At 38.8% G+C, this 288,358-nt stretch overlaps 3 protein-coding genes across 16 annotated transcripts; 1 reads left to right on the forward strand and 2 right to left on the reverse strand.

Annotated features, from left to right (window-relative positions):
- Nucleotides 1–3,365: 3,365 nt before the first annotated feature.
- Nucleotides 3,366–33,092, reverse strand: LOC100665001 (plasma membrane ascorbate-dependent reductase CYBRD1). 2 transcript variants are annotated; one of them, XM_003405790.4, is made up of 4 exons: nucleotides 32,827–33,091; nucleotides 18,489–18,697; nucleotides 8,274–8,428; nucleotides 3,366–7,709 (listed from the first exon to the last, which is right to left on the reverse strand). In XM_003405790.4, the coding sequence occupies exons 1-4, from the start codon at nucleotides 33,017–33,019 to the stop codon at nucleotides 7,406–7,408; spliced, it is 861 nt and encodes a 286-aa protein (XP_003405838.1). In that variant the 5' UTR covers nucleotides 33,020–33,091; the 3' UTR covers nucleotides 3,366–7,405. The 2 variants fall into 2 exon arrangements, with proteins under 2 accessions (XP_003405838.1, XP_003405839.1); XM_003405791.4 differs by lacking the exon at nucleotides 18,489–18,697 and having other exon boundaries at nucleotides 7,471–7,709; nucleotides 32,827–33,092.
- Nucleotides 33,093–78,401: 45,309 nt separating this feature from the next.
- Nucleotides 78,402–116,872, reverse strand: DCAF17 (DDB1 and CUL4 associated factor 17). 6 transcript variants are annotated; one of them, XM_023542857.2, is made up of 14 exons: nucleotides 116,828–116,872; nucleotides 115,838–115,941; nucleotides 111,779–111,869; nucleotides 108,158–108,294; nucleotides 107,072–107,150; nucleotides 104,157–104,246; nucleotides 101,943–102,047; nucleotides 101,535–101,640; nucleotides 92,450–92,592; nucleotides 90,251–90,360; nucleotides 87,531–87,618; nucleotides 86,537–86,620; nucleotides 84,446–84,601; nucleotides 78,402–83,688 (listed from the first exon to the last, which is right to left on the reverse strand). In XM_023542857.2, the coding sequence occupies exons 3-14, from the start codon at nucleotides 111,836–111,838 to the stop codon at nucleotides 83,548–83,550; spliced, it is 1,299 nt and encodes a 432-aa protein (XP_023398625.1). In that variant the 5' UTR covers nucleotides 111,839–111,869; nucleotides 115,838–115,941; nucleotides 116,828–116,872; the 3' UTR covers nucleotides 78,402–83,547. The 6 variants fall into 6 exon arrangements, with proteins under 6 accessions (XP_023398625.1, XP_023398626.1, XP_003406033.2 ...); XM_023542858.2 differs by having other exon boundaries at nucleotides 116,757–116,859; XM_003405985.4 differs by lacking the exon at nucleotides 116,828–116,872 and adding an exon at nucleotides 116,344–116,819.
- Nucleotides 116,873–117,041: 169 nt separating this feature from the next.
- METTL8 (methyltransferase 8, tRNA N3-cytidine) lies at nucleotides 117,042–234,075 on the forward strand. Of its 8 annotated transcripts, XM_064287006.1 has the most exons (12): nucleotides 117,045–117,311; nucleotides 166,048–166,103; nucleotides 167,506–167,839; nucleotides 172,889–172,992; nucleotides 194,270–194,361; nucleotides 206,849–207,219; nucleotides 208,797–208,846; nucleotides 215,141–215,204; nucleotides 217,043–217,182; nucleotides 229,671–229,777; nucleotides 229,906–229,971; nucleotides 230,734–234,072. In XM_064287006.1, the coding sequence occupies exons 4-12, from the start codon at nucleotides 172,988–172,990 to the stop codon at nucleotides 230,922–230,924; spliced, it is 1,086 nt and encodes a 361-aa protein (XP_064143076.1). In that variant the 5' UTR covers nucleotides 117,045–117,311; nucleotides 166,048–166,103; nucleotides 167,506–167,839; nucleotides 172,889–172,987; the 3' UTR covers nucleotides 230,925–234,072. The 8 variants fall into 8 exon arrangements, with proteins under 8 accessions (XP_064143072.1, XP_064143071.1, XP_064143075.1 ...); XM_064287002.1 differs by lacking the exons at nucleotides 166,048–166,103; nucleotides 167,506–167,839 and adding an exon at nucleotides 146,947–147,865 and having other exon boundaries at nucleotides 117,042–117,311; nucleotides 172,830–172,992; nucleotides 230,734–234,071; XM_064287001.1 differs by lacking the exons at nucleotides 166,048–166,103; nucleotides 167,506–167,839 and having other exon boundaries at nucleotides 117,042–117,311; nucleotides 172,830–172,992; nucleotides 230,734–234,070.
- Nucleotides 234,076–288,358: the final 54,283 nt, after the last annotated feature.

Here is a 288,358-nt window from a genome sequence, read left to right on the forward strand (position 1 = left end):
TGTTGTAACTTGGATGTCTGCTTGCAAGCTTTTGAGACCCCAGGCACTAAGCAACAAACTAGTAGGTAGAACAGAAGCACTAAAGACGATATTAGGTCAATTAACTGGGATGTCCCATGAAACCATGACGGTAAACCTCCAAACCAAGAAAACAAATCCCAAGAGGTATTTGATTGTACATAATCAGCATCAGTGACTTTAATATTTCTTTTTAGAGCAAGTTTTCCTTTCCGGAAAAATTGCACCAAAACCACAGAGAGTTCCTGCATGTCTCCCTCATCCCCTCCCAGAACACTGTTGCTACAATTATTAACATCTTGCCTAAGTTTCCCACATTTGTTGTTACCTAAAGTCCATAGTTTAAAGTTCACTCTTTGCATTTTGTGAATTTTGACAAATGCATAAGGTCATGTGTTCACCATTACTATATCCTACAGAATAGTTTAATTGCCCTAAAAATGCCCTGTGCTCTACCTATGTTTCCCTCCCCCTTCTCCCTCCTCCTGACAACCACTGATCTTTTCACTGCCTCTTATAGTTTTGTCTTTTCCAGAATGTCATATAGTTGGAATCATACATTATGTAGTTTTTTCAGACTGGCTTCTTTGACTTAGCAATATGCATTTAAGACTCTTCCATGTCTTTTTGTAGCTTGATAGCTTATTTATTTTTGTTGCCGAATAATACTCGGTTGTATGGATACACCACAGTTTGTTTATCCATTCACCTATTGAATGACATCTTGGTTGCTTCCAATATTTGGCAATCGTGAGTAAAGCTCCTATAAACATTTTTGTGCAGGTTTTTGTGTTGACATAAATTTTCAGTTTATTTGAGTAAATACCTAGGAGGGCAATTGCTGCATCATATGTAAACTTATGTTTAGCTTTGTAAGAAACACCAAACTGCTTTCCAAAGTGGCTGCTTCATTTTGCATTGTCACCAGCAATGAATGAGGGTTGCTATTGGCCTGCAGTGCTTTAGATTTTCGATTGTCAGTGTTTTAGATTTTAGCCATTCTAATAGGTGAGTAGCGGTATCTTATTGCTAATTTAATTGTCAATTCCCTAATGATACATAACATTGGGGATCTTTTTATATAATTATTTGCTATCTGTATATCTTCTTTGATGAGTGTCTGTTCAGATCTTTGCCCATTTTTAAACCGTGTTGTTTATTTTCTTATTGTTGAATTTTAAGTGTTGTTTGTATATTTTGGATACACATCCTTTATCAGATATGTGTTTTGCAAAAATATTCTCCCAGTCTGTGGCTTGTGTTTCATCGTCTTAACAGTGTATTATGCAGAGCAGAAGTTTTTAATTTTAATGAAGATCGACTTACTTTTTCCTTTATAGATGTGCTTTTGGTGTTGTATTTAAAAAGTCATTGCCAAAGCCAAAGTCACCTAGATTTTCTCCTATGTTATCTTCTAGAAGTTGTATAGTTTTGTGTTTAACACTTAGCTCTGTGATCCATTCTGAGTTAATTTTTTCAAAGGTGTAAGGTCAGTATCTAGATTCATTTTTTGCATGTGGATGTCTAGTTGTTCCTTTCTCCATTGAATTGCATTGCTCCTTTGTCCAAGATCAGCTGACTGTATTTGTGTGGGTCTATTTCTGGGCTCTCTGTTCCACTGATCTTTTTGCCTATACTTTCTCCACATTGTACTGTCTTTATCACCAAACTTCTTTATTCAAATAAAACCCAAAATAAACAAAAATTTCTAAGGTAAATTTAATAAACCCTAGGAAAACATCTCTTAGATTTTTTTCTACACTCATTTAGATTTTTACAATAAAAATGATGTATCACTTATCCATTGCTGTATAACGAACCACCCCAAAACTCAATGGCTTAAAATACCAACAGTTTATTATTCCTCATTATTCTGTGAGTTGACTAGAGCTCAACTCGATGGTTCTGCTGATCTCACTTAGAATCTCTCATGCATCTGCCATCTCAGAGTAGAACTGCCCCATAGGGTTTCCAAAGCTGTAATCTTTATGGAAACAGACTGCCACATCTTTCTCCCATGGAGCAGCTGATGGGTTCAAACTGCCAACCTTTCAGTTAGCAGCCCAGCACTTAACCACTATGCCACCAAAGCTCCTTTTCTGTTGATTAAAGGAGGCCAAAAAGGCCAGCCAAGATTCAAGGGAAGAGGAAATAAACTTCACCTCTTGATATGAGGAGCAGAACATGCATAAGAGGAGAAGGTGAATTCATGGTGACCACCTGGAAGTCACCTAGCTCAGAGATTTTCTGCCCAAATTTCAATTTAAAGCACAGATTTAAGATGTTTGTAATTTATAAGGAAATAAATGGTTGTTTTTTTACAAGAACAATCTTTGCTTTCTAGATCATAGAGCTTTTTTTGTTAAGTAGCAGCTTTCAAAGTGCACCAAAGTGTTGGTTTAGGGGTACAATGTAAAGCATTCTGAACTTAATTGGCGAGTACTCATTTAAGATCAACCTGAAATGAAATACAAAAAAAAAAAAAAAGCCCATTGCCATTGAGTTGATTCTGACTCATAGTGACTCAATAGGACAGAGTAGAACTGCCCCATAGGGTTTCCAAGGAGCAGCTGGTGGATTTGAACCATTGATCTTTTGGTTAGCTGCCGAGCTTTTCACCACTGCATCACCAGGGCTCTGAAATGAAATACAGTATCCCTGAAATTAACAATATAAATCAGTGACAAAAAATGATTTAACATAAAAATTCAATTAACACAGAATATTACAGCTCTTTGTATAACAGGGCAGAGAGTATTACAGTGTCCTCAGTGTCATAACAGCTACATATGACATAAAATGTCACTTACATTTCCCAGGAGAAAAAGGCTAAACAAGCTGTCATATTAAGAGTGGTATGAGCATTGCCACTACTTTGATCCTACTGATGTATCTTATTTGAAAAAAAATCCCAATTTACTCATCATGAATTATGTATTTTCTCTAAAACAAGTTACTATAAACAGAGAGTTGTGTAATAACCAGCATTTTTCTTCCCTGATTTTCCAACTTAACAGCATCTGCCTTAGTTGCCTACATCTATGGCACCCTTCTACACTACAGTGTGGCTCCAATTCAGATCTCGTATGGCAGGAGTGTGACATAGTTTTGAAACATTCCTCTGATACTTTTAGCAATGTGAAAGATATGGTGCTCAGAGTACACTTTATAGAGAAATCTGATAGCATTTTCAATAAAGGAACTTAGAAAGTATCGCCATTGAACAAACAAATAAAAAGCATAGGAAAGAAAATGTCAAAACAGTGCCTATACCTAAAACAAACAAACAACAACAAAAAAAGGTGCCTATATCTTCTAACCTGGACAAATTGATAGCACAAACAAAAGGCTTCTAAATAACTTTTATTACTATATAAAAACAAGTCAAGAAAAAATAAATGCATATTATTCCTACAAAATTGTAAAATGTTCAGGTTATTTAATATTTTTCAATAAATGTGCTGAGATAAAAAGACAAATTTAAAGATAGAAATCTTAATAAACAATCTGAAAAGGAAATTAAGAAAACAACTCCATTTTACAATAATATCCAAAAGAATAAAATACATGGGAATAAATTTAACCAAGGAGATGAAAGACTTGTGTACTGAAAATTACAAAACATTGCTGAAAGAAATTAATGAAGACCTAAATTAATGGAAACATCTCTTGTTCATGGATTTGAAGACTTAACGTTGTCAATGTGGCAATACTCCCAAAAGCAATCCCTATCAAAATTCCAACGGTCTTTTTTGCAGAAATGGAAAGCTGATCCTCAAATTTATATGGAATTGTATGGGGCCCAGAATAGCTAAAGTTAAAAATCTTTTCTTTACACTTCTGGTCTTCAAGTACCTTGCCTATTCTTCCCTATGTGTAGCTGTAAGACAGAGCAGTTATAGTTTCCTGTTGGAGTTATCTAAAACAGGACATAGCAAGATAAAAATTCCATTAGATTGCAATAAAACTAGCATCAAGATTTACTTCTTCCTTTGTGCTTTTAGATTTGGCAGTTGACGTGGTCCACCAGTACTGCACTGGAATTTCCAACTCAGCAGGAAGAAGAGCCTAATTAACAATGAGACATACTCTTTATTCTGTCCTTTAGAATATGGCAACCACTTGTCAGTATTCCTGAAAAAGTGCAATTGGCTTCTTTGTCGTTTGATTGTAAGATCTGAGATTCTGTTTCTGAACATCACAGCTTAAATGAAGCCGTACAAGTAAAGAAAGTACTTTGGAGGGAGGGCTCAGTTTGACGTAAGGAGCAAAGGAAGCTGTACACTTTTGATGACATTAATTCAAAAAAATATATTTACTTGAGTTTCTCAATAAACCCTTTGAGAAAAAAGGCTTTAGTGTTGATTTAGATGAGTGTTAAAGCTTTCTTTTCTGAAATTAGATTATGGGGTAAGCCAAGCCAGACCATCTCTGCAGATGATATAAGCTATAATTATTTGGGGAGGTTTCAATCACTGTTTTGGAATTGATACCTGAGGCTTTCTTCTCTCCTATTCTTTTTGAGGGCTTTTTATAAGATATTTTGGAGGGAGATGTTTAGGTAGGAATTATCAGCTTTTGAAAGATAAAGGTGCAATTATCGTTAGAATATAAAGCCTATTAAAAGAAGAGTCTCAAACAGAAAGATTTTCTAGATATATTTTACTATGCATTGTTTTCATAGGGGCTGAGAAAGAAAAGAAGTTCCTATAATATCTGTAAGATTACCCTCATATTAGTCCACATGAGAGATAAAGTAAAGGGCTGGGACGAACAGTGCTCAAATACTTTGCAACGGAGCTATTCTAGTGCCAAATCCATAATTAACTTTTCATGGATAACTGCTTTTTTGGCCTATATGAAATGGAATGGCAGCCTCTATTCTCAGGGTTCAGTCATTCTTCCCCTGCCCCCGCCAAAAAAAACCCAAAAAAACCTGGGATTTTTTGCACCTTTATGTAATGAAACATCCACGTATCAAAATATATTTGTTTGGTTAGTAGCATGCGCTTACCATCGAGTTGATTCCGACTCATGATGACCTAGGGTAGGCAGGCCTACCATCTCCACAGCCAAAGCTGTTCAGCAGCTAAGATTTGAAGAACAAAAATTAAATTTGATTCGTCAGGGTCATATCCAAACCTACTCTGCCACCAGTGGCAGGGTGCCTGTGCCCTATTTCCAGGTATGGTTGGTCTTTTTCCCTTGGTTATTTGGGGCATTTGTCTTGGAAGAGAGAGCCAGAAGGTAAAGAAGCACCCCTTAATAACACCACTCTATTCCTAAAATTAAGAATTATTCAGAGGGGTCTAAGTTCGTGCAAATTAGTATAAAACAGAAAAACACAGCATAACGAAGTGGTTAGGATCATGGACTCAGGAGCCAGACTGCTAGGTTTTGAATCTCAGTTCCACCACTTACAAGCTGGGCGACCTTTGAGCAAGTACGATTATTACTCCCATTTTATAAATGAGGGATCTGACTTCTCCAAATGTCAGCTCCCCATCTATAAAATGGGGATAACAGTACCTACTTCACAGGGTTTTTCCGAGGATTAAATGAGCTTATATTTGAAAAGTGCTTAGAATAGAATATATACAAGTGCTATGCAAGTATTTTTAAAAATAAAAACAGAAACCTAAGAAAAAGTGCTCTTGGATGTTTGCAAAGAAGTTTATGCTGCTTAAACATTCAGACCTATTCTCATTCTAGGCAGGTTTGGGATTGTGGATCATAAAGTATACCAATCCCAAGGAAGCACTGGGACTAAGTTGGGTTTTGGACAATCTTCCAGGCCTGACCCAAGATTTCTTCAGTCACTCAGGGCTCAGTCACTGTTCCAAAATACCCTAATATAAAGCCTGGTCTTAGATGTGAGCACAGACCAGCTGGAGTGGTGAAGAGGGAGAAGAGGTGGGGAGAAGTGAGCTAAATTTCCAGTTATTTTCCTAAATTTTTTTCCCTGTATTTTAGTCATGATATCTGTATAGCATCATAGTCTAAACCCTGTCCTGGAGAGTCATGATCTGACTCTGAAACTTTAGTACTAGTTCTACTTAGTTTTGGAATCATTGAGCTCCTGGGAAATGACTAAATGATCAAAGCACATCATGCTGCCAGTTTACCAAATTAATCAACCGATAGACATATGTTGAGCATCTATTCTGCATGAGGCACTGGGATTCTGTGTAAGGCACTGTGACAAATGCTTTGGTCCTCAACAAGAAAAAGGTAACATGACCACAATTTATATACAGTCATCCCTCAGTATGCACAAGGAATTGGTTCCAGATCCCTGTGGACACCAAAATCCATGGATGGTCTTTTATATATGTATATATAAATGCCTTATATAAAATGTCACTGTTGTTGTTATTAGGCGCCGTTGATTCTGACTTATAGCGACCCTATGTACAATAGATTGAAATGTTGCCAGGTCCTGCACCATCCTCACAATCATTGCTATGTTTGAGCCCATTGTAGCAGCCACTGTGTCAGTCCATCTCATTGAGGATCTTCCTCTTTTTCGCTGACCTTCTACTTTACCAAGCATGATGGCTGTCTCCACGGACTAGTCCCTCCTGATAACGTGTCCGAAGCATGTGAGATGAAGTCTCACCATCCTTGCTTCTAATGAGCATTCTGGCTGTACTTCTTCTAAGACAGATTTGTTCATTCTTCTGCAAGTCCATGGTATGTATATTCAATATTCTTTGCCAACACCGTAATTCAAAGGCATCAATTCTTCTTTGGTCTTCCTTATTTTTTGGAATAAGAAAGCTTTCACGTGCATATAAGGCAACTGAAAACACCATGGCTTGGGTTAGGCACACCTGAGTCCTTAGAGTGGTATCTTTGCTTTTTAACACTTTAAAGAGATCTCTTGCAGCAGATTTGCCGAATGCAATGCATTGTCTAACTTCTTAACTGTTGCTTTCTGGGGTGTTGATTGTGAATCCAAGCAAAACTTGCATATAACCTATGCACATCCTCCTGTATACTTCACATCATCTCTAGATTACTTATAATACCTAATACAATGTAAATGCTGTGTAAATAGTTGTTATACAGGACTATACTGTTTAGGGAATAATGACAAGAAAAAAAGAAGTCTTTTTTTTCCCCAAATATTTTGAATCTACTGTTGGTTGAATCTGAAGATGTGGAACCTGTGGATATGGAGGGCCGACTGTGTTTATATTGATCATGTCGTTTCCAATTCACGTAAGTTCACAGGTCCCAATCAATACATAGTCTTTCAAGAAATCCTACTTTATGATTAAAATAAATATTGACAGTATGTAACTCAATCATCTTATGGCTAAACAGGAGATGCTAACAACGCGTAGGGCTGGTTTGTAAAAGTGGAGTTACACATGCCAACATTTTACATGGTGGATCTCTGTCCAGCATCATCAAGGGTGAAGTTTCTTTTCCTTGCTGCTACTTCATTGTTTAACTCTAAATCCGATTTGTCTGTGTTGTTGCCAGAGTTTATTGCCATGGAGCCGTCCACTCCTTCTGTAGTGCCTCCGTTGGGGTGAAGAAAGTCAGGATTTGGCTCTTTAGGACGTTTCCATTGTGGTCTGGTGACTATCCAAAAAATGAGGGCTCCGAACAGCAGAATCAGAAGGCCAAGGGTATTTGTGAAAATACCTTCCGGTGGAAATGAACTGTATGAGGGATTTTTCCTATGAAAAATAAGAGTGTGTGTTAAATTACAAATAGTGTAACAACATTCAAAGCAGTGCTGAATTTAACTGCTCAAACTGTACACTGGTAGAGCTGCAATGTAAATTCCCTTAAAGATTGATATTAAGGAGAAATTTAAGTCATACTATAAGCCACTCAATGGAATACTATGAAATTGTTTAAAAAATCATAATCATGCAATTGATGTTCATATAATATTTTAATATAGCATCTGGAACACTTGTATCACTTAAGAATTGAAAAAACATGAAAAGAATGTATGTACATTTTAATTACAATTCATATAAAAACACGCAGATCAGAAAGACTGAAAGGGAATGCAGAACTTGAGCACTGCACTTGAATCTGTTGGACTTTTTGGTCCTTCTTCCAAGCTTTTAATAATGATGATATATGCATAATAAAAAATTTTTTACAAATTGATATTTTTTATTTTAAAATTTAATATAGTTTAAAACAATATTTATATTACATTTTCCAAAGAACAAGTACTTAATATGTTATAGCTTAAGTATTACAATTAGGAAACGTATGCAACTTACAGGACAAAAAACAGTTTTTCTGTCAATCCCATAAGTGCTGTTGCAATCACTGTTCCAAAGATGAGAAGTCCAGAGTAAACGTGTATGGGCATGAGAACTGCTCGGAGAGAAAGTGGAGCATATGGAAGCAGGAAAACGAGAAAACCTAGGAGAAGCTAAACACAAAAAAAGTGCAAAAGGTTATTTAATTTTAAACTGTAATTTAATTTTAAAATTATTATAAAAGTAATATGTACAAAGTGAGAAAACCTTTCATAAAGGACCAAGGGCATAAAATGAAAAGTAAGTTACCCTAATCCACAGTTCCCCTAGCCAAAGGTAATACTTGTCACCACTTTCTCATGTTTCCTTCTGGAGAATTTCTAACCCTTTGCAAGCATAACGAAAAACAAAAAATAAAACCAAACCCATTGCCTTTGGGTCAATTCTGACTCAGTGACTCTATAGGACAGATTAGAATTGTCCCATAGGGTTTCCAAGGCTGTAAATCTTTACAGGAGCAAACGGCCACATCCTTCTCCCAGGGAGCAGCTGATGGGTTTGAACTGCGGACCTTTTGGTTAGCAGCTGAGTGCTTTAACCACTACACCACCAGTGCTCCTCGTTACTCGAGTCTCTCTATATATATGTGTGTCTGTGTATGTATAAAACCAAAGTATATATGTATATATAAAACCAAAAACCAAAGCCATTGCCACTGAGTTGATTCCAACTCATAGCGACCCTATAGGACAGAAACTGTTCCATAGGGTAGTTTTGGTTAGCAACCAAGCTCTTAACCACTGTGCCACCAGGGCTCAGTGTGTGTGTGTGTGTGTGTGTGTGTATAAAAGAAAAGGGAGCTAACTATACATATTTTTCTGCATCTTGCTATTTTCCCTTAACAGTATAACTTGGAAATCTTTTCATATCAGCACACATTTATCTAGTTAATTCTTTTTGGTGGCTGTCTAATATTCTATTTTAATTTTAAGGATGTAGCATAATTTATTTATTCAGTTCTGTATTTATAGATGTTTCTGTTTCTGTTTTTTTGTTATCACTAACAAGGCTACAGTGAACATTCTGATACTTGTTTTTTTTAATCTATTTCCTAAGGTTGCTAAGAGGAAGGAAATAAGAGTTTTTAATCATTAAAACCAAATATAAACAGGCATAATTTACTCAGTTCAACTTAAAAAGTTATGTGGAAAAAAACTGACAGTTTTGTTTCATGAAGAACAAATGAGTTCTCCAGAAAAGTTATCTCCATTTCCTTGGTAATTAAATCTCTAGTGGGATACTTCTCTGCAGTAGAGACAGCAAGATTCATATATAAACTGAAGTCATGTGTGTTATACATTCACAGTTTTTGTTTTGTTGCCCCACATTTCCTGCCTCTTAAGTATTCTCTTCAAGAAAGTAAAGATGATTTAGCGACTAATGAATTACTGAGTCTAAAAGGGCATTTTTCCTCCAAGTTTCTATTTGGTCCCTGGGTGGCGCAAACAGTTTGCGCTTGGCTACTAACCAAAAGGTTGGCGGTTTGGATCCACCCAGCAGAGCAGCAGAAGAAAGGCCTGCTGATCTTCTTCTGTGAAGATTAAAAAACAAAACAAAACTCATTGCTGTGGAGTCAGTTCTGACTCATGGCAACCCCCTGTGTTACAGAGTAGAATGGCTCCATACGGTTTTCTTCACGGAAGCAATTCGCTGGACTTTCTTCTGCAGAGTGCTGGGTGGGTTCCAACAGTCAACCCTTGGGTAGGTAGCCAATCACAAACCGCTTGTGCCACCCAGAAGCCTATGGAGTGCGGTTCTACTCTGACACACGTGGGCTTGCCATGAGTCAGAATGGACTTGATGGCAATCGTTTGTTTTGTTTTTCTTTTTAAAATCTGGAACCTACCACCTTTAAAAAACAACTACTGAATAAGAGAGAATGAGGAGAAAAGCACTAACATCACTGTTTGCCTTTTTCTGATTCAGATCAAAGGACTAATGGGGGTACCAGAAGGATAAAAAAAAAAATTTTTTTTTTTAAGGCAGGATAAAATCAGTTTATAGACAACAGTAATGAATGGAAAGAAATTAAAAATACATAATAGGCTATTTGCGTATTTTGGTTTGTACTCAATACCACAAATGCTTGAAAACAAGAGAAACGGTTCAGAGGGTGGCTCAGGATATTCCTGATTCTCCTTCAGTGAATTTAGTGAATTTGATATAAGGATTAAAGGAGCAATTCCTGAAGTACATGTTGTCCTTTCTGTAAAAAAATGTGTCTTGAGGAAGTGACTATCAGAAATTTCTGTGAATAAGTCACCGTATCTTTTTTGTGACTTACCCACAGAAAAAAAGCTTTTTTCTTTTCTCACCCACAGAAATATACATTTCCCACATCCCTGTTCTCCTGCCTTTTTTCATTCCTAAGCTTTTTACTGTTTTCTCTCACTTCCTTCATGATTTATTGTGTGTGTCTCCTGTAATCCTGTGGGGTTCAATGATTTAAGCAGGTGGGACATTAGAAATTTGCTTACAGGGCCCTTGGGCTATTCAACTCCCCTAAATCTTATTTTCACTATTAAAATTTTTTCTACCATAAGAAAATTGCTTTTAAAATTAAAGTAAAAAAGTTATTACGGAATGTTAATTTTGATTAAAAATGCTCCATGTGAACTTCTGTAAAGACTTTCCAGCGAGTGTTCTTATGTTTACTCTGTGCAGCCTCCAAACCGTCTCCCACACTGGAGCCAGAATGGTATTTTTTTAAGTGAAAATCATATCATGTAACTCATCTGCTTAACATCTTCCAGTAGCTTCCCACTATTCCCAGACTAAAGCCTAGATCCCTAACCATGTCTCACAAACCCACCGTCCATGAGGATATGGCATATGGGAACTCTTACATACTGCTGCAGGAAGATACTTGGAGTCAGTACTTCAGAAAACATGTTAGGCTGAACATGCAATTCCACTCTTAAGTACATGCCTAGAGAAACCTTGCATATGAGTACCAGGAGATGGGTACATGATTGTTCAATGCAGCAGTGTTTGTAACAGAAAACAATTTAAAATAACCCAAATAAAGAATGAATAAATTTGTGGTATGGTCATACAATGGAATGCGAAAGTAAAAATGAATGAACTACAGGTAAAGGAATCAATATGGTTGAATCAGTAGAGTGAAAAAAAAGTCTCAATAGAATACATAGTACATACATAGTATGAGATCACTTTTAAAAAATTCAATTAAAAAAAGAGCAAACCTAAACAATATATTGTTTGGACATTCATAGTATGTGGTAAAATTATAAATAAAAAGGGAACGAGAGGTCAGGAGAATGGTTACCTCTAAGGGTTGGGGTAGGTAGAGAGATGAGGGGTCAAGGAGGGTACAGGGGACATCTATGCTTTCTAAATCAGGTTGGGTGGTGGAATCATGGGAGTCCATTTCATAACCATACATATATTTTTTTTTCAAAAATGCCACAGTTAGATTTTACAAATGGTAAAAACTGTAAGCTAGAAATGCTTTACAATCCACAGATAAACGTGAGGTAAGAAGACTTTTGGGCCCTTTTTGGTTGGATCTTTTTGTCACTTGTTTCTTTCCCTCCCTCCTTCCTTCATTTATTGAAACAACCCAGACACTGGCTTCACCTGGCAGGTAAATCCTGCTTTTCCACACAGGAACTAAATCAAACCCTGACAGTGCTAAGGTCGAGAGGATCTAATCTTCAAAATCTCTCCCTTCTCTTCATACTCTGCGCTAGGTTTGTTTCTTGAGTTGGACTGAGAGTGTGAACCGACCTCACAAACTTGGGTGAATGGTCTGCACGCAATTTATACTTAGTGCCTGAAGTGCACTGGCCGTTCCAGCTGGGAACACCCCTGTGGCTGGTGTTTTGACAGCCAGTAGCAAATCAGCCTGCAGCAGTTGTGTCCAGAGTGGCTACTTCCTGTCCTCTACCCAGAAGTGGCAGCCCCTGGAAGTGCCACTAAGAGAGAATTCATCTTCACTTAAACCTATGAAATCTGACAGAAAACATCTCTGTCAAAGCATATTTTTGTGGCTCATGTATTTTTGCAACTAAGAATATGGAGGCAGGCATTTTTGTCAGTCATAACGAAGGAGCTCAGCACCTATCAAAAGTGGAGAAAGAAAGTTTAGAAATGGTTTCTTCCCAATGAGAAAGGAATTGTTCTTTAATTTCTCCCTTCCTGCACCTGGGAAATCTGTTCTGTCATTTCTAGGGAGAAGAAACACAAATAAAAAAGCTTTCTTACAACAAAGGAATAAAGCTGAAATGTAGTTAATTTTTCTTAGACTAAAACAAGAAACACACACACACACATATATAAAAAATCACACACATACATACATACACACATTTATATGCATATGTAATTTATACATAATATATACAATTTTTATGATTTATATATATTTAAACATTCAAGCAAATCAAACAAGACATATTTTAAAAATCAGTAATTCCCCAGCCAATCCCACTCCTACAATGGTAGCAGTTTAGTATATTCTCCCATACCTTTCTTGACACATCTATACATGTATTTTTTTTTACTTTCTTTCTCCAAAAATAACATTCTACTAGACACATAACTCCCCATTATCTTTTAAACTGAAGTATATATCATAGACTTCACTCGTGGGTCAGAAGCTATAACTGTAATATTCTTTTTTTAATAAGGTTACGAACCTTATGATGGAGAAATAATGCTGAGTTATCTGAGTTGGCCCCATCTAACCCCACGAGTCCTTAAAAGCAGAGGACTTTCTCTGGCTAGAGGCAGAAGAGATGTGGCAGGAGAAGTCAGAGAGTTTACAAGCATGAAATGAATTCCACACACCATTGCTGTCTCTGAGATGAAGAGGGGGCCGCTCACAAGGACTGAGAGGTTAATATCCAGCAAGGAAATGGGGACCTCAGCTCTACAACGTCAAGGAGTTAGATTCTGCCAACAACCTAAATGTGCTTGCTTAGAAGCTGATTCTTCCCCAGAGCCTCTGGACAAAAGCCCAGGCTGGCTGACACCTTGATTTCAGCCTTGTGAGACGCTGAACAGAGGAACCAGCTGAACCAACCTGCACTTCCGACCTGCGACAACGGTAAGGTAATAAATTTGTGTTGCTTTAAGCCACTAAGTTTTTGGTAATTTGTTCCGGCAATAATAGAAAAATGATAAAATACTTCATGGATTTTTTAAAGGTGTTTATTAAGTCATTTTTCCTTGTGTATTTTGCTGTTCTCTTTGTAGTTTCTAAAGTGAATACGTAGTTGGTGTATTTTAAGTTCTTTACAAAAAATAAATAAATAAAACCATTTAAACCTATATTTCTCTGAGAACCACTTTAGTTAAGACTTATAGATTTTAGAATAAGTATTCTCTTTTTTATTAATTCTTAGATATTTCTTAAATTTACATACTAAGATACATAACAGAGTATATATTGGCTTTTAGAGAATCCAGATTAAAGGGCATATCTGGTATAGAAAATCTTTCTTCAAACTTTAAAAGCATTTATCATTATTATTATTATTATAAAAGAAATACATGCATGTTACAGAAATGTTAGAAGATACAGAAATTGAAAAGAAAAATAATCTACTAGAATCCAGCCACCTAGAGATAATCAGTGTTAACATTCTGGTGTGTATCTTTTCAGATGTTCTGAGAATGGCTTGGTGTATACCTAATTCAGTAAAGGCATTTTAACTCATTTTAACTACTATGCTCAGAACTATAGACACACTCTCACAGGTAAGCTGTGTGTGAGTTTGGGTGGTTTCCCCTCTCTTCCTCAGAGATATGGCTGTCCACTAAGGATGCTCAAACATGGGCTGAGGGATCGTGGGGGAGTCGTGGAAGTAGTGGATTATAGGGAGGGTTCAGGGCTTGGACAGACCTCGGCCTGAGTGCCTGCTCTGCCACTAGCTGTGTAGCAGGAAAAGTTATTTACCTCTCTGTGCATCTTCACCATCAATAAACCACGTCATGGGTGACTAAAGGATTAACTGAATTATGTACAATGCTTCACACAGTGCACAGGCTATAGTAACCTGCATTCTGATGCAGTGCAGAGGAAATGAGAAAAAGCCAGGGTAACTGTTATGGATTGAATTATGTCCCCCAAAAATGTGTGTATTAACTTGGTTAGGTCATGTGTGGTTGTCCTCCATTTTGTGATTCTCCTATGTTTTATAAATCATAATCTCTGCCTGTGGTTAAAAAGGATTAGGGTAGGATATAACACCCTTGCTCAGGCCATGTCCCTGATCCAATGTAAAGGGAGTTTCCCTGGGGTGTGTCCTGTACCACCTTTTATTTCCCAAGAGATAAAAGGGAAGCAAGTAGAGAGTTGGGAACCTCATACCACCAAGAAAGCAGCACTGGGAGCACAGTGTATCCTTTGGACCTGAGGTTCCTGCGCTAAGATGCTTCCAGACCAATGGAAGACCGATGACAAGGAACCTCCTCCAGAGCCCAGAGAGAGAGAGAAAGCCTTCCCTTGGAGCTGGCGCCCTGAATTTGGACTTACAGCCTACTACACTGTGAGAAAATTAATATCTCTTTGTTAAAGCCATCCACTTGTGGTATCGATGTTATAGCAGCACTAGGTGACTAAGACAGTAACTGACCGCTGAAAACAGAATAGGGAGTGCAGGAAATTCCTAAGGAGATGCCAGTAAACGAAGTGGGTCTCCCAAAGCAGCCGGCAGCACCTCAGTGGTCCCTGCCCTCGTCCATCTTACTCTCTCTGGGCAGAGGGTACCCTAGTTGGAAGAAGAGGAGGAAGCTACCTCCCAGATGCGAGGTAGTGGCTGAAAACACTGAGGGAAAATTAACCTTGAGGAGAGGAGGGTGTTATGGATGCCTGAGATCTGAGCTAGGTTCAGCTGTCCAATTTGAGATATTTTCCTTTTTCCTCAGTGATCGAAAAGATCATGTTTGATACGAGGTTTTCTTAGTGCTTCCCTCCTGCCTGGCATTTTTCCATTCCCCCGACCCCACCCCCAGGCCTGGTAATGCACACTTAAATAATTAATAGAGTCCATAGAGATATTAAGTTTCCTTTAATTAAAATTCAGAAAGCCATTTAAGATAGAAATAATGGAATAACTATGTGTCCCACTACAGTTTAATTCCTTAAGAAAAAGAAAAATGACAAATAAATGTCTGGTAAAAGAACCATTTTTTTTAAGGGATGTGAGGGTTAATTTTATATGTCAACTTGGCTAGGCTATGGTGCCCAGCTGTTTGGTCAAGCACTAGTTTAGATGTTGCCATGCACAAACTGTTAAGTTGGTGATTCGAATCCACCCAGAGGCACCTTGGAAGAAAGACCAGATGATCTGCTTCCAAAAGGGCACAGTCTTGAAAGCCTTCAAGTGCAGTTCTACTCTGCACACCAGGAGTCACCAGGAGTCAGAATCAGTGGCGGCTGCTCTGGTTTTTTTGATGAAGGTATTTACAGGTGATTACACTTAGAGCAATTGACCTTTAGTAAAGCAGATCACCCTCTACAACATGGTGGGCCTCATTCATGCAGCTGAAGGCCTGAAGGGCAGACACTGAGGTTTCTGAGGGGGAAAGATTCTGCCTCAAGACAGAACACAGTTATCTTACTCGAGTTTCCAGCCTGCCTCCTGCCCTATGGATTTTGAACTCAAGACTGCTGGGCTTTCCAACCTGTTACCTGACCTATGGATTTTGGACTTGCCAGCCCCTACAATCTCATTAGCCAATTCTTTAAAATCTCTCTCTCTATGTACATATGTGTATATTCCTGGTTCGGTTTTTTCTGGAGAACTCTGACTGATGCAAGGGGTCGTACATTTTAGGATATGTTTTGGGGTTTTGTGGATTCACTCTAGTTTCTTATTCCTCCTATATTCACAGAAGAGTAAAGCTCCCAATGATGTCCCAATCTAGTAGTTGGATTATATACTGTACTAAGTAAGGAAGGGCAGTGAATCAATATATTTTATAAAGATTTTTCAACAAAATGGTTAACACCAAAAAGAATTTTTAAATTAACCTTTACCTCAGTGACCCAGAATAGCCAAATAGCAAGCCAAAACAGATTGCTCTCAAGAGTATGTGTTTTTAAAAAGTGAAGGGAAGCAATAATACCAACAACAACCAAAAAAAAAGTGTGTGGTTACACATATATATATGCATATATGTATATGGGTATATAAATATGTGTACATATGTATAACATACAGATGTATCTATATGCATATGTATGTCTTAAGCTGGAAACCCTGGTGGCATAGCGGCTAAGTGCTACGGCCACTAACTAAAGGGTTGGCAGTTTGAATCCTCCAGGCGCTCCTTGGAAACTCTATGGGGCAGTTCTACTCTTTCCTGTAGGGTTGCTATGAGTCGGAATCGACTTGACGGCACTGGGATGTCTTAGGCTGGGTTCTCTCATGAAGTAAAACTAGAGAGAGAGAGAAAGAACGAGACTTATCTCGAGGAAATGGCTCACATAGTTGTGGAAACTGGCAAGTCTCAAATCTGTGTGTCAGGTGCTAGGCTAGAGGCTTCTCCTGACTCATGTGCTTGCAGGGGCTGCTGGCTTACAGGGCTGTGGGATCTGGTGGATCCCAAATCTGCAGGTCAGGCAGCAGCTGCTGGCTCATGTCCCAAGAACCAGAGATCAAATGATGACGAGTCAGATGCAAGATTGAGAGCAAAAGCAAGTGAGCTTTCCTAGAATGTCTATATATTTTGGTTGCAGGCCACACCCCTAAGGAAAATTCTCTTGTAACTGATGGGCTGACTACATCATGGAAGTGATTACACTGTATTACTTACAGAAGAGCAATCAGTCCAGTGTCTGCCAAAGCACTGAGAATCATAACCCAATCAAGCTGACACATAACATTAACCATCACAATGTATATACAGGTATGTGTATGCATGCATATATATTCATATATGTAGTAAGTCACATAGAGGGCACAGTTACGGATCCTTTTTAGACATATCCAAACACCTTGTGAGTTTGGTTTTGTGGGTTTGGAGGCTTAGAACCGTACTCTTGTGGGACAACTTGGTCAACTGGCATAATATACTTCATAAAATTTATGTTCTACACCCTGGTTTGGTGAGTAGTGTTCAGGGTCTTAAAAGCTTGAGAGTGGCCATCTAAGATACAACTATTGGTATCTATTTGTCCAGAACAAAAGAGGATGAAGGAAACCAGAGACTCAGAGAAGAAACTAGTCTATAGGACTAACAGTCTACATGAACCACAGCCTCATCTACCCTGAGACCAGAAGAACTAGATGGTGCCCAGCTACTGCTATCGACCGTTTTGAGCAGAGCCACAATAGATGGATCCTGACAGAATGGGAGAAAAATGTGAAACAAAACTCAAATTCTCAAAAAGTCCAGACTTACTGGACCTGTTGAGATTGGAGGACTCCCTGAGACTGAGGTTACCTTGTTACTAATAACAGAGTGGCTTGTAAAGATAAAGAATATGACCCATGAGTACTATGCTCCTTTAAAAAATTACCTATATGAGACCAAATGGTTAACGATTACCCTAAAGCAAAGAGAAAGCAAAGGGGTAGGGAAAACAGATTATTGGAAACAGAATGGTACTAATGAGAATGTTGGCACATTGTGAAAAATGTAATCAATGCCACTGAATAACCTGCATATAAATTGTTAAATGGGAACCTAATCTGCTGTGTAAACTCTCACTGAAAACACAATAAAATAAAAAAAAAAAAACTGAAGGGAAGACAAAGGGATAAATAAAATAGAATGCTGAATTTTGTCATTGTACTTCAAAATCCAACGAAGAAATATAAATTCATCTCTTCACTCATAAAGTTAAACCTAGAAAATAGAAATCATAGAGAACGTGGGGAAGAAATCTATAGCTCTTGCCAATGCTAGTTTATTTAGCACATGGAACTTAAAAGTCCAAGAAATGTTAGTGTAGATGTTATGAGATGGAAACCTTCCTACAGACATTTGTCAAAATTTAAATCTCACATTCAAGCTCACAGTCTGAATTCTGCAGTTCCAGTGGCCCTTCTAGGGGAAAATACTTATAATGGAAACAAACTCATCACAAGGACTAGTAGGAATGGGATATTTCCAAGAAACTGAATGTTTAGAGAACATCTACCGTATCTGAGTTGTTTTACTTTTTCTACTTGTTTATAAATACACCGATTCACTGACCTGTAAGAAGTAAAGTATGACAGCTATCAATCCAATCCAGCTGTGCAGACTGTACATATTGGGGATATTCCCAGCATTGTGGTAATCAAAAACGGCCACCATAGCGATAATTGCAAGAATGGCAGCAACGGAGTTTAAGCCTGCATGAATGGATTTCATCAGTAGCTTGCTGCATTTCCAGGTCCATGGCAGTCTGTATACGATGATGGCTAAGGAGAGACAAAAAAGGACAGAATGTGTTTAAAAAAAAAAAAAAAGCAACACAAGACAGTTTGACATGCCAGATACTCTTTCATGAAGTCCCTTTCTCTTGGTTCTGCTTCTCTTCACTTCCCTGTGTTACTCCTGCCTCTCCGGTGGCTCTTTCTTGGGCTCTTCTGCTAGCATCTTCTTCACTTATAATTTGCTAACATGGGTGCTCCTCAGATTCATTCCTACAGCTTCTGCTCACCCTGCATTCTCTGTGAGGGTGGTCTCATTCACTCTCCCACCAAAATGCTATCCACATGGCAAGGACTCCAAAATTTTTATCTCTAGCCCAAAACTTGCCTTGTTGGCAATGGGTATGGTGCGGGTGCGGGTAGCCCAGAACTTGCTGCCTAACTCCAGACCCACATACCTAACTACTTTCTCTACATCGCCATATAGATGCCTCCCAAATATCTCAAACTGAATACATCCAAAACTAAACTCTTGATCTTATGATCTGGTTTATGCCTGTTGTCTCCTTCTTAGATGTGTGTTAGTTTTATAAGAAAAAGACAGATTAATGATAGAAATATATGCAAAATGTTTAAATAGACATTTCATAAAGGAATATATCCAAGTGGTAATAAGCATAAGAGAAGTAATCAACTCATAAATAGTCATTAGGGAAATGCAAGTTAAAGCCAAAAGAAAATATCTCTACCATCCACCTGAATGGATAAAAACAGAAAGTACTGAGTATTGGAGAGGATGTGAAGTAATCAGAGCTCTCATATTTGGCTAATGAGAGTGCAAATGAGAACAACCACTTTGGAAAACTGGCAGTATCTACTTAAGCTAAGCTTATGCATACCTTATGATCCAGCAATTCCACTCCTGAGTATATGCCCAAAAGAAATATACAATATATTCATCAAAAGACCTCTACTGGAATATTATTAGCAGCACTGTTTGTAGTAGCCCCAAAGTGGAAACTTCCCAAATGCCCATCGCCAGTAGAATAATAAATAGTGATATTTCCACACCAGAGAATATACAACAGTGAGAATGAATAATCTATAACTACACATAATGATATGGATCAACCCACAATGTCAATCCCAAGAAGCCAGGCACAAACAATTTATATAAAGTGAAAGCGCAGGCAAAATTCATCTCATGAAGGAGTATACAGCAACTGGAAGGGAACACACAGAGGATTTCAGGCTACCAGTAACATTCTCCACCACCTGTCTGTCAGTCTATCGTACTGCGGTGGCTTGCATGTTGCTGTGATGCTGGAAGATACGCCATCAGTATTTCAAATACCAGCAGGGTCACTTGTGGTGGATCGGTTTTCAGTGGAGCTTCCAGACTAAGACAGACTAGGAAGAGTGAGGCCTGGCGATCTACTTATGAAAGTTAGCCAGTGAAAACAGAATATTGTCTGAAACTTCAACTCTCTTTCTTTGGATGAGCCATCAGGAGGGACTGATCGCTGGAAAAGGGCATCATGGAAAAATCATGTTTGGTAAAGTGGAGAGCCAGTAAAATTGAGGGAAAACCTCAATAAGATGGACTGACAGCATGGCCGCAACAACGAACTCAAACATACCAACAATTATGAAGATGGCACACATCCAGGCAATGATTCATTCTGTTATACATTGGGTTGCCATCACTTGGAGCCAATTCAATAGCAACTGTAAACAAACAACACTAATATTCTGCTCCTCGATCTCAGCGTTGGTTACATAGGTGTTCAGTAAGGGATGATTCATCAAGCTATATACTTATATGTATACTTTTCTGAATGTAGATTAAACTTCAATAAAAAGGTTTTTTAAAGTGTTGTAGTTTAGACAATAGATTATATGGTCACCTTAACCTACATTCAATTAATTTTTGCTCTGAAGACAATATCCTGCTTCTACCCACTCCCTCTCATCCATGTCAGAGAAAATTTAGATATTTGGAAATGTGAGCAGATTGAAAAAAGTTTAAAGAATACAGTCATCCCTCAGTATCCATGGGGGATTGGTACCAGGACCCCGGTGAATACCAAAATCCTCGGATGCTCAAGTTCCTTCTATAAAATGGCACAGTATTTGCATGTAACTGATGCACATCCTCCTGTATACTTTAAATCATCTCTTGATTACTTATAATACCTAATACAAAGTAAATGCTGTGTAAATAGTTGTTATACTGTATTATTTAGGACATGTACAGACAAGAAAAAAGTCCATACTCAGTACAGACACAGCCATCATAGGTCCAACTACAGAGTACACGTCAGCAACAACATAACATTTTTTTCCCCCAAATATTTTCAGTTCGTGGTTGTTTGAATCTGATGCAGAACCTGTGGATATGGAGGGCCAACCGCACTTCCTTGGAAGACAGATTCAACTGTATTGGCAGTGTATCATGTATACTTCATAATTCCTAGCAAGTAGAACCCTCTCCCCACCAAAGATAATTATAATTTGAGTATATAAAACTTCGGAGCATCATTAAAATTTAAGGAATTATTTAGTCCATTTTCAGGCAGAAACATCCAAACCCACAAAAACAGATGTGACCTCAGCCTCTTTTAAGCTTTCAGCACAAAATGTCAATCTTTCAACTCTTTGATTCCACTCCAATGCTTGACACCTGTAGTGGGTTGATTAGCATCCTCCCAAAATTCATGTCCACATGGGACCTTGGAATGTGACCTTATTTGGAAATAGGGTCTTTGCAGATGTCGTCATTTAGGATGGGGTCATACTGGATTAGACCAAACCTGTTGCTGTTGAGTCGATTCTGTCTCATAGTGACTCATAGAACTCACTGACTCATAGAACCCACCAGCTACTCCACAGGAGAAAAGACCTGGCAGTCTGCTCCCATAAATATTACAGCCTAGGAAACCCTATGGGGCAGTTCTACTCTGTCCTATAGGGTTACTATGAGTCAGAATCGACTTGACAGCACAAGTTATGGACTGAATTGCATCCCCCAAAAATGTGTGTCAACTTGGCTAGGCCATGATTCCCAGTATTGTGTGACTGTCCTCCATTTTGTGATCTGATGTAATTTTCCTATGTGTTGCAAATCCTAACCTCAGCCTGTGATTAATGAGACAAGATTAGGTTAAGTTAAAGAGGTTAGGGTGGAATGCAACACCCTTACTCAGGTCACAGCCCTGATCCAATTGATGTAAGGGGAGTTTCCCTGAGGGGTAGCCTGTATCACCTTTTATCTTATAAGAGGTTAAAAGGAGAGAGAAGTGAGCAGAGAGAGAGGGACTTCATACCACCAACAAAGAAGATCTGGGAGTGGAGTATGTCCTTTGGACCCACACTCCCTGTGCTGAGAAGCTCTAGACCAGGGGAAGATTGATGACAAGGACTTTCCCCCAGAACCAAAAGAGAGAAAAAGCCTTCCCCTGCAACTGGCACCCTGAATTTGGACTTGTAGCCTCCCAAACTGTGAGAGAGTAAGTCTCTTTAAAGCCATCCACTCGTGGTATTTATTATAGCAGCACTGGATAACTAAAACAGCACACAACAATAACACCGTTGTTACGGTTATCATCGTCATCATCCTCCTCCTCCAAGCACTGCCTGGTTGGAATCTTAGATGAGTGGACTTGAACATCTCCATATGAAAAGGAAATACTCAGGATGTGTTTGTTAGAAAAAGCACATTATGAACAATCGTAACAACTTTATCTCCCCAATCTGCATCATATTACGTCAAAAATTTCCAAAATCAAAACTAACTGATGTTCAGAGTCAAGAGTGGTTATCATGACTGAAAGAGGTTACACAGGATTACAAGGGTGATTCTAGGGCACCAGGAACATTGTTCCTTGATCAAGGTGCTGCTTATACAGTTTTGTTCACTTTATAAAAATGTGTCACTTGATTTAGGTACTTTTCAGTGTGTATGTTGTTCTTCAGTAAAGAATTCACTTAAAAAAAAAAGTCAAAAATTCAAAGACACTCTGTTACCAGTGAATTTTTACTGTTCTGATTACTACAGGCATCACAGAGGTATGCATCAAATTTTCTATAAAACTAAAATCTACCCCCTTTGAGTGTTGAAGCTTGATTCTTAAATCTTTTATGTTTACTCAAATGTTTTTCAAATTGCTTGCACTTCTTTCCTTCTTCAGCAATAGCATGAATGAAATGATATAATCTTTTATGAATGATTAATGAGTAATAAAGTCATCAATAAAATACCATCTGTTGTCCTGTTACCACAGGAGGAAAATCCTCTGGGGTTTCTGGAGCATGAGCGGTGCTTGCCTGTGATCCAGATGGGCCCAGACAATTTTGGTGTGTTAAGTGCCTGGCTCTAGTGTAGAGTTTTTCCATCTTTTCTTTCAATTTCCTGCGTAGGTCAGGGTGCCTACTCCAACTTCTCCCATCTATCATCCTTCCCTAACCTTCTTCCTACCAGCCTTTACTTTCTAGCTTATAAATTTTTGTTTGCAGAAATCTTAACATCTCTTAAATATGGGTAGTGACTGCACGGGGATGTACTATATTATTTTTCTGAGGGTTGCAAGAATTTGTAATTGTTTTAAAGTTAAAACAGTATTTTGTAAGCTTGCAAACCTGATAGCCAATTAGTCTCAACAACTAAATAGGCACCTTGTAAAGATCTGAGAGGCTCACCTCTGAGTGGGGCATGTGGCTTATAGCGCATGGAGCTTTCAACATCTTACATCTATGCAGAGGCCCTGCTGAAGAGTTGAGTATGCTTCAAAACACTCTCTGGATAAATGAAGGAGGACCACAAAATGTTGCAGTTGTAGAAGCTTTATGTTTAAATACTAATAAAAATGTATAAATAAACTAGCTGGTAGACTTCAGGAGAAAAGGGGAACCTTAACAAGTCAAACCACATTTCTTAAACAGGAAACTATTCTCAATAGTTACAAAAAGTGCCTGGAGAGTGGAATTTAAATATTTCTTGCTTCTTTGGTTTGGCACTTACCTAGACATCATTCCTGAGGTTCAGTGAGAAGGAAGAAAAAGGTCTCCTAAGCCCACAAGGAGGGGAAATGGTACAAAACAGCTACTTGTGATGAAAACAAGAGTTTTCTGTTAGAGGCTTTAATTGGCAAGACCATTTTCTCCAGAAAATGAGGTGAAATATGAACACATATATATAAGAAATACATTTTAAATCTTGTTAAAGGAAAAATCATTGGTAGAGTAGTATATTAGTGTTATAAACAACAACAAAAAGTGATACCAGTGTATAACAGTAAACAGCCCCAGGAAAATACAGTAACTTCAATTTGAATTTAATTATCAGAAAATTCCTCAGCCCCTAACTGCATAATAAAAACTCAGGAATATGTAGAAATATTTATTCTCCAAGATGTAATTAATCTCTACTTCAATGCCAGCTTTCCATAGTACACCATTACAAAAATATTTATATACACAAATTTGTCTTACAGCAGGCAGTGCAAATTTAGAATATGTCAAAGTGTGTATGTGAAGGGGAGCTGGGCAGAGGAGAGAGATGTCCGCAGACAGAAAACATTTTGACTCTAGTTCTTCTGATTAAATTTTATGATTCACGAGGGCAGGAGCATGTCTGTCTTGTTACCATCACATCCCCAACACTCAGCATGTAGCCTGGCACATAGTAGGCATTCAGTATGTGTTGGATAAATAAATCTTAATAAAGCAAAGTAATTCATTCAGTATTCCCCAGGAAATGAGATTTTCCTTTAAAATGCACAAATCAGAAACTCTAGACAATTTGTACCACTGACCCAAGTATTAGCTAATATAAGACTCAATGGTCCTTTCACATAAGCAAAAAGTATTCTGCAGTTGGACCCACTTAAAAGCTTTAGGTAATCTTTAAGTGAATTCAAAAATTAAATAAGAATGAGTTGTTGAGTTAGAAGTATACTGGAATTTTAAAACACTTCTAAAGACAGGGTGCCCATTACACTTTCCTTCACTCTTTGAATAAGTTAAGCATTGTTTTGCCCTCCTTGGTAGAATGCTCAGAACAGGATTATCAATCTTTACAACTCATTACCCTGTGCACCCAAGAGTTTACCAGACTCTGTAAATCAAGTTGAAACGAAAATGCAGAGAGCCCTCTTTAAATAAACTTCTTGAAAAGATTCCTGGAGTGGCTATCAAAGAGAATCTGAGCTTTGAAACATGCCTGCACATTCAAACTGTCTCACGGCATGAATATCATGAAACTGAAAACCTTTGGAGAATCAAAATGTAGGAAGTGATTTGGAAGATGTGTTTCAAGCATCTTGGCACTAGAAGCATCTCTCTTTGAAGTGACTGCAGTCCTCACAAAGGCTACTTGATACCAAATACCTGTATGAAAAGTAAAAACTTCAATTAATTGTCTAAACACTTAAAAATATCTGGAAATTTTGTGTTGTTAGAAAGATCAGCCATATTTGTTGTGCCTCTCATAGATATTATGACTCATTAGAAATAGTACTGGCTCTGATATCACCTGGTTGTCTAACCCTGGCCAGGCATTTGATCTCTAAAATAAGGAGTTGAATTTACTAGTTCTAAATATTTAGGGCTCAGTATAACCTATATGTCTAAAAGAAAACTGTTAAGTCATTTCTAACCAACTCAAATGGGAACAGCTTGTAGACAGGGCTGCATCTTATTCATTTGTTTTATACAGTGTCTGGCATACCAACCAACCAAACTAAACCCATTGCCATTGAGTTGATTGCAACTCATAGCGACCCTATAGGACAGAGTAGAACTGCCCTATAGGGTTTCCAGGGAGCAGTTGGTGGATTCAAACTGCTGACCTTTTGGTTAGCAGCTGAGCTTTTAACCACTATGCCACCAGGGCTCCAAGACAGTAAGTGCTTAATAACTGTATGCTAATTAAGTGAATAGGATAATATATATGAAGTAATTGACTGAATGAATGAACACATGAGCAAACTTAGAAAAAGGCTGCCAAAGTTTGCCATATCAAATTCTGTTTTGATCTTTTAAGAGACTTTCTATAGGAAGAAAAAAAGTTATAAAAGACTTTGGTCTATTTTTCTTAAAAAGGAAGATCACTCAGGCTGTGGAGAGATTGGAACACTTCTACACTGCTGGTGGAAATGTCAAATGCTACAACGACTTTGGAGATCAATTTGGCGTTTCCTTAAAAAGCTAGAAATAGAACTACCATACGATCCAGCAATCCCACTCCTTGGAATATATCCTAGAGAAATAAGAGCCTTTACACGAACAGATATGTGCACACCCATGTTTATTGCAGCACTGTTTACAATAGCAAAAAGATGGAAGCAACCAAGGTGCCCATCAACAGATGAATGGATAAATAAATTATGGTATATTCACACAATGGAATACTACGCATCAGTAAAGAATAGTGAGGAATCTGTGAAACATTTCATAACATGGAGGAACCTGGAAGGCATTATGCTGAGTGAAATTAGTCAGTTGCAAAAGGACAAATATTGTATAAGACCACTATTATAAGAACTTGAGAAATTGTTTAAACTGAGAAGAAAACATTCTTTTGTGGTTATGAGAGGGGGGAGGGAGGGGGAGGGAGGGTGGGAGAGGGGTATTCACTAATTAGATAGTAGATAAGAACTACTTTAAGTGAAGGGAAAGACAGCACACAGTGGGGAGGTCAGCATAATTGGACTAAACCAAAAGCAAAGCAGTTTCCTGAGTAAACTGAACTCTTTGAAGGTCAGCACAGCAGGGGTGGGGTTCTGAGGACCATGGTTTCACAGGTCATCTAAGTCAATTGGCATAATAAAATCTATTAAGAAAATATTCTGCATCCCACTTTGAAGAGTGGCATCTGGGGTCTTAAACGCTAGCAAGCAGCCATCTAAGATGCATCAATTGGTCTCAACCCACCTGGATCAAAGGAGAATGCAGAACACCAAGGACACAAGGTGATTATGGGCCCAAGAGACAGAAAGGGCCACATGAACCAGAGACTACATCATCCTGAGACCAGAAGAAGTAGATGGTGCCCGGCTACAACCGATGACTGCCCTGACAGGGAACACAGCAGAGAACCCCTGAGGGAGCAGAAGAGCAGTGGGATGCAGACTCCAAATTCTCATAAGGCTAGACTTAATGGTCTGACTGAGACTGGAAGGACCCCGGTGGTCATGGCCCCCAGACCTTCTGTTGCCCCAGGACAGGAACCATTCCCGAAGCCAACTCTTCAGACATGGATTGGACTGGACAATGGGTTGGAGAGGGATGCTGGTGAGGAGTGAGCTTCTTGGATCAGGTGGACACTTGAGACTATGTTGGCATCTCCTGCCTGGAGTGGAGATGAGAGGGTAGAGGGGGTTAGAAGCTGGCGAAAAGGACACAAAAAGAGAGAGTGGAGGGAGAGAGCAGGCTGTCTCATTATGTCTCATTAGGGGAAGAGTAATTGGGAGTGTGTAGCAAGGTGTATATGGGTTTTTGTGTGACAGACTGACTTGATTTGTAAACTTTCACTTAGAGCACAATAAAATTTATTTTTTTTTAAAAAGGAAGATCACTCTACTTTCTAAAGGAAAATTCAAGAACGCAACAAAGTCGAAACAAAATCCTAGCAGCAGTCACTTTCAAACTGGAAGGCCATGAACTAGGTTTGGTTTAATCAGCACAATGTTTTGGAGGTTTTTGTGGCTGGTTAACTTTTCATTTGAACCAATTTTTTTTTTTTAAGTCTGGATTCTCTTGTAAAATGGAAAGATCTGGCAAGCTTGGGCTGGCATCCCCACATAGCCACAATCCTCCAGAGCTAAGTAGAGGTTTGCTGTTTTGAGCGGGGTAGGCATTTTCTAATTCCCTTCAGTGCCCACCTCTCAAACAAGGCAAATACCTACACTCACTATAGCGAGTAAGAAACTGATCTTCTGTTAACTATCTCTGATCCCTGGTAACTGATAAGGTGGTTTGTCACCAATGTTATTAGGCAATATTGCTTATAATAAAAATGACCCCTGACTGGTAAACTGTTTCTGAACTGGAAAGAACAATGAAAAATCTGTAAATACCTGATGGGAATACCATATTTTGGGCTCCCCAGAGAGCAGTAACACTAGCAACTGTCATATCTTACAGGGACCCTGGAAACCAAGCCTACAGAGTATTACAAGAGATATTGGCTTCTGTGGGTATGGAGGTTTTAAGCCTTGCCTCCACCACCACCCCAGTGTGGATCTCATATCCTGGTGCCTGAGCAGTCACCTGGGAGAGGAGAGCTTCTGAGGGCTACGTGGACTGCTCATGTAGCCTGTTGCTGCAAGGATGCCCACTAAGGAGGCATGCCTGATGCTGACTGCTGGCAAGTTCTAGTTCCTGTCCTACATCCTTCTGAGTAGACTAGTGCGCAGTATGGTCTTGGTAGTCTTATGGGTCTGAATGTTTAGTTGACCCCAGGAGGAGTAGGCAGTGAGGAGAGAAGGACCAAGGGAAGGGGGTGTTCTGGAAGCCAAGCGTAGAAAGTGTTCCAAGGAGGAGCAAGGAATCAATTATATCCAATGCTGCCTTCTAGTCAAGAAAGATGAGGACTGAGAATTGGCCATTGGAATTAGCAGTGTGGAAACCATTGGTTACTATGTTAAGAGCAACCGTGGTAGAGCAGTGGGGTGAACTCCTGACCGAAGTGGGTCCAAGAGAGCATAGGAGGCGGGGAATTAGAGGCACCAGGTGTAGACAAAACATGTGAAAAGTTTTATAGTAAGGGGAGCAGAAAAATGGAGCAGTAGCTGGAGGAGGGTATGGGGTCAAGAGTGTGGTTTTTTAAAATATAATAAAAATTATGACATATTGGAAATAATCTAATGGGGGAAGAATTTAATGATGCAAAAGAAAGAAGGGAGAATCGCTTAAGTGATGTCCTTGGGTAGGTAAGAGGGAGCACAGAGAGTATTTAACCTTCTACTGAGATTTAGGCCCTAGAACAAAGATGCATTTCCAGTGCGATACGATGCCCATTCTTCCCTGAGGTTGACTAAGCCAGTGGTTCTGAGAATTCTGCTCAGGAGAATCATGGGAGGGGAGCACGGGACGGGGGACCTTTTATGTTAGAAGCTGCTTTTATCTTCACAAATGAGCAGCTGTAAAGTTGCATTTTGTTCCTAACTAACTATGGTACATAAACGATCACCTAACGCATTCAGGAACCATTTTCGGGCTACCATGTGTCAATTCTAGTGCTATTTTAGGTGCTAGAGATGTAATAGTGAGCAAAATAATTACATTATAAAGGGAATTGCGTTTTGAGTACCCTGAATTCTCTCTTACTGCTTTGTAAAAACCCTCATTTCCCTAAGATTCATAGGCTTCCTATCAATGGTGTGTCCAAGTCTGGTTTTGGAGTAGTATTTGGGTCACTTTCTGAAATGAGCGTCTCTGTATCTTACTTGCCAGGTTTTACCCCAAGACCCTTTCAAATGTAGTAGTCTTGGAATTTGGTCATATTGAGACACATTAATAGGCTATCTCAACTGCCTTTTTAGACCTACTCTTAATTTCTTTCTCTTATTTTAAATGTTACTTAAATGCAGTTACGTTCTTTCACAAAACCAACCTGAGATCATTATACTATTCGGTTTCTCTTCCTTCGGTTTATATAACAGAAGCAGGTCTACACGTGAGAAAGTAAGTAGAACAGAGTTGCCAAGACGTCTTTTTGCTAAATTGAGACACCTGAATTTTCTACCTTTTACTAAAGAACACATTCCAGCTTACTGAACCTTTTAAAAGGTCAACTGCCACGTTGAGAGCGTCTTTTCTGTGGACTTCTTTTCAAGATTTGTTTCTCTGATTTCCTGGCAGTATATTTATTTCTTGTGAAACATTCCTTTTAGAGAAGCACAAAGCCTCTTCTAAAGTTCTCTTTGAAACTCTTCCTCATTCATGTCAGAGTCTGTTACCTAGATTTCCGAGTAGATTTTACATTTTAGTTTTAGATTTCCCATAGTCTGTTGTACTTTTTTTGGAGTACATATATTCTCTAAAATACACTTGGAGTGTGCATGCGTGTTTGTGCGTGGGAGTGGGTATGGAAAGAGAGAGAGAGAGGGAGATTTTTATTTTGTAATTTTTATGTAATTCTTGCTTTCTTCAGAGCGAGCTTCTTAAAGGTGTTTGAAAGGACTCATACTTGTCTTCATATAGTTTCAAATACTGTTTACTGTATGTATATTGCATTTGTAAGGCATTTTAGGCTTACAGTAATAACTGTGACTTTAGCCTTCCTTTCCTCACCTCCAAATAGTTTGTGTATCACAGAAGAACTCCATTACATCATGTTCATTATTACAGATCTGAAATAAATCTTCCTCCCTGAAACAATAACACACAGTAAAAGTCTGCTCTAACGTGGCTAGTCTGTAACGTGTGTGTTTTCCTCCCAGTCTATAAAGTCAATTATTCACTCCTAGTCCTGGTGGCGTAACAGTTAAGCACTTGGCTGCTAACCAAAAGGCTGGTGGTTTGAACCCACTCAGCAGCTCTGAGGGAGAAAGAACTGGCAATCTGCTCCCATAAAGATTACAGCCTAGAAAATCCTATAGGGCAGTTAGTCATACTCTGTCACACGGGGTTGCTATGAGTTGGAATCGACTCGATGGCACTCAACGACAGGTTCTTCCACTGGAGCCCTCCTATTGCTTGGGGTGAGGAGTTGGAGGTGGGTCAAGATTTGGAAGCAGTGGGGAGAACTATGCATGTGTCTATATGTCTGTAAAAATTTATGTTAATGTCAATTAAATGTGTTATGTAATTAAAGTGCCTTGCAGATCCAGGATCCAAATAGTAAACAGAATGGGTAATGTTGACAGGACAAATACTTGGGCATTAATACAAATACAGGAACTAAGCCTTAAGAAAACAAGGTTTGCATGAAAGCAGCAAATGAAAATTTTCAAAATACCTATTTTCATATTTTTGCCCCAAAATATGTATAAACAGAATAAGAAAAGTTCAAAGTTTAGGAAAATTAGAAAAACTCTTAGGAAAACTGTACTGAAGTCTAACATGAATGAAGACCTTCAAGGCGTATTTTAGAAAAAGCTTTTACTTCTCTAAAAAGAATGTTTTGCAGAAAATAAGTATATTGTCATAAAAGCAAAGAAACGGACCTTGAAAATAAGGCCACTGAAGAGACTCATTCTACTTCCTTGAGTAAATTACTTAACTGCTGTGTGCCTCAGTTTACTCTTACGTACCTGTGAGATAATGCACATAATGGACACACTGAAAGCACTTAATAAACGTTAGCCATTATTCTGTGACTCTGTGCTCTTTGGTAACTCAGGCGATAAGTCATATCACCCGTATTTCTTTTACCCTGAATTCTGAGAAGAGAACATTCCAGAATGTGTGGAAAGTTTCTTGGTATTACAAGGTGCTCTGAAGAACTGACTATTCCTACTCTGAGCAAACAGAAGGTGTTGACTGCTCTGGCCACACTTAATGGTTCCACCATGAGGAAAGTGTGCTTCTGGTGACAGCTTTTGGAACTTGAACGTGTTTTTCTCATTTTTGTTTAGTGGCGAAATTGGTGAGAATTATGCAACGAAATAACTTGGATGAGCAGCGGAACTCATGCCCTGATGCCAATCCCATGCATGCCAGGAAAGACTGGGAAAAACCTCTGAGCATTACCTGCCAGCGTGGAAGAATGGTAGCCACATCACCCGAAGGCTGCAGCACACATTTTAAACAGAAAAAAAAAAAGTGTTTTCTTTAGGAATGATGTCGGCCTTTTTCCGTTGGTTTGTTTGTTTGTGGTGAGTTGAATGTTGGTCGGAAAAAGGCAGCCTGCTCAGAGGCGAGGCTACTGGTCCCAGCCAGTGGACATCTCTTCCCGAACCCTTTCCATCCTCTGCATTATTTTCTGCGACATAAACTCAGTCCACCTCTTTCTACTTTTTTCTAAAAACTTTCTTCTGCCAAGGCCTTGACTTCACTTTTCGGAAAGCGGTTACAAATCAATGGCGCTTGCACCACTACTTATAAGTTCCTCTAGCCAAAGAGCAGCCGAAGGAAACTGTTGGGACATTTTGAGAGACTCTACACAAGCGACAACAAAAACAGTCACCGACGGAGCCGTCCCTCCGCCTCAGCGTAATCCCAAAGAATGCAGGCCGGGGACTGGCTCATCGCCAGCAGGACGCGGACGCAGCAAGACCCAGAGAAATCAGTTCCGAACAGAAGCATCTCGGAGCAATGCAGCCGCGGCTCCCCTCTTGGCATCTGGGGGCATCTCTGGCCCTACAGACCCGAGACCCGGGCCAGCACCCAACAGGAAACCCCTCAGAGGAACTTCGCCAGTGGACAGCTACATAAACAAGTTGGATTCAAGACTGTCCAATGACCAAGCAGGGCAGTGAAACACCCTTTGGAGTCCTAACAGTTTAATGCTTCAGAAGGAGTGAAAACTGGTGCGGATGCTTTACTCACCCTGGGTACTGACTGGCCTGCGCCTTTACACAAAGCAAATCTGAGGATGTTACAAGACAAGGCAATGACTTGTCTCTGCATTTTTTTCCCCGTTGCCTTCCTTTCCTAATTTGCAGCTCTGAAAGCAACTGCAACGAAAGGCCTCGGCTAAAAGATTGTTTCCGCGAGATCGCTCCGCCGGAGGGCGATTTTAGGTGGCAGGAAGCCGAAAGCGGCCCGGCTGCGCTGCACACACGCATCTCCCTTGCTGGTGTCGCTAGTGCGCCTCAAAGGCGTCCCACCCACTTGCTGCAAGGAGTTAACCAAGTGGGGCCGGCCGGCCGGCGTCCAACTCCGCTCCTGCAGGCCCTCTCCGCCTCTGCGTCCAGCGGACCCCTCGGCGCGTCCTCACCATGATCCCCGGGCCCTCGCGCGCCCCGCCCAGAGCAGCAACTCCCGCGCTCGTCCCCGTCGGTTCGAACCTGGCCTCTGTCAGGGCCTCTCGACCCCCGGCGCTGGCGGGGGGCGGGGGAGGGGGTGCGCCCACTTCCCTCCCGCCGCCGCGCACCGCTTACTGGGTCCCCTGGCGAGCTCCCCGACCCTCACCCCTCGCTCATCCATGTCAGCCCCAGGCTGTCGCTTCTCGGTCGGGGACCCCCGGCCCGCACCGTCCTCCCCGCCGCGCCCCACGAGGTGCCCAGTACCGATGCCCTGGATGAAGACGAAGCCGGTGACCAGGAGCACCGGATGCCAGTTAAACTCGAGCCCGGTCCCGTCCCAGCCGAGCCCCTCCCGGTAGTGGAGAGCCCAGATGAGAGTGAAGATCACGGACAGGAAGCCGACCAGCAGCGCGGACACCAGCAGCCCCAGGAAGCCTCTGTAGCCCTCCATGGCCATCAGCGCCCCATACTCCGCGCCGCGGCAGCCACAGGAACTCGGCGAGGCGGCGGCAGCCTCTGGATACTAGCCTGGCGGCGCGACCCGGGCGAAGACTTTTTGGGGCTGTCTCCGCCTAGGGGGTGGGGCCCGCGGGTTTTCTCGCCGGCCTGCTGGGGATGGGCCTCCTGGGGGTGGGCACTGGCCACTTGCTCTGAAACGGCCCCACCCTAGGCATCTTTGGCAGCTGAGAGCTCTCACTGTACGGGGCCCGCTCCCTGGCCCAGACATCCGAGGTCGCTGAGGGCTTAAGTAACCGTTCAGTTATTTGTTCAGATAATTTCCTAGCTCCAACTTTTTCTGAACAATCCGGTCTCTTCCTTATTTGCGCGCATGTGTGTGGTGGTGGGGCGGGGGGGGGGGGCGAGTGCTGAGTAGGGCAGTGGTGCGAGCTCTTGGTTAACAGAAGAGAGGGACCCTTTGGATGGGGATGTGTGTACGCATGATTTTGATTAATGAAGCCTCCTGAGCCCCAGTCCTAGGGGATTGACTGTCTTTGATGCCAAGGATGTGCCAAGGAGGAGCCTGTAGTGTACTGTGGGGCAGCAGTGGACTTGGCCTTGCCTAGCAGTGTTTACTTCTGTTGTACAGACAGGGTCGCAAAGAGTCGGAACTGACTCCAGGGCACCTAACAACAACAGCAGCAAAGAAACTACTCAGTTTGCAGTCTAAAGATGAAAGACAAGCACCTCCTGGACCCTGGACCTGCCTATAAAGTGATAAAATAGACCTTAAAAGTGCTCTTATGCCTGACCTTATTTGCACCAAAGCCCCACCTTGATGAAGTGAAGCTTGCTCTCTGACTTCTTCCCCTTCTTGATTGGACATGAAAAGTGTCAGTGGCATCTGTTACTTTTAAAGAAAAAAAGTCTCCTAATCATATTTTTTTAATCATGCCGGTCTTCTAGAATCCATTTGGGGGTGTTCACTTCTTGCCTTTTCCTGGTAACTTAACTCCAAGTACCAGTTTACCAGATTGTCTTGTTGCCATTTTGAAAGACCACTGAATGTTCATGAAGTATGTGAGGGTGATTTTCAATGAAAAGGGCCAGGTTTTAGAGCAAGGAAGTATGTGTCAAGCCTCGGTGGTGGGACAGGGATTAAGGGCTAACAGTGAGAAGCTGCAGACTTCACCTGTGTCATTGTTTTTCCCCTGGTGGAGACAGAAAGTAAGCAAATGGAAGAGGAGCGCTGCCCCTCCTACAAGGCTTTCTGTCACCTGACCCAGCCTACCTGACTGTCCTGGAATATTCTTGGCAATAAGCTTCTCTCTCAGCTCCTGACTTCTCCCTATCCACATCTCTGCCTCTAAATTTGCCCGACTTTAAAACTCATCTCTACCAAGAAACCTGTGAGTTAGGCCATGCCCCTGACTATTTTACACCCCCACAGACCTCCCCATCCGGTGCCTCCCTGCATCACTGACCAAGACGTATTATAGTGGTGTGTACCTGTGGCTGTCCCCCCTCCCCAGGCTGCCCCTTGAGGAGCATTAACTCCAGTTTGCCATTTTATTCCTCTTTGTCATATAGTAATTACTCAAAAACACTTCTTGGAGATTAATGGGATACTGAGTGTCTGTCAGGATCCTGCCAGGAAACAGATGAAGCATTCCAACTGGGTGATTTAATTAAAAAAAAAAAAAAAAAACTATTTACAAAGATGTGTGCAGGGTGTGGGGAAACCACAAGGGTTATGCAGTAACCAGGCCTGAAGGGGAAAGAGTTACCGGAATCCAGAGAGAGAGAAAGAGAGAGAACTGTGTAGAAAAGGAATTCTGACAGCTGGTACAGCCTTGAGTTGAGGCCAGAAGGGAGAAAGAATGGCAGGGGGATAAATAGTCCAACCTCACTCTCCTCCTGCCTCCGTTCTCCACCCAGGGTTCCCCAAGGGCTGACCCAGTCAGAGGTCAGAGGTCAGAGGGCAGAGGGCAGTTGATGTAGTACTTACAGATCACCCTCTCAGGGAACAAAATAGAGTGGAAAGGGTGAGAGTCGATCAGGAGGAATAAGCATGAAGTGTCACTAAATCTCCTGGTATTCTCTTTTCAGACATTTTTTTGGTTCTTGAGTGCTGCAAACATCCCCTGTTCAATTTTATGCTGTTTCTCTTCCTCCGTGATCTTCAGCTAGTAATTCTATACCAGCAATGTCGTTGTATCCCTATTCTTCTCCCTCAAAGTGGCTAGTCCTCGTCCTCAGTTAACTTCCTCACCTTTTTGACCCAACACTTTCACTTCAGTCTTGAGTTGATTTTGCTCCATAGCAGCAAATGAGAATCTAGGATTCCAGACCCCATTTAATAAAACACCTCAGGAGAATGAAAACATGACCAAATGGTACAGATGATGTTGAGTTGACTTGAAGTTTTTATAAGCTAAACTGAGGGAATTTAAACTTTCAAGTTTCCCTTTAAGGACCTAACTTTGACAAACTTGTCACTAAAAAGAGGAAATTTTTTTATAAATGTTGGTGTGACTTTTTAAGAGCAGAATAGCAAAACAGTATCCAAACCCACTGAATACAGGTGATATATTAAGTCTGTGATTTATAGTTCTAAAATAACAATTTGTTTACAGATAACAGAATTTGAGTATAAATTTAGGAATCATTGCAGGGTTTTATTTAATATAAAATTATATGATGTAAATATATTAAAAACTGTAATATCTGATCCTTATCAAGGATCTTTAAAAAGCAGATGGTAAGACCTAATGTTTCATCTTAAAGAAGGGGAACAGAGAGACTTAAATGCCTTGGTTTAAACACTTTAATAAGCCGGTTGCAAATTTAGGAAGAAGATACTCTTATCAGAGCACCAAGCCATGGTCTCTAATTCAGATCAATTATTTAGAGTCAACCATTGTATTTATCGCATTTATAGATGGCATAAAACATGTAGGAATATCACAATTACTAATGGCTAAATCAAGACTCAAAGTTATCTTGAGAATGGAATCTGGGGTTGAAATAAGAAAATCTAATTCAATAATTAGTTTAATCGAATAAAGACTTGCTGAATACCTATTACGTATCAGTTGCAGTGCTAGGTACAGAGGATGTAAAAATGGAACATTGCTATGCTGAAAGAATTCACAATTCAGGTGAGGAAGTAGAAAATCACAAGAGATATAAATGCCTGCAGATATATTAGATTTTAAAAAATCACACAAGTCCTGCATAAGGGATGCCTGACTAAATAGAAGCTCATGTGAAAACAACTGGGGAGTTTTAGCAATAACCAAGTCATTGTGTGCCAACAGTGCAATGTTTTTCTAGATAAGTAAACACACTCCTGGGTTACACTCATAGAAGCATGGCGTTCAAATCAAGGGGAATAACCAGACCCACTGTCCTGTGCCGGGCAGACCCCACATGGAACACCCTGAATTTAGATGAGATGTTGGCAAGTTAGTGGAGAACCTGGAAGACAGATCAAAAGCCTGGGTTCAGTTCTCTTGCTAAATGCTGGAGCTATATCAGGAGTTTCATAACCTTTTCAAGAATGTTTTGCTTGGACTTCTAGCTTTTGATTAGTCATTGCTTTGCTACTTTACTCCAGAGGGCAGAGCTAGGACTAATGGCTGCAGATTATAGGGAAGCAGACTTGGTTTAGAGTTAAGAAATTTTTTGGAGTTGCTCAATAATGCAAGTTTCCTTCAGGAGATTGTAAACAGTTTGTCTCCGAAGTATTTAACCAGATTAGATAACCTGTCAGCAGTGCCATCGAAAGAATTCCTGATGTGTGAGTGGAGGAGAGTGTTTGGAAAGGGGGGAGGGGTGGATCATTGCAACAAGATGGCCTTCCTAAAAATCTGTGATTCTAGAAATACGTACACGTTGACACAGATTTTTATTGCCTCTGACACAGACGTAGAATGTAGAGTAAGGCGATAAGATGTGAAAGGGTAGGGAAAGAAAATCTAAACCCCATGCATTGTGCGATGGGAAACCAGATGCTCTCTACGCCGTCTCTTTATTGAAATTCCAAAAAGTAGTAGTATTTACTTTTGATGCACACATAAGCCCACATAGTTGTTTGCTTTGTGGGATTAAGTGGAGTATTTTTTAAACTTTCCGATATTCACCATGTGTCGGTTACTCTGTTTGCCCCCGCCTTCTCCACCCGTCTTTGCCTTGCTTTGTGCTCTGAAAGGCTGATGTCTGCAGACTGCATCGCCTGGGTTTCTTGCTCTCTGGCTTCTAACTGGGTTTGGCCAATGGGCCACACTGGCAGCAGATTAGCAGGCAGGAGGAGCGAGGTCAATCTGTTTGCTCCCCTGCACCTCTTTACCATGTCATGGCTTTTGCAGTGGCTGCATTGTCTTCGCCACAGTTACTTTCAAGTGGCCCCTTTACACAGTTGCACCTCTCACAGGGGCCCAGTAACACCATCTTCCTTTTAGTATTGGCTTCTTGCTGTTGGTTGTCCCTAGTCTTCACCGTTCCTTGTTGGGTTCCCTTAACTCTACAAAAACCTCTGTAAATAGCCCCTTTATTAGACTCTCTCCAATTAAATCCTTTGTGCAAACCAGCTGATTCCTGCAGGGCCTCTGGAAAAATACTCTCACCAGCCGCTGTTTCCCTAGCTCCACTTAATTTTTTTTGTGCTTTCTTAACACATACTGTGAAAGGAGGAATATGTGAAGCAAAAGAAAATCAACAGCAGGAAGGATGAGCTCAGACACCTTCTTTTCTTCCCCTTTACTAGACAAGAGATGTGGGGATCAGAAAACTGTCCTGAATAGCAAAGATAAAGCCATTCACAGCTGGCACTGTGACTCATGATGTAAGCCTGGCTCAGGAAGTGGTCAAATGCTCCTTAGTGAAATAAAGCCAGGCTTACTGTTTTGAAAAGAACACCGTCAGACCCATGTTAACGGGAGGAATATATTTCTCTCATGTGAGGCTAGACTGTGCCATCTTAGGAAGAAAATGCTTGCTTTGCCAAGGTGTTTTTCCTCTGAGGGAACTAGTGAGGAGACGAGCCCTAGCTCTTGCTGTGGGGCCTGGGCGTGAACCAGCCTCTGCCATGTCCCTAACTCAAGAAGTTCTCAGAGCCCAACCACCCCAAGTTGACAGGGCTTGAGCAGAGGAAAGATTTCATTCGTACCTGGCCACAGCCTGAGAAACCCTAGTGGGAGGTAGCTCTCTTTCCCTGAGAGAAAATAGGACACAAGACTGGGAAGCAGACATGAAGATAAGAGGAAGATGCCCAGGGAAAACAGGGGAGTGAGGAGAGCACCTTAAGAGGTGCTCAAGCAAAAGGCCTACGTCTATAGAGCCTCCTCCCCATGCTACATGGGAAGAAGTATGTTAGACCAAGGCATTATTTCTGTTCCTTTCACATTATACCACCCTTATAATGTCTACCTGACCCTTCATTTAAAATGTTTAAATGCTTCCATCACCTTCTGGTATGAGTTTGGTTTGGGAGTGACTGGCAAGGCAGGAGACACTGAGCAAAGAGATTGGTAACTCTTCCTAGTCATCTTGCATCTTCCTAATCATCTGGCAAAATGAAATGAAAGTGAGCCCATTCTGCCCCTATCTCTCCAGTACAGACATTAGTAGGTGGAGTTTACTCTAGGCCTTTATTCAGGCAGAAGAGAAATAGGATTAAATTTCTTGATTCCCCCATTTTCATTCGCTATCTTTACCTTGCAGGTTAGCAGAAATGACCAGGTGTGGAAGAAAAGAATGAGGCCTAGTCACACCTAGCTGGGTTCTATTTAATTAGAACTCCTCCTACGCAAACACAGAAGTCCTAAACTAAAATTCAAGCTTGAAGGTGGGGATTCTGTCTGTCTTATTTGATGCTGTTCTTTCAGAGTCTCCAACAGTTCTTAACAGAGGAAGACTGCTGACTGACTAGAAGATTAGCAAGCCAAGGGTCACTTTTAGTCGGATAGAAATGGGTTTAAGATAAAGTCAGAATTAGCAAAGAAAGAAGTGCTTTTGAATATTTTTCTTATAACCAAGCTTTCTTCTACATAAACCAAATTTTATAAGCATTTTGGACTGTTCAGATGGGACATTATAGTATGTGAAGAACTGAGCTATACTATTATTAATGAGTAGCCAAAACTATAATTTTAAATTTAGAGAGCTTTTATTGGATGCTTCCTTGTTTCCCTTTGCAATAACAGGACTAAGGGCTCTAATTATAATCTTCTCTGTCACTGATGCATTTTTAAAGGGCAGAACATCTCAGAAATATATTTCCAGAATTTTGGCTCACGGATCTCAGGGCCTTTACTGAATTATGACAAAATCTTGCATATCCAAAAAAAAAAAAAAAAAAAAGAAATGGACCAGATAAATTTTCTTAATTGTTAAAATATTTGGCTAACAACTTAAACAGACCTCACTGGATCTTGGGAAGTTTTGATTACAGTTTGTGTTAGCAAGCAGAACTTTTTTTAAAGGGAAAATTAAATGGTATATGTCCAGATCTTACTTTTGTTTGAAAATAATTTAGTTTGGCTTCTGTCATTTATACGTTGCTTCCAACCTTAGATCCTTGAAATTCCAGTCAACAGGAAGCAGTTTGGAATAAGGGAACATATGTTGTTCAATCTACTACTAGCTTGCTGCATGCCAGGACAAATTGTGGGGGCCAAAAACTGGGTTGCAGTTTCCTAATCTGGGATAGCATAATTTGGACTAGATAGGAGATCTCAACCTGGTGTCTGTGGATAGAACCTGGATGAGAAAAAACTGCATCTTTATATTCACTAATGTCTAACTGGAATTTATCAATTCCTTCAATTATGACTGCAGAAAACAAACCTCAGTAGTATTCACAGTAACTGTGACTTTATCACCAATAGAAATCCCTCGTATTGTCATGTCTCATTAGAATTATTGCATGAATCTCAATTTATCATTTATGATCAGCACTTAAGTATAGTAGTTACTAGATCTGCAGCTAGATCTTATTAATGCATCAATAATGAAGCACATATTATATCAGAAATTTGTGTTTTTTTTTTTAATTTTGGTACCTTCTTTTCAGTAGATTTGGTTTCCTTTGCTATGCTGTTTTTATTTTACGCATTTGAAAACAGTATTCTGAAGAGAGATCCACACACCTTATTAGCCTGCCAAAGGATTCTCTGGCACAGAAAATGACTTCTAAGGTTTATTCCTGCCTTTGAATCTATACCTTGAACAGTTGTTCCCAGATATCCAGAGGGATATCAACTAAACCAAACTCAAGTTTTATACAGTACAGTCATTATCCAGCAATGATAGGAATGTAAAAAAGAACACTTGCAGAACTTGAAATGTCTTTTGGAAAACAACCTAAGAAAAAAACTTACTACCTCTTTTTTTTGGTGTGTGTGTGTGTGTGTGTGTATGTGCATGCTTTAGGTGAAGGTTTACAGAGCAAATTAGTTTCCCATTCAATAGTTTATACAGAAATTTGGTTGCAATCCTGCAATGTGTCAGTAATCTCACCATTATCACCCCTGAGTTCCCCGTTTCCATTTGTCTGATTTTCCTGCCTCTTCCTGCCTTCTTATCTTTGCTTTAGCACAGATGTTGGATTTTTGGTTTCATATAGATGATTGCTCTAAGGAGCACTTTCCTTATGGGTGTTATTGTTTATTTTATAGGCCTATTTATAATTTGGCTGAAAGGTGATCTCTAGGAATGGCTTCAGTTCCAAGTTAGAAGGGTGTTTAAGGGCCATAGTCTTGGGGGTTCCTCCAGTCTCTCTTGGACCAGTAAATCTGGTCTTTTTCATGAATATGAATTTTGTTCTACATTTTTTTCCCACTCTAACTGGGACCTTCTACTGTGATCTTGGTCAGAGTGCCAGATAGTGGTAAACAGGCATCATCTAGTTTTTCTGGCCTCAGGCTAGTGGAGGCTGTGATTCCTGTCATCCATTAGTCCTTTGGACTAATTGTTCCCTCAGTCTTTGATTTTCATTACTCTCCTTTGCTCCAGATGGTAAGAAAACAGTACTTGTGTCTTACATGGCCATTCGCAAGCATTTAAGACCCCATATACTACTCATCAAAGTAGAGTATAGAACATTGTTATGCCAATTGACCTAGATGTCCCTAGAGATTACTACATCTTCTTAATCCAGAGCTGTTGTTAAATTCTGAGTTGTCCTGAGTATCGTACTTCCTCAAGATTAAAAAGCCTGTCTCTTCATTGCTTACTCTTTACTTACTGGTAGATGTGTTCTTCATTGCTTACTCTTTACTTACTGGTAGATGTGTTCTTCTATAACCATAAGCAGGTCTGGCAAGAGTGTCAAACAGGCTCTGTTTGTCATGGGTATCCTGTCCCCCTATCTTTTTACACCTTTCTCCCCTACCTTGGATCTTCCCTGTCCCAGCACCTGCTTTGTTTGTATGAGAACCCCTAATACTCAGAGCTGCCTACCATGGTTAGGGTCTCAGATTGAGATTTACCCTTCTCCCACCCTCTATCAATACAGATTGATTGTGGGGTCTCTTCCTACTAAGTGTTGATGATCAATGGTAATACTAATGATGAAGTGATAATTGCTAATACTTAATAATATAAATATATATATATATTTTTTATATTATTGTGTGGATCATTAACACATTATGGATAACATTGTGAAGAATGGGAGTTCCAGAACTCTTAATTGTGCTCATGAGGAACCTGTACACAGATCAAAAGGCAGTTGTTTGAACAGAACAAGGGGATACTGCGTGGTTTAAAGACAGAAAAGGTGTGCATCAGGGTTGTATCCTTTCACCATACTTATTCAATATGTATGCTGAGCAAATATGAAGAAGAACAGAGCATCAAGATTGGAGGAAGATGCATTAACAACCTGGGTTCTGCTGATGACACAACTTTGCTTGCTGAAAGTGAAGAGTACTTGAAGCATTTACCGATGAAGATCAAAGACTACATACAGCCTTCGGTACAGATTACAAAAATCCTCACAACTGGACCGATAAGCAACATTATGATAAACGGAGAAAAGATTGAGGTTGTGAAGGATTTCATTTTACTTGGATCCACAATTAACACCCATGGAAGCAGCAGTCAAGAAATCAAAAGATTCATTGCATTGGGCAAATCAGCTACAAAACACCTCTTTAAAGTGTTGAAGAGCAAAGATGTCACCTCGAAGACTAAGGTGCGCCAGACCCAAGTGATGGTGTTTTCAATTGCCTCATATGCATGTGAAACTGGACAATGAATAAGGAAGACCAAAGAATTGATGCCTTTGAATTATGGTGCTGGCGAAGAATATTATACATACCATGAACTACCAAAAGAACAAATAAATCTGTCCTTGGCAGAAGTACAACCAGAATGCTCCTTAGAAGCAAGGATGGTCAGCCTACATCTCACATACTTTGGACATGTTATTAGAAGGGATCAGTTCCTGGAGAAGGACACCATACTTGGTAGAGGGTCAGCGAAAGAGGAAGACCCTCAAGAAGGTGGATTGACACAGTGGATGCAACAATGGGCTCAAGCATAACAACAATTGTGAGGATGGTGCAGGATCAGGCAGTGTTTTGTTGTGTTGTACATACACGGTGCTATGAGTCGGATGGGACCTAACAACAACAACAATACTTATAGACCACTTGATATGTGCCAAGCACAATTCTGTGAACTTTCCATACATTCATTAATTCAATTCTTTAAAAAAAAAAACCACTTTGCAGATGAAGACACTCTTTTGGGGCTCTTCCTTGGTGTCATGGATTGAATTGTGTCTCCTCAAAATATCTGCCAACTTGGCTAGGCCATGATTCCCAGTGTTGTGTGATTGTCCACCATTTTGTCATCTGATGTGATTTTTCTATGTGTTGTAAATCTTACCTCTGTGATGTTAATGAGGCAGGGCTCAATCTACAATATTAGGTTGTATCTTAAGTCAATTTCTTTTGAGATATAAAAGAGAGAAGTTAGCAGAGAAACATGGGGACCTCATACCACCAAAAAAAAAAAAAAAGAGCCAGGAGAATAGCTCTTCCTTTGAACCCAGGTCCCTGCAACATGAAGCTCCTCGACTGGGGAAAACTGATTACAAAGACCATCTCCCAGAGCCAACAGAGAGGGAAAGCCCCTGGAGCTGACGTGAATTTGGACTTCTAGCCTACTAGAATAAACTTCTGTTTGTTGAAGCCACCCACTTGTGGTATTTCTCTTATAATAGCACTAGATAACAAAGACAACTGGTTAGCCACTATTTTCCCCAGCTCTGCTCACCTGCAGGCTTTGGTAACTTCAGCATATTGGCAAAACTCCACTTGGTTTCCAATCTGATCTTGACCACTCCACTCACCACCAGATAAAATCTGGAGTTAGTTTAGTTTCAATAAACCTGGTGTAAGCCCTGGGCATTCTGTGCCCCTTTAAGCTTTTCATTACTCCTTTCTATGTTTTCCCAGTCCCCATCTCCTGGAATCTTCCTTTTCATGATTTTCTTCTAAAGCACTAAAAACTGTTGCCATCAAGTTGATTCTGATTCATAGTGACCCTATCGGACAGAATAGAATTATCCCATAGTGTTTCCAAAGAGCAGCTGCTGGATTCGAACTGCTGACTTTTTGGTTAGCAGCCTTAGCTCCTAGCCACTGCACTACCAGGGCTCCTCTTTATTATATAAAAGAATTTCTATCAACTTGGAATTTATTTGGCTGAGTACATCAGAAGTTCCACAAAAGTATCTTAAGGCAAATTAGGGATTTTGTTTTTCTCAACAAAGAAGTCCAGAAGTAGAGAGTCCAAAAATGGTATGACAGTGCTTCATGACACCAGTGACCCAGGTTTCTTTCATTCTTCCAGTCACTCATCTTTAGGGCGTGCTTGTCACCTCATGATCTCAAGATGACAGCCTTCTCTCCAGTATAACATATTGGGGGAAGGTTCATGGCAAAATATGAGTGGCAGGTGACTCTGCCCTCCTTTAAAGATCTTTACCAGAAGATCCACCAAATGTCTTCTGTTTACAGAATATTTCTATCTGCAAGGAAGCTAGAAAATATAGTTTGGGGTCTATATTAGTGTTATGTATTGAACTGTGTCCCTCAAAAATGTGTGTCAGCTTGGCTAGGCCATGATTCCCAGTATTGTGTGGTTGTCTTCCATTTTGTGATCTGATGTGATTATCTATGTGTTATAAATCCTAATGTCTATGATGTTAATGAAGCAGGATTAGAGGCAGTTATGTTAATGAGGCAGGACACAATCTACAGGATTAGGTTGTACCTTGAGTCAATCTCTTTTGAGATCTAAAAGAGAGAAGTGAGCAGAGAGGAGAGGGACCTCCCACCACCAAGAAAAAAGAGCCAGGAGGAGAGCATATCCTTTTGACTCAGGGTCCCTACACTGAGAAGCTTCTAGATTAGGGGAAGAATGATGACAAGGACCTTCCCCTAGAACTGACAGAGAGAGAAAGTCTTCCCTTCGAACTGGCACCCCAAATTAGGACTTCTAGCCTCCTAGACTGTGAGAGAATAAATTTCTGCTTGTTAAAGCCATCCACTTGTGATATTTCTGTTATAGTAGCGCTAGATAACTAAGACAGAATTTAGTATGAAGAGTGGGTTGCTGTTCTAACAGATACCTAAATGTGGAAGTGGATTTGAATGCATGGAGGCTGGAAGAGTTTTAAAGTGCCTAATAGTAAAAATCTATATTGCCTCAAAGAGACTGTTGGTAGAATTATGGACATCAAAGACAAATCTCATGAGGGCTCAGAAGGAAGTGAGGAGAGCTGTAACACTGGAGATGGTGCAAACGGTGAGAAGCAGCAGAAGAGAAACAGCAGTAGCAGAACCAGGAGACCAGTGCAAAATGATGCGAGAGTGACCCACGGAGCAAGACAGCTGCATGCTTCAGGCAGGAGGCCGGTGGCCCCTGGTGGAGTGGGGTGCCTCCAGGCAATTTTTGGTGGAGCCAGGCTTGCCAACCCATGGAATGAGAGAGCTATGTGCCTTCTGGCTGAGGTTTACTGGCAGAATGGGGTGACTTCAGGTACTTAACTGATAGAGTTAAAGAGCTCTGGAAAACTTGCCCAAGCATGGCAGATGCTGGGCCAGCTCAAGAGGCCCGAGGGGCTGAGAGGCCAAGGAACCAGGAAGCAGAATCTTAAGGAACAAGGAGCACAGGAAACAGAGCTGCCTCAGTCTCAAAGGGTGGGACCACAACCTCTGGGATCTCAAAGGGTGAAGCCATGGCCTGCTGGGTCTCAAAGGGTGGGGGCACAGCCTCCTAGGTTTCAAAGAGTCAGATCTTCACTGAATTAGTTCCAAAATGTGAGGCAGCTATTCACAAGTGCCAGGGGGATGGGGCTGGATCCACTGCCTAGTGCTGAGGGGGTGGGGCTTCCATGCCCAAGGGCAGAAGAACGGGGCCTTCTGGAGCTGAAATGATAGGGTTGCCACTCAGACGGACTAGGAGAACGGGGCCATCCAAATTCTAGGGAACAGAGTGCTGTCCCAGTGGGCCTCGAAGGTGGAGCTGAAGCCCAGGGCTGAGGGGCCTCCACCCAGAATCCAGAGTGTGGCCAACACTCAGAATCTGGAGGGCCAGGCAATTATGTAAGTGATCTCAGAGAACAGAGGATTATTTTCAAGCCTTCAGAGCTAATATAATGTGTTCTGCTAAATTGCTTAGTGCCTGTTATCCCTTCTTTCCTTCCAGTTTCTCCCATTTGTAATGGAAATATCTACCTTGTGCCTGTTCCACCATCGTAACTTGGAAGCAGGTAACTTGTATTCTAGATTTCACAGATGAAGAGGGATTTTGCAGAAGATGAGATTTTGGACTTGGAGTTGATTTAAGATTTTTGGGATGATATGATGAGGTGAATGTGTTTTACATGTGCAAGGGTATGAACTTTGGGGGGCAAAAGTATGGAATGTTATGGATTGAACTGTGTTCCCCCAAAATGTGTGTCAACTTGGCTAGGCCATGATTTCCAGTATTGTGTGGTTGTCCTCCATTTTGTGATCTGATGTGATTATCTATGTGTTATAAATCTTAATGTCTATGATGTTAATGAGGCAGGATTAGAGGCAGTTATGTTAATGAGGCAGAACACAACCTACAGGATTAAGTTGTATCTTGAGTCAATCTCTTTTGAGATCTAAAACAGAGAAGTGAGCAGAGAGGATAGGGACCGCCTACCACCAAGAAAGAAGAGCCGAGGGTGGAGCATGTCCTTTGGACATGGGGTCCCTGCTCTGAGAAGCTCCTAGACCAGGGGAAGATTGAATGACAGGACCTTCCCCCAGAACTGACAGAGAGAGAAAACCTTCCCCTGGCACTGGCACCCTGAATTCAGACTTCTAGCCTCCTAAACTGTGAGAGAATAAATTTGTTTGTTAAACCCATCCACTTGTGGTATTTCTGTTATAACAGCACTAGATAACAAGACAATTGGTAAGAAAGAAGGAGAGAATGAATATCGATTGGGTAGGCCACTAACAGTCTTTGTTATACAGTCTATGCAAACCTCTGACATATTGCTGTCAAAGGGGTTCTTTTGGAATTGCCCTGAACAAAATGGTATCTTTGTCCATTAAATTTTTTTTAAATTACAAAACATTTAATTCTTACAAAAGAATGTATATAACACATATGAGGTGTGCTTTGACCATTTTAACTGACCTTTTATTATTTCTGGAAATAATAACATTGTCTAAAGAAGTATTCCACTGGGATGACTCACTAGATTGCTCAATGTGATGCAGTGAATTACTTAATATGGCTCTTTTAGCTATGCATGGTCTTGTAACCCCCACATGATAATTGGGTGGGACTATGCAAATAAGGTGCATGGACCCCGGTGGGGGTGGGACCATGAAAATAATGTGTATGGAACCTCAGCGAAGGAATTGGTCAATTTTGGCATCCTGCTAAGCTTAAAAGAGAGCCAATTCCAGAGCAGAGAGGCGATCTCACTACCATCCAGAAAGAAGAGCCAGGAGTGTGAGTGTGTACTTTAATCACAGGGTCTCTGCACTGAGAACCTCCTAAGCTCAGGAGACAGAGAGAGCTGTAACACCGGAGATGGCACAAGATGGTGAGAAGCAGCAGCAAATGCGGCAGAGAAACGGCAGCAGCAGCAGAACCAGGGGACAGGTGAGAGACAGCCGGTGGGCTTCCCAGCCCATGGAGCGAAGTGGCTACAGTGGGCATGCTGACCCACGGAGCAAGAGAGCTGAGTGCCTCTGGGGAGGAGGCTTGCTGGCAGAGTGGGTGCCTCTGGGCACTTGCTAGCGAAACTAAAGAGCTTTGTAACACTTGCCTGAGCAGGGCAGAGACCAGGCCCGGAGGAGCCTATCCTAAGGGGGCCGAGAGGAGCCGATCCTAAGGGGGCCGAGAAGAGCCTGCCCTGAGGGGGTGAGAGGAGCCTATCCTATGAAGGCTGAGCGCAAGGGCCCAGGCCCAAGCAGGGCCCGGCGGCAGAGGCCTGTCTGTGGGTATGGCCGGAGAAACTGTCCTGATCGAAGAACTGCATCCTAAGTTGTACCTGTTACTTCCCTAATAACCCCCGAAACTGTGAGTATTGTCTGTGAGATCTGTGTGGCTGTTGCAATTAATGAACCAACCCAGCAGAGAAGTAGAGTGTGGCATGGGAGGGATGGCTGGTGTCAGAATTGATAAAAAGGTTGGAGAGGAGATGTATGTCTGACTTCCACTTCATAGGATTCAGCTTTGTGTTCCTCTCCCTTGTAAAGTTAGATGAGGTCTGATGCCGCTGCCACACCATTTTTACATTCAATGACACGTTGAAGGTGATCAGAACGGATAATGCAAACAAAGCAGAAAGCCTAGTCATGACCTTGAGTGGATCAGTATACCATAAACAAGACCTGGTATATAAATACTCCCATTCTAGTCTCTGAACTTCAGGAAGAGGATGAGCAAGGCTCAAAAAAGTGCAGAGATATTAAATCAAGTCTTCATATATGAATAGTTCCACCATAAAAAAAAGGAGGGGAGGAAGGATTTTCAGTTTGGGCTGTTACTGGACTTAAGCTACATAATGGCTAGAACTAGGTCTAATAATTCATGGGTATAACACTCAACTCATCCTTCTCTCCCACATCCAATTAATGGGCCCATTGTTACTGCCGCTAATTTCATTCCAGCAACACTCATCTCAAGCCTAGATTAGCACAACCACCCAATTGGTTTTCTTGCTTGTAGATTTGCTCCACCTTCCCCAGTCAATCCATTTCCCACATTACATTAAGAAATAATCCCAAAGTACAATCTGACCCCATCCCCCTCATCAAAAGTCTTTCAGTGGCACTAGGTTTAAAGAAAACCTTCTTGACATGGCGTTCAAGGTTTTTCTGAACGAGTCCTTGCTGATCACCCCAGGCTCATCTCTTACCACTCTCCCCAGCATTTACAGCTGCCACCATCTTGAGTTATTTATAGGTTCCCCCCAGATTCCATGCTCTCTCTTACATTCTGTCTTCTTCTTTGCATACAACGATGCTTCAGACTACAGTGTTCAGTGGTCTCTCTTCTGCCTGATTACTCATCCTAGTACAGTAGTTACAAATCAGAAAAAGCAACTAAAATTGATTTATGCATGGGTCCTTTGCAAATATAATCATGCCTATTGCCACTTTGAACAGTTATACAGTTCTCAGCTTTATAGTAAAATAATTAAGGAAAACACTGAAATGAATTATAAGAGTTTTTTGGCCAAATAACTGTCAATTTGACATATTAAAAAAAAAGAAATTATAAATGAAATAATGTTCCGGGGCGGGGGAAGAATCCATAGTCATGATAAAATAGTGCTGAGAGAAAGAGTCTCTTAATCTCAGATCAGATTTCTTGTTTAATATGTAATGTGCTCACCCCAAGCTATGCTGGAAACAAAGAAATAACATTCCAGTTTCTCACAGGCTTGGATTCTGTTATGTTTATGCTGACCAAAATGTGGGACACTTAAGTAGATTAAGATTTCAAAATCAAGCAGCATCTGAATAGGAAGGGATAATTTTTTTTTTTTTTAAGTCACTCTGTGATTCATTGGTCATATTTTGGCGAAGTGCATCCTATGCATTTTCAGATTCTTACAGCAGAAATATAAATATTAAAAAAAAATCAATTCTTTGCAATATACTGATTGTTTTAATCAAAACCTGTTTTCACACATAACTGTGGAATCTCCTAGAGACGACAAGGCCTCAACTGTCAGAAAGTGTCTTAGGCTGGGTTCTCTAGAGAAGAAAAACCAGTGAACCCAGTGATACATACATATATAGAGACAGAGAGAAAGAGAGGAAAATCATGGAAATGGCTCACACAGTTGTAGAGTCTGGAAAGTCCCAAGTCCAAGGGTCAGGCATCAGGCTGGAGACTTGTCCTGACACATGTAGCTGCAGGGGCTGACGAACCCAGGTCAGACAGCAGGGTGCTGGCTCATGGGCTGTGGAGGCTGATGAATCCAAGATAGGCAGGTAAGATGGCAGGCTGCTGGCTCAAGTCCCAAGAACCGGAGCTCAGATGATGATGAGCCAGATGCAGGATCCAGAGCAGAGCAAAAGCCAGCAAGCTTTGCCAGAAAGTCCATATATATTGGATGCAGGCCACACCCCCAAGGAAACTCCATTTCAGCTGATGGGCTGCTCATAGCAGATCTGATCATGGAGGAGATTACATTACATTAGATCTCCTGGAGGTGATTACATCATTACATAACTGCCAGGCCACTGAGAATCATGGCCCAGCCACGTTGACACACAACCTTAATCATCATAGAAGGGATCCTGAGTGAGGAAACATCTTTTAGTCCAGATCCCACAAGGCTCATGACTGTGCCCTATGGAGAGCATAGAGTGTGTACCATAAGTAAAAGGTGATCAAGCTGTGTCTTACTAGGGTACTGAAGCAGCACAAATGTATAACTCACTAGTGATCTGTCAGGCAGCTTTTGGTGCTTTGAGGGCTCCATGGGTCTGATTAGTGATTACCATAAGAAAATTTTGCTTGAGATTTTGATGGGGGCAGTGAAGCAGCAGTCATGCTTATGCTTGGAAGGTTGGGGTAGGGTCAGGTACTGTTACAGCTCACGTACACTGTTATGGATCTGCTGGCTCACCTTGGTAGAGTGGGCAGTAGCCAGGCCTGTCCAGTTGGATTTCTCTGGGGCATACCAGTTTCATCTTCTCCAAATCTTGGTCCAAGTACATCTGGTAAAGTGCACTGAATCTTCTCTAAGTCTTCACTTCATCGGAGTTGGGTATTTGGAAGCAATGAGAGGCAGATACAAGTTCTATTTCCATGTTATTGGTTTCAGCTCAGCCTGTGGGTTCCAGTTTGTCCTTGCTCTCACCCATGTCACATTCATCTCTGCTTCCTAACTGAAGGCCATGCTGATTTCAGGCCCACCGCCAGACATAGGGCTGCCATCTTACATAGAGTCCACAACTAGTTCTCACAACTGTGTAAGGTCTAATCCCTATACAAATCTCTCTATATCACTCATATTACTCTGTTTCGGTAATCAAACCCTAATTGATACAACTACATAATTATTTCCTTTGGACGAATTCCTAGAAGTGTAAAACTGGGTAGAGATAATTCATTTTATACTCCCTTAAATATTTTTCTTTCTTTCTTTTTTTTTTTGCTTTCTCAACGTCTGTTTGGTCCACCTTTTGGAACATACTATCCATGTAAATGACATCTAGGATTGTGCAGTGCATGATCTGAACAACTATATGTGGTATCCCAGACCAGTTAAATTACCCCAGGTTGAATTTTCGTCATACAAACTTAGTCTTTCTACCTGTTGTTTGTGGCCATAGTTTTTAGATAGCATGTTCTGTCTGCTGGGCTAGACATTCACCCATGGTCATCATCAGCTGGGTCTGTCCCCTCAGGGCCACCACCAACCTGGTAGGCAGATTAGCTCTAGGATTTACAACTATAGGAATCAGTATATCCCACACCATTGCAGTTAACCAAGCCAAATCTAGGTCTAGGTGTGTACCAAGGTATGTATGACAAACCAACTTCCAGAAACTCCTCCCAGGCCTCCTTCCTGTTTCTTGGGTAATACATTTACATTTACCTTTGTCTAAAGTGCTAAAAACAAGGTGCTAGTAACCTCTCAGCTTCTTTCATGTGACATCATGAAGGCTTTCTTTGCCTATGTACAAGGCTGTAAAAGGAGCTGGTGGGAGGTCCTTGATTTGGCTGAGAATCCCACTGTAACACCAGTTTCTGGCAAAAACAGCACCTGCCAACTATGAAATGAGTGATGGTATTTCTTTGCTATGGTTCCCATGTTTGCTGTGACTCAGATCTTGTCTAGCTCTGTCTGTGTGGGAACAGTTTTTATTTGGGGCAATTAAGTACTAATGATTTTTTTTTTTTTAATTTGCATGACTTACCCAGGTTAAAACATGGTAAGGCATTTAGGGAAATATATAATGACCTGGAAGGCCAGCTCTAGCTCTCTGGTTCAGCACATACATTCAAATTGAGAAGAAGAATATATCCACATATTCTGACCTTAAATATTTTTCCAAGATTAACTTAGAACACTTTACATTGATTTCTAGAGTGGTACAGTCTTTGGGGACAAAGACATTTGCCATTGTTCTTGGGTGGGAGCCTTTGTAAGTGATGGTTCTCTACAAGCACTTAGAATGACTCTTTTAATCATTTAGAATGTCCTCTTTGTTACTAAAATCCAACTCCAAAAAATGAGAGGTTGTTTTCCCTGGATGGTCTCCATCACTGGCATCCTCTGTGTATCATAAGTGAACCTTAGAACAATGATAGATAATTCCACTATCACACTGGAAGCAGACTTACACAGTGAGTCTTGGATATTTGAGCTGCTTTTTTTTCTTTTGGGTAAGCCACAGTCTCCCTGTGCCTCACTTTTCACCTAGGATGAAAAAAAAAGTAGCAACCCTATGCAACGCCCCATAGGGTTTCTGAGGAGCGCCTGGTGGACTTGAACTGCCGACCATTTGGTTAGTAGCCATACCACTTAGCTGCTACGCCACCAGGGTTTCTACCTAGGATGAAGTAGGGGAATAATCCAGGTATTCTTTACAATCCCTCCAGTTCCAAAATAATTTAATCTTTTTTAAAAATGGCATTTACTTGTAGCCCAAATGTTTACAATGTTTGGTAGAGTTCTCAAGAGCAAGTGCTAAAGAGTACAACTATTGCAAAATTAATACATGAGAGTAAAACTGTCAGGTTTTCTAACCATGGTGTTTACTTATTTTGGATACATTCTGAAGAAAAACTGTCAATTCCTTGTGCAGCTTAATCAAATATAATTTAATTAGTGGCTCAAGCATAGAAAATATAAGAAGATACTCTTCCGGTCAAATATAGGCAATTTATCAGATCTCTGAAGTAATTAAATTAACATGCACATAAAATTGCTTTACCTTGAAAATACTGTGCATTAAATACTCTAGTGTCCTAAATCAGAAAACCCAGATGACATGAAAACCCTTTTCCCTTGTTTCCTTCAAAGGACTTGTGATCGTTAATTTTATCTGTGAACTGGACTAGGCTATGGTACTCAGTTGTTTGGTCAAACGTTAGTTTAGACTCTGTTATGAAGTAGTTACACATGATTAAATTAGTTGGGCTTAAGTAAAGCTGTTTATCCTCCATAATGTAGGTGGAACTTATCCAATCAGTTGAAGGCCTTAAGGGCAAAAAAGGAGTTTTTTCTAGAGGGTATTTGCCTCCAGACTATAAGCAGACATTCTGCCAGAACTCCACACTTCACACTTCTTGCCACCTGGCCTAAAGCTTTTGGGACACAAGACTGCAGGAATCTCTGGTCTGTCACCCGACCTACAGATTTTGGACTTGCCAGCCCCCGACATAAGCCAATTCCTGAAAATAAATCTCTTTCTCTCTACATATATCTCACTGGTTCTGTTTCTTTAGAGACCCCTAAGACAGAACATTACTACTATAACTTTAAAAGAAGAAACAGAGTTCAGTTTAATCAATTACATACTAAGTTAATGATTATTGCTTATATTCTCTTAAGGTTTAGGTATAGTCAAGCTTATCAATGCTTAAGAGGCAGGGCTAAATTTCCACCATAAAAATAACATTGGTAAGTGCTATATAAGTTTACAGTACAAAGGAAATAATATAATAGAGCTTGTTGCCCATTTTACCTGTGTACTTTGAATTCTATGATACCTAATCTATTACAGGACTTCAGACTTTCATGCTTATTTAAATTAATTAAAAAAAATCATTCATGGATTTATTGACTAGATTAAAAGTTCAGCAGGAATAAATATTTGTGAAGCTTAGGTCTTGATAGGGAAAGAAAAACAAGGTATTCGTCCATATATAAAGAATAACACTTAGGACACTGGAGACTTGCTCTATGGTTCAATATTTGGTCAATTTTGCTTTAATATTTCTGAAGTACTTGAAAAATTTGACTTTTCCCCCAAATCCCATAAAAATTTCCTTTTTAACAGGGTCAGTGAAATATTCAAATTGTTACACTGCATCTATACTATGTCAAAAGTAAATGTGCTCTATTTCTTTTAAATTGCATAAAGTAAATATTCTGTACAGTTCAGTATTTATAAGCAATATTCTTTTTTTTAAAATAATTTTTATTGTGCTTTATGTGAAAGTTTACAAATCAAGTCAGTCTCTCACACAAAAACCCATATACATCTTGCTAAAAAAAAAAAAACAAAAAAACACACTCCCAATTGCTCTTCCCCTAATGAGACAGCCCGCTCTCTCCTTCCACTCTCTCTTTTTGTGTCCATTTTGCCAGCTTCTAACCACCCCCCATCTCTCCTCCAGGCAGGAGATGCCAACATAGACTCAAGTGTCCACCTGATCCAAGAAGCTCACTCCTCACCAGCATCCCTCTCCAACCCATTGTCTAGTCCAATCCATGTCTAAAGAGTTGGCTTCGGGAATGGTTCCTGTCCTGGGGCAACAGAAGTCCTGGGGGCCATGACCACCGGAGTCCTTCTAGTCTCAGTCAGAGCATTAAGTCTGGTCTTCTTATGAGAATTTGGGGTCTGTATCCCACTGCTCTCCTGCTCCCTCAGGGGTTCTCTGTTGTGTTCCCTGTCAGGGCAGTCATCGGTTGTGGCCGGGCACCATCTAGTTCTTCTGGTCTCAGGATGATGTAGTCTCTGGTTCATGTGGCCCTTTCTGTCTCTTGAGCTTGGAATCGCCTTGTGTCCTTGGTGTTCTTCATTCTCCTTTGATCCAGGTGAGTTGAGACCAACTGATGCATCTTAGATGGCTGCTTGCTAGCGTTTAAGACCCCAGATGCCACTCTTCAAAGTGGGATGCAGAATGTTTTCTTAATAGATTTTTTTATGCCAATTGACTTACATGTCCCCTGAAACCATGGTCCCCAGACCCCTGCCCCTGCTACACTGGCCTTCAAAGCATTCCGTTTATTCAGGAAACTTCTTTGCTCTTGGTTTAGTCCAATTGTGCTGACCTCCCCTGTATTGTGTGCTGTCTTTCCTGTCACCTAAAGTAGTTCTTATCTACTATCTAGTTAGTGAATGCCCCCCTTCTACCCTCCCTCCCTCCCCCCCTCATAACCACAAAAGAATGTTTTCTTCTCAGTTTAAACTGTTTCTCAAGTTCTTATAATGGTGGTCTTATACAATATTTGTCCTTTTGCAACTAATTTCACTCAGCATAATGCCTTCCAGTTTCCTCCATGGTATGAAATGTTTCACAGATTCATCACTGTTCTTTGTGGATGCATAGTATTCCATTGTGTGAATATACCATAATTTATTTATCCATTCATCTGTTGATGGGCACCTTGGTTGCTTCCATCTTTTTGCTATTGTAAACAATGCTGCAATACCCATGGGTGTGCATATATCTGTTCGTGTAAGGCTCTTATTTCTCCAGGATATATTCCAAGGAGTGGGATTGCTGGATCGTATGGTAGTTCTATTTCTAGCCTTTTAAGGAAGCGCCAAGTCGATTTCTAAAGTGGTTGTACCATTTGACATTCTCACCAGCAGTGTGTAAGTGTTCAACTCTCTCCACAGCCTCTCCAACATTTATTATTTTGCATTTTTTGGATTAATGCCAGCCTTGTTGGAGTGAGATGAAATCTCATTGTAGTTTTGATCTGCATTTCTCTAATGGCTAATGATCGTGAACATTTCCTCATATATCTGTTAGCTACCTGAATGTCTTCTTTAGTGAAGTGTCTATTCATATCTTTTGCCCATTTTTTTAATTGGGTTATTTGTCTTTTTGCAGTTGAGTTTTTGCAGTATCATGTAGATTTTAGAGATCAGATGCTGATCGGAAATGTCATAGCTAAAAACTTTTTCCCAGTCTGTAGGTAGTCTTTTTACTCTTTTGGTGAAGTCGTTGGATGAGCATAGGTGTTTGATTTTTAGGAGCTCCCAGTTATCTAGTTTTTCTTCTGCATTCTTAATAATGTTTTGTATACTGTTTATGTCATGTATTAGGGCTCCTAATGTTGTCCCTATCTTTTCTTCCATGATCTTTATTGTTTTAGATTTTGTATTTCGGTCTCTGATCCATTTTGAGTTAGTTTTTGTGCATGGAGTGAGGTATGGGTCTTGTTTCATTTTTTTGCAGATGGATATCCAGTTATGCCAGCACCATTTGTTAAAAAGACTGTCTTTTCCCCATTTAACTGTTTTGGGGCCTTTGTCAAATATCAACTGCTCATATGTGGATGGATTTATGTCTGGATTCTCAATCCTGTTCCATTGGCCCATGTATCTGTTGTTGTACCAGTATCAGGCTGTTTTGACTACTGTGGCAGTATAATAGGTTCTAAAATCAGGTAAAGTAAGGCCTCCCACTTTGTTCTTCTTTTTCAGTAATGCCTTATTTATCTGGGGCCTCTTTCCCTTCCATATGAAGTTGGTGATTTGTTTCTCCAACTCATTAAAGAATGTCATTGGGATTTGAATCAGAATTGCATTAAATGTATAGGTCGCTTTTGGTAGAATAGACATTTTTATAATGTTAAGTCTTCCTATCCACGAGCAAGGTATGTTTTTCCATTTATGTAAGTCTCTTTTGTTTTCTAGCAGAAGTGTACTGTAGTTTTCTTTGTATAAGTCTTTTACATCTCTGGTAAGATTTATTCCTAAGTATTTTATCTTCTTGGGGGCTACTGTTAATGGCATTGATCTGGTGATTTCCTCTTCAATGTTCTTTTTGTTGGTGTAGAGGAATCCAACTGATTTTTGTATGTTTATCTTATATCCGGATACTCTGCTGAACTCTTGTATTAGTTTCAGTAGTTTTCTTGAGGATTCCTTAGGGTTTTCTGTGTATGAGATCATGTCATCTGCAAATAGAGATACTTTTACTTCTTCCTTGCCAATCTGGATGCCCTTTCTTTTTTTATCTAGCCTAAAAAAAATTTTTTTTTTTTTTTTTTAATTGCTCTGGCTAGGACCTACAACAAACACAATGTTGAATAAGAAAGGTGATAAAGGGCATCCTTGTCTGGTTCCCGATCTCTATGGGAATGCTTTCAGGCTCTCCCCATTTAGGGTGATGTTGGCTGTTGGCTTTGTATAAATGCCCTTTATTATGTTGAGGAATTTTCCTTCTATTCCTGCTTTGCTGAGAGTTTTTATCATGAATGAGTGTTGAACTTTGTCAAATGCCTTTTCTACATCAATGGATAAAATCATGTGATTCTCGTCTTTTGTTTTATTTATATGGTCGATTATATTAATTGTTTTTCTAATGTTGAACCATCCCTGCATACCTGGTATGAATCCCACTTAGTCACGGTGAATTATTTTTTTGATATGTTGTTGAATTCTATTGGCTAGAATTTTGTTGAGGATTTTTGCATCTATGTTCATGAGGGATATAGATCTATAATTTTTTTTTCTTGTGGTGTCCTTACCTGGTTTTGGTATCAGGGGTATGGTGGCTTCATGGAATGAGTTGGGTAGTATTCGGTCCTTTTCTATGCTCTGAGATACCTTTTGTAGTAGTGGTGTTAACTGTTCTCTGAAAGTTTGGTAGAACTCTGCAGCAAAGCCGCCTGGACCAGGGTTTTTTTGTTGGGAGTTTTTTGATTACCTTTTCAATCTCTTCTTTTGTTATGGGTCTATTTAGTTGTTCTACCTCTGTTTGTGTTAGTTTAGGTAGGTAGTGTGTTCCTAGGAATTCATCCATTTCTTCTAGGTTTTCAAATTTGTTGGAGTACAGTTTTTAATAGTAATCTGATATGATTCTTTTAATTTCAGTTGGGTCTGTTGTAATATGGCCCTTCTTATTTCTTATTCAGGTTATTTACTTCCTCTCCTGTTTTTCTTTTGTCAGTTTGGCCAGTGGTTTATCAATTTTGTCGATTTTTAAAAAAAAACCCAGCTTTTGGTCTTGTTAATTCTTTCAAATGTTTTTCTGTTTTCTATTTTAGTTTAGCTCTAATTTTTATTATTTGTTTTCTTCTGGTGCCTGTGGGTTTCTTTTGTTGCTCTCTATTTGTTCAAGTTGTAGGGATAATTCTTTGATTTTGGCCCTTTCTTCTTTTTGGATGTGTGCATTTTTTGATATAAATTGGCCTCTGAGCACCGCTTTTGCTGTGTCCCAAAGATTCTGATAGGAAGTGTTTTCATTCTCATTGGATTCTATGAATTTCTTTATTCAATCCTTAATGTCTTCTATAATCCTGTCTTTTTTGAGCAGGGTATTGTTCAGTTTCCAAGTGTTTGATTTCTTTTCCCTGTTTTTCCTGTTATTGATTTCTCCTTTTATGGCCTTATGGTCAGAGAAGATGCTTTGTAATATTTCAATGTTTCGGATTCTGCTAAGGCTTCCTTTATGACCTAATATGTGGTTTATTCTAGGGAATGTTCCATGTGCACTAGAAAAGAAAGTATACTTGGTTGCTGTTCGGTGGGGGGTTCTGTATATGTCTGCAAGGTTAAGTTGGTTCTTTGTGGCATTTAGATCTTACGTGTCCTTATTGAGCTTCTTTCTGGATGTCCTGTCCTTCACTGAAAGTGGTGTGTTGAAGTCTCCTACTATTATTGTGGAACTGTCTATCTCACTTTTCAGTGCTGATAGAGTTTGTTTTATGTATCTTGCAGCCCTGTCATTGGGTGCATAAATATTTAATATGCTTTTATCCTCCTGGTATATTGTTCCTTTAATCATTATATAGTGTCCTTCCTTATCCTTTTTGATGGACTTAACTTAAAAGTCTATTTTGTCAGAAATTAATATTGCCACTCCCACTCTTTTTTGATTGTTGTTTGATATATTTTTTTCCATCCTTTGAGTTTTAGATCATTTGTGTCTCTAAGTCTAAGGTGTGTCTCTTGTAGTCAACATATAAACGGATCTTGTTTTTTAATCCATTCTGCCACTCTTTGTCTCTTTATTGGTGCATTTAGTCCATTTTCATTCAGGGTAATTATGGATAGGCATGAATTTACTGCTATCATTTTGATGTCTTTTTTTGTGTGTTGTTGACAGTTTCTTTTTCCCATTTAATTTTATGTGCTGAGTAGATTTTCTTTATATATTGTCCTTTCCTCATATTTGTTGTTGATTTTGTTTCTGCTGAGTCTCTATTTTTCCCTTGTATTTTACTTTGATGAGTAGGATAGTTTGTCTCCTTTGTGGTTACCTTATTATTTACCCCTATTTTTCTAAATTTAAAACTAACTTTTATTTCTTTGTATCACCGTATCTTCCTCTCCATATGGAAGGTGTATGATTACATTTCTTAGTCTCTCTTTATTATTTTAATGTTGTCCTCTTTCATATAATAACATCACTGTTACCCTGTTTTGGGCTTTTTATTTCTTTTTTTTTTATAATCTTGCTTTGTTTTTTTTGATTTCCTTGTCTGGGTTGACTTCTGGTTGCTCTGCCCAGTGTTCTAGTCTTGGGTTGATACCTGATATTATTGATTTTCTAACCAAAGAACTCCCTTTAGTATTTCTTGTAGCTTTGGTTTGTTTTTTACAAATTCTCTAAACTTGTGTTTATCTGGAAATGTCTCAATTTCACCTTCATATTTAAGAGACAGTTTTGCTGGATATATGATTCTTGGTAGGCAACTTTTTTCCTTCAATTTTTTAAATATGTCATCCCATTGCCTTCTTGCCTGCATGGTTTCTGCCGAGTAGTCCAAGCTTATTCTTTTTTTTTTTTTTTTTTAACTTTTATTGAGCTTCAAGTAAACGTTTACAAGTCAAGTCAGACTGTACCAAGCTTATTCTTATTGGCTCTCCCTTGTAGGTGACTTTTCTTTTATCCCTTGCTGCTCTTGTAATTCTCTCTTTATCTTTGGTTTTGGCAAGTTTGATTATAATATGTCTTGGTGACTTTCTTTTCAGATCTACCTAATGTGGAGTTCGATGAGCATCTTGGATAGATATCTTCTCATCTTTCACAATATCAGGGAAGTTTCCTGCCAACAAATCTTCAACAATTCTCTCTATATTTTCTATTATCCCTCCATGCTCTGGTACTCCAATCGCTCGTAGGTTAGTTCTCTTGATAGAGTGCCACATGTTTCTTAAGGTTTCTTCATTTTTTTAATATTCTTTTATCTGATTTTTCTTCAAATATATTAGTGCCAAGTGATTTATCTTTGAGTTCAGAAATTCTAGCTTCTCCTTGCTCAATTCTGCTCCTCTGACTTTCTATTGAGCTGTCAATTCTGTAATTTTATTGTTAATCTTCTGAATTTCTGATTGCTGTCGATGGATTTTTCCAGCTTATTAAACTTTTCATTATGTTCCTGAATAATCTTTCTTATTTCTTCAATTGCTCTATCTGTGTGTTCCTTGGCTTGTTCTGCGTATTGCCTCATTTCCTTCCTGATGTCTTGAAGGGTTCTGTGTATTAAACTTTTGTATCCTGGCTCTGGTAATTCCAGGAAAGCACTTTCATCTAGGAGATCCCTGGATTCTTTGTTTTGAGAGCCTGTTGAGGTGATCGTGGTCTGTCTCTTTATGTGACTTGATATTGATTGTTGTTTCCGATTCATCTATAAGTTATTGTATTAGTTTATGCTTGCTTACTGTGTCGTAGCTGCTTGCTTTGTTTTGTTTTGGTATACCCCAAACAAGTGAGCTAGCTTGTTTATTTTCGCCTTTGGAACTCTGATGTTCTGTCCCCAGCTGGCTAGAGCTGTTATCAGGTATATCAGTCTAATAGTCCATTCACTTTTCTTGTATGAATTCAGCTCAGGTTTCCAGGTAGCTGATATCAAGTGTGTGGTACAGGCTCTGTCCACAGTTAGAGGGGCAGGGGTGATTGGCGTATACACTGGTATCTGATTGCAGTAGGGGGTCATGCTCTGAACAAGGCAGGAGGCTGAGAACCGACTCCCGGGTGTCTCTGAGGAAAACGCATCTCTGTTCCCTAGAGCGTGCTGGTGGGTGGGTTCTCCAGATGGACCATGGACACCCAAAGTTTTTGGTTGTAAGGACTGGGAGGTACCAGTTATCTTTGGACTCCTGTCATGGGTGGCTGGGTGACCTGAGTGGAGCTACCAGTCCTTAGGTCCCTGATGTGGGTAGGTATGGACCTTGTTTAATAGGCAAAGCAATGTCCAACACCCACCTCTCCACCACACAGCGGACATGGTTGGAGTTTGCTAACAAGGGCCTCTTCTCCTGAAATAGGCCCACACAGGTCCATGTAGCAGGGAAAGGTGCTCAAGGTCCATGGACGGCTTATGCCTGGACAGGAACCGCTTCTATCCTGAGCTCATCCGGTTAATGGAGCTAGCAAATTATCTTTTCCCCCCAGTTGCAAATTTTTTCCTTCCCGAAGGCCGGAAGGATGGCTCTAGGTGCTCAACAGGGCCTGTGTCAGGCCTGGGGATTCAGCTGCTGAAGCCAGCTTGGGGATGGGGGGCACGGTAAAATATACACAAGTACTTAGCTTTTGCCGAGAGCACCGTTCTTCTCAGGTTCCGGAGGTGGGAGTAGGCTGTGTAGCCGGCTGCTTTTCCCTGAGGAAACTGTGGCCGAACACTAGTACCAGCCCGCCGCCGCTCCAGGGATGGTGCTTGAGGGCTGCCAGTGATTCAGGTCTGGTAACTCCTCTTCACGTCTGAACCGTCTCTTCCTCCCCCTGCCCCTCAGTTCGTTGTCTAAACTTGCCTTTGATGCTCGGGGCTCCCAATTTGTCACAAATACACTCGTTTCACTTTTTTGGGGGGGTGTTTGTTGTAAAGAGGGCTCGCTGGAAGCTTCTGTCTATTCCCCCATCTTGGCTCCACCCCCAAGCAATATTCTTTTGCAAATAGGAATATGTTGTTGTAAAGCAACAAGACCTTGCAAATGTTAGAGTGCTTAAGAACTACCTGGAATATCCAATAAAAAATAGGCTAAGGTTAGGAACATAATAATTGATAGGAAAGGAAACAATTTTCTCTTAGACATATGAAAAGGTATTCAACCACATCCACAATAAAAAAATAAATAAAAATCATAAAATACCATTTTCACTTATTAGATTTGATGAGTATCAAACAGTTTTAGAATGCACTTGCTGAGAATGTGGGAATATGTTGTTATTGTTGTTGTTAGGTGCCGTCGAGTGGGTTCCGACTCATAGTGACCCTGTGCACAACAGAACGAAAAGACTGCCTGGTCCTGCACCATCCTCACAATTGTTGCTATGCTTGAGCTCATTGTTGCAGCCACTGTGTCAATTCACCTCACTGAGGGTCTTCCTCTTTTCCACTAACCTTGTGCTCTGCCAAGCATGATGTCCTTCTCCAGGGACTGATCCCTCCTGACAACATGTCCAAAGTATGTAAGACGCAGTCTCGCCATCCTTGCTTCTAAGGAGCATTCTGGTTGTATTTCTTCTAAGATAGATTTGTTCGTTCTTTTGGCAGTCCATGGTATATTCAATATTCTTCGCCAACACCACAATTCAAAGGCATCAGTTCTTCTTCGGTCTTCCTTATTCATTTTCCAGCTTTCACATGCATATGATGCAAATACCATGGCTTGGGTCAGGCGCACCTTAGTCTTCAAGGTGACATCTTTGCTCTTCAACACTTTAAAGAGCTCCTTTGCAGCAGATTTACCCAATGCAATGTGTCCCTTGATTTCTTGACTGCTGCTTCTATGGCTGTTGATTGTGGATCCAAGTAAAATGAAATCCTTCACAACTTCAATCTTTTCTCCATTTATCATGATGTTGCTCATTGGTCCAGTAGTGAAGATTTTTGTTTTCTTTATATTGAGGTGCAATCCATACTGAAGGCTGTGGTCTTTGATCTTCATTAGTAAGTGCTTCAAGCCCTCTTCACTTTCAGCAAGCAAGGTTGTGTCATCTGCATAATGCAAGGTTGCTAATGAGTCTTCCTCCGATCCTGATGCCCCATTCTTCTTCATATAGTCCAGCTTCTTGAATTACGTGCTTAGCATACAGATTGAATAGGTATGGTGAAAGAATACAACTCTGATGTACACCTTTCCTGACTTTAAACCAATCAGTATCCCCTTGTTCTGTCCAAACAACTGCCTCTTGATCTATGTAAAGGTTCCTCATGAGCACAATTAAGTGTTCTGGAATTCCCATTCTTCGCAATGTTATCCATAATTTCTTATGATTCGCACAGTCAAATGCCTTTGCTTAGTCAATAAAACACAGCTAAACATCCTTCTGGTATTCTCTGCTTTCAGCCAGGATCCATCTGAGAACAGTAATGATATCCCTGGTTTCACGTCCTCTTCTGAAACCGGCCTGAATTTCTGGCAGTTCCCTGTCGATATACTGCTACAGCCGTTTTTGAAGGATCTTCAGCCAAAGTTTGCTTGCATGTGATATTAATGATATTGTTCTATAATTTCCACATTTGGTTGGATCACCTTTCTTGGGAATAGGCATAAATATGGATCTCTTCCAGTCAGTTGGCCAGGAAGCTGTCTTCCATATTTCTTGGCATAGACGAGTGAGCAACTCCAGTGCTGCATCTGTTTGTTGAAACATCTCAATTGATATTCCATCACTTCCTGGAGCCTTGTTTTTTGCCAATGCCTTCAGAGCAGCTTGGACTTCTTCCTTCAATACCATCAGTTCCTGAGCATATGCTACCTCTTGAAATGGTTGAACATCAACTAATTCTTTTTGTTATAATGACTGTGTATTCCTTCCATCTTCTTTTGATGCTTCCTGCGTCATTTAATATTTTCCCCATAGAATCCTTTACTATTGCAACTCGAGGCTTGAATTTTTTTCTTCAGTTCTTTCAGCTTGAGAAATGCCGAGCGTGTTCTTCCCTTTTGGTTTTCCATCTCTAGCTCTTTGCACATGTCATTATAATACTTTACTTTGTCTTCTCCAGCTGCCCTTTGAAATCTTCTGTTCAGTTCTTTTACTTCATCAATTCTTCCTTTTGCTTTAGCTGCTTGATGTTCGAAAGCAAGTTTCAGAGTCTTCTCTGACATCCATCTTGGTCTTTTTTTTCTTTCCTGTCTTTTCAATGACCTTTTGCTTTCTTCATGTATGATGTGCTTAATGTCATTCCACAACTCGTCTGGCCTTCGGTCAAAGTGTCAAATCTATTCTTGAGATGGTCTTTCAATTCAGGTGGGATATACTTAAGGTCATATTTTGGCTCTTGTGGACTTGCTCTTTCTTCAGTTTCAGCTTGAACTTGCATATGAGCAATTGATGGGAATATAGGTATGATCATATCTGGTACAAGTATAAATTGATGCAATTTCTATGAGGGAAATGTAATCCAGCAATTTTATCTCTAGGGATTTATAATACAGATATACTCATTTAGATGTGAAATGATACTACAACGTTGTTTAGAATGATTGTTTATAACATTGTAAATGATTGGATACAATATGAAGGTCCATCATTGAGGAACTGGCTAAATAAAGTTCATACAATGGATTATTATTCAGCCTTATAAAAGAATGAAAAAGTTCAACGTGTTCTGATCTAGAGTGATATGCAGGATATATTGTTGATAGGTGCTGCGAAGTTGATTTTGATTCATAGCTACCCTATGTACAACCGAATGTTGTACCTGATCTTGTACCATCCTCACAATCATTGCTATATTTTAGCCCATTGTGGCAGCCACTGTGTCAATTCATCTCGTTGAGGGTCTTCCTCATTTTCGTTGACCCTCTACTTTACCAGGCATGACATTCTTCTCCAGGGACTGGGGTCCAAAGTATGTGAGATGAAGTCTCGTCATCCTTGATCCTGAGGAATATTGTGACTGTACTTCTTCCAAGACAAATATGTTTGCTCTTCTTGCAGTCTATGGTATATTCAATATTCTTCAGCAACACTGTAATTCAAAGGCATTGATTCTTAAAACTTCCTTATTCCTTGTCCAGCTTTTGCATACATATGAGGCGAAAAAAAATACCGTGGCTTGAGTCACCATAGTCCACAAAGTGACATCATTGCTTTAAAAGAGGTCTTTTGCAGCAGATTTGCCCAATGCAGTGCATCGTTTGATTTTTTAAAAATAATTTACTTTATTTGTTGTTGTTTGATTTCTTGACTGCTGCTTCCATGGATGTTGATTCTGAATCTAAGTAAAATGAAATCCTTTGACAACTTCAGTATTTTCTCCATTTATCATGATGTTGCTCATTGGTCCAGTTGTGAGGATTTTTGTTTTCTGTATGTTGAGGTGTAATCCATACTGAAGGCTGTAGTCTTTGATTTTCATCAGTGTTTCAAATCCCCTTCACTTTCAGCAAGCAAGGTTGTGTCATCTGGATATCACAGGTTGTTAATTAGTCCTCCTCCAAACCTGATGCCTCATTCTTCTTCATGTTGTCCAGCTTCTCAAATTATTCGGTTAGCATACAGATTGCATATGTATGGTGAAAGAATACAACCCTGACACACACCTTTTCTGATTTTAAACCATGCAGTATGTTCTGTTCAAATGACAGCCTCTTGGTCTACGTACAGGTTCCTCATGAGCACAGTTAAGTGTTTGTCATACTGTGGTGGCTTGCATGTTGCTGTGGTGATGGAAGCTATGCCACCAGTATTTCAAGTATCATCAGGGTCACCCATGGTGGACAGGTTTCAGCAGAGCTTACAGACTAAGACAGACTAGGAAGACAGACCCGGCAGTTTACTTCTGAAAAAAAAAAAAAAGTTGGCCAGTGAAATCCTTATGGATATATTGTTAGGGATTTCCAAATATGGCATTATGGCTGACTAGGTGCACTGAGCATCCTTCTGCTAAGGAACAACTAGATCTTGGATAGAATCCAATTCTTTCAGACAATGTTGGTCTCTCAACAAGGGGTAGGGAAGGTCTCCAAAGACTCTTCCCCTACAAAAAACAAAACAAGAGTTGTCCTGAGGGAAATGCTAACAGTAGTAGCACTATTATCAGGATACTGAGGCTTTGGCCAATACAAGGCTGGCAAGGATGAACTGAGCCAAGATTCTTAATGGTCCTGGGATGGTGGCATCCCTAGCTACAGGCAGAAAAAAAAAAAAAATTTACAGGCAGAAGCAGAGTCAAATCCTCTCTGGAGGACAAATTTCCCAGTTTAGGACTTAGAAGTCTCACAGATTAAAATCAAGCAATGAGCTCACAATCAAAGATCACCAAGCTCATGAGAAGGCAAGGTAAGTCAGTTTTAGTGAGAGTCTGCATAAACAATAAACAATATATAGAAAATCTGTGAATAAAATGTTTAACAAATAAAGGAACACAAAAACCAGTTTCAGGCAGATTAAGAGCCTAGATAAGAAAGGCAAAACTAGAAAGTTCTTAGAAGAGAATGTAGGAAAGAGTATCTTCATGGCCCCAGGATAGTAAAGAATTTATAAAAGAAGATGCAAACTATAACAACAATAAATTAAAAAGATTGGTAAGTGCAACTATATTAAAATTAAGAACTTCTGTTTCACAAGAGACTCCATTATTGTTAGGTATTGTTAGAATAAAAAAAATGGAAGAAGGTATTTGTAATACATATACTGAACAAAGTCTAGTGAGTATTACTATTACAAATTGACAAATTGATGGGGCGAAGAGAAACCCAATGGAAAAATGGGTAAGAGACTTTAACAGGTACTTGATATCCAAATGACCGATAAATAGACAAAGGGGAGCTCTACCTTTAATAATCAGGGAAGTGAAAATTGAAACCACAATGGGATACACATATCAGATTGAAAAAAAAATAAAAGCCTGACAATATCAAGTGTTGGAGAGGAAGTGAGCAATTAGAATTCTCAAATACTGCTGGTAAGACTGCAAATTGGTTCAATCTTTTTAAAAAATAGTGTGCCATTATCTAATACAGTTGAACATATACATATCCTCTAATTCAATGATTTTACTTCAAGATATAGACTCTAGAGAGGTACATGTACATGTGTGCCCTGATATATGTATGAGATGTTCATGGTTGTATTATTAATAATTGGATCATACTGGAAACAACCAAAATGCCCACTAACAGTAGAATGGATAAATAAAATTTTGGTCTATTGATATAACTGAATATTATACAACAATAAAAATCAACTAAAAACAAACTGGAGATACATATAACAACATAAATGAATCTTATAAACCTAATGTTGAATAAAAAACCAAGACACAAACAATATGTCTAATATAAATCTATTTACACAAAATTCAAAATGAGGCAAAAATAAACCTTTTTTTAGGGATAAATACACAGGTAGTAAAATTAAAAGGGAATTACTATAATAAAAGTCAGGATAATGGTTAGGGAGGAATAGAAATGTGACCAGAAAGGCATACACATGCGACTTCTAGGGTGCTGATAATGTTCTATTTCTTGACCTGGGGGATGGGTTATGTGGTTATTTGTTTTGTGGCTTCTTTCTGAATTATGCATTTTCCAGGACACATTATATTTCACAGTTTAATTAAATAAAAGGGGGGGGGACAAAGGACACAATTACAAAGGTAAACAAGCCACATGAAATTCATCAGGGATGAACAAGCAGATTTGGGGAAAAAGTAGAACTTACACATGGAATACTAAGCAAAACCGACCAAATGCTAGACCATGAAGCAAGTCTCAACAAATTTTGAAGAATAGAAATGATACAGAGTATATTCTCTGACTACAGTGGAATTAAGCTAGAAATAGATAAGAAAACCCTAAGTAGAAAACCCACACATACTTGTAAATTAAGAAATACATTTCTAAATATTTCATTATTCAAATAAGAAATCCTTATTAGAAAATACCTTGAATTGATTAATAATGAAAATACAACCTGTCATAACTTGTGAGACGTAGCAAAAGCTATGCTGAGTGGAAACTGAAAAACTAGTGATCTAAGTATTTATCTCATGAAATTAGAAAAAGAAGAGAAAATGAAATCCAAAGAAAGTGGAAGAAAGGAAGAGATAACGATAAAAACAAAAATTTATTCAATGAAGTTGGACCTCTACCTCATACCATATTAACAAAATAACTGAAGATGGATCAATGACGTAAGTATAAAATCTAACCAAAAAATTCTTATAAGAAAACATAGGGATAAATTTTCATGTTTCTTATTTTTATCAGTGGGTTCATAGACAAGACAACAAAAGCACAAGCAACAAAAGAAAAAAGTAGATAAATTAGACTTCAACAAAATTTAAAACTTTTGTATACCCAAGGACATAATCAAGAAAGTGAAAAGACAATCTACAGAAAGGGAGAAAATAGTTGCATATCATATATCTGATAAACATTTAATATCCAGAATATATAAAGAACTCTTACAATAAAACAATAAAGACAAAACCCCTATTTAAAAATGGGCAAAGAACTTGAATAGACATTTCTCCAAAGAAGATATACAAATGGTCAACACGCACATAAAAAGATATTTACTCAACATCATTAGTCATCAGGCAATGCAAGTCAAAACCACAAAGAGATACCAGTTCATATCAACTAGGATGGCTATAATAAAAACCAAACAAAAAGCAAATGGAAAACAATAAGTGTTGGTAAGGATGTGGAGAAACTGGAACTCATGTATGTTGCTGGTAAGAATGTAAAATAGTGCAGCCACTGCAGAAAACAATTTGGCAATTCCTCAAAAAGTTACATATATACTCACTATTGACCCAGCAATTCCATTCCTAGGTATATACCCAAAAGAATTGAAAGCAAAGATTCAAACAGATCCTTGTACATCAGTGTTCATTGCAGCATCATTCACAGTAGTCCAAAGGTGGAAACAACCCAACGTCCAGCAACAGATGTGGTATATACATACAGTGGAATATTGCCTGTTGTTGTCGAATCAATTTCAACTCATGGTAACCCCATCTGTTACAGAGTAGAACAGTTCCGTAGAGTTCTCTTGGCTGGAATCTGTATGGAAGCAGTTTCTGGGCCTTTCTTCTGTAAAGCTGCTGGGTGGGTTCAAACCATCAACTTTTAGACTAGCAAACCACTTGTGCCACCCAGCGACCCAATGGAATATTATTCAGCCATAAAAAGGAATGAAGTTCTAATACATGCTTTGACATGGATGAACCTTGAAAACATTATGTTGATTGAAATAAGCCAGACACAAAAGAACAAATTTTGTGGGATCCCACTTGCATGAAATATCTAAAATAAGAAAATGCATAGAGATAAAAGTAGATTAGTGGTTACTAGGGGCAAAGAGAAGGTGGGAATGAAGAGCTACTGCTTAATGGGTACAGAGTTTGTTTGGGATGATGGTTGTACAACGCTGTGAATATAATTAATGCCACTGAATTGTGCACTTAAAAGTGGTTAAAATGACAAATTCTATTTTATATATATTTACCACAGTAAAAAACTAATGAAGTCTGGAAAAAAGATACCTTCACATATCAACATACCAAATAATTAATAATAAAACTAAAGAAAGATGTTTAAGACCTCTACATAGAAAATCTAAAAACAATTTTTTAGAGAAATTGAAAATGACCTACATAAATAGAGGGATGTGTACTATGTTGATGTATTGGAAGACTCAAAATAGTAAAGATGTCATTTCTCCCTAAGTTTATACGTAGTCAGTGCAATCCCAATCAAAATTGCAGGGAGTTAATTTCTGTGGAATTGACAAGCTGATTTTAAAATGTATAAGTAAAGGTCAAGAATATCCATGACACTCCTGAGAAAGAAGAATGTTCAAGGACATACTCTACTAGATATTAAGACATTTATAAATCTGCAGTAATTAATACAATGTGGTATTGGTGAAAATATTGAAAAATAGGGAAATAGAGCAAAAAGGATCCATATACACCCGTTGCTGTTGAGCCAGTTCTGACGTAGTGATCCTTTAGGACAGAGTAACTGCCCCACAGACTTTTCAACGGTCAGCAACAAAGAGGAAGACCCTCAATGAGATGGACTGACACAGTGGCTGCAACAATGGGCTCAGGTTTTGAGGATGGCACAATGTTCTGTTCTTTTGTGGGTAGGGTTGCTGAGTTGGAACTGACTGGATGGCATCTAAGAACAAAAATAACAATCTTTATGGAAGCAGACTGCCACATCTTTTTCATGCAGAGTGGCTGGTGGGTTTGAACCACCGACCTTTCAGTTAGCATCTGAGAGTTTAACCACTGCACCACCAGGGCTCCTGATAGTGACCCTACAGGACAGAGTAGAACTGCCCCATAGAGTTTCCAAGGAGCGGCTGGTCGATTTGAACTGCCAACCTTTTCGTTAGCAGCTGAATTCTTAACCACTGCGCCACCAGGGCTCTGGGTCCATATATAGACACTTGATTTATGACAAAGATGACACTTATGATGTTAGGTTAATTGAATTTTTATTAAATAAAAAAAGAGTTAGTCCTTATATTACACCATAAACAAAAATCAGTCCCAGGTGGGCTGTAGCTCTAAATGTGAAAGATAAGGATCATAGCGACAAAGCCCCAAAACAGACGCAGAATGGGGGTGAGAAGGGAGATTTACTTTTGAACATTCTGAATCTTTAAATTGTAATGAACTGTGAAGTCCTGCTATAGCATATTTAAGTGACAATGGACAGGATGGCTCAGTAATTCCTCACAAAAAAATCTAGATCCCTTTCCTGAAATACTGAGCCTGTCAGAAACCATTTCATTCCTTTGTGATAAGGATCACTAGGCCAAAGAGCTCCACTGAGCTACGATTCCCAGGTTTCCTGTCCTCAGTCATATCCCGACACAGTTCATTCCCAAATGGGGCATTTCCACCTGTTTCCAACACCTTGGATCCCTGCTGCATTAAGGATCTCTCTTTGCAGAGTGGTTAATTCATTATGCTTCATGAGTCTGGACAGTTCTGCTAAAAAGAACTCTGCCACTCTCCTCCATCCTGAAAAATGCATTGATTCTTCTCAAATCACCAATATATTTTTTAAAACCTCAAAGATGAATACATTAAAAACAACACCTACTAGTACCATATCCCAATGATGATGCACTTCGGAACCCGTGTATAAGATTTCTCACTCAACAGAATTTTAGGTTAACCTCAACAGACATAGAAATAGTCTTGTTTCATCAATCTGTATATAATTATAGTATTTATTGACATGAAATTGTACTAACTAGCTGCACCTTGTAACATATACTTTTAGCAGGTATTAATCATTACGAAAATACATTTTGTTTTATTCCTATGTCATTAAAAGTGCTATTAACAATGCTGTTCTTTTCAGATAGAAATGTGTTCAACGATCAGACTCATTACACAGTCACAAAGGTTGATGTGTTTAAATACGTGTTTTGGTAGGTATTAGTGGGCCTGTCCTTTTGATGACTCAGAAGTATTCTCAGACATTTCTGTGTAATCAGTTAAGTTGAATATAAATAACAGGTATTTATCATAGTACACTGTTGAAATTCTTAGATTTTGAGACTGAAAAAGTTTGTAATTGTTCAGAAACTCATACGCACTTATAACACAGTCACTATTTTGCTGTCATTTATTAGTGTCAACATTTATAAAATAATAGGTATTACCATAAATTCACAAGATCATGGGATTAATCTGCAGGCTCATGTGTACTCATGGATTGAACACCATTAAGGGACAAGTGAATACCTACCTAGGCCATTCCTGCTCTTGAGATTTCACTCCTTAACAAAGTAGTAGCACATAAGCTTTTCCCTCAGGTCTGCTTTTGGTGCAACCCAGGCAAAGACAGCTCTCAAATCTTTTACAGCTATTTTGTCCACACTTTGACAGCCATGTTTGTTACCTGATTTAATCATCTTTCCAAAGCATTCAGTCTTTTTAACAGAAAAAGCAAACTTTTTTTTAATACTCACATTTCATAGGTTAATGTAATAAGTAAATTATATACTTATAATAACATACATAATTGGCATAAAGAGGTCTGGAAACAAACACAATTGGCCCTTGGTACGTATTCAATCCATGAGTTTACAGGGGAGCAGCCAGGAAACTCCAGGTTAATTTTGTTTATATTGTACAGCATTCTATAATTAGATCTAAGGGCCGTCATTTAAAAATTAGAATATTTAACATAAATCAAGATTTCCACCTTCTTAAAAGAAAAAAAAAAGGCCTGGAAACATTGGACTCGTGCATAAAATGGGCCTCACACAGGCTTGAAGAAGTCAGGGCCTGCTGAAAGATGTTAAACCTAGGAAATTGACCTTTACCTGCTCTCGGAGAAAAGAACTTGGGATTGTGCTAGGATTGCTTTGTACTAGTTGTACCTGGTGAACAGGAGGCACGTAGTCAGAGTCTCTACAATCAGGAAAGTACAAAGTCCCTAAGGACGAGGCAAAATTGAGCAGCTAATGCCTGGAGGAATCTTACCTGCACAGGTAGTGTCATCATCAGTACATTCTTGTGAGAATTTGTAAAGCCTGTACCTCCAGCATGCTGTATTGTCCCCTGCGTTTGAGGACCATCTCTTTAAATTTTCATACACGTTCCTAGTAAAGCAACTTTCCCATCCTCTGTGTTTTTTGGTCATTCCATCATTCATATCACTTTCCTGTTTGATACAGACTGGTGTCAAAAGAGGGACTGACACAGACCTTAATGGCAAGGTTGATTTGTGGGAGGCATAGGTAAACTATAGGAGAAAACATGACCCTGAAATAAAAGGATAACAATAGGACACCCTTGGCACAGGAGATGGTGTTTTGTGCATAAAACACCATCCAGAGTGAGCCAAGGTTTCAAAGTATATTGAACTCAAATGGGTTCAAGGCAATGCTACTGTATCAGATATCATGTTCCAATGGAGTATATGTCCGTTACCCTCTTGATTATGGAAAGTTTGGCATAATAGATCAAAAAGAAATTATGGGCGGATTGCCCAAAATGGGCAGACTTACCATTTCCTGGACCATATGTCCCCCTTTACTCATAACAGGCCTGGTTTATGTCTGTTGTCCAGGCATAATGATTAATAATGTCTCCTTTTACTCTCAAAAATGTCTGGGTTTAGACAGTAAATTATATGATCCCTCTAGCTCTTGCCAAAGTAGCAGAGGCATCTGAGATAGTCTAGCAGAGACTGAAATAGGAAACTACTGAATCAGGAATCTACGTGGTAGGGTAGACCAAGACAAACCATGGGTTCTAGTGTACGGAAACGAGAAACTTGGGATGTTATACTGAGTGTGGCAGTGGGCCCAAGGACCTCTTCAAGTCCACACTAGACTGGCTGTCAGCGTATTTTCAAGCAGATGTTGTGCAAAACCTAAAGTTTTAGATGTAGGAGGGGTTGGTGCTGGGGAATGCTTTAACTCTCACTGGCTTTGCTGTCTGTAGTAAACAGGAGACAGATCACAGATGGGTAAATTAGGTGTTAGAACGGTTTTGAAACTGAGCAATTCTCTTTTAGCATGCTTTAACCAGTTGTGTTGCTCTTAGGGATAAAGCTTGAGAAGTCCTGCCCCTGGAGCTTGTGATTTTCAAAAAAAGAATTCAGAAGGATTCAGAAATGATTTTCTACTTGAACAAATACTCTTCTAAGAGAAAATAAAAAATACTTCACTGAGCCATGAAAATTTTATTGGTAAAAGAGTATAACCAGCTATTTCTTTTGAAAATTTCATTTGAGATATCAATTTATGAGTGCATGTGACCTGGGCAGGTAAGTGTCCTGAATATTATCAGTGATTGTATCTTTATGAATTTAGTTAACTGTAAGCTTAACTAAGGTTTAAGCCAAGGTTTCAAAGTATATTGAATTCAAATGGGTTCAAGGCAATGCTACTATATCAGATATAATGTTATTTATCTTTTATATAGGCTTTCTGGACTGAGATAAGATGAGGAGAGGCTGGCAACATGCTCAGAGCCTCTCCAGGGTTATAAGTCCTGGAAAAAAATATTTTGAGTCTGTTAAGATTCTTGCCTTCTGGCCCTGGCTTATGCAGTTTCACCTGCCTTCTGTAATATGTATAGAAAGGCTACAGAAGATAAAAAATGTGTTGGAAGAGATGGTGGAGATAAAAATGAAAATATTGAACAGAAGGAAAATTATTATATTAGAAAAGAGTTACCAAAGTTAGGTAGCAAACTCTCAGAGCTCAAACACTAGAACACAGAAAGGAGCAGTAGCACTGAGGCCTCACACTGGGGGCTGATGGACAGACTAGTACACTCCTGGTTACCCAAGCTGGAAGAGGCAATTAGAGAGCTGGGGAAGAAGTCTGGGGAGATACACTGAAGCAGTTGTGCTCCCCAGATGCACGTATCAACTGGACATGCAAATGAAATCCTTTTGGTAATATCAACTCTAAACAGAGAATTAATTGGAAGCAGTTAAATTTCCTGATGTCTTAGGCTGGGTTCTCTAGAGAAGCAAAACCAGTAAAGCGTATAACTATATACATAACAAAACAAAACAAAACCACTACCATCAAATTGATTCCGACTCATAGCGACCCTATAGGACAGAGTAGAACTGCCCCATAGGGTTTCTAAGGAGCACCTAGTGGATTTGAACTGTCGACCTTTTGGTTAGCAGCCATAGCTCTTAACCACTACGCCACCAGAGCGTCTGTATAAATATATATAGAGAGAAATTCGTATTAAGGAAATGGCTCATGTGGTTGTAGAGGCTGGAATGTCCCAAGTCCATGGGTCGGGCTGGAGGCTTCTCCTGATTCACGTAGCCGCAGAGGCTGGTGAACCCAAGTTAGACAACAGCACTCTGGATCACAGGCTGTGAAGACCAATGAATTCCAAAATCGGCAGGCAAGATGGCATATGATGAACAGGTGCTGGCTGCAGGATCCAGACAGAGCAAATGGCAAATGCCCATGAGCCTTGCCAGAAAGTCCACCTATACTGGATGCAGGTCACAGGCTCAAGGAAACTCCCTTTCAACTGGTTGGCTACTCACAGCAGATCCCATCATGGAGGTGATCACATGACATCAAATCTCATCACAGAGGTGATCACATCATTATACAACTGCCAAACTACATCATAACTGCCAAACCACTGAGGAGCACGGCCTAGCCAAGTTAACATACAGCCTTAACTATCACACTTGCATATGTCAAGACTGCCTGCAATTTACCTTAAGGATTAAGAATAATGTGTTGACTCAGGTCCCACCAGGAAGCCCAATCCCAGTTAGCTTGATAGTATACCAGCAGTACTGTCATATTTGGGGATTTCATTGCCCCTGCCAATCATCTACATGGTTTTCCTAAACAAAATGTTCCTTTTTTTTGTGGTGATCATGCAGTTCACAATATAATGCAAAATTTGGGGTAAATGATTCATCTATGCAAAAAATGTACATAGATGTTTGCACTAAAACTTTTATAACTAATTTACTGAATTCTATTTATATGAGAAGGAAACTTCTGGCAAAGGGCCAAAAATATCTGGAAAGCGTAAGGCAGAAAGTCATCAAAGTATGATGAATTTGACATTACTAAAGCATACCACAGTGTAAATGTGAAGGTAAGCTTCATGAATTCATTATTGTAGAACTGATACAAGATGAAAAAATGGAACTACAGAAATTGTCTCACTTAAAATATGGTTAGAAATTTAGAGGTTTCGGGTCGCTTTATCCGAAGAATTCAATGTAATTTATCACATTAACAGACTGAAAAAGAAAAACCACATGGTCATCTCAATAGATGCATTTGACAAACGCCACCTATTCCCAATACTCTCTGAGAGCTAGAAATAAAAGGGAGCTTCCTCAACTTCATAAGGTGCATCTGTGTAAAACCTATAGCTAATATCACACTTAAGGATGAAAGACTGAGTGCTTCCACCTATGCACTGCTGGGTGATGCAAATTGTTAGCAAGCTTGGCTACTAAACAAAAGGTTGGCGGTTAGTCCATCCAGAGGTGCCTTGGGAGAAAGGCCTGGTGATCGACTTCTGAAAAATCAGCCATAAAAACCCTATGGAACACAGTTCTACTCTGACACACATGGGATCATCATGAGTTGGAACTGACCCAATGGAAACTGGTGGTTGTCTATATGCTGGATATCCATATGCAAAAAAATGAACTTTGATTCATACCTTTCACCATATACAAAAATTAGATCATAGATCCAAATGTAAAACCTAAAACTATAAAACTTCTGGAAGAAAACAGAGGACAAAGTCTTTACAACCTTGTGTCAGGCCAGGGTTTCTCAGTCTTGGCACTACTGGCATTTTTGGGCCAGACGATTGTTTTGAAGGGGGCTGTCCTGTGCAATGCAGGGTGTTTAGCAGCATCCTTGCTCTCTACCAACTATACACCAGTAGCAGCCAGGTAGAGACAACCAAAAATGCCTCCAAACATTGCCAAATATTTTGTTGTTGTGTGCTGTTGAGTCGATTCCAACTCATAGCAACATTATAGGACAGAGCAAAACAGCTCCATAGGGTTTCCTAGGCTGTAATCTTTTTTTAAATTAATTTTTATTGGACTTTAAGTGCAAGTTTACAAATCAGGTCAGTCTCTCATACAAAAATTTATATACACCTTGCTATACACTCCTAATTGTTCTCCCTCTAATGAGATAGCACAGTTCTTCCCTCCACTCTCTCTCCTCGTGTCCATTCAGGCAGCTTCTGGCCCCCTCTGCCCTCTCATCTCCCCTCCAGACAGGAGGTGCCAACATAGTCTCATGTGTCTCCTTGATTCAAGAAGCTTGTTCTTCACCAGTATCATTTTCCATCCCATATTTCAGTCCAATCCCTGTCTGAAGAGTTGGCTTTGGGAAGGGTTCCTGTCTTGGGCTAACAGAAGGTCTGGGGACCATGGCCTCGAGTGTTCTTCCAATCCCAGTCTGACCATTAAGTCTTGTCTTTTTACGAGAATTTGGGGTCTGCATCCCACTGCTCTCCTGCTCCCTCAGGGGTTCTCTGTTGTGTTCCCTGTTAGGGCAGTCATCGATTGTGGCCGGGCACCATCTAGTTCTTCTGGTCTCAGGCTGATGTAGTCTCTGGTTTATGTGGTCCTTTCTGTCTCTTGGGCTCATAATTACCTTGTGTCCTTGGTGTTCTTCATTCTCCTTTGATCCAGGTGGGTTGAGACCAACTGATGCATCTTAGATGGCCACTTGCTAGCGTTTAAGACCCCAGACACCACTCTCCAAAGTGGGATGCAGAATGTTTTCTTAATAGATTTTATTATTAGACTGTAATCTTTATGGGAGCAGATTGTTGGGTCTTTTCATTCTCAGAAATGCTGGTGGGTTCAAAATGCCAACATTTGTGTTAGCAGCTGAGTACTTTAACCATTGTGCCACCAGGGCTCCTGTCGAATGTCTTACTTAGGTGCAAAATCACCTCCAGTTGAGAATACTGCATTAGGCAAAGATTTCTTAGGTCCAATAACAAATGTGTGATCCATAAAAGAAACACAAAATGATTAAATTGAACTTCATAAAAATTAAGAACTTCTACTCTTTGTAAGACATTGTTAAGAGAATTAAAAAGACAAGCACAGACTGGGAGAAAATATTTGCAAATCATGTATCTGGTAAAGGACGTGTATCCAGAATATATAAAACAGTTCTCACAACTCAATAATAAGACAACAGACCCAAATTTTTAAAAAGAGCAAAAGATTTCACTATGTCACCAAAGGAGGGCAAATAACCATATGGATGGCAAATAAACATATGAAGATACCCTACCATCATTAGTCAATAGGGAAATACAAACTAAAACCACACTGAGATACCACTACACACCTATTAGAATGTCTCACCAAACCAAGTCTGTGTGATCATACCAGGTACTGGTAAGGAAATGGAACAACTTTATAAAATTGGCTGTTGTAATCTGAGAAAGTTTGTGTTTATCCTAAATTCTTTATGAAACTCATGTTCAATGTTGTCTATAATAATGACGTCACTGTCCATGTAAACAGTTAAAGGAGAGTGTCAGACAAATCTGAAAAGCTTTTACTAATCTGAATCTTCTCTTTCATTGCTATTGTCTATGAGTCGTATGGGATTCTGATATCACGGTGCTCTGTGCATCGTATTCTTTAGTGTACCTATACAGGGTGCTGAGATTTTTCCCCCCGCCCCAGTTAGGACTCAAGTGATGATGACGAAAGGGACTGGACCTACACACTTTGGAACAAACTCTAAGATACTTGATAATCAAAAAGACAAAAAGAAAAATAAGGGATTCTAAAATTTTGGGCAGCTCTAAAACTTGAACATGTTATTTGGTATCACAACACACATAACCTAAAACATTATAGTTATTGGGGCAAATATAATACACTTTCATATTAGAGCAAAAATTCACCTGATTTAGAGATAACGTAAGCTTATAACCTTTAAAGAAAAAGAAGTCGCTTTCTACTTTTACTAAATGGTTTATGTAGCTTCTTCTCTGGTGCCATCCTGCCCAGCTCCTGTAGCCATATGGAACAGTCTAATATGTACCCTCTGAAACCCAGGTTTGTTCTCTACTATTTGTCTCCATTAAAGGAATGAGCAGTGTATTCTACGTTTGAGAAAATAACTCAAGCTGAGTTTGGGTTACCTTAATTACTACAAAGAAAGACTGTTTTCATCAGTTCCTAGGGGGTGGTGGTATATAAAGAGGTTAACTTGATGAGAGGCTGCTTGACATAGGTAGAAACAATCTGAGTATCAACTAGAAATGATTACACACCCATCATAAATACAAAAAATGAAAAAGACTGACAACCACAAATGTTGGTGTGATCTGGAGCAACTGAAACTCTCATACATCGTGGGCAGGAATGTAAAATGGTACAATCATTTGGAAAAAAGGTCTGACAGTTTCTTGTTAAACTAAATATCCACCTACCCTGGTACCCAACAATTCCATCCCTAGATGCTTATTCAAGAGAAATAAAGACATATGTTCACAAAAAGATCTGAACAAGAATGTTACAGCAGCTTTATTCGTAACAGTAAAAAAGTGTGAACAGCCCATGTGTCCATCAACAGAACGGAAAAACAAACTGTGACATATTCATACAATAGAATATTCCGCAATAAGAAGAAAGGAACTACTGATACACGCAACATGAATAAACCTCAAAAACATTATGCTGAGTGAAAGAAGCATTATGCTTTGTATGATTTCATTTATATGAAGTTCCAAAATAGGCAAATTTAACCTGTGGTACAAAAGAAACAGAACAGTAGTTACACTTGAGGGATAGAGTGTCGACTGGCTGGGAAGAGATCTGAGGGAACTTTCTGCAATGACTGTAATGTTCTAAATTTTAAAAAGGCTTTGGTTTGCACAGGTGTATGCATTTGTAAAAATTCAGCAAGTTTATACTTAATATTTGTACATTTCATTGTATGTAAATATTAAATAAGAATTTTAAAACTAAACAAATATTAAACTTTAGTTAATGATATGCATGCTGATGTATTCAGGGGAAGTTTACCGATATTTGCAATTTATTCTGAGATGCATCAGAAAAGTAAGATGGATAGGTAAGTGATAAAACAAGTAGAGAAAATGTAGAATCCATGTAGCTGGTATTTGAGTTAACTGCAAAATTCTTTCAACTTTGCTGTATGTTTAAAAATTTTCAAAATACAATGATGGGAAAAAATCCTCAGTTAATCTTATCTTTCTATTCAACACTCTTTGCCTGAAATAAGATAGCAACACAGGGACCAGAAATTGGCCCCTGAACCTTCCCTGAGATTCTAAATGGCAGATGATACGTGTAAACATGGTAAGAGAAAACATAAAAATTATTCTTGAAAAGGAAGACAAGTTACATTAAGAGTAATTAATACTGGTGTTTATTATGATCACAAACAGGATGAGAGTACAATTTTTTGTACCATTTTTAAACTGCTTCTAACCACTGAATGAAGACTACCTTTTATATCAAGTTTTGAGTATGCCAGCTGTATCTCAAGCAACTTTGTCTAAAATTTGGACATTCAAGCATTGTTAAAAAAGTGTTTATTAAGCATTTTCCCATGTATCAAATATTGTAACTGTCAGTATGCTACAACATGGAATTCAATTACATCCATTGCCTTCTGAAAGCTTTGGAAGAAATTTGGCATAAGTTCATGTCAAAGAAATCTGGATGTGTTTCCCATCTCTGCACTTATTGGCTGTGGGACTTTGGGCAAACTAACTTCTGTAAGCCTCACACTTGCCTCATTTAGAAAATGGGGATGGATAAGATAATGGAGGTTCATACTTTATGAGGCTATTTTGAACATTCAATGAGACAATCCATTCTGCATGTATCACAGTGACTGGTAGGCAGAAAGTATTCAATAAATATAAGCTATCATTTAAAAAGAAAAAAGTGTGTGACACAAAACATTCAACTGGTGGAAGAATGTGAAGTACCTTAATTCGTTTATATAGAACAATATCATCTCCTTAACAGAAAACAAAACAAAACAAACAACCCACTGCCGTCAAGTAAATTACAAATCATAGAAACCCTAAGGACAGAGCAGAACTGCCCCATAGAGTTTCCAAGGAGCGTCTGGTGGATTTGAACTGCCAACCTTTTGGTTAGCAGCTGTAGCTCTTAACCACTACACCACTGGGGTTTATGTACTTGTCACCAGCACCTGTTAAGTAGGTGGGCACACGGCTAGAGTCTCTAAAACAATCAGGTAGAAGGGGGGGTGGGGGTCAATGTGAGACAGGAGGATATTAACCACTACTTTCCCCCTTACCCCCAAGAGAATGACAAACTAAGCAGCTCACACCTTGCAGGTGGCAGAATGAGCAGCTGTAAGCCATGTGGGGGGCTGGGAAGCCCATACCTTTTGGGAAGCAGTTGTATTGCCTCCTGCCTTGTGTGACATCTAGAAATTTCTCATATTCTTTGTTATCTTCTGTGTCTTCTGGTATCTTTTTGTTAACCACCCTGTTTAACAATGATATAGTCCACATTTCCACATAATGTTACAATCGGCTGAAACAGTGTAGCAGCAGCTTGTCTTTTTAGTTGGGGCATAGCTTTTCCTGTTGTTACACTGCCCACAACTTCCTCCTGTCTTTTACACTAGGCATATTTCCGGTCTGGCCCGTATGGCATTTGGATAATGGTCTAGTGAGACTTTGGCAGTGGTGACACACTGGGAGCTTCTTAGTGGTCTGAGCATATCTAGACTAGAAGTATTCTACTTCCTCTTTGCACCAAAAAAGCAGCCAGGAAATTTCAGATATTTCTCAAATGCTTTTTTGACTAGATGAGTTCCTTTCTATCGTTTCATCAAAAAGAAGACAATGACTTAAAAGAGAGGATGAAACTCAATAAACACTTAAAAAAAAAAAATTGGACAGGAGTGAAGTCTGACAACATCCTTTTCTGAAATACTCTTAGAAATGGAGAGTAAGCCTTCTGCTTCACACAGCGCTGCACTTACTTTAAAACATACCAACACTGTTTTCTGTCTTTCTTCTGGTATTTTCACTCTATTCCCTCTTACTGGACTTTTTTTTCAAGACATAAATTCATTGGGCAGGATTGTTTAGATATAGCTAGTGTCCAGTTGAAAGTCCAGGGCATTATCTAGTAAACTGTAACTACTCAGCTGCTTTGTAATCATAATCATGTCTCTAAAATGCCCTGAAATCTTCAGATATTAAGTAGTACTACTAAACATGCATAAAATGAGAGAGAATTTTTCAATTAGTAGGTATAAAAATATTAGAATTTAAATATATAAAGAGAGTTTTATCATCTTGCTCACAAGGAAATCACTTCTACTTTCCCAGATGGTTATTATACATAGCATCAGATTCAGAAAGATTAATTTTTAGCCCGTGCATATTTTCCTTTGTTCTAGAATGTTAGTAATCTTTCTTTTCTATTGTACAAAAGACATTTTTTCATGTGTTCCCTTTATTTATTTTAAACTTATGGGCCCTGCTACTAATTCCTTAAAACTTTTGGAATAGCTAACACCTCTTTCCTTAGCCCTGTTGATCCTAAGTTTGAACTTTATCTGCACAATTTCAAGGGCAGAACTGGGCAGGAGTTATATCATTCTTAACACGGATCAAACCAAAGCTGAAGGAAAAACAAAGATTTTAGTATAAATTATCCAAACAAAAATTCCATATTTTAACCTTCTTAAAACTGAATTAGCAATAATTTTTACTGCTCTTTCCTTTTTATTTTTATCACTCTTGTGAGGGTATATCAGAGAAACACGTAGATTGCAAGCAATTGGATTTGTCAAACAGGAAGTACAAAGAAACATTTTCTCCCTTTACTTAGGTTCCCTCTACTTAACATTCTGAAGAATGATTATCTGAGTTCAAGGATCATATTTTGATCTATTGCAACAAATAAAACACTCAAGTTTTACAAGTAACATAGCCAAAAACTTTCTCAAGCTAACCAGGCAATCCCCAAGCTAGTAAGATCTCTTCCTGGGATTTTATCTACTCTTTTACAGGGAGCACAACGTATTCAGGCCAGGGTGCCTTTATCTTACTACACAGAATGAAAATGCTGTCTAAGCAAAATTGGAAGACTAATCAAAGAAATAGATTGGTGAAATGAGAATAACACCTTTAAATGCATTAAGAGCTAAACAGGCTACTATCAGAAAAAAAATTCACTTAAGATTTGCTTGGAATCTTTTCCATCAGTCTATAATAGATGGACAAATATTAAAGGGAAACATCAAGCTAAGAAAAGACATTTTGGGAACTAGAGCCAATTCCTGGTATTATACACAAATATAAAACATACATACTGTTTTGTTCTGGATTGAATTGTGGAAACCCTAGTGGCATAGTGATTAAGAGCTATGGCTGCTAACCAGAAGGTCGGCAGTTTGAACCCACCAGGTGCTCCCTGGAAACTGTTTAGGACAGTTTTGCTCTGTCCTACAGGGTCGCTATGAGTTGGAATTGACTCGATGGCAACGGGTATGGCTTTTTTTCCCGGTTTGGATTGAATTTTGTTCCCCCAAAATATGCATTGTAAACCCTAAACCCCTATACTGGAGAATGTGATCCCATCTGGGAATATGATTTTCTTTGTTATGTTAATGAGACTATGTCAAGGCAGGTGTGTTTTAAACCAATCACTTTTGTGACTTAAAAAGAGCACATTAGGTGCAGAGAAGGAAGCACAAACCAAGATTGTTAAGGAACTGAGGAACAGAAGCTGAAAAGAGTCAGGAACTTTCTGCCAGAGCTCAGAGAGAGAGAAAACCTTCCTCTAGGGCCAAAAAAACAAAAACCTGTTGCTATCAAGTCGATTCTGACTCACAGCGACCCTATAGGACACAAGAGAACTGCCCACAGGGCTTCCAAGGAACAGCTGGTGGATTCGAACAGCGAACCTCTTGGTTAGCAGGCAGCCTTTGTTCTTAACAATTGTGCCACCCGTAGGGCCAGTGCCCTGAATTTGGATGTCTAGCTTACTAAACTGTGAGAAAATAAATTTCTGTTCATTAAAGCTACCCACTGTGATATTTCTGTTATAGCAGCACTAAGAAACCTAGACCACATACATATATAAGATTAAAAAAAAAATAAAAAACATGACACATTTTTGGCTCAAAAGTAAATGTTTTCACATTACAGATCTCATTTTCATCCTTAAGCAAAGCTTGGTACAGAGGATACCGGATTTCTTTTATGTCTTTATTTTTGTCTCTCCTTCCCAGTCTTACCCATCAACATCCCATGGCATCTTTAAGAACCATCTTAAAATACTTCCCATCAATGACCCTCTCCCCAACCATTAGAATTAATCTGTCCCTAGCACTTTATAGTTGCATTACTACCTAGCTAAAAGCCCAAAAATGCTAAGCTTTTTGGGACATCATTCTAAAAAAAAAAAAAACCCTTTACATAAATGAAGTCATTACCACTTTCCAGAGCAAGAGTTTAAAAAAGAAGCCATAGTCATCTGAAGTCAACACAAGACTATTTCTGGAAAATCCCAGAAGACTTGACACACAGGTAACTAAAAGGAAGACTGGACACAGCTGCTGGGGAGTTTGGCTAAAAGTTTCATAAGTTGTATCTAAAAATTTTAAATTATCTCCCTCTTTTTAACAACGTCTGTCTATGTTTTCTTCTTCTTCTCCAGTGTCACATACCATCTGGTAAACGTAGCAGCTGAAGACTCTGTTTGGCTTCTGTTCTATGTGTAGTACCAAGTCTCTGTCAAAGTAGACTTCATGGCTGTATGTCTGTAATAAAAAAAAAAAAAGGAATTTCTCATAACTATATTCACTATGGTCACTAAAATGTCAGAGCACCTATGCTAGGGATCTGCAATGGAATGAAAATCTACACATAGAGGTAAAACAGCTGCCAAAAAAGGCTATTTTTCATTACTTGTGGGTATGCAGATTATTTATTAGAAGAGCACTGCACAAAATGTAGAGAATGAAAAGAGCCCTGGATTCAGGAGTCTGAACCCAGGCTCTACTGCCAACATTGCCACTATCTCGTTGTGTCACCATGGGTGGGTTGCTAAACCTCTCAGGTTCTCCAGTGTTAAAATAAGGATTAGGTAAAATACTGTCTACTGTTCCTTATAACTTTAATATTCTATAATACTCAAAAGAGCAAACGAATATGTCCAAGAGCGCCTGGAAACCTTATACACTTAGATACGGTCTCCATTAAATAACTGGGGATTCGTGACAGTGTACTCTTTTTTTAAAAAAACGTTACCAAACTTACAGAATGGGAGAAAATCAGAGACTATGATGAGGAAAAAGACAGCCATGATTCAGGTAAAAATAAAGTTTTATTTTTCTTTAAGGTCATTGGTAAGGAGGCATTCCCTAGGGGAGCGAGGCTTAAGAAGCATTCACTTTGCCCTGGCCACAGAATAATAAACTCTTTCAGGTGGACCTAGGCTGACATGAACACAGTAAACATCTGGTACAATAAATGTTATCTATAAAGGAAACTCATACAACTTTGGACTCTACTCACCACATCCCATGACTCCACTAGTGGAATGCTTTTAAGTAAAGTTCCATATTCATTACAGTGGAAATCCAGGTGAGCTTTTCCTTCAGCATCTAGTTGAGTAACAGCTACCACAGACAGCAAATCCAACTCATCTTCATAGTCTACAATTTTGAAAGTCTCAGGGGATATGTGGATAAATCAGAGGGGAAAGGGGAAAAATCCAATCATTCAGTCAGGATTATACCTACACTTGTAGTTTAACTATTCAACTACTTACACAAATATGGTAGAAGGAAGAATGAATGAGTGAGAAAAAAGATAAAAATAATGTCTCCACTTATATGCCCAGTAAAACATCAGCCCCAAGATTTTCAAGAGTTAGAAGTATCCTATGAAAGTTTTGATAAACAGAACCAAATCTACAAAGATCTCAAAGTATAAATGAAATTCTCTACAATGACAGCAAACCAAAGTCAAAACAGGTATTCAACTATTGCCTCTGACATCTGTGTTCACTGGTACCCACATAGGACTAAACAGATGAAGCACAGTTCTGAGATTTGAAGACTGCCCACTGAGCTTGGAAGGTTCTCACACAGAAGACCACAGTCATTTTAAAGAAGATTGACAGCTTATTCTATCTTATTTATGACTCTGATTGCTATCCTTTCTTTTTTTAAAACCTTTTTGGTGACCTAAAAAAGCAAAAATGGCTGCTTACACTTGAGGGAGAATATTAGGAACTGAAATTCAACCCATAGAGGAGTGGGACAAAAGAGGTTAGTGGTAAAGCCTTGAGAGAGAAAAGTCTAAGCCCAGAATTCTGCCTGGGGCCCCATCAGCCTCACAGGGGCGGCAGATCAGTGCCCAGCCACAGGGATGGGCCACAGGAAGGCACACCTTGGCTGACTGCCTGGCATTAACTTTAAGGCAGGCTCAGCAAGTTTCTCCTAACCACCACATACTAACTGGCCACTCACATTTGGTCAAATCACTTTTTAATCCATTTATATTTTCTGCCTTTACTACCTCATGCCATAAAAAGTTATACAGATTTATTACCTGTGGTTCCTTTTTATTTACTTTTTTGAACTAACCGTACCTTGGCCAGCTTTAAAGGCTGACTTCTTCCTGAATGTAGATTTAACAGATTTCAGCCACAAGCCTTTTTAACTTTTCATTTACAGGCTAAAAGTTTTTGTTTTCTAATCTCTTGACATAGAACATCTCTCTCTTTGCTACCACCCATCCACCCTTAATTGCTCTTGCTACCTTTTAGTAATTTTAGTATGTCATTCTTGAATATTAACTTTATATAAAGGATAGGGTTTTTTTTTTTACTTTGTTCTCAATAGGTTTCTATGGCCCAAAAGAATAAATGTTGTTTTCATTTTTTTGGTAACAGCCACATACCAGGCTACCTCTGACCTATTTGAAAAGTTTTTAAAAAGAAAGATACCACACAAATCAACAATTCTTAGAAGGCTATTCTAATATTTCTACATAGCAATGGCCATATTGACATAAACAATTTAGTTATATAATCTAAATAGGTTTAGTTTTTGTGCAGTGGTCACTTATTTGAAGCATGATCCTTGTCAGTTGATTTCATAAGTACTTCCTGTGCCTCTTTAAATTAAAGAATAAAAAAGTATTAGCTCAGTGACTGACAATGCCAAGTTGAGGCCACAGGCCAAACTAATTTACCACACCCAGTCACTCCCTCTTCTCTTGGCCCATGAACATTAATAAACGGATCCATCTAAGTAAAAAATAAGGCAAAAGCCACAAAGTCATCAGGAACTAACTCAAGAATTTTCTACTAAGAGATCTCATAATGTGTGCATATTAACGAAACAAACCAATATGCTGATAGTGTTCTCAAATAATTTCAGTCCTATAAACTTTTCTGCAAAAATAAAAAGTTATGAATAATTTGAATATGAAAAGAAAGGATGGGCTGCACTAGATAAAATAGCACCCAGAACCTTATCCACTCAGCCTGGACATAACCATCCACCCCAATCCCTACCCCAGAGCTGGGAAGCATAATTCGGAAAACCACAGTCAAGTACACACTGGTTCCGTTGTTATCTCTGGTTAACGCAATACCTCTTGCTCTGGGTCATCATCCAGAAGGTTAAAATGTTTTTTCACTACCCGTCCAGAAGCTGTAACAGTGAATAAGTTTTCATTCTAAAAATAAAAAAGATATGGCAAGTTTTAATTACATAAAGTCTATGGCTAAATTGCATTAACAAATTTGGTAAAACTATCCAACCCTTCTCCAAATCCACAATTCTTTCCTCAATTGCGAAAATTCTGAATCAGATTTCTGATCCTCCAAGCTAGCAAAAATGCTTTATTACGGTAAAGTTTTTTTTTTTAATGGCTAAAATACCAGAATAGGCCAAAAAAAAAAAAAAAAGATTATAGATTTGTTTCATTTACCCTCCTGCCTTTTGCCCCTAGTATATCAATAATAACACAAGTACATCAAGTAAAAAGTGGATTTGCTTTTAGAAATTTCCCTCCCTACCACGTTCTTCATGCTTTTAATTTGTACACTATAGGAAAAGTACAGCCTGGAGTCAAAGCATGGCCTGGGATTTTTAAAGTTTTATATATACCCCAACTAACCCTAAGTTTGGAGCCCTGGTGGTAAAGTGGTTGAGAGATCAGCTGCTAACCAAAAGGTTAGCAGTTCAAATCCACCAGCCACTTCTTGGAAACTCTATGGGACAGTTCTACTCTGTCCTACAGGGTTGCTCTGAGTTGGAATCGACTCAACAGCAAAGGGTTTTTTAACCCTAAGTTTAAGTAATTAATTAAGACCCAAATGTCAATAATTCAGCCAAAAAAAAGAGAAACCCAGAAAGGAAATAAAAATAAGCAAAAGATAAACTCAATATAACCAAACAATGCTTCTCATATTTCTTATGTACATGGGATATGAAGCTGGCTACCCATGTAGACAAAATGCACAGACTTTTATAGGGTTGTGCTATTCTTTTCAGTCACACTCAAGGGCAAACATAGCTGTATATTACATTTTTATGTAAAAAGATAATAATATACAAAGGGTTTGAAAGTATTCCTGACTTACTTTGTTCTTCTCTCTGTTGGCCAAAATGACAAAATCTTCAGAGATCTGATGTTGGAAACTATTTTCTATTTCATTTAGCTTTAAAACTCTGAAAAGGGAAAAAGAATTCTAAGAATCTAAGACTTAAATACACCATCAAGTGCTAAAGTCAGCAAATGAACATTACAGGAACAACACTTAGTTCTCTTTTCCTCTTGATTGGTCAGCAATATCAACTTGTCTGATCACTTAAATGTCCACAAACACCATAATGTCCATAAACTCCTTCAAATTCAGAGATTTTTTAAAACAGAAAAATGTAGGAACTGTGACAACAAGTGCTACTAAAATAGGTAATGAAGCAGCTTGCCCAGGCCTATGCCACTGTCCAAACTAGTTTAATGAAAGTTACTCTGGAGAACTTTACCTCTGCCTTTCTGCAACGTCTTTAACGTTTCAGCTTTAACAATGACATTATAGTAGATAACTGCATTTTTATTTCTGAAGATAAAATGCAGTATCTATGAATATTTCAAGCTACTAGAAGACAGACTGGATCAGCAACTAAACCTAAACTATGAGTTTTCAACGATAGAGTAATATTTAAACTGTGAGTGATTTAATACTTTTCCCCTTTAGGATTATATTTAAAGATTTGGGTTTTCTAAATGCACATAGCCTCATATGATCAAGCTTACTATGAAAGAGAAAATAACTTGTTCACCACCCACACATCTGTGTACATTAACAAGCTTCAAAAGCACAATGTCCTCGAAGCTCAAAGTCTCAAATGCAGACAAAGAGAATGGCAGGAATGAAGCAGCTACTGTGGCCAGGTAGAACCAGAGGCCTTAGACTTGCCAGAGACAAAGAACTCAGATTATACTTTAAATAACTCAGATTATATTTTAAATAACTCAAATAGTTATCTTAATTAGTGTCAATTAAAAAAAAAAAAAACAACTTATCTTTTAAGACCTGACAAAAGGGTACACTGAATCCACTCTTTCTAGATCTTACTTTCTTAAACTCAAGCTAGTATTAAAGACAGGTGCTAACAAACATTAAAAGTAAAGTTTACTAAAGCTAAACCACAGTTTAAGATTTTTTGTAAAAGGTCATAATCTTCTTTCCTTAAATGCTTTTAATAGAGAGAGAGAGACTAACTGTACTGAAGCATTAAAGAACAAAGAAGGCAGGGGCTGCTCTTCTTATCCACAAACACTTCCTGAGCACCTACCTGTGCCAGGCACTGCTCACTCAGTGCTGGGGTTATAGGTACCAGCAAGACAGACTTTTTCCCTGTCATTATGGAACTTCTGATGCAGAGTAGATATTTAAACAGAGAGTCACACAAATAACCAATTAATTAAAATTGTGGTAAGTGCTACAGAGAAAGAATGCACAGTGGTGCAGTAAAAATAGGATGGAGGAGCTAATCCAACAAGGGTAATCAGGGAAAGTCTACATAAAAAAAAAAAATGACATTTAAGTTGGGACATAAAATATGAATAGAAATTAGGCAGGAGAACAGGTGGGGGAGAGTGATCCCAAATAGAGGGAACAGGCCCTCGGCTTTCTGAAAAGACAGCATGACTGCAGTAATTTGAGTGGGAAGAGGGTTTTTCAGATCATATGCTAAATATAAATATGGTGGTCTTTTAAGAAAAAACAGAACCCATGAAAAGGTTAATTAATGCAGCAGAATTCACTTGATTAGGTTTTTGTGTTTATGTTTTTCAACATCACTCTGGCTGCTGACAGGAAAACTGAAAGGGTACGAGTAGATTCTGGGAGCCCTGTACATAGGATGTTACTGTAGTCAAGGCTAGTGATGACAGTAGTCTGACCAAGATGGTGACAGTGGACAAGGACACAAACAGGCAGATTTAAGAACTATTTTGTAGCAAAATAAACTGGACTCACAGGATTTACGGTGTGTATGTGCGTGAGAGAGAATATATGTGAGCGTATGAATACATGTATATTGATGAAAGACAAGAAGGTAAGATGGTGTCAAGAATGATCCCAGATTTTTGGCATGAGTTTAAATGAGAGGTCAGGGTTAGGGATATAAATTTTGGAGTTTTAGTGTATACGTGATCTTGGAAGCCAAGGGAGTAAATAGAATTATGCAGAAAGGGAATGTAGAGTTAGAAGAGAAGAGGGCCTAAGTTGGATTAATTGTTTAATCCAACAGTTAAAGCCAGCTAGAAGAGGAAGAGCATGAAAGGATAGTAAGACAGACCAGTGAGGGAGGAAAAAATTCAGGGGAGCTGTGGTGTCAGGGAAACCAAATGAAGAGGGTTTCAAGGAAAGAGAGGTCAACTGTTGAATGCTGCTGAGGACAGAGGTGCCCTGAAAGCAAACTAAGTAAAATAAGGTTTACTTCAAACAACCTGCTACTTCTGGGGAAGGGCTATCTTTCAGAACAAAGACAAATCATCTTTTCTCTAAATAGTGCTGGACAATTAATTAAGACCTGATGAAAAAGGGCCAATCTGTAATCGCCTTTCATTCATATATCACCCATCAAAGAACTTATTCAAATGTAATATTTACACACAGATGAGGCTGAAAGAATATAGTCAGGTTTTCTAGATCCAAGTCTCAGAGGAAGCACCCTACATAAGCTAATTATTTCCATACTTGGCTCAATAGTTAGCTGGCAAAAATAGAGGCCAATAAATGCTACCAGAAGCTACTTTTAACTTTAAAGTGACTTTAAAGGCAATACTCACTTGACCTGATTTGGCCCAACATGTATTATTCTACCAGAAGCATCAGGATGGAAATAGATCCAGTCAGATTCTAGAGAACAACACTCCATTTCTTGGATCCCATTTTTTGCCTGAAGTTGGGAAAAAATATTGAAGATAAAGATTAACAGAAAATCAAATAATTTTTCAAATCTATCACCAATGATGAAAACCTGGTGGCAGAGTGGTTAAGTGCCATGACTGCTAACCAAAAGGTCAGCAGTCTGAATCCACCAGACACTCCTTGGAAACTCTACCAATGATAGATCAGTAAGTCAAAGAGACAAGGAAGAGAAAATATTAGCAGTTTAACTGAGATATTTATAAGGGCTGAATTAGCAAGCTCAAACTTGAGAAATCCAGAACGTTTAAACTTAGAAGTTTCATAGCTTTACTCTGTATCATACACTCACAGATATACCTCACAGATAATAATACAATACTGTATCTCAAGCACCTACTCTGTGTCAGGTGCTGCTCTAGATATTTTATAGCCCCTATTTTTTTTTTTTTTTTTTATTTACTTTGATCCTCACAACATTCAAAACAATTCCTGTTTTATGGGTGAGCAAAAATCATTTGGCCAAGGTTTTCCATCTACTAAACAGGAGATCTGACTCCAAAGTCCATGCACTTTCTATTATGTAACTGCCCTAAGTATGTGCATGGAGTTCCTCTACTCCTCCCTCTCTTCCCCACGTCTAACAACCTGTAAATCAGAAGAGTGGGTAGCACAAAAATAAACATGTGGCCAAACTTAAAATCTCAGACAGTGCATATAATCTTCTCGGATTGGTCAAATATTTGATGTCTGAGGAAATGATCTACTACTGCTTAGCATTTAAAGCAAGAAGAAAGACTTATTTCAATATAGTATATCTAAACATTAAAATAAAGAAAAAGATACCTCTATGATATGTGATAACGTGTACATAAATATTTTACATTATACATAGCAGCACTAGGAACTAATACCAGCATGGATACCTTATTCATGCTATCTAAATCATTTAGTTTTTTTAGTGTTTCCAATGAGAAATGAAATGATATCACCTTTTCTATTACTCATAAAAATTTTTGAAATATTAAAGTTTATTAATATTTTTGAAATATTAAAGTTTAGTATTTACAGGCCACTGTGTTCTAGGTATCCCACTGGGCAATGATACCTGACATACATTAAACATAATCCTTTTCATTAAGAAGCTCTTAGTCTAGAGGGGAAGCAGAAACGTAAATAGAAAATTATAAGGCAATCCAGAAAATGAGGTGATAGAGTCACGCACAGGATATTATCAAGCACCCAACCCAGATCAGCAGAATTTCAGGAGGAAGAAAAGCTTGAACTGAGCCTTAAGACATGAGCAGAAAATAGCTAGGGGGAATTAAAAAAAAAAAAAAAAAGTTGCCCTGGAGTTGATCTTAACTCATGGTGACCCCATGTATGTCAGAGTAGAACTGCGCTCCCTAGGGTTTTCATTGGCTGATTTTCAGAAGATCACCAGGCCTATCTTCCAAGGAATCTCTGGATGGACTCAAACCTCCAACCTTTTGGTTAGTAGTCAAGAGCATTAACCATTTGCACTACCCAAGGAGTCCAGCTAGAAAGAGACAGAAAAATCAAAAGCACAGAAGTGTTAAGCCATAGAGCATGTATGTACATAAACATAAGTAGCCGCCAAAATTAAACTGAGAAGGATAGTTTCCAGCCATGAGACTGGAGAGAAAGGTTGGGACTATGTCAAAAGGGCTTTCTATGGTATAATTAAAAAATACATACAGAATGTAACATATTTTATGTATCTAATTAATGAGTTTAAAATTTTTAAGTATACTATTTCTAATACGGAAAGTGGTATTATTCTACTTCACATCAAAGAAAATCAATACAATTAAACATCTTGTTTGTAATCATTAAAATTAATGTGTCCATGTGGCATTAGCTTCAGATATTCCTTTGTTTAATACAAAACATGTACATACTATGCATATCTTTAAGAGACGATTCTCTTAATTATAATGCAACATGAAAGAAATGTTATTTTTCTTTGTGTTAAATACTAGAAACCATTACAACAGTTCCTGTGGTTTTTATAATTTGCACAAATGTTAGAAAGAGATAGAATAAATCATTTCAGATACAAATTTACTACTAAAAAGATCTGATTAATCATGATTTACCAAGGAATTGTCGTTTAGGGCACAAATATGGAAAACTCCTTTCTGTTTCTTCTTATTAGGTGTGATGATATAATGCCAAGGATGGCCTCCAATCTGAAAAGCATTCTCCAGGGAGGATACCTCAAACAGCAGTGGTGGCATGTCTGTGGAGATGGGCAAAAGCAATTTATTAGCTTTTTCTGTTTTAGTGGCCTTGGACCATTCATTCACTGAAATCCAACTACTCTGCATGCATTGCCCGTAAATTTTCATTAAAGCAAAATTACTATTTCAGAGAAATAGAAAAGAGGCTTACTGTTAAAGAAAAAAAGAGAGAGAGAAAGCTAGTAGGAAACAAATGCTAGGCTATGGTCAACTTTCTAGACATTTGTTTTCAGGATAAGCACATGTGATCTGCAGGTGAGGAGAGATAAAATGTAGGCTGAAGGTACTTATAACAAAAAATGACAAAGCAAACCTAATAAAAACAACTGCCACTTACCGAGCATCTGCTAAGTGCAAGACTCTCGGTTAGATACCATTTCCAACTCCCATAACAATCTTAAACAGAATTTAGGTTTAATAATTCCTTCAAATGTAAGGAACAGATCTTCAAGATCCTAGACGAACAGGTTCTACTCTGCAAACTTTACAAGTGCAGTCTTGCTTAGGATTCCCAGTGTACAAGTGACATTAGTCATAATGAATGCATCTACTTAGGATAGGGCCTATCACAGTGGAAGCTTTTCTAATGTATTATTCTCATAGTGTTATCACAGGACAGGTTAACTTTAAGGTAGCTCAGATACATCCAGTCAGTTACTGTCTTTTGGAAACTAACATCATAAAAGAAATTTCTGTTGATGCCTCTTTGACGGCAATTTTTGATAGAACGTAACAGACCTTCTCTTAGAAAGATGCACAGGTGGAAGGTACTGTAGCTTTAGAAAATCAGAACTCCTTTCAAGAAGTCCTTGGGAAACACCAAATGGTCTGACTGGGCAGAAGGCTAATGTATTACTCCGTTGTTTATCCGTCTCTACTCTGGGAGTTTAATCTTTGGGTTTATGAGGCAACCACTGTTAGTAAAGGGGCTTAGGGAGATCATTCAAGTAAGAATCACATGTTATACACATAGAAGTGTGTGTTCTATTAGGCCTCTTCATGAACACAATTTTTTCCCTGCTTTTATTTATTACTTACAGATACCCAGGGGAAAAAAAAAATAATGAAAAACAGGTTCACAAACTGACAGTCTTGACGAGATAAGAAAGGTACAAACACATCAAATATATTTAAAGTGTGTTTTTTTAACCTTTTTAAAAAAGGTTAATATATATAGAGATGTCTTTTTTAAGTAATAAGAAAAATATGAATACTCCAATAGAAAAATGGGCAAAGCATATGAACATGCAAATTACAAAAGAAATACAAACGTGTGTTAATATGGTGACTACCAAATGATGGTAGATGAGGAATAAAGAATGAGAGAAAATAATATAATTACAGTTTGAATTTGGGGTCAAGTTTTAAGTAGGTATGTTATAAAAAAAAAAAACAGGGTACATAAAATAAGAATTCAAAATAGAAAAAAAATTAATGCAAACAGATGTATTTAAGAAGAAATGCTTTTTTCAGCAGTTGTTAAAAGTGGTCCCAAAGTAGGAGTAGAACTCTGCCCACAACAACTGTGATGGGTCCCCCTCAACCCTCTCAAAAGCCCCAATTTTTTTATTTTTTATTGTGCCTCAGGTGAAAGCTTGCAGCTCAAATTAGTTTCTCATAAAAAAATTTATACACACATTGTTAAGTGACCTTAGTTGGTATTCCTATAATTTGACAACACATTCCCCCTTTCTACTCTATGCTTCCCATGTCCATTCAAACAGCTCCTGACCCTTTCTGCCTTCTCATCTCTCCTCCTGACAGGAGCTGACCATTTAGTACCATGTATCTACTTGAACTAAGAAGCACACTCTTCATGAGTATTATTTTATGTTTTATAGTTCAGCCTGATCTTTGTCTGAAGAGTTGACTTTGTGAATGGTTTTAGTTCTGGGTTAACAGAGAGTCTGGGGGCCATGTCTCCTGGGGTTCATCTAGTTTCAATCAGGACATTAAGTCTGGTCTTTTTATGTGGTTCTGAATTCTGCACCCTGCTTTTTTCCTGCTCTGTTGTGTTCCCTGTCAAGGTGGTCATTGGTAGTGGCTGGGTACCATTTAGTTCTTCTGGTCTCAGTCAAAAGCCCCAATTTTTTCTTTAATACTACTCTCAATTTAAAAAGACTTAGGAGTTCTTAGGCAGTAGCTGATTCCATGTCTTGTGGTGAGTAAATTTTAGGCTGGCTCTGGACCTTTCTGTTTTGCTAGAAAGCAAGAATGTTCACAAAGATGTCAAGGGTAGTGCTAAAGGAATAGGAGCCAACAAAAAGAGCTCCTACTGGCTAGTTTGTGAAAAGAGAGGTATTTAAAACAGTAATTCAGATTAATTAGGATATTTTGAGTCTGTGAAAGGCCAAACAATGACACTTCAAATGAGACTTTTAATATAAAGTATACAGAATGATAGCTGCATTATCCATAAAAGGATGATTATAATAGGATTTAATTTAAAAATTTTTTAAATTGTAGGGCATAGTTGGAAACCCTGGTGGCATAGTGGTTAAGTGCTACGGCTGCTAACCAGAGGGTCAGCAGTTCAAATCCGCCAAGTGCTCCTTGGAAACTCTATGGGGCAGTTCTGCTCTGCCCTATAGGGTCACTATGAGTCAGAATCGACTCGACAGCACTGGTTTGGTTTGGTGGTTTAGGGCATAGTTAACCTTATATATTTTTTCTATTAAATAAATGTGTAAAAATTTAGATATGTGTTGAGAAAAAAACATAAGGTACAGAACAGAGTATATAATATACATTTGGTATCAGAAGGCAAAATTTCAAGTATACGTATACACATTTACTTATTTTTGCAAAAAGAAACAACAGAAGGACAAACCAGAAACTAGAAATAACAATTCTTAGTGGGAGAAAGGAAGGAAGCAACAGGATGGAAGGACTAAGAGTGCAAGTAAAATTTTTCAGAGTATACCTTTTTATATAGTTTTGATTGTTGAATTACAAAGACAAAATTAAAAGGAAAAGTAAACTGCAAAACTGAAACAAATAAATCTAATTATATCAAATTGGTAGAAAAATTTCTAATTATACAGAAAAATGATTTCAGATAACCTTTTGAATACATTACTCTGATAGTACACTTACTGGGCTGTACACTAAGGACAAAAGGAACTAAAGAAAAATCTTAACCTTACTCCATACTTTTGTTTTTAGTAGTAACACTAATACTGCAATTTTAAGATTGTCCTATGTGAGCTGAAGGATAAAGTTGTAGGAACCAAGATTTTCAATATAAGCAATACAAATATAAAATCAAAGTTAAAAATGGTTAAATCTGAATTGGAAATATGTAAATGAACTAGCAAATTTTTGTTCTGATATATTTCCTACTCTGTTTGTTGAAAGGGCCTAGAAGACATTCTCTTCTAACATGGCTCCTTGTCAGATCTAGGACAAGGAAAGTAAAAGGTAAGCCTGAGACATACATTGTCCCAGAAAGCAAGGAAATTCTTAAAGACTATTGGGATACGTTAAAATGACTGACATGATGGAGTTCCCACTGGCCAAATTTGGGATGATCTCAGAATCGCTAAAGAATAATAACTGTAGCTATATAACACTGAGTAAATAAAAATTCAAGAGTCTACTGTGTTCATACCCACTGCCGTCGAGTCAATTCTGACTCACAGTGACCCTGTAGGACAGAGTAGAACTGCCCAATAGAGTTTCCAAGTAGTGCCTGGCAGATTCAAGCTGCCGACCTTTTCTTGGTTAGAAGCCATAGCACTTAACCACTATGCCACCAGGGTTTCCACTGTGTTTATAATAACTGATAACTACTGGTGATTGGAATGCAAAAGTTGGAAACAAAAGAAGGATTGGTAGTTGGAAAATACAGCCTTGGTGATAGCAATGATGCAGGAGATTGCATGACAGAAATCTGCAAGACCAACAACTTCTTCATTGCAAATACCTTTTTTCACTGACATAAACAGTGACTACACACGTGGACCTCACCAGATGGAATACACAGGAATCAAATTGACTACATCTGTGGAAAGAGATGATGGAAAAGCTCAATATCATCAGTCTGAACAAAGCTGGGGTGGACTGTGGAAAAGACCATCAACTGCTCATACGCAAGTTCAAGCTGAAGCTGAAGAAAATTGGAACAAGTCCACAGGAGCCAAAGGACGACCTTGAGTATATCCCACCTGAATTTAGAGACCATCTCAAGAATAGATTTCATACATTGAACATTAATGACCAAAGACCAGATGAGCTGTGGAATGACATCAAACATGAAGAAAGCAAGAGGTCATTAAAAAGACAGCAAAGAAAGAAAAGACCAAAATAGATGTCTGAAGAGACTCTGAAACTTGCTCTTGAATGCCGAGTAGCTAAAGTGAAAGGAAGATATGATGAAGTAAAAGGGCTGAACAGAAGATTTCTAAGGTCCGCTCGAGAAGGCAAAGTAAAGTATCATAATAACATGAGCAAAGACCTGGAGATAGAAAACCAAAAGGGAAGAAAACACTCAGCATTTCTGAAGGCGAAAGAACTGAAGAAAAAAATTCAAGCCTCGAGTTGCAATAGTGAAAGATCCTATGGGGAAAATACCGAAAGACACAGGAAGCATCAAAGAAGATGCAAGGACTACACAGTCACTATACCAAAAAGAATTGGTAGACATTCAACCATTTCAGGAGGTAGCATATGATCAGGAACCAATGGTACTGAAGGAAGAAGTCCAAGCTACACTGAAGGCATTCGCAAAAAAACAAGACTCCAGGAATTGACGGAATGTCAGTTGGGATGTTTCCACAAACAGATGCAGTGCTGGAAGTGCTCATTCGTTTACGCCTAAGAATTTCGAAGACAGCTATCTGCCAACCAACTGGGAAGAGATCCATATTTATGCCTGTTTCCAAGGAATGTGACCCAAAAGAATGCAGAAATTATTGAATGGTATCATTAATATCACAAGCAAGTAAAATGTTGAAGATCATTCAAAAGCAGCTGCAGCAGTATATCAATGGGGAACTGCCAGAAATTCAAGCCAGATTCAGAAGAGGACAAGGATCCAGGGATATCACTGCTGATGTCAGATGGATCCTGGCTGAAAGCAGAGAATACCAGAAAGATGTTTACCTGGGTTTTATTGACTATGCAAAGGCATTTGACTGTGTGTCTCGTAACAAATTATGGATAACATTGGGAAGGATGGAAATTCCAGTGCACTTACTTGTGCTCATGAGGAACCTGTACATGGATCAAGAGGCAGTTGTTTGGACAGAACAAGGGGATACTACGTGGTTTAAAGACAGGAAACGTGTGCGTCAGGGTTGTATCCTTTCTCCATACCTATTCAATCGGTATGTTAAGCAAATAATACGAAAAACTGGACTCTAGAAGAAGAATGGGGCATTGAGATTGGAGGACAAATGATTAACGACCTGCATTATACAGATGACACAACCTTGCTTGCTGAAAGTGTAGAGGACTTGGAGCACTTACTGATGAAGATCAAAGACTACAGCCTTCAGTATGGATTACACCTCAACATAAAGAAAATAAAAATCCTCACAACTGGACCAATAAGCAACATCAGGATAAACGGAGAAAATATTGAAGTTGTCAAGGATTTCATTTTACTTGGACCTACAGTCAACACCCGTGGAAGCAGCAGTCAAGAAATCAAAAGACACATTGCACTGGGCAAATCTGCTGCAAAAGACCTCTTTAAAGTGTTGAAAAGCAAAGATGTCACCTTGAAGACTAGGGTGGTGCACCTGACCCAAGCAACAGTGTTTTCAATCTCCTCACATACATGTGAACGCTGTACAATGAATAAGAAAGACTGGAGAAGAATTGATGCCTTTGAATTGTGGTGCTAGCAAAGAATACTGAAGATAGAAGGAACAACCAGAATGCTCCTTAGAAGCAAGGATGGCAGGACTACGTCTCACATACTTTGCATATATTATCAGGAGGGATTAGTCCCTGGAGAAGGACATCATGCTTGGTAGAGTAGAGGGTCATCGTAAAAGAGGAAGACCCTCAATGAGATGGACTGACACAGTGGCTGTAACAACAGGCTCAAGCATAACAATTGTGAGGATGGCGCAGGACCGGGCAGTATTTTGTTCTGATGTACGGAGGGTTGCTATGAGTTGGAACTGACTCAACAGCACCTATAAACAACAACAACGTTGTGTTTATATATGTGTTTACAAAATATTTTGCCATCATTGGAAATGACTACTTCATCCACTCCTTTTTCTGAAAACCGGTAATTAAAGGGAAGGAGTAAGTATTTATCTTGCCTTTTTAGGAAAGATTGTAGTTCCTTCCAGGAGCCCTGGTGGCGCAGTGGTTAAGCCCTCAACTGCTAACCAAAAGGTGGGTGGTTCAAACCCACCAGCCACTCCACAGAAGGATGTGGCAGTCTGCCTCCGTAAAGATTACAGCCTTGGAAACCCTATGGGGCAGTTCTACTCTGTCCTATAGAGTTGTTATGAGTGGAAATAAACTTGACAGCAATGGGTTATGGGTAGTTCCTTCCTAGTTGATGACTCAAAGTTCTTACAGAAAAATGCCAGCTATTAAAGATAGAAGACATGATGGAATTTGAAAAAAAAATACCATTCTGCAACCCACAATGGAATAACTGATTCAAGCCAAGGATCATTAACAGTTGCAAGAATATTCTTATACAGATATACTATTTATAACTCAAAAAATTAGAAACAACCTAATGTTCAAAGTAGAAAATTGGTTAAATGACTTATAGTTCATCCATAAAATGGCATATAAGTTCTTAAAATCTGGAGGATAAACACACACACATGCACGCATGCAAACACATATGAACCTACAATCACTTTTTGGCACAGGCAAATGCGAACTTTACATTCTAAAGGTATCAGAAGATAGACAGTGAAAACTAAGTTTTCCTTTGATTGCTGTGCCCTCAGAGGTAACTACTTTGTCAGGTTTTTGTACACCCCTTCTGGGTACTCCAAGCAAATATAAAATCATATGCGTACATGTATTTTTAATATGTGAATATGAAGATTTTACACAAAGAAAAAAAAAAAACCAAACCCGTTGCCATCGAGTCGATTCTGACTCATAGCGACCCTATAGCAGAGAGTAGAGCTGCCCTGTAGAGTTTCCGAGGAGCTCCTGGCGGATTTGAACTGCCGACCTTTAGGTTAGCAGCCGTAGCACTTAACCACTACACCACCAGCATTTGAGGGCTTTTTTATATACACAGTTATACACCTATTTTTTTAGCAATAATATCTTAGAAATTGTTCTATAACAGTGCAAAAAGAATTCCTCTTTCTTAACAATTATGATACAGCCATACAATGAAATTAATACTAGTGTCACCTACCAATGTACGGGCAGTTTCCAATATTTTGCTAATAGAAATAATATTTTGCTCTTTATCACTCTTTGGTTTTACTTGCTTATTTGTATTTCAATGAGAACAATGCTAACAATTTGGGAAACTCCTTTCAAAATAACCCATTTTAGTTTCCACTGGAGCCTGCAGTTGTAAAATTCTTAACAGATTCCAACTAGTGCATCTGTATTGGGTATAGGAAGTATTGCTGGGGTTAAATCTTTCCAAACCTGCCTAATTTGGCTTGTCCAAGGAAATCTAAAAACTTGGGTAAATTTTTTTTAACTGAAATGCTTTATTAGCTTTCTGTTTCAGCATAATATTCAAACTGCTTAGCTTAGTGGACAATACCTCTCATATCTGGCCCTGCCTGCCTCTCCTCTCATCTCCTCTGCTCCTAGCAGGAGCTTTTCATTTTCCTGGGGCCTACAATGACTTCCTTCATTTGTCCTGCTCTTTCACACTTCAGGCTTTCACAAATGCTGGTCTGCACTGTCTACTTTCAGTGCCTTTCGTTCATTACCTTTCTAAAATGTGCAAAAGTATACAGAATTAAAAAACAAAAAACAAAAAAACTTGGGTAATCTTAAAAATATTTATTTTGAACTTTTTGGATAACTTAACGGCTGTACTGAACTCATTAATTTTCACAGCTTGTTGTTCACTACTAAAACGAACTTCATCTCCTCCTTTCTAACAATTATATCTTATTTTTGTTTCTTGATCTGTTGATGTTAAATAACAGCAATAGAAAACATCTGTCTTATTCTGCCTATATTAGAAACATTTTTAGAGTTTCACCTAAAAAACATAATATTTATTGGTTAGAAATAGAGGGAAATGTCCTCAACATAAGAAATGACTCTTAGTAAATTAAGAATAAAGACAAACAGATATTAAGAAAATGTATCTTCTCTTTTGTTAGCCATGTAATTTTTATATTTAGTTTCAAATATTAAACATCCTTATATTCCTGAGATGAACTCTGGTCAGTCTTGGTTTATTTCTTTTTAAATAAACTACTGCATTTGAGTATCAGTTTATCTCTTTTTTAATAATCTGCTGAGTTTGATTAGCTAGTTATATAAAATATTTCAATCTATAAATTTGTGTATAATTTTCTTTTTTGTGCTCTGTCAATCATTAAGTATACTAGGAAGTTCTCTGTGTCTAAGCTTTATGTTCAGATGGCATGGTAATTACATATTTTTCGAAAAACATCCTTCTTAGAGGTGGGTAAATTTCACAGAATTGTAAAATACTAAGTTACACGGAGCTAAGGTGGCATTATTTGCTCCAACCTCCTCATTTTGCAGATAAGGAAATCAAGGACCAGAAAGACTGACTTGTCAAAGGTCACCGATCTCTGGCCAAGCAAAGCCCAGAACTACAGTGAATAACTGATAGATTTCTGATGACATCTACTTGATAGCAAGGAATACGCTAGATAGGAGTAAAATAAATTGAATATATAATTAAATTATTTAAAAAAACCATTTAGATGATTATAATTAATAACTATTTATATGACCACTTATTTTTTGAAGGTAAAAAAATACTATATAGTAGCCATACCTGTGATTTTAATATTACAAGGAATGCCAAAAGGAGCCTCTCCTACAGTTCCAGTAGTCCCACCCCATCTGCATGCACACCCTAAGTCAAGTTTCTGTTGCATGAACTAAAAACAAAACAAAACAAAAATGTTGGCTTTAGCACCTACTTATTTGCTGTCTGGAGAGAAAAAAAAAATTCAAATTCACATGTATATGACAGAGAAAATGTCTTTATTTGTCCAATGGCTTTTCTGTTTATTTTCCCCACCCCTCTTTTAAAGATTACTTTGTCTTTCTGCGTTTGTACAGTTTTATAGAGTTGAAATCTACACAATAAGTGCCTGGCTCTAAAAGCATCTCACTAAAAATTATACCATAGTCCAAAACTCAAGTTAATTATAGTATGGAAAATATTAGTTTTCTCTACCTGTTCAGTGATGGCTTGGAAATTATGGAGTCTGACCAGTCCCGAGCTATACATCACTATCAGTATTCCGTGAGATAAGGTAGCATCTGTAACGTTCCCGAAAATCTGGAGGGAAAGGCAGAGATCACCTGAGAAAAGACCACAAGGCCAATCCTCTGAGTGTTCACAGTGCTTTGTAATATTGCTTAACCCTGCTGCCTAGCATTACAACGTAAATATAATTTAGCTACTAAAGGCTTAGGTGTTATTAGGGGTGTGAGCAGTGAGCCACTGGACTCTCAAACTGGAATGCTAATGGGCATGTAGCATATATTCCTCAAAATGAGGCAGCATTCATTTGCTTCATTTTATTTGTTTCAGAGCTTTGCTAATATCCATTGATAACACACCCTATTCCTCATGGACACAGGAATACACTGAGTCCATCTCATTCTAAATGAGTATTTACCATGCCTATTATGCCAGAGATCCATTCTTTATGCTAAAATTTCTTTATGTAAAGACTTAGTTTTAGCTAATTAGAGATGAAAAGACTGGATCAAGAAAAGTAATTCTATTGAGAAATAGTTAACTTCAGAATTTTATTATCACCTTGTTCTTGAATTTTTTCATCAGTCATATAAAAACCAAACATTTTAAAAACCAAACACCTAGCTGACCTTGGTGTATTTGCCTCATTGTTTGTCCCCTTTCTGTTTCTGTTCTATGCACTGGATCCTGTTATGATTCTCCCCTGGGTTCTGATAAAGAACTTGATTCTGTGCCTATCTTAATATTTAACAAAAGCCAACACCGACAAATATTCATAGCAGTGAAAGTACAACCAGGAATGAAGTAAAAATATGTTTCTATTTCTACTCAAGACAAATTTTTTACTTAGTGAAGATTTACTGCCTCAATAAACAGCTCAGTACATTCTGAAACTGGCTACTGGGTAGTCTTATTATACATGGTAATTGAAAGATGTACTTCAATTCCATATAACCATAATCAAAACTGAATCCCTCAAATGATTACCTTGGATATGTAAGAATACACAGAAACAATCTGTGACTTTGCTAAGTGTTCATTCCTGCTGTAGACTGTAAAAAGTACACACCATTACTTAATCTATAAGCACAAAGAGAACAATTAACTTCATGAGCTCTACTTTTTTGTCATCTCTTAGAAAAATAATTATGGTTTTCTTTGATCTTAACTAGCTCATGACTCTTTATTCACTGACCCTGGCTCCCCACTTTGAAAAGGAGGATTTGTGTAATTCAAACATATTTTCACATAATGAATGCTATGATAAAGTCGCCACCCTATTTTAAAATTTGATTTAAACTTTGGAGTCAAACCTAGGTTAAAATTCCAGCTCTCTCATTTACTGTCTTAGGATCTGAGTAGCTGTTTAGCTTCTTAATTGAACGAATTATGTTATAATGTTATTAAAGTGTCTGGCATAAAACAAATAATAAATGATAGCTAATACTATTCTTTAGCTTTTCTGTAGTTTAGTATATTATGATTATTTCATATAAATAATTTTTAATACACTCATCTTGTTTGCTAATGAATATTACTAGATGTTCAAGAGCTTGTCCTCTAGAATAGTTCAGGCATTTAAATAAGGCTAGTGGAATAAATTACTATTCATCCAGAGTAAATAACAATTTATAAAAGGAAAGCAGAAGACTATCGATTTTTTTACCCAAGGAAATTTGTCCCTTCTTTCCTCCTACAGCTCCCCCAAAACAAAAAGCATTAAAACCCCAACTGAATGAGTTGGAAAATTCAAAAATTATAAGGCTTGTTTATATACCATAAAATAAATTTTAGACCTATGTCTTGCAATTAAAATGAGGCATTTTGTTGCAGTTTTTCACCTTCCCTTAAGGATCATTCTAAGAAGTTTGCAATAGTCCTTTTGAAGAAAAATGTTACTCATTTTGCAGTTTTATAAAATTGTAGTTTGTTAGTGACCACAGGTAATCAACACTATGCACAGGAGAGGCATAAAACATGCAGAAAGATGAAGGGATGATTAGACTGTGTTCTCAAGTCAAATGTTCTCATCTATTTTGTTCTGAAACAAACCAGGTCAGCAAGATTTTCATAGTCAGGAGAACATTCCCAATTAAAACATCCAATAAAAAAATAGCTAAATGTTGTCATTACATTTTATTGCATAAAATTAACAATACATTTAAATAAGAAACAAGTTCTTACTTTTTTGTTGATCTCCAAAATCCCTATGAGTGAAAAAGGTAGAACACGGAACACTGCAAGGTACAGCAAAACAGACTGTTGAAGGCCTGCCTAGAAGAAAAAACTAAAGTTACAGGCAGCTCTAAAATGTACTTCAAACACACTCTGCTTTAATGACGTGAAAATATCCATCTGTCCAAGCAGGAGGTTAAATAGATGTTTTTATGAATTAAAAACATCCATCAATCTGGATTGCAAAATCACTTAAACAGGAAGGCACACATGTTCAAAATATGTCCACTAAGCCTTCAGCCACACAGGCACGCACACACACACCTGCACGCACACGTACTCCCCACCCCGCACAATCCACAAAAGAAAACGTAACAGTAAACATTTCTTAGTAACAAAATGCTGTGAATTTATACTGTAAATTAGAGTTCAAACAATAACAATAAACAGCCTAATTGAAAGACGAGTAATTAACATGGTCATGTCATTTAAAAAGGAGCATTGCACTGATATGAGCAGCGTGTTCATATGAGAAAAAAAAAAAACAACAATCGAAGCTTGAGTGGTTTCTCTACTGTGGAGAGGAAAGCTCCCTTATTTTGAAGAGCAAGGTACAGTCAATATCTTCCTACTATGAAATACAAAATAATCTGTTGTACTTCCCCAGAATGGCTTTAAGGACATTTCTTAAATTTGTAGTAGACAAAGGTTGTCTGCTCCATCACAGTCAGACTCTGCTGCAAGGGAACCCTAAAGACTGAGCATCAACACCAGCAATCAAAACCGCCATGACTAAAAGTTAGAAAACAAATGAAAAAAAACAAAACAAAACAAGATACTAGCGGTTAAAGCCCAAAAGATTCTCCCTTTGAAAGGGGTGAATTTTGACTGAACCAAGACCTTCAAGGTATAAATCAGACTCCCTCCATGCTCCCAAACCTCAAAGGAAAGACAGTTTATCTATCCCAACCAAGAGCCAGCAGTTAGTGGCTAAGGGTTAAAGAGATTCTAAATAGTCTACCCATAAAAAAAACCCATTGCCATTGATTCGATTCCGACTCATAGCGACCCTATAGGACAGGGTAGAACTGCCCCATAGAGTTTCCAAGGAGTGCCTGGTGTATGTGAACGGCCGACCTTTTGGTTAGCAGCCGTAGCACTTAACCATTACGCCACCAGGGTTTCCCAGAGTCTAGAATGCAGAAATACCAATAAGACTTTTATGAAAACATTAAAACCAGGTGCCGTTGAGTCAACTCTGACTCATGAAGATCCCATGTGTGTCAGAATAGAACTGTGCTCCATAGGGTTTTCAATGGCTGATTTTTTGGAAGTAGATCACCTGGCCTTTCTTTGGAGGTACCTCTGGGTGGACTTGAACCTCCAGTTGTTTGGTTAGTAGCTGAGCATGTTAACCATCTGTACCATCCAGATGATAATAAGTGAAAAACTTTAATAGACGGTGCTGTATAGAACTAGACCGGGGTTCTTGCTTTAGTAATCTACATTCTTAAAAAAAGGCAAGTTAGACAAGGCACTTTTAGAATTCTCAGAAAATGTTTCCCTACTTTGTTATACTATTTTGCTTTCTGTGAGTTTTCCTTTACTGCAGTGGGAGTGTAAGGAGACAAGTATTAACAAGGGACACAATGGCCAGTCTTTTTCTCTTGATTGTCATACTCAAATAAATCAGGAAAAGGGTGTGGAGACATCAATAAAAGGCATGCAGTTATCTTATTAATGTAATGGAAGGTACTGGGCAGGATATAGGAAAAAGGTTTAAAAAAAAAGCTTATAGATCCCATTGCCGTCAAGTCGATTCCAACTCACAGCAACCCTATAGATAAGCAGAGTAAAAAAATAAATGGAAGTAGTCAACTAATAGTTTACTTGGCTTCAGCAGGACACAAAAGAAAATAGACAAGAGAGAGGAACGAAAAGCAGAGTTCACTGCAAGAAAGCTTACACTCAAGGGGCACGTTTACTTGGCACACAGCACGATGGCAATACACCAGAGGGTTAGCAAGGGAAGGGTTGATGCTGCCATCTAAATGAGATAAAGTTAGAGGAGCTACTTAATTTTTAAAAAGATGCTCTAAATTTTCATATAAACTTTCCTTGCCAGTCAGCGTTGCAGGAATTTCTAGAAGTGGTAGTATGATGTAATACTTAATAGCAAGGACTCTGCCCAAGTTAGAATTCGGGTTCTGCCACTTATTAACACTACAACTTCAGGTAAGTTACTCAACCTCTCTGGGTCACAGTCTTTTCATTTGTAAAATTGGAAAACAATACTATATACCCTAAGGGTTGTATTGAGGATTAAATGAGATAATACAGGTAAAGCACTCAGAGCAGTGCTTGGCTATTTTGTCATAATGGACATTGGTAAGAAAAAGCTAGAGTAGTTCAAGTTAAAAATAACAAAGACCTAGAGCACAGACTCTGCCAAGAGGAGACAGCAAATAAATATTTGTTTTCCTAGATGTCCTGGGGCATGAAGAAACAGAAAATCTCTAAGGGCAGAGTCTATATCGATTTTAAAAAGTGTTCAATAAATGCTGTTTTATTTCTTAAGATCACCAACAGAAAAAAAATTACTTGATATATATACCAAAAAACCAAACCCGTTGCCGTCCAGTTGATTTCAACTCATAGCAACCCTACAGAACAGAGTAGAAATGCCCCACAGAGTTTCCAAGTAGTGGCTGGTGGATCTGAACTGCCAACCTAATAGTCAAAGAATTAAACTTCTTTTTTTACAGTCTAGTAAATCTTGGCTAATTCTTCAAAAAAAAAAAAAAAAGATCTACCTACCAATATGCTTCAGAAATCAAAGATTATCAGTTCTTTGACAACAAATTTGCAGACAAATTCCTATGGAAACAAACTTTCCATCTGATTAAATGTTTAAAGACGTGTACCTCGCGGGCCACTGCTGAGACTTTGTTCTGAGCTGACTTGACTGCAATGACTTCTTGAGGAGTGTCCCAGCTCAAGTATCTTTTAAAAGAATTATGAAATGTTTATTCATTTAGATGAGTTTCTCTATACTTAAAAAGCAAAATATAATATTTTAAAAGTAAACAGTTTTTAGTTACTTAAACTATAAAAGAGGTTTATTTTTAAAAAACAAATAGCTAGCAGAAGCTCCTATCAATCCCTACAATGGATATACACCCATAAGATATGTACCCTGTTGCTATTGTGTCAATTCTGACTCATAGTGACTCTATAGGACAGAGTAGAACCACCCCATAGCATTTCCAAGCCTGTAATCTTTACGGGAGCAGACTGTCACATTTTTCTCCTGTGGAGCAGCAGGTGAGTTCAAACTGCCAACATTTTGGTTAACAGCCTAGTGCTTAACTACTTACTGTGACACCAGGGCTCCTTCAAAAAAAAAAATATATATACACACACACACACACACAAACTTATATACCTTACATATGATTTTAATCCTTCTAGAGTCTTGATGAATAAAAATTATGTCTAATCTAAAAGTATTCAAAACTTAGAAAACAAAATAATCATTTTTACTTTAAAATGAAACTTATAAAAAGCTTTAAAATGTTATTTTCATACCTTGTATGCATGTATTTACTTCAAAACTTTACCTCTTATTTACAAAACTAATAGTTAAAAAAGTTCTAAGATTGTACTAGGCATAATTAACTGAAACAGACTAATCTTCAGATAAATCTAGCATAAAATATACCCTATATATAAAATAATACCTATAGAAGCAAATCACAGAGAATTAAAAAAAATTTTTTTTTTAACTGGCAATTACTACAGGTTAGGTACTTATGAAGGACACAAAGGTCAGTGACACAGGGTTTCTATGCTTAGATCTTCAAGCATAGTTATGAGGTTATGAGGAGAGAACAAGAGAATAGGTTTATAAACCTAGTTCCTGGTATGTACCACAGAACTGGAAAAAAAAAAAAAAGATTGAAATTTCCTGAGCTTTGTATTTTTATAATAAAGTCTTGAATAGTTAATACCTGAATTTGCAATAGGAAGCAAGATATATCTTCTCAAGGATTTTTCCAGTAGTTGCAGATATACGAAGTAGCCAATTATGAGCAGTCAGTGCAATGAGTGAGGATTTATAATCTGATGGATTGGGAAGTACTTCCCCCTTTTTAAAAAAAAAAAAAATTGAGGTGTAAAAACGAAACTGCATGGCCAGGAACAATTTCAGAGAAAATAGCTAACCACTTAAAGAAATAGTCAAATAAGTAAATAAACCAAAGAAGAAATATTAAGTGCAGAAATAAGGACGGCAAGAAAAGATAAGACAGTGGGTAATTATTTTCATCAACTTATTAAATGAGTTTATTCACATAATGTGTAAAACAATGCCTGAACTAATTTATTACTGCTATTAGTTTATTATTATATAAAATAACAATAATTATGAATTTATTGATAAATAGTCAACAAATGTTAGTTGATCCCTATGATAACATTAGTAGCAGGAGTACGAATAACGCTGCTGCTGTTGCTAACAATAAGAGCTCTTAAAACCATGTATAAAAGCATGGCAATTAAGAATCATCTCCTAGAACATGGCTATTAAGAATCATCTTTTTTCTTTACTCCAAGACTCATTTTCCTTTTGATGGGAGTCAAAATGGCAAAAGTGCAAATTACGCCATTATTTATTATGGTTCTACTTCAACCTCAAATGAAAACTAGAATCCAGAATAAAGGCAGCCAAAGAACAGAAGATGGAACTGGTTTTACAGATGACCTGTGTCACCAATGAATTTACCCCAGAGAGTGGAGAAGGTAGCTGCGTGGGTGTTCCTGTCATTGAGGAGCTATAACAAGGTGGAAATCTAAAGCAGGAGGAGAAAGAGAAGCAAAGGTTCCTCTTTGATTTTAGAATAAAGGATAGTTCTAAGAGGATAGTTAGGAAGAGAGTAATTGAAATTAATCTAGTGTTTGCTTAGGCTGAAAAGTGAATACAAAAGAAAGAAGGCACAGTTAATTTATATATATACTCCCGAAGATGCATCAAATGTTAGGAAAAGAAACAAGGCGTTCTTGGTGTTGCTGTTTTAAGTTAATTAACTACTTTCGTACGAGTTCACAGGCAATGAAGTAAACATGTTTACGGTGTCTTATCTACACATCCTTTCATGGAGATACTAAACTTTTAAAAAATGTACTCTCTGTACCTTGCCTTTACAAAGAGGGAGGGGGAAGAGTTTGAAGCAGCATATGTAATGTCATTAAAAATCAGTTGACTCATTGAGACCCTATGTACAACAAAACAAAACAAAACGCTGCCCAATCCTGTGCCACCTTCACAATCATTGCTATGCCTGAGCCCATCGTTGCAGCCACTGTCAATTCATCTTGTAGAGGGTCTTCCTCTCTTTTTGCTGATCCTCTACTTTACCAAGCAGGATGTCCTTCTCCAGGGACTGTTCCCTCCTGATAACATGTCCAAGGTACATGAGACAGTCTTCCCATCCTTGCTTCTAAAGAGCATTCTGCCTTGTACTTCTTCCAAGACAGATTTGTTCATTCTTCAGGCAGTCCATGGTATATTCAATGTTCTTTGCCAATGCCATAATTCAAAGGCATATATAATAGGTTTGAACCACTTTCCTAAGCCAAAGATGGTATTTTATGCATTGTCATGGAAAAGCAGGTAAGCAACATCATGATAAAGGTAGAAAAGCTACACAGTGAATGAGGAAGACTGAAGAAGAACGATACATTTGAATGGCAGTGCTGGCGAAGAATACTGAACATACTGTGAACTGCCAGAACAAACAAATATGTCTTAGAAGAAATACAACCAACATACTCTTTAGTAGTGAGGATAGTGAGACTTCATCTCGTGTACTTTGGACATGTTATTAGGAGGGACCAGTCCCTGGGCTCAAGCATACAATGATTGTGAGGATGACACAGAATCAGGCAGTGTTTCATTCTGCTGTACGCAGGGTCACTATGAGTTGAAACTGACTTGACAGCACCTAACAACAGTTTGACATCAGTATGTGAACAGTAATACAATATGCTTCCTAGTTTTTCTTAGTGGAATATCTTGGTTCATTCCAAAAGAGAACAAAATGTTTAAAGAGAAAACAGGAATCAGGTGACTAGAAATCATATTTTTGCAGGATTGCTCTAAATTTTTATGTTTTGTACTGGTGTGTTTGCAACTTTTTTCAGTTAAGAAATGTGTCATTTCCTCCCTTAATTAAAATGGATTAAAAGGCTTTAAATTATTGAGGATGCAGAAGTTATTTGTAGCTTCCACTAAGGGTTTGGGGAAGAAAACACAGATTTCAAATGTTTTAATATTTAAAAAGCAGCCTTCTACGCACAGAGAATTCTTCTCCAGGGAAAACAAAAGCAGCAGGTCCGGAAGACCATAATTTTGTATAAGAATAATAATAATAGTCTTAAAAAAATTTTTCAATAGTAAATTCAAAGTATTGCCTCTTACATTTAAATATTATTTTGGCCACATGTTGTGATATTCTGTATTTCCTAAAGAACAACCAAGCAGATTCACAGGCCTGATTAATTTGTTGTGGCATTTCTTAGAACACCAGTCTCATGTAAAACTAATATTCCTCCTAAATGGAAGTTCTATGATTGAAAAAGTTTGGAAACGATGGTTTGAACAATCACTGCACGTTCGTGTTTTAAAGGCTCTGAGAAGTATTATTCTATAATAAACTTGCTTAACTTTTAAAACTCAGCAGGTCCTTCACAGACCCTTGATTCCTCTCAACTCCTCTGGCAAGTATGTATCTGTTAACAGGCCTTGAAAACAGTGTACTGAAAAATACACACTGGGGCAATGATGCTCTGATGGATGAACTTATCCTATTTTCCTAATAAGATCTGTAGAGGAAACTCATAAGAATCCACTTTCAAAGAGCCATGTAACACAACTATTGTCCTAAATAAATACTTTATTATTGTTTCTATATATTAAGTGCAATAATACATAAGATGTTAAGAATAATTATAAATTAGCTTATATTGCTTATAAAACTTTTTATCAGTTTAGAAGTTTTTCTAGTGTTTAAGATTTAAAAACAGCATCTAATTTTCAAAATATATTCATAATGTTGGTATGTAATTCCTTAAAATAGAAATTTTTTTTTTGGCGGTCTAATTACCTTTTTTTTTTTTTTTTTTTTATTGTGCTTTAGGTGAAAGTTTACAGCTCAAGGTAGTTTCTCATACAAAAATTTATACACACATGTGACCCTAGTTGCTACCCCTATAATGTAACTGTACATTCTTCCTTTCTACCCCGGATTTCCCGTGTCCACTTACCAGCTCCTGTCCTTTTTTGCCTTCTCATCTCGCCTTTGGACCGGAGCTGCCCATTTAGTCTCGTGTATCTACTTGAACTAAGAAGCACACCCTTCACGGGTATCATTTTACATCTTATAGTCAAGACAGAAATTATTCACTAAGGAATAATGAAAACCAAAAGATAAACTCTCTTCTTGATTCCTTGAAAAGATTCAGAAATCACTATGATATTTAAGTTTTATTCCTTTTATACACTTTATTAATAATCACCAGCTTTTCTAGGCTAAAACTGCTCTAGAAACAAATGGTCTAGAAGCAAATCTTACCACTGGGCATTCCCATAATAAAGCATCCTCTATTTTTTCTGATTTGGAACATTTTGGCATCTCATAAAGTTTTCTCGGCTCTGATGCAACACTAGGGAAAAAAGGAAAATAAAACATTATTCTTCTTGATAACAAAGACAGTGTTTGCTCAGGTATGAGTGATTTTTTTCTATTCAGAGATTCTGAATATCTAAATACGATGTTATTTTGCTTTCCTTTTCTTAACTAAATGTTAACGTTTTTTTCCCATCACACAATTTATATTATATATCATGGGGGAGGACACCCTGGTGGCATAGTGGTTAAGAGCTACAGCTGCTAACCAAAAGGTAGGCAGTTTGAATCTACCAGGCACTCCCTGGAAACTCTATGAGGCAGTTCTACCCTGTCCTATAGGGTCTTTATGAGTAGGAATCAGCTCGACGACAACAGGTTTTTTGGAGGAAAAAACCTGAAAACGTAGTATATTAAAATAGTTTATAATACTATAAAACTACCAAAAATAACGACTTATTGACATTTTGGTACATTTCCTTCTAGGTTTTCATTATATGCATATTCCTACCTGAAAATTTTCCAAAATTGGATCATAACTGAATTCTTCTTACACCTCTAAATATTGAATATGAATATCTGTTAAAGTTTGTGGACTTCATATACTATTTTTTCAATATTTTGAAATGAAAATTTGTGAATAAAAAGGGGCCCAATGTTTTAGAATGAAAATTATTGAATTGAAAAAAAAATACTTAAGGTTTTTTCATTCCCAAATTGCCTTTTAGAAAGGTTGAACAAGTTTGTATTTCTGCCAATACTGAGCACTATCTTTTTAATGTGAAAAATAGTATCCTACCTTTAGTTTGTACTTCTTTGATTACTACTGAGATGTGATCATAAACCAAATCAAACCCATTGCCATCAAGTTGATTCTGACTCAAAGCGACTTTATTGGACAGAGTAGAACTGCCCCATGGAGTTTCTAAGGAGTGGCTGGTGGGTTCGAACTGCCGACCTTTTGGTTAGCGGCTGAGCTCTTAACCACTGTGCATTCTTTTAGCTGCTAAATTTTGAAAATAAAGCTACTATTGAAAGAGACACTATTCACCTTTACTATTCTTTCACTGATTCAAAGGTTGAAATAAACAGAATTTCACAGGAATTAAAGCAATCTCAAATGTGATTCTAACCTGTGGACTAAACACCTCTGAATGGCATGCTAAAGAAGTTCAAAATTAGATACTTTTGTGGGAAGAAAAAATCTGATCAATAAGTTAATTTGAGTTAAAAGGTTTTATTGGGCAGAAAAAAACATTTGAGAAGAGAGGGCACCCCTCTGAGGAGATGAACTCATCACATTACAATTTTGATCAGCTTATACACAGTTTAGGGGATTTTCCCAAAAGGAAATTTATAATGATTGTGTCACTCACTTAATCAGCAGGAGATGGCTTGGACTGGTTTACTAAGTGTTTGTGTCTGCATTCTATAGACTAGTTACGGTTTATCTAGTTAATTAAACTTTCCCCAGGACTGTCTGTATCGTGAGTTTTTAGTTTCTGTGAAAGATTAAGAGTTCAGTCTAAATGGGGGGGGGGGGGCGGGGGGGACCTTTTCTTTAACACTATTTATATTCCCCATTAGATCACAAATCAATACTGCTTACTCTGATTGGAAACCCTGGTAGCAAGCACTGTGGTTAAGGGCTACAGCTGCTAACCACAAGGTTGGCAGTTCGAATCCACCAGGTGCTCCTTAGAAACCATATGCGGCAGTTCTCCTCTGTCCTATAGGGTTGGTATGAGTCAGAATTGTCTTGATGACAATGGGTTTGGTTTTGGTTTTACTCTGATTAAAAAAATTTTTAATTAAAATGGGTACCTCAAATTGGGCAAGTTACAAATTGGGCATTAAATGATACCAAAGAATTATTGCTGATTTTGCTGGGTGTGATAATGACAATATGGTCATATAAGGAAATGCCCAGATTTCCACTTCCAGCATGACAGTGTGAGAAGCTCTGCAGATACACTCCCCAGTGAAAGATGGTGAAAATTATAAAAGAACAACCATTTAAAATCTCTGGAAATGGTCCTGGGGGCATATGGCAAATGAAGAAACATTTATTCAAGAAAATCTTGTAGAGTTTGGTAAGAATTATTAGAGTCTGTGGTATTTATTATTCTCCCTTCCTCCTCCTTCCCAGCTACCAGCTCAGTGAGACGGAAACTCCACTACAGACTGGTATAACCAAGACACAAGGCCCTTCTTCCCCCAACTCCCAGTTAGAGGGCTATCTTCCCAAGAGGGAAAGGATGACAGAATTTTTCATACTGCTTCCACCTATCTGCTACTGATGCTAAGTACCAAGGTACTGCAGCTGAGAGGTGGTGGTTCTCTTCTCCTGCCCAGCCCCCACTCATCACCTTTGTCCTGGCTTATAGGGCAGCTCCCATGCTGAGAAGACCTGCTATTTCCCCCACCCCCCACACCTAAACCAAAAGCTCAGTTCCTAGAATGGGAGTCATTCCAGAGAAATGAGCCACCAACCCTATCTCCAGCTCCAGAGCCTTGGCTCAGTTGCCGGGGGGAGAAGCAGGCCGTAAAGCAGATAGTTCCTAGCCGCTTCCCAGAAGAGGTGGCTTCATTTGCAATGGAGTGTGAAGTTCAACCCTGAGAACATGCTCAAGAACACTGGAGGCTGGGGGGAAAGGCAATTTGGAGGAGACTGGTAGATTAACGGAAACTCTGGTGGCGTAGTGCTTAAGTGCTACAGCTGCTAACCAAAAGGTCAGGAGTTCGAATTCGCCAGGCACTTCCTGGAAACTCTATGGGGCAGTTTTACTCTGTCCTATAGGGTCCCTATGAGTCAGAATCGACTTGACGGCAGTGGGGTTTTTTTTTTTGGTTTGGTAGATTAATTGGAGGTATACGTATATACACACACTGAAGTGTAGGCCGAGTAGTTTTCTGGAGAGAAACATTGAAAGAGAAAGGTGGGAGAAGCCCTCTTGGGGGCAAAACCTTAAACACTAACCTAAAAATCTATCCCTTTAAAACTACCCAAATATGATTGAATTAGGCTGTGGGTTGATTTATACCTCAGGGCATGGTTAAAACAAATAAGGCAATCAGCTGATAATCAGTGCAGATTAATGGCAAGGTATTTTTTTTTTTTTTTATAGTCAGGGAAACAAAGAGAGCCCTGCCAAAACCACTGTCATCCCAGGGTAAATGTTTAAGTATATACAAGGCTGTGCACCCCGAAGAGCAACACCAGAGTTTTAACACTTCCGGTAGGGATGGGGCTGGGACAGACTTCACTAAAATAATCCAGCCAGTCATTAAACAAGAAAATAACAAGCTCTAGGGGGTGGGGACTAGTACCCAGAGTTGCTACATTATCTAAAATGTTCAGTTTCCATTCCAACAAAATATTATGAAACATGCAAACAAACAGAAAAGTCTATAACCCATACTTCGGAAATAAAGTAGGCAGCAGAAACTGCCTGTAAGAGTGACCAGATGTAGGATTTAACAAAGACTTCAAAGTAGTCATTATAAATCCACCGAAAGAACTAAAACCCGTTGCTGTCTAGTTGATTTTGACTCATAATTAAAGAAGTAAAGGGAGGTATGACAACATCTCATCAAAAACAGAGAATATCAATAAAGAGATAACCCAACCCATTGCTGTCAAGTTGACTCTGGCTCATAGAGACCCTATAGGACAGAGTAGGACTGCCCCATAGAGTTTCCAAGGAGCACCTGGTGGATTTGAACTGCCAGCCTTTTGGCTCACAGCCGTAGCACTTAACCACTATGCCACTAGAGTTTTTGATAGAGAGACAGAAACTATAAAAAAAGAACCAAATGGAAATTCTGGAGTTAAAAAGTACAATAACTGAAATGAAAAATTCACTAGAGGGGCTCAGCAGATTTGAATTGGCATAAGATAGAATTAGTGAACGTACACTAACGTAGACATGTGGTTCTATAAAAATTAGAGTTAAGATAAAAAATGAAGGGCATCAAATAAAAAAAAAATTCACCAAAAGTTACCTGCTAACACAGCACCGATAATTGTCAAAATATATTCTTCCTCTCTCATAGGCTATAGGTGACTTGGAATGAGTTGTCCAAACATTCTTAAACTTAGTACTTTCCTGAAAGACACAATGGATTCAGGTTTAGGAAAGAACTCATAAACCTCTGCTGTGCACCATTTTTAAGTTGGACACCTAATTTTACAGTTTACAAAGTAATTTCGTGTATGTTACTTAAACACATTATTTCCGATTCCTTCTCACGCTGCGTTTATAATTTAAGTGGGGCGACCAACTTTAGATTGTTTTCAGGAAGACATAAAAGCTTAAAACTGAAAGCATCTGTAGTCCTTTTAATAGCTATTTACTAATCGGCCAGGTTCAGGGAATGTATTCCCCACCCCATCACATACGACTATCTTAAAAAGGGGCCCTAGTGCGTAAAAAACTGCACCCCAACAGGAAGCGGGACCACTGGTGCCCCGCTGTCCCTTGTTCCGCTCCCGGCCAGCAGGCGGTCACCTGGCACACGAGCATTCGCAGGATGCCCAGGTTCGTCCTCTGTACCACGCCTGCGTCGCGTGAAAAGCAGCCCAGCGCCCGGCGGCTCAGCAGGCGGCACACGTTGGGCTTGCGGGTCCTGCCCATGGAGGTTCGGGCGAGGCCACGGGCTTGACGGGGCGGGAGAGGGGAGTGCCCCTCACTCCTTCTCATGGAAGCGGCTGCTACCTTTGAACCTCAAGGCCCCAACTCCCTTCAGGGCCCAGGAAAAGCTGACACGGGTAGCCGGCTGGGGACACACGGAGGCCGGGAGAGAAAAGGATGAGTCGGCACCACCCTCTCGTCAGTAGCTCAGCCGCCGCCAAGCGCGGAGACAAGGGGAGGAAAAAAACGCCCCCTTCCCGGCCTGCTCCTGTTGCGGCTTCAACACTCGCCTGCTCCGAACCAGGCCGCGGACAATGCGACACATCCCTTACCGCGCGGCCTCCGAGGGCCGCTTCCTCACCGGGAAATGTAGTTCCCAGCGACCTCTTAGCGAGCCTGGTTTCTTCCCAGAACTACAATTCCCACAAGGCAATGGGGAGCGAGGTCTCGCTTCGGCCCCGCCTCCAGTCCGCTAAGGTCCAGCCTCTAGGCCCGCCTCTACGCGGTCCTCGCTCCTCGGCCTCGTGTTCGCCTCGTGGCCCCGCCTTCAACCCGCTGTGGCCCCACCCCGTCCCGCCTTCTCGGGTCGAAGGGAGGCTGCGCTGTTGGGCTGGCGTGCGTTTCCGGGATTGCACGCGGGCTCTAGGCAGATCTGCGAGCACTGTGCTGCCGCCTACTGTTCTCGGTTTCTTGAATGCACCCTGCACTCAGAGATCCATCCCTCACTTCCCCGATTCCCCCTACGCTTCTCAGGCCCCGACCTGCGTTCTGGGAGGCTGGGGCAGGGCGTCGGGGTGGGGGGCGCCGTGTCGAATGCGACCCCCAAGCAGCGCGTTGTGCTAAAGGTATGCCCCGTGGCTTTCCCTTCAGCCACACGTTTGACATTGTGGAGGAGATGGAGGGTTAAACATTTTGGGTCTACAAACTATGCTTTTGTATTATGGGTTAGTGATGGAAGATGCTGGCTTTCCCACCAAACTAGGATTGAATTACTCTTTCCCAGAGCAACCCCTCGCCCCCCTCCGCGCCCTTTTGTGGCCTGCGGGAACGCGGGCTGGTTTTGCGATAATCGTTGCATTTTCCTTCCTCTCGCTTCCATAGTTTTCCTTATAGGGAATAAAATATGAAATGTTTACATTCTTTTGGGACTACCTAAAATATTCCACTTTGGTTCTTCTAAGTAAAAGATGATGTATACTTTGTTAACTAGCTCTGCCTGTAGGTACAAAGTTCTCAGCACACTAAATTTTCAGTAATCTTGCACCAGATGTGACCCATTGCTTTGCTGCAAGTCCTTTGAAGTGCCATCTTTGCCTTTCCCACGGGGACTTGGCATGTTATCTCTTGTTCATAGGTGCCCAGCGAAAATTTGAGTGATCGTGGTCGCATCTGGCAGAGCACAAAGTACAATACTAGGTTAGTGCGTCTGGTCACAATTTAAGTGCTCAGTAACAATTTGCCGTATCCTTTTAACCCTGCTGGGTTTTTGCTGATTTTTCATGACTTATTTACAGGATACTTTTTTTTTTTATGGAGTACTTTGTATATTTTTAGAGAACCGTACAATAGTCAATTTGGTAGTTAATGAATGCAGTTGTCACTGAGAAAACTGGAACCCAGAAAAGATAACTGGATTTTCTTTGGTTGAAATGAAATTCAAATCATTACTAGATGGAATTCATCATCTCTTTTTCTCCTTCCCCTCCGCCCCCACTTGTTTGTGTTCTGTGGTCTGTATATCACCTAGTCACCAAGGGGAGAGTCATCCTGGATTCCCTCCTACCCTAACCCACGCCGGAGTTCTTTTGATTGTAGCTCTTATCTATCTCATTTCCATTTCCCCTGAGTAGTTTAGGGCCTCATCATTTTATCAAATTATTTAAGTAGCCTCCTAACTATTCTTTCTGTCTGTCTTGGCTACTTCCAATTTCAGCCCTCCACACGGCTGGCTGCCAGAGTGATTTTCTAAAGCACAAATCTGGCATTTCCCTTTTAAAATCTTTCAGTGGCTCCCAATCACCCATAGCAGTTTTTCTCAAACCCAAGTAGGTATTCAGGAGCCTCCATTGTTGACTTACAGTATTTCCTTTATGTTAAATATATGCAAATATAAAACTAGGTATAAAGGTCTTATATTGTAGCTTTGCGTTATTGTAGCTTTTACTAAGCTGTAACACCCAAACATTTAAAGTTAAATGAAGCAAAACTGTAAGATCAATAAAATTCAAATGAATGCTCATTCATTGTGACCATGAGACTGTTTTGCTGGACCTGAAGAGCTTAAAAAGTGAATCTATACTGTTCTCCATCAAATACCTTCCTTAGAGTAAGGCCAGTGTGTATCGCCTTGTGTTGAGAGATTACTCAATGCTTTCATGTCTTTTCTCAGTTTAAACCACTGCAAAACCTTCCTTTGTTAAATGTGTCATGATTTCGTTTGACCTTTACTTGTCAACATCATTTACATATCATAGTCACCTTTCTCATTAACCTCCATCAATAGAAATGGTATCACTTGTTTGCAAGGACACCGCTAAACACAAATGTGTGACTGAAATCTTGTGGCAGTACGCAATTATTAAGGTGGTCATTCAAATGATCCAGAGTATCTTTTAATTTTTTTTTCAGATTTTTATCAAACGGAAGATAAAAAGTTTCTCTTAGAGAAATCTCATAGCCTCTAGGATACATGTATGAATCCTTGGGGTTCTGTCAATCTTGTTTTGAGAACCACTGCCTTATAGGATAAAATCTGAATTCCTTAGGTTAGTATACAGGATACTCCATTATCTACATCCTGCACACGTTTTCAGCCTCATCTCTTCAACCATCCCTCACTGTTTGCTCTTGTGGTGCTGATATGTTTGCCCACTGTCTCAAGCCAACATGCCTTTACACTTGAAATTTCCTTTTTGGAACTCTCTTACTTTCTTTCTTTTATCTGTTATTTAAATATCTTAAAGACTCATCCCAGGTATCACAGTACCACTTGTAAACTTTTGGCATCTCCCATGTTAATCTGCATGTATTGGTTGTGGCACCATATTAGAATTGTCATTTGTCAAAATATTGGGCAAAATGTTAATTTGCTACTCAGTTTCTGCCCAGGATAGTTGGCCAACAAGCCTGGGGAGAAATTAATTCTACATGCTTTGTACATTGCTGAAAATGTGGTTAAGGCATATGTATGTTGAATGGATGAATAGCCTTCTCTAAAAACAGTATGTTTGAATGAATCTATTATCAACAGCTAAGTGCTTTCAGCATCGGTGCAGATTTAACCTACCCTTATTTCTTAAAACAGCTAAGTGCTTTCAGCATCGGTGCAGATTTAACCTACCCTTATTTCTTAAGTCAATAAGAAATCGCAATATTAACATAAAGATATAACTTTAAAATTTTAAATTCCCAACAGTTCCACATGTAAAGTAAGGCAGTTCTAGGGTTACAAGTGTCCGACTTACGGACAACTCGGACAACTTGTACTTGCCCTTTAATGTTACGTACATTGGCCCTCACTTTGAAATCACTGAACCAATCCCTGCTAGCAACCAATTTTTCAGCATAATCACCGTCGCTTGTTGCATGTGCAGCTTTTAAATCGTTGAAAAAGCTTTCAGCCTTTCCTTGGACTAAAGTAAGGCTAAGTAGGAACTGTATGCACCTGTTCTGACTTACCTACAAATTCTACTTACAGACCCAGGAACGGATCTCGTTTGTAACCCAGGGACTTCCTGTAGGTATTTTCCATTTGTTGAAGGTAAAGTAGATATCCCCAGTGCCAGTTCGGGATTTGGAATTGACTTCTCTCAGTTTTGGACATAGAACAAACATTGGTTCCTTTTTTTCATTTCTGTGTCTATGTGATGTTTACAGAATACTTAACCATCCTAGACATGATAGTTTAAAGAAAAGGAAGAGGAAATATGATTTCAGAAGTTAATAAGATGCTTTTCCTTCACATACTTTGTTTAAAGAAATATAACTGAATCAATACATAAAACACTCAGGTTATTAAACTTCAGCGTTTGTTCAGAGATGTTAGAGAAATTTGAACCAAGGTCACAGGAGGTCATTTATTCAACATGTAATTATCATTTATCTACAGACTGCTGGGAACTGTTTTGGTGTAAGATATAGCAGTGAACAGGATAGGCAAGGTCCCTACTTGGAGATAGACAATAAATAAGCAAGTAGGAGTCCCTGGGTGGTACAAACAGTTAATGAGCTTGCTGCTAACTGTAAGATTGGCGGTTTAAGTCTACTCAGGTGCCTCAGAAGAAAGGCCAGGTGATTCTACTTCCAAAAAATCATCCATTGAAAACCCTGTGGTGCACAGTCTGACACACGTAGGGTTACCATGAGTTGGAGTCAACTAGATGACAATAAATAAGTAGATTAAAGAACAAGACTTTCAGGTACAGGCAGTCCCTGGATTACGAACCAGATCCATTCCTAACTGTTTTTGAGTCGAATTTGTAGGTAAGTTGGAACAGGTGCATACGGATCTAATTTAGCCTTATATTAGTGCAAGAAAAAGGCTCGAAGCATTTTCAATGATTTAAAAAGCTGCATGTGCAGCAAGTGAATGTGATTGTGATGAAGACTTTGTTGCTAGTAGGGGTTGGTTCAGTGGTTTCAAAGTGAGGGCAAATTTACATAGCACTAAAGGGCAAGCATGAGTTGTCTTGTAAGGCAGACATTCGTAATCTCTAACCCACAAACTGCCTGTAGTGATAAGTGCTGTGAAGAAATAAAACAGGGTGATGTGCTAGAGTAGTTGGAGGACCTGCTTTAGTCAGGGTGGTAAGGGAAGGCCTCTGAAGAGGGAACTTTTGATTTGAGCCTTAAATGATGAGAAGGAGCCAATCTACAAATATCTGAGGTAAGAGTGGTCCAGGCACCCACTGAGGCTGGAGGAACCGCCAGACCTATTGCCCTGAGAAAATCTTTAAACCTTTAACTGAAATTGTTCTCTGAAGTCGTCTTTAAACTAAACAACAGTTTAGTTAGCTGAATTAGTAAAAAAATGTTCACCTTGAGCATTGTGCTGCTTTAAAGAATTAATTATATGAGATCAAATTGACGCTAAATGCAAATTGACCAAATTGACTGCAAAGTAACTATAAAGTATGTATGAGGAGTTTGTTACTGTTGCGTGTCTTTGAGTTGATACAGACTCATAGCAACCCTACAGGACAGAGTAGAACTGCCATTCAGGGTTTCCTAGACTGAAATCTTCACGGGAGCAGATCATCAGGTCTTTTCTCCCATGAAACTGCTGGTGGACCATCAACCTTTCAATTGACAGCCGAGTGCTTAACCAGTGTGCCACTAGGGCTTCTTGATGAGAGGTTTTGTTGTTAGGTACCGTTGAGTCAGTTCCAACTCATAGCAACCACAGGACAGAGTAGAACAGCCCCATAGATTTTCCAAGGAATGGCTAGTGGATTTGAACTGCCGACCTTTCTGTTAGCAGCCAAGCTCTTAGCCATTACGCTACCAGGGCTCCAGCGAGAAGTTTAGGGGGTAGTAAATCTAAGACGATGGCAATGAAACAATATGGGTAGAGACAGTGTAAAATGTGGCACAATGTGAAGAATGTAAGCAATGCCATTGAAATGTACTTGCAGAAATTGTTGAGTAAGTGTATGTTCTGCTGTGTACATTTTCACCAAAAATTTTTTGAAAAAGAGTGGTTTGGGCAGAGGAATCATTGAGTGCAAAGTCCCCAAGGCAATAGCAAGCTTGGCTTATTCTAAAACTATCAGAAGGCCATGTGGCTTTTTAGTGAGAAAGAGGGAATTGAAGTTGAGAGGTAAGCTGGGCCAAGTCACGCTGGGCCTGTGGGCCATGGTAAGGAATTCTGGAATGTATTCTGTTGTGATGGGAAGCCACGGGAGATTTTGAAGAAGGGGAGTGACATGATCTAAGTTGTCTTAGAAGATCATTATGGCTATAGTGTAGAGAATATACAGTCAGGGGGCAAGAATGGAACCAAGGAGACAGGTGGCTCCTGCATTGGTCCAGATAAAGGTTTTGGACTACGGAAGTAGCAGAAGAGGTGGAGAGAAATGAACAGATTCAGAATATGTTTTGGTTTAGTAGACAGGACTACAACTACCTGTCCTATAGTTGGACATGTAGATAGATATTAAGGATGAGGAAAAGAGAAGAATCAAGTAAAATCACAGTAAAACAAAATGCCAAAAAAAAAAAAAAAATCTCAAACTCCCCAAAAGAAATGAGAAGCAAGGCACTACTCATGCTGTAATGCCAATGAAATGATGCGTGAATTCTGTTAAATGTACATGTTAGCATCATAGCTGTTAGTGCTACAGAACATTAGGATCGATTCTGTGGCTGGAGCATGTGGAAAGAGTGGAACAAAATCAGATCCCAAAAGTAGGCAGGAACCAGAGCATGGGGAGCCATGGTAATATGATGGGAAAATCGTTAGAGTGATACTGTGTTCCCTTTTAAAAAATGGTTGGGTACAGCATCAGAAACAAGAGTGAAACAGGGAGACTGGTTAGTAGACAGTTGGCAGTAGCCCAGGTGAAAATCACTTTTGGGTTTATTTTAAAATTATTGAGCCTTTTGACCACAAATTTGGCTCTTATGTTTCTTTTTCTCTGTGTATTCTAATATTTGTCTGATGATATAGTAAGTACGTCCATATTCAAAGTCCCAAAAGATTTTGGTTTAAGGAATTGATAGTAAAGTTTTCAAACCATTCTTCTATCTTATTAGAAAAAGTATTTATTCAAAAGACTATGTACAAAGAGCATAATGTATAAATAACCAAAAACCCAAACTTATTGCCGTTGAGTTGATTCCAATTCATAGCGACGTTATACGACAGAGTAGAACTGCCCCATAGGTTTTCCGACCTATAATTTTTAGTGAAGCAGACTACCACATCTTTCTCCTGTGGAGTGGCTGGTAGGTTCGAACTGCAGACCTTTTGCAGACCCTTTTGAGCTCTTAACCACTGTGCCACCAAGGCTCCTTAATGTATAAATAATAATTATAAAATGAATACCCATATATCTGTTATCAGCTTTAAAACAAAACATAACAGAACATTACCTAAAACTTTCAAGACCCCTCTATACCCCTACCAGTTCCTGGACCCCTCCTTCCTCTTTGTATACATAACATATTGTTCAGTTTTGAATGTTTTTGAGCGTCATATGATGTGAATCATACTGAATGTATGTACTTCTCTACAACTTGCCTATTTTTTCAAGATTACACTTGATCTGTTCATTTATTTTTACTACTGTGTAATATTCCATTGTATAGATTTACTACAGTTTGTTTATCCATTTTCTACTGGCTGGGATTTTGTTATCTGTCAAGCTTTTCTACCTAGAAAAGTGCTGCTATAGGTATTCTTATACCTGTCTCCTGGTACACATCTTAAGGAGGGCATTAGTTTTCTATTGTTGTGTAACAAATTGTTGTTGTTGTTAGGTGCTGTCCAGGCTGCTCTGACTTATAGCAATCTTATGTATAACAGAACAAAATTTTGCCTGGTGCTGAACATCCTCATAGTCATTGCTGTGTTTAAGCCCATTGTTGCAGCTATGGTTTCAGTCCATCTCTTTGACGGTCTCCCTCTTTTTTGCTGACCCTCTACTTTACCAAGCATGATGTCTTTTTCTAGCAATTAGTTCCTGCTGATGATATGTCCAAAGTAAGTGAGACGAAGTCTCATCATCCTCATTTCTAACGAAGCATTCTGGCTGTGTACTTACTCCAGCGCAAATTTATTCCTTCTTCTGGCAGTCCATTGTATATTTAATATTCTTCGCCAACACCACAGTTTGAATCAGTCAGTTTGTCTTCAGTCTTCCTTTTTCATTGTCCAGCTTTCGCTTGCGTATGAGAAATGCAATTGAAAATACCATGCCTTCAGTCTTGATGACATAAAACAGCATGTATTTATTATCTCATAGTCCTGTAGATAAGAAGTCTGGGTTCTCTGTTCAGGTCTCACAAACCTGCAATTTTGTGATCAGCTAAGGCTACCATCTCATCCGAGACACGAGGTCCTCTTGCAGCCTCACCAGTTGTTGGTAGACTTCAGTTCCTTGCAGTTATAAGACTAACACTTACTTCCTATAGATCACCACTTTTTCCTGCCCAGCCCTCTCCACAACATGGCAACTTGCTTCTTCAAGGCTAAGATGGAGTCATATTAAAGTAACCTAATCGGGGAGAGATTATCCCACAGTATTCACAGGTCCTGTCCCTACATAAAGGGAGGCGATTATACATGGTATGTGGAGGGGAGAGGAACACTAACTCTGTCATGCATCAAGTTTACAAATATGGTTGGATCTATTTCTAGGCTCTGTTTTCTGCTCAGTTATAATTTTCTATCCTTGGGCTAATACTAGACCACTTAATAACTACACTTATAATAAGGCTTGGTAGCTGGTAGGGCAAGTCTTCACCTTATTCCTCTTCTTCAGGAGTATCTTACCTTTTTTTTTTTTTTTTGACTATTTGCGCTTTCATATATGTTTTAAAATCAGCTTAAATTCCACAGTTACCTTGTTGGGATTTTGATTCAGCATTAAATCTGTAATCAGTTTGAGAGAACTGATAGTGTCTTTACCATATCAAATTACCTGTCTATGAAGACTATTGTTAAGTGCGGACGAGTGGGTTCCAACTCAGAGCACGACCCTGTACAGGTACAACAGAAAGAAACACCATCTGGTCCTGCCTCATCCTAACAATCATTGTTATGCTTGAGACCATTGTTACAGCCACTGTGTCAAGCCATCTCGTTGAGGGTCTTCCTCTTTTTCGCTGTCCCTATACTTTACCAAGCATGATGTCCTCCTTCAGGGATTGGTCCCTCCTGATAAAATGTCCCAAGTATGTGAGACAAAGTCTCCCCATCCTTGCTTCTAAGGAGCATTCTACCTATACTTCTTCTAAGACTGTTATTCTGGCAATCCATGCTATATTCAATGTTCTTCACCAGCAACATAATTCAAAGGCAACAATTCTTCTTCGGCCTTCTGTATTCATTGTTCAGCTTTCACATGCGTATGAGGTGATTGAAAATACCATGGCTTGGGTCAGGAGCACCTTAGTCCTCAAAGTGACATCTTTGCTTTTTAAACACTTTAAAGAGGTCTTTTGTAGTAGATTTGTCCAGTGCAATACATGGTTTGATTTCTTAACTGCTGGTTCCATGGGTGTTGATTGTAGATCCAAGTAAAAAATCCTTAATAACTTCAGTCTTTTCTCTGTTTATCATGTTGCTTATTGGTCCAGTTATATGGATTTTTGTTTTCTTTATGTTGAGATACAATTCATACTGAAGGCTGTAGTCTTTGATCTTTATCAGTAAGTACTTAAGGTCCTCTTCGCTTTCAGCAAGCAAGGTTGTATCATCTATATATTGAAGGTTGTTTGTTAATGAGTTGTCTTCTATTCCTGATGCCACAATCTTCATATAGTTCACCTTCTTGGATTATTTGCTAGCATACAGATTGAATATGATGAAAAGATACAACCCTGACATATACCTTTCCTGACTTTAAACCACACAGTATCCCCTTTTTCTGTTTAAATGACTGCCTCTTGGTCTATCTACAGGTTCCTCATTAGCACATTTCTAGAATTCCCATTCTCCTCGATGTTATCCATAATTTATGATGATCCGCACAGTTGAATGCCTTTGCGTAGTCACTAAAACACAGATAAATTTCTTTCTGGTATTCTCTGCTTTCAGCCAATATCCATCTGACATAAGCAGTGATATCTCTGGTTCCAAGTCCTCTTCTGAATCCGCCTTGAACTTCTGGCAGTTCTCTGTCAATGTATTGCTGCAACCACTTTTGAATGATCTTCAGCAATTTTACTTGTGTGTGACATTAATGATATTGTTCGCTAATTTCCATATTCTGTTGGATCACCTTTCTTTGGAGTGAACGGAAATATAGGTTTCTTTCAGTGGGTTGGGCAGATAGCTGTCTTCCAAATTTCTTGTCATAGACGAGTGAGCACCTCCAGCGCTGCATCCGTTTGTTTTAAAACCTCTCAAGTGGTATTCTGTGAATTCCTGGAGCCTTGTTTTTCACCAATGCCTTCAGTGCAATCTGGCCTTCTTCCTTCAGTACCATTGGTTCTTGATCATATGCTACTTCCTGAGATGGTTGAATGTCAACCAGTTCTTTTTGGTATAGTGACTCCGTATTTCTTCCGTCTTCTTTTGATGCTTCTTGCATCGTTCAGTATTTTCCTAGTAGAATCCTTCAGTATTGCAACTCCAGGCTTGAATTTTTAATTCAGTTCTTTCAGCTTGAGAAATGCCAATCGTATTCTTGCTTTTTGGTTTTCTTACTCTACGTCTTTGCACATGTCATTATAATACTTTGTCTTCTTGATCCACCCTTTGAAATCTTCTCTTTGACTCTTTTAGTTCATTATTTCTTCCATTCACTTTAGCTACCCTACCATCAAGAGCAAGTTTCAGTCTCTTCTGACATCCATTTTGGTTTTCTTTCTTTCCTGTATTTTTAATGAACTATTGCTGTCTTCATGTATGATGTCATTCCACAACTCATCTGGTCTTTGATCATTACTGTTCAATGCATCAAATCTATTCTTGAGATAAAGAATATATATCACTCCTTTTATTTAGAACTTTTTTAATATCTCTCAATGAAGTTTTATGATTTTCTCCTTAAAGGATTTACATATTTTACGACTTCCTATGTATATTATATGCAGTGTTGTAAATGGTATATTTTTAAATTAGATTTTCTAATTATTTCTAGTATGTAAAAATGCAATTAACTCTTTTTGTATGTCGACTCAGCAGCCTTGCAAATTTTTCTTTTTAATAGTAATAATTGTCATTTGTTTTTTTTAAGGTGAATGAGATTGAAGTTCATCAGATTTTTTTTTAATGCAAATAATCATATCCTCAGCAAATTTTGAGAGTTTCATTGCCTCCTACTCACCATTTTCCCTTTAATTTATTTTCTTACTGTGCTGGCCAGTACTTCCAGTGTATTGTTGAATAGAACTAGTGATAGTGGACACCTTTGTCTTATTCATGTGTATAAAGGAAATACTGCTAATGTTTCACTATTAACACTGTAGGTTTTTGGCAGCTACCTTCATGTGGTTAATGAAATTCTCCTCCACTTTGCATTTCCTAAAACTTTTGTTTATTTGATTTTAAATCATGAATGGGTGTTGAATTTTATCAAATGCTTTTCTCTATCTACAGAGGTAATCAGATTTTTTTCCCTTTAATCTGATAAAGTGATGAATTATATGAGTATATTTTCTAATGTTAATTCAAACTTGAGTTTATTTAGATAAGCCCTTGTGGTATGTTTTGTTTTTTACATGTTGTGGGATTTGAGCAGCTGATGGCTTCAGTGCTCATTCAGTTCTTTGGACTTTTGTTAGCTTTTGGTCTCTGAGGATTTCTTTTTTTTTCTTGCTGGCTCAGTGATGCGTTTAATAACTCTTTCATTACCATTGCCATAAGTGATTTGTCAGCAACTTTTTATGCCTGTGGGCTTCGTTGGCAAGGCATTATTCTGGTTCTAATGCATTTAGTGAGAGGTAGGTCCCTTTGAAATGGGTAAAGCTCAGCAGACTGGACTGGGAGCCTCATTGTTGTATAGGTTGACCATTTTATTAGGTGATGCTTCTCGGATGTGTTAGTTTTGTAGACTTTTGGCTTTTTTTCATTTATTTCTGTGAGATAAAGCTTGCAAGCATAATTATGGCTTTCCTGTGTGATAGTTAGAGAGCCCTGATGAGTTTGTTTTGGAAAGGCGCCCACGATAAATTATACCTCTAGTTTGCATTGGCATACTGTCATGCCACAGATCGGTGGCGCCACGATGCTACTAGTCTCATTGGCAAATTGTATTGCCAGATCATATTTCTCCAAGTGCATACTCAGCAACCAAAAGTTTAAACACACTCAATTCGTAAGTATGCATTCCAAAACTGAAAACACATACCATCAAAAAAAATTTTTTTTTAAATAAAAAACTTCATAACGGAAGGGTTTTAACATGATATACACGTGTGTATGTGTATACATATATATATATATATATAGAAAACTCTAATAGGGCAGTTCTACTCTGTCCTATATGGTCGCTATGAGTTGGAATCGACTCAACAGCACTGGGTTGGTTTACTGGGTATACATATTTAAATGTATTTATCCAGACTTTTAGGGCATTTTATAATAGAAAGAATTTTAAGGTGTCAGATTCATCAAATTACCTGGAATTCCTGAAACTGAAATTCAGCTTTCTTATATTTTGGGGTAAATCTTCGTGTTAGCTTTATGTAAGTTTATGATTTAAATGGTCACTTACCACCATTTCTCTCTTCTCTTCTTCCTCTTGTTCCTATTCACAGCTTCCTCCCCTCCCTACTGCAACAAGGAAGCAGAGTTGTATCGTGGAAAGAGCATCATCATACAGGGAGTCCAAGGCATAAGTTCTAGTGCCAGCATCACCACTTAGTGAGGTCTTGACCAAGCAAGCCACTTATTCTCTCTGAGTTCAATCATCTGCTCAGTGGAAATACTCAGGATTGAAGTGAGAATCACACAAGTCATAAATGTGAACGTGTTTTGTAAATTGTAAGAGGAAAGGATTAGTGGCAACGATAATTGAGTACATTCTCTGTTAGGAAAATGCAACAGGGGTCTTAGGGAGAAGGAAGAGTTGATTAGGTGAAGCACAATGGGGATTTTTTAGGGCAGTGAAACTATTCTGTATGATACTGTAGTGGTGGATACATGATAGTATACATTGTCAAAACACATACAACTTTACAGCACAAAGAATGAGCCTTAATGTATAAAATTTTACAAGTTTATTTAGGACATAGAAGGAGGATCCCAGAATGGAATGCAGACTATGACAAAGAAGTCTGTTTTATAAATGTTTGAAACAGCCTCACTGACGGGGGTGAGCAGAAAATGTGCAGACCTATGTAACTATGGAAATGAGTGGAGTCTGTAATACTAAAGGAACAACTACACATAAGCACTGTACCCTGGTTGGTTGGTAAAGTTGTTTCCCACAGGAGTACAGTTAACAATTCTGAAATCACTATATACTTGTATAGTAATTGAACAATTGCTACATGCGTGATGAATGGTAGGGGCCACGTTTCTTAATGTTGTAGTGGGAGGATACAGATAAGCAAGAGAGAAAGGCTAGGATGATCCATGTGAACTATGAACTTGTGTTTAGCTAAATATAGATAAAGATGGATACGTATAATAATGTTTATAGGTGGTATGCTGGGTTCTCTAGAGGAGCAAAACCAGTGAAGCATATATATAAATATATACGTAGAGAGTTTAACTTCAAAGAAATGGTTCATGTAGTTTTGGAGCCTGGCAAGTCTCAAGTCCATAGGTCTGGTATCAGGGTGGAAGCTTCTCCTGACTCACGTGGTTGCAGGCGCTGACAAATCCAAAATCAGCAGGTTAGACAGCAGGCTGCTGGCTCACAGGACTGTGGGAGCTGTAAATCCCAAAATCTGCAAGTCAGACGACAGGCTGCTGTCTCAAGTCCCAAGAACAGGAGGTCAGAGGATGACAAGTTGAATGTAGGATTGAGAAGGCAATATATTGGATGCAGGCCACGCCCCCAATGAAACATCCCTTTCAGCTGATTGGCTGCTCACATCAGATCACAAAATGGAGGATGATTACATAATATCTGCCAAACCACTGAGAATCATGGCCTAGCCATGTTGACTCTTAACCTTAACATCACAATCCACCCCTTGTCAACTTGGCACCTGTACATGTCTCCTTAAACTACATGTAGTCTCTGAATAAAGGCAGTTATAAACTCATACCTATATCTAACATGATACAAGTAACATGCACACAACTGAAAAAGCGCTAGCCCCATTTATATCTTGTATTTTATAAGTAATGGAGTAAAGGGAGGGGGGATAAAGATATTTGTGTATATATATATATCTCAAATTCAGGGTGTCAGCTCCAGGGGAAGGCTTTTTCTCTTTGTTGGCTCTGGAGGAAGGTTCCTTGTCCTCAAACTTCCCCTGATTGAAGAGCTTCTCAGGCACAGGGACCCCAGATCCAAAGGACGTGCTCTGCTCCTGGTGCTGTTTTCTTGGTGGAATGAGGTCCCCAACTTGCTGCTTGCTTCCCTTTTTATCTCTTGAGAGAGAAAAGGTGGGGCAGGCCACACCCCAGGGAAACTCCCTTTACATTGGATCAGAGAGGTGATGTAAGAGTGATGTTACAATCCCACCCTAATCCTCTCAACATAAAATTACAGTCACAAAATGGAGGACAACCACCCAATACTGGGAATCATGGCCTACCAAGCTGATACACACATTTTTGGGGGGACATAATCAATCCATGACATTCCACCCTTTGGCACCCAAAAAATCACATCCTCACAGCATGTAAAACCTAGTCACCCCATCATATCATAGCAAAAGTCTAAACTCTAAGTCCAAAATCCAAAAATTCCTCTTCATCTGTGAAATCTAGAATACAAGTTATCTGCTTCCAAGGGTATAATGGCAGAACAGCCAAAAGCTAGACATTTCCGTTACAAGTGGGAAAAACTGGAGGAAAAGAAGGGATAACAGGCACCAAGCAAGTCCGCAGAACACATTACATTAGCCCTCAAAGCTTTGAAAATAATTCTCTGTTCCCTGAGACAATTTACACAATGGCCCTGCCTTCTAGCCTCTAGGTATTGGCCACACTCTCCAGATTCTGAGTGGAGGCCCCGGACCCTGGGCTTCAGCTCTGCCTTCCAGGCCCACTGGGACAGCACGTCTGCTCCCTCAGCTTTAGGTGTACAATTCTCATAGCGTGAGTGGCAGCTCCACCCTTAGAAACACCAGAGGCCGTGGCTCCACCCTTTGAAACCCCTGAGGTCATGGCCATACCTTTTGAGATTGAGGCAGCTCAGCTTCTTGTGGTCTCTGTCTCTTTAGCTTCTGTTTCCTGATTTCTTGGCGTTTTTTTTTTTAGGCTCCTTGGGTCTCATGCCCACATCTGCCCTGCTGGGGCAAGTGTTCCAAAGCTCAGTAGCTCCACTGATAAGTGCCTGAAGGTGTCCCACTCTGCCAGGAAGCCTCCTGCACTCAGCTCTCTCGCTCTGTGGGTTGGCTCCAGCACCATCTCGTGCTGGTCTCCTGATTCTGCGGCTGCTGGTTCTCTGCTGTTGCTGCTTCTCTGCTACCGCAGGTTCTCTGCTGTGCTGGTTCTCTGCTGCTGTCGCAACTCTATCCATTCATAGTTTCAAAACCACTTCCACATTTTAGGTATCTATTAGAGTGGCACCTCACTCTCGGTACCAAATTCTGTCTTAGATATCTAGTGCTGCTATAACAGAAATACCACAGGTGGATGGCTTTAACAAAGAGAAATTTATTCTCTCACAGTCTAGTAGGTTACAAGTCCAAATTCAGGGTGTCCTCAAACTTACCCTGGTCGAGGAACTCAGGCGCAGACACCCTGGGTCCAAAGGATGCGCTCTGCTCCCGGTGCTGCTTTCTTGATAGCGTGAGGTCCCCAGCTCTCTGCCTGTTTCCCTTTCCTTTTATTTCTTGAGAGATAAAAGATGGCACAGGCCACACCTCAGGGAAACTCCCTTTACATTGGATCAGGGAGGTGACCTGAGTAAGGGTGGTGTTACAATCCCACCCTAATCCTCTCAACGTAAAATTACAATCACAAAATGGAGGACAACCACCCAATACTGGGAATCATGGACTACCAAGTTGATAAACACATTTTTGGGGGGACATAATTCAATCCATGACAGTATATGTATATATATAGATAAATATATAGATACATAAATTGTGGCCATCGAGTTGATTACAAGTCATAGTGACCCTATATATATACATGTATATGTATATATTTATCAACCTCGTGGGTTGACCCAAACCTTCATTCCAGAAGAGTCTGGACCATTACTAGTCATGTTGACATTGGGTTGCTGTAGTTTCCCATCGACTTTAATCATAGGACGTGGTAGTACTAAGAGATGTCCTATGGGATATTCTGTATTCCAGACATGCTCTTCTTTACTTCCATTATGTAATATCAGTGCTATTTCTCCTTGGTAATCAGAATCAATCATACCAGCCAATACAGTAACTCCCTTCTTTGCCTATTGGTCCAGAAGCATGAGGAACCCAAAGTGGCTGGGTGGCATTCTTAATTTCCAGTTCAGTGGAATCAGTGTTTTGTCTCCTGGTGGGAGCATTCCTCCCTTTGTAACTAAGACCTCTAGATCTGCAGAGCATAGGGTTGTGGGGACAGGAAGCAAAAATTTTTTGAGTGGATCACTAGAGGTAATAGTGAGTGGTGTCACCTCCATTTCTACCCCTTGATTCTTGGACCCATGAATCCTGGCTATGGGAGAAGCAGCACCATGTATTGGATGCTATTTTAGAGCATATACAGCCTATGGAAAACATTGCCCCAGCTGTGCAAGGTATTGCCACCTAGCTAGTACTTTAGTTGTGTCTTTAGAAGACACAATTTCATCATTCTATCAAGCCAGCTGCTTCAGGATGATGGGGAACATGGTAAGACCAATGAATTTCATGAACATGGGCCCATTGCCGCACTTCATTTGTTGTGAAGTAACTCCCTTGATCTGAGGCAATGCTGTATGGGATGCCATGATGGTGGATAAGGCATTCTGTAAGTCCACAGATGATAGTTTTGGCAGAAACATTGCATACAGGGAAGGTAAATCTGTATCCAGAGTAAGTGTCTATCCAGTTAGAACAAAACACTACCCTTTCCATGATGGAAGTGGTCCAGTGTAATCAACCTGTCATGAGGTTGCTGGCTAATCACCCCTAGGAATGGTGCCATAATAGGAACTCAGTGTTGGTCTCTGGCATGCTGGTAGATTGGCACTCAGCAGTGGCTGTAACCAAGTTGGCCTTGGTGAGTGGTAGTCTGTGTTGCTTAGCCCATGCATAACCTCCATCCCTGCCACTGTGGCCACTTTATTCATGAGTCCTTTGGGTAGTGACAGGAGTGGCTGAGGAAAGAGGCTGACTGGTATCCACAGAACACCTCATCCTATCCACTTGAGTGTTAAAATCCTCCTCTGCAGAGGTCATCCTTTGGGAGCACTGCCATGAGACACAAGTATCTTCAGTTCTTTGGCCCATGCAGAGAGGTCTGTCCATATGCCTCTTCTTCATACCTCCTTGTCACCAATTTTGCACTCATGTTCCTTCCAAGTCCCTGATCATCCAGCCAAACTATTGGCCACAGCCTATGAATCAGTATACAGTCGTACATCTGGCCATCTCTCCTTCCAAGCAAAATGAACAGCTAGGTGCTGTGCTTGAAGATCTGCCTACAGGGAGGATTTCCCTTCACCACTGTCCTTTAGGGAGGTCTCAGAAAGGTACCTGCATATCAAGGCCATAGGTGCAGACTGGGAGATGGAAGGTAACATGATGGGAGTGGGTACCTTGGGCACTTGGACCACTTCCTTATGTAGCATACTTGTGCCTTCAATTCCTGCTTGAGCCTGACCTCGTTTATACCACTTCCTTTTAATGACGGAGTGCTGCTGTGCACGTCTAACTTTATGACTCTGTAGGTCAGACAACACCTAGTTCATGATGGGCAGCTTAGGCCTGGTGGCCCATGGTTAAGCATTTGGTCTCTACTGAGGCCCAGTAACAAGGCAAGAACTGTGTCTCAAAAGGAGAGTAGTTATCTGCAGAGGATGGCAGAGCTTTGCTCCAGAATCCTAAGGGTCTGTGCTGTGATTCACCAATAGGGGCCTGCCGAAGACTCAAAACAGCATCTCTATCTGCCACTGACACTTCCAGAACCATTGAATTGGCTAGATCATATACCGCAAGTGGCAGAACAGCTTATGTGGCAGCTGAACCTCTTGCAGGGCCTTCTCTTGTTCTAGGCCCCACTCAAAACTAGCAGCTTTTTGAGTCACTTGATAACAATGAGGGATTGTTACCTCTAAAATCCAAAGAGGCCAAGCAGGCACTGTACCTCTTTTTAGTTGTAGGAGGGTTGGGATGTAACAACTTAGGCTTCATGTTAAAAGGAGTGTCTCGACATGCCCTACACCACTGGATCCCTAGAAGTTTCACTGAAGTGGAAGGCACCTCAATTTCCCACCCTCTAGCACACAGCTGTCTCAGCAGTATGTCCAGAGTCATTGATACTTCTTCCCTACTAGGCCCAGTCAACATAATGTCATCAATGTAATGGACCAGTGTGATGTGTGATGTTTTGTGGGAAGGAAAGACGATCAAGTTTCTTGCAGACCAAATTATGACACAGGGCGGGAGATTTGATACAGCCCTGAGACAGGACTCTGAAGGTATGTTACTGGCCTTGCCAGCTAAAGGCAAACTGCTTTTGGTGTTTCTTCGAAACTGGAATCGAGAAACAGACATTGGCCGGCTCAATAGCTGCACACCAGGTACCAGGAGATGTATTAATTTGCTCAAACAATGAAACCACATCTGGAACAGCAGCTGAAATTGAAGTCACCACCTGGTTAAGTTTACGATAATCCACTGTCATTCTCCAAGATTCATCTGTTTTTTGCACAGACCAAATAAGCTAGTTGAATGGGGATGTGGTGGGAATCACTACCCCTACACATCCTTCAGGTCCTTGATGGGGGCACTAATCTCTGAAACCCCTCCAGTAGTGTGGTATTACTTTTGGTTTACTATTTTCCTAGGTATGGGTAGTTCTAATGGCTTTTCCTTGGCTTTTTCTACCATAATAGCCCTTACTTCAAGTGTCAGGGATCCATTGTAGGGGTCCTGCCAGTTGCTCAGTATATCTATACCAATTATGCATTCTGGAAGTGAGGAAATCACTACAGGATGGATATGGGGACCCACTGGACTCATTGTGAGGTGGACCTGACCTCTATATAGTGGGTCACAGTGACATTTTGTGTCTCCTGGAATTAGTTTAGAGCCAGTACCCAGTAATCCTCGAAAAGTCTGATTATTTCCTTTCTCTAGTGAACAGTCACTCTTGTAAAAGCCCATCTATGGATCCTTTCGTGGGAGGCTGGGAGAGAGATTAACAGTATAAATTTTTGGTACTGCAGTGGGGTTCTTCCTCAAAGGGATGAGGCTTCCCCGTAACCTGGCTCAAGTCTGGGAATTGATTGAAGGGCCTTGACTGTCTCTTATGGCAATTCAAGTTAAACTGCCATTCACTTGACCTAGAATTCTTTGGCTTGTACAGAGCAAGTAAGTATTTACTAGATTTCCCATCTGTTTCACTCCTAGGGATGGCATGACTAAGTAACCAATGTCATAAGTCCATATGAGTCACTCTTTTTACTGCATTGACTCTGCTGTCCATTACAGTAACCATGCCCACTTGGTCTTTGCCGATTAAGTGCTGCCATTTGGCCCCTACTACCACTGAGTCTAATCAGCCCCATTGTAGTTAAAGCAATTCCCACTGTTAAATCTGACTTACATAAAACAGCAATCGCAGCAGTCTTCAAGGATGCTGGGGCTCCCTTCACAAGTGTATTTCTCACTGTTGTGGTAAAAGATGTGTCCTCTGGGCACTTTGTGGATGGGTCTGTGGCTCCAACCTGATAAAAACACTCTAACATGCCAATTTCCCTAAGCATTTGGTATCTTTTAAGGCAGGTCTGGCATTTCAGCTTGATTTATTGTAGGCCTCTGTTTAATCCATGCTTCATTAAACCAACCAAATAAACTATTAGATCCTTTTCTAACTTATCAAGCTGAAACATTGAATGAAGAACCTGTGCTTAGAGGGCCCATATCAATAAACACAGACTGATCCAATTTTATGTTCCTTGCACCATTATCCCACACCGTTAATAACCATTCTCACACATATCCCCAGGCTTCTGTTTGTATATATTAGAAAAATAAAGCAGTTTTCTTATAGTTCAGAAAGTAATGAAAGTACACCTAAAAAACCCCACAATGATGGGGGTATGTCAAAGGAACACAAGAGCCAGTTGAAAGAGCTCCCAATGGCTAAAGCAGAGCAGTTTGAACATCAAAATAAAGTAGTATTGTATTATAACCCAAAGTATAAAATAAATATCCATGAGTCCATAATAATATAAATTACTGAATAAACAAATGTGGGAAAAGAGACAAATCTTCCATGCAGAAGTGACTCATAACTCCCCATTCCTTAAGTGTGGGCTGTGCATAGTGACTTCCTTCCAAAAGTAATTTATGGAAGGGGGGAAAAGGGCCTAACTCCACAGTGGAGAAACCTGAGACACTACCTCAGCCAGAGATCAAGATCAAGATCCAGTGGTGATAATCATGTTGATAGGATGTACCTTTGGTAAGATGTGATGAGAATGACATTTTACCCCTGAAGTTTTCCTCTCCAGTCTAATCATGAGAACAACATTGGACAAAATCAACGTGAGAGACATTCTACAAAAATACTTGACCAGTACTCCTCATGTTATTTTACTTGGATTTCATTTTCCTTGGACCCATAATCAACATCCATGAAAGCAGCAGTCAAGAAATCAAGTGACGTATTGCATTGGGCAAATCTGGTGCAAAGACCTCTTTAAAGTGTTGAAAAGCAGAGATGTCACTTTGAGTATTAAAGTGCACCTGACCCAAGCCATGCTATTTTCAGTCACCTAATATGCACACGAAGGTGGACAATGAATGAGGAAGACAGAAGAAGAATTAATGCATTTGAATTGTGGTGTTGGTGAAGAATATCGAATGTACCATGGACTGCCAGAAGAGCAAAAACAAATCCGTCTTGGGAGAAATACAGCCAAAATTTCTTTAGAAGCAAGGATGGCGAGACTTTGTCTCATGTGCTTTGGACATGTTATGAGGCGGGACCAGTTCCTGGAGGAGGACATTTGTGTTTAGTAAAGTAGAGGGTCAGTGAAAATGAAGAAGAACCTCAACAAGATGGATTGACACAGTATCCGCAACAACGTGCTCAAACATAGCAATGATTGTGAGGATTGTGCAGGACCAGGCAGTGTTTCATTCTGTTGTACGTAGAATCTCTATGAGTCAGAACCAACTCGATGGCACCTAACAATAACAACAACCACAGTACTCCTCGAAACTGTCAAGATCATCAAAAAAAGGAAAGTCTAAGAAACCCTCAGAGCCAAGGGGAGCTTAGGAGACATGATGACTAAATGTAATGCGGTGTCCTGGGTGGGATCCTGAAACAGAAAAAGGACATTAGGTAAAAACTAAGGAAATATGAATAAAGTATGGACTTTAGTTAATAATAATGTATCAATATTGGTTCATTAATTGTGACAAATGTACCATATTAATGTAAGTTGTTAATGATAGGAGAAAGTATGGGGCATCTATATGATATTCACAACTTTTCCGTAAATATAAAAATGCTGAATTTAAAAAACAGCTATATAGGCAGCATAGCTTAGTGCTTAAGAAGATAGATGAACTCAAGGGTTAAACTCCCTGGGTTCAGATCTCACACTTATCACTTACTAGCTGTGTAACTCTGGTTACCCAAAGTAACTAGAGTTATTTAACTTGTCTTTGCCTCAATTTTGTTATGTGTTAAATACGTTCTTGGGGGGACTAAATGAGTTGATACATAGAAAACACTTAGAGCAATATATGGCCCATAGCAAACCAAAAAAACCCAAACAAGTAGTAAAATTGAATTGATTCTGACTCATGGTGACCCTGTGTATATTAGAATAGAACTGTGCTCTGTAGGATTTTCAGTGCCTGGTTTTTCAGAACTAGATCATCAGGGCTTTCTCCCAAGGCACCTCTGGGTGGATTCAAGCCTGCAACCTTTCAGTTAGTAGCTGAGCATGTTAACCATTTGCGCTACCTGGGGACATACTATATATAACTAATTGATTCCCCCCCCCCCCTTTTTTTTAATCATTGCTACCTTGCTGTTTAGTTTTGGGGCCTTTGTGATTATAGCTGTATTTACTGTCTGCTTTGGCATAATGATTTTTATCTTGGCACTACAGTAGAGCAGTATCCATAATGCTTTGTTCATAAGGGGGAAAATCATCAAGATTGTAAAGATTTAAAAGGAAGCAGGACAAGAACTTGAGAATTCCCAGCCCAGATGCGTATACAGTGTTGACTGAGTGAAGATAGAAGCCACAGAGCCTGATAATTCACTTTTTATGGGCATAGACATGCCACACATAGAAATTCTGTGATTAACTTTATTCCATTTTTAGTAGGCTCTTGTAGGAAATTATGATTTCCGCTCCCCTGTTAAACTGATGTTCTTTAAAGGCAAAGCACAACCCCATCATGCAAGCTCCTGAGATCTGGGGTTCAGCATCTGAAATGTTGGTGATATTTGAAAGAAAAGTGGAATGTATTATAGAAACATTTTTTAGGTCTTTTACCTCTCTGCCTAAAATCCAACTAAGTCTTTAGAAAACTTCCTATAGATCAGCATCTGAGCTGGCATAGTATACTGAATAGAATATAGAATTTGGAGTCAGGAGGCCTCTGTGGAGTCTGGACTACTTGGTAGCTACGTGATTGAGGCGACTCATGTAACCTCTTTGAACCTCAGCTCCGGCATCTGTAAAATAGTGATAACAGAAATGCTTGTCCTGCCTTTTTCCCTTCTCGCTGACTTACAGGATGATCATTGTGAGGATTAGGTGTGAAAATAAGTGTGAGAGCTTTTTGTAAGTTGTAAAATCTGTACAAATATTACTTGTTTTAGTGATTTTCGGGTTTTCAGCAATAGTAAAACTCTAATGGAGCTTTATAGTCATATTAAGTGTTGCAGTCATCTGAATACCTTTACTTGTTTATGAAGTAATAAAATGAAATCATTTGAATTTAAAATGCTTTTGATGGAATATTTTCTCACAACACTTCAGTTTTTATAATGTTTTCCTTTGGTGTAACAAAGGAAGGCATTGTTTCAGTCTGGAATTGTCTCTTTCAGGTGGCAGTTTGAGAAAATGGTTCCCAGATTTCTCACTGAAATTAACTATATAGAGAACACAAAAGTGTGTCCCTGTGATTTGTGAAGTTGTCTCCTTTGGACACAGGCTCTCTTGTCCTTGTGTGGAGCTGACCAGCAGAGGGAGCACGAGCTTTCCCAGGAACTGGCTTCAGCCTGTAGGCTGGGCAGGCCTGATTGGTGCCATCTGTGTTTGTCGTCTGATAATTAACAAGGACTGTGAATGAAGAGATTCTGGTGGATCAGAAACACAGTTACCTAATGGAACGGGAGAGCAGACATAATGCCAAACAGCAGCATACCAAGTACCTGCCATAGTAGGTGAATAGGAAGTTTCTGGATAACTTGAATTTGTCATTGTGGCGTGGGCTATTTGTCTGTTTTCTACTTCTGCCTGCTACACTAATTTTCTCATACTTTCTTTCTCCTGTAAGGTTCTTTGCCTCACCTTCATCAGCAGCTACAATCATGTGCCTCAGCTGGTTTTACATATTCAGCCTTTTAAGTAGTCTTTCTCTGAGCTCTTGAGCCTTTGGGTATTTGAGTCCTGGGTCCAGCCAACCTCAGCACCCTGTCTGGATCCTGTTTACCGGGCTCTTACAGATTCAACCACATCTTTTCCTATGTGTAAATGGTTGATGACCAGAAGCTTTGAAACCTTCTAGTGGTACCTACTGCCCATGCCATCCTTTTCTTCTCCCTCCTCTCCTAGCATGGATCCTATAGCCGTAAATATTGTTCAAAACAAAACAAAACAAAAACCAAATCTGTTGTCGTGGAGTCAATTCCAACTCGTAGTGATCCTATAGGACAGAGTAGAACTGCCCATATGGTTTCCAAGAATGTAATCTTTACAGAAACAGACTACCACATCTTTCTCCTGCCGAGCAGCTAGTGGTTTCGAACCTCTGACCTTTTGTTTAGGAACCGAGAACTTTAACCGCTCTGCCACCAGGGCTCCTTGAATATTATATAGACTTTTAAAAAATTAAAATAAAAAAATTTTTTTAATTTAAAATGTTTTTATGTTTTCTAATTATAAAACTAATTTGAGTTTAATTAAAAAAAAAGAAAGGAACATTTTGAGACATAGTAAGAAGACAATAAAGTGAAACCCGTGAGAGCTGGAACTCTATGGGACTGCCTTATTTTTCGGGTTCTTGCACGTTTTCCGCCTTTGACACAGTGCAGTCTTGCCACTTTTCCATCACTTGTTTTAATGGAAAATATTTGAGTTTCCCTGGGTTTTTTGGGTCTCTGATAGGTTTCCACCTTACACAGCTTCCAGCTTTCACAGGTTTGACTGTATAAGTATTTCCTGTGATCCTTTCAATCAGAGATAAGTAGTAAATTCCTCCAAACTTTTTCTGTGCATATACATATTCAGTGGTATATAATTAATTTTTAAAAATGAGACCATATTATGGTACTCTTTTGTACCTGATTTTTTTTTAATTTAACAAATTAAAGACATCTTTCCATACCAATGAGTTAGGTCTTTAGCAATGTTTTTAACTGCCTGCATAATTTTCCTTTACATGGGTGTAGAATATTTAATCAATCACCTAATGTAGAAACAATGCGATGACAAATCCTTAATTTATTCTCCTGATTATACTCTTAGAATATACTCCTAGAAATGGAATTTTCTATCATATTTTTCCTTTAAAAATGTTAATCTGTATTGCCACTTCCCTCAGGAAAGGTCCCTCAGCTCAGATTCCCCTCACAGTGTTTGAGGAAGTCTGTTTCTGCACACCACTGCTCGCATTTCACCTTTGCCACAATGGCAGTGAGAAAAATGATCTCACTGTTGTTTTAAAATTGATGGACTTTCCAATATCCATGTCACCTCAGATAATTAACCTAAGGCAGTGGTTCCCAAACTTCTTTGCCTCAGGGTACCTTGACACTCTTAAAAATTAGAGAGGCCCCCCACAGAGCTTTTATGTGTATCATATCTATAAATATTTACCATATTAGGAATTAAACTAAGAAAATTTTAATTTATTAAATCATTTAAAAATAATAATAAATCCATTGCATGTTAACAGGAATAACATATTTTTATAAAGAAATATTTTCCAAAAGAAGAATATTATTGAGAAGAGTGGCATTGGTTTACATTTTTGAAAATCTCTTTAATGTCTGGTTTAAAAGAAGATGGCTGGATTCTGATGTCTACTTTTGCATTAAGTCTATTGTGATATATTGTTCTGGTTGATGTAGGTGAACAATATCTGATCTCACACAGATATATAGGCAGTTAGGAAAAAGAGGAGTATTTTAATAGTCTCTGCAGATAAATTTGGATATTCTCCTTTGATAGTACACCAAAGTCCAATAAGTGGTAGTGTCTTAAAGATTAATTGCAATATGAAATCTGAAACCATATCAGCTAACTTTTCCTTTGTGACTATAGTAAAGTCCACTGGTCTGTCTTCCCTTTGAATGAATCTTTCACCCATGCATGATTTGATAACGTCATGTGTTGGTCATCTGGAAAATACTGGTTCACTGAGTTGTGTAGATCTTCCAAATATTGACACATTTCCTTATATAATATCAAAAATATCTCATTCTTATTACAGCAGAATTTAAGTATTAGAAAGTTATTAATCTCACAGTGGTAGATACAGGTTTTCCAAAATTACAATTTTTTGCTTAAAAGCTTGAATTGTATCAATGACAACAAATATTGTCGGTTCTTTCCCTGATAGACTTCATTTATTTTTTAGAAAATGCCAAAGTAAAAATGGTGTCCATGAACACAGTTTTTACTGCTTCATCGAAGATATGCTTAAATGAAATTTGGTTTTTCTTTTCTTTTTCTGTGAGTGTGTGGTTTTGAAGAAGACAATGACCAGCAGTACAGTTTGGTGCAACCACCCAAATTCAGGCTGAGGTGCAGGCAGTTTTGCCCACCATTGCCTCTGTGTCATCAGTGCCAATGTCAACGGTGAAAAAGGCAGATAACCTGTTAGTATTATTATGAAAATAATTTTGACCTCTCACAGACCCCCTGAAAAAATCTTGGGGATCCCCAGGGATCCGTGGACCACACTCAGAACCTGTAGTCTGAGGTTATCATAAGCAACCATTCCCTTACCAGAGATTGGTTTAAGGGTAGGTGGTAACCATTTATGGCCAGGGCAATTTGAGAGCAGATCTGTTGGGGAGCTTCTGAGAAAGTTTCCTAATTCCTAAAAAGAGACTTAAGAAAGAGATGGTTGTTTTCTTCTTCTGGATGTTGCATGTCAGTGTGATGCCTGGAACTGCTGCAGCCATTTTGTAACTGGCAGAGGCAACCAGCCTTAGGATGAAGGTGATTTTGTGAAGAGCAGGATGAAGAAACGGTAGGAATCTAGAAGCGTGATAAATTGTAGAACTGCGGTGAAACCATGCCTGAAACTTTCTCAACCTCTGTACTTCCAATTATGAGAGATAAATTCCCTTATTTAAGCCAGTTTGAGTAGTGTCTTTTGTTATTTGGAGCCCTGGTGATACAGTGTTTAAGAGCTCAGCTGCTAACCAAAAGGTCGGCAGTTCGAATCCACCAGCTGCTCCTCGGAAATCCTGTGGGGCAGTTCTACTGTGTCCTATATGGTCGCTGTGAGTTGGAACTGACTTGACAGCGATGGACTTTTTTTTTTGGTTTGTTATTTGTAGTCAAAAGCATCCCCAAAGGACATTTCTCTTATTATTAGTGTGATGAACATTTTCAAATGTTTAGTGGCTATTTACGTTTCTTTTCTGAATGTTCATTTATGGCACTAGTCCACAAAGTTGTTTCTCCTTACTATTTCCTAAGCATCCCTTATGTTGTTGTTGTTAGATTCCATCGAGTTGGTTCTGACTTATAGCGACCCTGTGTACAACAGAACAAAACACTGCCAGTTCCTGTGCCGTCCTCATGATGGTTGTTATGCTGAATCCCATTGTTGTAGCCACTGTGTCAGTCTGTCTTATTGAGGGTCTTCCTCTTTTTCACTGACCCTCTACTTTACCAAGCATGACATCCTTTTCCAGGGACTGGTCCCTCTTGATAATATGTCCAAAGTACGTGAGATGAAATCTCGCCATCCTTGCTTCTAAGGAGCGTTCTGGCTGTACTTCTCCCAAGACAGATTCGTTCATTCTTTTGGCAGTCCATGGTATATTCAGTATTCTTTGCCAACACCATAATTCAAAGACATCAATTTTTCAGTTTTCCTTATTCATTGTCCAGCTTTCGCATGCATATGAAGCGATTGAAAACACCATGGCTTGGGTCAGGTGCTTTTCAACACTTTACAGAGGTCTTTTGCAACAGATTTACTTAAAGCAATGCGTCTTTTCATTTCTTGACTGCTGCTTCCGTGAGTGTTAATTGTGGATCCAAGTAAAATGAAATCCTTGACACCTTCACTATTTTCTCCATTTATCAGGATGTTGCTTATTGGTCCAGTTGTGAGGATTTTTGTTTTCTTTGTGTTGAAGTGTAGTCCATACTGAAGGCTGTGGTCTTTGATCTTCATCAGTCAGTACTTCAAGTTCCCTTCACTTTCAGCAAGCAAGGTTGTGTCATCTGCATAATACAAGTTGTTAATGAGCCTTTCTCCGATCTTGATGCCCAGTTCTTCTTCATAGAGTCCAGCTTCTTGGATTATGTGCTCAGCACACAGATTGTATAGGTATGGTGAAAGGATACAACTCTGATGCACACCTTTTCTGACTTTAAACAACATAGCATCCCATTGTTCTTTTCGAACGACTGCCTCTTTATCTATGTATAGATTCCTCATGAGCACAATTAAGTGTTTTGGAATTCCCATTCTTTGCAGTGTTATGCATAATTTGTTATGATCCACACAGTTGAATGCCTTTGCTAGTCAATAAAACACAGGTAAACATCTTCTGGTATTCTCTGCTTTTAGCCAGGATCCATCTGATGTCAGCAATGATATCCCTTGTTCCATGTCCTTTTCTGAATCTGGCATGAATTTCTGGTAGTTCCCTGTCGGTATACTGCTGCAAACATTTTTGAATGATCTTCAGCAAAATTTTACTTGAATGTGATATTAATGATACTGTTTGATAATTTCCACATTCTGTTTTATCTCCTTTCTTTGGAATGGAGACAAATATGGATCTCTTCCAGTTGATTGCCCAGGTAGCTGTCTTCCAAATTTCTTGGTATAAACGAGCGAGAACTTCTGGTTCTGCATCCATTTGTTGAAACATCTCAGTTGCTATTTTATCAATTCCTGGAGCCTTGTTTTTCACCGATGTCTTCAGTGCAGCTTCAGCCTCTTCCTTCAGTACCATCGGTTATTGATTACATGCTACCTCCTGAAATGGTTGAATGTCGAACAGTTCTTTTGGTACAATGAGTGTGTATTCCTTCCATCTTCTTTTGAATATTGTGACTCGTGGCTTGAATTTTTTCTTCAGTTCTTTCAGCCTGAGAAATGCTGAACGTGTTCTTCCCTTTTGGTTTTCTTACTCCACGTCTTTGCATATCATTATAATACTTTACTTTTTCTTGTCCAGCCATCTCCATCTTTTGAAATCTTCAGCTCTTTTCCTCATCATTTCTTCGGTTTGCTTTAGCTACTTGATGTTCAGGAGCAAGTTTCAGAGTCTCTTCTGACATTCATTTTGGTCTTTTCTTTCTTTCCTGTCTTTTTAATGACCTCTTGCTTTCTTCACGTATGATGTCCTTGATGTCATTCCACAACTTGTCAGGTACTTTTATCATTAGTGTTCAACACATCAAATCTATTCTTGAGATGGTCTCTAAATTCAGGGCTACCCTTAATCCACTTATTGCATGTATTACTCAAAAAACTATCCACTTATTACAAATGGAGTTTTTGTGTATATTTTGGCTAGTTTCTGGACTTTGTATTCTGTTCCATTGCTTTGACTGTGGTGCACAGGCACTGGTGGGTAACATTGCTGGCACCTTGCCTGAATCAAGGCAGCAGCACCAGGTTGCCCTGGTGGTCACTGTCTACCATTTTGTTACCAGAGGCTTGGCATTTTAATTATCTTGCCTTCTAGTGTGCTGTAATGTCTGGAAGGGCAGGCCCACCTCTACCTCACCACAACCAGCATTACTCACTTCCCTTCTCAGTATTTTCCTGGCATTTCTTGAATGTTTATTCTTCCAGATGAACTTTAAAATTACTTGTTCAAGTTTCCCAAAAATATTTTTGAAATTTGATTAGAATTGGTTTAAATTTATAGATTATGTTGGCAAGAATTTACATTTTTATCATATTGAGTCCAGAAGCCTGTGTTATGCCTTCCTATTTACTAAAATTTTCTTCCGTTTTCCTCTGTAGAGTTTATAGCTTTCTTCATATTGGTCCTACCCATTTCTGGCTAAGTGTATTCCTAGGCATTTTATATTGTTTTTTGTTGCAATTGTGAGAGGAATTTTCCCCCCGTACATTTTCTATTTTTGGCATTGGTATTATTAAAAAAACATGCACTTTTAAAAAATCTGTAGCTCATGTTTCCAGATAATTTTTAAAAATTATTTATAAAGAATAAAGCACTAAGGATACTATCATTTGTGATATTACAGTGTTTGCTGTGTTAACTTGATTTATGAGGTAAGGCTGTGTAAGTCTGATTAAGGAAACAGAACATACGGGAAGCTTCTATATCTGAATGAGTATGCTTCTTCCAAGCTGGTCATGTTGTGAGTGTACATTTATGGCAAGAAGAACAATGGGTATATATAAAAACATAAGAGTATTATCCCAAAATAAAGGGTTTAGGACCATTGAGGAATTAAAAAGAATCAGTGGCTTACTATGAGGACATTATCTGAAAATGGAATTTCAAAAGTGTTTTGCTATTATTGGGATACATAGTAATCTCTTAAAGTGACTTATTTTAAGGGACAATACTTATTTTGATGTACAGGCTCTAGTTTATAGTTAATTTATAGACACACCTTATGTTGTCAGGTGGTAAAGAGCAGGCTGGCAGGTTTTATAGTGTTCTTTTTGTTGTTGTTTTAAAAGAATCATCATTTAATCAGATAGTTTCTGTATTAAATAAGATTCAAGTTGCCCTAGGCAGTATGGATTGGCAGTGTTTCAGCTGTTTAGGAAGACGGAATTTGCGAGTTTTCTAAGACCATTTAAAATAAACAAACTTCTTTTCATCTACATTATAGATTTAAAAAGCATGTGTGGACTAGCCTGGTATCTTAATCACCGTTTAAAATGTTGTTCCTGTAGAAAATGTGCCTCTGAGCTCTTAATCACTAATTTACAAATGATCTTAGAAATAAGACCTTTTATAGGTTGAAGATTACTATGATTTCTGTACATGATATAGTCCTTGGAAGTTAAGAATATAATATCTTAAGTTATTCTTAAGCAACTTCCTGTGGTGTTGCATTCATGTACTTTTCTAAACCATTCTTAATTTTATTGATTTTTTAGTTTATGTACTTTCAATTTGTACACTGAGCATATAATACAAGAAGCTGGTTTATATGAAGAAGAATGTAGCATCCGGTTTGGTGGAAGACTCATTAACAGCCTGCCATAGGCAGTTGACACAACTTTGCTTGCTGAAAGCCAAGAGGACTTGAAACACTTATACTGACAAAGATCAAAGACTACAGCCTTTGGTATGGATTACACCTCAACATAAAGAAAACAAAAATCTGCACAACTGGACTAATAAACAACATCATGATAAAGAGAAAAGATTGAAGTTGTCAAGGATTTCAGTTTACCTGGATCCACAATCAACGCCCATGGAAGTGACAGTCAAGAAATCAAAATGCATTGCATTGGGTATACCTGCTGCAAAAGACCTCTATCGAATGTTCAGAAGCAAAGATGTCACCCTGATGACTAAGGTGCACCTGACTTAAGCCATGATATTTTCAATCGCCTCATATGCATGTGAAAGATAAGACAGTGAATCAGGAAGACCGAAGAAGAATTAATGCCTTTGAATTATGATGTTGACAGAGAATGTTGAATAAACCCTGGGGTGTCAAAGAATGAACAAGTTGATCTTAGAGAAAATACAGCCAGAGTGCTCCTTGGAAGTGAGTATGGCAAGACTTTATCTCACGTACTTTGCACATGTTATCAGGAGGGAACAGTCCCTGGAGAAGAACATCATGCTTGGTAAGGTAGAGGGGTCAGCGAAAAAGAGGAAGACCCTCAACAAGATGGATTGACACAGTGGCTGCAACAGTGGGCTCAAACATAGCAATGATTGTGGGCATGGCACAGAACCGGGCAGTGTTTTGTTCTGTTATACACGGGGTCACTATGAGTTGAACCAGCTTGATGGCACCTTACAACAACAACAACAACATTGGGAAAGGTTTATTATATGTTGGTAAGGAGTGATTATACTATTTTTTTTTCTTGGTAGTCACTGGCGGTGATATTCCTGATTGTTAATTTCATTATGCAATTTTTTTTTTCCTTTTCAAGCTTTAGGGGGTGCCCTTTAGGAGCATTTCTGGAATTTACTGAATAATAATAATTTGACTTTACATTTGTGAAGCACTATGTTTTGTTCTGTTGTACATAGGGTCAGTATGAGGCCCCTAACCAACTTGGCAGCCCCTAACAACAACAAATGTAGTTTATAATGTTCTTTGTAAGAACTTGTGACTTAAGAATTATTCCATTTTACAAATGAACGTATGTGCTTAGGCAAAGTGAGTGACATTCCCCCAAATCATGAATGTTTAGGTGACTGAACCAGGACATGAACTTTAGGCTTATTCTGTTTTCAGGTCAGCACTCTTTCTACTATAACCGCCCCATTTCATTTGTAAATTAGTCTTTCACTTTCTTGGGAAGCTGTTTAAACTAAGGAGTATCTAGGGAAAGGCTTGATCCTGTAGAATTCATGAAGCCCTATTGAAATCATAAGAAGAAACTGAACTAATGATAACAACAGTAACATGAACTAACATTTATTAAGCGCTTACCAGATGCCAGGCACTATGCTACACATTTACTACGTGTATCACCTCCTAAGAGCTTATCCCATTGTCCTCCAGTCAGACTCATAGCAACCCTATATGACATAGTAGAACTGCCCCACAGGGTTTCCAAGGCTGTAAATCTTTACAGAAGCAGACTGCTACATCGTTCTCCCAAGGAGCAGCTGGTGGTTTCCAACCAAGGAGCAGCTGGTGGGTTGCAACCACCGACCTTTTCGGTTGGCAGCTGAACACTTAACCACTGTTCTACCAAGGCTCCTTAGAGCTTCTTCTTATTTTGAACTGTTTTTATTAGCGACATGTTATTGAGAAGATTGAGTTTAGCAAGATGAAGAAGTATCATGCCAGATGTTAAGTGGTAGTAAGTGACCAGCCTGACCAACTTAGTTCAAACCCTTCACCTCTACCCTAAATTGCTTCCCATAGAGAATTCAAGTGATTCTGACCTACTTGAGGTATTCCTATTATCAAGGAGGAGTAAGAGCAGAATTCTCTAGAACAAAATCTTCTGATACTGTATTTCTCAATCTTGAGCAATGTATGTTTTTGTTGTTAGTTGCCATCGAGTTGATTTTTGACTCATAGAGACCCTGTGTAACAGAGTAGAACTGCCCCATAGGGTTTTCTAGGCTGTAATCTTTATGAGAGCAGAATGCCAGATCTTTCTTTTGCAGAGCTGCTAGGTGGGTTTGAACCACCAACCTTTAGTTTAGCAGGCGAAAGCTTAACCATTATGCTACCAGGGTTCCTGGAGAAATGTATAGACCCCCATTTAAAGGAATATAATTCTCACGGACTTATGGGTTAACTTAAAATATTTTACTATATTGTTTATAAACCCAAATCTAGGTATAAACTCCTTGTGCATAGAGCTCTTATTCAACTATAAAATAAAAACAAGCACAAATATAACAACAAAACCAATAAAACTCAAATTAACAGCGTTATAACGTGACTGCTGATGTTTTACCAAAACTAAATCGCAGCTCTCATTTTAAACAAGGTACTGACCACCACCTCACAGATTCTTTAGACTGCAGCCCATCTGTGCTATTGTGTGCCATGTGTCGTCTCAGTTCCTTCACTACTTCTCCCTATTCGACTACTGCAGAATCTCTTTACAGTGTACAGTATACTCAGATGTGTCATTTACATATTACATCTGTGCTGCTTGTTGCCAACAAGATCATAAATGCAAACACAGGCACTGGAATCAAGTTGCAGTTGTATGTGTGCTTCTATTGATTTTATATTTAAATTATTATAACAAAGACATGAAAAAATTGTCATAGGATCTTAGTGAGAAAAAACCCTGTTTTAATAGATGTGCCCAGTCGAAGATTGTTCCTGAAGGGTGAGGGAGGGGGATCTAGTACAATGACCTTCAGAAGATTAAAATGAGGTGTTGAATAGGAATCTGTGTTTTAGCTCTTTGTCAATACTAAAACGTTTCTCTTTCATAGGCTTTTGTGGCCTTGTGGTTCTAGCCACACTTTAAAAGCCTCTCATTCAAAGTAGTATTTCATTCTCACTATTACAGTGTTACTATATTTGTTACTAGGTGACATGGGTTAACAAACTCAGAAGGCGTAATTACTAACCAGTACCTCCTATGTCTTCCCCTCCCCTTGTTTCTAGTAAACCTAGACTTCATCAAGTCCACCAGCCCCCGCATCCCTACTACTCTCCCCTCTGTTTTTTGTTTTTTTTTTTTAACCAGTCAGCATTGGCTTACCTTGTGCTCATCAGTTATATTCTCCCTCAGTTCCCCCATCCTAAATCATCATTGGAGTCCCTGAGTGATGCAAGCAGCTAGCACACTTGGCTGCTCACCAGAGGGATGGAGGTTTGAGTCCACCCGGAGGCACCTTGGAAGAAAAGCCTGACGATCTACTTCTGAAAAATCAGCCATTGAAAATCCTACAGAGCACAGTTCCACTCTGACACACACACATGGGGTCACCATGAGTTGTAATCGACTCAATGACAACTGATTGGTGAATCACTGTTATTTTTGATACTACCAGGCCCCATTTGAGATCAAACCAAATATTTTGTACCAAGTGCCAGGTGGTAAAGTGCATTAATTAGGTTATTCTATCAATTAATTAGGCTTAGGTCCTTAGGTGGCACAAAGAATTTGTGCTAAGCTACTAACCAAAAGGTTGAAGCCAACAAGTTTTTGCTTTCTATCAATTAGGCTACTTTTGGCAGTACCTAACAGAAAACTCAAACTGGCTTAAATAATAAAGGCAATATCCCAACCTACCCAGTGCTATTACTGAAAAATCCAAAGGTGGGACTGGCTTCAAATGAAACTTAATCCAACTCCTTAATGACAGGATATAGCTTCTTTTTATCTTCCCAACTTTCCCAAAGTATCACAAATAACGTGCCTTATAAGAGCAGAAACTCATTGTCTGACAGTTCGGGAGCCCAGAAGTCCAAAATCAGGGTGTCAGCTGTGTTGATTCCTTCTGAGGTCTCTGAGGAACAGACTATACCGTGCCTCTCTCCTAATTGCTCGTGACATTGGCGATTCCATGGTGTTCCTTGGCTTGTAGATCACTCCAGATCTCTGCCTCTGTCTTCACGTGGCCATCTTCCCTCTGTGTCTCTCTTCTCTTCCATTGTAAGGACACCACTCATATTGAATTAGGACTTAACCCTACTCCAGTATGACCTCATTTTAAGTGATAACATCTTAAAGACCCTATATCGAAACAAGGTCACATTCACAGGAACCAGGGTTAGGACTTCAACAAATTTTTTATGCAAATCAATGCATAATGATAAACACAAAGATTCCTCACCATATGGCTTCTGCCTACTTTTCCACCCTTATGACCACCAACAAACCTGTCTGCCCCTCACATCACAGGCTGTAGGCATATATAATTACTGTCTTTTAAATAAACTTTTAATTATAGAATAATTTTAGATTTACAGAAAAGTTGAGAAGATAATATAGAGTTCCCATATAATCTACTCCCAGTTTCCCCTATTATTAACATCTTATATTAGTACGGAGGTCTCTGGTGGTGCAAACAGTTTGCACTTGACTACTAACCTTAAAAGTTGGCAGTTTTAACCTACCAGCAGCACCACAGAAGAAAAACCTGGCAATTTGCTTCCGTAAAGATTATTTAGCCAAGAAAACCCTTTAGAGCATTTCTACTCTGCCATGAGTCAGAATTAACAGCAACAGGTTTTAGAATCTTTTCTGGCTATATTAGTGAGGTACTTTTGTCACAATTAAGGAACCAATATTGATATATAATTAGTAACTAAAAACTATAATTTAAATTTCCCTCTTGGCTCTGACAGTTTCTCAGACTTTCTAAAATTTTTTGTGTGTGTGTGCTTTAAGTGAAAGTTTACAAATCAAGTCAATCTCTCATACCAAAATGTATATACTCCTTGTTATATACTCCTAATTGCTCTCCCCCTAATGAGACACCACACTCCTTCCTTCCACTCTCTCTTTTCGTGTCCATTCGTCCAGCTTCTGACCCCCTCTGCCCTCTCATCTTCCCCTCTGGACAGGAGATGCCAACATAGTCTCATGTGTCTACTTGATCCAAGAAGCTCATTCTTCATCAGTATCATTTTCTATCCCACTGCCCAGTCCAATCCGTGTCTGAAGAGTTGGCTTTGGGAATGATTCCTTTCGTGGGCTTACAGAAGTTCTGGGGACCAGGACCACCGGGGTCCTTCTAGTCTCAGTCAGACCATTAAGTCTGGTCTTTTTATATGAATTTGGGGTCTGCATCCCACTGCTCTCCTGCTCCCTCAGGGGTTCTCTGTTGTGTTTCCTGTCAGGGCAGTCATCGGTTGTAGCTGGGCACCATCTAGTTCTTCTGGTATCAGGCTAATGGAGTATCTGATTTATGTGGCCCTTTGCGTAGTGGTTAAGTGCTACAGCTGTTAAGCAAAGGGTTGGCAGTTCGAATCCTCCAGGCGTTCCTTGGAAACTCTATGGGGCAGTTCTACTCTGTCCTATAGGGTCGCTATGAGTCGGAATCAACTGGACGGCACTGGGTTTGGTTGGTTGTAGTTTTTTGTCTGTTGGACTCATAATTACGTTGTGTCTTTGGCATTCATTCTCCTTTGCTGCAAGTGGGTTGAGACCCATTGATGCATCTTAGGTGGCAGCTTGCTAGTGTTTGAGATCCCAGACGCCTCTCTCCAAAGTGGGATGCCGAATGTTATCTTAATAGATTTTATTATCCCAATTGACTTGCATGTCCCCTGAAACCATGGTCCCCAGACCCCTGCCCCTGCTACGCTGGCCTTCAAAGCATTCAGTTTATTCAGGAAACTTCTTTGCTTTTGGTTTAGTCCAGTTATGCTGACCTCTCCTGTATTGTGTGTTGTCTTTCTCTTCACCTAAAATAGTTCTTATGTACTATCTAATTAGTGAATACCCCTCTCCCTCCCTCCCTCCCTCGCTCCCTTCTCTCGTAACCATCAAAGAATATTTTCTTCTCTGTTTAAACTGTTTCTCAAGTTCTTATAATAGTGGTCTTATATAATGTTTGTCCTTTTGCAACTGAATAATTTCACTCAGCATAATGCCTTCCAGCTTCCTCCATGTTATGAAATGTTTCACAATCATCACTGTTCTTTATTGATGGGTAGTATTCCATTGTGTGAATATAGCATAATTTCTTTATCCATTCATCCATTGATGGGCACCTTGGTTGCTTCCATCTTTTTGCTATTGTAAACAGTGCTGCAGTGAACATGGGTGTGCATATATCTGTTCGTGTAAAGGCTCTTATTTCTCTAGGATATATTCCAAGGAGTAGGATTGCTGGGTCGTATGGTAGTTCTATTTCTAACTTTTTAAGGACGCGCCAGATCGATTTCCAAAGTGGTTGTATCGTTTTACATTCACACCAGCAGTGTATAAATGTTCTAGTCTTTTATTATTTATTATCTTGTGTTTTTTGGATTAATGCCAGCCTTAGTTGGAATGAGATGGAATCTCATTGTAGTTTTGATTTGTATTTCTCTAATGGCTAATGATTGTGAGCATTTCCTCATGTTTCTGTTAGTTACCCAAATGTCTTCTTTAGTGAAGTGTCTGTTTATATCTTTTGCCCATTTTTTAATTGGGTTGTCTTTTTGTAGTTGAGATTTTGTGGTATCATGTAGATTTTAGAGATTAGGCGCTGATCGGAAATGTCATAGCTAAAAACTTTTTCCCACTGTAGGTAATCTTTTTACTCTTTTGGTGAAGACTCTGGATCCGCATAGGTGTTTGATTTTTAGGAGCTCCCAGTTATCTAGTTTTTCTTCTGCACTGTTAGTAATGTTTTATATAATCTTTATGCCATGTATCAGGGCTCCTGATGTTGTCCCTGGAAACCCTGGTGGTGTAGTAGTTAAGTGCTACTGCTGCTAACCAAAGGGTCAGCAGTTCAAATCCACCAGGCGCTTCTTGGAAACTATGGGGCAGTTCTACTCTGTCCTATAGGATCGCTATGAGTAGGAATTGACTCAGCGGCACTGGGTTTGGTTTTTTGGTTTAACGTCCCTATTTTTTCTTCCATGATCTTTATTATTTTAGATTTTATATTTAGGTCTTTCATCCATTTTGGGTTCATTTTTGTGCACGGTGTGAAGTATGGGTCTTGTTTCATTTTTTTTGCAGATGGATATCCAGTTATGCCAGCACCATTTAACTGATTTGGGGCCTTGTCAAATATCAACTGCTCATATGTGGATGGATTTGTGTCTGGATTCTCAATTCTGTTCCATTGGTCTAGGTGTCTGTTGTACCAGTACCAGGCTGTTTTGACTACTGTGGTACTATAATAGGTTCTAAAATCAGGTAGAGTGAGGCCTCCCACTTTGTTCTTCTTTTTCAGTAATGCTTTACTTATCCAGGGCCTCTTTCCCTTCCATATGAAGTTGGTGATTTGTTTCTCCACATCATTAAAGAATGTCGTTGGAATTTGGATTGAAATTGCATTAAATGTATAGATCGCTTTTGGTAGAATAGACATTTTAACAATGTTAAGCCTTCCTATCCATGAGCAAGGTATGTTTTTCCACTTACATAGGTCTCTTTTGGTTTCTTGCAGAAGTGTTTTGTAGTTTTCTTTGTATAAGTCCTTTACATCTCTGGTAAGATTTATTCCCAAATATTTTATCTTCTTGGGGGCTACTGTAAATGGTATTGATTTGGTGATTTCCTCTTTGATGTTCTTTTTGTTGGTGTAGAGGAATCCAACTGATTTTTGTATGTTTATCTTGTATCCTGATGCTCTGCTGAGCTCTTCTATTAGTTTCAGTAGTTTCCTTGAGGATTCCTTAGAGTTTCTGTGTATAAGATCATGTCATCTGCAAATAGAGATACTTTTACTTCTCCCTTGCCAGCCTGGATGCTCTTTCTTTCTTTATCTAGCCTAATTGCTCTGGCTAGGACCTCCAGCACAATGTTGAATAAGAGTGGTAATAAAGGGTATCGTCTGGTTCCCGATCTCAAGGGGAATGCTTTTAGACTCTCTCCATTTAGGGTAATGTAGGCTGTTGGCTTTGTATAAATGCCCTTTATTGTGTTGAGGAATTTTCCTTCTATTCCTATTTTGCTGAGAGTTTTTATCATGAATCGGTGTTGAACTTTGTCAAATGCCTTTTCTGCATCAATTGATAAAATCGTGTGATTCTTGCCTTTTGTTTTATTTATATGATTGATTACATTAATTGTTTTTCTAAGGTTGAACCATCCCTGCATATCTGGTTTGAACCCCACTTGGTCATGGTGAATTATTTTTTGATATATTGTTGAATTCTTTTGGCTAGAATTTTGTTGAGGATTTTTGCATCTAAGTTCATGAGGGATATAGGTCTGTAATTTTCTTTTTTTGTGGTGTCTTTACCTGGTTTTGGTATCAGGAATATGCTGGCTTCATAGAATGAGTTTGGGAGTATTCCGTCCTTTTCTATGCACTGAAATACCGTTACTAGTAGTGGTATTAACTCTTCTCTGAAAGCTTGGAATCTGCAATGAAGCCGTCCAGGCCAGGGCTTTTTTTTGTTGGGAGTTTTTTGATTACCTTTTCAATCTCTTCTTTTGTTATGGGTCTATTTAGTTGTTCTACCTCTGTGTTAGTTTAGGTAGGTAGTGTGTTTCCAGGAATTCATCCATTTCTTCTAGGTTTTCAAGTTTGTTAGAGTATAATTTTTCATAGTAATCTGATATGATTCTTTTATTTTCAGTTGGGTCTGTTGTAATATCGCCCATCTCATTTCTTATTCAGGTTATTTGCTTCCTCTCCTATTTTTCTTTTTTCAATTTTGCCAATGGTTTATCAATTTTGTTAATTTTTTCAAAGAGTCAGCTTTTGGTCTTGTCAATTCTTTCAGTTTTTCTGTTTTCTATTTCATTGAATTCTGCTCTAAGTTTTTAAAAAATAATTTTTGTTGTGCTTTAAGTCAAAGTTTACAAATCAAGTCTGTCTCTCACATATAAACCTATATACACCTTAGTACATACTCCCATTTACTCTCCCTCTAATGAGTCAGCCCGCTTCCTTCTTCCAGTCTCTCCTTCTGTGACTGTTTTGCCACTTTCTAACCTCCCCTACCCTCCCATCTCCCCTCCAGACAGGAGATGCCAACATAGTCTCAAGTGTCCACCTGATGCAAGTAACTCATTCCTCATCAGCATCTCTCTCCAACCCATTGTCCAGTCCATTCCATGTCTGATGAGTTGTCTTCAGGAATGGTTCCTATCCTGGGCCAACAGAAGGTTTGGAGACCATGACCACCGGGATTCTTCTAGTCTCAGTCAGACCATTAAGTCTGGTCTTTTTATGAGAATTTGAGGTCTGCATCCCACTGTTCTCCTGCTCCCTCAGGGGATCTCTGTTGTGCTCACTGTCAGGGCAGTCATCTGTTGTGGCCGGGCACCATCTAGTTCTTCTGGTCTCGGGATGATGTCTCTAGTTCATGTGGCCCTTTCTATCTCTTGGGCTCATAATTATCTTGTGACCTTGTTGTTCTTCATTCTCCTTTGATCCAGGTGGGTTGAGACCAATTGATGCATCTTAGATGGCCGCTTGTTAGCATTTAAGACCCCAGACGCCACACTTCAAAGTGGGCTGCAGAATGTTTCCTTAATAGAATTTATTTTGCCAATTGACTTATATGTCCCCTGAAGTCATAGTCCCCAAACCCCCACCCTTGCTCCGCTGACTGTCGAAGCATTCAGTTTATCCAGGAAACTTCTTTGCTTTTGGTCCACTTACTGAGCTATTTTGAGGATTGAAAGAAATAATGCATGTATAGCTGTATTAGTTATCTATTGCTGTGTTACAAATGAATATTCAAACAACAAACACCAGTTTCTAACCTCCTCTACCCTCCCATCTCCCCTCCAGACAGGAGATGCCAACATAGCCTCAAGTGTCCACCTGATGCAAGTAGCTCACTCCTCATCAGCAACTCTCTCCAACCCACTGTCCAGTCCAATCCATGTTTGATTAGTTGGCTTCGGGAATGGTTCCTGTCCTGGGCCAACAGAAGCTCCGGGGACCAGGACCACCGGGATTCCTCTAGTCTCAGTCAGACCATTAAGTCTGGTCTTTTTATGAGAATTTGGGGTCTGCATCCCACTGTTCTCCTGCTCCCTCAGGGGTTCTCTGTTGTGTTCCCTGTCAGGGTAGTCATCGGTTGTGGCCGTGCACCATCTAGTTCTTCTGGTCTCAGGATTATGTAGTCTGTAGTTCATGTGGCCTTTTCTGTCTCTTGGGCTCATAATCACCTTGTGTCTGCTCTAATTTTTATTATTTGCTTTCTTCTGGTGCCTGAGGGATTCTTTTGTTGCTCTCTTTCTATTTGTTCAAGTTGTAGGGATAACTCTTTGATTTTGGCCCTTTCTTCTTTTTGCATGTGTGCATTTATTGATATAAATTGACCCCTGAGCACTGCTTTCGCTGTGTCCCAAAGGTTCTGTTAGGAAGTATTTTCATTCACATTGGATTCTATGAATTTTTTAATTCTATCCTTAATGTCCTTTATAACCCAGTCTTTTTTGAGCAGGGTATTGTTCAGTTTCCAAGTGTTTGATTTCCCTGGTTTTTCTGTTATTGATTTCTACTTTTATGGCCTTATGGTCAGGGAAGATGCTTTGTAATATTCAATGTTTTGGATTCTGCTAAAGCTTGGTTTATGACCTAATATGTGGTCTATTCTAAAGAATGTACCATGTGCACTAGAAAAGAAAGTATGCTTGTCTGCTGTTGAGTGGAGTGTTCTTATAGACCTTATATGTCTATAAGGTTGAGTTGGCTGATTGTGGCATTTAGATCTTCCATGTCTTTATTGAGCTTCTTTCTGGATGTCCTGTCCTTCACCGAAAGTAGTGTGTTGAAGTCTCCTACTATACTTGTGGAGCTGTCCATCTCTCTTTTCAGTTCTGTTAGAGTTTATGTATCTTGCAGCCCTGTCATTGGGTACATAGTATTTAATATCATTATATCCTCCCTTTAGTCATTATATAGTGTCCTTCCTTATCCTTTGTGGTGGATTTAACTTTAAATTCTATTTTGTCAGAAATTAATATTGCCACTCCTGCTGTTTTTTGATTGTTTTTTCCTTGATATATTTTTTTCCATCCTTTGAGTTTTAGTTTGTTTGTATCTCCAAGTCTAAGGTGTGTCTCTTGTAGGCAGCATATAAACGGGTCATGTTTTTTTATCCATTCTGCCAGTCTGTCTCTCTTTATTTGTGCATTTAGTCCATTTGCATTCAGCATATTTATGAATAGGTATGAATTTAGTGCTGCCATTTTGATGCCTTTTTTTGTGTGTTGTTGACAGTTTCTTTTTCCCACTTAATTTTTTGCACTGAGTTGTTTAACTTTATATATTGTCTTTTCCTTTATTCGTTGTTGTTGATTTTGTTTTTGCTGAGTCTCTATTTTTTTCTTGTATTTTATTTTGATGTGTAGAATAGTTTGTCCTCTTTGTGTTTACCTTAATATGTTTCTAAATTTAAACCTAACTTTTATCTCTTTATATGGCCTTGTCTTCCTCTCCATGTGAGAGATCTTTCTTGTTTTAATATTGTCTTCTTTTGCATAATAACATCACCATTTTCCTGTTTTGAGCATTTTTTTACCTTGGTTTATTTTTGTGATTACCCTGTCAGGGTTGATATCTGTTTGCCCTGTCCAGTGTTCTAGTCTTGGGTTGATACTTGATACTGTTGATTTTCTAACCAGAAAACTCACTTTAGTATTTCTTGTAGTTTTGGTTTGTTTTTTACAAATTACCTAAACTTCTGCTTATCTGGAAATGTCCTAATTTCACCTTTGTATTTGAGAGACAGTTTGGTGGATATATGATTCTTGGCTGGCAATTTTTTTCCTTCGATGCTTTATATAAGTCATCCCATTGCCTTCTTCCCTGCATGGTGTCTACCGAGTAGTCTGAGCTTATTCTTATTGCCTCTTCTTTGTAGGTGGCTTTTCGTTTATCCCTAGCTGCTCTTAAAATTCTCTCTTTATCTTTGGTTTTAGCAAGTTTGATTATAATATGTTTTGGTCACTTTCTTTTAAAATCTACCTTATGTGGAGTTCGATGAGTGTCTTGGATAGGGATCTTCTTATCTTTCACGGTATCAGAGAAGTTTTCTGCCAAAAAATCTTCAACAATTCTGTCTGTATTTTCTTTATCCCTCCCTGTTCTGGTACTCCAGTCACTCGTAGGTTATGTCTCTTGATAGAGTCCCACGTGATTCTTAAGGTTTCTTCATTTTTTAAAATTCTCTTAACTGATTTTTCTTCACATATATTGGTACCCAGTGTTTTATCTTCAAATGCACCAATTCTGCGTTCCACTTGCTCAATTCTACTCCACTGTCTTTCCATTGAGTTGTCTCATTCTATAATTTTATTGTTAATCTTCTGAATTTCTGATTGCTGTCTGTCTTTGGATTCTTCCAGCTTATTAAATTTTTCATTATATTCCTGATTAACCTTTTTAATTTCTTCAACTGCTTTATCTGTGTGTTCCTTGGCTTGTTCTGCATATCGCCTGATTTCCTTCCTGATGTCTTGAAGGTTTCTGTATATTAATCTTTTGTATTCTGCATCTGGTAATTCCAGGAATGCACTTTCACCTAGAAGATCCCTTGATTCTTTGTTTTGAGAGGCTGTTGAAGCGATCATGGTCTGTCTCTTTATGTGATTTGATATTGACTGCTGTCTCTGAGCCATCTATGAGTTATTGTATTAGTTTATCTTATGTTTTTACTGTATTGTAGCTTCTTGCTTTGTTTTGTTTTGATATGCCCGAATGGCTTGCTTGAGTGAGCTAGCTTGATTATTTTCACCTTTCAAGCTCTGACGTCCTGTCCCCAGATGGCTAGAGGTATTATCAGGTATATCAGTCTAGGGGTCCATTCACTTTTCTTGTATGGATTCAGCTCTGGTGTCCATGTAGCTGATCATCAAGTGTGTTGTACAGGCTCTGTTCTACAGTCTTGGGGGGCAGGGGTGATTGGTGTAGGTACGAGTATCTGGTTGCAGCAGGGGGTCACACCCTGAACAAGGCAGGGGCCTGAGAATCATCCCCCAACTGTCTCTGAGGAAAGGGCATCCCTGTTTCCTAGACCATACAGGTGGGTAGGTTCTGTAGACGGACCATAGGCACCCCAAGTTTTTGGTTGTAAGGACTGGGACATACGAGTTATCCTTCAAACCCTGTCATAGATCACTGGGTTACCTGAGTGGAACCACCAGTCCTTAGGCCCCTGATGTGGTAGGTGAGGACCCTGTTTAATAGGCAAAGTGGCGTCAAACATCAAACATCCACCTCTGCACTACACAGGTGAAACAGTTGTAGTCCATCAACAAGGGTCTGTTCTCCTAAAATAGGCACACACAGGTCCAGGCAGGGGGAAAGGTACTCAAAGTCCATGGACCATTTATACCTGGACAGGAGCCACTTCTGTCCTGAGCTCCCCAGGTTAGTAGTGGAGCTGGCAAATTACTTTTCCTTCAATTGCGAATTTATTCCTTCTCCAAGGCCGGGAGGATGGCTCTAGGTGCTCAACAGGGCCTATCTCAGGCCCAGGAAAATCAACAGCCTCTGAAGCTGGCTAAGGGCGGGGGCGTGGTAAAATATGTGCAAGTACTTAGCTTTTGCCATGAGCGCCGTTCTTCTCTGGTTCCGGAGGTATGAGTGGGCTGTGTGGCTGGCTGCTTCTCCCTGAAGAAACTGCGACCAAACTCTAGTACCAGCCTGCCGCAGCCACTCCTGGGAATGGTGCCTGAGAGATCCCAACGATTCAGGTCTGGTAACGCCTCTCTGCTTCTGAACCATCGCTTTTTCCGCCTGCCTCTCAGTCCGTTCTCTAACTTTGCCTATGATGTCCAGGGCTCCTAGCTTGTCATAAAGATAATCGTTTCATTTGTTTTTTCGGGTATTTGTTATAAGAGAGCTTGCCAGAAGCATCTGTCTATTCTGCCATCTTGGCCCCGCCTCCACTTTCTTTGTTTTTGATGACTGTCACAGTTTTTGGTTTTTTTTTTTTGTATTTTAGATGAAGGTTTACAGAGCAAATTAGTTTCTTATTAAACAATTAATAAACATTGTTTTTTGACATTGGTTGCCACCCGCATGACCTGTCAACACCCTCCCCTTCTCAACCTTGGGTTCCTCGTTAATGGCTTTCCTGTCTCCTACTTTCTTGTCGTTGCCCCTGGGCTGGTGTGCCCATTTAGTCTCATTTTGTTTTATGGGCCTGTCTGATATTTGGGTGAAAGGTGAACTTCAGGAGTAACGTCAGTACTGAGTTAAAAGGGTGTTCTGAGGCCACACTCTTGGGGTTTCTCCAGTGTCTCTTAGACCAGTAAGTTTTTTTTTTTTTTGTGAGTTAGAATTTTGTTCTACATTTTTGTCCAGCTCTGTTGGGGACCCTCTGTTGTCAGCCCTGTCAGAGCTGTTGGTGGTGGTAGCTGGGCACCATCTAGTTGTGCTGGACTCAGTATGGTGGAGGCTGTGGTAATTGTGATCTATTAGTCCTTCGAACTAATCTTCCCAAATTCTTAGCATATAACAGTAATGGATATTATATGTTAGAATCCTCTGGAATGAAAATAACAGAAAATCTAATAGGGGCTAAATAACAAAATAATTTATTTTTCTTACCTATCAAGAAGCCCAGCGGTAGGTGGTAACTGTCATTTATACTTGTTCAGTGATCCCATCAAGAATCCAGACCCGTCCTTCATTGTACACAAGCATCACATCTAAGTTTAAGAAAGACGCAGGGTGAGTTGGTGCCAGCAAGCTATCCTTTGGCCCCTTTACTTTCTATAAGGAATGCAAAGACTTTATTCCCTTGGCAGGCTTCCACTTGTGTTGGATCAGCCAGAACTGTGGTCCCACGGCTCCTCCAGCTGCAAGGGAAGCTGGAAAGGTGAATTTTTAGGGAGACTAATCTCTTGAATAAAAACAAGGTGCTAGAGTTAGGCTCTAATCATAAGAGTACTGTTATATCTACAAAACCGGTTGCTGTGGAGTCGATCTAACTCATAGTGACCCTATCGGAGAGGGTAGAACTGCCCCCTAGGGTTTCCAAGTCTTTAAATCTTTACGGAAGCAGACTGCAACATCTTCTTCCCATGGGGCAGCCTGGTGGGTTCAAACCACCAACCTTTTGGTTAGCAGCCAAGTGCTTAACCGTTGCACCACCAGGGCTCCTTCTCTGTCTAAAAAGCCACTAGGAAATCAGCAATGTGTTTCCTGTCGGATAAAGATCTGAGGATAGAAGACCAGCCTGAGAGGATTGACCCCAGTGGTAGCAGAATCTGTTATAGATAGAAAGCACAGATGCATCTTGTAAAGAATCTAACATACTCTAGCTACCCTGTCTATATCCTGTACAATTCTGTATTGCTCCCTTCAAGCTCAACTTCATTGTCTATTCTTATGTGGAAATTGTATCACTCCCTTAAGTTTTACTTTTCTTTCTCTGAACCCTTTTTTTATTGCCTCCTGTGGTGTGGCAATCAAAATTTTACCTGCTATTCCATTGTGCAGTTTGCCTTGCTTTTTTCAAGTTATAAATATATAATTGTAGTCCTTTATAATCAAGTTTACACATTGCTATAACATCTGTCTGCCTGAATTCCATGTTTTTTGTTTTTTTTAATGATGGAAATACATTATATGGACACTTTTATTTACTGATGTTGTATTTAAAATTTTTCACACCTAACATCCACGTATGATTTGAATTTTTTGCAATATTCCATTCTTTATCATGGCACCTTTACTGATACATTAGTCCAAACATGATTAGGTAAATTCTTCATACAGGCATAAGGATCTCCTGCCATTTAGTGTACCTAGAGGCCACTTCAGTGTATAGGAAAGTAGAAGTCTCACTAAAGGCAGAACTCCACACATCTCTGTGTGAGTTTTCTACTAGAAGAACTTGTAAGGACTGTTAAGACATAAAGTGTGAAAGTTAACTTTATCAACCCACCAAATACAGTTAACCAGTTGCCTTCAAGTTGATTCAACCCCATGTGTGTCAGAGTAGAACTGTGCTCCATAGGGTTTTCAATGGCTGATTTTTCAGAAGTAGGTAACCAGTCTTTCTTCTGAGGCACCTCTGGGTGGTCTCAACCTCCAGCCTTTCCCTTAGCAGCTGAGTGTGTTAACTGTTTGCACCACCCGAGACCCCACCAAATTTGGCTAAGTTCTATTAACTCCTTCAAAAGTTACTGTAGCACAGAGAAATGTGAAATTCCAGGTACCCACTACCCACTAAAAAAAAAATGGGTATTAACTCCTTCAAAAGTTACTGTAGCACAGAGAAATGTGAAATGCCAGGTGGATGAGTTAAAACACACTTCATTTTGATCCAGCATAATGTTTTCGGAGACAAGTTTTATAGTAATTAGAATGGTGTACCTTCCAGGTATTTTGGATTTGAGGTGGCTTTGAGATGGGCTTAGATGAAATCCCTTGAAGAAATAGCTTCTAAGTCCCAGTAGCCTCTTTTCCTTGAGTGAGTGCATCATGTAGCCACCTTGGAGAGTGGTCATGGAGAGCAAACCCTAAGCATGAGATTCCCATTTTAAGCTGCAGAGTGATGTCAGTGTGATCAAAGTGCTCTGCAAATACTGTAATTATTGTTGTTGTGCTGTTCTTGCTAATAACCTTATTTATACCCTGAAATTATAATCATCCAAAGAAAGATTAAAACAAGATGCGAGTTGCCTGAGCTGTTTGCCTCGCAGATGGTCACCCTCAGAGTTCTCTGAAATTGCCGAGGTTAATTGAAGCTTCAGTTTTCACTACAGTGTACTTGATACTTAAGTGTTTCTTACCTGTTGGCTTTCCCTATCCAAAACAGTAACAACAATAGCGCTTTAATTTGCTCTCATTAATGCTAGCCTCTCAGGAATGTTTAGTGCAGCTTTATCTAGATGATGTTTTCGCCTCTGAATGAAACCTTTGTACCAGCTTCCCAGCTGAGAAGAAAAGCTAAACAGTTACAAAGGTAAAAACATGAATATCTCACTAATTTATTTATTTAAAGGATGCTCAGAACCCAGAATACATTGAGGGGAGTTAACTTTTAAACAGTGGGTAGGCTATGTGTGATTAACAGTAGGTTCTTTCTCTGGGGTTTGCAGTGAGCTGAGACAACTGGGAATCATTCTTGGGGAGCCTTACAAATAGTTTTTGCTTAGAGCCAGCTAAGTGCTTCAAGGATAATCACTATAGATTCACACAAACAGCAGTGCTATTTGCTCTAGTTCTTTGATGCTCCTCTAGTAGCACAGTACTGAGATGTGAGAAAGCAATCTTAGGATCACGGTTAAAAAACAAGGGAAATTCTCCAGTACTCCTGGGTGGCTATGTAAAAATAGAAGACCAGTGAAAAGAACTGGGTGTTAAAATGTTACATTGTTTAGGTGATGCAAGAGCCCTTTGCTTGTATCTTGAGATTTGAATACTGGAAAGAGAATGACTGTGCTCTCCTAAATCTGGGGACTGGTGCCTCCCAGTGGCATTGCTTGCTGTTTGATTAAGGTCCAAGAGAAGAAACAGGGTTGAGAGAGATTCAAGTAGAGAGGAATTTAGGGCCTTCTTAAATCAGTTGCAACAAATTAGCTACTCCAGTAAAGACTGGAGAATCAGTACTGTGACCTTTCTTGTGTATGTGGTATACAAATGTAGAATGCAAAGGGGTGGATTGTAGGGTATGTGAATTTTATGTATCTCAGCAAAGCTGTTAAAAAAAAAGTAGAGTATGGGCTCTTCAATTAGACTGCCTGGGTTCAAATTGCAGCCTCATCATTTATTAGTTGGGTTTTCATCTATGAGTACAAAAATAGTATTCCTCCATAGATAATTAAGGTGAAATAATACATATTGTTGCTGTTTTTGTATGCCATTGAGTCCATTCCAACTCACAGCAGCCCTATAGGACAGAGTAGAACTGCCCCGGAGGGTTTCCTAGGCTGTAATCTTTACAGGAGCAATTGCCAAGTCTTTTCTCCAGAGGAGCCACTGGTGGGTTTGTACTGATGACCTTCAGTGAGCAGCTGAGCAGCACTTAACCAATGTACCACAGGGATCCTTTATAATACATATAAAGTATTTATTTATAACAGGGCCTCTCACATGGCATTTAATTTTTTTTAATTGAGATTAACATGAAAGATAAATTGGAATTGCTTCTTTACTTCCTATTTTTTTTTTCAATTTTGCAAAATATGGTACAGAGTGTTTTCTTTAACCAAAATCCTCCTTTTTATAACATACATAGAACTGTTGCTCTGCAAAAATAAAATTTGCAATTATTTAAGAAACATTTTTCGTGTATATAACGTGAAATATCTTCTTATATACATTTTACTTGTTCCAGTAGAATATGTTATAGTTTGTTGTAATAGTAAGGCAAATATGTGAATCACTGTGGAAAGGGCTCAGTTTTAGTGGAAAGCAAATCATCAAGTGAAAATTTGGAGGTAGGGCAGGGATCTCTTCCCCAGAAGTCTTCTGTACCAAAGCAGCTGCTTTTGCTGCTAAGCACAATACAGTGGTAGTGGGCCCAGAAAATGGGTATTAAAACCAACTTCATACTGTATGCCAAACCCAAATTATTTTACGTATTTGTTCTTATCCTTGCATTCTAAAATAGGCACACACCTACCTAGTGGGCCCAGAAAATGGGTATTAAAACCATCTTCATACTGTATGCCGAACCCAAATTATTTTACGTATTTGTTCTTATCCTTGCATTCTAAAATAGGCACACACCTACCTACACCTACAGCTGGCTGAAAGTCTGTCAGCTTTTCATGGCACACCTCTGTGTACTTGGTAGCATAATTAATGCTATTGATAATGACACTCTGTCAGTCAGTCTGATACTTATATGAGCTTCAGTTCTTTTCTGGATCTGTTCATTAATGATTGCTTTAGTTATTTGACCACTCATGACTGAGTCTTGGCTTTGAGATCTCAGAGGGCCATAGCCCTAAAGTCATGCTCGTTCTGTTTTATTCTGACCTTGACAGGACTCCAGAAGAACCACCATATCATGGTGAGCTGAAAGTGGGCATCTGTAGGCAAAGTAAGTAGATGAAATGCCACTTGACTATATAGAGTTTCATATGGCAGAATTAAAAACCACTAACCCACTAGCCTGAGCTAAATTAACAGCGAGGACCACAAACACTTTCAGGTGCCTATAACAGTAAATAAAAACTCTCTCATGCACTTATGGAGATTCTTTTTGCCTTCTTCATATTTCTCTGCCCTGAACCAGAGTAACCTAAAGTAAATGTCAGGCTTAGTAATTAAAGCACTCCAAAACGTGCCTGGAAAGCTCCCACCTAGGTTTCCCCCTTCTAGATATCCTCAAATTTTATTCTGACAAATACCTGATAACATGAAACTATAATGGGAAGCACTGAGTCTATGGGAAAACTGCAATGTAAAAATGCGGCCAATACTTAAACCTTTATTTCACACGAATGTACTACTTATCCAGATTATACTGGCCTCATAAAACAAGTTGGGAAGTGTTTTTTTCTCTATTTTCTGAAAGAGTCTGTATAAGAGCACTGTTATTTCTTCCGGAAGTGTTTGATATTTACTGGTGAAGCCATTGGGCCTGAAGTTTTCTTTATATGAAGGTTTTTTTATGTTCATTTGCTTTTAATTACAGATTTAACTGATTTAATAATTTAAGGATATTTATATTTTTTCTTCTTGTGTTGTTTTGGTAAATTGTGTTTTTGAAGGAATTTTTCCCATTCATCAAAGTTGTTGAGTTTATGGGAATGAAATTGTCCATAATATCCTCTTACTAGCTTTTCAATCTCTGTAGGGTCTGTGATCACGTTTCCTCTTTCACTCCTGTTATTGGAAATTTGTGTTTTCTGAAACACAAATGTTTAAGATTAGTCTTGATAGGGGTTTATCATTTTTATTAATCTTTTCAGAGAACCAGCTTTTGGCATTGATTTTCCCTGTTTCGTTCATTTTCTGCTTTATTGACTTCTGCTTTTATTTTTATTATTTTATTCTTTCTATTTGGGTTTAATTTACTCTACTTTTTCTAGCTTTTTAAGATAGAATTTGAGATCATCAATTTGTGATCTCTCTTTCTAATATAGACATTTGAAAGCTATCATTTTCCCTCTAAATACTGCTGTAGCTGCAACCCACAAATTTGGATATTTTGAGTTTTCATTATCATTTCATTCAACGTATTTTTAAATTTCCCTTAAGATTTAGTCCTTGACCCGTAGATTATTTAGAAGTGTGTGGCTTAATTTTTTTTTTAATAATTTTTTTTGAGCTTTAAGTGAACGTTTATAAATCAAGTCAGTCTGTCACATATAAGCTTATATACACCTTACTCCACACTCCCACTTACTCTCCCCCTAATGAGTCAGCCCTTCCTGTCTCTCCTTTAGTGACAATTTTGCCAGTTCCTAACCCTCTCTACCCTCCTATCTCCCCTCCAGACAGGAGATGCCAACACAGTCTCAAGTGTCCACCTGATACAAGTAGCTCACTCTTCATCACCATCTCTCTCCAACCCATTGTCCAGTCCCTTCCACGTCTGATGAGTTGTCTTCAGGAATGGTTCCTATCCTGGGCCAACAGAAGGTTTGGGGACCATGACCGCTGGGATTCCTCTAGTCTCATTCAGACCATTATGTCTGGTCTTTTTATGAGAATTTGGGGTCTGCATCCCACTGATCTCCTGCTCCCTCAGTGGTTCTCTGTCGTGCTCTCTGTCAGGGCAGTCATCGATTGTGGCCGGGCACCATCTAGTTCTTCTGGTCTCAGGATGATGTAAGTCTCTGGTTCATGTGGCCCTTTCTGTCTCTTGAGCTCATAGTTGTTGTGTGACCTTGTTGTTCTTCATTCTCCTTTGATCCAGGTGGGTTGAGACCAATTGATGCATCTTAGATGGCCACTTGTTAGCATTTAAGACCCCAGACGGTATGGCTTAATTTTTAAGCATTGGAGATTTTTCTAGATATTATTGTCAGTTTGGATAAAAACTAAGATCCAACAATATGCTGCCTATAAGAGAAGCACTTTAAATGTAAACACACAAATAGTTTAAAATAAGAATAGATACACAACACTGCATAAGACAGCTGGTGGGGTTCTGTAATATTATACAGAGTAGATTTCAAGAGAAAAACTACAAGTAGTCCCCAACTTATGACAGGGTACTGTTCCAACAATTCTTTTGTAAATCTGTTCTGATGTAAGATGAATACCTCTTTTTTTTTTTTTTTAGTTTTCATTATTATTGCCTTTTATTATCAGTATCTTTATGAATCTGATCTTTGTCTTTGGAGGTTGGAATGGTACATATAAACGTACAGATATATTTTAATACATACATGCACAAAGAAATACACAAATCATAAAAAGGTACTCCAACTATGAAGAAGAGTTGGACGACGTTGGCATTTTGTCAGTTGCAGTAATAATTCCACTTGTGGAAGGAAGGTTCTGGATCACCTGGATTATCCTAGGAATGGAGATGGTGTTTGTAGTCAGAAAATTAATGAGAGCTGTCTGTATGGTCATTTTCTTTTTTCGTTCATGTATTTTGTGGTAACATCTCACTGTTTCTCCAATCTATTGATTTTAGCAAAGCACTCAGCGTTTGAGACCATGTTTTCAAGCAACTGAAGCCCCTGATTTAGTTTAGAAAAAATTCCAGCTAATCCTTTCACTTCGACAACTTCTCTCCTTCCTCTTCCTCATTATTTCTTTCTTCTTCTGCATTTTTTTCCTTTTCAAAATCCGTTAAGTTCTGATCTATCAGTTCCTCATCTTCGCGATCTATGAGCAGTTCTACATCGCTGATATCTAGTTCTAAATTCGTGTTCTTGCCATATGGACTATTTTTCCGCTGATCTCTTCCATCATATTATCCTGATCAAATGCTTGGAGCATGTGTTCACATAACTCAGCATTTTTTTCCCATATCCCCTGCATTAATTTTCCCGTAACTTCCTCCCAGGAAGACGTAATGTTCTGGATACATCAACAGTTGTAAGTGCAGTTTGTTGTAACTTGAATGCATTGTAAATCGGGGACTACCCTGTATTACCAGAGATAGACGGATTTAATAATAACAACCAATTCATCAAAAAAGATTAACATTTAATATTGTTAATAGTTATCCTTTGGAATTTATTGAGACCTGTTTTATAGCCCAGCACATGATATACCTTGGTGAATGTTCTGTGTTCCCTTGAAAAGAATGTGTATTCTGCTATTAGGTATAGTGTTCTTTCTGTAAATATCAGTTAGGTCAAGTTGTTTATTATGTTCAACTCTTCTGTATCCTTAGTGTTTTTTTTATAGTTTGTTGCTGATTGTTGTTAATTATTACTAAGAAATTCAAATATTACTGTGAATTTATTTCTCCTTTAAAAAGTTCTATCCATTTTTGCCTTATATGTTTTGAAAGTCTGTTAGGTACCTACACATTTAGGATTGTTATGTCCTCTTGATGAATTGATTCTTATCATTATTAAATGTCCCTCTTTATCTCTGTAATAGCCTTTTTCCTAAAGTCTGTTTTGCCTCTTAAATATAGCCCTACCAACTTTCTTATGTAGTGTTTGCATGATATATCTTTATTTTAATCTATTTGTGTTTTTATACTTAAAGTGCTTCTCTTATAGACAATATATTGTTGGAGCTTGTTTTTTTTTTTAATCCAAACTGATAATTTACACCTTTTAATTGATGTCAACCTATATTTAATGTAATTATTGATATGTTGTTGTTGTTGTTAGTTGCCATCGAGTCCATTCTGACTCATGGTAACCCCATGTGTACAGAGTAGAACTGTTCCATAGGATTTCAAGGCCGTGAACTTTTGGAAGGAGATCACCAGGCCTGTGTTCCAAGGTACCTCCAGGTGGGTTCGAACCACCGACCTTCCAGCTAGTAGTTGAGTGCTTAACTGTTTGCACTACCCAGGGACTCTCAGTTCTTAATATGGTTGAGTTTAAATATGCCATCTTGGTATTTGTTTTCTATTTCTTCCATCTGTTTTTAGTTCTACTGTTCTTGTTTTATGGAACCCTGGTGGCACAGTGGTCAAAAACTTGGCTGCTAACAAAAAGGCCAGGAGTTCAAGTCCACCAGCTGCTCCTTGGAAACCCTATGGGGCAGTTTGGCTTTGTCCCATGGGGTCGTCATGAATTGAAATGGACTTGACAGCAAGGGGTTTGGTTTGGTTCTTGTTTTCCTGCCTTCTTTTGGAAGAATTGAATATTTTTAGTTATACCTTTTTGTGTTATTTCACATAAAAATACTACTTATTCACATAGTTTCATTATATAAATAATGTCTTAGTTTAGCTTGTATTAAAATTAGGGACTTGCTAGAGTTTTGTCAGTTTTATTAATCTTTTCAAAGAACGAACTTTTGGCTTGGAGAGTTAAAAGAGAGTTCAGAGAGGGTACACAAAGGGAGTGGGACGCCTTGGTGGCAGAGATCAACTTTCTCTGCCAAAATTCTGTTTAGGGCTGGCCCTGCCCTTCTCTCCTTTTCCCATCATAAAGTGGACCCATGGTGAACATTAAGCTAATGTGGTAGTCATAACATAAAGCTCATATTTATTAATCATTATAATCAATATAATTGGATAGCTGTCTAAATAACGTCACACTCTTCTGTCACTTCCTTTTTCCACAGTGATGGGATTCTAGGAGTCACCCTGGAAAGTATGAAATAACTCCAATTAAATTTATGTCAGACATGTATCATTTTTGGATAATCAGTTAATTCATGAGCAGCTTAGAACTGCCCCTAGAAGCTTGTAATTTAGTTAAGAAAGCATTTCTATATTTTTATTATGTATTTACTTATATTATATGTTACACTTATTATATACATTTGTTATATATTTACATAATAAGAAGATAAATATCAGTGCAAGGCTGTATGTGAGCATTACAGATAATAAATAAAGATGCTTGTGTGGTTAATTTGAGAAACGGCTGCCTAAACAGGGAAATTGCCAAGTATGTAGGCCCTGGCCACACTCTCTAGGGGCTGGCAGTCTGCAGGGCACAAACTTCTCTGACAGTTTCCTGAGTTGCCTAATATCTGGTCTGTTTATGACTTTTTGTCTCTGACTGTCTACAGAGTTTCTCAGTCATTTATAGTAAGAAAAACTCTTGCCTTTTTTTTTTTTTTTAGTCTCTCTCTCTCTCTTCCTTGTGTATATATAGATGTAGAGATGTATCACCTGATTATCTGAAGAACTGAGATTTCATTTTGATTTGGCTTTCCTGGGTGGAACATGTTTACATCATTGTACACATTTGAGCCTGAATTGCCACTCTTTCTAGGTGTAATCAGTTTCTCCTCTTCAGCATATAGAAGATTTTATGAATAATATTCAACACAGAAAGAGAGCTCTAAAAATAACTGTGCAGGTAGGGTTTTGTTAGCCGTGTGTGGAACACTGGCAGGAGAGAAGAACAAAGGCACTTCGGGGTGAAGGTGGCGGTAGGCGGAGCATGTCACACGCCTCCACCAAGAGCTTGCCTTAAGTGGAGAAGGAGAAACAAACAGGAGACAGGAGCATCTGCGGTAGCTGTTGAATGCTTCACGTCTCGTCACTGTTAGTCACATTTCAGTGGAACCATTAGTCTTTTTGGTATGTCTAACTAAGCCTTTTTTTTTTACCCCCCAAAAAGAGAAAGTCTTGAATTTTATGTTTTAAAAAAAACAATGAAATGTGTTTGACATTCTGCAGTTCATTTTGGAATTCAGTCTTAAAATCCATTGACTTTCAGTAAGGTAGTAAAGGGTATACAGTACATGTCATTTTTATGCCTAATAGCACCTCCGATAGTCCCTAATGCACATTATGTACACACACCTTTTTGCACCTGTTTCTACCTGACAGCTTAGAGCATGAGGCTGAATGCCACGATGAACTGAGTGGGGGTGAAATGCCAAGCACTACCAGTGGATTTTTATGGGGGTAGGGGGAGTAAGCTCTTTGGAAATTCTTTTTGATATTTTTTCTATAAAGATTTTAAAATGATATATTTACCAGTGCATAATTAAGATTACACACTTTAAATGTTTAAGTCATTCTTCCAGAAATGAGAATGGATTTGTGCTAATCAGCTAGTGATTCTCCTCTTGAGCTAGGATTTCAGTATGCATTTTGTTCAGGAACATTTATTTGGCAACTGTATTACTGACTGTTCTTAAAAATGTATGTGTATAGGTTTGTTAGAACTAAGAATTTCCAGGGTCATATCTTAATACAATGTTATTTATTCGAATAATTTTTATAGTATTCAGCTCAGCCTGGAGAATGAGATTCAGTAGGTTTTCTTTATTATTCTGCTACTATGGTGGCGTTTGTAGTCTAGCGGTCCAGAAATATTCCCAAGAAATATGTTTGCCTAGAATTCCCAAAACAAAATAATGAGGTCACTTTTTAAAGCTGCATTTAATACACAAAATCCAGATATTGCACTTACATGCTTTGGCCACGTGCTAAAAATTAACTAAGCAAATATCCAACAAAGCAAAATTGCTCTTGGTTGTGGCTTATAAAGAACCCCAGCCAGCGTCACGTAGTCTAAATGTTCCCTTCCACTCTCTTGGCCTGAAAATACTTCAGTAGAAAACTATAATACCCTGTTTCATTTTTTTTTAATTCTGTGTTTGTGTTTTCTCTAAAAAGGTTGTAAAACTTTTAGACCAGTTTTTGCTATTAGATAAACAATGTACTGTTTACTCTGTATTGACTAATTAATCATTTGTAACTTCCTAGTTTTTTAGGTACTGATTAGAATGAATGTGATTTGGAGAAATTCTATTTCCTGTCTAAAGATAGGAAAGGCGCCTCACAGATACCAAAGTGATTATCGCCCAACGGCTCCTCTGGGATCAAGAATTTTAACTGACCCAACCAAAGTTTTTGAACACAACATGTGGTGAGTTATCTTTTCAGGTATATTAAACATTACCACTGGCATTATTTTCATGTAGTGCCAGCAAAGGATTTTTAAAGCTGATTATCTAACTTGTGTTGTAGAGGTCCAAAACTCAGGGTAAGTGATCCTGACCTAAAAAGTGTTGCCAATTTTCAATTTCTTTGCAAATGACATTTGTAAAGCAGAACTTCCCAGGCGCTTTTTGCAGCTTTGGCGTTCCTACAGTCCCTCCCTGCTCACTTCTGATCCTGCTTTGCCAGAGCTTCACTAGGGTGGGCTCTTTTCTAGGTGAGCCCCTCCTCCCACCCCACAGGCCCTGCCTTCTTTTACAAGTACTTGTTAGTCAGCAAATGTATATTCAGTGCCTGCTGCGAGGCAGCAAACGGTAAGGGCCCTTTGAGTGTTACCGACTATGTGTCTTATAAGAACAACTCCGTTTGGGCAGTCAGGAACACTTCTTAGAGTGGGGAAACTGGGATCAGGGATTGTATCTATTTTATTTATATTGTCTTCAGTACTTAGCACGGTGCCTGGCACATAAATGTTTGCTGAGTAATGATTTGGATATGTAAAGCTGGAATAAACCCTAGTGGTGTAGGGGTTAAGAGCTAGGACTGCTAACCAAAATGGTGGCAGTTCGAATTCACCAGGCACTCCTTGGAAACCTGATGGCGCAGTTCTGCTCTGTCCTCTAGGGTAGCTACGAGTCGGAATCAACTCTACAGCAATGAGTTGAAGGCCATAAAACACAAACAGATGAGGAGGTATAAGGCAGTAAATAGGATAGTTTGCCTAAAATAAAGTCTCTTTTAGGAGATTGGTGAAAAATAAGATTGGAATTATATAGGTCAGATGTACAGGTACAGGGTGGGAGCGGCATTGTTTGTGGCCTTGAATCCAAAGCTGAAGGGTTAGGCGTTACAGAGCCACTGAGGAGAAATGACATTATACATAATTAACGCATTTTTTTTCTATACCTTGTTGTTGTTGTTAGGTGCCGTTGAGTTGGCTAATATAGTGTATGTATTTGGTAACAGTATATTGGACAGATCAGCAGGGAGCACTAGCAGTAGGAAAGGGCCTTAAGAAGGAAGAGTAAATAAGACTTGGTGCTTGTATGGAATAAAGGAGGTGGAAGACTTTACCTCTGCCTCTCAAGTTCCCGTCCTAGATGACTGAAAGAAATAGAGAAATCAAGAGGTGAATTAGTTTGGGAACAAAGATGGCGAATTTTGTTTTAGACATTTTGAATAGACTTTGAGAGTAGGACATTTGAGGTAAAAATGTCCAGAACACAGATACCACTGCTAGGAAGAGGCAGAGGGGTCAGGGCTGAAGATGTGAACTTGGGTATGATATCTGTAGACAAAATTGTCATCTGAGTAGCCTCTAGAGCAGGATCTATAGGGATTTGGAAATATTCAAGGGCTTTTTAAAAAATATATTTATTGTAACAATACCAATTTTAAAAGGAAATGCATTGATCTTTTATTAATTAAACTTGTACTGTCAGTAGCCACTAGCCAGATGTGGTTATTAAGCACTTGAAATGTGGTTAGTCTGAATTGAGATGTGCTATAAGATTTTGAGAGGAGCTCTGGTAGTGCAATGCTTAAGCGCTCAGCTGCTAACTGAAAGGTTGGTGGTTGAAACCCACCAGCTACTCCACAGTAGAAGAGACCTGATGATCTGCTCCCATAGATTATAGCCTAGAAAACCCAATGGAGCAGTTCTACTGTGTCCTATCAAGTTACTTTGAGTCAGAATCGACTCAAGGGCAATGGGTTTGGTTAGTACAAAAAAAAAAAGAAAAAGTATCTTATTAATAACTTTTACATTGCTTACATGTTGAAATGATAATTTTTTTATATACTGGATTATATAAAATATATTATTAAAATTAATTTTACCTTTTGTGGCCACCAAGACTTTTAAATTACATATATGGCTTACATTATATATATATTTTTTGATAATTGCTGAATTAAACAATTTTGACTACCATCACCAATATGGGCATTTACTGCAGACTATAAGATAAAATAAGCCCTTTTGCCAGGCAATTAAACCTCCAGAGAACAGGCAAGCTTCTTGTTTCCCAGTTTTTTTGTATTCTTTTCTTCAGTGGACAGTAATGATGTACCTGTCTAGGTTCTCCTTTTCAGCCTGCTACCGTCTATTCTTTTGCCCAAGATTCCTGCCTACTGATTTAAGTTCTCTTTTGTCATTTTTTTTGTCATAGACCTCCTGAGAAGCAAGGGTCATCTAATTCAGTGGTCCTCAAACACCGTGAACTAGCTTTGGGTTGGCTGCACAAGAATCCTTTGAGGAGCTACTGTTTCACTAGATGTACATGTATGGCCAGGATTTTGTCATTTGAAAAAGCTCTTTCAGTAATTCTGTTAAGCAGCCAGGTTTGGGAAGCCTTGATGAAGCCCAGTGGTTTTCAAACTTTTGTTTAGCGTAAGAACGTTTTCTCCAAGTGAAGTCTTAACATGAAATATCAGTTATTAAAAGTGAAACAAACCTGCTCTGAATGAAGCAGGCATGGAGGCCCAGGGCATCAAAAGCACTACTTCCCTTCTCTCACTCTTCCTCCCTCATTCTAGCAGTTAGAGGATCCTTAGGGCTCTGTGGATCACAGTTTGAAAAACCTTGATCTAGTCCAGATAGCCATCCTCCTCCGTACCATACCCTCTAAGGAATATATCCAGCCTATTTTTTTTTTTTTTTAATGCCAGAATACCTCTAGTAAGCCCTCTCTCAGGGTAGATACATACTGTGATAACAACAATAAAAGTAATTTCCTCCAAGAGAAGAGGAAGGTAGTTGCTTCACTTTATCTCCCCCTCTACCTTATTTTTGCTTAGAGATTTTTTAAAAAACTGAAGACTAGCTTGCCTTCCCCCTCGTTCAAGTCCAAGTTCTGTCTAAAATATTTCACTTCCTTCCTTATTTTCTCCTTTATGTTTAAGAATGTTTCCTCTCTTGCTGAATTTGATTTTCTTAAGATGTTTCTAGAAGAAAATGTCACTTTCCTCTCAGAGATGTTGGCTAGATATGTCTACAGTTCATTGTGTCCTCTAGCCTCTAGTTAGTAAGCACTATTTATATATGACTCTTTTTCATTTTTTGAGAAAAACCCATTTTTATTCAGTTTCTAATATACTGAGAAAGATTTGCCTTCCAGACTCTGGATATTTGTATTGCTAGTACTTACATCTGCCTATAGTTGTTTAATTATACTTAGTACATTTATCAGTTTCTTGGATTTCAATGTTAAAAATAAAGAATGCCCCCTCTTACATACCTACTGCCACCTTGCCATCTACCTGAAGAATTCTTTATTCTTTAATACTGTTTACAACTTAGCCATGCTTTGAGTTCTACCAAATCTTCTTCATCTTTGTGTCCCCAATTCACAGCCCAGTGCCTGATATATATATAGGTTCTCAATAAATATTTAATAAGGGAATGGGTACTGGTTTCTTCCAGCAGCTGTGACCTCCATTCCTTTGTATGCAGAAGTGGGAAGGCATTAGCTTTTTCTATGTTTTGGTCTTTGTAAGTCACTCATTCCTAAGTAAGAAACTGATTTACTAATAAAAATAATCAGCCAAAATATTCATTACAGTCAAAAAGAGAAGCAGGAAGCCAGGAGTTAGAAATATAAATTAACATCTGTAGTAGAAAAGAAGATTCCGTTGAACTTACCTCAATTATTAGCTGATATGCCTGTAACAACTGTATTTCATCCATTCTGAGACTCACATTTTTCACTGATTAACATCCCTGAAATCATGACACTTCTTACAATTGTTGGCATCTAAAAATTGTCATTGGAAGTAGTTTTTTCCTTTTCTTTCTTACTGGTATAGAAAATAATGGCATCTTAGATTTGATAAAGTAGGATAATTATAATTTCAGAGTACTTAATTGTACGCTGTTTTAAGAACTATTACTCTTATTTTGCCCACACAAAACTGAGAGATGCAGAAAATTTAAGTGATTTCCCACTGCTGCACATCAAGGTTAACATATAGAGTATCTATTACATTGTTAGAAAAACCTTAGAACCTTTTGCTATATGGATAAACATTGATTCAAGAGAAGGTACATATGAGCATATGGGAAGATATTCAACCTGCACCACAGTAAAAGAAACCCAAATTAAAATAATAAAGTACCTTTTTAGAGCTCTTAAGTTATCAAAAAAATTTTTTAAGAAAACAATCAGTCCTGGCAGCCTTGAAATTAATACAATCTGTTTGGTTAGCAACTTGACACATTATATTAAGGACCATAAAATAGTCACATTCTATTACCCAAAAATTCAGCTTCTGGGAATTTATTATAAAAATTTTCATTCAAAAGAAAGAGATATTTGTTTCGGCATGACTAATAATAGTGTAAATAGTAAACACTCTACAAGCCCAGCAGTAAAGGAATTATGGTACATTTCCTTAATTGCCTATTGTGCGGCAGTTTTATTGGAATTAAGTTATTTATAGCATTTCCTTTTTATCCTTTTAATGTCTGTAGGATTTATAGTAATGTCCTGTGATTCATTTCTGGTATTGTTATTTGTGTTTTCTTCCCTTTGGCCCCCTCATTCTTGTTAGGGGACTATCAATTTTATGAATCTTTTTAAAAAACTGAACTTTTATTGTTTATCTATTGTTTCCTAGTTTACTAATTTTTTCTCTAATTTTTATAACTTCCTTCTTTCTCCTTACTTTGAGTTTAATTTACTTTTTCTTCTGGGTCCTTGAAAAGGAAACTTAGATCATTGATGTGGAGCCTTTAGTTTTTTCTAAAATAAGAACTTAAGGCTATAGATTTCTTCTGGGTATTTTGTCTGACAAATTTTACTATGTTGTATTTTCCTTATCATTCAGTTTGACGTATTTTTAAATTTATCCTCTGAAATGTTCTTTGACCCATGGATTATTTAGAAATGTGTTGCTTAACTTCAATCTTTAGGATTTTTCTTAAAATCTTACTGATTTCTAATGTAATTCCACTGTGGTAAGAGAACATACTCTGTATTATTTGTCTTTCAATGTATTGAGACTTATTCTGTAGCCCAGTATGTGACCTATTTTAGTGAACGTTCTGCGTACCTTAAAAAAAAAATCTTCTGCAGTTAATATGAATTTGTCTGTTTTTTCTTTAGTTTCTTCAGTTTTTGCTTCATGTGTTTTCAAGCTATTAGTTGCATACACATTTAGAATTATGCTGTCTTTCATGAATTGACCCATTCATCATTATGAAATATCCCCCTATCTCTGGTGATACCCCTTGCCTTGAAATCTACTCTGTTGTTAATACAGTCACACTGGCTTTCCTAGGCTTAGTGTTGCATGGTATGTCTTTCTCTCTCTCTTTTATTTATTTATTTCCAAATTTTCAACATGTACGTGTCCTTATTTTGAAAGTGTGTTTCTTATAGAAAGTTTATAACATCCGGTTTACAATCTCTACCATTTAATTTGTGGAGTATTTAATCTATTTGCATTTAATGTAACTGAATATGGTTTGGTTTAAATCTGCCATCTTGCTGTTTATTTTTTATTTGTCTTATCTGTTCTATTTCCCTTTGTTTCTCCTTTCCTGCCTTCTTTTGGATAAATTTGTACTCTTTTTACATTCTGTTTTATTTCCTCTACTGAATTTTTAGCTATGCATCTTTGCATTATTGTTTAGAGGTTGTTCTGGGGCAGTGGTTTCAAACTTTTTGGTCTCAGGACCTCTTTCCGCTTTTAAAAATCATTGAGGACCCCAGAGACCTTTCATTTATGTGAATTATATCTACTGATATTTTCCATATTAGAATTAAAACTGAGACTTTTAAAAATATTTATTTATTCATTTTAAAATGAATTACATGTTAACACAAGTTACGTACTTTAATGAAATACCTATATATTTCCCCCAAATATAGTATGAAGAGTAGCATTGTTTTTAAATGTTTGCAAATCTCTTTAATGTCTGGCTTAGTGAAAGAAGCTGGGTTCTCATATCTGCTTCTACATTCAATCTGTTGTGATAGGTTGGTTGTTTAGGATGAATTATATGAAAAAAAAATCAAAAGTATGTAATTGTAAAGGGGAGAGTTTTTAAACAGCCTTTTCAGATAATTGTGACAATTTTTTTTGATACTACGCTAACTTTGGACAGTGGTAGTTTTTTAAAGGTAAGTGACAGTAGGGAATATGAAACCATATCAGTGAACTTTTTGTATTCCGCTATATTAAAATCCATCAGTCAGTCTTGCACTTTGAATGGATCTATATTACCTAGGCATCATTTTATAACATCATGCATGGGTAGTTTGGAAAAGATTGGTTTTCTGATATATATAGATCTTCCAAATATTGGCACATTCCATTATACAACATTTAAAAATGACATTCATTAATATCACCACTAGTATTATCAGAAAAGTCTTTAAGTGTTGAGAAATTCTCAGACTCGTGGTTTAGAAAACACGAGCTTGATAAAATTCTAATTCTTGCTTGAAAGCACAAAATTTATCTTTGGCAACAAATACTGTCATTTGTTTTTCTGGACGTGATAGACTCATTTCATTTACTTTCAAGAAAATATCTGCCAAACACCTAAGTTTGAATAACTATAGTTTGTCTATGATTGCTGTTTCAAGTAAAAATAGCATTCCATGAAAAAAGCTGCTAATTCGGTTCACGATTCAAAAAATTACACAAGGGCTTTTCCACGAGTTAGTCGTATTTCAGTAGGCAGCAGAAGTGCTTTATGGTGTGCTTCCATTTTGTTACACAGGATATTAAAAAGATATGCGTTCAAGGTCAAGATTTTATAAAACTAGTAATTTTTTCTTGGCTTATAAAGGACATTCTTCAGTAAAATTGGATTTTTTTAAACAAAAAACTGGAGCTGTATTTACCACCAATTGCATGGTGGTAGAGAACGCAGTGATAACTAATACGTTTTATTGCTGCCGCCTTGTTTTATGCTAAGGCAGTAGCACTTTTGCCCACTATTGTTTTTCTTTTAAAATTTTTATTGTGCTTTAAGTGAAAGTTTACAAATCAAGTCAGTCTCTCATAAAAAAAAAAATTTATATTCACCTTCCTGTATACTCCTAATTGCTCTCCCCCTAATGAGACAGCCTGCTCCTAATGAGACAGACCCTCCACGCTCTTTTCATGTCCATTCTGCTGGCTTCAGGCCCCCTCTGCCCTCTCATCTCCCCTCTAGTTAGGAGATGCCAGCATAGTCTCAAGTGTCTACTTGATCCAAGAAGCTTATTCTTCACCAGCATCTTTTTCTATCCCATTGTTCAGTCCAATCCCTGTCTGAACAGTTGGCTTTGGGAATGGTTCCTGTCTTGAGCTAACAGAAGGTATGGGGGCCATGAGCACCGGGGACCTTCTAGTCTCAGTCAGACCATTAAGTCTGATATTTTTATGAGAATTTGGGGCCTGCATTCCACTGCTCTCCAGCTCCCTCAGGGGTTCTCTGTTGTGTTCCCTGTCAGGGCAGCCATCAGTTGTGGCCAGGCACCATCTAGTTCTTCTGGTCTCAGGCTGATGTAGTTTCTGGTTTATGTGGCCCTTTCTGTCTCTTGGTCTCATAATTACCTTGCGTCCTTGGTGCTGTTCATTCTCCTTTGCTCCAGGTGGGTTTAGACCAATTGATGCATCTTAGATGGCCACTTGCTAGCGTTTAAGACCCCAGACGCCACTCTCCAAAGTGAGATGCAGAATGTTTTCTTAAAAGATTTTATGTCAGTTGACTTAGATGTCCCCTGAAAACATGGTCCCCAAACTCCTGCCTCTCCTATGCTGGCCTCCGAAGCATTCAGTTTATTCAGGAAGATTCTTTGCTTTTGGTTTAGTCCAGTTGTGCTGACCTCTCCTGTATTGTGTTTTGTCTTTGCTTTCACCTACGTAGTTCTTATGTACTATCTAATTAGTGAATACCCCTCTCCCTCTCTCCCTCCCTCCCTTGCTCCCTCCTCTCATAACCATCAAAGAATATTTTCTTCTCTGTTTAAATTGTTTCTCAAGTTCTTGTAATAGTGGTCTTATATTTGTCCTTTTGCAGCTGAATGATTTCACTCAGCATAATGCCTTCCAGATTCCTCTATGTTATGAAATGTTTCACAGATTCATCACTGTTCTTTATTGATGGGTAGTATTCCATTGTGTGGATATACCATAATTTCTTTATCCATTCATCCATTGATGGGCATCTTGGTAGCTTCCATCTTCTTGCAATTGTAAACAGTGCTGCAGTGAACATGGGTGTGCATATGTGAGTTCGTGTAAAGGCTCTTATTTCTCTAGGATATCTTCCAAGGACTGGGATTGCTGGATTGTATGGTAGTTCTATTTCTAGCTTTTTAAGGAAGCACCAAATCAATTTCCAAAGTGGTTGTACCATTTGACATTCCCACCAGCAGTGTATAAGTGTTCCAATCTCTCCACAGCCTCTCCAACATTTATTATTTTGTGTGTTTTGGATTAATGCCAGCCTTGTTGGAGTGAGATGGAATCTCATTGTAGTTTTGATTTGTATATCTCTAATGGCTAATGATTGTGAGCATTTCCTCACGTGTGTGTTAGCTACCTGAATGTCTTCTTTAGTGAAGTGTCCGTTCATATCTTTTGCCCATTTTTTAATTGGACTATTTGTCTTTTTGTAGTTGAGTTTTTGCAGTATTCTCTAGATTTTAGAGATCAGGCACTGATCGGAAATGTTATTGCTAAAAACTTTTTCCCAGTTTGTAGGTAATTTTTTTACTCTTTTGATGAAGTCTTTAGATGAGCATAGGTGTTTGATTTTTAGGAGCTCCCAGTTATCTAGTTTTTCTTCTGCATTCTTAATAATGTTTTGTATACTGTTTGTGCCAGGTGTTAGGGCTCCTAACATTGTCCCTATCTTTTCTTCCATGATCTTTATCGTTTTGGATTTTATATTTTGATCTTTGATCCATTTTGGGTTCATTTTTGTGCATGGTATGAGGTATAGGTCTTGTTTCATTTTTTTGGAGATGGATACCCGGTTATGCTAGCGCCATTTGTTAAAATGACCGTCTTTGCCCCATTTAACTGTTTTGGGGCCTTTATCAAATATCAACTGCTCATATGTGGATGGTTTTATGTCTGGATTCTCAATTCTGTTCCAGTGGTCCATGTATCTGTTGTTGTACCAGTACCGGGCTGTTTTGACTACTGTGGTGGTATAATACGTTCTAAAATCAGGTACTGTGAGGCCTCTCACTTTGTTCTTCTTTCTCAGTGATGCTTTACTTATCCGGGGCCTCTTTCCTTTCCATATGAAGTTGGTGATTTGTTTCTCCATCTCATTAAAAAATGTCATCGGAATGTGGATCAGAATTGCATTGTATCTATAGATGGCTTTTGGTAGAATAGACATTTTTACAATGTTAAGCCTTCCTATCCACGAGCAAGGTATGTTTTTCCACTTACATAGGTCTCTTTTGGTTTCTTGCAGAAGTGTTTTGTAATTTTCTTTGTATAAGTCCTTTACATCTCTGGTAAGATTTATTCCCAAATATTTTATCTTCTTGGGGGCTACTGTAAATGGTATTGATTTGGCAATTTCCTCTTCGATGTTCTTTTTGTTGGTGTAGAGGAATCTAACCGATTTTTGTATGTTTATCTTGCATCCTGATTCTCTGCTGAACTCTTCTATTAGTTTCAGTAGTTTCCTTGAGGATTCCTTAGGGTTTTCTGTTTATAAGATCATGTCATCTGCAAACAGAGATACTTTTACTTCTTCCTTACCAATCTGGATGCCCTTTCTTTTTTTATCTAGCCTAATTGCTCTGGCTAGAACCTTCAGCACAATATTGAATAAGAGTGGTGATAAAGGGCGCCCTTGTCTGGTTCCCAATCTGAAGGGGAATGCTTTCAGGCTGTCCATTTAGGATGATGTTAGCTACTGGCTTTGTATAAATTCCCTTTATTATATTGAGGAATTTTCCTTCTATTCCCATTTTGCTGAGAGTTTTTATCATGAATGGGTGTTGAACCTTGTTAAATGCCTTTTCTGCATTGATGGATAAAATCATATGATTCTTGTCTTTTATTTATATGCTGGATTGCATTAATTGTTTTTCTAATGTGGACCATCACCATGTGGTCATGGTGAATTATTTTTTTGATACGTTGTTGCATTCTGTTGGCTAGAATTTTGTTGAGGATTTTTGCATCTAATTCATGAGGGATATAGGTCTATAATTTTCTCTTTTTGTGGCATCTTTAACTGGTTTTGGTATCAGGGATATGCTGGCTTCATAGAATGAGTTTGGGAGTATTCCATCCTTTTCTATGCTCTGAAATACCTTTAGTAGTAGTGGTGTTAACTCGTCTCTGAAAGGTTTGTAGAACTCTGCAGTGAAGCCTTCCGGGCCAGGGCTTTTTTTTATTACCTTTTGAATCTCTTCTTTTGTTATGGGTCTATTTAGTTGTTCTATCTCTGTTTGTGTTAGTTTAGGTAGGTAGTGTGTTTCTAGGAATTCATCCATTTCTTCTAGGTCTTCAAATTTGTTAGAGTACAATTTTTCATAGTAATCTGATATGATTCTTTTATTTTCAGTTGGGTCTGTTGTAATATCGCCCATCTCATTTCTTATTAAGGTTATTTGTTTCCTCTCCTGTTTTTCTTTTTTTAGTTTTGCCAATGGTTTATCAATTTTGTTGATTTTTTTCAAAGAACCAGCTTTTGATCTTGTTAATTCTTTCAATTGCTTTTCTATTTTCTATTTCATTTAGTTCAGCTCTAATTTTTATTATTTGTTTTCTTCTGGTGCCTGTGGGTTTCTTTTGTTGCTCTCTTTCTATTTGTTCGAGTTGTAGGGATAATTCTTTGATTTTGGCCCTTTCTTCTTTTTGTATGTGTGCATTTATTGATATAAATTGACCTCTGAGCACTGCTTTGTCTGTGTCCCAAAGGTTCTGATAGGAAGTGTTCTCATTCTCATTGGATTATATGAATTTATTCCATCCTTAATGTCTTCTATAATCCAGTCTTTTTTGAGCAGGGTGTTTTTCAGTTTCCAAGTGTTTGATTTCTTTTCCCTGCTTTTTCTGTTATTGATTTCTACTTTTATGGCCTTATGGTCAGAGAAGATGCTTTGTAATATTTCAGTGTTTTGGATTCTGCTAAGGCTTGCGCGCTCCTTGGAAACTCTGTGGAGCAGTTCTACTCTGTCCTATAGGGTCGCTATGAGTCAGAATCGACTCTATGGCAGTGGCTTTTTTCTTTTTTTTTTTTTTAAGGCTTGCTTATGATCTAATATGTGGTCTGTTCTAGAAAATGTTCCATGTGAACTAGAAAAGAAGTATACTTGGCTGCTGTTGAGTGGAATGTTCTGATTATGTCTATGAGGTCAAGTTGGTTGATTGTGGCATTTAGATCTTATATCTTTATTGAGCTTCTTTCTGATGTCCTGTCCTTCACCAAAAGTGGTATGTTGAAGTTTCCTACTATTATTGTGGAGCTGTCTATCTCACTTTTCAATGTTCATAGAGTTTGTTTTATGTATCTTGCAGCCCTGTCACTGGATGCATAAATATTAATATGCTTTTATCCTCCTGGTGTATTGTCCCTTTAATCGTTATATAGTGTCCTTATCCTTTATGATGGATTTAACTTTAAAGTCTATTTTGTCAGAAATTAATATTGCCACTCCTGCTTTTTTTTGATTGTTGTTTGCTTGATATATTTTTTTCCATCCTTTGAGTTTTAGATTGTTTGTGTCTCTAAGTCTAAGGTGTGTCTCTTATAGGCAGCATATAGATGGATCGTGTTTTTTAATCCATTCTGCCACTCTCTCTCTTTATTGGTCCATTTAGTCCATTTTCATTCAGGGTAATTATGGATAGGTATGAATTTAGTGCTATCATTTTGATGTCTTTTTTTGTGTGTTGTTGACAGTTCTTTTTCCCACTTAATTTTTTGTGCTGAGTAGTTTATCTTTATATATTGTCTTTTCTTCATATTTGTTGTTTTTGATTTTGTTTCTGCTGAGTCTCTTTTTTTTATTTTGATGTGTGGGATAGTTTGTCTCCTTTGTGGTTACCTTAGTATTTACACCTATTTTTCTAAATTTAACACTAACTTTTATTTCTTTGTATCAGTGTCTTCCTCTCCATATGGCAGATCTATGACTACATTTCTTAGTCCCTCTTTCTTGTTTTAATGTTGTCTTCTTTTACATCACAGTTTCCCTGTTTTGACCGTTTTTTAATCTCGATTTATTTTTGTGATTTTCCTGTCTGGCTTGATGTCTGATTGGTGTGTCCAGTGTTCTAGTCTTGGATTGATACCTGATATTATTGATTTTCTAACCAAAGAACTCCCTTTAGTACTTCTTGTAGTTTTGGTTTGGTTTTTAACGAATTTCCTAAACTTTTGTTTATCTGGAAATGTCCTAATTTCACTTTCATATCTAAGAGACAGTTTTGCTCGATATATGATTCTTGGCAGGCAATTTTTTTCCTTCAATGCATCATGTAAGTCATCCATTGGCTTCTTGCCTGCGTGGTGTCTGCCAAGTAGTCCGAGCTTATTCTTATTGACTCTCCTTTGTAGGTGACTTTTCATTTATCCCTAGCTGCTCTTAAAATTCTCTCTTTATCTTTGGTTTTGGCAAGTTTGATTATAATATGCCTTGGTGACTTTCTTTTAAAATTTATCTTATGTGGAGTTGGATGAGCATCTTGGATAGATATTGTCACATCTTTCATGATATCAGGGAAGTTTTCTGCCAAAAAATCTTCAACAATTCTGTCTGTAATTTCTGTTATCCCTCCCTGTTCTGGTACTGTAATCACTCGTAGGCTATGTCTCTTGATAGAGTCCCATGTGATTCTTAAGGTTTCTTCATTTTTTTTTTTAATTCTTTTATTTGATTTTTCTTTAAATACATTGGTACCCAGCACTTTATCTTCAAGTTCACAAATTCTGCCTTCTACTTGCTCAGTTCTGCTCCTCTGACTTTCTGTTGAGTTGTCTACTTCTATAATTTTACTGTTAATCTTCTGAATTTCTGATTGCTATCTCTCTATGGATTTTTCCAGCTTATTAAATTTTTATTATGTTCTTGAATAACCTTTTTAATTTCTTCAGCTGCTTTATCTGTGTGTTCCTTGGCTTGTTCTGTGTATTGCCTGATTTCCTTCGTGATGTCTTGAAGTGTTCTGTATATTAAGCTTTTGTATTCTGCAACTGGTAATTCCAGGAAGGCACTTTCATCTAGAAGATCCCTTGATTCTTTGTTTTGAGAGCTTGTTGAGGCGATCGTGCTCTGTTTCTATATGTGACTTGATATTGACTGTTGTCTCCGAGCCATCTATAAGTTCTTGTATTAGTTTATTTTATGTTTGCTTAATGTATTGTAGTTTCTTGCTTTGTTTTGTTTTGATATCCCCAGATGGGTTGCTCGAGTGAGCTATCTTGATTATTTTCACCTTTGGAGCTCTGACATCCTGTCCCCAGATGGCTAGAGCTGTTATCAGGTATATCAGTCTAGGAGCCCATTCACTTTTCTTGTATGAATTCAGCTCAGGTGCCCAGGTAGTTGGTCATCAAGTATGTGGTACAGGCTCTGCCCTACAGTCTTAGAGGGGCAGGAGTGATTGGTGTAGCTGCCAGTATCTGGTTGCAGCTGGGGGTCACACTCTGAACAAGGCAGGGGCCTGAGAATCGTCCCCCAAGTGTCTCTGAAGAAAGCATGTCCCTTTTCCCTAGAGCTTACAGGTAGGTGGGTTCTGCAGACAGACCATGGGCACCCAGTGATTTTGGTTGTAGGGACTGGGAGATACCAGTTATCTTTGGACCCATGTTGCAGGGGGCTGGGTGACCTGAGTGGAGCCACCAGTCCTTAGGCCCTGGATGTGGGTAGGTGAGGACCTTGTTTAATAGGCAATGCGGTGTGAAACATCAAACACCCATGTCTCCACTGCACAGCTGAAACAGTTGTAGTCTGCCACACGGGCCCATTCTCCTGAAATAGGCCCACACAGGTCCATGCTGGGGGAAAGGTATTCAAAGTCCATGGACTGTTCATGGCTGGACAGGAGCTGCTTCTGTCCTGAGCTCCCCCGGTTAGTGGAGCTGGCAAATTATCTTTTCCTCCAACTGTGAATTTATTCCTTCTCCAAGGACAGGAGGATGGCGCTTGGTGCTCAACAGGGCCTATCTCAGGCCCAGGGAAATAAACAGCCACTGAAGCTGGCTTGGGGGCGGGGGGCATGGTAAAATATTCGCAAGTACTTAGTTTTTGCCAAGAGCACCATTCTTCTCTGGTTCTGGAGGTGTGAGTAGGCTGTGTGGCTGGCTGCTTCTCCCTGAGGAAACTGCAGCCAAACGCTAGTATCAGGCCATCACAGCCACTCCCAGGAATGGTGCCTGAGGGCTCCCGGCAGTTCAGATCCGGTAATTCCTCTCTGCTTCTGAACCGTCTCTTCCTCCCCCTGCCTCTCAGTCTCTTTTCTAACATTGCCTTTGATGTTCAGGGCTCCTAGCTTATCATAAATATAATTGTTTCACTTGTTTTTTCAGGTCTTTGTTGTAAGAGGGCTTGCCGGAATCATCTGTCTATTCCGCCATCTTGTCCTGGCCTCCCCACTATTGTTTTTATACCATCAGTGCAAATGATGTATGAAAAAGGCAAATAACATCTTAGTATTATTAACAAAATTGTTTTAACTTAATGGACCACCTGAAAGGATGGACCACACTTTGAGAACCACTGCTCTAGAGATTACAATATGCCTTCTCAACTTAATACAGTCTACTTAGAATTAATATTATACCACATCACATAAAATATAAGACTCACCTGTTGTGTTTCTCTTCTTTCAAGGATTGCAGCTCTGCACTGCCTACAGTGTAGTCCAATGCATAAGAATAGTTGCTTCATGTATTTTAGCCAGTTTTATAATTGTTTATGACAGGAGAGTAAGCCCATTACTAGTTACTCTGTTATGGCCAAAATCACAACTCCTACAGCAGCTTAAAGTCATAATTATTAAATTTTGTATCTATGTAGAAAAGTGTGTGTGTACATAAATACAGGAAGAGAACTTGAAAAAATAAGAACTTTAAAAAAATGTATTAGGATATTTAAATGATAGGTAAAGCTCTTTGTTTTAAAATATTTTCTTTATTAATGTAATGATCAAACCAAACCAAACCTGTTGCTGTCGAGTCAATTCTGACTCATTGCAGCTCTATAGGGCAGAGTATAACTGCTCCTTAGGGTTTCCAAGGCTGTAAATCTTTTTTTTCCCCCCTTTCTTATTGTACTTTAGATGAAGGTTTACCGAGCGGATTAGTTTCTCATTAAACAATTAATACACGTATTGTTTTGTGACATTGGTTGCCAACCCCACGGCATGTCAACACTCTCCCCTTTTCAACCCTGGGTTCCCCGTTACTGGCTTTCCTGTCCCCTGCTGCCTTCTCGTCCTTGCCCCTCAGCTGGTGTGCTCACTTAGTCTCATTTTATTTTGTGGGCCTGTCTAATCTTTGGCTTAAGGGTGAACCTCAGGAGTGACTTCAATACTGAGTTAAAAGGGTGTCCCGGGGCCATACTCTCAGGGTTTCCCCAGTCTGTGTCAGACTGGTAAGTCTGGTTTTTTTTTTTCTGTGAGTTGGAATTTTGTTCTACGTTTATCTCCCGCTCTATCTGATACCCTCTATTGTGATCCCTGTCAGAGCAGTCAGTGGTGGTAACCAGGCACCATCTAATTGTACTGGACTCCGTCCGGTGGAGGCTGTGGTAGTTGTGATCCATTAGTCCTTTGGACTAGTCTTTCCCATGTGTCTGGTTTTCTTCATTCTTCCTTGCTCCAGATGGGGTGAAACCAGTGGAGTATTGAGGATGGCCATTCACAAGTTTTTAAGACCCCAGATGTTACTCACCAAAGTAGGATGTATAACATTTTCTTTATAAACTATGTTATGCCAATTGAGCTAGATATCCCCCGAGACCATGGTCGCCGGCCCTCAGCCCAGCAGTTCAGTCCCTGAGGGAGTTTGGATGTGTCTGTGAAGCTTCCATGACCTTGCGAATGCCGTAAATCTTTGTGGAAGCAGACTGCCACATCTTTCTCCCACAGAGTGGCTGGTGGGTTTGAACCGCCAACCTTTTGGGTAGCAGCTGAGTACTTTAACCACTGCATACCAGGGCTCCTTATTATAACGATAGCTCTTGTAATAAGTATGAATTTGTTATAGAGTTACAATTGTTAAAATAGTTTTAGGCTGAAACTAATAAACTCCATTTATTCCTTTTACCTAGGAATAAATATTTTATTTTTAATTCACTAGCCATGTAATATAGCTGTCAAATTTGTCTTTAAATTGTGTTCCATAGTAAGACTTTTACATACACAGTAAATGACAAACGCAGGAAAATATACGGTCCGCGTAGTTTTCGCTGGATGCTTTGGTTTATACCTGATTATTAAAAATCATAATAGGAAGCAGTACCACATTCAGCATAATTTTCTATAGATAGGATTCTCAAAAACTTAAGTACTCAAGCTGAACAAGTGTGTGTGTGTGTTTTAATTTTTCCAAACCCAGCCAAGTGCACAATTAGACCATTAGTGATATCAACTTAAAACTAAAGCAGTTGTATAGAATTGTATAGAATCATTCAGCTATACAGAAGGAGGAGGAAATGCGAGTGCATGTTAAATATATATATATATATACACATATATATACACATTCCCACTGCCGTCAAGTTGACCGCGACTCATAGTGACCCCGTAGGACAGAGAACTGTCCCATTGGGTTTCCAAGGCAGTAATCTTTATGGAAGCAGATTGCCACATCTTTCTACTGCAGAGTGTCTGGTGGGTTCAAACCACCGACCTTTCAGTTAGCAGCCAGGCACTTAACCACTGCACAACCATGTCATAAAACTGAGGTCATAGGACTGATGACTACCACAAAATTATAAGACTAATTCCAGCCATGTTGTAAAAATTTATCTTGTTCAAAAATCTTATTTTTGAAGTTTCTTTTTTTTTTTTTTTCAAAATTTTAGGAAAAATATTCAGTATATTTTTCTGAATTGTCTTTTTTTTTCTTTTTAAGAAAACATATCTTCCTTTTTATTTTTAGCTCCCCCGCCAAGAAGGATGATGTAAAGTTTTAATGACCATTGTTGTATTTCTTAAATGCATAATATAGGTTTTATGTAAATATAGTTTAAAAAAAAATGACCTCTAGTCGAAACAGCTTTGTAATAGTTAAGGAAATTTTAAGACAGTTCTCTCTTATGCCCACCATTCTAACATAATGGTTTTTATTTCACTGTTTTAATCTTTACTCAATGTGTGTATAATTTTATATAGTTGTAATGCATGTACAATTTTGTGTTCTGCTTTTTCTAACCTCATGTTATTTCATAAGCACTTTACCATGTTGTTACATAGCCTTCATATTTATCATTTTAAATGTCTACATAATATTTAGTTACCATAATTTTTCACTCACCAATCATCAAGGTTGTTTCCAATTACTTGCTGTTGTATTTAGTGTTCCAGTGAATATATTTGTGTATTTAACATGTCTGTTGTTTTGAGTTACTTTGTTACAATAAATTTCCAGAAATACAATTCATAGGTCAAACAATATGAACCATTTTTTTTTCTTTGATGGTGTGAGGGTGGTGGTGATTGTTAAGTGCCTGATTATTTTCAGTTTGTTTATTAGTTGTTTTTCTCTGTGCTTACATTCAGTTGTAGTTGTATTTATTACTAATACAAACATGAGTGATTCTTATTGGTGGCTCCTGAATTTTAGGGCATGTGAATCAGAGCCTTCTAATATAAAGAACATCCATAAAGCAGCAGGTCTGGTAGAAATCCCCATAAATACAGTAGGAACATTTTATAGATTTCTGTGGGGACTCTGTAACTGAACAGAGGAAAAATCTGCTCTGCAGGAGCTTAGGGTATAATATTCCCCTCACTTAGCAGTTAAGAAAATGAAGCAACATAAAGAACAGTGTAAGGAAGTTAGAGTAATTTAAGAAATAACTAAATCTATTAAATGCTCAGGAAGAAGCAAGTTAAAATAACAGTTTTATAACAGATTCTCAAAGTTAAGGGGCCACATATACTGTCATTGTCTCACAGCTTGATTCTTCACAGAGAAATGGATTGTTCAGTTTTCTTTCCTGTATGCTGTAGAAATTTGTAGATGAGAAGAGCTTGTTTCCAGCCTTAGCCATGCTATTTTTTTAGTTAATGGCTTCTTGCCCTTAATGTCACAACTGTCGTGTAAATACTATACATACATATATATATATATATTTACACATACAGCGTATAAAGTATGATGGCTTATTTACTGTATATTAAAGTATGTCAAAACAAATCTAATCTCATTCATTAAAGCAAATGATGAAGTTGCTTAATGATTATTTAGCTTATAAAAGTTTGGGTTTTATTTGAAATGCTGGTGATAAAAATTTTCACAAAACTCTGATTTTTAAGTTATCATTTACTTTTCCTGGAGACTTCAGTATACCGGTTTTGATCCTTCTCAAAAGAAAGCAGTTTCTTACCTTTCAGTGGTATATTTATAGCCAGGTCACTAAAATATACCCTCTCATACCTGATTGCATAAACATGACTTAAAATAGGTCCAAGTTTAGCATCAGTCCACCTAAACCACCTCCTTATTCTGTCATTGCTGTTTTCCCAGATACTCAGTTTTAACCTCAGAATCATTCCTGACCCGTACTCTTCTCTCCTATCACCTAGTTAATCTCCAGGTCATAACCAAAATTTTTCTCAATATCTCTCCCCCATCCCCACCTCCACTCTTCTTTCTGTTTTCCATTGCCATCATCTTAGTCCTAGGGGCTCATTATTTCTAGACCACTGCAAGGGTCTTCTAATTGGCCACCCTTCCTCCCATCCCTCCGCCCCTTCACTGTATCTTGCACGTTACTCAACTGTCCTGCCCACATTGAAGATCGTCTGAAACCTGACCATTACTCAGCTCCCAGCTTCATTTGCAGCTACCCAAGAGAACCAGCCAGAATGTATTTTTTTCATTGTTTCCTGTATAGGCCATGCATATTCCCAGCTTTGTAATGACACATGGAATTGCCCCATTTCCTTTTCCCCTAACCTAAGCCCAAACCCTCCTCCTCCATTAAGCCTTCCTGTTTGCTCCAGCAAGCGTTTGTTGGCTACGTTCCCACTCATCAGGTGCTAACCATGTAGGCTGCATTGTATTATCATTTACTTTTTGTTTATTTGCCTGCATTGCTAGAATGTAAACCCATGGAGGGCAAGGATTATGTCTTAAATCTCTTTATCCCCACTGCCTTGGTAGATGGTAATAGACGGATGGTTGTGAGGATGGACTTTGAAATGAGACAAACCTGGGTTTGAATTCTGCTTCTGCCACTTACCAGCTATATGACTTTGAGCAAGTTACTACATTTCTGTTTCCTCATATAGATTAAATAAGAAATATATGTGTGTAATTTTTTTTTTTTAATGTACTTAGCACAGGACCTGGCATAGAATAAATAATGAATGGTAGTAATTATTATTGTAGTAATTATGATCATGTGTAAGTGTTCTGTTAATGTTTATTGATCACCATAATGATGCACCTCCAAGAATTTTGTAATTTATCCCTTTCTCAGCAGTAGAATGACTACAGATACCATAGGATAGATAACAGTGCTAGGGTTTTTTCCTATACTTGTCAGTAGGCTATATGGGACTTAATTTTTTTTTTTTAATTTTTATTGTGCTTTAAGTGAAAGTTTACAAATCAAGTCAGTCTTTCATACACCTTGCTATGTATACTCCTAGTTGCTCTTCGCCTAATGAGAAGGCACACTCCTTCTCTCCACCCTCCTTTTCTGTGTCCATTCAGCCAGCTTGTGTTTCCCTCTGCCTTCTTATCTCCCCTCCAGAGAGGAGCTGCCCACATAGTCTCATGTGTCTACTTGATTCAAGAAGCCCACTCCTCACCAGTATCATTTTCTGTTTTATAGTCCAGTCCAATCCCTGTCTGAAGAGTTGGCTTTGAGAATGGTTACTGTCTTGGGCTAACAGAACGTCTGGGGACCATGACCTCTGGGATCCTTCTAGTCTCAGAAAAAACAGACCATTAAGTCTGGTGGGGCTTAAATTTTATTATATGATTTTTTTAATTACTATCTAAAAAATGGCTTATTCTAGGGAATTGCTTCACTCATTTATAGTCTTGCCTATTGAAAATAAAGAAGTACAAACTTTGTAAAAACAAAATCAAGAAATTACCATTTTTTATATTAAAAAGTTGCTTCTTTTCCAAGAAAGACATTTTTGCAGCTGAAAATAATGTGTGTACATATAAATAAAAACAAATCTGTTGCTGTTCAGTTGATTCTGACTCATTGTGACCTTATAGGACAGAGTAGAACTGTCCCATAGGGTTTCCACATCTGTAAATCTGTACTGAAGCAGACTGCCACATCTTTTTCTCATGTGGAGTGGCTGCTGGGCTCCAACCACCAGCCTTTCAGTTAGCAGCCCAGAGCCATTGCACCACCAGGGCTCCTTTTCTGTACATAAATTTCTGTACCTAGAGGGAGAATAAATTTTGAAATGAAAAATACTTATAGGAAATGCCAGATCTTAAAAAAGTGACCCTTTTTACATGGAACCAAGTAGTCTATCATTTCAATGTAAATGAATCCATTTGTAATAATTAAAATAGTTAATAAGAAAAATAAATCCAATGTTACTTTAAAAAACACATATACACAAATACAGGGGAGTATAAAATATTTTAAAAACTCCTATCTCTTTGACAGCAGAGTATTAGAGTGCAAGTATTATAAAAGGAGCTTTAAAAAAACTATTAAAGAATGTCCTATTCCTAAACTAACAACAACAACAACAACAAAAAACATATAAATTTAGCCTTAGAGTAGAAAACAGCAAACTTTACCAACAGCCAAATAATCAGACACCAGAGTGTTCTGGGAACAATACGTCAGCAGCCCCTTCCAAGCAGTGTCTGGGGTTTACAACGCGACCAGATCTAAACAGGACTGTAGGAGTTTCAGGGTCGTACCAGCAGTATCAGAAGGAACATCTGATGCAAAATATATTCATTTGACATGGACTGTGTTGGTGTCATTCGTCTTTGACTAATCCAGAATGAAAGATGTGCCCCTTGTCACCCTGTAAAAGCATGTTTTACGGTCTTTTTGTTTTTTTGTCAGGGATCATATGCAATGGTCAAAAGAAGAAGAAGAAGCAGCCAGAAAAAAAGTAGAAGAAAACTCAGCTGTTCGAGTCCTTCTGAAAGAGCAAGGTAGATGACTACATGCTGTAACTCCTGGAGCCAGGTTTTTGTGTTTTACCTTCCAGGGATTCAGTTCACACCTCATTCTCTTGCCCTCCTAATTGTGCCATTACTTTTGAGAGTTCTTAGCATCCATCTATGCCAATTCACTTGTTCCACTTGGGAGAATTCCTAGTTCCTCCAGTATAGCGGGGCCAAGGTTAATGAAGCCAATTGTGAATCCACCCTCTAATATGTCTTTTGGTAGTCATATTATTGCTTTTTCTGGACGTACACACACACACACACACACACACACACACACAAGGTGGCATTTCAAACAAGATATAAAAATAGAACTTTAAAATTCTCCACTTGCTATGCTTATTTTGGTATGCTACTGTGCATCTCACATGCTACAATCTCCCAACAAATTCCAAATGTCATTGATCTTTTAGGAGAAACTTAAAGTTTCAATACTGATTTAAGGCCTTTGATATTTACAGTTTAATTTAGGTAAAGTCTTGCCAATCTTCAAAAATAGTTTATAAAAAATTGGCCTATGTCTTTCTCACCACATAACCAGGAGCACAAACTTGCCCCAACTTCTGTACCCTCTAGATAGGATTTTTTTTTTTAACTTTATTTTTCTTAAAATGATTTCTCCTTTAGAACAGGTTGGTTATTTTTCTTTTTCCTTTTTTAAAAATAGTTTATTAAAGTACTGCATACTTTAATAATACACACAGGAAATAATAATAATACACATAGTAATACACACAGAAATTAATACAAATCATAAATAAATTTTAACAAAATGAGCATACCTATATAACCAGCACCTATCTCAAGAAACAATATTACCGGTAATCCAGAATCTCCTTCATGTCCCTTCCCAATTACAATAACCCTTCTTCCACCTCTTCCCCGACAAAGAGCAACCACTATTCTGGCTTCCAGTACCATAGATTCATTTTTCTAGAACAACTTGGTTCTTGTTATCATTTCTCAGCCACTCTTATAGCCACATCAGTATAACCATTAGACAGAGCAGAGGTCAGCAATCTATGGCCTAAGGGCCAAGCCTGGCCCTCTGCCTGTTTTTATAAATAAAGTTTCACTGGAACAAAGGTATACTCATTTCTTTACAAAATATCTGTGACTGCTTTTAAGGTATAACCACAGAGTTGAGTAATTGCAACAGAGACCATATGGCCTGCAAATATTAAAATATATACTATCTGGTCATTTATAGAAAAAGTTTGCCAGAATTTTGTTTCTAGAGTGATCAGCTGTCTGGAAACTCCCCAGGTAAAGATGTCTGCATTCCTCTGTAAAAGCCAAGCATAATGAAAATCACAAATCTCACTGATAGGTAACTATTGTTCCAGTGACGTTGGTCTAAAATTGAGGCTGAAGTTTGAAGCAAAAGTAGCTGTAGAAACTGAGTTAATGAGACATTAGCTCCCTTGAAGGGGATAGTGATGATCTATCTTATCCTCTGGCATCATTTTCTATTCCTTACAGCTAGTTCTCCTTCCTCATCTTAAGCATTAATGTGTCCTAGGGAGTGGACAGGAAAGGGGACCACCTGATCCAAAATGGAACCATTCTATTTTTATGAGCTCCAGCCGTGCAGGCCTGGAGTGGGATATGGTCAGGGAGTGTTGGGGTTGGATTTGAGGGTGCATACCAGTGGCAATTCTCCTGCTTGCAAATCAGCCAGCATAGCATTCCTTTGTAGGAACTCTGTCACACTGTTTCTGAGGAAGTATAACTTTGCTTCTTTGCCAGCATCTGCACAGACATATTTTCCACATTACTAAAGCTTTTGCTAGCAGCCACCTGGATGTGACATAGAGTCAAGCCCAAACTGGATTAAAAGTTATCTGTCATCTTAATTCATTTCCAGGAAGTTAAAAATTATCCACAGTGTATTTCCTGATAATACAAGAAATCAAGGATTTTTTTTCGTCCTCTTTTGAATATTTCTCTTTAGAACATGAATAGATGAGCAGTGCTGATAATGTTCACTTAAAGTGCTCTGTACGGTGGCTGCCTGTTTTGGCCTATTTATGTTAACAATGAACTTGAGTGAAGCTAATGAGAAGGTTATTTTAGGGCCTTGGAAACCGCAGTAAAGGAAAATGACAGTTCCCACAGAACCATAATGTGACTGAAATAGAAAGGTGGTGACTGGCCTCTCTCTATAGAAGCAGGAAAAGCAGGCCATGGAGGACTGAGGATACTGCTTTGAAGCATTTGGTTTGCGTATTAGCATGTCCAGCCTCTTTCTGAGCAAGTTTTCTGGCCACTGTGGAGACACAGAACAAAAGATTCCATTTCAAAATGACTCGAAGTGGTAGAGGTTTCTGCTGGGTCCCCTCTGCATCCCCTCTGTAACTCTGCTCAGTATGGTGGACTTCATATATGTCAGGAAACTGATACAGGGAGAGGAGCACACGATAGGGGTGACTGTTTCATCACACTTAAGCGAGGTTGAGCAGAACAGCCATGCTGAGGCTGCTGTGAAGATGGTGAAGAAAGAAAACTTGTCCTGAGGAACTATGTTGAGTGATGGGACCTTGTTGTTGTTGCATATCATTGAATCGATTCCGACTCATACCAAAAATACATCCCTATATTACAAAGTAGACCTGCCCCATAGGGTTCCCTAGGCTACAATCTTTATGGAAAGAGCTGTGGTGGCACAGTGGTTAAGTGTTCGGCTGCTAACTGAAAGGTCGGTGCAGGGACAGATTACCCAATAAGCAAGGTATGCATGGGCTGACTTGTGCTTACTTACTAATCTGTAGTGTACAGTTTCACCGTAAACCCGTGTGGGGTACCTTGCTTACTGGTTAATCCACCCATCATCCTCCAGCCTCTCTGTGGCAGAAAGATGTAGCAGTCTGCTTTCGTGAAGATTTACAGCCTTGGAAACCCTATGGAGCAGTTCTACTTTGTCCTGTATGGTCACAATGAGTCAGAATAGATTCCACAGCAATGGGTTTGGGGTTTTTTTAGTAACATTTAAGGAGCAAATCAGCGGGTCTTTTCTCCTGTGGAGAAAGCTGATGGATTTGAACTTAGACCTTTGAGTTAGCAGTTGAGCGCTTAGCAGGTTGCACTACCAGGGATCCTTACAGTGAGAGAAAACACCTACCTATCCATTCAATCCAGTCTCTGCTAGGGGACTGGACCCAGCAAGGCTTCTGATTTGATATTTAATGTTTCTGATGAATATGGGTCAAGGTGAATCGATTCATTTAAAAGCTCTGTTCCCAAACTTTCAAGATCTTCAAGGCTTTGACATGATTCTTCTGCCAGTGCCTCTGTTAACTACCATCTCCTCTTATCTAGAAGATTCCTGAGTCTTTGAAAGAGCCAGTTTTCTGCCATCACAAAGTATTTCACGTGCAGATTATTATGCAGCAGGATCTCTGTTCATTGACCTTATCTCACTTATTTGAATGCCACAGGGTAGAAATACTGCTGGTTCTCCCATGCTGGCCAACTCTCCAGCACATTTGTCTGTTTCCGTATGTCATTTTCCCCTGTCACTCCCATTTCCCACTTCTCATGTACTGTCTCAGCTGGTGGTGAGAACTGAAGTTAGGAAACCCCTTCATAATTCTGAGAATAAGAATTTATCCATCGCTGATAATAGAGTGGAAACCCTGATGGCATCATGGTTAAGAACTACTGCTGCTAACCAAAAGGTCAGCAGTTTGAGTCCACCAGGCACTCCTTGGAAACCCTATGGGGCAGTTCTACTCTGTCCTACAGGGTCGCTAGGAGTCGGAACTGACTCTACAGTGATTTTTTTTTTCTTTAAATAATATAGTTTTTTGCCAAGGGACGTTTATGTTTCGGTTCTGTAATTAAAATGTATAACATCTAGGCTCTCGTTGACAATATTTCTTTCAGTTAGATTGCCCAGATAAGTAATTTTTAAATTCCACATTTTCTTTAGGTAATTTGTTTTAAATTGTATCACAGCCTATATTTCTTTTAAAAGCAGGTTAATTCAGAGGGATGAGAAAGATACTTTTAGCAGTTTTTGAGTTAACATGATTGTATTTTATAATTTCCTAAAAACATCTCCAGTGTGTTATATCTCAGCTGATTATTTACCAAATGTAATGGATTTTTAAAACTTAATAATAAAAGCAACTGCTATTTTTATTTGAAAATACCCTTGTAAATAACCACCTACCTAGGGTAAAATATCTATGTCAAGCAAAATAGCAAAACAATCTCATCATGCCTTATCTTATATATATCATACCACTTGAGAGAATGTCCCATGTGGAAAAAAAATAGAAAAACAAAGTTTTGTGCGCTTTTAAACTTAGGGTTTAGACTTGTTTGTAAGTTTGCTTAAATTACTTAAAGTTACTTAAAATTTCATGCAGTGCTCTCAGGAGTATACTTTTAATTTTGTAACCTTAAGCGTTTTCTTTTATTAGACAAGGAATTTTACCAGTGACACATGGAAATTTCCAACTTTGAGAGTTCAGGTATTTACGTAATTGATGTGTAAAAATAACTTTAAATTGCTTTTTGTTACATAGCAACTTAGAATAAATTTTCATAATTCACATTAATCATTATATATGTCAGAGATGCATAAATGGTTTAATTCAGTTTCTTAGTTGTGATATTCAGTGTGATTCGGGGTGAATTCTGAATACTTAAGTATGGTTAGTGTGTCATATTCCTTCTTCCCCTCAGCAGTATTGAATTTAATAAGTGAATAATTGAGAAGTTGCTTCATCTGGCTGTGGTTAAACAGATTACTACATCCCTTTTACTGTCTTTGGCAGATAACTGTGAATCTGCAACCTAGCATAGGAAAATGAAAAAATGGCTCCTTCAAGAAGAATTTATTATTAATATACCTGTTTAGAAGGTCAGTTAGACAAGATGAAGAAAGGACTGTTTTCTCTACACTGTATTCTTTTATCAGTATTGGCCTGAACTTGTGATGAATTAACAGCAGGTTGAGACTAAATTTTTCACTTACAGTCCAAGAGTTAACTCTTCCAATTCCTGTTACCACAGACACTCTCGTGGTTAGGAAATTACATTATACTCTGAAAGTGTTTGTTGTCTCATAATCATAATTATGATGAGTTTGATTGAGCCTCCGTAGGGCCTCACAAGATGTCACACATTACTGGGAACCTATGGAGTAGACAGCATTGATTGGAGATATTGCCAAAATCAGAAAGCAGAAAAAAAAGGGGCTGGGAGGCAGTCTATTAGACTTTACTCCAGCCCATCCTTCTCTGTTCTATTTCTGTCCCACAAACCTGTTTATTCTCATAGAGCATTTTACGTTCCCATTGCTTACCATCATTTCATTGTATACTTTTGCATAGTTTCTATTTTATGTAATTCAAAGAATGGAGTTTAGTTAATTCTGTATTTCTGATCTGTTTTAATGAAGGTTAATGACAATCAAGATTAGTTTTAGGATTTGCTTATACTGATTATAAGTCCTGCTGGAGTTTTCATTTCAACTTGATGCTTCATAATTTAGATGAAAGTACAGTATCAGAAAAACAGGTTATTTTCAGAAATGTTTGGAGGGGATGACTATCGACTTTGTTAGGAAGGTAGTATAATTTAATGGTTAAGAGCCTGGGATTCAGAGTCCAACAGACTTGTTCCAGGTCCTGGCTCTACTACTAGCTGAGTGACCTTGGGAAATTTTTTATCTCCTCTAATTTTTAATTGAGGGGCCTGGAGGTACAATGGTTAAAGCACTCAGCTGCTAACTGAAAGTTGGCAGCTCGAACCCGATAGCTGCTCCAAGGGAGAAAGATTAGGCAGTCTGGTTTCATAAATATTTACAGCCTTGGAAACCATATGGGGCAGTTCTGCTCTGTCCTATAGGGTTGCTATGAGTCGGAATGGGCTTGACGGCAATGGGCAGGAACCTTTAATTTCTTCATCTGTAAATTGGAATAATCATGTGCTGATCTTAAGAGTATTGTTAGGATTAAATAGGGAAAAAAAAAATCCAAGTAAAACATTTGACATAGTGTCTGGCACATAATAAACACTCGATATGTATTATTGTTATTATTTTTAATGCTGTTGTTATTGGCATAATGATTTATGCAATTGTTTAAATTTTTTTCTTCTAATTCCTGGGTTGGAAATACTTGAGAAAGTGATCTTGAAAGTATATATACTAGTAGATCTTGACCATTGTCTTCTAATAGTTGTTGTTGTTAGGTGTCATCGAGTTGCTTTTTTGACTCATAGCGACCCCAAGTGATAGAATAGAACTGCCCCTTAGGGCTTTTTAGGCTGTAATCTCTACAGAGCCAAAACCTTGGTGGCACAGTGGTTAAGTGCTTGGCTGCTAACTGAGAGGTTGGTGGTTCAGAACCACCAGCCGCTCTGCAGGAAAAAGATGTTGCAGTCCACTTCCGTAAAGATTTACAGCCTTGGAAACCCTATGGGGCAGTTCCGCTCTGTCCTATAGGGTCACTATGAGTCAGAATCAACTCAACGGCGATGGGGTGTGGTTTTGGTTTTGGGAGCCTTTATGGAAGCAGCATGCCAGGTCTTTCTCCCCTAGCAGAACTGCTTGGTGGGTTCAAACCTCCAACCTTTCGGTAAGCGGCCGAGTACTTAATGATTGTGCCACCAGGGCTCCTTCTTCTAATAGTAGTCAGGTCATTTTTAGAGATTGGATAGGCTAGGGTTGAGTTTACGTGCTTAATATATGTGATATCTGCCTCAGATTGCATTCCTCTCACTACAGGTTCATTTTCTTTATGAACTGTAAAAATTAAAACAGTAGTTCAGCCTCATGTTTAAAATATAAGTATGATCCAAAATTTTAGTTTGTAGAACTGATAATGTTCTTCATAAATTCATAGGGTTTAATAGGAAAGTACATAGAATTTTTAAAACATAAATAGGCTTTAAAAATACTCGAGTTCAACCTCCTCATCATAGTTTCTCTACGTGAAGAAACTATTTAGGCAAATTGAATGATGAATTCAGTTAAAATTCTTCATCTTTGTATAAGATACAGGCAAAACTTTACAAAAGAAAGAATTAACTAATAATCATTAAATTGCTACCATCATCCCGAATGTTCTTCTGATTTTAATGGATGGATATAAAATTTATTTTACAGAGTTGCAATCAGCATTATTTGTGACTGTTTCCCTCAATATTATTATACTTTAATTTTTCATTCTCATATAAGGTTTTGATGTGCTGCAGTTTGCTTGATCATCCTATGTTGTTGGGCATTTGAGCTATTTCCTACTTTTAAATACAACTGCTATGAATATTTTACTTCAGGTTACCATCTACCCCAATTAATTCTTAGGGGAATAGTTCCACAAATTAATCACGATATAGTATTATATTCTAGTTACCATTTGACTCAAATTCACTTCACAAGTAGCTTAATATTGGAAACTCAAATACTAGCCCAAGCCTGCTGCCATCGAGTTGAGTCTGACTCACAGTGATCCTATAGGACAGAGTAGAACTACCCCCCATAGGGTTTCCAGGGTGCATCTGGTGGGTTCAAACTAACGACCTTTTGGATAGCAGCCAAGCAGTTAACCACTGTGCCACCATAAAAACCAAACCAAACCTGTTGCCGTTGAGTTGATTCCGACTCATAGCAACCTTATAGAACAGAGTAGAGCTGCCCCATAGAGTTTCTGAGGAGTGCCTGGTGGATTCAAACAGCCAACCTTTTGGTTAGCAGCCGTGGCATGTAACCAGGGTTTCCTGTGCCACAAGGGCTTCTCAAATACTAGGTATTTGACTAGAAGTATGTCTTTGTAGATGGCTGCTTTTTATTAGACTGAGAATCTATTACCAGCATGGCATGAGTTACAAAGAGAGTTTTTAAGGTAAAGGAAGAAGAGAAAAGATAGAAGAAGACCCTGGGGTATTTTTCTAGTTCCCCCGAGTCTGATTTCAGAATGTTGTTTTATTTTCATGCACAGTATGATCAGGTACATGTCAATTATTAAAAGCAGACATAGAACTATTTTAGACATAAACGCACAGCATTTTTAAATGAACCATAAATAGGCTTCTTTCCATTAGTGCAGATGTGAAGATGTGTTTTTTACTTCAACATAACATAATTCTTTTGTTACAGAGATCCACTTTCATTTCTCAGCCCTTAAATACAGATGGGAATTTCTGTCTTTATAGCAGTCCCGCTGCCAGATACAATTCAGCCTTGATGGGAAGGAAGTCTTGTGGCCAGATGGGTGGAGATCCATGGTACAAGGCCATAAAGATAAAAATGGAAGGAAGAAAAGGAAAACTAAAGGGTTCAGGACAGGGCTCTGGGAACAAAGATGAACCTAACTGCAGACAACTGCTTAAAGTTATAAAGGAAATGAGTTTTTATTTTAGTTCAGTTCATTTTTTAATAGATAGTAGATTCACATGGATCAAAATTCAGATGAAAATTCTGCCTCCAACTCTGGTCCTTAACCACTCCGCGCGCCTCTCTGGAGGCAATCAGTATTACTAATTATGTGATTATCCTCACAGAAGTATTCTGTACATATACAAACAAATATGTATGTGTATGTATATATATATATATATATATATATATATATATATATTTGAGCTGTTTCCCACTTTTTCTTATTATAGATACAACTGCTATGAACATCTTTACTTTACGTTACCTCCTACCCCAGTTAATTCTTAGGGAAATAGCTCCACAAATTAACTAAGATACTATATTCTAATTACTGTTTGTATACACACACACACACACAATGTGCATATATGTGTGTGATTTTTACATAAATGGCTACATAATACACTTTTGTACATCTTGCTTGTTCGTCTGTTACCAAATCCTGGAAATTGTTCTATATCAATAGAAGCCTTTTTCATTCTTTGGAAGTACTTTTAAAATGTCATATGCCCACATTGGGTGAAAGTAATCCCTAACCCAGGAATTAGACCTGGTGCATAATAGTATTCAAGAAATGTTTGTTGAATGAACAAATGAGTAGATGAATTAGTTATTTTATTAATTAAAGGTACAGATAGCAAGAGGCAGTAAGATAAGAATTGCCTGGAGCCCCAAGACTGTTGACCTAACCCTGATCCAGGGATCCAGGGAAGTCTAAGGGATGACATCACAAAATACATATCGGTTTTAAGAAAGCATCAGAAATTCTTTTTAAGGCCTCTTGTTAGGAGATATCAGTAACTACGAGTTGACTCTGGAGGTGGAAGGAAGAATGAAGTTGTGGGATGACCCCTAGACTCCAGGAGTCAGGAGCAGTGGTTCTGATTTTGAGGATATCCTTTCTCTAAAATAATGAAGAAACCGATAGGTTATTAGTAAAAATGTGATTATTAAGATTTCAAGACAAAACTGCAGAAAGTAGCTTGCGAAGATTATTCTCACAATAATTTATTGGCCAAACTATTAAAACAGAAGCAGATTTATGGGAATGGGACTAAAAATGCCACACCGTGACACATTTTAAGAGAATTAAAAACCTAGTAGTTTTAACCTTTAAGAGGTAAAAAAGAAAATCATCAGATAAATGAAAGTTATTATAATAATATTGTTATTAATAGGAGCCGCTGAGTCAGTTCCGACTCATAGCAACCCCGTGTATAACAGAACAAAACATTGCTCGATCCTGTGCCATCCTCACGATCTTTGCTATGTTTGAGCCCATTTTTGTAACCACTGTCAGTCCATCTCTCTGAGGGTCTTCCTCTTTTTCGCTGACCTCTACTTTACTAAGCATGATATTCTTCTCCAGAGACTGGTCCCTCCTGATAACATGTCTAATGAGACAAAGTCTTGCCATCCTTCCGTCTAAGGAGCATTCTGGCTGTATTTCTTCCAAGACAGATTTGTTCGTTCTTCTGGCAGTCCATGGTCTATTCAATATTCGTCACCAACACCATAATTCAAACACGTGATTCTACTTCAGTCTTCCTTATTCATTGTCCAGTTTTCACATGCATATGAGGGGATTGAAAATACCATGGCTGGGTCAGGCACACCTTAGTCTTTGCTTTTAAACATTTTAAAGAGATTTTTTTGCAGCAGATTTGCACAGCGCATTGCATAGTTTGATTCCTTGACTACTGCTTCCATGGGCGTTCATCGAAGTACAGTGAAATTCTTGACAACGACAATCTTTTCTCTGTTTATCATGATGTTGCTTATTGGTCCAGTTGTGACAATTTTTGTTTTCTTTATGTTGAGGTGTAATGCACACTGAAGGCTGTAGCCTTTGATCTTCATCAGTAACTGCTTAAAGTCCTCCTCACTTTTGGTAAGCAAGGTTGTACCATCTGTGTGTCACGGGTTGTTAATGAGTCTTTCTCTAATCCTTATGCCCCATTCTTCTTCATATAGTCCGTCTTCTTGGATTATTTGCTCAGCATATAGATCGAATAAGTATGGTGAAAGGATACAACCCTGACGTATAACTTTTCTGATTTTAAACCACGCAGTATCCCCTCGTTCTGTACAAACGACTGCCTCCTGGTCTGTGTACAGGTTCCTCATGAGCACAATTAAGTGTTCTGGAATTCCCATTCTTTGCAGTGTTACCCATAATTTCTTATGATTCATAGTTAAATGACTTTGTGTAGTCAAACACAGGTAAACATTTTTCTGGTATCCTTTGCTTTCAGCCAAGATCTGTCTGACATCAGCAGTGATATCTGTCATAGCATGTTCTCATCTGAATCCAGCTTGAATTTCTGGCAGTTCCCTGTTGATGTACTGCTTCAACTGTATTTGAATTACTTTCAGTAAAATTTTCACTTGCATATGATATTAATGATATTGTTCAATAATTTCTCCATTCTGTTGAATCATCTTTCTTTGGAATGGGCACAAATATGGATCTCTTCCAGTCGGCCGGCCAGGTAACTGTCTTCCAAACTTCTTGACGTAGACGGGTGAGCACTTCCAGTGTTACATCCATTTGTTGAAGCATCTTAATTGGTATTCTGTAAGTTCCTGGACCCTTGTTTTTCTGCCAGTGCCTTCAGTGCAGCTTGGACTTCCTCCTCCAGTACCATCGGTTCTTGATCATATGCTACCTCCTAAAATGGTTGAATGTCGACCAGTTCTTTTTGGTACAGTGACTTTGTATATTTCTTTGGTCACCTTTTGATGCTTCTTGTAGCATTCAATTTTTTACCTAGAGAATCCGTCAATAATTACAATTTAAGGCTTGAATATTTTCTTCAGTTTTTTCAGCAAGAGAAATGCCAAGTGTATTTTTCCCTTTTGGTTTTCTAACTCCAGGTCTTTGCACATTTCGTTGTAATAATTGATTTGTCTTCTCGAGCTGCCCTTTGAAATCTTCTGTTCAGCTATTTTACTTCATCATTTCTTCTGTTTGCTTTAGCTACTCTACATTCTAGAGCAATTTTCAGTCTCCTCTGACATCCATTTTGGTCTTTTCTCTCTTCTGTCTTTTTAATGACCTCTTGCTTCTTCACATGTGATGTTCTTGATGTCATCTCACAACTCTTGGTCTGCAGTCATTAATGTTCAGCACATCAAGTCTATTCTTGAGATGGTCTCTAAATTCAGGTGGGATTTTCTCAAGGTCATACTTTGGCTCTCGTGGACTTGTTTTAGTTTTCTTCAGCTTCAACTTGAAATTGCATATGAGCAGTTGATGGCCTATTCTGCAGACCACTGATCTTGTTCTGCTTGATGATTCTGAGCTTCTAATAGTCTCTTTTCACAGATGTAGTCAATTCGATTTCTGTGTTTTTCATCCAGCTAGGTCCATATGTATAATTGTCATTTGTGTTGTTGAAAAAAGGTGTTTCCAGTGAGTAAGTTGGTGGTCTTTCAAAATTCTATCATGCAACGTTGCTTCTATCACCGAGGCCATATTTTCCAACTACCGATCCTTCTTTGTTTTCTAACTTTTGCATGCTAATCACCGGTAATTATGAAGGTACCTTGATTTCATGTTTGATCAATTTTAGACTGCAGAAGTTGGTAAAAAGTTCAGTTTCTTCATCTTTGGCATTAGTGGTCAGTGTGCAAGTTTTAATAATAGTCATATTAACTGGCCTTCTTTGTAGACACAAGGGTATTGTATCACTGACAGCGTTGTATTTCAGGATAGATCTTAAGATGTTCTTTTTAATGAAGAATGCGATGGTGTTCCTTTCTCTTCAATTTGTCCTTCTCAGCATAGTAGACCATATGGTTGTCTGATTCAAAATGGCCAATACCAGCTAACTATTGCCTAGGATATAGATCTTCAAGCGTTCCATTTCATTTTTGATAGCTTCCAATATTTCTTGATTCATACTTCATACTAATGTTAGAATTATTCAATAGCAAATATAATTTTTATAAATGACAAATAATGTATGTAATATATTTAACAATATTTAATTATTAAATATATTTAGTCATTAAAAGAGTAACTAAGTGAAAATATAATTCATAGTAAAATAGATCTCTTTTTCTTTTCTATTTTAGTTAAGTATGAGAGTGAAGCTAGTAAATATTGGGACACATTTTACAAGATTCATAAGAATAAATTTTTCAAGGATCGTAATTGGCTGTTGAGGGAATTTCCTGAAATTCTTCCAGTTGATCAAAAAACTACAGAGAAGGTGGGAGAATTATCATGGGATCATGTAAAAACTAATACAGCAAATTGTTTCTCAAGAATGCACTGCCCTACTATGCCTGAAGAAAAAAATCACTACAAGAAAAATCCTGGCTCATCAAATGGTCGAAGCAAAGCAGAATCTGATTTTTCCAAACCAGACTCTGAAGAGCATAGAAAAGGACCTCTGAAGACTGACTTGTTTCCTGGTAGCAATGCCACTTTCAGAATACTAGAGGTACTGTATGTACTCTAGGGGCAAAGACAGGAGGTAGCAAATCATTTTACATACCATATTATTTTATTAATGGTCCAGGTTTTTCCAGATGGAAAATGATCAAATCTGACTAAATAAGTGTTTGGTATACTTTTGTGCATAACGAATATTTATGAGACTCATGTCTTTAATTAATTAGTCAGGTTTTTAGTTTGTGGTTTTAATTTTGTTTTTTGTTTGTTTTAATTCCTAACTTGAATGCATTTTTAAGTACCAAAAAGGTTTTGACCTTAATCTCTCTCTCTCTCCTCTCTCTCTGTTATAACCCCTTTTTAGGTGAAATAGAAATAAGTGAGATATATAATTTGCTATACTCAAGTGTCAACCTTGGTTTTTTAATTTTTAAAAATAAGTATTTTCTTTCTAATTATAAAGGTAATATAGATAATTACAGAGAATTTGCTCAATAGTAAAAAAAACACATTGTCATCGAGTTGATTCCAACTCATTGCGACACTATAGGACAGAGTAGAACTATTCCATAGAGCTTCCAAGGAGTGCCTAGTGGATTCGAACTGTCCACCTTTTGATTAGCAGCCAAGCTCTTAACCACTATGCCCCCAGAGTTTTCCTGCTAAATAGTAGATAAGATAAATGAAATTATCCACAGTCCCACAAACAAGGAACTTAACCACTGTTAACATTACTGATATTTGGTCCTTTTTATACTGTTTTATATAGTTGAGCTATACTGTACATGTATTTTTGGGTTTTGTTTTGTTTCTATTTAACATTATATCATAAGTACTTTCCCTATAGATTCTGTATAGACATTTTTCTTGGCTACAAAATATTTTACTGTATGGAATACTATAATTTTATTAACATATTTTCACATTACTGAGCTTTTAAATTGTTCAAGTGTTCTGTAGCAAAAGTCCTTGTGGAAAGACTAGCTACATTTTGTTTTATTGTCATGGTTTAGATTACTAGTTTTTAACTCATGAAAATTTTTGATGCTCTTAAAACACATTGACAAATTGCTTTCTATAAAGTTGTGCCAATACCAATTCAAGCCAATGAGACTATGTTTCATCACACTCATTGGCTTGAATATTGTTATTTTAGTGTTTTATACTTTGGTAGACAAAAAATTGTATCTTATTTTAATTTGCATTCCTTTGATTATAAGGAAATGAGATGGTTCTTCAAATGTTTAGAAGCCACTTGTACTTCTTTTGCTTTCTGTTCATTTATTTCCTTTGGTTATTTATCTGGTTTGGGTTTTTTTGTTTTTGAGCACTGCCCTTTATTGTATTTATTGCACATGTTTTCTTCACAGTGTGTCAGTCATCTTTTAATTCAGTTGATTTTAGGCTTCATTGTGCACTAGTTTTGAATATTTCCATAGTCAGATTTCCCAGTATTATTCTTCGTGGTTTATTCCATTGCTTTTGAATTTAGAAAATTCTTCTCTACCTAGAGAGCCGGTACATTTCTTCCAGTTTGTTTTTTTATTGTTTTTAATAGAAAATGTGACATTGGTGAGAAAAATGTAACCTTGTTTTCATGGTATTTGTTTCTTCTTTTGGTTTTAGGTTGGCTGTGGTGCTGGAAATAGTGTCTTTCCAATTCTGAACATCTTGCAGTGAGTTTTAGAACTTTCGCCTACAGAGTTTTACATATGTATGGGATGTTAAGAAATTCTGGAAAAATGTCATGTATATGCCAGTAGTGTTCTTATTTCTCATATAAACAATGAGTAGGCAAATTTCAACAGAAGTGTCTTAATGTTAGTGGCTAATTTCATGTCAACTAGAAATTTCTCTGAAAATAGTCTTTGACAACTGTAATAATCTCTCGTGGGAGAGCCACGGTTGAAGACATTTTTAAGCTTGCGTTTGTGTGGATGAGAGAATAAAGAAAGAGCAAGGGATGTGATCCTTCCACTAAGCTATGAATTGCTAAATTTTAGAGATTTATTTGCTCCTCCAGGATTCGTAAGTGTCACTTTACGCTTACAGAATTGAGCTTAAAGCTTACACTTTAACCTTCAGTTTATTTTGTCATCATTTCTGGAGTAACACCAGTACAAAACCTTTGCATGTCAAATGATTGCATCTGGGCTTGAAATAATTTGAAAGTAACAGCAACTAACCCCTAGGATTTAAAAAAGCAGAAGTAAACGCTAGCGACAGCGATGTTTACCTGCCCCGCCCTTCCTGTTTTTTAGTATTTTTAAGATGATGAAGACACCTAACACCTTGCAGAACTTTTTCAGACACCTTTTAACCATGTCTGGCCTGTCAAATTTTTAAGTTTAGACGTAGCTTTCACATTCTTCCATTCTAAAAGCAACATAAACACATTGCAAAGCACTTGGAAATTGGAGTAAAAGGGGAAGAATTCATCCATCATCCTAACATAGCCATTGACGGAATTTTTGTTGTATTTCCTTTCAATCTTTTCTTTATGCATTCCTTTAAATTTAATTATGCTTTTTATTTTTTAACTTTTCATTATAAAAATTCAAAAGTATCCAGAAAAGTAAAGAGTAGTACAATGAATTCCCAGATACCCATCACCTCAATTCAACAATTAACATAATGCCAACATCATGATACTTTATTCCTGAATATTCTGGATATATCACCAAAAAATGAGGACATTGTCCAATATTATTATAAAACTAACATAATGAGTAGTAGGGAATTCCCTAATATCATCTAATAACCATTTAAAGTAGCCAGGTACAGTGCTGCTGGCACATTTGCAGTTCCGTATGACCTTTCACTTTTTGTATTTTTTCTTTCTAGTTTCTGGCAGGAATTTCCTTTTCTCTTATACCACAGGGTTCCAGCCCCCTGGTGATCTCTGAACTTATTTATAATACGTATAAATATAGTATGTAGGCAGTTGATTATGTGTATCATAAGACTTTATGACTCATCTCAAAGTATTAGCATGTCATTTCTTTGTCTTTCCAACCACCGTTTATATTCCTTGAGGTAGTGACTGTATCTTACCATTGTCTGATTTTCCAGGTTGCCTAGCACAGTGCAATAAAGATAGTTAGAGCTCAATATATATTGACTGGCTAACATATCTCATTCTCCACCTGTTAGTTGTATTTTTCCCTTCCTACTTCTCCCTCCAACTACCAGTTGCAAGCTCTTGCCTCCTAACTCCCCAACTCTTTCCTTTTCACTGCTTTTTTTTTTCTTTTATCCATATTTTAAAAATCACTGCAGCTCAATAACCTGAGATAATTAATTCATCTTTAAAAAACAACCAGTGATTAGCCTTCCAAAGGGAGGCTTAGACTTTTTTTTTTCTCCTCGTAAGAAATTGTGTTCTATTACTTTTGGAGAGTATAAGATTAATGTTTTACATTTTCAGAATAGTTCACCATAATTAGACCTCTGGAATTGAGGGTCATATCATTCTCCAAGGATCATTTAATTCTTAACCCCCCTGCCGAGAGATTGCTTGGTGGTGTGGTGGTAGATTCTAGTGATATTTACACCTGTTTGCTGGGAGAAGGGCCAATGCAGTCAGCTGACTTTACAGAAAGGCTCTGGAAAGTCATTGGGTTGTCACAAGACTTCCACTTGGACTGCTGATGCAGTGGGAATTCAGTCTCAGAGGTCATGCTGCCGCTCCACTAGGACACATGGCAAATGGTACATGCTTTCCTTTAGCCACTAGCTGGTAGGTGTTCAGTAACTACTGCCCAAAGGCAGACTGCATCCACCCTTCATAATGAGCCTATGTGCCAGTGTCCAGAAAGCATTTTGAGTTCCATAGAAGTTTTTACAGAACCATGTTAGTTCTTAAGTTCCTGGAAGGCAGCAGCAGATCTTTAATAATTTGAAGATCTTCCTTTAATAATTGTAACAACAATAATAGTGGCTAACATTTACTGAGTGCTTAATCTGAGCCAGGCAACTTTCTGGAAACTTTACTTGTATTAATTCAGTTCTTACGAGAGCTTAAATACCATACTTATCTATGTTTTAAAGATGAGGAAACAGAGTTACAGAGAAATTAAATAACTATCCCAGGGTTACACAACTAAGTGGTAAAGCCAGGATTCAAATCTCTGGTAATTTGGCTCCAGAGCCCTCACCCTTAGCTGTTACACCATATAGTGCTATATGCATCTAACTGCTAGCTGAGAACATCTCAAACACATGTGGCCACCCAGCAAATTATGGGTCACAAATATATGAATTTCGCAGGAAACAAGGCGACATACTGAATATAAAACACTTGCTTTTGTATGGGACAGATGAAGAAAGACCAACCTATGTAAAGTTTTACCTTTGATTCAGTTCTGGTTAACTTTTCATTACCAAATCCTGTTCATCATACTTTAACTTATTTAGACAGGCCTTAAATTTTAATGCAGTCCCCTAATGCCACAGAATAGATTAGTTATATGTGTACATAATATTTATCAGTGAGTAACATTTAAGAGTATAATCTGACCCTGGGTGATATTTTGCTAAATACATATTTGTCCTTGTATTACATGTTTACTTAGAAGCACTCCCTGCTTGAAATGCTTCTTGAATCAGATTAAGTTCTAATTATGTGCTTCGAGGTCCACCTCTGTATCCTGCCACAGGGCTCCCTGAATCAACTCTGCTTCTCATCCCTGACATGTGACTCCTACTGCTAAATCCTTACACCATTTTCCCTTCTCCCAACTGAACAATGCCATCCTCCTTCCAAGCTTTTAAGGTTTACACTTGAGGGTGCAGGCCTGATCCACACCCCTGCAGAAGTTGTATAAAGCCAGTCATGTCCCCAACTAGACTATATAATCCACAAAAGCCAGGACCATACTTAGAATTACTGTTTAATGACCTACTGACCTCTCTGTGATTCAGACATGGTATGAGGTACATGATATAAGATTATCTACATTTTGTTTAAAAAAAAAAAAAGACAACTGAGTTCTCAAACAGGTAAAGTTAAATTTACAGAGCTAATTAGTGGCAAATTCAGGATTCAGACACAGGTCTTTTTGCCTTCAAAACACATACCCTTGCTATCTTATTAGACAGTTTCATTCACTATTTCGTATTCTTGGGACATAGATGAGGTTCAATAAATGTTTGACAACTTGAAAAGACAACTAAGAATTATTACATTATTGTTTTATTATTTTTAGAAGTTGTATTTCCATGATGTTAAAAATATATGTATATGGATTCTGTTAAAACTCAACCACAAAAAGACAAACAACCCAATCAAGAAGTGGGCAAAGGATATGAACACGCACTTCACTAAAGAAGATATTCAGGCAGCTTTTTAACAGATACATGAGAAAATGCTCTCGATCATTAGCCATTAGAGAAATGCAAATTAAAACTACGATGAGATTCCATCTCACCCCAACAAGGCTGGCATTAATCCAAAAAACACAAAATAATAAATGTTGGAGAGGCTGCGGAGAGATTGGAACTCTTATACACTGCTGGTGGGTATGTAAAATGGTACCACCACTTTGGAAATCTATCTGGCGTTTTCTTAAAAAGTTAGGAATAGAACTACCATACAACCTAGAAATCCCACTCCTCGGAATATACCCTAGAGAAATAAGAGCCTTCACACAAACAGATATATGCACACCCATGTTTATTGCAGCTCTGTTCACAATAGCAAAAACTGGAAGCAACCAAGGTGTCCATCAATGGATGAATGGTTAAATAAATTGTGGTATATTCACACAATGGAATACTACGCATCGATAAAGAACAGTGACGAATCTGTGAAACATTTCATAACATGGAGGAACCTGGAAGGCATTATGCTGAGTGAAATTAGTCAGAGGCGAAAGGACAAATATTGTATAAGACCACTATTATAAGATCTTGAGAACTAGTATAAACTAAGAAGAACACATACTTTTGTGGTTATGAGGGGGGGAGGGAGGGAGGGTGGGAGAGGGTTATTTACTGATTAGTTAGTAGATAATAACTACTTTAGGTGAAGGGAAGGACAATACTCAATACACGGAAGGTCAGCTCAACTGGACTGGACCAAAAGCAAAGAAGTTTCCAGGATAAACTGAATGCTTCAAAGGTCAGCAGAGCAAGGGCGGGGGTCTGGGGACTATGGCTTAAGGGGACTTCTAAGTCAATTGGCAAAATAATTCTATTATGAAAACATTCTGCATCCCACTTTGAAATGTGGCGTCTGGCATCTTAAATGCTAACAAGCAGCCATCTAAGATGCATCAATTGGTCTCAACCCACCTGGATCAAAGGAGAATGAAGAACACCAAGGTCACACGTTAACTCTGAGCCCAAGAGACAGAAAGGGCCACATGAACCAGAGACTTAGATCATCCTGAGACCAGAAGAACTAGATGGTGCCCGGCCACAACTGATGACTGCCCTGACAGGGAGCACAACAGAGAACCCCTGAGGGAGCAGGAGATCAGTGGGATGCAGACCCCAAATTCTCATAAAAAGACCAGACATAATGGTCTGACTAAGACTAGAGGAATCCCGGCAGTCATGGTCCCCAAACCTTCTGTTGGCCCAGGACAGGAATCATTCCCGAAGACAACTCATCAGACATGGAAGGGACTGGACAATGGGTTGGAGAGAGATGCTGACGAAGAGTGAGCTACTTGTATCAGGTGGACACTTGAGACTGTGTTGGCATCTCCTGTCTGGAGGGGAGATAGGAGGGTAGAGAGGGTTAGAAACTGGCAAAGTTGTCATGAAAGGAGAGACTGGAAGGAGGGAGCGGGCTGACTCATTGGGGGAGAGTAAGTGGGAGTATGGAGTAAGGTGTATATAAGCTTATATGTGACAGACTGACTTGATTTGTAAATGTTCACTAAAAGCTCAATAAGAATTATTTAAAATATATATATATACGTATATGATATTCATTTGTGTCCTCAAAAATAGTGCCCTCTGAGAGCATCAGAGGCCCCAGAGCCAGTTGTGTTGTACAGACAGGAAAAGGAATGAACGATGGTGTCGCTAGGGGTGTGCAGGGGGTACGGACCATACCAAGTGACACTGTCAGAGGGGGTGACACCAAAATGACTGTCTATAAGATTTTTGTTCAGTGTTTCAGCAGAAATTTATTATTTTTTATAAAAATAGCCCTGTAGTTAGTTATAACAATAAAAAATTTTCGTAAGCCCAGCTTACATGTATCAATATACCTGCAAGGCTAAAACTCTATGCTAATGTACTTTTTGAACCTTCTAATGCACTCTGATCGGAGCTGTCATTATTACCCAATTACAGCGATGCTTCAGATCACATGGTTTGGTCTGCATGCGCTATAAGCACGAGCTGTTGTTCCTGTTGCTGCTGGTGTTTTTATAGTCACTGATTTTGTCCGTTTTTCCGGTGTTTTAGCTACAATATTGTGGTAATTAGCTTGGGGGGGATGACATCACGAGTGACCACACAGGTGACACCAACCCTAGTGACTCCACTAGGAATGGAGCATCAAGGAACACAGGGTTCTGAGAGTCCTTGGAAAAGGAAATAACTTGACTCAGCAAAGAGGACATGCTGGCTGGAGGCAGAGAAAAGAGTGCTTGTGGTGGGAGGAAGATAGAGCAGAGCTATGGATGGTCCTGGAGGTTTCCCGTGTGGGAATGTGGGCGGATACAAGGCAGATAGATCTAAATAATGGAGGGCCCTTAAAATCTGGACAGGAGTTAGAAAGTTACCCTGTAATTAATAATAAGTCCTTGAGACAGTGTTGGTTCAGAAGCAACATGAAGGCAACCATACACCAGTATAGGACACTGTATTTACAAACAGGATGTGATAAGCCAAGTGTCATCTGAAGTTCTATTGAAGAAATACCTATTAACAAGTCAGACCTACAGTTTCCTTTCTTCTGAAGTTTGAGTATATCTAGACTCTAGACTTAAACATTTCTTCCATTTTCATAGGAATGTGCCAGGGTCCTTCCTTTATTGTTGTGATTTTGCTTCTGGAGCTGTGGACCTAGTAAAGGTATGCCTTGTATTTTCTTTAAGGAGATCTGCTGTAAGACTCTGATTTATTTCCTGTTGAAGTGATTCTTTTGAACTGCTTCTGGACAGATGTTATCTATGACCATTTTTAACTGAGCTTTCACTGTTTCTAGGAATCGTATCATCAGCTGATGCCTAACATAGTGCCCTAAACAATAGAAATTGTTTTTAATTTAAAATAGATCTCAAGGGCCTGGTACACTGGGAAAAAAAAAAAAGAAAAAACCAAACCCACTGCTGTTGAGTTGATTCCGACTCATAGCAACCCTATAGAACAGCATAGAACTGCCCCATAGAGTTTCCAAGGAGCACCTGGCAGATTCGAACTGCTGAACTCTTGGTTAGCAGCGGTAGCACTTAACCACTACACCACCAGGGTTTCCATGGAGAAAGGCCAATAGCATATGGGGGATGACCAGGAAGACTACTGGCCCACAAAAATGCAAGTGTGAATAATCCAGGTTCAGCTCTCGTTACTGACTTTCGGATAAAGGCCAAGCAGAACTTGTTTAAGCTCAGAAGAGACTAATTAAAATTAGTCCAGATTTTCATATGAGTTAATATTCCATCCTTCAAAAAATAATATTCTTCAGTTACCTCATATATGGTGGTCTTATTTATATTTGTATCATTAGAGCCTTACGCAGTCTGACGCATAGTAGGCACTCACTAAATTTGAGTCTTCAAAAAAAAAGGAAAATCCAGTAGACATATGATGTAAGTCTAAAACATCCTAGACTATAAGGAAACCAGTGGGAAACCTGGACTTATTTGACAGATCTCTGAATGCTAGTGAGCATTACCTTAGAATGAAAAGTAATTTTATGAAATGCAAAAGGAAAGGAAATTCTACTAACAAAATGTGTAGTGAACACATGGAGCTTAGTTTCTGATGGTAAGAGTAAGAACTATACATTGTAGACATTTTCTAAAACACTAAAAAATCTGCAGGGGAAGATAAAATTCACCTATATCACATTTCCTATGAGTCCCTGGGTAGCACAAATGGTTAAGTGCTAGACTGCTAACTGAAAGATTGGAGGTTCAAACCCACCCAACAGCACCTCAGAAGTAAGGCCTGGCAATTTGCTTCTAAAAGGTGACAGACTTGAAAACTCTATGGAGCAGTTCTACTCTACACATACAGGGTCACTGTGAGTCGGAAATGACTCAGCGGCAACTAATAACAACACGCTTCCTAGGGTAAATCATTGCTAATGTTTTGGTATATATTCTTGCTGTATTGTTTTTGTAGGCAAGTTGTGTGTGTGTGTGTGTGTGTGTGTGTGTGTACTCTAATGCGATTTTTAAAAATAATAGCTTTGTTGAAATATAGTTCATGTATTATAAAATTCACCCTTTTTAAGTATACATTTCAGTGGTTTTTAGGCTGTTCACAGAGTTGTGTGGCCACCACCACTGTTTAATTTTGATCAATTATGGGACATTTGTATTGTAAGCCTAAGGAGGCACTGAGAAAGCAGCGAGAGAGAGGGTTGAGGACTATCTCAGCGCCTCTGAAATAGCAGAGGGTGGGCCTCTGGCAACTCTGCCCACTGACTGGTGAAGCCTGCCCCACCTCACCTTTAAAATTAAAGAGGGATTTCACAGAATATTTGTTGTCAAGTCCAGGTGCTAGACTTAATTTTTTGTGGCTGCTTGAAATAGTCTAACAGAATACAGGGTTGAAAATAAAGTACATTCAAATTTACAGAGGAAAGGCTCTCTGGAGGAAAAAAAATGACTTTTTTATTTAAAGAAAAATACTCGAAGTCGGCTAACTACTTTTTTTTGCTCTTTATTCCTTTATCATGACAGTCACACTCATCCTACAGAGCAGCCCAGTGTTCTGCCTTTGTTCATGATGTATGTGATGATGGCTTACCCTACCCTTTTCCAGATGGGATCCTGGATGTCATTCTCCTTGTCTTTGTGCTCTCTTCTATTCATCCTGACAGGTAAATGAGGACAAAACGGCAAAGCAAATGTGTAAAGCTCCTTTATCGGTAGTGGTTTTCAGAACTATCAAAGAAAATGACAATTCCCGAATTTATTATTTAGTGAACTACATTATATATAATATGCAGCCTTTTAAATGCAGCTTTTCCTTTTTTCAGACTTTTAGAAAGAAACTGGTCAAACTACTTCATTAGCGGGTTTTCTGTCACTGTCAGGATGAAGTAAGCATATTCTGGCAAGACACATACCTATTAAAAGTGACAGTGCTTCAAGGAAATTACAAATTCAGAACAGCCTAATAGACTCCCAAGAGGGAAATTACACTTGGTGTTCAGAAACAAACATCTTTGATTTAGCATCTTACTGAATGTTCATGAACAACTGGGCTGTGTACCTGTTTGGATTCATCTAGGTCTGTTGATGGGCTTAAATTTTTTTTAAAGAAGCCCAGTAAGGAATTTGGGGTTATTGAGATTTGCCAGATTAACCTTGAACCTTTATGATCTAAGGTTGGCCTGTTGTTGTTGTTAGGTGCCATCGAGTCAGTTGTGACGCATAGCAACCCTGTGCACAACAGAATGTAACACTGCCTGGTCCTGCGCCATCCTTACAATCATTGTTATGCTTGAGCTCATTGTTGCAGCCACTGTGTCAGTCTACCTCGTTGACCCTGTCCTCTGCCAAGCATGATGTCCTTCTCCAGGGACTGATCCCTCCTGACGACACGTCCAAAGTATGCAAGACGCAGCCTCGCCATCCTTGCTTCTAAGGAGCATTCTGGTTGTACTTCTTCTAAGATAGATTTGTTCATTCTTTTGGCAGTCCATGGTACATTCAATATTCTTTGCCAACACCACAATTCACAGGCGTCAATTCTTCTTCGGTCTTCCTTATTCATTGTCCAGCTTTCACATGCATATGACACGATTGAAAATACCATGGCTTGGGTCAGACACACCTTAGTCTTCAGGGTGACATCTTTGCTCTTCAACACTTTGCAGCAGATTTACCCGATGCAATGCATCTTTTAATTTCTTGACTGCAGCTTCCATGGCTGTTGATTGTGGAGCCAGGTAAAATGAAATCCTTGACAACTTCAATCTTTTCTCCGTTTATCATGATGTTGCTCATTGGTCCAGTTGTGAGGATCTTTGTTTTCTTCATGTTGGGGTGCAGTTCATACTGAAGGCTGTGGTCTTTGATCTTCATTAGTAAGTGCTTCAAGTCCTCTTCACTTTCAGCAAGCAAGGCTGTGTCATCTGCATAACGCAGGTTGTTAACGAGTCTTCCTCCAATCCTGATGTGCCGTTCTTCTTCATATAGTCCAGCTTCTCATATTATTTGTTCAGCATACAGATTAAATAGGTATGGTGAAAGAATACAACCCTGACGCACACCTTTCCTGACTTTAAACCAATCAGTATCCCCTTGCTCTGTCCGAACAACTGCTTCTTGATCTGTGTAAAGGTTCCTCATGAGCACAATTAAGTGTTTTGGAATTCTCATTCTTCACAATGTTATCCATAGTTTATTATGATCCACACAGTAGAGTGCCTTTGCATAGTCAATAAAACACAGGTAAATATCCTTCTGATACTCTCTGCTTTCAATCAGGATCCATCTGACATCAGCCAGCCTTTCTGTCTCTTGGGCTCGTAATTACCTCGTGTCCTTGGTGTTCTTCATTCTCCTTTGATCCAGCTGGGTTGAGACCAATTGATGCATCTTAGATGGCTGCTTGCTAGCAATTAAGACCCCAGACACCAGTCTTCAAAGTGGGATACAAAATGTTTTCTTAATAGATTTTCTTATGCCTGTTGACTTAGATGTCCCCTGAAACCGTGGTCCCCAGACCCCTGCCCCTGCTACACTGGCCTTCGAAGCATCAGTTCATTCAGGAAACTTCTTTGCTTTTGGTTTAGTCCAATTGTGCTGACCTCCCCTGTATTGTGTGCTGTCTTTCCCTTCACCTAAAGTAGTTCTTATCTACTATCTAATTAGTGAATGCTAATTAGCCATTAGCCCTCCCCCTTCTCGTAACCACAAACGAATGTTTTCTTCTCAGTTTAGACTGTTTGTCAAGTTCTTATAATAGTGGTCTTATATGATATTTGTCCTTTTGCAACTGACTAATTTCACTCAGCATAATGCCTTCCAGGTTCCTCCATGTTAAGAAATGTTTCACAGATTTCTCACAGTTCTTTATCGATGGATGCGTAGTATTCCATTGTGTGAATATACCATAATTATCCATTCATCCATTGATGGGCACCTTGGTTGCTTCCATCTTTTTGCTATTGTAAACAGTGCTGCAGTAAACATGGGAGTGCATATATCTGTTCGTGTAAAGGCCCTTACTTCTCTAGGATATATTCCAAGGAGTGGGATTGCCGGATCATATGGTAGTTCTATTTCTAGCTTTTTATGCAACCATTTTTGAATGATCTTCAGCAAAATTTTGCTTGCATGTGATATTAATGATATCGTTCTATAATTTCCACATTCGGTTGGATTACCTTCCTTGGGAATAGGCATAAATATGGATCTCTTCCAGTCAGTTGGCCAGGAAGATGTCGCCCATATTTCTTGGCGTAGACGAGTGAGCACCTCCAGCGCTACATCTGTTTGTTGAAACATCGCAATTGATATTCCATCAATTCCTGGAGCCTTGTTTTTCACCAGTGCCTTCAGAGCAGCTTAGACTTCTTTCTTCAGTACCATCGGTTCCTGATCATATGGTACCTCTTGAAATGGTTGAATATCGACTAATTCTTTTTGGTATAATGACTCTGTATATTCCTTCCATCTTCTTTTGATGCTCCCTGTGTCGTTTAATATTTTCCCCATGGAATCCTTCACTATTGCAACTCGAGGCTTGAATTTTTTCTTCAGTTCTTTCAGCTTGAGAAACACCGAGCGTGTTCTTCCCTTTTGGTTTTCCATCTCCAGCTCTTTGCAAATGTCATTATAATACTTTACTTTGTCTTCTCGAGAGGCCCTTTGAAATCTTCTGTTCAGTTCTTTTACTTCATCTGTTCTTCCTTTTGCTTCAGCTGCTCGATGCTCAAGAGCAAGTTTCAGAGTCTCCTCTGACATCCATCTTGGTCTTTTCTTTCTTTCTTGTCTTTTCAGTGACCTATTGCATTCTTCATGGATGCTGTCCTTGATGTCATTCTATAACTTGTCTGGTCTTGGGTCACTAGTGTTCAATGTGTTAAATCTATTCTTGAGATGGTCTCTAAATTCAGGTGGGATATACTCAAGGTCATATTTTGGCTCTCGTGGACTTGCTCTGATTTTCTGCAGTTTTAACTTGAACTTGCATATGAGCAATTGATGGTCTGTTCCACAGTCAGCCCCTGGCCTTGTTCTGACTGATGATATTGAGCTTTTCCATCGTCTCTTTCCACAGATGTAGTCAGTTTGATTTCTGTGTGTTCCATCTGGCAAGGTCCATGTGTATAGTCGCCGTTTATGTTGGTGGAAGAAGGTATTTGCAATGGAGAAGTCATTGGTCTTGCAAAATTCTGTCATTTGATCTCCGGCATTGTTTCTATCACCGAGGCTATATTTTCCAACTACTGATCCTTCTTCTTTGTTTCCAACTTTCGCATTCCAATTGCCAGTGATTATCAATGCATCTTGATTGCATGTTCAATCAATTTCAGACTGCAGCAGCTGGTAAAAACCTTCTATTTCTTCATCTTTGGCCCTAGTGGTTGGTGCGTAAATTTGAATAGTAGTCGTATTAACTGGTCTTCTTTGTAGGCATATGGATATTATCCTATCACTGACAGCATTGTACTTCAGGACAGATCTTGAAACGTTCTTTTTGACAATGAATGCAACACCATTCCTCTTCAAGTTGTCATTCCCAGCATAGTAGACTATATGATTGTCCAATTCAAAACGGCCAATACCAGTCCATTTCACCTCACTAATGCCTAGCATATCGATGTTTATGGGTTCCATTTCATTTTTGACAGTTTCCAATTTTCCTAGATTCATACTTCATACATTCCAGGTTCCGATTATTAATGGATGTTTGCAGCTATTTCTTCTCATTTTGAGTCGTGCTGCATCAGCAAATGAAGGTCCTGAAAGCTTTACTCCATCCACGTCATTAAGGTCGACTCTACTTTGAGGAGGCAACTCTTCCCCAGTCATCTTTTGAGTGCCTTCCAAGCTGGGGGGCCCATCTTCCAGCACTATATCAAACAATGTTCCGATGCTATTCGTAAGGTTTTCACTGGCTAATGCTTTTCAGAAGTAGACTGCCGGGTCCTTCTTCCTATTCTTAGTCTGGAAGTTCAGCTTAAGCCTGTCCTCCATGGGTGACCCTGCTGGTATCTGAATACCGGTGGCATAGCTTCCAGCATCACAGCAACACGCAAGCCCTCACAGTATGACAAAGTGACAGACACGTGGCCTAGTGCCATCATTTAAATATTGACGATTTAGATTTTTTACATTCATGCAGTGTTCTAAAACTATAAACATAGCTTTTCTCTAGAGAGGAAGCATAAAGAGATATTAACAGCAATTAAAATGATCACTTTTCTTAATATCTTGTCACCTTGCATGTATTAAGGCACATGTATGGTAAGTTCAGGCATTGTGCTTTCATAAGGTTTATTAAAATTTGGCTTTCCGGGGCAGGGGCGGGGGTTTGGGGACTATGGCTTCAGGGGACATCTAAGTCAATTGGCAAAATAAATTCTATTAAGAAAACATTCTGCATCCCACTTTGAAGTGTGGCATCTGGGGTGTTAAACGCTAGCAAGCAGCCATCTAAGATGCATCAATGAATCTCAATGCACGTGGATCAAAGGAGAATGAAGAACACCAAGGTCACAAGGTAATTATGAGTGCAAGAGACGGAAGGGGCTACATGAACTAGAGACTACATCATCCTGAGACCAGAAGAACTAGGTGGTGCCTGGCCACAACCAATGACTGCCCTGACAGGGAGCACAACAGAGAACCCCTGAGGGAGCAGGAGAACAGTGAGGTGCAGACCCCAAATTCTCATAAAAAGGCCAGACTTAATGGTCTGACTAAGACTTAGAAGAATCCCGGCGGTCGTGGTCCCCAGAGCTTCTATTGGCCCAGGACAGGAACCATTCCCGAAACCAACTCATCAGACGTGGATTGGATTGGACAGTGGGTTGGAGAGAGTTGCTGATGAGGACTGAGCTACTCGGATCAGGTGGACACTTGAGGCTATGTTGGCATCTCCTGTCTGGAGGGGAGATGGGAGGGTAGAGGAGGTTAGAAACTGGCAAAATTGTCATGAAAGGAGAGACTGGAAGGAGGGAGCGAGCTGACTCATTAGGGGGAGAGTAAGTGGGAGGGAGTATGTAGTAAGGTATATATAAGTTTTTATGTGAGATATTGACTTGATTTGTAAACTTTCACTTAAATCTCAATAAAAATTATTTAAAAAAAAAAATTCCGCTTTCATGGTTTCCTGGTAGTAGACACAGATTTAACACTGACTTTTTATTTAATGATTTTGACCCTTTTCCAAATAAACTTGGTTACCGTGTGCTTTTTTTCTTGGCAGTTACAAGGTCACGAGAACCCTTTATAGTCCCTTTACTTCTCATTCAGAGATGAATACTTTGATTACCTGTGGAAGAGCAATTAGATTTCCAAATAGACTCTAAAGAAAGATGCATTTGCACCTGGTGAGATATATCAGGTTCCATGAAGCTTCTTTTACCTCCCAGTTTCCATAACCTGTTTCTTTCGACTAATCTGTGTAGACTCTTGGCATTGTTCAGGTACTAGTAGAAAGATGTAATCTATGTATTTTGTTTCCTTTTATGAATAGTTAAAAAGATGAAGTAGGTGGATAGAGAGCAAGATTTCCTATTTGACACTCATAACAGGAAATGGTTAAATTCAAAATAAGACCACAAAAACACTATTTGAAATTAGTGTATTTTCTCATGATTTGAATTAAATGTTAAAGAAAAGGGGAAGAAGATTCTCTGGAAGACTCTTTTTAGAGTACAGTGTGTTCATTCTATTTATTTTTTAGAAAATAAATTCAGATGTGTCACTTCAGTAGCCATGTTCTTTTTTTTTTTTTTAATATTTTATTGTGTTTTAGGTGAAAGTTTACACAGCAAGTTAGTTTCCCATTCAACAACTCACACACAGATTGTTCCGTGACTTTGGTTACAATCCCCGCAATGTGTCAGCACTCTCACCATTTCCACCTGCCTGCCCTGTTTCCATCAGTGCATTTCCCTGCCCTACCTTGACTTCTCATCTTTGCTTTTGGGTAAATGTTGCCCATTTGGTCTTCTATAGTTGACTGTTCAAAGGAGCATGTTCTTCACAGATGTCATTGTTTATTTTATAGGCCAATCTATCATTTGGCTGAAAGGTAACGTCCGTTCTAGATGAAAAAGTGTTTTAGGGCAATAGCCTTGGGGGTTCCTCCAGTCTGTATCGGTCCAGTAAGTCTGGTCTTGGTTGATAGTGATAGCCAGGTACCATCTAGCTCTTCTAGTCTCAGACTAGAAGAAGCCGTGGTTCCAGCGGGCCATTGGTCCTGTGGACTCATTGTTTCTCTGAGTCTTTGCTTTGCTTTATTCTCCTTTGCTCCAGATAGGAGGAGACCAACAGTTGTATCTTAGATGGCTGCTTCTTTATGTATTTTAGATAAAATCCCGCTTTTTTTAATTACATTTTTTTCCCCATTCTGTGACCTGCTTTTTCCAGTTACTTTCATCTTATTTGTATCTCTGAATCTAAAGTGTCTCTGTCGCCTGTATAAAACAGCCATATCTTGGTTTGGTTTTGTTTTTTAAACCTAATCTGACAGCCTGCCTCTTGATTGTATTGTGTATTCCATCCACATTTAATGTTATTTGTATGGTTAGATTTACATCTGCCCTTTTGCTTTTTGTTTTCTACGTCTTTTTTTTTCCTCCTCAGTTTCTTGTTTATTGCAAGCAAGGAGTAAATATTTTCTAGTGTCACATTTTAATTCCTTTAATGATCATTTTTAAGTTATTTTCTTAGTGTTTGCTCTACAATTTGCATTATATGTTTAACTTAGACGAGAAAACATGTATGTATTTACAGAGTTTGTTTTATTAATCTTATTTATCATTTCTGGTTCTTTTCATTTCTCCCTATAGATTCGATTTACCATCCGGTGTCACTTCCTTATTCCAATACAGTTTGTTCCCACCTGGCTCCTTTGTGCAATTATTGTCAAATATATTACAGTTATATATATTATAGGCCCAACAATACAGTTATATACATGTTGTATGGGCAATTACTTTTTAAATCAGTTAAGAAATGTGCAATTATGCTCTCTTTTTAAAACCTTTTACTGTGGTAAAACATATAATAAATATTTGCCATTTTAATAATTTTCTAGTATACAATTCAGTGACATTACATTGACCATGTTGTTGTGCAACCATCACAAATATCTATTTCCAATTTTTTTCATCAGACAGAAGATCTGTACCCCTTAAACAATGACTTCTTATTCCTCCCTCCACTTAACCTCTGGTAACCAATAATAATAACTATATGCATTTGCCTATTCCAGATATTTCATATAAGTAGGATCACACAATATTTTTCTTTTCATGTTTGACTTTTTTCACTCAGCAGAAGCTTTTCAAAGTTTAACCATGTCATAGCTTGTATCAGAACTTCATTTCTCTTTATGGCTGAATAATAGTCCATTGTATGTATATACCACATTTTGCTTATCCATTCTTCTGTTGATGGAGACTTGGATTGTTTCCATCTTTTGGCTATTGTGAATAATGCCTCAGTGAACACTGGTGTACAACTATCTGATTCCTTGCTTTCAGGTCTTCCGAGTATTTACCTAGGAGTGGTTTCTTTTGGCTTCCTTTACTGTCCATTGCTCCAGATGGGAAGAGACTAGTAGTTGTATCTTAGATGGCTGCTTGCAAGCTTTTAAGACTGCAGATTCTACTCACCAAACCAAGATCTACAATATTATCTTTATAAACTGAATTATACGAATTGACCTAGTTGTCCCATGAGCCTTCAAATCCAGTAAATCAATCCCACAGGGTTACTGGATATGTCTAGGAAGTATCCCTAGCTGTGCCCCCTATGTACTTTGTTGTATATATGAATATATATGCAGCACATACAAATATGTACGTATGCCCACAAATATACCTACATACGCATGTGCATGTACTCCCATATGCCTTCCCACACCCATAGAGCGAACATAGCTACCTATGTAACCACTCATATTTTTTGCTTGTTATTACTGTTGTTGCAAGATTGTATATGTTATAGCATTTACTGTAGTTGTTCTTTATTCTTGTGTACCTCTCATTATCTTCACTGACCTTGGTCTAGTTGTGCAGACTTTCCCCCATATTTTTTATTGCCTTTCCCATCACCAGTAGCCTCTTTCTTAAAAAAAAAAAAAAAATCCATTGCCGTTAAGCCTCTTCTGACTCACAGCGACCCTATAGTACAGAGTAGAACTGCCCCACCATAGGGTTTCCAAGACTGTAATGTTTACAGAAGCAGATTACCACATCTTTTTCCTGCAGAATGGCTGGTGGGTTTGAACCTCCAACCTTTTGGTTTGCAGCCGAGCGCTTAAGCACTGTGCCACCAGGGCTCCAGCCACTTTTTTACTTACCTGGAAACAATCTAAAAAATAGAATGAGTAAGTAGAAGAGGGAAAATCGTAAGTGGAAAGGCAAGGTGTTGTGTTTAGGGTCATCTAGGACTGGTGGTGCAATGGTTGAGCATTTGACTGCTAACCAAAAGGTCAGCAGTTCAAACCCACCCAGCCTAGAAAATCCTATGAGGCAATTCTACTCTGTTATATAGGGTTGTTGTGAGTCAGAATCAACTCCACAGTACACAACAGCGACAGGACTGTGGTAGTGGATTCCGCACCTGAGTAAGTTCTCAGAAAGTGGCTTTCCGGGCAGCCTGGAAAATCTAGGCACAAATAAACAGCAAGCAATTCAGCAAGAGTTTGAGTCTAAGAGTTCCAGCTTAAACAGAATAAAACCATAGTCCCTTTTGACAGTGAAATAAAAAAATATATAATGTGTTTACCATTGATCCAAGCATAGAGTAGGCAGTCAACAAATATTCCTTTATTATCTCTGCTTTTCCCTCTCTTCTCTCTTCATCCGGTGATTGGTGAGGATAGCAGGGTTATCCAAGAAGGATAAAGAAAGAAACGGGGCTTTCTCCCATTCTTATCTTGTCCATCACATCCCGGGCCCACCCCACCTCAGAAACTGGCTCTGGAACTGTTTCATGGGCCAAGATGGAACGATCTGGGAAAGCGGCTCCATACCCCTTGCCTTTACCCACAACCCCAGAGGTTAATGGATAATTGGGACAAAGGGTTTGCTGAATGAGGTGAATACATTTTGGAGTATTTGGCTCTTTGTTTTTCTGCATTTTAGCTTCATGCTTGTTTTACTAATGTGTGCAGAAAGAGATTTTCCTCTGTACCTAAATATTCATCCTAAAAGTGAGTATCTTACGGTTTAGATATTGTTTTCTTTAATTGCCAAAGCCTAAGGATATTTTTTTTTTAAGTATAAATACAGTGGGAAAATAACCTGTAATAAAGTAAACAAGGAAAAAAACACTTTTCTTTTTCCCTCTTATGTAGTTGATGTTCGTTTTTTTAAAAGAGCTTTTCACCTAATCATGTTACCTCTTTCTGTCATATTTCTCTCTCGTTTTCATAGTTGCTTTCATTTTCTCACAGACTTCCTTCATACCCTGACATAATCTGGCTTCACCCCACTATTCCACTGAACAGTCTTTTAATTGGAAGGAATTTATAGATTATCTGATTCAAACCCTTCATTTTTAAAATAAGAAAACCTGAGGCTTTAAGTGGCTTGGATAAAGCAGGGATGGAAGGACCTAGCACTCAGGCTGCCATTTACCATTCTCCGCCCATGGCAGATATCAGTAATCAATTTTGTACTCTGTCATTTCCACTGAGCCTTCAGAGTCCCCTCTCAATAGAGTTCTGTAGGTAGCCAGTGCTAGTCACTGAGCATTGATGTGAGATCTGAAACCTTTGCCATCCTGAGGCCATAATCGCATATAAGGCTATGAACGCTTAACCATAAACACTAAATCAAGGGCAGTTCCAAGGGATCATATTTAATTGAGAACCAGATTAGAAGAATAAATAGTAAATGTTACAAGAATCTAGAGGAAGTAAAGGCTTTCCAGTATTGAGCTGGGCCTTGGAGTGTGAACAGAGTTTAAACAGGCAAAGAATGAGGAGGAAAGAATTCTTTGTGGGGAAACCACATGAGCAAAGGCATGAATAGACTGCTCAGAGCCAAGCATATAATAGTTTGGCTAGAACAGATGCTTCAGATTGGTAAGAAGTAGGAAAGATGTTGGAAAGATGAATTGGGGTCAGTAGTTAGACATGGTAAGGATTCAATTGAGAAGTTAAGATTTTATCCTATGGATTAAAATGATGAAAAAATTTGAGCAAGGGAATGATTTAACAAAATCAACATTTTAAACAGAATGTTGTTATGTGCCGTTGAGTCTGTTACTACTCATAGCGACCCTATGTACAACAGAATGAGATACTGCCTGGTCCTGCACTATCCTCACAAATATTGCTATGTTTGAGCTCATTGTTGCAGCCACTACTTCATGAGGGTCTTCCTCTGTTTTGATGACCCTCTACTTTACCAAGCATGATGTCCTTCTCCAGGGACTAGTCCTCCTGATAACATGTCCAAAGTATGTGAGACGAAGTCTCACCATCCATACTTCTAAGGAGCATTCTGGCTGTACTTCTTCCATGACAGATTTGTTCCTTCTTCAGACAGTCCATGGTGCATTCAATATTCTTTGCCAACACCATAATTCAAATGCATGAGTTCTTCTTCAGTTTTCCTTATTCATTGTCCAGCTTTTGCATGCATATGAGGTGATTGAAAATACCATGGCTTGGGTCAGGTGTACCTTAGTCTTCAAAGTGACATCTTTGCTTTTTAACACTTTAAAGAGGTCTTTGGCAGCAGATTTGCCTGATGCAATAGGTAGTTTGATTTCTTGACTGCTGCTTCCATGGGCATTGATTTAAACAGAATAATTTGTTCAGTAATATGCAGGAAGAATTGACAGAGAAAATAATGAAACATGTTTGGAAGCTTTTCCATTTCCAGGCCTGAGGAGATAGTGGTTTGTTCTAAGGAAGTACCAGTAGAAAACAAAAGAAAGAGAAAATGTCAAAAAAGTGAAAAAAACATAAAAAGACCAGATTTAATGGTCAGACTGGGACTAGAAGAACCCCAGAGGCCATAGTCCCCAGACCTTCTGTTAGCCCAAGACAGGAACCATTTCTAAAGCCAACTCTTCAGACAGGGATTGGACTGCAGTATGGGATGGAAGATGATACTGGTAAAGAACGAGCTTCTTGGATCAAGTAGACACCTGAGACTGTGTTGGCATCTCCTGTCTGGAGGGGAGATGAGAGGCCAGAGGGGGCCAGAAGCTGCCTGAATGGACAGGAGCGAGAGTGGAGGGAAGGACTGTGCCGTCTCATTCGGGGGAATGCAGTTAGGAGTGTATAGCAAGGTGTATGTAAATTTTTGTATGAGAGACTGACCTGATTTGTAAACTTTCACTTAAAGCACAATAAAAATTAGTTAAAAAAAATAATAATAATGTGAAAAAAGAGGACAGAATTTGATGACTCAAGTCCCTGAGTGGTACACATGGTTAATGCACTTGGCTATTAACCGAAAGATTGGAAGTTCCAGTCCACCCAGGAGGTGCCTCAGAAGAAAGGCCTGGGGATCTACTTCTGAAAAACCAGTCATTGAAAACCCTATGGAGCACAGCTCTACTCTGACACACATGCAGTCAACCACGAGTTGGAATCGCCTACGTAACAACTGGTTGGTACTGTTAATGGTTGTGGAGAGGGTGGTAGAAGAAAGGAAAATAAAAAGAGTCAAAAGATTTCTCTGAGGTGTTACATTTTGGTGAATGATGGCTCCTTTGAACTAAATAAAGAAGTCAGGAGGAGGAGCTAGTTTTGGAGAAAAGACCATTCCTGTTTAGATAATGTAAAATTTGGTATGACTTTGGCGTTATTTTTTATCTTGCAATGAAAATGAAATGCCTTCAGTTTTTCTCTTCCTTGGAACTGCCATAATTTACTGTAAATATCAGGACACATCTGTGGAACTTTGCAGTTCAGCTTTGACATCATACCACTCTGGTCATCTGGGTGGTTTCTCCATACCCTAGGCCTTTTGAATCTGGTCATTTAGCAAGTTGGTGTCCTTTTTCCTTCTGTACTTTTGTGTTTGTTCCCCTTATGTTTGTGTTTTATATTTCTTTGGCCTTATCAAGCTTTTCTTAGTCTGTCTTCAAGAAGGTTACGTCTGTCATATGAAATAAAATTTCCACAGAGTATCTTCTTTTGTTTTCAAAGGATGCAAAGCGTTGTAAACCGACTGTCGAAGTTACTGAAACCAGGGGGAATGTTGTTATTTCGGGACTATGGAAGATATGATAAGACTCAGCTTCGTTTTAAAAAGGGTAATAATATATTTAGTTTCGGGGTTGTTAATTTCATGTGTTTGAAAGAATGCCTTGTTTATATTTCATGTCAGGTTTTTGTTTTTAAAGGAATGCTGTTTCTCTTTTCACTATTACTTCTATTATAGGGTGCTGTTTATCTGAAAATTTTTATGTTCGAGGAGATGGTACCAGAGCATATTTTTTCACAAAAGGTATGCTTACCTTCAATAGGAAGTAATTAGCTATTAAAACTGTCTTTGGTTTACTGTTTGCAAGAAAAAATTCAAAAGATATAAACATGAGGCGTCAGTGGTTGAGTAAACGTCAGGTGTTTTCAGAATTCAGTGCCTCTCACTGTTCTAGGTAAAGCTTGAAAATGGCCTTTTGCCTTTTAATCTTTTTCCGGTTGAAACTGTCTCAGGAGTCACTTGTTTCACCCTCGTAACCCAAATGAAGGTGTACTTCTCTTCCAATTTGGAGGTGCTATCAGCCCAGATACGAAAAAATGGATGACATGCCACAGCCAAAGGAAGGCATTTGATTTTATGAGTCCATAGAAAATTACTTATCTTTTGTCAGTTTCTCATTTCAAAAAAGCATTTCCAACAGTACCACATGAACCCAGCACTTAAGGACTTTCTCCAAATTTATGTGAATATTTTTATAATGTACCATTTTGGGTCCCTATAAATCAAGAAAACCTCAGAAAGGAGGCACCATTCAAAATATTACAAGCTGCAGTCAATAGTGTTGTTTGTTTATGCCTGCCGAGTTCACCTGTTTAAACTTGGTGTGTTTGTGTGAAGAAACCCAGTAGCTTCGCAGGTTTCCTTCACCAATTTGTACTAGAGATTGTTTCTTGTTATAAATGAAATTTAAATGTTCAATCATTCCATCAGTGTTCCATTGTTCCTTACTCCCTCCCTCATCTCTGATCGCATGTCATATCTTTGATTGCCATTTTTGTCTCACAGGGGAAGTCCACAATATGTTCTGCAAAGCTGGGCTAGACCAGAAGCAAAATCTGGTTGATCGTCGCTTACAAGTTAATAGGAAAAAACAAGTGAAAATGCACCGAGTGTGGGTTCAAGGCAAATTCCAGAAACCATTGCACTTGCCTCAAAATAGCTCCAAATTGTTTTTTTCACTCCTTTCTGATGACTGAACTATATACCATGTTAAGATAAAAAACCAGATGACTACACTATTCAGAGACTTCTGCAAAGCTCTCATTTCTCAAAAGGCAATCAGAAGAATTTGTATATCCTGCTGTTTGTGCATTTTAAGTACATGTTAAGTGATTTGCATCGTATTCTGTGTTTTCAACTCAGAACACGTGATGTACCCAAGTTTACTTGTGTTTATTACGTCTAACCATTTTATTTGTTCTTTGAATTTTTAAGCATTCAATTAAATTGCTGATATATGTCAAATAATTTTGAGAAACCATAACTTGTCATTTTTTAGAAGTGGAAAAATGTATCAGCTTTTTACATTAGGCTTAGCAAGTCCATTCACAAATACAGCCAAACTGTCATCCATTGTCATCTTCTGACACCAAAGGCAGCATGCCTTGTTTGCAGGGAAAAGTGTCAACAAGCCCAAGACCAAGGTATATTGTTTTTTGTTTGTTTTCCCCAAAGCATTTTTTTTTTTAATTCCGAGACTAATGTCTGGTAGAATTTTAGTTTCTCTTTCCTTTCCTAAAATTGGGGAAGTGTGACCCATGCTAATATTATCTTCAAGCTATTCTTAGATGTACAAGTTGTTGCAAACTGTCTTTAAGACCACTGTCATACCCAAGGAAACACTTAAATTGTACCAATTAAAATTTTATTGATCACTTTGCCTCAAAAAGCATATAAGTTGGCTTGTAAATTATGCCGCATAAAAACAAACTCTCTAAGACTGGTCTTCATTTGTTATACAGATATTTACTGAGCGCTTACGTTGTACTGAGTTATGTGGAATAATATAATAAAGACCCAGTCTCTGCCCTCAGGGAGCATACATAAGTCTAGCTGGCAAAGCAAAATGTGTATACCTTAAACCTTTATATCATAATCTAGGATAATATACAAACAGGTATAGGGAGCTTATAACCAAAAGTGGAGACTTCAGTTATAAGCCACAGAAATCTGAAACAAATGGACAATCTCGTGAAAGGACCACCACTGGGATGCTTCAGTCCCAACTGTTTTCCTTTTTTAAATTGGCGTAAGTTCTGATTTCCTGGAAAAATGTGATTTTTCCAACTAGGGTCGTGAATTCATCATCTCTTGACAAGCTGGGGCAGGGCAGCTTAATTGATGGTGCCATCAGAATGTATGAAATGGAGGAAAGTTGCCCAAAGGTAAATCAAGACACTACTATTAAAAAAGATGAGGGATCCCAGACCTTCAGTTGACACAGGACAGGAACCATCCCCGAAGACAACTCATCAGAAATGAAAGGGACTGGTCAGCAGGTGGGAGAGAGACGCTGATGAAGAGTGAGCTAATTATATCAGGTGGACACTTGAGATTGTGTTGGCAGCTCTTGTCTGGAGGGGGGATGGGAGGATAGAGAGAGAGGGAAGCCGGCAAAATTGTCAAGAAAGGAGAGACTGAAAGGGCTGACTCAAGAGGGGGAGAGCAAGTGGGAGTAGGGAGTGAGATGTATGTAAACTTATATGTGACAGACTGATTGGATTTGTAAACGTTCACTTGAAGCTTAATAAAAGTTATTAAAAAAAAAAAAAAAAAAGATGAGGGATGGTGCCCAGTCACAAACAACACGACTTACAGAAATGATACCGGTAAACCAGTTGCCATCAAGCCGATTCCAACTCATGGCAGCCCCATGAGTGTCAAAGTAGAACTGCACTCACGGGGCTTTTGATGACTGATAGCAGCAATAGTAATGGTAGTTCCGAAGAGAGAGAGATCATTTGTGAAAAGGAATGGGGAAGAATCAGGCTTCTGGGGGAAGGCTGGTCCTTGAATGTATCTTCTCAGGAGATGGTGAGAAGACAAATCTGTCTGGAGTAGGACATTCATGATGAGAGATAGTGGAGAAAAGATGGGCAAGGGTCAGCTTGTAGACAGCTTTGAATAGCAACTAAGGCATTGGGTTCTAGTCTCAAGACTGTAGCCATCTGAGGTTTGTTTATTTCTGTTTTATTTATAACATGCCTAGCCATGACATGTTATAAATGTACTCAGAGAGACTGATTTAGGAGTAGGATGGAATGGGTTGGAGTGAGATCAGAGATCAGTGTTAAGGAAGACCACAGAAAAGTTTTTATAATAACTTGATGGCAAGTCCTCAGAAATAAAATATCAAGGTTTCTGTCTAAACATGCATAATTTGGTAAGTGTAAAAGTTCGTATTTTTCTGAGACTCTTAACTCAGTTGTATTTCATAATTAAAGTGTACATTTAAAAGCCAAACCAGTAATAAAAAGATTATATACCGCAAGGGAAGTTTAGATAAGTTAATGTTGCTATGGGAACCCCAGCACATCTTCTTGTGTCTCGATTTAAAAACCATGGCCCAAGGTGGCTTTGAAAACAACAGAAGGTAAAATTATTCTCACATTCTCACACATGTAAATTGTTCTGTCTCTCTTCCTCCTAAATAGCAGATTCAAGCCAGCCTCTTGACTGGCACGGTAAAATTCAGCTTCGTGTATTTCTATAATGTATTACAGCATGTAAGTTAACCTTTAGAAACTTCAAAAATACATCAACCAAATTTGGACTGTGAGACACAAACTGGGCTCTTTTGGGCCCCGGCCAGTGTAGACTTCCTATTCCACATGGCCGCGCAGTAGGGCCATTTCCACCAGTATGTTCTGCTTCCCCACGCAGGCTCTTTCTGTCTTTCCTACCTTAATCAATTCCCTACTTAGAGCTGGCTGCTAGGAAAAAAAAAAAAAAGTAGGCTTTGGCAGAAAAAAAAAAGGGAAAGTGACCTGATTTGGAATTTTGCTTATATATATTAAGAAATCACAAAGTGTTTCAAAGGTATTTGGTTGGATATTAGTTTAAAAATATTTGATAACTGTATGAAACTCCAATCTTCCCCTGGTAGGGTCAAAAAGGTACGGTCAGTTTGGTATTTACAAATTCATCTTCTGAGGGAGTTGAATTTCAAAAGGACTGTTTTCTTTCTAACAGAAAAAGGTATATTCCTTCATCTCCTTACAATACCAAAAACCAAAAACCCAAACTCATTGCGGTGGAGTCGATTCCGCCCCATAGCGATCTTACAATACAGAAACAATGAAACATAATTTATTAAAAATACACCTTGCGTTTTTCTCCCATTTCCAAAAATTCCCTTTTGAGCATTGGTCAAATATAAAAATTCTCACACATGAAGAACTGTTTCAGAAGGTTTTAAGAAAGGCAAGATAACATTTTCTATTAAGAAAAGTTTTGCATTCAGGATGACACATTTGTCGTATTGAACCACCCAGTTAATGTTGACTTCTGAGAACTTATTTGCCTTACTTTTCTCAGCTCCATATGCTTTGTCTCCAAATCATGAACATATCCTGGCTCTACCATTAAAAAAAAAAAAAACCCATTGCCATCAAGTCGATTCTGACTGATATTAACCCTATAAGACAGAGTAGAACTGCCCCATAGAGTTCCCGGGGAGTGAGTGCCTGGTGGATTCAAATTGCCGACCTTTTGGTTAGCAGTCATAGCTCTTAACTACTACACTATCATTATGTAGTCTAAATCATTGCTGTGCTCCAGTCTGTATGTGAAAATTCAACCACATGCAAATTGCAGGCCTCCTGGGGACAAAACATAAAACCATCTGAACCATTTGAACTGTTAAACTTCAGGTAAGTTAAATCCTTGCCCCCAAACTCCTTGTGCTATGTTCTGATGGTTTTCCAACTCATCAAAGCCAAGTTCTGAAGCCTAAATAGATCACACATTGTTTCTTGTAATTGGTTTTGATGTTTGTTATGCTCCTCACAGTGCAGATAACTTCACATTTGCATCACTAATAGACCTCTTTCAAAGCCTCTCCTCCTTCTCCTTCCTGCATCTATTAGTCATCAGTAGACATGTTGACGTGGGTATTTTCCCCACTTGTGAAAGTGCATTTTATATTCCAAAACACAAAATATATGTGAGGCGTTATTAATAACAGCGTTGACGGATCTACAAGGCAGCGTACAGAGTGCTCCAGTGACAGATACTTTTTCAGTGGTCTGTGAGACATTGTGAGAAAGGCAGTGTGATACCATGGAACAAGCATTGCCTTGGAGTCACACAGGAAGCATGGGTCCTAGTTCTTATTGCCACGTAGCTACTCTTTAGCTCTGAGTGCTAAGTGTTTTATATACTACACACATTACTTAATCTTCCTACTCCAGTGGATTAGTTTTTATTATAACCATTTAACAGATGAGACTCTGAAATGATGGGGAGCTTGCTCAGGATATCACAGAAGTGCCAGAGACAGCATTCAGACCCAAAACTCTGATTCCAGAAACTCGTCTGTCATTGCTGCACTTTCAATCCATGGGCTCAGATGCTGCTCAGAAAGGTGCTGGAAAAGAAAGAGAGCTCCTGAATCCAGCAGAGAATTCTATCAATGGATGGGAGTTTGGATCAGACAACCTTCAAGTTTAAGGGTCATTCTAGATCCAGTGATTCTATGGAATAAGTAGGGTGCACTTGTCCACAGTTACAAACTGGGAAAGAAAGGAGCAGAGAGGAATGACAAAGCAAAAAGCTTTCAATCAGTGCTTTTCAGCATTCTGCATGTGCTTAGTTCTCTCGCCCCACCCCGTTCAGGCTTCAGCCTTCCACTTTGCATCCCTCCCCAGTACAGTGCTCGCATTTGCATACTCCTCACTTAAAGAAAAAAAAAATCATTCTGTACTGCCAGGGGAAGAAAAGCCCTTAAAATGTCTTCAAAGGGATTCGGTTCTAGCGTAATCTAAAATATATGAATTCAGGAGATGTCAATGACAAAATATGAGTGTGAAAACATCTTTATTTAAAGCACTGTGTGTACATTAATGCTACACTAATTTAATGCCAAACCAGGTATGATATTTGAAACACTGTGTGTACATTAATGCTACACTAATACCAAACCAGGCCTGAGATGTTGGGCATTTCTTGGAATATGGTTTAGGGTTTCAGAGGCACAAAAGTACCTGTAAGATGGCTTTGGTGTAGTTATAAATAAAAATAGAAATAAAATAACAGTTGCATCTTTATTTATAACGAATCTTAGATTGTGGCCTCAAAGCTACAGAGGAGAGGCAGAGAAAGGATGCCAAAATCTAACTGTCTTGCATTAACATATGCCTTAAGTGACAGGGAAGAGGTGTTGAAGATAAAATTACTTTTTCCTCTGCATATGAATCAGCAACATGCAGCAACAAGCACGTAATAATAGTTCTTTGAATGAGCGCCCTACAGAGGGTAAGAAAAACAGCGTCAAATTGAAAAAGGAAGTGCACCTGCAAGAAGGACCCAGGGGGCTGCAGAGCACAGTTCCCTTGAGCACCATGATGAGTTGTCTTACAGCACAGTAACCCTAACTCTGGCAAGCCAGGCTGGCATGAGATGGCTGGAGCACACTAAAACCTCCCAGTGGTCAAAGACAGCCTGCCCTCAGCTGCCGCTGGAGCCCCACAGAGGCAAACTACAAGGCACTCCTATTTGGCTGAGAGTTTAGAACAGCTGAGCTTGATTCCACAGTGCGTGTGGTTTCACAACCACTTAAGCGTTAGTGAGGAACACCCAGAGGCAGGTCAATGAAGAAATACATGTTTATACAAGGAGGAAAAAAAGAGAAGCACATGAACTTCAAATACTGTCCAGGTGGCTATGTCCTTGGCACCCCAGTGATCTGCCTCTTTATCTTTGATTTTTTCCAACAGATAAGGCACTAAGTACAGTGTGGGATCCAGAAAATACATGCTTTTCTATCAGATGTTGCCCACCAAATACAAAGAGCCATTGATGGCCTCCTAAAGAGGCTTGAGCATCATCTCTCCTATTTGGGCTGGGGGGATGTGGTCTGGGAAAAGTAAGAATTCTGTTAGGCTTATGAAAACTCTTTCACAATGTTTCCAGCCTATTGCTCCTTTATATGACACTTCCTGGTTCATTGCAGAAAAGGCAGAAATTAGGTTTTTTTTGTTTGTTCCTCAGTTAATCTTCATATATCAAGTATTGGTGGTTTTGAAAAACAATAGAGAAGGCCACTCATCCTTTTGTCCTTAAAGGTTTTATTGTTGGGAAAAAACACTAAAACACTGACTTCCTAAAGTTAATGGTGAGGTGCTGTTGAATCCATTGCATTAGGTTTTTGGGTTGTTTTATTTTTAAATATTATGTACTTAGTACAAGCAACACTATGCAATTGCTGCCTCATTTCTGGCACCTCCTGCGTCCCTAGAGTAACTTATCTTTCTCCTGAGGCTGTCCTGCTGAACAGAACGTTTGACGGAAAGAATGTGATAGCTCTCTGCACAACTTTAGTTACGCCCTGCTCCCTCTGGTGAGCTGGGACAGCGTCCCCTCAAGCAGCATTTGTAACTTCCACTGAAAATCACCTGAAAGAGAATGGCTGAAATTGCCAGCGTCACATGCGGCATTGAAGCAAGGAAGAAATTTCTGTCTGCAAGGATAATTGCTTGTCTCATTGCTCATACTTCTTCCTTCATAGCCCTCAATTATTTTAATGTTTATATTCCTCTTGGACTTTCTAGAAGATATTTTTAAGGGTTTTTAAAAATAAATCCAAGTCAAAGGTGAAATTCAGGATCCAGAAAAGTATTTATTTATCCTCTCCATGAACGAATCTTTAATCAACCAATCTTTTTGAGCTTCTCTTCATTTGCAGCATTGTTTCCTAATAGAGCACTTGGGCCCTGGAGATTAGTGAGACAAAGCTTCATTATAACCATCCTTGTTTTACTCCCATTTCTTACATGCTTTCTCTTCCTAGCTCACTCTCCAGGTGCTTCTTTCTCTTGCCAAATAGTGCAAGGAAATACTTTTGCAGATCTTTTGTTTACTTTAGAAAAAAACTGATCCAGACTTTCCCATTCTGGAGTGCTGCTCATTTCCTGACTGGCCTTTAAAGTTTGGCTCAGTAGCAACTTGGGGATTTGTTTTCTACCCAAAGTGAAAGGAGCTGGGTGCACAGCAGCTCCATGCTGAAATGAGAATTTCTTCTGCTCATTCCTTGAGTAAGATAAGCAAGCTGATGTTTTTCCCATAGATTTTTTCCAGCCACTTATTCCTGAAAGAAGCCCTGGTAGCACAGTGGTTAAGAGCTAAGGCTGCTAACCAAAAGGTCAGCAGTTCAAACCTACCAGCTGCTCCTTAAAAACCCTATAGGGTGGTTCTACTCTGTCCTATAGGGTCACTATAAGTCAGAATTTACTTGACGGCAACGTTTTTTTTAATTCTTCAAAGCTTTGATCTGTAGACGTTTAGCTTTGACTTTGTAAAAGCCATTTCAAGTGCATGATCACAAACACAGGCAAACTCTTCAAGAATAAATCATTACCTTTTTGCTGCTTTTCACCTCCAACACAATGCACCACACAACACATGCAGGGCTTACATCTACCCTGATTCTACTGACAGTTGCCCTGCCTGGTATAGAAGGAACTGTAACACCAAAGGAACTGGACTTGGGTTACCTCACTTTCCAGGTACCGACACTGCCAGGTTAATGAAGCTTTGGTTTTTACTTGGTTGAACATTTTCTTATTTCACATAAATTTTGTCAATCCTCTGTGCTTTTCTTCTCTTTGAAACATTTACATTAAACTTTAGTCATGCAACTGTATATTATAATAATAATTATGTTTATATATGTATATAAGTTACTTTTGGTTCAACCTAGTTTGAGGAATTTATTCATAGTTTGTTACAGGTTAACTTTACAAAGAGACAGGCTTTCTAAACCTGGGGACTGTACTTCTATATATTAATTCATTTTTACACATTAAAAGATGTTTGGGCTAGGAAAGGTAATAAGGTAGAAAACACTGACTGACAAATCAAAGATCTTAACTACATCAGGGGTGAGCATTGTCCTTCCTTGAGGACTTAAACTTAGTCTGTAATATAACACAACATTTAGGGGGTACAGACAAACACAGCGGCTGACACAGACAAGGTCCAGTTGAGGAAGCCCAAAGAAATCCAGGGTCAGTTATTGCTCTGAACCTCAGGCAGGCACAGACATTTACCACTAGGAAAGGCTACCAGCCAAAGCAAGCAGCACTCCAGCCTCAGAGAGTAGGCGTGCTCACACGCAGATTGGCCAAATACTGCTTCAGTCCCCAAAAAGTTTCTGGGTGGTGTAAATGGTAAACTGCTTGGTTACTGCCATGGGCTGAATTATGTCTCCCCAAAAATATGTGTATCAGCTTGGTTAGGGCATGATTCCCAGTACTGTATGGTTGTCCTCCATTTTGTGCTTGTAATTTTATGTTGAGAGGATTAGGGTGGAATTGTAACACCACCCTCACTCAAGTCACCTCCTTGATCCAAGGTAAAGGGACTTTCCCTGGGATGTGGCCTGTTTCACCTTCTATTTCTCAAGAGATAAAAGGAAAGGGAACAAGCAGAGAGTTGGGGATCTCATACCACCAAGAAAGCAGCACTAGGAGCAGAGCGCATCCTTTGCACCCAGGGTTCCTGCACCTGAGAAGCTCCTCAACTAGGGAAAAATTGAGGACAAGGGCCTTCCTCCAGAGCCGACAAAGAGAGAAAGCCTTCCCCTTGAGATGACACCCTGAATTTATACTTGTAACCTACTACACTGTAAGAGATTAAATTTCTCTTTATTAAAGCCATGCACTCATGGTATTTCTGTTATAGCAGTACTAGATGACTAAGACAGTTACTAACCAAAAGGTTGGCGGTTTGAACCCACCCAGAAGTACCTCAGAAGAAGAGTCACAGCAATGAAAACCTTATGGAGCAGTTTTATTCTGCATCACATGGGGTTGCCATGAGTTAGAATCAACTCAACAGCAATGGGTTGGGTTGGTTTTGGACCACCAAAAAATGCAAGGTCAAAGAAGAAAGACTAACAAGGGTAACTTGAAATTGGATCTCAGAGAACTAGTCTGTAAGCTTAAATACCCCCTGCCTAAGGTCAGAGGAAGAACCAAAGAAAACACTAGCTAAGCCTGCAGATGACAGTCAACCTGGACGAAGGAAGGCTGCCGAGGCCATGAGCTTTTTTCTGTTTCCCTCAATTAGGGTTATACCACAGAGACAGCTAGTAAGACATTTTGTTCTTGACACTTTTTAGAAGACCCAAGCTCACTTTTTTTTTTTAGTGGATTGTCTTTTTTTATATATTGTTGGTTTTGACTTCTAAATTTTTTTTTATTGTGCTTTAAGTGAACGTTTACAAATCAAGTCAGTCTCTCATACAAAAATTTATATACACCTTGCAAAGTACTCCTAGTTTCTCTCCCCCTGATGAGATAGCACACTCCTTCTCTCCACCCTCTATTTCTGTGTCCATTCAGCCAGCTTCTGTCCCCCTCTGCCTTCTCATCTCCCTTCCAGACAGGAGCTGCCCATATAGTCTCATGTGTCTACTTGATCCAAGAAACTCACTCCTCACCAGTATCATTTTCTGTTTTATAGTCCAGTCCAATCCCTGTCTGAAAAGTTGGCTTTGGGAATGGTTCCTGTCTTGGGCTAACACAAGCTCTGGGAACCATGACCTCTGGGGTCCTTCGAGTCTCAGTCAGACTATTAAGCCTGGTCTTCTCACAAGAATTTGAGGTCTGTATCCCACTGTTCTTCTGCTCCTTCAGGAATTCTCTGTTCCCTGTCAAGGCAGTCATCTGTTGTAGCTGGGCACCATCTAGTTCTTCTGGTCTCAGGCTGTTGTACTCTCTGGTTTACGTGCTCTTTCTGTCCCTTGGGTTCATAATTACCTTCTGTCTTTGGTGTTCTTCATTCTCCTTTGCTCCAGGTGGTTTGAGACTAACTGATGAATCTTAGATGGCCACTTGCTAGCATTTAAGACTCTAGATGCCACTCTCCAAAGTGGGATGCAGAATGTTTTCTTAATAGATTTTATTATGCTAATTGGCCTAGATGTTCCCTGAAACCGTGGTCCCCAAACCCCTGCCCCTGCTACGCTGGCCTTCAAAGTGTTCGGTTTATTCAGGAAACTTCTTTGCTTTTGGTTTAGTCCAGTTATACTGACCTTCCCTGTATTGTGTTGTCTTTCCCTTCACCTAAAATAGTTCTTGTCTACTATCTAATTAGTGAATACCCCCTCCATTCCTCCCTCCCCACTCTCATAGCCATCAAAGAATATTTCCTTCTCTGTTTAAACTATTTCTTGAGTTGTTGTAATAGTGGTCTCATACAATATTTGTCCTTTTGCAACTGACTAACCACTCAGCATACTGCCTTCCAGATTCTTCCATGATATGAAATGTTTCACAGATTCATCATTGATCTTTATTGATGCATAGTGTTCCATTGTATGAATATGCCATTATTTATTTATCCATTGATGGGCACCTTGGCTGTGTCCATCTTTTTACTATGGTGAACAGTGCTGCAATGAACATGGGTGTACATATATCTGTTCATGTAAAGGCTCTTATTTCTCTAGGATATATCTCAAGGAGTGGGATTGCTGGATTGTATTTTTAGCTTTTTAAGGAAGCGCCAAATCGATTTCCAAAGTGGTTGTACCATTTGACATTCCCACCAGCAGTGTATAAGTGTACCAATCTCTCCACAATCTCTCCAACACTTATTGTGTTTTTTGGATTAATGCCAGCCTTGTTGGAGTGAGGTGCAATCTCATTATAGTTTTGATTTGCATTTCTCTAATGGCTAATGATCTTGAGCATCTCCTCATGTATCTGTTATCTATCTGAATGTCTTCTTTAGTGAAGTGCCTGTTCATATCCTTTGCCTATTTTTTAATTGGGTTATTTGTCTTTTTGTAGTTGAGTTTTTGCAGTATCATGTAGATTTTAGAGATCAGATGCTGATTGGAAATGTCATAGCTAAAAACTTTTCCCAGTCTGTAGGTAATCTTTTTACTCTTTTGGTGAAGCCTTTGGATGAGCATAGGTGTTTGAATTTTAGGAGCTCCCAGTTATCTAGTTTCTCTTCTAGTGTTTTTGCGTTGTTAGTAATGTTTTGTTTACTGTTTATGTCATGTGTTAGGTCTCCTAGCGTTGTCCCTATTTTTCTTCCATGATCTTTATCCTTTTAGATTTCATATTTAGGACTTTCATCCATTTTGAGTTAGTTTTTGTGCATGGAGTGATGTATTTGTCTTGTTTCATTTTTTTGCAGATGGAAATCTAGTTATGCCAGCACCATTTGTTAAAAAGACTGTCTTTTCCCCATTTAACTGATTTTGGGCCTTTGTCAAATATTAGCTGCTCATAGGTGGATGGATTTATGTCTGGATTCTCAATTCTGTTCCATTGGACCATGTATCTGTTGTTGTACCAGTACCAGGCTGTTTTGACTACTGTGGTGGTATAATAGGTTCTAAAATCAGGTAGTGTGAGGCCCCCCACTTTGTTCTTCTTTTTCAGTAATGCTTTACTTATCCGAGGCCTCTTTCCCTTCCATATGAAGTTGGTGATTTGTTTTTTCATTGCATTAAAAAATGTCATTGGAATTTGGATCAGAATTGCATTTTATCTATAGATTGCTTTTGGTAGAATAAACATTTTTACAATGTTACGCCTTCCTATCCATGAACAAGGTATGTTATTCCACTTATGTAGGTCTCTTTTGGTTTCCTGCAGTAGTAACTTGTAGTTTTCTTTGTATGGGTCTTTTATGTCTCTGGTAAGATTTATTCCTAAGTATTTTGTCTTCTTGGAGGCTACTATAAATGGTATTGATTTGGTGATTTCCTCTTTGATGTTCTTTTTGTTGGTGTAGAGGAATCCGACTGATTTTTGTATGTTTACCTTGTATCCTGATACTCTGCTGAATCCTTTTATTAATTTCAGTAGTTTTCTTGAGGATTCTTTAGGGTTTTCTGTATATAAGATCATGTCACCTGCAAATAGAGATACTTTTACTTCTTCCTTGCCAATCTGGATGCCTTTTATTTCTTTATCTAGGCAAGGCTCACATTTATCTGATTCTTCCTTTTGATTTTGGAGCCCTTGGACTTTTGTGTTTGTTTTTCACCATGTCATATCACAAGCAAGAATTTAATAATCCTTCATAAACCTGGGAAGGTGGGGTGCAGCTTTAGGAGAAACTTAGCCAGAGAGGTGTGGAGAAAGGGGATATTGACTAAGCCAGAAGATTGCCCTCATCCACCCATGTGAAGGAAGACGACCTGGCTCCTACTCTGCAGAAGGAAACAGATTAGGTGTCAGTATAATGGCATCACCAAGTGATTCAAGGTCTACTGACCCTCTGCCAAGAAATGAATGTAGGGCAAGCAAAGATTACTGGCCAGTATAGCCTATTAGACAAGATCACATTGTGGAATCACCATCATTTGTTGAGGTTTGAGAGATATCTAGTAAATCATATCCCTATTTTCCTGCACAAGTTTTAAACCAACTAAGAGAGACAATCCCTATTTTCCTGCACAAGTTTTAAACTAACTGAGAGAGACAAAGCCATCAACAGATGGAGATAAGAATGTTAGCTTAATGACTGATAAAGCTTAGACTGGAGAAAATGGCTTAGGGTACATGGGAACAATTGGATTCCGAATACTGAACCCCAGATCAAGACTCACACTGGATGGATGCGGGGCTACTCATGTGGGCCTGACCCTGTAAAGTCTATTACAGAGCTGCTAACTTTCACAAGAAGGAGTGGGGAAGTCTGGGTTAAATATGCTGAATTTATCTCCCAAATACACTGATTAAATAAGTCACACTACCTCACCCCAGGAAGGAGGAGGAAAGAACTAAAGAGACTAAGAGTCTTAGACCAGTTGCTATCCCTCCATATGGGAGGAAACATCAGGAGTGGGGATTACCTAAAGCCTTCCATGTGGGCTGGGTGTAGCACACCTCACATACACTGAGGCTGCAATCATGTGGAGTAGACTCCACTTTGTCTCTTTGGTCACTTGCTGAGTAGTCTGCACAAAGACTACATCAATGGTTCTTCTTCAGCACTCACCTATAAGCCTGTGGCAGCTTACCTGGTGTGTGAGCATCTGCTGTAGCGAAGGATGGAGTCTGCAGGGTATGGGCTGACACATGTACATGGTTGGAATACTGGGAGCTGCAAGCAAAATGAATTTCCCAAGTTATATCCAATGACTTTTCTGGAAACCTTACTCCTCTTAATTCTTTACTAGACTGCTAAATAAATGGCCTGGGTACCATTTCTACATTGACTCTCAAAACGAATAGCTGGCTGTAGACCAGTGCTTCTCAAACTATCTGAGGTGAAGGATCAACTGTTGCTTTTTCTTTTTCTTTTTAAATTTCTGAGCTGTCACAGACCAATATATTTGTAAAACACAACAAAGATGAATTGCTAGAAAATAACATAAAAAACGAGTGTATACATCAGTTCCTGGCATTTTGCTTCTTGATCTCTGCCCTTCTCCCACAAACTTTCCTTACTACCACCCAGTCAGTCCTTGAGTACCAGCTACACATCAGGCACTGCTGGAAAAAAAGGGATGAACAAGAAAAAGTAAAGAGAGGGCAGAGCCAAGATGGCGGACTAGGCAGACGCTACCTCGGATCCCTCTTACAACAAAGACATGGAAAAACAAGTGAATCGATCACATACATAACAATCTACGAACCCTGAACAACAAACACAGATTTAGAGATGGAGAACGAACTAATACGGGGAAGCAGCGATTGTTTTCAGAGCCTGGAGCCAGCGTACCAGTCAGGTACGGCACAAGCACAGAGAGCTGCTCCACCCTCCTGAACTAACCCCGGGAGGGGGACCAGCCAGTTCCGCGGGCGGCGTGGGACGCAGCCGGTGGGAGAAGTCCCCGGGAGGCAGTGACTGGCCTTGGAGCTGGGAGAGCAGCGTCCCAGCCGGGGAACCGTCCCGCCGGGATTTGGACTGGACGCAGGTACGGCATAAACATGGAGAGCTGCTCCACCCCCCTGAACTAACCCGGGGAGGGGGACCAGCCAGTTCCGCGGGCGGCATGGGACGCAGCCAGTAGGAGAAGTCCCCGGGAGGCAGTGACTGGTATTGGAGCGGGGAGAACAGCGTCCCAGCCGGGACACTCGGTCACGGCACAAGCACGGGGAGCTGCTCCACCCACCTGAACTAATCCCGGGAGGGGGCCCAACCGGTTCTCGGAGGCGGCACGGCAACGCGGCTGGAGGGACAAGAAGTCCCCGGGAGACAGCGACTGATTTTGGAGTCGAGAGTGCACAGTCCCAGCAGGGGAGCCTTGTCGCTGGGCGTGGGGCTGGAAGCGGAGGATCTGACCGTGACGCCAGCAGGCCAGACCCCCCGGGGGCAATCTCCACACAGCCAGCGCACATAGGCGATGCGCCCCGCAGGAATCTCAGATATAATAGTCATTCCAAGCAAGACAAGCAACTCTGGCTATATTCTGAGGTACTACTCTCCTATCTCTCTGTTCCCTCCCCCACCCTCCCCAGGCGGCTTCATTAACATCCAAATAGCCTGAGCCAGAGGGAGAACTCTGATAGGCATCTGACTGCATTTTTTTTAGCGGATTTTCTGGAAAAACTAGTTTCCCAGTGATGGCTCAGAGACAACAATCCATATCAAACCACTTAAAGATGCAGACCATGACAGCTTCTCCAACCCCCCAAACAAAAGAATCAAAATCTTTCCCAAATGAAGATACAATCCTGGAATTATCAGATACAGAATATAAAAAACTAATTTACAGAATGCTTCAAGACATCACAAATGAAATAAGGCAAACTGCAGAAAAAGCCAAGGAACACACTGATAAAACTGTTCAAGAACTCAAAAAGATTATTCAAGAACATAGTGGAAAAATTAATAAGTTGCAAGAATCCATAGAGAGACAGCATGTAGAAATCTAAAAGATTAACAATAAAATTACAGAATTAGACAACGCAATAGGAAGTCAGAGGAGCAGACTCGAGCAATTAGAATGCAGACTGGGACATCTGGAGGACCAGGGAATCAACACCAACATAGCTGAAAAAAAATCAGATAAAAGAAAAAAAAATGAAGAAACCCTAAGAATCATGTGGGACTCTATCAAGGAGGATAACTTGCGTGTGATTGGAGTCCCAGAGCAGGGAGGGAGGACAGAAAACACAGAGAAAATAGTTGAAGATCTGCTGACAGAAAACTTCCCTGACATCATGAAAGACGAAAGGATATCTATCCAAGATGCTCATCGAACCCCATTTAAGATTGATCCAAAAAGGAAAACACCAAGACATATTATCATCAAACTCACCAAAACCAAAGATAAACAGAAAATTTTAAAAGCAGCCAGGGAGAAAAGAAAGGTTTCCTTCAAGGGAGAATCAATAAGAATAAGTTCAGACTACTCAGCAGAAACCATGCAGGCAAGAGGGAATGGAACGACATATACAGAACACTGAAGGAGAAAAACTGCCAGCCAAGGATCATATATCCAGCAAAACTCTCTCTGAAATATGAAGGTGAAATTAAGATATTTACAGATAAACACAAGTTTAGAGAATTTGCAAAAACCAAACCAAAGCTACAAGAAATACTAAAGGATATTGTTTGGTCAGAGAACTAATAATATCAGATATCAGCACAACACAAGGTCACAAAACAGAACGTCCTGATATCAACTCAAATAGGGAAATCACAAAAACAAACAAATTAAGATTAATTAAAAAAAAATACACATAACAGGGAATCATGGAAGTCAATACGTAAAAGCTCACAATAATCAAAAAGAGGGACTAAATACAGGAGGCATTCAACTGCCATATGGAGAGTGATACAAGGCGATATAGAACAATACAAGTTAGGTTTTTACTTAGAAAAATAGGGGTAAATAATAAGGTAACCACAAAAAGGTATAACAACTCTATAACTCAAGATAAATGCCAAGAAAAACGTAACGACTCAACTAACATAAAGTCCAACACTATGAAAATGAGGATCTCACAATTTACTAAGAAAAACATCTCAGCACAAAAAAGTATGTGCAAAGATGAAATTGTCAACAACACACATAAAAAGGCATCAAAACGACAGCACTAAAAACTTATTTATCTATAATTACGCTGAATGTAAATGGACTAAATGCACCAATAAAGAGACAGAGAGTCACGGACTGGATAAAGAAACACGATCCGTCTATATGCTGCCTACAAGAGACACACCTTAGACTTAGAGACACAAACAAACTAAAACTCAAAGGATGGAAAAAAATACATCAAGCAAACAATAAGCAAAAAAGAAGAGGAGTAGCAATATTAATTTCTGACAAAATACACTTTAGACTTAAATCCGCCACAAAGGATAAAGAAGGACACTACATAATGATAAAAGGGACAATTGATCAGGAAGACATAACCATATTAAATACTTATGCACCCAATGACAGGGCTGCAAGATACATAAATCAAATTTTAACAGAATTGAAAAGTGAGATAGACACCTCCACAATTATAGTAGGAGACTTCAACACACCACTTTTCGGAGAAGGACAGGACATCCAGTAAGAAGCTCAATAGAGACACGGAAGATCTAATTACAACAATCAACCAACTTGACCTCATTGACTTACACAGAACTCTCCACCCAACTGCTGCAAACTATACTTTTTTTTCTAGCACACATGGAACATTCTCTAGAATAGACCACATAGTAGGTCATAAAACAAACCTTTGCAGAGTCCAAAACATCGAAATATTACAAAGCATCTTCTCAGACCACAAGGCAGTAAAACTAGAGATCAATAACAGAAAAACTAGGGAAAAGAAATCAAATACTTGGAAAATGAACAATACCCTCCTCAAAAAAGACTGGGTTATAGAAGACATCAAGGAGGGAATAAGGAAATTCATAGAAAGCAACGAGAATGAAAATACTTCCTATCAAAACCTCTGGGACACAGCAAAAGCAGTGCTCAGAGGCCAATTTATATCGATAAATGCACACATACAAAAAGAAGAAAGAGCCAAAAGCAGAGAACTGTCCCTACAACTTGAACAAATAGAAAGTGAGCAACAAAAGAATCCATCAGGCACCAGAAGAAAACAAATAATAAAAATTAGAGCTGAACTAAATGAATTAGAGAACAGAAAAACAATTGAAAGAATTAACAAAGCCAAAAGCTGGTTCTTTGAAAAAACTAACAAAATTGATAAACCACTGGCTAGACTGACTAAAGAAATACAGGAAAAGAAACAAATAACCCGAATAAGACATGAGAAGGACCACATCACAACAGAACCAAATGAAATTAAAAGAATCATCTCAGATTATTATGAAAAATTGTACTCTAACAAATTTGCAAACCTAGAAGAAATGGATGAATTCCTGGAAAAACACTACCTACCTAAACTAACACATTCAGAATTAGAACAACTAAATAGACCATAACAAAAAAAGAGATTGAAACGGTAATCAAAAAACTCCCAACAAAAAAAAGCCCTGGCCCAGACGGCTTCACTGCAGAATTCTACCAAACTTTCAGAGAAGAGTTAACACCACTACTTCTGAAGGTATTTCAAAGCATAGAAAATGACGGAATACTACCCAACTCATTCTATGAAGCCACCATATCCCTGATACCAAAACCAGGTAAAGACATTACAAAAAAAGAAAATTATAGACCTATATCCCTCATGAACATAGATGCAAAAATCCTCAACAAAATTCTAGCCAATAGAATCCAACAACACATCAAAAAAATAATTCACCATGATCAAGTGGGATTTATACCAGGTATGCAAGGCTGGTTTAATATCAGAAAAACCATTAATGTAATCCATCACATAAATAAAACAAAGGACAAAAACCACATGATCTTATCAATTGATGCAGAAAAGGCATTTGACAAAGTCCAACATCCATTTATGATAAAAACTCTTACCAAAATAGGAATTGAAGGAAAATTCCTCAACATAATAAAGGGCATCTATGCAAAGCCAACAGCCAATATCACTCTAAATGGAGAGAACCTGAAAGCATTTCCCTTGAGAACGGGAACCAGACAAGGATGCCCTTTATCACCGCTCTTATTCAACATCGTGCTAGAAGTCCTAGCCAGGGCAATTAGGCTAGACAAAGAAATAAAGGGTATCCGGACTGGCAAGGAGGAAGTAAAGTTATCACTATTTGCAGATGACATGATTATATACACAGAAAACCCTAAGGAATCCTCTAGAAAACTACTGAAACTAATAGAAGAGTTTGGCAGAGTCTCAGGTTATAAAATAAACATACAAAAATCACTTGGATTCCTCTCCATCAACAAAAACAACACCGAAGAGGAAATAACGAAATCAATACCATTCACAGTAGCCCCCAAGAAGATAAGATACTTAGGAATAAATCTTACCAAGGATGTAAAAGACCTATACAAAGAAAACTACAAAGCTCTACTACAAGAAATTCAAAAGGACATACTTAAGTGGAAAAACATACCTTGCTCATGGATAGGAAGACTTAACACAGTAAAAATGTCTATTCTACCAAAAGCCATTTAACGCACTTCCGATCCAAATTCCAATGTCATATTTTAAGGTGATAGAGAAACAAATCACCAATTTCATATGGAAGGGAAAGAAGCCCCGGATAAGCAAAGCACTACTGAAAAAGAAGAAGAAAGGGGGAGGCCTCACTTTACCTGATTTCAGAAGCTATTATACAGCCACAGTAGTCAAAACAGCCTGGTACTGGTACAACAACAGGCACATAGACCAATGGAACAGAATTGAGAACCCAGACATAGATCCATCCACGTATGAGCAGCTGATATTTGACAAAGGACCAGTGTCAATTAATTGGGGAAAAGATAGCCTTTTTAACAAATGGTGCTGGCATAACAGGATATCCATTTGCAAAAAAATGAAACAGGACCCATACCTTACACCATGCACAAAAACTAACTCCAAGTGGATCAAAGACCTAAACATAAAGACTAAAACGATAAAGATCATGGAAGAAAAATTGGGACAACCCTAGGAGCCCTAATACAAGGTATTAACAGAATATAAAACATTACCAAAAATGATGAAGAGAAACCCGATAACTGGGAGCTCCTAAAAATCAAACACCTATGCTCATCTAAAGACTTCACCAAAAGAGTAAAAAGACCACCTACAGACTGGGAAAGAATTTTCAGCTATGACATCTCCGACCAGCGCCTGATCTCTAAAATCTACATGATTCTGTCAAAACTCAACCACAAAAAGACAAACAACCCAATCAAAAAGTGGGCAAAGGATATGAACACACATTTCACTAAAGAAGATATTCAGGCAGCCAACAGATACATGAGAAAATGCTCTCGATCATTAGCCATTAGAGAAATGCAAATTAAAACCACAATGAGATTCCATCTCACACCAGCAAGGCTGGCATTAATCCAAAAAACACAAAATAATAAATGTTGGAGAGGCTGCGGAGAGATTGGAACTCTTATACACTGCTGGTGGGAATGTAAAATGGTACCACCACTTTGGAAATCTATCTGGCGTTATCTTAAACAGTTAGAAATAGAACTACCATACAACCCAGAAATCCCACTCCTCAGAATATACCCTAGAGATACAAGAGCCTTCACACAAACAGATATATGCACACCCATGGTTATTGCAGCTCTGTTTACAATAGCAAAAAGCTGGAAGCAACCAAGGTGTCCATCAACGGATGAATGGGTAAATAAATTATGGTATATTCACACAATGGAATACTACGCATCCATAAAGAACAGTGACGAATCTGTGAAACATTTCATAACATGGAGGAACCTGGAAGGCATTATGCTGAGCGAAATTAGTCAGAGGCAAAAGGACAAATATTGTATAAGACCACTATTATAAGATCTTGAGAAATAGTAAACCTGAAAAGAACACATACTTTTGTGGTTATGAGGGGGGGAGGGAGGGAGGGTGGGAGAGAGTTTTTTATTGATTAATCAGTAGATAAGAACTGCTTTAGGTGAAGGGAAAAACAACACTCAATACATGGAAGGTCAGATCAATTGGACTGGACCAAAAGCAAAGAAGTTTCCAGGATAAAATGAATGCTTCAAAGGTCAGCGGAGCAAGGGCAGGGGTCTGGGGAACATGGTTTGCGGGGACTTCTAAGTCAATTGGCAAAATAATTCTATTATGAAATCATTCTGCATCCCACTTTGAAATGTGGCATCTGGGGTCTTAAATGCTAACAAGCGGCCATGTAAGATGCATCAATTGGTCTCAACCCACCTGGAGCAAAGGAGAATGAAGAACACCAAGGCCACACGACAACTAAGAGCCCAAGAGACAGAAAGGGCCACATGAACCAGAGACCTACATCACCCTGAGACCAGAAGAACTAGTTGGTGCCCAGCCACAATAGATGACTGCCCTGACAGGGAGCACAGCAGAGGACCCCTGAGGGAGCAGGAGATCAGTGGGATGCAGACCCCAAATTCTCATAAAAAGACCAAACTTAATGGTCTGACTGAGACTAGAGGAATCCCGGTGGCCATGCTCCCCAGACCTTCTGTTGGCACAGGACAGGAACCATCCCCGAAGACAACTCATCAGAAATGAAAGGGACTGGTCAGCGGGTGGGAGAGAGATGCTGATGAAGAGTGAGCTAATTATATCAGGTGGACACTTGAGATTGTGTTGGCAGCTCTTGTCTGGAGGGGGGATGGGAGGATAGAGAGAGAGGGAAGCCGGCAAAATTGTCACGAAAGGAGAGACTGAAAGGGCTGACTCAATGGGGGAGAGCAAGTGGGAGTAGGGAGTGAGATGTATGTAAACTTATATGTGATAGACTGATTGGATTTGTAAACGTTCACTTGAAGCTTAATAAAAGTTAATAAAAAAAAAAGAAAGAAAAAGTAAAGATGTACAAAATGCAAGTGCAACATTTTTATCACTAGATGCAATAGATATGAAATTTCTTGGTTACTAGACTTACCTCATCACAGGCCAGCAATGAAGCAGTTCACAGACCAGCACACATTTACAGCCCACACTGTAAGTTTAGGCTAAAAATCTTAGATTAAAAATCTACATCATGGTATTTGCCCAGCTCTGCCTCCTGAACTCTGTTCACTTTGGAATATTCATCTGGGCTCTTTCACTGATAAAATGCTTGGTTCAGGTACTCAGTTGCTTTTCCCCTGATCTTTGTCTTAGTTATCTAGTGCTGCTATAACAAGCGGATGGCTTTAACAAAGAGAAATTTATTCTCTCACAGTTAAGGAGGCTAGAAGTCCAAATTCAGGGTGCCAGCTCCAGGGGAAGGCTTTCTCTCTATCAGCTTTGGGGAAGGTCCTTATCATCAATCTTCCCCCGGTTTAGGAGCTTCTCAGCACGGGAACCCTCGATCCAAAGAACACGCTCTGCTTTCTTTGCAGTATGAGATCCCCCTGTCTCTCTGCTCACTTCTCTCTTTTATATCTCAGAAGAGATTGACTCAAAACAAAACCTAATCTTGTAGATTGAGTCCTACCTCATTAACATAACTTCCTCCAATCCTGCCTCATTAACATCATAGAGGTAGGATTTACAATGCACAGGAAAATCACATCAGATGACGAAATGATGGACAATCTCACAATACTGAGAATCATGGCCTAGCCAAGTTGACATACATTTTGGGGGGACATAATTCAATCCGTAACAATTCTTTTCACACAAATGGCTGTGTTAAGCAGATAAAACCACACCACATCACCTAGCTCTCATCAGGGCTCTGGTGGTTATTGTTCCTCTTATTTGTTCATTTTTCCAAATATTGACCTTTTTGTGAATATGTGATTCGAAGCAAAATGGTTTCTACGCTGACTTATTAGGGAAATGGAAATGGTTCTGTTCTTTTGTTGAAGTCAAAAGGTGTGGGTTTTTTTTTTTTTTTCACTAGTGTTTTAAATGCTAGGTTGATGCCAAGCTCAAGGAACATGGAGAACTTGGGGAAAGGCCAGAGACAGATAAAAGATTATTAATGGTTTGTTTATAAGGACCATGATGAGAGGCTGAAGAAAATGTGTTTATTTACCCTGGAACAAGAGCGTGCTAGAAGATAAGATGGATAGCTCCGAAGTAGAAAGAGGAATAAAAGGGTTCTCAGGGAGGAAATGTGAAACCCACTTGGATTTAAATTAAATCCTAGTGTCACCATTGCTGGTAGTATGACCTTAAGCAAGCTAATATCTCTGAGCCTCAATGTTTTCAACTGTAAGGTGGAAATAATAATGCTTACCAACAGATTGTTGCAAGGACTGAATACAATGTACATAAGTACCAAGCACTATGCCTGGAAATGATTGGTGCTTAATTAATGGTAATTAATATCTTCATCAACAGTGTTTTCTCTTACAAATGATGGTGATCAAGTCTTTGTCTCATTAGAGGAGAGGAAGTGAAATGGACTCCTCCTGAAGTACAAATAATTTAAATTAGCCATAGAATTGTTCTTCACTATGAATCATTGGGTTTGCTTATTTCAAGAAGTGAGGACTATTTCCTTGGATTATGTTCAGTTCAGTTCAACAAACATTGATTAAGCACCCACCGTGTGTCAGAAACTGTGCCAGATGCTGAAAATACTGAAATAAGTAAGATTTGGCCCTTGCTCCTTTTTTTTTTTTTTTTTTCCTTAGACGGATGGATGCTTATTTGTCTGAGATGTGTTAAGCACATCCTACTTAAATTTCTTGGCTCTAGCTGGCCTGCACCATTTAATCACCACATTTGTCTACTCAACTCTATCATATCAATTGGCATCCTCATTTTTGAGACCGTTTTCAAGGCCATCCAAAAACAAACCTCACAAGTGTGCTACCCAGAAGGGGCAAAACAAAGCATGTGAAACAGGTCTTCATGGTGTAGCTCCTATATACCTACCGTCAGGCATTCAAGGTTGCTTTTAATAGTGCTGTTCATATCTCCATGCAGATCACCTCTTGCCATAACAGGTAAAACTTACATCACAATCTATCAGCTCTGATCAGCATCAACACAATCTACACAACTGGTCATCATTGAGATGTGATCTAAGATGCCTTCAATAGGGCAAGGTCTGCTACAAAGCCCCACTCCATCCACTATTCACCTGAGATAGTCATCCGAAGCAAGGAACCTGACATGATTCACGTCTTGCCACAATCACCACTTGATTCTCACGTAAGCTATAAACTAGCCCTTGTGGAAAAAAGTTTGATGGTTCCTCAAAAAATTAACCATAGTATTATCATATGACCCAGCAATTTCATTCCTACATATACAGTAAGTCCCTGAGTTATGAACATCTGCCTTGTGAACAATTCGTACCTGGCCTTCAATGTTATGTAAATTTGTCTTCACTTTGAAAGGAATGAACCAACCCCTACTCACAACAAATGCTTAGTCACAATCACTTTCACTTGCTGCAAATGTAGCTTTTAAATCATTGAAAAGGTTTCAAGACTTTTCTTGCACTAAACCGAAAAATCCCATTGCCATTGAGTTGATTCTGACTCATAGTGACCCTGTGTGACAGAGCAGAACTGCCCCATGGAGTTTCCAAGGAGCAATTGCTGGATTTAAACTGCTGACATTTTGGTTAGCAGCTGTAGCTCTTAACCACTGTGCCACCAGGGCTCCTTTCTTGAACTAAAGTAAGGCTAAATAAGAATCATATGCACCTGTTCCAATTTAACTTAAAGACACACTTAGGAATGGATCTTGTTGGTAACCCAAGGACTGCCTGTATACCAAAAGAATTGAAAGCAGGGCCTCAGACACGTACTTGTTGTCTTAGTTATCTAGTCCTGCTATAACAGAAATATCAAAAGTGTATGGCTTTAACAAAGATAAAGTTATTCTCTCACAGTCTAGGAGGCTGAAAGTCCAAACTCATGGTGTCAGCTCCAGGGGAAGCCTTTTTCTCTCTATTGGCCCTAGGGAAGGTCTTGGCCATCTATCTTCCCTCGGCTGAGGAGCTTCTCAGCACAGGGACCCCAGATCCAAAGGCTCTTGTTTCTTGGTGGTATGAGGTCCCCCATCTCTCTGCTTACTTCTCTCTTTTATATCTCAAAAGAGATTGTCTTAAAACACAGTCTAGTCTTGTAGATTGAGCCTTGCCTCATTAACATAACCGCCACTAATCCCATTTTATTAACATCATAGAGATAGGTTTTATAACTCATAGGAAAATCACATCAGATGACAAAATGGTGGACAATCACACAATACTGGGAATCACAGCCTAGCCAAGTGGACACATATTTTTAGGGGACACAAATCAATCCAGGACACTTGTACACCAGTGTTCACAGCAGCGTTACTTGCAATAGCCAAAAAGTGGAAACAACCCAAGTGTCTATCAAAGGATGGATGGATGAACAAAATGTGGTGTATGTGTGCAATGGAATACTATTCAGTCATAGAAAAGAGTGAAGTACTGATACTTGCTACAACATGGACAAACCATGAAAACATACTAAATGAAATAGGCCAGAAACAAAAGAGCCTGGTTTGACTTATGTGAAACAACTAACCTAACCTAACCCGTTGCCGTCGAGTCAATTCCGACTCATAGCGACCCTATACGACAGAGTAGAACTGCCCCATAGAGTTTCCAAGGAGTGCCTGGTGGATTTGAACTGCCGACCTTTTGGTTAGCAGCCATAGCACTTAACCACTATGCCACCAGGGTTTCCATAAAACAGCTAGAATAGGCAAATGAATGGAGAGACAAAGTAGATTAGTGGTTACCAGGGACTGGAGGGAAGGGGGAATGGAGAATCATTGCTTAAGTCATGCTCTAACTGAGCAGTTCTTAACCCTGGCTATACATCAAAATCTCCTAGGAGAGGGAGGGGAGACCAATGCCCAGGCCCTCCATAGATAAAATAATCTGGCAGTAGGACCCAGACATCGGTAGGTTTTAAAACTTCCCAGGTGATTATAATGAACAGCCAAAGTAGAACTCCACTGCTCCAACAGGGGCATCGAGAAGTTTTCTAGAATAGTTCTAACTTTAATGTGCATATGAATTATGTGGGCATCTCGTTAAAATGCAGATTCTGGTCTGGTAAGTCTGGGGTTGGGACTGAGATTCTGAATTTCTAACAGTCCTCTGGTGATGCAGATGCTTCTTGTCTGCAAACTGCCCTCTGAACATAGAAAAGTATCTGGAAAATTAAGACAGGTGGTTAACTCCAGAATAGAGTGGGCAGAGATAAGCAACTAACGAATAATGAAATTAAAAAAAAGGCAAAGCAGGAAGTGCATTTGACCTCTTTCTGTATGACCAAAACCCTGAACTTGGTTACCTAATCTAAAAGGAAATGCTGAAGTTGGCAGCATGGACCTTTCTATATTGCTTTCTACCCCCCATATTTGTCAAATGTGACCTCTAGTTGTGTCATCTAGGACTAGAAGGGCCTGCTGGGAAGCCCCAAGGACCAAGCTTCTGGCAGCACACTTGAAGGAGACATTTGAAATTGAAATAGCTCAGATAATAGGTAGAAGATGAACAGCAACTTGGAATGGAGAAGCAACATCAGAAAAGAGAAAACGTGCACTTTGGTCAGAAAGCAGGAGGATAGAAAGCTGGAAAAAATTTGATGCAAAAAATTTCAAACTGAGACTCTGAACAAATGCTGGCTTTCCTCTTTTATGTCATGTCCAACGAACACAGTGTGTGCGGAAAGTCAAGTATAAAGCTTCCCTTCAGGCCCTCTCTACTTACCTATCACTTCCAACCACGTGGGCTGGTGAAAAGGCTGAAGAGTTTCCAGGTGTGCTTGGTGAAAGAGTGTGATGATCCCAGAGCATGCTTGGGAGGGGTTGGTATGGGGTTGTATGTAGTGGCAGGAACCCCAGATCTCTTGGACTTCAGCCCTCCCTTCCAGAACTGGGCCTTGAGAGTGTAGAGTCCAAGTGGAACGGGCATAGTGAAAAATGGCGGGAGATGAGGAGGTGTGTATGGAAAGTGGATGGAAGGGCAGAAGTCAGGGAGCTAGAGATAGAAGGCAGAAGTTTATGATTTTGGAAAGCCAGATTGAACATGGGGACTAGATTTTTTTTTTAGTGGTTACAGAGTTTCTATTTGAGGAAATCAAAGTATTTTGAAAATAGACAGTGGTAAGGGTTACACAACATTGTGAATGTAATTAATACCACTGAATTGTACACTTAAAATAGTTTAAATGGCAAATATTTTGTTATATATATTTATCACAATTAAAGGAAAATATCAGAGATGTACATTGATTATGAATGGGTTTGGAGCTGAAAAGGCAGATTTAGATTGTTGCATTTGAGCAGGTCTTAACCTAAATGTAAATTTTTTTTTTTTAACCTAAATGTATGAATATTAACTGTAAAATACAGTTGTTTTTATAACCAATTTCTCCTTAAAAGACTTCCTCTCTTATTCCTTATTTCTCTCTTTTTTGTATCCTTTGTCCACAGATGTCTCAGCAGCTCTCTTAACCTCTATTAAATAAGGTGACCAGGGCTTCTCACCAAGAACAGTGAAAGGGTCATTCACCTGACCCCAGTGTCCAAAGCTGGTACTGCTTTCTGCCACTGCTGGAGGCACAGGTACGGGAATGGTGGGAGCAAACATCGCCATTACCTTGGCTGCTGGTGCTATAGTAGTTGGTTTCCCCAGAGATTCACTGTGCTACAGCCTCCCTCCCGGGCACATTTGAATCCCAGTAGTGAGCACATTGTGGGCTCACACCTTTCTTTTACACACTCCTTGCATATCAGCCTTGTGGGCTTGATATAACCCCACCACCACCTGAAACAACTTTGGTATCCCCACCAATTTGTAACTTCCAGAATTTCTTTAGACTCTTCCAATTCTTTTTTTTAATCTGTCCTTTTGGAGAGCCCAACCAGAGTCTATCATAATCTAAAAATGGCTTAAGAGTGGAGATTCTCACCTGCCGGGTGGGTCGCACTTTTCCTGGGTACATGTTTTCTTTTGTGGTCACAGATGAAAGGCTTGTGTAAACATTTATGTATTCACTCATTCTATTCACTTCTATCCCAGAAACTAGTTTTTAAGCGATTTAAATAGATTTTCTAGTCAGTGTTAGAAAACATTTTTTTAATGTGTGAAATTCAATTTAATTGATTTATTAAATGTTAATTGAATCCCTGCTGTTACCATCAGAGGAAAATGACTCGCAGCTTTCCCATTGTTATTGAAATACTTATCTTCTTTATAAATATTTTGACGTTTTTTGAAATGCCAAAAATATGCATGATATATACCATACAGTCAAGAATTAGACAGGGCTCTTTCTTTGGCATAAAGCTTACTTCGGGTGGAGAAAGGAGGTAGTTGACAGTGCAGAGATAAGAAAGTAGGATGAGGCTAACAATAGTCATTTTTATCGATATGTTTCAAGACAGGATCCTGACAACTTAATTTCTCTGCAAGATATGCACCCTAAATGATTGTGAATTGTTTTTGGAGTTTTAAGTTGTAGCTCCTAATAAAATATGAGTCCTTGAGCAAGTCAATATTTTTCTGCCTCAGAGCATTTATCTGTAAAATTAGGAGGTTGTACCAATAGTCTGTTAATGTTCCTTCTAGCCCTAAAAGTCAATGATTCCATGAATTCTTAGCTAAATTATGTATTACCAAAAGTCACAGAAACAACATCTTCTGTTCTTTTCCCACTCATGATTTTGCTATTGTATGGAAAGCAGCAAACAGCCTTGGTGGCACAGTGGTTAAAGCACTCAGCTGCGAACTAGAAGGTCGGCAGTTCGAACCCACTAGCTAGCTGAGCCGCAGAAGAACAATGTGGCAGTCTGCTCCAGTAAAGATTTACAGCCTTGGAAACCCTATGGGGGCAGTTCTATTCTGTCCTATAGGGTCACTACGAGCCTGAATTGACTGAACAGCAATGGGTTTGGGTTTGGTTTACAGAAAGCACCAAAAATAAAGATATTCAAAAATAGAAAACAAATGAACTTAAAATTATACCATCCTAATATCGATATCTCAAGTGTTTTCATTATGTTCCATTCTGATTCTTAAACATACGTATAGATAATTTTATATAATTGCAAGCATAAAATGGGTAAATTTTTATATTTGACCTACTTCACTTGTCATTATACAGTAAAAGCTGCAAAAGCCAGAACGTGTAAGGTGGAAACCTGCCAGAGAAGGAAAACTAAAATATTTTCCACTAATAGAGAGCAACAGAAAAGTGGTAAGCTGCACCCTGTCAAAGGCAGAAAACTTTCCAGACCCAGAAAAACAAGACAGCCTGTTGAGTTCCAGCTCTCACAGGTTTTACTATATAAAATTTTTGTATTACCATTCGCACTCACAATTATGGTTTAAATGACTACATAGTGTTCCATTTCATTGATGAGCCATAAAAAAAAAAATTGTTGTCAAGTCAATTTCAACTCATGGTGACCCTATGTGTTACAGAGTAGAATTGCACTATACTTTTTTTTTTAATAATATTTCATTGTGTTTATGTGAAAGTTTACACAGCACATTAGGTTCCCCTTGAACAATTTGTATGCGAATTGTTCTGTGCCATTGGTTACAATTTTTACAACGTGTCAGCTTTCTCATTATTTCCATTCTGTTTGTTCTGTTTCCATTGATCTAGGTTCCCTTCCCCTCTTGCCTTCTTGCCTTCACTTTTAGGTAACTGTGGACTGTTTGGTCTCATATTGTAAATTGTTTAAGGGAGCATATTACTCACAGGTGATATTGTTTATTTTATAAACCGGTCTATGTTTTGGCTAAAAGGTAACATCCAGAAATAGCTTCAATTCCAAATCCAAAGGGTATCTTAGGGCAATATTCTTTTTTTTTTTTTTTTTCTTAATTGTACCTTAGATGAAGGTTTACAGAACAAAACTTAGTACACATATTGTTTTATGACATTGGTTAACAACCCCACAACATGTCAACACTCTCCCTTCTTGACCTTGGGTTCTTAGGGCAGTATTCTTGTAGGTACCTCTAGTCTCTATCAGTCCAGTAGGTCTGGTCTTTTTTAGGAATTTGAGTTTTGTTCTACATTTTTCTCCCATTCTATCTGGGACCTTCTACTGTGTCCCTGGTCAGAACAATTGGTAGTGGTAGCCGGGCACCATCTAGTTCTTCTGGTCTTAAGTTAGAAGAGGTTGTGGTTCATGGTGGGTATTAGTCTCATGGATTGGTTTCTTCTTTGAGCCTTTGTTTTTCTTCCTTCTCTTTTGCTTGATATGAATAAAGACCAGTAGTTGTATGTTATATAGCTGCTGGCAAGCTTTTAAGATCTCAGATGCTACTCACCAAACTAGGATGTAGAACATTCTCTTTATGAACTATGTTATGCCAGTTGACTAAGTTGTCCCCCAAGGCTGTGGTCCCAAGCTCCTTAACCCAGTAAACCAATACCGTGAGTTGTTTGAAGATGGCTAGGAAGGCTCTGTAACTGTGCTTATGTGGTTTGTTGTATATCTGTATATACATGCAGCTCACACAAATGTGTGTATACACATGCCTACAGATACACCTATAAAAAAAAAGCATGTAATTTACTCATGTCTTCTAATACATATATAAGCATCCGTATCTACATATGTAACCAGACACATATTTTTTGGTTGTTTTCACTGTTGTTGAAAAATTGTGTGTGTTACAGCATTTATTGAAATTGTCCCTTTTTCTTGTATACTTTTAGTGTCTTTATATACCTTGGTCCAGTTGTGCTGAATTGCCCATACTTGACATTGCCTTTCTTGTCACCAAAAGTAACAAGTGTCTGCTATCTAGAAAGTGATTTCCCCTCTCTCTGCCTCCCATCCCTGGTAATATCAAAGAACTTTGCTTTCCGTGTGTTTCTCTGTTCTTGATTTTTTATAATAGTAGGACCATACAATGTTTGTCTTTTTGTGACTGACTTATTTCACTCAGCACAATGTCCTCCAAATTCATCCATGTTATGTTTCACAGACTCTTCATTATTCTTTATAGTTGCATAGTATTCCATTGTGTGTATTTAGCACAATTTGTTTATCCGTTTATCTGTTGATGGGCACTTAGGTTGTTTCCATCTTTTTGCTATTGTGAATAATGCGGCAGTGAACATAGATGTGCATGTCTATTAATGTCACTGCTCTTATAGCTGTACAATAGATACCTAAGACAGGGATTGCTAGGTCATAAGGTATTTCTAGCTTTTCGAGGAAGAGCCATACTGTTTTCCACAGTGGTTGTACTATTTTATCATCCCACCAGCAGCGTATAAGAGTTTCAATCCCCCTATAACCTTGCCAGCATTTGTTGCTTTTTTTTTTTTTTTAAATAATTGTCATTGCTTTTAGGGTTCCCTACAGGATTCTCTTGGCTATAATCTTTATGGAAGCAGATTTCCAGGCCTTTCTTCCACAGCACCTCTAGATGGGTTCAAACCACCAACCTTTAGGTTAGCAGTAGAGCACAAACCATTTGTACCATAGTTTTCTTAAAGATTCCCTATTTTTGGAAATGTCAATTGTTCCAATATTTGATAACATAAAAATATTGCAGCAAACTTTTTTTTATGACTATTTTCTTTGAATAACTTTCTAAGATTAAATTTCTAGGAATGTGATTACTGAGTTTAAGGGACCCGCTTTATGTTTGCTTGTAAGTATTGACAAATGGCTTTACTAAAAGCTTGCACTGATTTGCATTGTTGCCACCATATCTGAGAGTGGCATTTTAACCACAGACTTCCCAAAGGTGTGGTATAAAATGGTATGCCATTATTTTTATTTACAATTCCTTGATTATTAGTAATCTTGAACATTTTTCCATTTGTGATTGCATTTTATCTGATGTGAATTGTTTGCACAACTTTTCCATTTATCTGGCTGTGAAACCATGGGTGAGTCACTTAACCTGTCTCTGCCTCAGTTTTCTCATCTGTAGACAGAATAATGATAGACCTATCTCATAGGGCTGTTGTAAGGATTAAATAAATTATTAAATGTAAGGCCTATTCAATAGTACCTAGCTCAGTAGAGCTTCCACAATAAGACAGACTAAGCAGAGAAGCCTGACAATATACTTCTGAAAATTAGCCAATGCGAACGTTCTGGATCACAACGGAACATTGTCTGACTCACTTGCTTTGAACATATCAGGAAGAATCAATCACTAGAGGAGTACATCAGGTTTGGTGAAGTGGAGGGCCAGCAAGGGTAAGGGAAACCCTCTGTGAGATGGAATGGCACAATCACTGCAACAGTGTAGGCAATCTTAAGGATGGCATAGACTGGGCAACATTTCCTTCTTCTGTATGTAACATCATCAGTCTGAGTCAATTAAATGGAAGCTATTTATCTAAAAGCATTGGTATTAGTTATCTAGTAGGATATTAGTGTTTTTCTTTATGATTTATGATTTTTTCTAGTCCTTGTATAAATGCATGAATATTCTTAATTAATTTATAAAAGAGCTCTTTATATACTATACATGGACTCTTTTGTTCTGCTGGGTTTCGCAAAGTATTTCCCCCAGTTTGTTGTTTTATTTCCTGTGTTACTTTTGTGTGTATACATGCACACATGCAAACGTGGGCATGTGTATTTTCTCACAAGTCCAAAAACACAGCATCTGTGCAAAAGGACTGCTCAGAGAAATGTTGACTTCTTGACATTGCTTAGCATGGCACACCCAGCTCTGTTGAACTGTTTGACCAAGTCATCTAGAAAAATAATAAATAAACAAAACCAAAAGCAAAATCAAACCACATATATACATGCACCTACAAAACCAAAAACAAACCACGTACACACACACACACATTACAAACAAAATCACAGATGTTTTAAACCAGGAAGATGAAAGAAATTGTAAACCATGGAAATTTCTCTTTAAGAGTAATTGATTCTTTGTGTGCATTCGTTGCCTGATTCCTGGCATACTGAGATCTAACTTAAACCACTCAGTGGAAAAACAAAAAGATGGCATCAATAAATTGCCTTTGGGAGTAAAGGAACCTCTTAGAGTTCACAACATCATGGATGGAAGAAATCCTTAGGGAAGGAGTGGAACATACTCAGAATGGCAAAGTTAGCAGTGTTCAAGACCAAATTTAATCATATATACAGTAAGTGAATTGAAAGAAAAGGCTAAAGAGCAATAAAAAAATAATAATAATATGAGTAATAGGAGGAACTGAAGAAGCTCGTGGCCCAGATGAGGATTGGAAACTATTTAAACTGGATAATGCAGTATGTGTTTTGGCTCTGAGAAAACAGAAGTTGAACTTTTGAGTAGTAATCAAGGACTTTGGTCTCAAAGTATTTGCAAATAGTGCTGGTGTGGAGAACAGATGCTGACATTATTGCCAATGGGAATCACAATGTGGTAGTTGGAGCAAGAGACTGAAAAAAACCACAGGGAATTTCTGTGGAAAGCTCGGCACTGAAAATGATTTATGGTTGATTTAAGAAGGAGACAAGGAAAATAAGACTACAGTGTATACCATCTGACTGCCGCAGACAAAGGATGTAAACAGCCGTAGCTTTCCAACCTCCTGGAAATCAGAGCTCTGCACATACAGAAAGGCGCCAGAATGTTTGTCTGAGTTAAACGCATACTTCTTTTTCAGTAACCAAGAATAGTTGTCCTCCTTTCCTCTCCCATTACTGTATGGCTATCCTTAAAAATCCCTACCAGCTATTAAGCACTGTGAAGTTACCCCAAGAGATCTGTCAGGAAAGTTGTTACTTCCTAAAAAGGATCAGAGGAATCTCCCATGAGGCTCTAGGCTGGAAAGGTGGTCAGCTCTATAGTGTCACTATTATACATGTGAAGGACTTTTATGTTAGAAAATTGAAGTTGGAGGATTCATAAGGATCAGGTGAATCTTGCAAAAATATCTAATGAAGTGTTCTGAGAAGGTATGTTGAGGCAGGAAAGGTGTGAACATTCCTTGATCTTGGGCCACTTAAGTAATAATCCACCTTTCAAGGAGCAGAGGACCAGCGCTGCTCTCTGTCAGGAAATACGTACTTCTTGAGCTACCCTACAGGGAGCCTGAGTTTTGAAATGGGAAGAGACAGATATATTTAGCTAAACGTAGTGAGATTTTCACATGACAGGCACAGACTTCAGGGATGATGATGACGCTCATTAAGCCCTCGGGATTATTAGAGAAATGGGGCTCATATTAGGGCGACAGATGAAAAAATAAATAAGTAAATGAAGAGTCACCAAAGGGTAGAAACAATGAGCTTTAACACCTGGCCAATGACAACACTTAGTGAAAACCAAAGAAAACGGATGAGATGAGAAAAATAAGACTGGGCTTTGTGTCCAGGAACTTGAGCCAACTAAGCCATTCAGTGGCCAGAGTTCCATTACCTTAGGAAAATGGATCCAGGTTCTCTTAATGTTTCTGTTTATAGGCATGTTCCCACACACATCTCTCTCTCACACACACCCTTAAAAAAAAAAAAAAATAGCTTCCCCTTATTTCCTAGTTCAGTTTGCTTGGAAAGCTTCAGATTCCAGAGCCTAAGCTAATATCACAGGAATCCATTCCAACCTGGACCAGAATAACTAGAGAGATCCAAGTGTATCCTAGGTGGGCCAATGTCCATCTGCTAGGGCAGATAGAAAAGTGAGGATTCTCTCTGTCAGCTAGCATTGCCTCTCCAGCCTCTTGTCTTCTTGGCAGTATCCTAATTAGCTTACAGTATCCACTCAAGTGTTACTTATTACCTCCTCTCTCTAAATCTGCTGGTGGAAAGAGCTGCATTCCCATAGCATCTTGTGCAAAGCACTAATTACGCATTTACTACATTGTTTTATAATGGTTTGCTTGTCTATCTTTTTTACTGGACCATCAACTCCATGATGGCAGGGACAGTATCTTTCATCTTTGTATCTCCAGCCCTAGCAGTGTCTAAACATATAGTGTCTAATACAGTAGCCACCAGTTACATGTGGATATAGAGCACTTGAAATGTGACTAATTCAAATTGAGATTTGCTGCAACTATAAAATACGTATCAGATTTTGAAGACCTAGTATGAGTATGAGAATGTATAATATCTCATTAATAATTTTTATGTTGATTACATGTTGAAATGAAAATATTTTGGATATATTTGGTTAAATAAAACATAAAAGTGACTTTTACTTGTTTATTTTTACTCTTTTATATGGATACTTGAAAGTTTAAAATGATATATTTGACTTCCATTATATATTTTATTGGACAGAGCTGGTCTAGAACATAGTAGAGGCTTGCTTGAGTCAGAGTCTCAGCAGGAAAAAGAAGATACACTTCATTTAGATTTTGAAGAGACTTTAATGAAGAGACAATTCACAGAGGTGTTGGGCAAGGTTAAGGATGCTGAAACACTAACAGACTAGCAACAGAGGGAAGCTGTTAACACCCTAAGGCTAAAAAAGCAGGGGAGAAAATGATGCTACTAGAGTCGGTTAGTGCTACAGGCATAGTAGAGGATCACCCAGCAGGATCTAGTTATAGAAGGACACAAAACCAAACAAAACCCATTGCTGTTAAGTCGATTCCACCTCAGAACCCCATAGGTAATAGAACTGCCCCATGGGGTTTTCACGGTTCTAATCTTTAAAGAAGGAAACTGCCACATCTTTTCCCTGTGGGGCGGCTGGTAGGTTTGAACCACCAATCTTTTGGTTAGCAGCCAAATGTTTAACCACTGTGCCACAGGGCTCCTTCATAGAAGGACTTAGTCACTGCAAAAACCATAGTACCAAAGTGGGGACCATGGTTTCAGGGGACATCTAGGTCAATTGGCATAATAAAATCTATTGAGAAATCATTCTGCATCCCACTTTGAAGAGTGGCATCTGGGGTCTTAAACACTAGCAAGCGGCCATCTAAGATGCATCCATTGGTCTCAAAATACCTGGAGCAAAGGAGAATGAAGAATACAAAAGACACAAGGTAATTATGAGCCCAGGAGACAGAAAGGGCCACATAAATCAGAGACTACATCAACCTGAGACCAGAAAAACAAGATGGTTCCCAGCTACAACTGATGACTGCCCTGACAGGGAACACAACAGAGAATCCCTGATGAAGCAGGAGAGCAGAGGGATGCAGACTTCAAAGTCTCATAAAGAAGACCAGACTTAATGGTCTGACTGAGACTAGAAGGACCCCGGAGGTCGTGGTCCCCAGACCTCCTATTAGCTCAAGACAGGATCCATTCCCAAAGCCAACTCTTCAGACAGGGATTGGACTGGACTATAAGATAGAAAATGATATTGGAGAGGAGTGAACTTCTTGGCTCAAGTAGACAGATGAGACTATGTGGTCAGCTCCTGTCTAGAAGGGAGATGAGAAGGCAGAGGGGGACAGAAGAAGCTGGCAGAATGGACATGAGGAATACAGGGTGGAGAGAAGGAGTGTGCTTTCTTATTAGGGGGAGAGAAACTAGGAGTACTTTGCAAGGTGTATATAAATTTTTGTATGAGAGACTGACTTGATTTGTAAACTTTCACTTAAAGCACAATTAAAAAAAAAAACAACCCTAGAACCAAAGCAGGGTGAGGACCCCCTTTGATCTCCTGCTGTGTTCCTATTGGCTGTCAAGAAGAAAATGTCAGAGGACAAGGGATCCAGGATGCTACAGCCCTTAGGTGTCACCTCCCACCTCACTGGGCATTAAGTGCAGAGAAGAGTGAACAGTAGATCAAAGCAGAAGCATGGCAGGGGATGGAAAATAATCAGCACAGGGCTCAATATATTTGTTGAACAAATGAGTGAAATGAAACAAGCCAAAGGGAAAAGAATAGGGGACAGTGATAAATTTTTTCCCACTGGGATCATTTTGCAGCAGTGCTTTTAAGACAGTGCCGTGACACTTAAAAGTTTAGTGAAAGTATTTTAAGGGTTAAATATATATATGCATATATTTCTAACTCTTTAAAATATGCTTCTAAAATACAACATACACCGTCAAATGTGTTATACTGTATATTAAAATTTTAACACATTGGAAACACGTAATACATCAACTTGTGCTGCCAGGTAAATCTGTTTTTGTGTAAGCCTAAAAATAAGACTTCTCCTGTCTTTTCTGTACTTTTACGTGAATATCTTAAATGTCTCATTAACTAAGAAGATATAAATCTGAATAGGACATAGAATGAGGGATATCATTGCTGATGTCAGATGGATCCTGGCTGAAAGCAGAGAATACTAGGAAGATGTTTACCTGTGTTTTAGTGACTTTGCAAAGGCATTCAACTGTGTGAATCATAGCAAATTATGGACAACGTTGTGAAGAATGAGAATTCCAGGACACTTAATTGTGCTCATGTGGAACCTGTACATAGAGCAAGAAGCAGTCTTTCGAACAGAACAAGGGGATACTGCATGGCTTAAAATCAGAAAAGATGTACATCAGGGTTGTATCCTTTCACCCTACGTATTCGATATGTATACTGAGTAAATAATGTGAGAAGCCCCCTTGTATGAAGAAGAATCTGGCATCAGGATTGGAGGAAGACTCATTATCAACCTGCAATATGCAGATGACACAACCTTGCTTGCTGAAAGTGAAGAGGACTTGAAGCACTTACTGATGAAGATCAAAGACCACAGCAAGAGAAAGCTGGACAATGAATAAGGAAGACTGAAGAAAAATTGATGCATTTGAATTATGGTATTGGCAAAGAATATTGAATATACCATGGACTACCAGAAGAACAACAAACTTGTCTTGGAAGAAGTACAGGCAGACTTAAAGCACAATAAAAATTAAAAAAAAAAAAAAAAAGTATAGCCAGAACGCTCCTTGAAGCGAGGATGGCAAGACTTTGTCTCATTTACTTCGGACATGTTATCAGGAGGGACCAGTTCCTGGAGAACATCACGCTTGATAAAGTAGAGGGTCAGCGAAAAAGAAGAAGACCCTCAGCGAGATGGATTGACATAGTGGCTGTAACAATAATCTCAATCATAGCAACGATTCTGAGGATGACACAGGACCAGGCAGCATTTTGTTCTGTTGTACATAGGATTGCTATGAGTAGGAATGGACTCAGTGACACCTAACAATAACAACAGGCTTGAATTAGTATTTTATAAAAATTCAGGTATACACATGTCCACTTGTATAAAATTTTACATATTAGTATACCACTGTAGCACATGTGCACAGCTAAATTAAAAGCCAGGTAAGTCAGAGGCCAACTCGATGGCAGCAGCAACAACAACAACAAAGATTCAGTTTTTGGTTCACGTTCTCATGCTTCATCATGTTATATTATTTTATATCATGTTCATGTAAGTTTATGTTATGATATCATGATAATTTATGTTAAAGAATTATGCAATTGCAGATATTATTAGGACTTCAATTTGTAATGCATTTTGGCCATTTGTACCTGGGATTTCATTGCTGATATTAAATGGATCCTGGCTGAAAGAAGAGAATACCAGAAAGGTGTTTATCTGTGTTTTATTGACTATTCAAAGACATTCAACTCTGCGGATCATAACAAATTATGCATAACATTGTGAAGAATGAGAATTTCAGAATACTTAATTGTACTCATGAAGAACCTATACATCGATCAAGATGCCATCGCTCAAACAGAACAAGGAGATACTGCATGGTTTAAAGTCAGGAAAGATGTGCGTCAGAGTTGTATCCTTTCACCATACTTATTCAATCTGTATGCTGAGCAAATAATCTGAGAAGCTGGACTATATGAAGAAGAACAGGGCATCAGCATTGGAGGAAGACTCATTAATAACCTGTGTTATGCAAATGACACAGCCTTGCTTGCTGACAGTGAAGAGGACTTGAAGAACTTAACTGATGAAGATCAAAGACCACAGCCTTCAGTATGGACTATACTTCAACATAAAGAAAACAAAAATCCTCACAACTGAACCAATAAGTGACATCATGATAAACGATGAAAGTATTGAAGTTGTCAAGGATTTCATTTTACTTAGATCCACAATCAACACCCATGGAAGCTGCAGTCAAGAAATCAAAAGACACATTGCACTGGGCAAATCTGCTGCAAAAGGCCTCTGAAAGTGTTAACAAGCAGAGATGTCGCTTTAAAGACTGAAGTGCACCTGACTCAAGCCATGGTCTTTTTAATCACCTCATATGCATGCAAAAGCTGGACAATATATAAGGAAGACTGAAGAAGAATTGATGCCTTTGAATTATGGTGTTGGCAAAGAATGTTGACTATGCCATAGACTGCCAGAAGAACACACAGATCTGTCTTGGAAAAGGTACAGCCACAATGCTCCTTAGAAGCAAGGATGGCGAGACTGCGTCTTACATACTTTGGACATGTTATCAAGAGGGATCAGTTCCTGGAGAAGGACATTGTCTTAGTTACCTAATGCTGCTGTAACAGAAATACCACAAGTAGATGGCTTTAACAAAGAAAAATTTATTCTCTCACTGTCTGGTAGGCTACAAATCCAAATTCAGAGTGTCTGCTTCAGGGAAAGGCTTTCTCTGTCAGCTCTGGAAGAAGGTCCTTGTCATCAATCTTCCCCTGGACTAGGAGCTTCTCTGCACTGGAACCCCAGGTCCAAAAGACATGCTTTGCTCCCGGTGCTGCTTTCTTAGTGATATGAGGTCTCCCTCTCTCTGCTCCTTTCCCTTTCCTCTTATCTCTTGGGATATAGAAGGTGGTGCAGGCCATGCCCCAGAGAAACTCCCTTTACATTGGATAAGGGATACGAGCTTAGTAAGAGTGTTATATTTCCACCCTAATCCTCTTTAACATTATTTAATCTTGCCTCATTAACAACAGGCAGAGATTAGGATTTACAACACACAGGAAAATTACAGTCACAAAATGGAGGACAACTACACAATACTGGGAATCATGGCATAGCCAAGTTGACAGATGTTTTGGGGGGACACAGTTCAGTCTATGAAAGACATCATGCTCGGTACAGTAGAGGGTCATCGAAAAAGAGGAAGACCCTCAACTAAATGAATTGACTCAGTGGCTGGAACAATGAGCTTAAGCGTGACGATTGTGAGGATAGTACAGGACCAGGCAGTGTTTCGTTCTGTTGTATGTGGGGTTGGTATGAGTCAGAACCAGTTTAACAGCACCTAACAACAACAACAATCTTCTGTTTCCTATGCCTGGAAGGTTTTTCCAGTAGTTCTTAGTAAGGTTGAGATTAGAACATCCCTCAGTCCTTTTCATCTTTTATTTCTCAGCTCGAATGTTTCCTCCTTACTACCTGACACCTCATTTAGATTCCTCCCCATTGTCTTTTTCAGCCTTACTGCCTTCATAGCACTTTTCACAGTTTTTAACTTTTTTTTTTTAATACTTTAGATGAAGGTTTACAGAGCAAACTAGTTTCTCATTATACAATTAATACACATATTGTTTTGTGACATTAGTTGCCAATCCCATGACATGTCAATACTCTGCCTTTCTCCACCTTGGGTCCCCATTACCATCTTTCATGTCCCTTCCTGCCTTCTTGTCTTCGCCCCTGGACTGGCGTCCAGAGGCTGGTACAGTGTCTGGAACACAGTAGGTGCTCACTATGAGTGAATAAGAGACTGATTATACAGAAGGCAAAAGGTATAACAGATGGAGCAATGGAGAGGGGGAAGGAGTGGCATGCTGAGAACCATTATTAAAAATTAAACTATATAATGTTGTTATTGTTAGGTGCCATTGAGTTGATTCTGACTCACAGCGACCCTATGTACAACAAAAAAAACACTGCCCAGTCCTGTGCCATGCTCACTATTGTTGCTATGTTTGAGCCCATTGTTGCAGCCAGTGTGTCAATCCATCTCGTTGAGGGTCTTCCTCTTTTTCAATGACCCTCGGCTTTACCAAGTGTGATGTCCTCCTGGAAAAATGATATAAACTTACACTTAAATAAATCATATCAAAAGCAAAGATAAGAAAAAAATCAAAACTCCTAATTATTTTACTACATTTACTTCTATGGTCTTGAGATTCTTTATGTCTATTGTGTCTATGCAGAGGGTCAACGAAAAACAGGAAGACATGGTGGATTGACACAGTGGCTGCAACAATGTGCTCAAGAATAACAACGATTGTGAGAATGGTACAGGATTGGTTGGTGTTTTGTTCTGTTGTGCATGATGTCGCTATGAGTCGGAACCGATTAGATGACAGCTAACAACAACAATATTGTATCTATTTAATGTGCTACTATACCTCTCTTGCCAACTCCACACTGTCATTACATTTGTAGCTTGAAATCAGCCATAGTGGGTGTATTTAAACCACAGAAATTGGCGAACACCGTAAGTCAGGGTTTGATTTATTGTTTTGACTTTTTAAATGTAAGAAAGTGGTAGAGAAAATGCTAATAATATAGATCAAACTTAAAAGTCTTCCATGTCTATAGTCACTACCTTGTGAATGTAAAAAGATTGAGGAAATATTTTTCCAGTGTTTGAAAACTATTATCCAATTCAGCACAGAAGTCGCTCCCATCATTGATGAATGAGTATGTGAAGTTCCAACATGTTTTTGTTGTTTCACTTTTGTCTAACTCATTAATAGAAACCCAAATACAAGCAACATTCAAGTTGGAACTACACTCATTCATCAATTGTAACCATAAGTTAGCTACAGATGATACAAGAGTTTGGGAAACAAAAGTATTCTATAAGAATCAATTGGCTATATGGAATTTATAATAAAGAGTATTGTATTTTTTTAATATTTATTATTATTTGTAAATTATGCTACCATCCTCTGTATCAATAATATTTTTAACCAATATATGTAAGCTCATATAATTTATAAATTTTATATACTTTGTATTTTAAATATAATTTATATTATAAATATATATACACTTACTGTAAATTTTATCTTTATATATGTGTCTGTATCTTTACCTATGTTGTTGTTGTTAGGTGCTGTCAAGTTGATTTTTGACTCATAGCAACCTCATGTGATAGAGAAGAACTGCCCCATAGGGTTCCTTAGACTGTAATCTTTATGGAAGCAAATTGTCAAGTCTTTCTCCCTTGAAGTCACTGGGTGGATTCAAACCACCAACCTTTCTGTTAGCAGTTGAGCAGTTAACCATTCTCACCACCAGGACTCCTTATCTTTACATGTATGTATGTTTTTTTGGAGAGCCAGTTGCTAAACATATACCAGCATACCACTAGGTTAGAGAATCTAGTGCCCTGGTGAAGAGGTTACCTTTTAAACAATGTAGGGATGCCTTTCTTCCAAGGCAGGGAGAAGAGATAGGAAAGGATGCCCAAATTTAGAGTGGTAGGGAGTTTATTACAAAGTCCTGTTTGGCAGTATCTGACACCACTTAGCATGGATGGGCAACATTTTAAGAGCTTACTTGTCCTAATTCATTTACTTCCCAAGACAACCCTGAGAGGGTCTGTTATGACTCCCTCCTAGAGATGAGGACACCGAGACACAGAAGGTAAGTAACCCGATCAAGGTCACAGAGCCATTATGTGGCAGCACCAGGATTCAGGCCCAGGCAGTCTGGCCCAAGTTCTTTCGCTCAGTGTGGGTCCAGGAGTACAGCAGCGTATTTGACATTAAAAATTTCTGACCCCAGGCCCCAAAATGCTAACAATAATAATGTCTAACATTTCTTGAAAGCTTCCCATGGTGCTGTGTTTTGTGTGAAATATTATCATTATAACAAAAATCTAAGGAGGCAGATAGTACTATTGTCCCCATTTTACGAATGAGAAAATTGAAACGAAGATAAATTAAGTACCTTCCTAAAGATGGCACAGCCAAAAAGTGGCAGGATCGGGATTCGAACCTAAGCTCTCAATCATAATGCTGTATGGATTCCTGGGAATCCTGATTCTGCCACATGCTACACTTCAGCTCTTTCTGGGATCATGTGTGGTTGGACATATATTTCCCACCTATGATTCGGAAGAATATGCATTCGCTGAGCTCATTCGTGTCCCCACGGTAGAGAGCTGCAGGGCAGGCTTACACAGATGAGTTCATCCTGAGCAGAGGTCACCACAAAACCTTGCACTTACTCTAATCTGTGCCCTCGTGTCCTCTCCAAATCGTGTTTTTTTGGGGCCTCCCAAACTGAGACATTTTAACATTATCATTTCCCTAATTCAGTCTTCTATGCACAGAATATGTGTGCATGTCTAATTTATTTCCATCCTTTCCTGTATTTGGTTCACTTTTATTTTTATCTATTTAAGCAACGTTTATTGAAGGCCAGCTCTGGGCCCAGGATTGTGCTGAGGCTTGGAGACAGGGATGACCAAAGCATGGTCACAGCCCTCTAAGGATTAGCTGGGCAGAAGGAACACAAAAACAATCACACCAGTTGGTTAAGTACTTAAAACTAGGATTCTAGTCACCAAAACCTGAAGAAGGGTGTCCTTTGGATCTGATTTTGATCTGATTTTGTCTTTTATTTCATTGTCTTCCAGCTTTGCCTTTCTCTTGAGGACTTCTTTATCTAGCTGTTCCATGTCCCCTTTCTTTTCCTGTTTTTATTATGTGTGCAGCCAATTCCACGTGGTTTTTTATATGCGTGTGGATTTTGGTACAGCTTAAGTCTGAACCCCTGAACCCCTACTACTGGAATCTGGATTTAATCCTCCCTGCCAACTACCCTCCCCGCATCTGATGAATGCTCAGGGAATAGGGATTAGTTGTAACATCAGTCTAAGGAAAGCTGAATGAGACAATCATGAATTCTTCGCCACTCCCTATTCCCCTGCTCTCTACAAAATTTAGGATCACTTCCAAAGCCACATAGGAATCGTTTTTTTTTTTTTTCTTTTCTGAATCCCCTGCCCCACCTTTACTGGCACAGATATTACAAAATAGGTGCCTTTTGACTTCTTTCCTGCTGTCGCTAGATTTGTGGAATGTTTTGAAATTCTTCTTTAAGTTTTTGAAACCAAATTTATATCCCCAACTTCTCATCATATGTCTGGCACATAGTATGTGTCCAATAAATACATGTGAAATTAAATCCAAAGAGAGAAAAAATAAGTAAATCATCTTTTGCATGAACAATTTTGCTGTATTTGTATCCTTGGGTTTACATCTCAGTTTCATCGCTGCATTACGTGGTCCTCAAGAATAGAAACTATTCCTTGTTCTTCTCTGTGCCTTCTCCCACCCCATGCCTGACACAATGCTGGGTATGGAACAGAATCTTAATCCATCGTTGTTGAATAAGAATGAATGAATACTGAGTGTTCACTAAATATCTGTTGTCACGGGAATGAGGATTTCTATCAACAGTGTCATCATCTAAGTGTTTTCTGAAACAAGATATAGATAACTTAGGTAAATAGTATTAGAATATCTATGGAGAAGAGGCCACGTTGGTATAACTCTTGCCCTGGGTGCCCATGCCTTAAAATGGGTGTGTCTGCCTCTGTTTTATTCCCCTTGAGGGAAACTGAAGCTGAACTTTGGAGACGACTTTGCACATGAAATGGGAGTAGAAGAGTGTGGCCATGTGGCCATGGGATTTTTGTTAATGTTGTCATTTCCTTCTAAACACTCGAAAAATACTTTTCTTTTATAATTCCATCCTATTGCTGCTGTCTCAGTGCTTTCTCCTCGTTTCACATTTAAATTCTATAAACCGTCCTTTTAATGTGGACATGCATAATAAGTGGACCCAGATCTTACTCTAAATGGAAGCCAGAGCCAGTGTCCAGACAGCAGGAAAGCATAATTACCCAGAGAACAGAGTTATGTTTTCTGCGAGGGCTTTTATCAGGGTCTGTGGAGCCCCGGATGTAAGTTTCAGCATTAGACAAGGAAAAAAGATTTATGAAATACATTTCTCTTTTTTCCTGGGTAAAAAAAGATAATAATAATAATCTTCCCTTTTGCAAAAAGAGCGTGTGAGTACATCCCACCCCTTAAGGGAAAGGAAGAAAATTATATCAAAAATCTATGCATGCTAAAATAATATTCACTTAAAATGGGAAATGATTGATTCTTTCCATATGTTCTTATCCCATTTCAATTTAAATTAATTTTGCAGGAGTCATTAACCATCTCTGCAAAATTTGCTGGGTTTGCTCCTAGAGCTGGCTGTGGCACACCTGCAGACGGTGCAAGTCTTTATGGTTAATCTGTAGGAACCAAAATTAATTTCAGTGAAATAGCCAAATGATCCTCAGGAGTCCTTACTCATATGTCTGGTTAGCATTCACCAGAGGCAGAAAACATGGGCTGACAAGGGTGATAGAAATGTTTCAAGGAATCTTTTCCAAGTTCTATCCTTTTTTTTTTTTTAATTTGCAGGTGCAAAAATTCCATCTGTAATTCTCTAATTCCAAGGGCAATGGGTGTCTTGGGGCCCCAGAATTCAGGACAAATAGCCAGCTGGGACACGATATTATGCTTGCAAGTCATGGCAGGTGCAGAAAGAGGGCAAGCAGTTAAAAGTTTGGCTCACTCTCTTTTTCTCTTTTTGTGCTTCCTTTTCCTCTTCTAGACGGGTGTACAATTACACGAGCTGAATTAGTTATCTCCCAAAGCTGTGCTGTTGTACATCCAGGAAAAGGACTTGATTACTCAACCCATGTTTCCAGGAGCCTTATTTGGGTTCTTTTGTGCAGCAGAAGAAAAAGTGCTGAATGCACCCTCTATTTGTTTTCCGATTTGCCTGCTGGGCACATTACTCGCTATCACTCTGGTTTCAATAGATGGTCTTCCCACAGAGATTTTAGCATGTCTATATTTAGAAAACAATAAAAGATGTATAAGATGGGAAAATTAAGGGAAAGTAAAAGTGCACTGAGGAGGTGAGAGAAGGGCAGGAGACAATCATGGATTCCTTCCAGTGGCAGGAGCCTCCCCTGGCACCCAGGTTGGATTTCTTTCTGACCTTTCCAAAATTTCACTGTGCAATGTGTGGAGTTATTAAATGTGGAGAGGAGGAGACGAACAATAGCCAAGGAAAACGTGGCTCCAGTTGTCTGTGGCATCCGCAGAGTGAGCTTTGCCATGGCATACCCAGACACAGCGTGAGAATCCAGGAAGGGACAGGTGTGTCAGCAGCAAAAGACACATCCATGTGGCTATGATGGCCATGTGTAAACTCCTTTGTTGGGGCTTTGTCAGCACATGAGCTGCTGGTGAGGTCAATGATTTCTTTCCTGGCCAGGGGTGGTGTGTATGGCTTTCTCCGCGAGCCGTTGCCAGTGAATTAGAAGCTTAGATTTGGGGATGCCTGAGGTGGATTTCACCAGAACAGGCTATGGTTTGTCTCCACTCAGATACCTTAAAAAGAGTAACTGCCAAATACTCAGAGGTAAAAATCAAAGGAAAGGAAAAGAGGAAGGATAGAGAGCCTGAAAGCAAGGAAATAATGACATTGAGATGCCCTAGAACCTTGACATACATAGTTATAAATACTTTATTGTCCATTATATCAGATAATAGGTTTATCTGATTGTTTATGAGATTGGTCTACTTCTAGGTGGTCTCTTTAATGTTGTTTGGTGTATTGCAAAGGAATCCTGGTGGTGTACTGGTTAAGCTGCTAACTGAAAGGTTAGCAGTTCAAATCCGCCAGCCACTCCATGGGAGAAAGATGTGGCAGTCTTGGGAAGATTTACAGTCTTGGGAAGCCTATGAGATAGTTCTACTCTGTCCAAAGGGTTGCTGTGAGTCAGAATCAACTTGATGGCAATGGGTTTGGTTTGATGTATTACAAACTTTTAGTTATTTATTACTTATTTACTTACTTGCTTGCTTATTTCACACTATACCTAGCACAGGAATACACTCAGTTGGGTACTTAACAAATAGGTAACAGAAGTTGCCATAGCTACTAACTTATAGTAGCAGTAGGATATGCCTAGCCATTTTGTTTGATATTAAAAATAAAATGAAAAAAGAAGGAAAAAATCAATTTAGCAAGAAATAAATAATATACTTGGATAATCTTAAGATGTTGGTTTGTGTTCAAACAAATCTCTTCCATAAAAAGTTCAAGGCCGTGATAATTTGAAGTGATATGATGAGGAGGAAAACAATTGTGTGATGAAGTAGCTACTCTCAAATTGCAGCCGCCTCTTTAGACTTTGCCATGACACTAGCTGTATATCAAAACATCAGATTGTGGCATCATGAATAAGAAATTAACTCTAGAATGTCTACTCATCTAATGGGGGGACGGGTGGTGAGCATATACTTTTGTCAGCACCAGGCTGCCTTCTGATTTATTGGAGGAAAGTCTTAGATGTAACCCTTCTTTAACCATTTCTCTCCAGGTCAGGCCTCCTGGGCTTTCCTGGTGAAGGGGAGTGACCACAACTTGTCTCTGCCTCATGGCCTCCATGCAGAGTAGCCAAAAGAGCATTGTATTAGTCATGGTTCTTCAGAGAAACAGAACCAGCAGGGTATATATGTGGAGAGAGAGAGATTTGTTTTAAGGAATTGGCTCACGCAATTATGGGAGCTGCCAGGTCCAAAATCCTTAGGACAGGCTGGAAACTCCAGCGATATTGAGCCTGAAGTCTGCAGCGCAGGTGGCAGGCTGAAGTCTAGGCAAGATTCCTATGTTACAGTCTTAAAGCAGAACTCCTTCTTCTCTGGGTAACCTGTTATTTTTTCTCTTAAGGCCTTCAACTGATTGGATGAGGCCCACCCATATTATCTAGGGTAATCTCCTTTACTTAAAGCCAGCTGACTCTAAATGTTAATCACATCCATAAGTACCTTCACAGCAACATCTAGACTAGTGTTTGACCAAAGAACTGGGTACCATAGCCTAGCCAAATTGATACATAGAATTAACCATCACAAACATTCTACTAGGAATCCAGAACCTTGAATTCTAGTCCTGGCCCAGTCATATTTATTAGCTTCATCTCTCTGGTCTTCAGTTCCTCATGGGTATAAAGAGGTGTAATACTTTCTCTGGATTCTTCAAAAGACCATTGTACAAAGTGGCGGGTGAGGTAGTGGAAAGAGTGAAGGCTTTGAAACCAGCTACACGTGGTTCGTTCTTCAACAAATATTATTTACCATATGTCAGGCACCGTTCAAGTGCCAGAGATGCTGCCCTCGTGAAGCTTACATTTTAACAAGGGTCAATACTAATTACTCTGCGGCCTTGGGCAAATCATTCAGCCACTCTAAGCTTTTTTTTTTTTTCTGTATATAAAATGGGTACCATAGTAACATCTCAGGATTTGTTGTCTATGGTATATAAGCCACCTGTTATACAGTAGGGACTCAATTAATGTTACACAAATAATACTATGTAACTTGTGAAAAAAAAAAACGTGGAAAAACATTTTTACAATTGTATAATCCTATCCAGTTAAGTGAATTATTATTTTTGCATCTTTAAAGCCACAGACCATCACAAAATTATGCTGTAGAGTTCATCTCTTTTTCTTTATTTCCTTAAACATCTTCATTTATTAAAGAAATGCTTTTTAAGTACCTACCATGCATTAAATACTAGGCTGGCACTGGTATGGAAAAAAATTCCTCAGGATCATAACACCAAATGCTTAGATTTCATGAGGGTTCTCACTTTAGGAGAGCTTTTTCTCCTAGAGTTTATTAGGTCATTAACTGCATAAAAAGAAAGAAAGAAAGGAAAATAGCCTTTTCCTTGGCAAGTGGGTTAAGCTCAAGTTTTACTAGGGAGACTTCAAGCTCTGTCTGTAAGATCCCTGGCAATTATACTCTATTCAAGATGAAACACACAGTAGAACACACTTTTCCTGTAGCTGCCCCAGAAGTAAATATTGAATCTATCAATATCCTTTGCAGCAAGAAAAAATCGATCAGGTTATTTACCGTACCCTGCCATGTGACCAGTGCTGTTCCAGATTTCAGAGGATGTAAGTGAAAATAATAAGATTCCAGGAAACACAGATCAGTATAAGATATGACTCCCACCATTGAGACAGGAGGTAAAATACGTTCATTTATTTATTCAAGAAAAATCTGTTTACTCACCATGACCTTTTAGGAACTGCACGAGGTGCTGGGACTACTAAGTTGGAAAACCAACGAAGAGGTAGAACCAGTATTTATTAAGCACTCATTATGTACCAGACATTGGGCTAGTCGCTTTACTTACATCACCTCAATTAATTTTTCCATCAACCCTAAGAGAAGGTTATAATCCTGGACCTCAAGGACAGAGAGCAACAATACAAAGTGTGAGAAGCAACATCATGACGGAACAGGCCCAGAGCTGGTGAGCATAGCTGAGGACTGAGTAGTTCGCTGTCGGAGAGAGTAGGAGCAAGTCCACAATACCAGTACCACTTGCCATCAAGTTGGTTTTGATTCATGGCAACCCCATGTGTGTCAGAGTAGAATTGTGCTCCATAGGGTTTTCTGTCGCTGATTTTTCAGAAGTAGATCACCAAGCCTTTCTTCTGAGGCACCTTTGGGTGGACTCAAACGTCCAATCGTTTTGTTAGCAACTGAGCACATACACTGCTTGCCCTACTCGGGGACTCCCAGGTTTCACAGAAGCAGTGGTATTCTAGTTCTAAAGCAGGAACGATGCGGGTGAAAGAGCTCATTGCAGAACGATGCAGGTGAAAGAGCTCTTTGCAGATAGAGAGGAATAATAACACAGACTATAAGAGCTGCAGGACCTAGCAAAGCCCCAGGCTCTTAGAGCGCAAGGTTGTTCCCTCAACTGTGAAGATTGATTTCTCTAAAATCATGACAACGGAACGCAGATTTTTAGCCCAATTCATGGTGCACTTGGGGCCTCTTTTGTAACTCATTCTCTGTTTTATTAGGAAAGTAGGTCTCTTCTGCTCTATGCTGTTTTAGAGGCAGGAGCTGATCTTTGGGCTGGTGCCATGCTGGATCTTGATTTGTTTTATCCTGATGAATTTAGGGATGAGAAATGGGAAGCAAGCTGATTCTTTGTATGTCCCACCATTGGGCTTTGATGGGTGAGGTGGCCTTGAAGCTAATGGTCATTTGCTTGAAAGGTCTAAGACGTTGGTTAAACACAAAAGTATAGAGCCAGATATCTAAGTTCAAATTGTAGACCTCCGCTTTATTAGCCAAGTGACCTCGGGCATGGGATCTCTTCACCCAAATTTTGATCATGGGATTGAGCCAAACTCTGAGCGGCAGAGATACAGCTATAAATTTGGAGTCCACCAAGGAAAAAGTCAGAGAGGGCTTCTTTGCCTCTCTGCTCTTAGAATAAAGAAGTATGACTCCGTGGTCACACCTGCAGCATGAGGGCCATGGAGAGGGAGGAAAAACAGCAGCAGGTTGGCTCTCTGGTTTGCTCATCATTGCCTGATTCTCGTCCTTGAGGAAAGTGCTAGGGATTTTTTTTTTTTTGCAATAAATATTGTATGCAGGCCTCACTGACTCTTGGAAGCCTGCGATTATACTCAGAAACCAGCCTTTATTGAAACAACAAAAACTTGTAAATAGGTAGGAAGCTAGAACCTTGAACTTACGATGATAATAATAGGTTAGTTTTGGGGATCCTTATTATATACCAGACACTATGTTAAGCACTGGAAGCCCTGGTGGCATAGTGGTTAAGTGCTACGGCTGCTAACCAAAGGGTCGGCAGTTTAAATCCACCAGGCGCTCCTTGGAAACTCTATGGGGCAGTTCTACTCTGTCCTTTAGGGTTGCTATGGACTATGAGTCAGAATCGACTCGATGGCACTGGGTTTGGTTTGGTGTTTTTGGATGTTAAGCACTGTGTTCTGAATTATTTCAATTCATCTTCAACCACCCTGTGTGGTGGTTGCTTTCATTATCTCTATTTTAAGATGAAGAAATTGAGACACAAAGAGGGACACTGACTTGCCAGCCAGGCAGAGCCAGGATTTACACCCAAGCCATCTCCTTTAGAGCCTGTGCCATTAACCACTAATCCAGTTCTAGAAGCTGACTTCTTTAAAAATAATTATGATAATAACATTTTGTGTTCTAATTATAAAAGTAAGCCATGGTAGAAATTTTTGAAAATAGAGAAAGAGGTAAAGAAGTCAAAATTATTCATATTTTTATCACCCAGGGATAACTTTTATTAATATTTGGGTCTATTTCCTTTTGGAAATTAAATTACGTATATAATTCTCTTTTAAAGTAACACTGTATGTGACTTTTTAAATTTAATATTATAATTTGAGCATTTTCCAGAGTTATCAAATATTCTTATAATTTGTAGATTTTAATGGCTGTAAATATTCCAATTATCCAGAAGAACCATAATTTACTGTAAAAATCCCATAATGTAGGACCATTGGGTTGTTCCCTGTGTTCCTGAGGCTTCTGTTTTGGTTTCTTGGAGATTTTTCAGCCTGAGTCTTTCAAGAATAGCCTGGGCTGCTTGAAGAATGGCTGATCTTCTACCAAAGGGATTGTGCCCTTTTTCCCTTTCCCATGTAAGAACACCCCTGAACCATTAAAGGCAGGTGAGAACTTTGAAGAGTGTCTTGAGTGTACAAATTCTCACTTAGGGTCCAGAATCTCATCCAATTACAAGAATACTTATATAATTTTTTTTTATAGTTTTATAAGTAGATTACATATAAGTAAAGTAGAACATACAAATGAGCAAGAAAGAAAAAAAATTAATCTAAAATCACACCATTCAGCGGTGAATATTTATCTTTCCCTACTATACACTATCTTGTTACCTGCCTGTTTTACTCACCAACATACTATGAACATCTTCCTGTGTTAATAAGTTTAGGTTATCATACCATAACTAATTTCTGCCCAATCTGTCTTTAACCCCCAGGCTTGATCCCTCTTGTTGTTGTCAGGCGCCATCGTAGAGTGGGTTCCGACTCATAGCAACCCTATGTACAATGAAACACTGCCCGGTCCTGTGCCATTCTCACAATCGTTGTTATGCTTAAGCCCTTCAACCACTTTTAACTCATTTATGTTTGCACAAATATAAAAGCACTTCTGCATAGTCATTTCGGTACAACTACCATGGACTAATTGCTGTGCCTCCAGACAAACCTAAAGCTATCCAGGAGGTTGTCTTCTGCATGCAGAAGCAAGTCCCATATTCTTAGAAAAGGAACAAATAAGATAAAGCTGTAAAAAAATTACCCAAATTGGTTCCTCCAGTGAGGACATATGTGGGAATAAGGATACATTCAGACCATTTTATAAACCCAAACTCTTTATCCCACCATTAAACCCACCTATCTTGTCCAGTTTTTCCCTCTGGCCATCTACCTTGAGTTGGTAGAGAAACGGCATAGTTAACCATGCTCATATATGAACTCCCTGATCAAATGTCTGCCTCTGACTTTTAAGGACATACTTCTACCTCGTCTCCATCCTAATTTTTCCAAAAGGGAGAGTCCTATCCAAGCTGTATCAGAAGTTAAACCTGAGTTTATTTAAAATGACTGTGTTTGAAATTAGTGAGGGCAGGACTCTGAAGCCCCCCCAGTGTCCCCAGATAGACTTTGCTAAAAAGCAGTGTTATTCCCAAAAGAACTGTCCAGGTATCACTATACTAAGGTCACCAAAAGAGGTAAAAAAGATCAGGAGAAGCAGTAATTGTCTTGCTTTGTAATAAAACTGATGCAGAAAGAGTAAAAAAATGTTTTATTTTGCAAGTTTTCTGAGGGATAAGTAATGAGTTAAACTCCTGCTGTTCTCCTTATTTCATATCCTTAGGTTATTCCCGTAGCATCACTCTCAGTTCATTTTTATTAAAATACTTATTATAACCCCACAACATATTTTTATTATTTTTGCTCTAAATAGTTGATTTTATATATATATAGCACTTTAGATGAAGGTTTACAGAACAAACTAGTTTCTCATTAAACATTAGTACACATATTGTTTTATAATATTGGTTAACAACCCCATGACATGTCAACACTCTCCCTTCTTGCCCTTGGGTTCCCTATTACCAGCTTTCCTGTCCCTTCCTGGCTTCTAGTCCTTGCCCCTGGGCTGATGTGCCCCTTTAGTCTTGTTTTTAAACAGTTGATTATATTTTTAAAGAAATTAAAAAAAAAAAATCAAAAAAGCCTTTTGCATCTACCCAGGTAGTTAGCATTTCTGATGTTCTTCATTCCTTGCATAAGTCCAGATTTTTTTTTTCTGCCTGAAGGATTCCTTTAACAATTATTGTAGTGAAGATATGCTGGTGAAAAATCCTTTCAGCTTTTGTATGTCTGAAGAACTCTTTATATTGCCTTCCATTTTGAAAGATATTTTTGCTGGGTATAGAATGCTAGGTTGACAGTCTTCTGTCTGTACTTTAAAAGTGTTGCTTCACTGCCTTCTGGCTTACATTGTTTCTGACCAGGAGTCTACTGACCTACTGTCGTACTTATCTTTGTTTACTCTGTACCTATATGTCTTTTTTTCTGACTTCTTTTAAAGATTTTTCTCTTTATTACTGCTTTTGAGCAATTTGATTATGATGTGCCTTGATACACTTTTCTTCCCATTCTTGTGCTTGGGCTCATTGAGCTTCTTGACTATGGGTTTATCGTTTTCATCACATATGAAAAATTTTCAGCCATTATTTCTTCAGATATTTTTTCTGTCCTCCCATCTCTTTCCTCTCCTTCTAGGACTTCAATTACACATTTATTAGGCTGCTTAAAGTTGTACTACTGCTCACTGAAGTACTCTCAATTTTTTTTCAGTCTTTTTCTCTCTGTATTTTATTCTAGATACTTTGTATTGTTCTGTCTTCAAATTAACTAATCTCTTCTGATTATCCAGTCTGCCATATAATCCCATCCAGTGTATTATCATTTCAGACACTGTACTTTTTTATGTCTAAAAGTTCGATTTGGGTATTTTAAAAAGTTTTTTTAATTAACCGTCTTTTTTTTAGAACAATTTTAGATTTACAGAAAAATTGGGAATTTAATACGAAGTCCCTGTATACTTCCAATCTCCAATATAGTTTCCCCTATTAGTAATATCTTACATTAATATGATATACACTGGTTACAACTGATGCACCAGTAATGATATAATTATTAACTAAAGCCCATAGTTTATTCATATTTACTTAGTTTTTATCTAATGTCCTTTTTCCCTTCTAGAATCCCTTCTGGGATACCACATTAACATTTAGCTTTCATGTCTCCTTAGGCTTCTCTTGGGTATAACAGTTTATCAGACTTTTCTTGCTTTTGATGATCTTGACCGTTTTGAGAATTGCTGGACAGGTACGGTGTATATATATTTAAGGGGGAGAGGAGGCAGAAAACAGACGAGGACACATGAGAGTTTGCCTACATGGCCATCTTTATCTGCCCCTTACCTAAAGTATACTCTGCTTCTCCTCTGAACACTAGATTTGCCATAAGGTAAATTTTATACCCATTGTTGGGGAGGGGAGCAGTACTTCGCTTTGGAAGGAATCTATATGGGAATTTAACCCATGGTTCCTTTAGAATTGATTTTGTATGTGTCGGTAAACCTCTTCTAGGGCAAAACATTTAAATGATCTTATTATAGAGGTCTCTTGACATTGACCCTGAGGCTACATCAAAGTATCAATGTACTAATATCAACAACTCTAAATTTTCATTGGAAATTCAAATAGCCCCACAGCTTACGTCATGGAGAAAGACTGCAAGGTTTTCCCCTAAGATCAGGAGTAATACAAGGATGCCAGCTTTCAACACTGCTATTCAGTATTTTAATAGAAGGTCTAGCCAGAGCAATTAGGAAAGAAGAAATAAAACTCTCTACTCACAGATGGCATGATACTGTACAGGTAGTCCCAACATATGATGACTCCATCATAAGTCGGTTCTGATGTAAGTGGAATATCTTTTTTTTTAATTTACTTTTCATTACTATTGCCTTTTGTTACCAGAATTTTTATAAATCTGATCTTTATTTGTCTTTGGGAGTTGGAAACACTACATATAAACTTACAGATATATTTTGATGCATACATACATACATGCATAAAAAATATACAAATCATAAATAGTTATTCTGACAATGAAGAGCAGTTGGACAACATTGGCATTTTGTTAGTAGTAGTAATAACTCCACTTGTGGAAGGTTCTGGATCATTTGGATTATCCCTGGGAATGGAGAGGGTGTTTCTAGTCAGTGACTGTGTGGTCCTTTTCTTTTTTTCTTCATATATTTTGCAGTAACATCTCACTGCTTCCTGACTCTGCCTATCAGCTTTAGCAAAGTGATCAGCATTTGGGTCCATGTTTTCAAGCAACTGAAGCTGCTGTTTTAGTTTAGAAAACTAAATCTATACAGCAGTATTTTGAACAGTAAATCATAAAATTGTATGTAGTACATATTACTAATGATAAAATATACACACAAAAATGGATGACCATAAGTGAGGTTTATCATAATTCAAACATGTCATAAGTTGAGGACTATTTGTATATAAAAAGGCAAAAGAATCCACAAGAAAGCTACCAGAGCTAATCAATGAATTCAGCAAAGTCACTGGGTACAAGAGCAACACAAAAATCAGTTATGTTTCCACACACCAGCAATGAACAAGATGAAAATTATGGAAAAAAAAGTCCATTTACAGTAGTATTAAAAAGACTAAAGTACATAGGAATAAATTTAACCAGGGAAGTGAAAGACTTGTACACTGAAAACTATGAAACATTACTAAAAGAAATTAAAGAGACCTAAATAAATGGACAGACATCCTGTGTTCATGAATTGGAAGATTTAATATCATTAAGATGTCAATGCTACCTAAAGTGATCTATAGATTCAATGTAATCCCTGTTAAAATTTCAACAGCCTGTTTTGCAGAAATAGAAAAGCCAATCCTCAAGCTAATATGGAATTGTAAGGCTTCCTGAATAGCCAAGGAGCCCTGGTGATGCAGTGGTTAAGAGCTCAGCTGCTAACCAAAAGGTCAGCAGTCCAAATCCACCAGCTGCTCCCTAGAAACCCTATGGTGCAGCTCTACTCTGTCCTGTAGGGTCACTATGAGTTGGAATTGACTCGACAGCAATGGGATCGGTTCAAATAGCCACAGCAATCTTGAAAAGAAGAACAAAATAGGAAATTCATACTTCCTGACTTCAAACATACGATAAAGCTACAGTAATCAAAACAGCGTGGTACTGGCATAAGGGTAGACATAGAGATCAATGGAATAAAATTGAAAGTCCAGAAATAAACCTATACGTCTAAGGTAAATTGATTTTTTTTATTAACTTTTATTGAGCTTCAAGTGAACGTTTACAAATCAAGTCAGACTGTCACATATAAGTTTATATACATCTTACTCCATACTCCCACTTGCTCTCCCCCTAATGAGTCAGCCCTTCCAGTCTCTCCTTTTGTGACAATTTTGCCGGCTTCCAACTCTCTCTATCCTCCCATCCCCCCTCCAGACAGGAGACGCCAACACAGTCTCAAGTGTCCACCTGATATAATCAGTTCACTCTTCATCAGCATCTCTCTCCTACTCACTGTCCAGTCCCTTTCATGTCTGATGAGTTGTCTTCGGGAATGGTTCCTGTCCTGTGCCAACAGAAGGTTTGGGGACCGTGACTGCCGGGATTCCTCTAGTCTCAGTCAGACCATTAAGTATGGTCTTTTTATGAGAATTTGGGGTCTGCATCCCACTGATCTCCTGCTCCCTCAGGGGTTCTCTGTTGTGCTCCCTGTCAGGGCAGTCATCGATTGTGGCCGGGTACCAGCTAGTTCTTCTGGTCTCAGGATGATGTAGGTCTCTGGTTCATGTGGCCCTTTCTGTCTCTTGGGCTCTTAGTTGTCGTGTGACCTTGGTGTTCTTCATTCTCCTTTGCTCCAGGTGGGTTGAGACCAATTGATGCATCTTAGATGGCCGCTTCTTAGCATTTAAGACCCCAGACGCCACATTTCAAAGTGGGATGCAGAATGATTTCATAATAGAATTATTTTGCCAATTGACTTAGAAGTCCCCTCAAACCATGGTCCCCAGACCCCCGCCCTTACTCCGCTGATCTTTGAAGCATTCATTTTATCCCGGAAACTTCTTTGCTTTTGGTCCAGTCCAATTGAGCTGACCTTCCATGTATTGAGTGTTGTCTTTCCCTTCACCTAAAGCAGTTCTTATCTACTGATTAATCAATAAAAAACCCTCTCCCTCCCTCCCTCCCCCCTTCATAACCACAAAAGTATATGTTCTTCTCAGTTTTTACTATTTCTCAAGATCTTATAATAGTGGTCTTATACAATATTTGTCCTTTTGCCTCTAATTTTGCTCAGCATAATGCCTTCCAGGTTCCTCCATGTTATGAAATGTTTCACAGATTCATCACTGTTCTTTATCGATGCGTAGTATTCCATTGTGTGAATATACCACAATTTATTTACCCATTCATCCGTTGATGGACACCTTGGTTGCTTCCAGCTTTTTGCTATTGTAAACAGAGCTGCAATAAACATGGGTGTGCATATATCTGTTTGTGTGAAGGCTCTTATTTCTCTAGGGTATATTCCGAGGAGTGGGATTTCTGGGTTGTATGGTAGTTCTACTTCTAACTGTTTAAGATAATGCCAGACAGATTTCCAAAGTGGTGGTACCATTTTACATTCCCACCAGCAGTGTATAAGAGTTCCAATCTCTCCGCAACCTCTCCAACATTTATTATTTTGTGTTTTTTGGATTAATGCCAGCCTTGTTGGAGTGAGATGGAATCTCATTGTGGTTTTAATTTGCATTTCTCTAATGGCTAATGATCGAGAGCATTTTCTCATATATCTGTTAGCTGCCTGAATATCTTCTTTAGTGAAATGTGTGTTCATATCCTTTGCCCACTTCTTGATTGGGTTGTTTGTCTTTTTGTGGTTGAGTTTTGACAGAATCACGTAGATTTTAGAGATCAGGCGCTGGTCGGAGATGTCATAGCTGAAAATTCTTTCCCAGTCTGTAGGTGGTCTTTTTACTCTTTTGGTGAAGTCTTTAGATGAGCATAGATGTTTGATTTTTAGGAGCTCCCAGTTATCGGGTTTCTCTTCATCATTTTTGGTAATGTTTTGTATTCTGTTTATGCCTTGTATTAGGGCTCCTAGGGTTGTCCCTATTTTTTCTTCCATGATCTTTATCGTTTTAGTCTTTATGTTTAGGTCTTTGATCCACTTGGAGTTAGTTTTTGTGCTTAGTGTGAGGTATGGGTCCTGTTTCATTTTTTTGCAAACGGATATCCAGTTATGCCAGCACCATTTGTTAAAAAGACTATCTTTTCCCCAATTAACTGACACTGGGCCTTTGTCAAATATCAGCTGCTCATATGTGGATGGATTTATATCTGGGTTCTCAATTCTGTTCCACTGGTCTATGTGCCTGTTGTTGTACCAATACCAGCCTGTTTTGACTACTGTGGCTGTATAATAGGTTCTGAAATCAGGTAGAGTGAGGCCTCCCATTTTCTTCTTCTTTTTCAGTAATGCTTTGCTTATCCGGGGCTTCTTTCCCTTCCATATGAAGTTGGTGATTTGTTTCTCTATC

This window comes from Loxodonta africana, chromosome 6, assembly GCF_030014295.1.
Source record: "Loxodonta africana isolate mLoxAfr1 chromosome 6, mLoxAfr1.hap2, whole genome shotgun sequence".
NCBI lineage: Eukaryota > Metazoa > Chordata > Mammalia > Proboscidea > Elephantidae > Loxodonta > Loxodonta africana.

What these genes read in the sequence shown, in the direction of transcription:
- DCAF17 (XM_003405985.4), bottom strand. Translation starts at nt 116,535, where the DNA reads ATGAGAAGGAGTGAGGGGCACTCCCCTCTCCCGCCCCGTCAAGCCCGT. An exon ending in TATCGGTGCTGTGTTAGCAG is followed by an intron (nt 111,870 to 115,837) that starts GTAACTTTTGGT and finishes TTTTTTCCCTAG; the next exon opens with TGTTGCATCAGAGCCGAGAA. An exon ending in GCTTCCTATTGCAAATTCAG is followed by an intron (nt 107,151 to 108,157) that starts GTATTAACTATT and finishes TTCTTTTAAAAG; the next exon opens with ATACTTGAGCTGGGACACTC.
- LOC100665001 (XM_003405790.4), bottom strand. Translation starts at nt 33,019, where the DNA reads ATGGCCATGGAGGGCTACAGAGGCTTCCTGGGGCTGCTGGTGTCCGCG. An exon ending in TCATACTTTACTTCTTACAG is followed by an intron (nt 8,429 to 18,488) that starts GTCAGTGAATCG and finishes TTTTGTGTTTAG; the next exon opens with CTTCTCCTAGGTTTTCTCGT. An exon ending in GAAAAACTGTTTTTTGTCCT is followed by an intron (nt 7,710 to 8,273) that starts GTAAGTTGCATA and finishes TATTTTTCATAG; the next exon opens with GAAAAATCCCTCATACAGTT.
- METTL8 (XM_064287002.1), top strand. Translation starts at nt 172,850, where the DNA reads ATGAATGTGATTTGGAGAAATTCTATTTCCTGTCTAAAGATAGGAAAG. An exon ending in CCAATTCTGAACATCTTGCA is followed by an intron (nt 208,847 to 215,140) that starts GTGAGTTTTAGA and finishes CCATTTTCATAG; the next exon opens with GAATGTGCCAGGGTCCTTCC. An exon ending in AGCATATTTTTTCACAAAAG is followed by an intron (nt 229,972 to 230,733) that starts GTATGCTTACCT and finishes TTTGTCTCACAG; the next exon opens with GGGAAGTCCACAATATGTTC.